The sequence below is a fragment of the Muscardinus avellanarius genome, assembly GCF_963383645.1.
Source record: "Muscardinus avellanarius genome assembly, chromosome: 5".
NCBI lineage: Eukaryota > Metazoa > Chordata > Mammalia > Rodentia > Gliridae > Muscardinus > Muscardinus avellanarius.
The window spans coordinates 6,142,390-6,429,718 of NC_137790.1; the positions used below are offsets into that span (position 1 = coordinate 6,142,390).

The 287,329-nt window shown below is 47.1% G+C and overlaps 3 protein-coding genes across 5 annotated transcripts; all 3 read left to right on the forward strand.

Moving 5' to 3' along the window:
• Positions 1 to 30,600: 30,600 nt before the first annotated feature.
• LOC308263423 (large ribosomal subunit protein eL31-like) lies at positions 30,601 to 31,613 on the forward strand (the record flags this gene model as incomplete). Its single annotated transcript, XM_080696449.1, has 2 exons — positions 30,601 to 31,003; positions 31,414 to 31,613. The coding sequence occupies exons 1-2, from the start codon at positions 30,607 to 30,609 to the stop codon at positions 31,611 to 31,613; spliced, it is 597 nt and encodes a 198-aa protein (XP_080552575.1). The 5' UTR covers positions 30,601 to 30,606.
• Positions 31,614 to 39,082: 7,469 nt separating this feature from the next.
• Positions 39,083 to 150,332, forward strand: BRWD1 (bromodomain and WD repeat domain containing 1; the record flags this gene model as incomplete). Its single annotated transcript, XM_080696450.1, has 43 exons — positions 39,083 to 39,256; positions 39,323 to 39,352; positions 39,424 to 39,483; positions 46,545 to 46,695; positions 48,613 to 48,711; positions 49,022 to 49,182; positions 54,007 to 54,228; positions 56,795 to 56,895; positions 61,451 to 61,521; positions 63,398 to 63,498; positions 65,493 to 65,533; positions 67,764 to 67,862; positions 73,681 to 73,831; positions 74,068 to 74,202; positions 78,594 to 78,722; positions 78,897 to 79,122; positions 83,160 to 83,345; positions 85,643 to 85,826; positions 89,183 to 89,276; positions 90,818 to 90,949; positions 92,506 to 92,600; positions 95,011 to 95,200; positions 98,521 to 98,646; positions 98,742 to 98,849; positions 100,586 to 100,710; positions 102,229 to 102,311; positions 103,459 to 103,570; positions 105,986 to 106,047; positions 110,564 to 110,719; positions 111,122 to 111,242; positions 113,180 to 113,305; positions 114,886 to 114,955; positions 116,561 to 116,602; positions 121,711 to 121,857; positions 123,054 to 123,206; positions 127,984 to 128,138; positions 131,928 to 132,154; positions 133,734 to 133,901; positions 134,545 to 135,432; positions 136,270 to 137,196; positions 146,642 to 147,024; positions 147,132 to 147,267; positions 150,088 to 150,332. 43 exons carry the CDS (start codon positions 39,083 to 39,085, stop codon positions 150,330 to 150,332), a joined length of 7,392 nt encoding a protein of 2,463 aa, XP_080552576.1.
• Positions 150,333 to 150,538: 206 nt separating this feature from the next.
• Positions 150,539 to 160,523, forward strand: PSMG1 (proteasome assembly chaperone 1; the record flags this gene model as incomplete). 3 transcript variants are annotated; one of them, XM_080695994.1, is made up of 7 exons in its annotated part: positions 150,539 to 150,669; positions 152,602 to 152,708; positions 153,546 to 153,700; positions 154,374 to 154,436; positions 155,685 to 155,883; positions 158,179 to 158,315; positions 160,449 to 160,523. In XM_080695994.1, 7 exons carry the CDS (start codon positions 150,539 to 150,541, stop codon positions 160,521 to 160,523), a joined length of 867 nt encoding a protein of 288 aa, XP_080552120.1. The 3 variants fall into 3 exon arrangements, with proteins under 3 accessions (XP_080552120.1, XP_080552121.1, XP_080552122.1); XM_080695995.1 differs by having other exon boundaries at positions 154,389 to 154,436; XM_080695996.1 differs by lacking the exon at positions 154,374 to 154,436.
• Between the last annotated feature and the right edge of the window lie 126,806 nt (positions 160,524 to 287,329).

A 287,329-nucleotide genomic window follows, 5' to 3' on the forward strand; every position in this document is an offset into this window, starting at 1 on the left:
CCAGTACCACCAAAAATAATAATGATAATAAATAAATAAATTGGGGATTTTTAAAGTATGTGTGTGTGTATGGAAGCCCAGGGGCATTCTACCTCTGAACTACATCCCCAGACCTATTTTTATTTTGAAACAAGGTCCCACTGGTTGATGAGAGTCTTAACTACTGCTGAAGCTGTCTTTAAGCCTGCAATCCTCCCATTTCAGCCCCCAAGTACTGGGATTACAGGCATGTGCCACTAGGCCATATACGTTTGTTTTTTTTTTTTTAATCTATAGCTGAGCGTGGAGGCGCACGCTTGTAATCCCCGCGCTTGGGAGGCTGAGACAGGAGGATCGCGCAGGTCCGAAGCCAGCCTTGCTGGCATAAGAGACCCTGTTTCCAAATAAAGTATAAATAGGTCTGAGAGTGTAGCTCAGAGGTAGAAGGCCCCTAGGTTCCATCCCCAGTACCACCAAAAAAAAAAAAAAAAATCTATGATAAACGGCATTGTGGCGCACACCTGTAATCCCAGGACTTGGGAGTCTGAGGCAGGGGTCACAGGTTCTTGGCAAGCCTCAGCAGCTTAGGCTCAGCATCTTTGCAAGATTCTGTTTGCAAATGAGATGGGGCTAGGAGTATAGGACAGAGGTAGGCGGCCTCTGGGTTGAATTCCCAGTATCACACACACACACACACAAAAAAAAAAAAAAAAAAAAAAAAAAAAAAAACTATAAACAGTTGAGTGAAATGCACAAGAAATTTGCATTAGGAACAGAAAAAAAATGTCTATTTTGAAATTTTACACATTTTTTTTAGCCTCAAATAGAAGTTCACCAGGAAGCTGCAGGATTTTATAATATAATGTGGCCAGTTCACCTTTTAGGTCGCATATTGTCTTCAGATGCTAATGCCACAAAAATATCCAGTAAAAATAAGGTAAAGCCAGGTGTGGTGGCGCACACTTGTAATCCTAACATTTGGGAGGCTGAGACAGGATCATGGGTTTAAAGGCAGCCTCAGCAATTGGGTGAAACTCTCAGCAACCTAGTGAGACCTTGTTCCAGCATTTGGGAGGCTGAGACAGGATTGTGGGTCAAGGACAGCCTCAGCTACTTAGGCCCTTTACAATTTAGTGAGACCCTGTTTTAAAATAAAGAATAAAAAATAGGGCTGAGGGTGTAGCTCAGAGGTAGAATGTCCCGGAGTTCCATCCCCAATACCACACACACGCTTAAAACAGTCTCCCTGGATTTTGCTGAGTCTCACAAAATTGTGTAAACTGGACTTGAGCTGTGACCATCCTGTCCCAGCCCCCCAAAGTACTGGGATCATAGACCTGCACCACCTGCTCAGCAAGTAAAACCCTGTTTCAAAATAAAAATTAAAATAGGCCTGGGGGATCGCGCCCAGTGATTATTAAAATATCCCAGTGCTTGAGAGATTGAGACAGAAGGATCACATTCAGAGCCAACCCCAGCAACTCTGAGAGACTCAGCAACTTGGTGAGATTCTGTATCCAAATGTAAATAAAATGGGCTAGGGTGTAGCTCAGAGATACAACGCCCCTGGGTTTAATCCCTAGTACTAGTACCTCCTCAGCTTTTCCTAGTCCAAATGGATATTTACTGTTGATTTTCTCCTAAATTATAGTCACTAATAAGAAGATAAAAGTTTCCCTTTAGCCGGGCGTGGTGACGCACACTTGTAATCCCAGCATTCTGGAGGCTGAGACCCGGTGGATCGTGGTTTGCGGACAACCTCAGCTACTTAGTGAGGCCCTTTGCAACTCAGTGAGACCCGGTTTCAAAATAAAAAATAAAAAATAGGGCAGGGGGTGTAGCTCAGAGGTAGAATGCCCCTGGGTTCCATCCCCAGACCCGCAAAAAAAAAAAAAAAAAAAAAAGTTTCCCTTTATAGCTGGGTGTGGTGGCGCAGGCTTGTAATCCCAGTACTTGGGAGGCTGAGACAGGAGGATCGCAGGTTTGCGCCAGCCTCGGCTACTTAGACCCTCTGCAACTTAGTGAGATCCTGTTTCAAAATAAAGAATAAAAAATCAGACTGGGGATGTAGTTCGGAGATAAAATGCCCCTGGATTCAATCCCGGGTACCACAAAAAAAAAATCTTTCCTTTAATTGCGCACCTGCGAAGTCCTGTCGCACACAGTGTTTTCAGTGCATTGCCTAATGAGAATGTCAGGGCCAGCTGGGTGTGGCGACACATGCGAGTAATCTCCGCATTTGGGAGGCCGAGACAGGAGGATCATGGCTCAGCTCACAGCCAGCCTCAGCTACTTAGTGAGGGGCCCATTGTAACTCAATGAGTCCCTGTTTGAAAATAAAGAATAAAAAAATAGGGCTGGAGATGTAACTCATACCCCAGTACCACACAAAAAAAAAAAAAGAAAAAAAATGGCACCACCACAAGAGAAGAATCACTTTCACATTTTAGATAAGAAACCATAGTAGATGCACATTGACCAGTTGAGAGCTGCCTTGCTAGATTTTGAACTCTTATTTTTAATTTTGTGTGTGTGTATGATACTAGGGATGGAACCCAGGGGCATTCTACCTCCAAGCTACACCCCCAGCCCTATATTTATTCCTTATTTTGAAACAGGGTCTCACTAAGTTGCAGAGAGCTTCACTAAGTAGCTAAGGCTGGTTGTGAACCTGCGATCCTCCTGTCTCAGCCTCCAAAGTACTGGGATTACAAGGATGTGCCACCATGCCAGGCTATATATATATATATATATATATAATTTTTTTGTCGGGTCTGGTGATGGAACCCAGGAGCATTCAACCTCTGGGCTACACCCCCTGCCCTATTTTTTATTCTTTATTTTGAAACAGGATCTCACTATCATACGGAGAGCCTAAGTAGCTGAAGCTGGCCGTGAACCACTATCCTCCTGTCTCAGCCTCCCAAATGCAGGGATTACAAGCGTGCGCCACCATGACCGGCTCCCAGCCCTATTTTTTATTCTTTATTTTGAAACAGGATCTCACTAAGATGCGGAGGGCCTCATTAGCTGAGGCTGGCCGGGAACCTGCGATCTTCCCATCTCAGCTTTACAAGTACTGTGATTACAAGTGTGTGCCACAACACCCAGCTCTTAGTCTTTTTAGAGAGCTCTCACAGTGCTTAGCAGCTAGATTCTATAGTGTTTGAAGTTCCTGGACTTGCTTTTATCTATGTAACTATCCATCTAGTCATCTCCCATCACCGATTCTATTTTCTTTTGTATGTGTTTTAAAGTAAGCTGCAAGTCACCAGTGCAGTTCCCCTAAAACCTCAGCACATATATTATTAAAGTTCAATATTTGTTTATGGTTCTATTTTTTTCCTTTCGAGTTCAAATGTGCATCTGGTGAGATATACAAATCTCAAGTTTCCTGTTTGATGAGATGCACCTGCATGCCCTCAACCCCCATCAGGACAGAATATCAGCACCCTGGAGGGTGCCCGGGCCTCCTGGCCATGCAGTCCTCGCCCCTCCCCATCCAAGGCTTCCGTGTTTCCCCTGTACGTTAGTGCTGCCTGTTCTAGAACTTTTTGTCAATGGAGTCTTACTGTATGCGCCCTCCACGCACAGTGATGCTTTTGAAATTCACTGAAGCTATTGCACACCAGTTATTCATTTTTATTGTTGAGTTGGGAGCCAATACATGAATATACTATGATGTTTGCTCATTCTTCTATTTTTATCTTTATTTTTGGTGGTACTGGGAGTGGAACCCAGGGGCTTTCTACCTCCGGGCTATACACCCAGACCTATTTTATACTTTATTTGGAAACAGGGTCTCGCTAAGTTGCTGAGAGCCTCACTCGGTAGCTGAGGCTGGCTTCGAACCTGTGCGATCCTCCTGTTTCAGCCTCCCAAGCGCGGGGATTACAAGCGTGCGCCACCACGCCCAGCTCTCATTCTTCTGTAGATGGACATCTAGGTTGTTTCCTATCTCCCACCCCTTGCTATTAAAAATAAAGCTGCAGTCAGGCATAGTGGCTTCCAGTGCTTGGAAGACTGAAACAGGAGGATCACAGGTTCAAGAACAGCCTCAGCAAGTAGTGACACTCATCAACATAGCAAGACTCTGCTTCAAAATAAAGAGGCCAGGCGTGGTGATGCACGCTTGTAATACCAGCTCTTGGGAGGCTGAGACAGGAGGATCGCGCAGGTTCGAAGCCAGCCTCAGCTACTTAGTGAGGCTCTCAGCAACTTAGACCCTGTTTCCAAATAAAGTATAAAATAGGTCTGGGAGGATAGCCCGGAGGTAGAAAGCCCCTGGGTTCCACCCCCAGTACTACACAAAAAAATAAAAGCAAGCAAGCCAGACATGGTGGCACACGTTTGTAATCCTAGTAATTGGGAGGCTGAGACAGGAGGATCCGGGTTTGCAGCCAGCCTCAGCTACTTAGTGAGGCAGGCCCTCAGCAACCTGAGACCCTGTTTCAAAATAAAAAATAGCCGGGTGTGGTGGTGCACACTTGAAATTCAAGTACTTGGGAGGCTGAGACAGGTTCCAGGTTCACGGCCAGCTTCAGCTACTTAGTGAGGCCCTCTGCAACTTAGTGAGACCCTGTTTCAAAATAAAGAATAAAAAATAGGGCTGGGGTGTAGCTTGGAGGTAGAATGCCCTGGGTTTAATCTCCAGCACCACAAAATAATAAGTAAATAAATAAATAAATAAATAAATAAATAAGGCAGGGCTGGTGGTGTATCTTAGAGGTTTACACACATGAATAAATAAATAATATATTTTTCATGTCTTACTAATGCCCTTTCTCATACTGTCTTCTTTCAAAATAAAAATAAAACAGGGCCAGGAGTTTAGCTCAGAGGCAGAATGTCCTTAGTTCAACCTCTGGTACTCCCACACACACATAAATAAGTAAATAAATATATTTTCCACATCTTAGCCATACCATTCTTCATACTGTCCTGTACTAAAGAGGCACATACTGTCTTATACATTTTTTTTTTTTTTTTGCGGGTCTAGGGATGAACCCAGGGGCATTTGACCTCCGAGCTACACCTCCTGCCCAATTTTTTAATTCTTTATTTTGAAACAGGATCTCACTGAGTTGCAGAGGGCCTCACTAAGTAGCTGAGGCTGTCGGCGAACCGCGATCCTCTGGTCTCAGCCTCCAAATGCTGGGATTACAAGTGTGCGCCACCACGCCTGGCTTTGTCTTGTACTTCTTTAGTGACAAAGATGCTAATGGCATATTCTTTCATAATGGTGGACAACGATAAAAGCTCGACCAGCTCTCAGTAGGTGATTGGTCAAATTAAAATTGGCAAATTCTGCTTTCTAAACATAAAACCTCCTTCACATTCACTACACCTTTTTTTTTTTTTTTTTTTTTTTTGTGGTACTGGGGATGGAACCCAGGGGCCTTCTACTTTCAGGCTACACTCCCAGAACTATTTTATATTTTTAATTTGGAAACAATCTCTTAACCCAGTGCGGCTGGCTTCGAACCCGCAATCCTCCTGTCTCTGCCTCCCAAGCGTGGGGATTACAAGCGTGCGCCACCACGCCCGGCACTCACTACAGTTTTTTTATTAGCGCATTTTTGTCATATATCTTTGTGTGTGTGTGTGGTACTGAGGTTTGAACCCAGGGGCATTCTACCTCCGAGTGACATCCCCAGCCCTATTTATTTATTTATTTATTGGTGGTACTGGAGTTCCTGGAAACCCTTCTACCTCTGGGCTACACTCCAGACACTTATTTTTTATATTTTTATTTGGAAACAGGGCCTCTTAAGCCAGCAAGGCTGGCTTAGAACCTGCGCGATCCTCCTTTCTCTGCCTCCCAAGCACAGGTATTACAAGCGTGCACCACCACGCCCAGCCTTTTTTTCTTTAATCATTATTATTTTGAAACAGGGTCTCATTAAGTTTTGGAGGGCCTTACTAAGTAGCTGAGTCTGGCTGTGAACCTGCCTACAAGCGTGCACCACCATGCCTGGCTTGTCGTACATCTTAGTGGGGTGCAAGATGGTAGAGTCATACATGTATACAGCACTCGTTTAGCCCTTCCCCATCTCTACACCTTTATTGTTTTGGGGAACCATAGGAAAAAAGTAAAAGATGAGCCTAAGATCTTGTACCCTCCTTCTCAAGTAAATTCCCTAAGAACTGTGAAAACCTTCCTCGTTAATCGCTGAAGAAATTGTGACAAATGGAACGTATTATATACATAAAAATTGTAGAAGAGCTGGGCGTGGTGGTGCATGCATGTAATCTTAGCATTTAGGAGGCAGAGACTGGAGGATCACAGGTTCATGGCCAGCCTCAGCTACTTAGTGAGGTCCTTTGCAACTCAGTGAGACCCTGTTTCAAAATAAGTGGCACACACTTGTAATCCCAACATTTGGGAGGCTTAAACAGGATCATGGTTCATGGCCAGCCTCAGCTACTTAGTAAGTTCCTTTGAAAATCAGTGAGACCTCAAAATAAAGAATAAAAATAGGGCTGGGGATATAGCTCGAAGGTAGAATGCCCCTAGGTTCCACCCCCAGTACTGAAAAAAGAAATTATGTCAAACCAGTTAGCCGGGCATGGTGGTACAAGTTTGTAATCCCAGCATTTGGGAGGTTGAGACAGAGGATCAGGTTTATGAGCAATAGCCTCAGCTACTTAGTGAGGCTCTTTGCAACTCAGTGAGACCCTGTTTCAAAACAAAGAATAAAAAAAAATTAGGGCTAGAGGTATAGCTTGGAGGTAGACTTCCCCTGAATTTGATCCCCGGTACCCCCCCAAAAAATAATAAAAACTAGGGTTGGGAGTGTAACTTGGAGGTAAAATGCCTCTGGGTTCCACCCCAAGTACCTCACACACACAGAAAATTATGTCAAACCAGGCATGTTGGTGCACACTTGTAATCCCAGTATTTGGGAGGCTAGGACAGGAAGATCGCAGTTCGTGGACAGCCTCAGCTACTTAGGCCCTGTGCAACTCAGTGACACCCTGTTTCAAAAATAAAGAATAAGCTAGGCGTGGTGGCGCACGCTTGTAATCCCAGAGCTTGGGAGGCCAAGACAGGAGGATCGCACAGGTTTGAAGCCAACCTTATCTACTCAGTGAGGCTCTCAGCAACTTAGTGAGACCCTGTTTCCAAATAAAATATAAAATAGGTCTGGGAGTATAGCCCGGAGGTAGAAAGACCCTGGGTTCCACCCACCGTACCACCAAAAAATAAAAAAATAAATAAAAAGTAGGGCTGGGAGTGTAGCTCAGAGATAGAATGGCCCTGGGTTCCATCCCCATACCAAAAAAAAAGAAAAAAGAAAACTAAGAAAAAACAAAAAAAGAAATGTACATACATATGCATGTGTGTGCATAAGTGTATATGTTATCCACACACACATATATATACACACATATCTATCACATATATATATTTACACACGTGTATATATAATTTATATTATTATATATAATTACATATAATATAATAATATATAATATATATTACATATATATTATTGATAGAAACAGCCAGTGACCCATGCCTGTGATCCCAATCACTCAGGAGAATGAGGTAGGAGGATCACAAGTTCAAGGCCAGCCTAGGCAACTTAGTGAGCCCCTGTTTCAAATAAAAATAAAAGGGCTGGGAATGTAGCTGAGAGGTACATTTCCAGGTTCAGAAAGGGAGGGAGGAGGGGTGGACCATAAGCGTTCTGACTTCTAAGACATGGAACACCCACGATGTGTGTCTTCCCACAATAGCAGCTTTACTGATTGTAAAACAAAAATGGGTGATCACTGCACAATGTCCAGGGTCATGATGTGTACAACCTAATTTCAAGTGATTCAATATATGAATACATTTATGTATTATTATGTGTATTATAATATGTATTATGTATTATGCATTTTATGTATATACATATGTATATAATATATATGTATGTAATATTCTCAAACCTACAGAAAAATTGGAAGAGTGGAACAAAGAAATCCTATTATTCCATTCAGTTAATCGTTATATAGGTTTGAGAATATTCAAAATAAAAAGCTGAAGGGAAAAAAAAAGCAAAACGACAGCAGAAAGAGACAACCCCATTTGTTCCTAAGATATGGCTGCGCTCCCGCTTTGCGGTCGCTATGCTTGGCAATACATTTACCGTGAAATAAATACTTTCAAAACATTGCCGAGGTATCTAAATTTAGGTTGCAGGGTTGCCATGGAGAAATATTTGCCCCTTGAATCAGACATTGAAAGGCAGGGTTGATTTTGGCAGGGTCTACCTTACCTACAGCTAGAAAATGTTCCCCTTATGCTAATCATATTTGAGCTTTCCAGAGCAGCGGTTGAGCGCCTGCATTTGCGTTCACCTAATAGGATTAGAGTGAGGGCAGAAGACGTCACTGTTCTGCAGTGGAGGGGGGAGAGGACGGAGAGTACGCTGATGGGAGCCAGTGACCAGCGAGGCGAGTCTGGTCCAGCCACGGCCTGAACCTCCTGGGCTGCTCGCCTCTCCCGGATTCGCCCAGCCGTCTCTGACTGCGGGGCTGAGGGGGACTTGGACAAAGAGTGTTCTCTTCTCCCCAGGACTCACGTCCTCACAGGTGGAGGCGGGGAAGGCCTTCCCTGCTCTGTGTCCTTCTGCTGGACCCAGTTGCTGGCCCCCTAGTCCAGGCTCCAGCATCTGACAGCAAGACCACACGTGGTCCCAGAAGTGGTTAACCAGCTGCCTGTCCCATGCCCTTGCCACCTTTGCCTTCTGATGCGGACATTCCTGCCTCCTTCTCATAAGGAGCCCTGTAATTATATGGGGGCCAGCCGGACAATCCAGGACAGTTTCGCCACCGTGAGATCCTTAACTGCACCCACAAACTCAAAGTCATTTTTTGTGTGTGGTCGTGGGGGTGGAACCCAGGGGCTTTTCTACCCCTGGGCTATATCCCAGACCTATTTTATACTTTATTTGGAAACAGGATTTAAGTTGCTGAGAGCCTTTCTAAGTAGCTGAGGCTGGCTTCGAACCTGTGCGATCCTCCTGTCACAGCCTCCCAAGCTCTGGTCAACCTCATTTTTGCCATGTAATATAATACATTCACATTCCATCCGAGGAAATAGGATGTAGATATCTTTGGAAGGACATTCTAACTCCCACAAGCACGACAGAATTTCCCTTTTTATCTCTCTTTTTTTTTCTAATTTTTCTTTTGCAGTAGTGGGGATTGAACCCAGGATCGAATTCCTCCAAGCTACACTACATCCCTAGCCATATATATATATATATATATATATATATATATATATATATATATATACATATATATACACATACATATATACACACATATATACATATATATACACATACATATATATACATATATATGTAAAAAAATATATATATATATATTTTTTTTTTTTTTCCAGTACTAGGGATAGAACCCAGGGGCATTCTACCTCCGAACTATACCTCCAGCCCCCTTTTTTATTTTTATTTTTTTTTTTGGTGGTACTGGGGGTGGAACCCAGAGGCTTTCTACCTCCAAGCTATATTCCCAGACCTATTTTATATTTTATTTGGAAACAGGGTCTCACTAAGTTGCCGAGAGCCTCACTAAGTAGCTGAGGCTGGCTTTGAACCTGCACGATCCTCCTGTCTCAGCCTCCTAAACGCAGGAATTATAAGTGTTCACCACCACACCCGGCCCCTATTTTTCATTCTTTATTTTGAAACAGGGTCTCACTGAGTTGCAAAGGACCTCACTAAGTAGCTGAGGCTGTCCATGAACTGTGATCCTCCTGTCTCAGCCTCCCAAGTACTGGGATTACAAGAGTGAGTCACCATGTCCCACCTGTTGTTTTTTTTTTCCTTCAGTACTGGGGATGGAATCCAGGGATAATCTACCTCAGAGCTATACCCCCAGCCCTATTTTTCATTCTTTATTTTGAAACAGGGTCTAAGTTGCAAAGGGCCTCACTAAGTAGCTGAGGCTGTCTGCGAATCGCAATCCTCCAGGTTCATCCTCCCCAAAGCTGGGATTCCAAGTGTGCGCCACCACAGCCATCCTTCTTTTCTTTTAATATAAACTTCTATCAAAATATACATGTATAGCCAGGCGTGGTGGCACACGCATATAATCCCCGTGCTTGGGAGGCTGAGACAGGAGGATCACACGGGTTCAAAGCCAGTCTCAGCTACTTAGTGAGGCTCTCAGCAACTTAGTGAGACCCTGTTTCCAAATAAAATATAAAATAGGTTTGGGAGTGTAGCCCAGAGGTAGAAAACCCCTGGGTTCCATCCCCAGTACCACACACACACACACACACACACACACACACACACATACACACACACACACAAAATACATGTATATAGAAAAAGTGTATAAAGCTGTGTGTGGTAGTGCACACCTGCAATCCTGGTATTTGGGAGGTTGAGACAGGATGATTGTAGGTTTGAGGTCGGCCTCAGCAATTTAGTGAGACCTTCAGTAACTTAGTGAGACTCTACTTAAAAAAAAAAAAATAGAAGTCCAGCATGGTGGCACACACTTGTAATCCTAGCATTTGGGAGGCTGAGACAGAAGGTTGGTGGTTTGAGGACAGCCTCAGCTACTTAGTGAGGTCCTGTTTCAAAATAAAGAATAAAAAATAGGGCTGGGGGTGTAGCTTAGAGGTAGAATGCCCCTGAGTTCCATTCCCAGTACTGCAAAAAAAAATAAAATAAAATAAAATTTAAAAGTTAAAAAAAAATAGGGTTTTCAAGCCGGGCCTTGTGGCTCATGCTTGTAATTCCAGCATTTGGGAGACTGAGACAGGGGGATTGTGGTTCATGGACAGCCTTAAAGCTACTTAGCGATGCCTTTTGCAAATTAGCTATACCCTTTGCAACTTAGTGAGACCCTTTTTCAACTCAGTGATACCCTGTTTCCAAATAAAGAATAAACTTGTAATCTCCGCGCTTGAGAGGCTGAGACAGGAGGATCGCATGGGTTTGAAGCCAGCCTCAGCTACTTAGTGAGGCTCTCAGCAACTTAGTGAGATCCTGTTTCCAAATTAAAAAAAAAAAAAAAGGTCTGGGAGTATAGCCCGGAGGTAGAAAGCCTCCGGGTTCCACCCCCAGTATCACCAAATAAAGAATAAAAAATAGGGCTGGGGGTGTAGCTCGGAGGTAGAATGCCCCTGGGTTCAATCCCAAGTATGCATATATAAAATGTTCAAAAGCAGTATATTGATAATAAATCAGTTCTGGAATGAGGCTTATGGATCCAACAAGTATATCCACCTTCTACATGTTTGGTTAATGTTTATTTTGTGGTACTGGATTTCATTCTCAGTACCACAACAAAAAAATTAATAAAAAATAAAATAGGGCTAGGGTACAGTTTTGAGGTAGATTTCCCCTGGGTTCAAACCCTAGCACCACAAAATAAGTAAATAATAAATACATAAATAAAAAAATAAAATAGTGCTGGAAGTTTAGCTCAGAGGTAGAATGCCCTTGGATTCCATCCCCAGTATGCACACACAGAAAGTTTTAAATTACAGCACACTTTTGTGTGTGTGTGTGTGTGTGTGTGTGTGTGTGTGTGTGTGTGATGCTGGGGATGGAATCAGGGCATTCTACCTCCAAGCTACACCCCAGCCCTATTTTCCAAGCTACACCCCAGCCCTATTTTTTATTCTTTATTTTGAAACAGGGTCTCACTGAATTGCAAAGGGCCTCACTAAATAGCTGAGGCTGTCTGCAAACTGTGATCCTCCTGTCTCAGCCTCTCAAATACTGGGATTGCAAGCCTATGTCAGCACACCTGGCTTTGGTGTACATTTTTAATCTCAGTACTTGGGAGGCTGAGACAGGAGGATCACAGGTTCAAAGCCAGCCTCAGCTTCTTAGTGAGGCTCTCAGCAACTTAGTGAGAACCTCTTTCCAAATAAAATATAAAATAGGTCAGGGATATAGCCCAGAGGTAGATGGCCCCTGGGTTCCATCCCCAGTACCACACACACAAATAAATAAATAAATAAATAAATAAATAAATAAATCTGGGCGTGGTGGCGCACGCTTGTAATCCCGGCGCTTGGGATGCGGAGACAGGAGGATCGCACAGGTTCAAAGCCAGCCTCAGCTACTTAGGCTCTCAGCAACTTAGTGAGACCCCGTTTGCAAATAAAGTATAAAAATGGGTCTGGTAGTATAGCCCAAAGGTAGAAAAGCCCCTGGGTTCCATTCCTAGTACCCCCCCACACACACAAAAGAAAAAAAAAGAAAGGAAGGAAGGAAAAGAAAGAAAAGAAAGTCACAAACTTTGTATCTGCTGTCAGAACAAGAGGCTTTTAGAAATTTCAGGTGGGAAAGAGGGTCTGGAAGGGTAAAAACCTGACGGAGCCGGGCGTGGTGGCTCACACTTGTAAACCCAGCATTCAGGAGGCTGATACAGGAGGACTGAGGTTTGCAGACAGCCTCAGATACTCAGTGAGTCCCTCTTCAACTTAGTGAGACCCTGTTTCACAATAAAAATACAAAATAGGGCAGGAAGTGTAGCCCGAAGGTTGAATGCCCCTGGGTTCCAAACCCAGCCCCCCCCCCAAAACCTGATGGCCCCTTGTTGAGTGTGAGCAGTGTCTTCTGTGCCTCGGGCTCTGGGGGAGCTTAGGAGGCTCTGGAACGGGTTTGAGTGAACACTGCGGGGCAGGTTCTGTGTCTCCTGCTTTACGTACCTGCCAGTTCACAGCTGCAGTCTTTGCAACTGGAGAAAATGATAATTGCTTGTCAATCCATTCCCTCCTTGTTGAGATAGCCGTGCAACTAGAATTCTTGAAAAGCTGTGAGACTGAAGATAATGGCAGAGGACTGGGCTGCTCCTTATTCTGTGCTATAAACTTAAAACAGAAGCCGGGTGTGGTGGCGCACGCTTGTAATCCCAGCATTTGGGAGGCTGACAAGGGAGAATCACCTTCGCAGACAGCCTCAGCTACTTAGGCCCTTTGCAACTCAGTGAGACTCTGTTTCAAAATAAAGAATAAATATAGGTCGGGGTGTAGCTCAGAGGTAGGATGCCCCTGGATTCCATCTCCAGTACCAACCAACCAACAAACAAAAAAGCCACAGCAGCATTAGCCTAGCTGGGCATGGTTGTACAAGCCTGTAATCCCTGTACTTGGGAGTCCGGGATGGAGGACCGCAGGTTTGAGAACAGCCTTACCAATGTAATGAATCTCTCACCAACTCAGTGAAGCGCTTTTTCTGAGGAGGTAGAAGGAAATAGGCAGATAGGGAAAAGGCCTCGGTAGAAAAAAGCTATTTCCTGAGTTTCCTGAGGGGCGACAAATGCCTGAAACACCAAAGGCTCAGAGATAAGAAGGATCAGAGCTTCACAAAGCCATCCTGAGTTTCCTAATCAACAAACCCACCAAGCAAGTCTGGCATTCCTGAAAGGAGACCCTTCAAAGGACTTGCAAATGCCCTATGCAAATTCTCCTTGGAATCCCAACAGTCACCCTAACCACAAACGGACTTGCAAGTGGTCAGGCATTGACCAGTCGGATGGCAAAGGGGGGACTTTCCCGCTCGGGACCCCCTCCCCTTTTGGGGAGCTGTTCTCTCTCTCGCAGGTCAGGTCGTGTTGGCCCTGAGAGAAGGCAGAGTGCATCTGAGGGCACATGGCTCGGGCATGAAAGATAAATGGCGTGTCCCCCATTCGCACAGAGACACGCGGAGATCCATAGTAGATATTATGGATGCCTTTATTCGTGGGAAAGTGGCCGCCAGCCCCCGCGCAGGGGCTGGTGGGGGAGAGCCCGTCTCTGTCTGTCTCTCAGAGCTCCTCTCCGAACTCTGAACTTGCTTCTTCCTGACCGGGAGGCGTGGTGCCCTCTCGGAATCACCTCTCAGAATCAGCGAGAGTTGGAGGTTACCCTGGAGAGCTCGGTGACTGGTTTGCTTTGAGAAGACTAACAGGCAAGGTGCTATTAAAGAAAAAGAAAATTGTGAGAGCAGAACCCAGGCTGGGCAGGAGCTCTTTTAGATACAAGGCAGTCACTAGATCTTAACTTAAATAGTCACTAACTTAACTTAAATAGTCACTAACTTAAATAGCAGCATTTTCCTGAGGAGAACGTCTACCGCCCCGTTAGCAGTTTTTCATTAGACCAGAGTTATTAATAGCAGCAACTCCCGAAGCAGACCCACACCACTCTTTTCAGCCTTGAGTGAGTATGGATTTGTCTGGTCAAACACCTGTTACTGCATTAGGAGCATCAGTTACCCATTTTAGAAGTTTAATACTTAGGCAATTTGGCATCCGAGGAGGGAGAGCACCATAGTATGTAAACAAGTGGACCTGCTAAAATATAAACATCAAAGAGTGTTATGTCAAAAGAAACAAAGTTTAGTGGATCCCAACACCGTGCAAGAGAATTTGTCCTTGCCGTCATCACCCTGGACCGAGATTTGAGAAGGAGACTAAGGCCTGAAAGATCGAGCAGGCCACCAAAGAGGAAACTGGCTTACCCTGTACCTGTAGTTACCCTGGGCCAGCAAGGAAGATAGAGGAAGGAGGACGAGGGATTCCAGGAGCTGTCAGTCCTTGGTCAGACCAAATAGGGCCAGCGGCGGGTCCTTGTCCAGAAGGGTAGACCCCCTGTAGTGAGGTACCTGAGGTCCACCGCTTTTTAAAGGACACTCGCCTTTCCAATGGCCATTTACTCCACACCTGAAACAGGCTCCTGGAGGTGGTTGTCTTTACTGTCATCCTCTCCTGGGTGGCGCTTGCCACCCAGAGCGCTGCCCTTCCTCCTCCGGCCTCAGGGCTGCCCCGCTAACAACAAATCTCCATTACCACAAAATCAGAGCCTTTCATAGCCAGAAAACACCATCACCAGTGAAACAAAAAATCACCAGGCTCCAGAGAGAAAGCGGACTGAGAACAGAGCCACAGAGGAGATACACCGGCCTCGCGCCCGAGGACGCAGCAGACGCGGCAGCAGCGCCATACTGCCCGTGGCACCAGCGAATTCACGGGACGGCTACAGCAAGCCGAGGGGAGCCACTGCGGAACAGCCAGGCGGGATTTCTCCACGCAGAGAGCGTCTAAAGCTCCCAGTGGCTGAGCTCAGCACACGATGCAGGGATTCAGAGTCGAAATCAAAACCAAGAAGAAAACGCCAGCCCCATAGCTGAGGGTGTAGCAGCGGCGCCATATTGCCACCGGCGGCAGCAGCAGCGAATTCAGCGAGGCCAGTACAGCTACATCTGCGCACTCAAGAACAGTGAGTCAAATTGTGGGCCACAGAGGAGAAATCCCAGTACTGTACTCCCTGGGACTTGACCCAGTGGGGGAGGGGCGGTGGCAGAGATATCACACCATAGGAGAACGTGCAACCTGGCACCTCCCACAGTCTAAAGCAGCCTCTATCGACTCTGGGTCGGAGACTCTGTGATAAAACCCAGTAAAGGAGTAGTGGGGTCTGAGATACTACTGACTCGAGATCCAGAACACCTTAAGTGAAGTCGTAGTGACCCAAGGGAAGAACCCAGAGAAGGCACAAACATCCAAAATCATGGGAAAGAGGAATAATACTGGAGCAATGAATGCACACAACCCCACAACATCAGAACCTGATAAAACTGAAAATCAGAGATTTCTAGAAGATCAAATCAGGAAAATAACTGTAGAAATAATAGAGGTGCTTCGAAAAGAACTCAGAGAGAGCCAAAAAAGATAAAGGATGCAATTAATAAAGTAAAGGTCTCAATTCAAAGCACAAACAACCGATTAGAACACATGGAGAACAGAATCTCACTCTTAGAAGATGATCACTCCAAAAATGAACGCATAGTTTCTAATCTAGAAAAAATATCCGACAGCAGGAATCTGATATTGAAGAAATATGGGCCCATTTTAAGAGAGCTAACCTAAGAATAATTGGAATAGAGGAGGGAAAAGAAAGTGAAACCAAAGGGATCAACAATCTCTTCAAGGAAGTAATAGCAGAAAATTTTCCAAACATAGAGCAAGAGGTTGATACACAGGTCCAGGAAACTTATAGAACTCCCTTTAGACAGGATCGGAGAAGAGGATCCCCACGCCACATAATTGTCAAAATGACCAATGTGGAAGCCAAGCAGAGAATCTTAAAGGCAACAAAAGCAAAGGGCCAAGTGACATTCAGAGGCAAACCAATTAGAATCACTCCAGACTTCCCAAACCAAGTCATGAGAGCCAGAAGGGCTTGGAGTAACATATTCCTAATTCTGAAAGAAAACAACTTCCAGCCAAAAATTTCCTACCCAGCAAAACTTTCTATCAAATTAGATGGAGAAATAAGAAGCTTCCATGACAAACAGAAACTGAAGGAATTTATGTCTTCAAAACCAGCGCTAGAGAAAATACTCAAAGAGATTAACTACAAAGAAGAAATAGGTAACACACACCAGAACTAGAGAAACAAGATTTTCCATCCAACAGACAACTAAGATTGGTTATCTGTGGAGATTCATTATTTATGTTAGTCTTTTACCTATCTCTAAAGGGTATTGTTTGCCTTTATTGTTGTTAATTTTTAGGATTTCTAGTTGGAATCTTAATATACCTTCAGATATAGCAATTGGAAATATTTTATCCCATTCTATTAGTAACTGTTAACTCTGTTTACATTGTCTTTGGATATACAATATTTTTTTTTTATTTTTTAGGGAGTTTGTATACGCTTCTGTTGCCTGTGCCATTGAAATCATAACCAAGAAATCACTGCCAATTTCAATGTTGTGAGGTTTAATGACCCAGATTTTCTCCTAAAAGTTTATAGTCTTAAGATTTATATTTCACCCCTAGTACCACCAAAAAAAAAAATTTGTAAAAAAAAAACAAATTAATTACATATTTAATCATTTCTTGTGTTTTTGAATCAGTGACAGGATCTGAAGTTAGGAAAGGTCTTCCATAAAGTATTTCATAGGGGCAAAAAAAAAAAAAAGATTTATATTTAGGTCTTTTATCTATTTTGAGTTAATATTTGTATATGGGATTAGGTAAGGGTCCAACTTTATTCTTTTCCATGTAATTATTATTTTTTAACAATATTTAGTTAAAAGATTAATATTTCCACCGCCAAATGTTCGTGGAAACCTTGTCAAAAATAACTTGACAATATAGGGAAGAATTTAGCTCTAGGCTTTTATTTAACTCCAATGGTTTATATATCTGCCTTTAGAATAGTACTACACTGTTTCAATTATTGTAGCTTTATATGGTTTGAAATCAGAAAATATATATCTTCTAGCTTTGTTCTTTTTCAAGATCGTTTTGGGTACCTAGAGTCCATATTCCATATTAGGATAGATTTTTTTCTGAAAAATAAATATATAAATATATGATAGTTTCACCTAAAAAATAGAAAAAAAATATTCTCTGGTAAGAAAGAAAGCAAAAAGAAATATTGAAATGTCATCTTTAAGTCATCAAAAGCTTGGTATCAGACAAATGAAACTGTTATGTGAGATTACCATTTTTAATTTTAGGTAAATTGCCATAATACTAGATGTCAACTACTAAGCCAAGCATGGGAGGGAGGGATGGGGAGGGAACGGGGTGGAGATTGGGTGGGGGCTGACTGGGAAAAGTGTGCAAGTATGTCTACAAAAGTATGTATCCTACTATGATGTATGAATACAGTGCACCAATAAAAAATAAAAAAATAAATAAATAAATAAATGCCATGTTCATCAAATCTCGAACAGGGGTCTGCGGGCCATCCTCAGCTTTCTTTAGCTTTTTTCTTATGTCAGGAGCCGCTTGCCCAATGAAATGGGTGGCCAATATGATCGAGCCTGCCTCAGAGGATGGATCTAGACGGGTATAGCGTGTAAGGGCCTCTCGCAACCGGTTAAGAAAAACTGCTGGGTTTTCGTTTGGACCCTGGGTGATTTCCCTGAGCTTATCATAATTAACCACCTTATGGGAGGCATCTCGCATAGCATCAAGAGGACATTGTATCAGGGTAACTCTCGAGTAGTGACCTGAAGGCCTCTGCTGGACATCAAGGCTGGCCAGGCCCCTAGGGGTGACCTGTACCTCTTTTCTGGCAGATCGCGTGAACTCTGGGAGAAAGTAGTTTGTAATTGACAGCACTTGGCTGGGCAACACTCGGGTAGTGACCTGAAGGCAGCTACTGGACCCTGGAGTTCCAACCGCCCCATGGGGTGTTCGGCCACTTTTCTCTATTCCCTTCTGGCAGATCCTGTGGACTCTGGAAGAAAGCAGCCTGCACCTGAAGGCAATTCGGCTCGGGCTACTCTCAATACTGTCCTGAAGGCAGCTGCTGGACCCAGAGCTCCAGCCCCTTTGGGGGTGTTCAGCCACCCTTACCCCAGTCCCTGCTGTTTCCAATAAACCTTCTACTCCCCTTCCTGAGGTCTGCGGGTGTCATTCTTCGCTCTCCGTAGACAAGAACTTGGTAAGAAATGTCGAGTCCCTTCTTAGGGAACTCCGTTTCACCTTGAGGAAACGCGGGTTTTCTCTCAAGAAACCCCCGTTTCATTTCCAAATAAAAAGCAAAACTGAGCCAGGCGCGGTGGTACATGCTTGTAATCTCAGTACTTGGGAAGCTGAGACAGGAGGATTGTGGGTTTGTAGTCAAACTCAGCTACTTAGCGAGGCCCTCTGCAATTTAATGAGACCCTGTTTCAAAATAAAGATTAAAAACTAGGCCAGAAGTGGTGGAGCACGCTTGTCATCCCAGCATTTGGGAGGCTTGAGAGGATCGCGGTTCCTGGACAGCCTCAGCTACTTAGGCCCTTAGTAACTCAGTGAGACCCTGTTTCAAAATAAAGAATAAAAATTAGGGCTGGGAACCAGGTGTGGTTGTGCACGCTTGTAATCCCAGCACTTGGGAGGCTGATGAAACGGGGGTTTCTTGAGAAGAAACCAGACGAGTTCTTGTCTACGGTAAGCGAAGAATGACACCCGCGGACCTCAGGAAGGGGAGTAAAAGGTTTAATGGAAGCAGCAGGGAATGGGGAGAAGGGTGGCTGAACACCCTCAAAGGGGCTGGAACTCTGGGTCCAGCAGCTGCCTTCAGGACAGTATTGAGAGTAGCCCAAGCCAATTGCTTTCAGGTGCAGGCTGCTTTCTTCCAGAGTCCACGCGATCTGCCAGAAGGGAAATAGAGAAAAGTGGCCATGTGATCTGCCAGAAAAGAGGTACAGGTCACCCCTAGGAGCCTGGCCAGCCTTGATGTCCAGCAGAGGCCTCAGGTCACATGCTCTCAGATGCACTCTGCCTTCTCTCAGGGCCAACACGACCTGTGAGAGAGAACAGCTCCCCAAAAGGGGAGGGGGTACCGAGAGGGAAAGTCCCCAATTTGTCATCGGACTAGCCTAGTCCATGCTTGCAAGTCCGTTTTTGGTGAGGGTAACTTTGGGATTCCAAGGAGAATTTGCATAGGGCATCTGCAAGTCCTTTGAAGGGTCTCCTTTCAGGAATGCCAGACTTGCTCAGTGGGTTTGTTGATTAGGAAACTCAGGATGGCTTTGTGAAGCTCTGGCCTTCTTATCTCTGAGCCTTTGGAGTTTCAGGCATTTGTCACCCCTCAGGAAACTCAGGAAACTCAGGAAATGAGCTTTTTCTACCGAGGCCTTTTCCCTATCTGCCTATTTCCTTCTACCTCCTCACTGAGAAAGGAGGATCACACAGGTTCAAAGCCAGCCTCAGCTACTTAGGCTCTCAGCAACTTAGTGAGACCCTGTTTCCAAATAAAGTATAAAATAGGTCTGGGAGTATAGCTCGGAGGTAGAAAAGCCCCTGGGTTCCACCCCCAGTACCACCAAATAAATAAATAAATAAATAGGGCTGGGGTGTAGCTCTGAGGTAGAATGCCCCTGGGTTCCATCCCCAGTACTATATACACACACAAAAATAGGGCTGGGGATGTAGCTCAGAGGTAGAATGCCCTTGAGTTCAATCCTCAGTACCTTAGTAAATAAATAAACATAATAAAACACGGGCTGAGCATGGTGGTACACGCCTGCAATCCCTGTACTTGGGAGGCTGAGACAGTAGGATCACAGGTTTGAGGACAGCCTCAGCAAGTAGTAAGAGTTTTTTCAATCAACCTAGCAAGAACCTGTTTCCAAATAAGAAATAAAATTGGGCTGGCAGTGTAACTCAAAAGTAGAATATCATGCCAGGCTTGGTGCACACGCTTGTAATCCCAGCAATTGGGAGCCTGAGACAGGAGGATCGTAGTTCGCGGACAGCCTCAGCTACTTAGTGAGGCCCTCTGCAACTCAGTGAGACCTGGTTTCAAAATAAAGAATAAAAAATAGGGCTGGGGGTGCAGCTCAAAGGTAGAATGCCCCTGGGTTCCATCCCCAGACCCGCATAAAAGAAAAAGAAAAAAGAAAAAAAAGTAGAATGTCTTTGGGTTCAATCCCCAGTTCCACAAAAAAGTAAACTAAAATAACAAAATAAAACAAAATAAAACAGGGCTGGGGATGTAGCTTGGAGGAGCCCCCCCCCCCTGGGTTCAATCCTAGATATAAAAAAAAAAAAAAAAAAAGCATTAGCCTTTTGGGACCCAAATCCCATTTAAGGTAAATCTATACATATTCCATTTCTTTTTCAGCATAAAATAGAGTTTGAGTTTTTATTTGCTGCAAAGAACAAGATGTTCTCCTTGTATGGTTGCAAGAGTTCCACAGACACGCGAGATCGGCCATGCAGGCGGCATAAGTCTTTATTAGATCAGCCCATTAGTCCCAGGCAGCTCCCTCCCCCACCCCCGTGTCGCGGGTGCGGGGTGGGGGTGAGGGGGGATGCGTGGAAGAGAGCCTTCCACGAGTGCAGAAATCTCTCTGTCCCACACGCTTCTGTGTCTCGAGATCGCCGCGTTCCCCTTTTTATCAAAGGGGAGTGGCTTTCCGTGGGAACTTGCAGGGTAAGGAGGCGGGTCAGCCCCGCCCCTGTCCCATATGGGGGTCCAGAACCTAACACTCCTGTAACTTGTTCTTTGCAAAGGCTTTTTAATTAAATTCCATGGGAAGTGTAACATTCATGAAGCTAGATATGGGCAAAGCTTGTTGTGTAAGTTGTAAGAAATTGAACCTTTCCATAAGTGTTCATGTTATAAAAATTTAGTATATTCAAAAATTATAACAGACACACCAACTCCTGGTAATTCTCCACCCGCTGTGATGGCAGGAACTGTGTTGTGATGTGTGTTTAACAAGAACACACGGGGTGGTCTGTGTGTTGTGCCCTGCTGTGCTGTCTTAAAGGCCTGCTGGAAACCAACCAACCTGTGCAGAGCCCAGTGCTTCTAAAGCACAGGTGGGGAGCCAGCCGGGCGTGGTGGCACATGCTTGTAATCCCAGCACTTGGGAGGCTGAGACAGGAGGATTGTGTGGGTTCGAAGCCAGCACTCAAATTAGTGAGGACCTCAGCAACTTAGTGAGACCCTGTTTCCAAATAAAATAGAAAACAGGTCTGGGAGTGTAGCCCAAAGGTAGAAGGCCTCTGGGTTCCATCCCCAGACACACACACACACACACACACACACACACACACACACACACAGATAAGATACATTTGGGGGCTGAAAAGGGGCTCACCAAGCCTGTGTGTGTGTGTGTGTGTGTGTGTGTGTGTGTGTGTGTGTTGGGAATTGAACCCAGGGGCATGCTACCTCTGAGTTACACCTCTAGCCCTATTTTATTATTTTATTTAGAAACAGGCCCTCACTACGTTGCTGAGGCTGGCCATGAACCTGTGATCCTCTTGTCTTAGTCTCCCAATACCCAGATTCCGGGCACGTTGCGATCCCAGGCACACTGAGTCTTTTGTTGTCTTGTAGCTAGAAAGATCTGCCAGGCACAGTAACCATGGCTCTGGAAGTCCCTGCCACGGGCCTCTCCAGCTAAGGGTGCGCCTCTCCAGGCCCTGGGTGCACACACTGTTACGGTTTGGGAGAACTGTCCCTGGGGACCTTTGTTAGGCTCCCCAAGACTATTCCCATAAAACCGCAGGTTCTTGTCCTGAGCTAAGGATAGATATGTAATAGCCTGGACTTTTGCTGAAGATTTAAATGAGTTTATTAAAAAGATAGAAATAGCCGGGCGTGGTGGCGCACGCTTGTAATCCCCGTGCTTGGGAGGCGGAGACAGGAGGATCGGGAAGGTTCAAAGCCAGCAGTGCTGGCTTAAGAGACCCTGTTTCCAAATAAAAAAATATAAAATAGGTCTGGGAGTGTAGCCCAGAGGTAGAATGGCTTCCAGAAACCCCAGTACCACCATAAATTAATTAATTAATTAATTTTAAAAAAGATAGAAATGCAGAAGACAGTTACAGCCCCATGATATTCAGGAATGTCATGGGGAGGGGGGTTTCGAACGAATTCACTGAAGATTTCTGGACCCAGAGTAATCTTATAGCCAGTCTCCTAACCCACAAAGATCTGCCTCCTCTGGGGCCAGTCTTTTGATGTGGGGATTCCTTCCTGCAGGTCTGTCCTGTTGCCCTAAGCCCCCAAATGTATGAATCGATCATCACGGCATCCTCTCATGATTATCGAAGTGTGGGTTCTCCTGAAGGTTCATGGCATACTTCCACTTCCTTGGGAAATCTTATCTTTATAATGGAAAAGGCCCTGTGCTGGAGCCAGCCAGCAAGAGTATGGGTTCTGAAGAGAGGTGTGAGGACGAAGAATTTTTAATTCTAAAAACCTGATTCTCAGAATATTTAATTTATTTTAATGTGGGGGAGCCACCAGCCTACTATCTCTACTGGCTGACCCCTGTTCTTGGGTCAATATTTCCTACGGGTTGACAACTACACCTGGGTCAGTATTCTCCATTGCGCTGACGCCTACTTCTGGGTCAATCTCATCTTTATTGCGCCGACGCTGGGTTTGTTTTTCCAGAGTACTTATACACAGTTACAGGTCAATCAACATTCTCGTGCTATCACCACCGGAATACAATACAGACCAATCCAAAGCACATACAGGTAGATTAATCAATATCCTCGTGCCATCGCCACCTGATCTTCTCCCCAAACCTTGTTGACTCTGGGAGAAGGACAGTCAGCTGAGTCAGAGACATTAATCTAGGGGAAAGTCTTAATGGCTCCTCACAGCCCTAAACCTATCTCTGTTGTCTTGCTAATCTCTCTTGGTCCCTGGAATCCTGCACCTTCTTTGTCTGAAGCTCCTGGCTTCTTTACTACCAAAGATACATTTGAAAAATTGAGCCGGGTGTGGTGGCGCACGCTTGTAATCCCCACGCTTGGGAGGTGGAGACAGGAGGATCGCGCAGGTTCGAAGCCAGCCGCGCTGGCTTAAGAGACCCTGTTTCCAAATAAAAATATATAAAAAAAATAGGTCTGGGAGTGTAGCCCAGAGGTAGAAGGGCTTCCAGGAACCCCAGTACCACCAAAAAGAAAAAAAAGAAAAATTGAAAATCTTTCCCAATACTGGTTCATTAATACATTTTGAAGCCTCTTCCCAATATTGGTACACACACCAGGTGTGGGGACGCTGTGCCCCCCACACCAACTTTGCCACTTCTCGGTTGCTTTGGTCTGTCTTCAAAGAATTCCTGGTTTGAACAAATAATTTTTCCTGGGTAGAGCCTAGATCACTCACTGGAAACGGCTCTGATGTGGCCAAGGGCTGCTCGCAGCTGGTGTCTTCTATGTACAGCTCTCAGTGGGCACCTTCAGGGAAGAAGTGGGTAGTTAACACAAGATTTGAGGCGTGAGGTTCTCCAGCCCCAAATTCGTTTTTTGGTGGTACTGAGGATTGAACCCAGGGGCATTCTACTCCCAAACTACACCCCAGCCCTGGTTTTTATTCTTTATTTTGAAACAGGGTTTCCACTAAGTTGCAGAAACTTCACTAAGTAGCCGAGGCTGGCCACAAACCTGATCCTCCTGTCTCAGAATCCCAAGTACTGGGATTACAAGCATGCGTCACCACGCCTGGCTTACCCAAATCATTTTAACCTAATTTTTACCAATATTTATATCTGTGCTGGTATTAGAAAATTGCTTTGGTATTAATTTTCAAAATGTAAAAAGTAGTCAGAGCCTTGGTAGGCACTCAGGCAGGAGGAGCAGCAGCTGTTACAATGCAGAGTACCTCTCTCTCTGTCCTTCATGTTATTTTTAAAAATTTTTTTAATTTTTTGGTGGTACTGGAGGTGGAACCCAGGGGCTTTTCTACTTCCAGGCTATACTCCCAGACCTATTTTATACTTTATTTGGAAACAGAGTCTCACTAAGTTGCTGAGACCCTCACAAAGTAGCTGAAGCTGGCTTCGAAACTGTGCGATCCTCCTGTCTCAGCCTCCCAAGCGCGGGGATGACAAGCATGCGCCACCACGCCCGGCTTGCATTTTGTTTTAATGATCAAAAGCCTCAGAAGCCGGGCGTGGTGGCGCATGCTTGTCATCCCAGCATTTGGGAGGCTGAGACAGGAGGATCACAGTTCATGGACAGCTTCAGCTACTTAGTGAGGCCATTTACACTCAGTGAGACCCTTTCAAAATATAGAATAAAAAGTAGGGGCTCTGAGAGTGTAGCTTGGAGGTAGAATGCCCCTGGGCTCAATCCCCAGTACCAAAAAAAAAAAAAAAAAAAAAAGATGGTTTTGTGCTGGACTATTGTTATGAGTCATATTGACACAGTGGCGAGATTGATGGGTCACACTTAATTCCTTTCATGAATACTCAGTTATTTTACAATACTCATTACACTCCCATCCTCTAAGCCATTGGCCAGATAGCATTTGGTTACCTGAGGCAAACGGGTCTCCGCGGTAACCTAGGTTCAGGATTGCTGTCACAGCTATTGTCGATGGTCAAGGTGCAGAGCTCGATGTCTGGAGAATCAGACGGGGATGAGCCCAACTGTCATCTAGAGGAATCGTCTGGCAGCCCCTCCCCTGGCCGGGCTAGCTTTCAGCCTCATAGACAGTGGGTCAGAGCCACTGGTCTGGCCATTTGCCAGGTCATAAATACCCTGAATTGATGTCACTGATTACATAGGTCCATTGCTTCAACTGTCATCTTGCTTTCCCAGCTGTTTCATACTATGAATGTGTGCCCAGGGTGTGTGTCTGTTAATTTGTCTTGGGCATGTCAGTTACATCCTTCTTCTGCCCTTCTTTGCATATCTGGCCAGTCCATCTGTCCGTATACTATACCTATATCCTGACATGTATTTCATATACTCACAACATTTTTGACACATATTTTGTATGCTCGTAACAACTATGGGTTTCTTTACCTACTCTAAGCCTGAACTGCCCATTGAAAGGTTAGAGCTGCCCCTGCCCCACAAAGGGGCAGGGCGGGAAGCTAGGAGGCGGAGCCCGGTGATTCCGAGAGGGGACCACGCCTCCCGCCTCCCAGTCTGGAAGAAGCGAGTTCAGAGTTCGGAGGGGAGCCCGACAGAGATGGAGAGACCACTCTCCTTCACCAGCCCCCACGTGCACGCGGGGGCTGGAGGCCGACCTCCCACGAATAAAGCCATCCATATCATATTATGGATCTCCGCGTGTCTCTGTGCGACAGGGGGATGCGCCAAATATCTTTCACCCATGAGTAAAAAGAAGGACCAGGAAGCTTTCTCTAGGTTGACCAGAGTAGGTTATTACTGTGATTAAACATTATCTGAAGGACCTGAGCCACCCAATGTCAGCTTGGAGGTAGAATGTTCCTGGGTTTCACCCCCAGTACCGTAAATAAATAAATAAATAAATAAATAAATAAATAAATAAATATAAAAATAGAGCCAGGCGTGGTGGTACCAGCTTGTAACCCCAGCATTTGGGAGGCTAAGACAGAAGGAGGATCATGGTTCACAGACAGCCTCAGCTACTTACTGAGGCCCTCTGCAACTTAGTGAGGCCCTATTTCAAAATAAAGGATAAAAAAAATAGGGCTGGGGCTATAGCCCGGAGGTAGAATGCTCCTGAGATCCATCCCCAGTACCGCAAAAAAAAAAAAAAAAAAAATGATGGGTGTGGTGGCATTCCCAGTACTGCAATAAATAAATAAATTAATTAATACAGAACGGCTGAGTTGTAGGCACCCAGCTTCCTTTCCACATTGCACAATTCATACCCTGCGGGGAGAAGCTCCCCTGGGGCAGTGACATTGGAATCCTCTTCCTCCGCAGCCTCCCCCAGCACCTCCTTCCTTTCTTTTCCTTCTTTAGACTTGCTTTGGATGCTGGGATTGTCTCCTCCCTCTCTTCGGCCCCAAAGGCTGTGTGCAGACTAGACCAGAAGTCTGTTTCCTCAACTTTACGATCAGGGAGACCCTGGGGCCACCCGAGGGCCGGGGGATGGTGGTGGGGAGGCTTGTAAAGAGGCCACTGGCAGTGGGGGACGGGTCATAAATTAGAAGGTGGAAAACAGCAGGCAGACTAGGGCCAAGCCAGGGCCATTTTCTGTATGGCAACAGATGTTAACTTCCCAAACTCCTGGGAAAACCGGATCTCCCGAATGTCAAGTGATAATGGGATTAGAAGCCTCCTGAGCTGACGGGGCTTCAGGAGACTCCAGTTGTTTCTGCTGATAAACAATCCCAGATTTCCTGGAGTTCAGGAAAGTGTCTCAAGGACTGTGCAAATACACCATGCAGCCTGGGGTGGGGCGCACACTTGTCATCCCAGCATTTGGGAGGCTGAGACCGGAGGATCGCGGTTCGCGGCCAGCCTCAGCTACTTAGGCCCTCTGCAACTCAGTGAGACCCTGTTTCAAAATGAAGAATAGAAAAATAGGGCAGGGGGTGTAGCTCAGAGGTTGAATGGCCCTGGGTTCCATCCCCAGACCCGCAAAAAAAAAAAAAAAAAAAAAAAAACCACCACCACTAACAAAACAAAAACAAAGACAAATACACCATGCAAAGCCCAGAAATCTGCCTCTGGGACTTGGAGAAGTATGTAAAGCCCCAGAAGCCGGGCATGGTGGTGCATGCTTGTAATTCCAGCATTGAGAGGCTGAGACAGGAGGATCATGGTTCACAAACAGTCTCAGGTACTTAATGATAACCTTTGCAATTCAGTGAGACCCTGTTTCAAAATAAAGGTCAGGGGCAGCTTGGGATCTAAAACCAACCACACTGGCCCAGAGACTTTTTTTTTTTTTTTTCAGTACTAGGGATGGAACCCAGGGGCCTTCTACCTCCAAACTACACCCCCAGCCCTATTTTTTATTCTTTATTTTGAAACAAGTTCTCACTGAGTTGCAGAGGGCCTCACTGCTGGGATTACAAACGTGAGCCACCACACCTGGCAGACCGGAGACTCACGAGCGAATGGTGAAACCGTGACCACCTTCTATTTGAGGGGCTGCCCGGTGGAGCAGTGTCTCCAGGGAGACGCTGGGGAAAAACCTGAGGGCCTGCGTGCCTGCTGTACGGCGGGCCCTGTGATGTCTCTGGGAAGCAAGACAGGCACGGATATCTGCCTGCTTTCGTAGAATTGGAAGAGATAGACAAGTGAGACAAGGGGGCAAAATTTGCAGTAGGTGAGGAGGTCAGCGTGCTCTGGAGGGAAGCGGTACAGCAAGGCTGAGTTTTAGTTTAATTTAGGGTAAGACAGGGGGAGCTCACTGAACCGTGGTGGAAACTTGAAGGGAGGGTGGAGACTGAGGCCGGTTGTTTTTCTAGGGAAGAGCATTCCTGTAGAAGAGGCAGCAGGCCTGGGGGCAGAGTGAAAAGGAAGGATGGACGGGTCGGGTCCTGTTGCGCCTTCCACAGCCTGCGCTTCCGGCTGGGTTAGAAAGGAGCCAGGGCAGGAGGTTTGGTTTGGGTTTGTGGTGCTGGGGATGGAACCCAATGACATTCTACCTCTGAGCTACACCCCGAGCTTTATTTATTTATTTATTTATTTTCGGTACCGAGGATGGAACCCAGGGGCATTCTAGCTCTTTTTTATTCTTTATTTTGAAACAGGTTTCTCACTAAGTTATGGAGGACCTCACTAAGTAGCTGAGGCTGGCCACGAACCGCGATCCTCCGGTCTCAGCCTCCCAAATGCTGGGATTATAAGCGTGCGCCACCACGCCCTGCTTTTATTCTTTATTTGAAAACAGGGTCTCACTGATTGTAAAGGGCCTAAGTAGCTGTCTGTGAACCGTGATCCTCCTGTCTCAGCTTCCCAAATGCTGGGATTACAAGCGTGGGCCACCACACCCCACACTATTTTGTATTTTGAAACAGTGTCTTGCTAAATTGCAGAGAACTTCACTCCATTTCTGAGGCTGGCAGGGACAGTATTTCTGCAGCTACTTGCGGAGACTAGATAGTAACAGGACGCAGGAAGAAGCAGGAGGGTTTTTTTTTGTGGTACTGAGGATTGAACCTAGGGACATTCTAACTCTGAGCCACGCCACCAGCCCTATTTTTTATTCTTTATTTTGGAATAGGATCTCACTGAGTTGCAGAGGGCCTCACTAAGTAGCTGAGGCTGGCCACAAACTGCGATCCTCCTGTCTCAGCCCCCCAAGTACTGGGATGACAAACATGCACCTCCACGCCTGGCCACCGCATGCTCTTGGAAACAGGGCCAGCAGGTCCACCGTGTGGCACTCACAGCCATCCTGGACGAGGAGCAGGAGCAGGGTAGAAAGCAGAATGATCCATGCAGCTTTCTGTTTTTAGTACTGAGGACTGGACCCAGGGATAACCTCCCTCTACACTACACCTCCTGCCCTATTTCATTGTATTTTATTTTCAAATGGGGTCCCTAAGGTGCAGAGGGCCTCACTAAGTTGATGAGGCTGCTCACGAACCTGGGATCCTTGTGTATCAGTATTTTTTTATTTTTTATTTTTATTTTTTTGCGGGTCTGGGGATGGAATCCAGGGACATTCAACCTCCGAGCTATACTCCCTGCCCTATTTTTTATTCTTTATTTTGAAACCGGGTCTCACTGAGTTGCAGAGGGCCTAAGTAGCTGAGGCTGTCCATGAACTGCGATCCTCCGGTGTCAGCCTCCCAAACTCTGGGATTACAAGCGTGCACCACCATGCCCGGCATTTTTTTTAAACTTTGAAATAGTGTCTCACTAAATTGCCGAGGCCGGCCTTGAACCTGTCTCAGTCTGCCAAATACTGGGATTACAGGCACTTGGCATCACGCCTGCTCCCAAGTGTAATGTTGGCATTGAGTTGGGGGTCGTGAAGGAGGCAAACATCAGCCAAGTTATTAAAGGACTCTTTAATCAGCTGGCACCTTCGGGTGAGATCTGCCAACCGTGGGGGAAGGAAGGGACCGATGACCCATCAGCGAGGCGGTCGGCAGAGTCATGCAGCAGAGAGGAAGCGAGGGTATTTATATAGCCGGGGTCTTGGGGTGGAGCTAGCGGCGTGGGAATGCTGGTCCTCTCGTGACACCTGTAGTCTTGCGATGTCTAGAGTCTGCCCCGTGACGTCTGGAGTCTCGCAGCATCCCCGCTCTGGCTTCCGGGGTTCCGCCTCCTGTCCCTGCTGCGGGGTCTTGTGGGGGAAGGGAGGGACCCGACCTATCACCAAGCAGATTTAAAACGAAAACCAGGAGTTTGGGTTTAAGGTGATATGGAATGAGAAAAGCCTGAAGAAACAAATAATATACTAAATTGTACTTAAGGAGCCAGGCGTGGTGGCGCATGCTTATAATCCTAGCATTTGGGAGGCTGAGACAGGAGATCACAGTTCGAGGACAGCCTCAGCTACTAGTTAGTGAGGCCCTTTGCGATTCAGTGAGACCCTGTTTCAAAATAAAGAATAAAAAGTATGGCCCAGTGTGTAGATCAGAAGTTGAATGCCCCTGGGTTCCATCCCCAGTACCGCAAAAATAAATAAATAAATAAATAAATAAGCAAGCCAGCCAGCCAGGTGTGGTGATGCATACCTGTAATCACCGAGTTTGGGAGGCTGAGATGGAGGATTGCACATATTCAAAGCCAGCCTCAGGCCGGGCGTGGTGGCACACGCTTGTAATCCCTGCACTTGAGAGGCTGAGACAGGAGGATTGCACAGGTTCGAAGCCAGCCTCAGCTACTTAGTGAGGCTCTCAGCAACTTAGTGAGACCCTGTTTCAAAAAAAAAAAAAAAAAAAAATATATATATATATATATAAAGGTCTTGGGAGTATAGCCCAGAGGTAGAAAGCCTCTGGGTTCCATCCCCAGTAACCCCCCCCCAAAAAAAAATAAAGACAAGACCAGCCTTTTTTTTTTTTTTTTTTAAGTAAATGGAACTGTTCCCTAAACAATCTGGAGAGCCTGGAGTCACCACCCAGGAGCTCTCCCTAAGGTGAATAAGTGAGAGCCTCTTTCTGGGCCATTTACAGAATGAGGTGTGGCTTGTGATTTAATGGCTTTTTTTTTTTTTTTTGCTTTCTCTATCTTGCTTATGCTAGGTGTAATAAATCTTGTGCTTACCCTCACCTTCCTAAATTGGAAGACCTATGGTGTAAAAATCATGTGAGCCAGCCAGGAATAGGTTGTCATCCCAGCATTCGGGAGACTGAGACAGGAGAATCGAGGTTCACTGCCAGCCTCAGCTACTTAGCGAGGCCCTTGCAACTCAGTGAGACCGTTTCAAAATAAAAAATAAAGACAATCCATTGCCCTCTTCCTTTCCAACTTGGGCCTGGCAAAATGGCTCCAGCAAAAAAGGGTGGCGAGAAGAAGAAGGGGCATTCTGCCATCAACGAGGTGGTGACGCGGGGGTGCACCATCAGTATTCACAAGCGCATCCACGGACTGGGTTTCAAGAAGCGTGCCCCTTGGGCACTCAAGGAGATCCAGAAATTTGCCATGAGGGAGATGGGGACTCCAGATGTGCGGATCGATACCAGGCTCAACAAAGCCGTCTGGGCCAAAGGAATCAGGAACGCGCCATATCGGATTCGTGCGCGATTGTCCAGAAAGCGGGATGAGGATGATGATTCACCCAACAAACTTTACACCTTGGTCACCTACGTTCCCGTTACCACCTTCAAAAATCTGCAGACAGTCAAATGCATGAGAACTAACCACGGAAAGCCAAATAAAAGTTATAAAGCTGAAAAAAAAAATAGGGCTGGGGGTGTAGCTCGGAGGTAGAATGCCCCTGGGTTCCATCCTCAGCACCGCAAAAGAAAAAAAAAAAAGAAGAAATTAGGGCTGGGGGTGTCTCTCAACCGTCCCCAGTTCCCAAAATAAATAAATAAAGATAAAATAGGGCTGGGGTTGTAGCTTGGAGGTAGAATGCTCCTGGGTTCCGTCCCAGTAACACACACACACACACACACACACACACACACACACACAGAGTTATAAAAGGGCTAGGTGCACATCTAGGAGGTGGAATGCCAGAGTCCAATCCCCAGTACAAAAAAAAAAGTTTATTAAACAATGAACAAAACGACTGAGTCAGAGGTTGCTTCACGCTGCCATCCACACGCAGACACATCCTGGATCCAGTTCCCACATTCCCGAGGGCTGGTCCAGCCGCACTGCGCTTGCTCCAGCGCTGTAAGAAACACTTCAAAGTCGGAAGTGGGACGACTTGGCGACAGACGAGGGCCAATGCCTGCGAGCTGGGAACCAAGAGGGCAGGAGCCAGGGGCAAGGAGAGGCACCCGCTGGGGGGGGAGGATAAACATGTGCAAACAATCTGCTGAGCCAGGCAGGGCCCGGCAGCGTCAAGGGCACAGCTGGCAGGGTTAGACTTAGAGAGAAGGGGAGTCGTGAGGGAAAGAAGACACGGGCGGCGGGTGGGAAGGGGCCTGCCACTGGCCGCCAGGTCCAGCTGCCCACGGCCCACCAGGAGGGCAGGTCCCTGCGCTCTTCATTCCAAGGTCCTCTGAAAACCCGCGGACACGGTCACCCTTCCTTTCCTAGGGGATTTATCTAGCGAAGCCCAGGAGTCTTTACGCAGGGTGTGGGCCTTAGAGAAGGCCTTCCATACTGTTCTAGAGTGAATGAGCCAGTGTGAGCTGGACTGAGCCTTCCAGGGGCTGAGTCTAGTCGTGGTACCACTGTTACGTAGGTCCACTGACATGGTTACTTTCCGGCCCCCAGAACTAGGCTGATATTGTACACCTGTTGCCAAGGCCTCCTGAGCAAGCTGAAATTCAGTCAACATAAATTTGCATCAGGGTATAATTAGACTTTGAATTATGTATCTAATTTTCTTTGCATGATCTCCACTGCCCACAGATTTCCTTCTCTTTCTCTCTCTCTCTCCCTCTTTTTTTTTTTTTTTTGGTACTGGGGATAGAATCCAGGGGCTTTTTACCTCTGGGCTACACTCCCAGACCTATTTTATATTTTATTTGGAAACAGGATCTCAATAAGTTGCCGAGAGCCTCACTAGCTGAGGCTGGCTTTGAACTTGCGTGATCCTCCTGTCTCAGCCTCCCAAGTACAGGGATTACAAGCGTGCACCACCATGCCCGGCTCTCTCTCTCTTTTTTTTTACTGAGGATAAAACCCAGGGTCTTGCACCTGCTAGCATGATCAAATTTATGAATCTCCTGCCTCAGCCTCCAGAGTAGCTGGATTATAGGCATGCACCACTGTACCCAGTCTCTTGTAATTTTGCCTTTCAAATTGACGTAGTCTACCTTGTTTTTTGTACTGGGACAGAATCAAAGGAAACTCTGCTTCTGAGCTGTAACCAGCTCTTCTTATTTTTACTTTTGGCACTGGGCATTGAACCCAAGGACATTATACGAAGCCACACACCCAGATCCCCTTTTTAATTAATATGTATGTATTGTGGTGCTGGGGATGGAACCCACGGGCACTCTACCTCTGAGCTACACCCCCATCCCTATTTTTTATTCTTTATTTTGAAACAGGATCTCATTTGAGTTGCAAAGGGCCCAAGTAGCTGAGACTGCCTGTGAACCTGGATTCTCTTGTTTCAGCCTCCCAAATCCTGGGATTTCAAGCGTGCGCCCACTCTTAAGTAAATCGTTGGAAGCAGCCAGGCTTGCTAACTTTTCCAGACCAGCTTTTCACCCTTCATGTTTGGGGCTTCCTACGAGGTGACATGGAAGGCCCCACTGCGTTCTGTTTAGGTTTTTTTTATCTTCACTCAGGCAACTTTCTAGTCTCCTCATCCGTAAAGTGGGAATAACTGAGCTGGGCGTGGTGGTGCACGCTTGCAACCCCAGCACTTGGGAGGCTGAGACAGGAGGATCGCAGGTTCGTGGCCAGCCTCAGCGACTTAGTGAGGCTCCCTACAACTTAGTGAGACCCTGTATCAAAATAAGACAGCTGGGCATGGTGATGCTCGCTTGTAATCCTAGTACTTGGGAGGCTGGGATAGGAGACTGGCAGGTTCAAGGACAGCCTCAGCAAAGGTGAGGCTTGCATCAAGCTACTGAGACTGTTTCAAAATAAGTATAAAATAGGACTGGGGGGTATTGCTCAGAGGTAGAATGCCACTGGGGTGAATCCTCAGAACCACAAACAAAAACAAAAGAAGAAAATTGGGTTGGGGGTGTAGCTCAGAGGTAGAATGCTCCTAGGTTCCATCCACCACACACACAAAAAAACCAAAAACCAAAAAACAACAACAACAACAAAAAAAAACCAAAAAGAAAAAACAAAAAAGAAAGAAAGCTGGGTGTGGTGGTGCATCCTTGTCATCCCAGCATTCGGGAGGCCGAGACTGGAGGATCCTGGTTCACAGTCAGCCTCAGCTACTTAGTGAGGCCCTTTGCAACTCAGTGAGACCCTGATTCCAAATAAAATATAAAATAGGTCTGGGAGGATAGCCCAGAGGTAGAAAGGAAAAAAGAAAGTGGGACTAATTGAATGAAACAGTTGTTTGTGATAAATGAGATCATGTACTTACTCATGGAATGGGTTTTCAAATTTCAGCTCTCTAGGCAGGCATCGTGGCACATGCTTATAATCTCAGTACTTGGAAGACGTAGAAGGATCGCCATTTGAGGACAGCTTCAGCAAGTGCTGAGACTCTCATTAACCTAGTGAGGCTCTGTTTCAAAATAAAAACTAAAAAGGGTTGGGGGTGTAGCTCAGAGATAGAATGCACCAGGGTTCAATCCCCAGAACTTGAAAAAATTCAGCTCTCCTGTGCTGGTTGTGCAACCTTGTGTAAATCTCCTGCTGCTCCAGCGCTTTCTCTGCTCTGTGAGCCGTGGCGGGGGAGATGAATCACTCAGCGCTGTGCTTGCCTCGGGCCTGCAGCCTGGCGCTGCTTACTTACCGTCTTCCCTCGGGCCGGCCTTCTCTCTCTGGGCTTTAGCTTTCTCATGGTGAAGTGGGCATGTTAACCGTACTTGCCTAGGACCCGTTTCTGGGATCCGCATGCGCACTGCGTGCCAAGACTGAAGCATCGCTGCTGTCTCCAAGACGCACCTCGCCCACCCCCACTGGAGGGGTGACCGCACTCCAGCCTATCATCACTGGCTGGGAGTTTGGGGCCCTTGTCTCCCAACCGTCTTATCTTTTGCGGTACTAGGGATGGAACCCAGGGGCACTCTACCTCCCAGCTCCACCTCCAGCCCTATTTTTTATTCTTTATTTTGAAGCAGGGTTTCACAGAGTTGCAGAGAGCCTCACTAAGTAGCTGAGGCTGTCTGCGAACCGTTATCCAAATGCTGGGATGACAAGCGTGCGCCACCACTATTGGCTACCAACCAACTTTCTGCTAACTTAGCTGTCCATATACTTCCCCCTTTTCTTCCTGTGTGGTACTGGGGATTAAACCGGGGGCGTTCTACCTTGGAGGCGCATTCTCAGTTCTTTCATTTTGAAACAGGGTCTCATTAAGTTGCCGAGGCTGGCCACGACCCGCTGGCCACGATCCGTCTCAGCCTCTCAAATGCTGGGATTACTGGCTTGCATTGCCACACCCAGCTCTCTACAGAATCTCTTTGTTTTGTTGTATTAGGAATTGAGCCCAGGGGCATTTTATCTCTGAGCTACACCCCCAGCCCTATTTTTTAGTTTTTTTTTTTAATTTTTATTCATTTCTTTTTTGTGGTACTGAGGATGGAACCCAGGGGCTTTCTACCTCTAAGCTACACTCCCAGACCTATTTCATATTTTATTTAGAAACAGGATCTCACCGAGTTCCGGAGAGACTCACTAAGTAGCTGAGGCTGGCTTCGAACCCATGCGATCCTCCTGTCTCAGCCTCCCAAGTGCTGGCATTACTTACAAGCGTGCACCACCGTGCCTGGCTTCGTCTTTTTATTTTTGAAACAGGGTCTCACTGAGTTGCGAAGAGCCTCACTAAGTAGCTGAGGCTGTCCACGAACCACGATCCTCTGGTTTCATCCTCCCTAATGCTGGGATTCCAAGCGTGCGCCACTACGCCGCTACAGCATGTGTGTTTGGAATGACTTGCACTTATTTGTGTGAGACACAGGATTTCAGCCTTGTTTGAATACTACCTCCGGCAGGTATCCATTATTGAGTTGATGATGCAGGGTATATTTCCTATTCCCCCTCCTGATAGGGATTTGTGAGTCCTACCTGAGTCTCTGTCACTTGGGAGCCGAATGGAGAAAATACTCTGCCTGTTACAAAACTGAGTCTGAACCAGGTGTGGTGGTGCACGCTTGGAACCCTCAGCATTTGGGAGGCTGAGACAGGAGGATCGCGGGCCATGGACAGCCTCAGCTACATAGTGAGGCCCTTTTCAGTGAGACTCTGTTTAAAAATAAAAAATAGGGCTGGGGGTGTAGCTCGGACGTAGAATGCCCCTGGGTTCCATCCTCCATACTGAAAGAAAAAAAAAAAAAGAAATCTTTGAGTCCGTTTAAAATCTTGGATGGAGCTGGGTGTAGTTACACACACCTGTAATCCTAGTATTTGGGAGGCTGAGATAGGAGACTTGCAGGTTCAATAGAAAATAAAAAAGGGCTGGGGGTGTAGCTCAGTGGTAGAATAGCCCTGGGTTCAATTCCCAGTACTGTACAAAGAAATGAAACAAAATCAAATTAATTTTTTTTTGAGGTACTGGGGTTCAAACCCAGGGGCATTCTACCTCTGAGCTACACCGCCAGCCTTATTTTTTAGTCTTTATTTTGAAACAGGGCCTCACTAAGCAGCTGAGCCTGTATCCTCCTGTCTCAGCCTCCCAAGTACTGGGATTACAAGCGTCTGCCACCATATCTGCCAAGTTAAATCTTGGCTGGGCTTCGTGATGGACGTCAGGCTAAGCTGTAAAAGGACTCCAGCAAAGGAAGACTTGTGCCAACAGCTCTGATTTCATGGCTGCACTGCACTGGAACTGAAATTCCAGACCATGACCAGTGTTTGGGACAGAAGTTCTTGTATCTTTTGGGGGCCTTTTCTTTATGACGTTGTTAACCAGATGAAATACACAACTCCTGGTCAATCTTGGAAAGCTTAAATTCTCTCATGTCTTTGTCATTTGCAAACTTTAGCAATCTTGTAGCATCAGAACACACCACAGGAATATATGAGCTGTAACTTCAAGTAATCAAGTTGTTCCAAGCAGCTAACTTTTTTTTTTTTTGGTGGTACTGAGGATTGAACCCATTCTACCTCTGGGCTATATCCTCAGCCTCTCTTTTTTTTTCATATTTGAAGCAGGGATCTCACTAAGTTGCTGTTTCAGTACTTTGCTGAGGCTGGCCTCAAACCTGTCAATCCTCCTGTCTTAGCCTCGCAAGTACTGGGAATACGGGGTAAATCACTATGACTGGCTGCAGTTAGCCATCTGGACGCCTTAGCTACAGTGTGCGCCCTATCTTAGTTGGTGGCATGGCTTTTACCCACTACGTCCCAAACTTGAGAATTCTGTGATTCTTATTCCGCCTCAACCTGGCCCTCTTCTTTCCATCCTCGGACCACCTGAATGCATCTCCATTGCTTTTCTGTCTTAGGGGTTTACTGAGTGATTGCCCGGCCTCCTCTGATTCATCTCTCCTGGCTTACTGCCCTCCAGTTGTTCAACTTCCTACTCCAAGGTCACCTGAGCAGTCCTACCAAACCTGAGTTCTTTACACTTGAAATGACATTTCACAGCTGGGCCTGGTGGCGCACACTTGTCATCCCAGCATTCGGGAGGCTGAGACAGGAGGAGGATCCAGGTTTGCGGCCAGCCTCAGCTACGTAGCGAGGCCCTTTGCAACTCAGTGAGACCCTGTTTCAAAATATAGAATAAAAATAGGGCTGGGGGGGGTGTGTGTAGCTTGGAGGTAGAATGCCCCTGGGTTCCATGCTGTGCCGCAAAAAAAAAAAAAAATTCATGTCTTTCATGTTCATTTGAATAGTTGAGATGCCTGCAACCCAAACGTCCCTACCATTTCTCCCTTCTGCCTGCCCTACACCTCGTCCCCATTGGCTCACGTCTGTTTGAGACACCACAGGTTTTTGCGAGTGCCGCCGCTGTGGCCCATTCCTTCATCTTCTAACCCCACCACTCCGCAGCTCTGCGGGATTAACGGGGCACCGGCCCACACGTGCTTAGATTGTCCTTAAGCACTCTCTACTCGGTGTCCATAATGAGCGCCAGCTGCGGGGCGCTCAGGCCACGCTAGGAACGCTGTGACTTCATTAAGCCCTCACTGCCACAGGAGGTAGGCACAGACATTAGCTAGTTTACAGGCGAGGAAAATTGCGACTTGCTCCGGGTTCACATCTATTAGCTCGCAGGGCCAGGAATAGGTCCAGGTGGCGAGTGCCGCCCCAGAGAAAGACCCGAAGCCTTGCATTTAATGTGCTGTGAGGCCCCATGCTAGGCGTGAGAAGGTCGATGTCACTGCACCGAAACAGGGATTTGTTTTGCTCACTGCTGTACTCAGGGCTCAGAACAGGCCACACCCCACATGCTCAAGGAAAGATTCCCGTTCATTCAGAAGCCCAGCATAGAAAAACAAAAGCTTTTTTTGTTGGTGGTTCCGGGCATTGAACCCAGGGGCAATCTACCTCTGAGCTACATTCACGGCCCTTTTATTTTTTTATTTTTATTTCTTTGCGGTACTGGGGATGAAGCTCAGAAGCATTCTACTTCCAAGATATACCCCCAACCCTCTTTTTCATTCTTTCTTTTTTTGCGATACCAGGATTGGAACCCAGGGACATTCTTCCTTTGAGCTACACCCCCAGCCCCATTTTGTATTCTTTATTTTGAAACAGGGTCTCACTGAGTAGCAAAGGGCCTCACTGAGTAGCTGAGGCTGTCTGCGAACCTTGATCCTCCTGTCTCAGCCTCCCAAATGCTGGGATTACACGCGTGCGCCACCACGCCCGGCTTATTTTTTTTGTTTTTAAAACATGGTCACGCTGCGTCGCTGAGTCTTGCTGGGTCGGGTGGGCTGTCCTTGAACCTGTGATCCTGTCTCGGCCGCCACACCCGGCCTAACCTGGCAATCAAGGGGACTCTCTGGCCTGGGTCCACCCCCACGACCTCACATCTTATTACTGGCCTCCAAGGACCCGTCGTTCCCCGGTTTCTAGCTTGTGTTCCTGGGGAGGCTGCTCTTGCGGGTCCCCTTGCTCTGCGTCCTCGGCCCAGTCGGGCTGAGCCGTCGCGGCCGGGGGCCGCTCTCCCCGGGTGGACACGCGCGGCCCTCTATCTCGGGGCCGGGGCTGCAGCTCGGTGTCCTGGGCTCGTCCTTGGGCGGCGGCGCTCTGCCCTGGGCCTGCCGCTCCAGCCAGCAGTGCGGCTGCAGGTCCCCGGGGCGCGCCGTGTCCGGCCGCCGCAGGCCCGGCTGACCCGGGCCGAAGGTCCCCGGCGGCGCCCTGGCTCGCGGCGGGGGCGACAGCGCGTCCCGGCCCCGCGCCGCCGCCGCCGCACAAAGGCCGGGCCGCATCACCCGCGCAGGGATCCGGCCGCGCGCGCCCCCGCGCCCCGCGCGCGCCCGCCACAGCCGCCCGGGGCTGGGCGCAGGCGGCCGTCGGCGGGGCGGGGCGGGGCGGGGCGGGGCGAGCGCGCGCAGCGAGCGCGGCCGCGGCGCCGTGTCCCTGCGCCCCCCGCGGCACGGACTACTTTCGGCCGGCCTACTTCCGGGCCGCGGAGGCGTCGGCGGCGGCGGCGCGCACGGCATGGCGGCGGCGCGCGCCTGAGCCAGGGGACGCCGGCGCGGCCAGGCCTCGGCGGCCACACGCTCCGCGCCCGCCCCGCGCCCGCCCGGCCATGGCGGAGTCCTCGCCCGCGCGGCGCCCGGTGCCCCTCATCGAGTCGGGTAAGCGCGGCGCCCGCCCCGCCCCGCCCGGCGCCGCCGCCCGGCCTGACGCCCCTGTCTCCGCAGAGCTGTACTTCCTGATCGCGCGGTACCTGTCGGCCGGCCCGTGCCGCGGAGCCGCCCAGGTGAGCGCGGGCGCGGGCGGGGGGGGGCGGGGTCGCGGCCGCGCTGACCCGCTCTCTGCCGCGCAGGTGCTGGTGCAGGAGCTGGAGCAGTACCAGGTGGGTGCCGCCCGCCCCCGCCCGCCGCCGCCCGCCGCCGCCGCGGCTCACGCGCCTCTCTGTCTCCGCAGCTGTTGCCGAAGCGGCTGGACTGGGAGGGCAACGAGCACAGCAGGAGCTACGAGGAGCTGGTGAGGCCCGGCCGCCCGCGCCCGCCGGGTGGGCTCGGGCGGGACGCGGGCCGGGGGCGGCGGTGGGGCGCCCGGGCCCGGGGGGCGGGGGTGTCCCGGTGGGGCCGCCCGCCAGCCACTCAGCGGGCCGCTTGCATCGCGGCGCCGCGCGGCCCGGCTCGTCAGGCCGGCTCCGATTGGCTGCCCGTCCGTCTGCCCCGCCCCGCGCTTGCAACCACTTGTTCCCCAGGAATAAGAGTCATCGGTTTCTGAAGGTGGAGCGGGAGTCCTGCCGAGTCTTAAGGCTTTGCTTGTTTCTTTTTTTCTTTTCTTTTTTCTTTTTTTTCCCCCCCTCAGCAGCGTGATGAAAAGATTGCGTGGCTGCAGCGTGGCTCTGCCACCCCAATACCTTGGCTGCCCTGAGCCGTACGATATTTGTGGAACGCTTAAAGAGGTCGATCCGCTTGGATGAGTGCTACGCTCCCATCTTGTTGGCTTTTGGCTGGCCATAGCCAGTTTTTTTAAATTTCTCTTTTGGAGCGGTGCTACTGTTGGTTACATTTCTCGCTTTTTTTTTTTTTTTTAAATAGTTTGTGAACCTGTGAAGTTGCTCTTACTCTCCTAATTCGGTTTTAGCAATTGCGAGAATTTGTCCTTAGTGGAATAATGTTTTAAGGAAAAAAAAATTTTTTTTTTCTTTAGGGGCACTGGGAATTTAACCCAGGGCATACTACTATCATTGAGCGACATCCCTAGCACTTTTTAGTTTTTTATTTTCGGTACTGGGGACATTCTGGCTCTGAGCTACAGTCCCAGCTTTACTTTTGTTTCTTTTTAATTTTGAAACAGGCTTTTGCTAGGCTGATGAGAATCTCACTACTTGCTGAGGCTGTCCTCAAACCAGCGATCCTCCTGTCACAGTCTCCCAAGTACTGAGATTATAACGGTTCACCACCACACCTGGCTAACTTTCTTATTTTTGAAACAAGGGCTTGCTAAGTTGCTAAAAGCCTGGAATCTGTGATTCTCCCAAGTGCTTGGGATTATAGACATGCACCACTTTGCCTGGCTTCCTATTTTTGACAATTTGTATATTAGAACCAAGGATTTCTTAAGTTGCAGGTCATGTTCAGGATTTTGTATAAGAAAATATATGAAAAAAAGATGAGTCTCAATGAACTTTTGCTAGGGTTCTAAGACCTGTAAGCAGAAGGTAGTAGAATATATTCATTCTTGTATTAAATATAAAAAGGAGTTAGCCAGGGTGTTTGCCATCTATTTTTGGTCGGGTTTCAGAGTGGTATAGCTCCCTAGCACAGCCACACCCCAGCCAGGGTTGGCACTTAAAGCTTGTTGGAAGTAACAGTTTTAATATTTGCTTTCTTGGACTTATTTTTAAGTGAACAGTCTAAAGAGAGTGAATTCAGTTCTGAAAATTCTGCGTGAAGGCCAAGTTTGTCTTCTACAGTTGAGTATTTCGAGTGTTTTTTGGTGCTCTGCCCCTGAGCCACACCCAGGGGAGTGCTCTAGCACTGAGTTTATTGTTTTGGTGCTGGGGCTTGAACCCAGGGCATTCTGAGCTGCACCCCAGCCTTGTTTGTTTCTTTCATTCATTTCCTTTATTTTTTGTGTTACTGGGGATGGAACCCAGGGGTCTTCTATATCTAGCCTATACCCCCAGCTCTATCATATTTTTTTATTTGGAAGCAGGGTCTCACTAACTTGCTGATGCAGGCTGCAAACCTGTGATTCTCCTGTCTTATCCTTCCAAGTACTGAGACTACAAGTCCGTGCCACCACGCTCGGCTTTATTCTTAATTTTGAAACTGGATCTTGCTAAGTTTCTGAGCCTGATACCAACTTTCGGTCCTCCTGTCTTAGCCTCTTGTGAGGCCTGTCACTCCAAGGTTTTTATTTTTATTTTTTAGGTTAAGGGAAACCTGTGCCCCAAACTTGGGAGGCTGAGAGAGGAGGATCCAGGTTTTAGGATAACCTCAGCAATGTAGTGAGACTCAACAAGCTAACAATCCTGTTTAAAAATAATAATAATAAAGAGGGCTGGGGATGAAGCCTGGAGGCAGGACGCTCCTGGTTCAGTTCCCAGTACCCCATCCCTAAAACAAGGGATTATTTGTTATTGGCTCTGTTGTATTGTTTTGGTCCTGTTCATGATGTAAAGTAGCCTTAGCAGTGAATCAAAAGCATCATTGATAGAATATGGATATTGAGCATTCTGCCCTCAAGCTTTCTACCCTCAGCCCTATTTATTTATTTATTTATTTGCAGGTCTGGGGGCGGAACCCAGGGGCATTCTACCTCCGAGCTGTATCTCCTGCTCTATTTATTATTCTTTATTTTGAAACAGAGTCTCGCTGAAAAGAACCTCACTGTGAAGCTGAGGCAGTCTACGAACCGCGATCCTCCCGTCTCAGCCTCCCAAATGCTGGGATTACAAGCGTGTGCCACCACGCCCGGCTCAGACTCAAAGATTTCTAACAGGCAGAATATCTTCTCCACTACGCCCGTCAGCCCTTTTAATTTTTTGCTACAAAATAAGGTCTCGTTGCTGAGAGGCTCGCCAAGTTGCGAAGGCTGGCCTTGAGCCTGCAAGTCTCCTTTTTCAGCCTCCAAACTACTGGGTTTATAGGTGTGTGCCACCACTCCTACCTTAACTGAACTTTTGGAACAATTACAGTAGTTGCTTTTAAAATAAGTTTAGCCGGGCGTGGTGGCGCGCGCTTGTCATCCCCGCACTTTGGAGGCTGAGACAGGAGGATCGCACAGGTCCGAAGCCAGCCTCAGCTACTGAGTGAGGCTCTCAGCAATTTAGTGAGACCCTGTTTCCAAATAAAGCATAAAATAGGTGTGGGAGGATAGCCTGGGGGTAGAAAAGATCCTGGGTTCCACCCCTAGTACCACTAAAAAATAAGTTTAAAACCAGTGTGGTGGCGCATGCTTATAACCCCAGCATTCGGGAGGCTGAGACAGGAGGATCATGGTTCGCAGACAGCCTCAGCTACTTAGGCCCTCGGCAACTCAGTGAGACCTTGTTTCAAACAAAATAAAGAACAAAAATTACAGCTGGAGTATAGCTCGGAGGTAGCATGCCCCTGGGTTCCATTCCTTTTATTTTATTTTTTTGTGGGTTTGGGGATGGAACCCAGAGCCATTTGACCTCCGAGCTATACCCCCTGCCCTATACCCCCTGCCCTATTTCTTAGTTTTTATTTTGAAACAGGGCCTCACTAAGTAGCTGAGGCTGTCCGTGAACTGTGATCCTCTGGTCTCTGCCTCCCGAATGCTGGGATTACAAGTGTGTGCCACCATGCCCGGCTCATTCCCAGTATTTTTTTTTTAAAGTTTAAAAGTTTTTTGCTGGGCGTGGTGGCACGCGCTTGTAATCCCCGTGGTTGGGAGGTAGAGACAGGAGGATCACGCTGGTTTGGAGCCAGCCTCGCTGGCTTAAGAGACCCTGTTTCCACATACACCTGGTAAATATTTTAGTTTTGAGAAAGATTTCGCTGAATTGACCAGACTGGCCTCAAACTTTATGACCCTTCTCCTTCAGCCTCCTGAGTTATCTGTGATAACAGGTGTGTCCTGTTGTGTACCATTTGAGATAGCCATTGATTTCACTGGTTAATATTCTGGAATTTTTTTCCCCTGCTACTAGTGATGGAACCCAGGGGCATTTTACTTCAGAGCTACACTCCCAGCCCTATATTTTATTTTATTTTATTTTATTTATTTTTGGTGGTACTGGGGGTGGAACCCAGAGGCTTTCTACCTCCGGGCTATACTCCCAGACCTATTTTATATTTTATTTGGAAACAGAGTCTCACTAAGTTGCTGAGAGCCTCACTAAGTAGCTGAGGCTGGCTTGGAACCTGTGGGATCCTCCTGTCTCAGCCTCCCAAGCGCGGGGATTACAAGCGTGCGCCACCACGCCCGGCTTATTTTTTATTTTAAAACAGAGTCTTGCTGAGTTGCAGAGGGCCTCACTAAATTGTTGAGGTTGGCCTTGAAGGATCATCCGGTCTGTCTCCCAAGTACAAGTGTGTGCCACTGCCCCTGGCTTATATATTGGAATATTTTATTTATTTATTTATTTATTTATTTATTTATTTATTTATTTATTTGCAGTACTGGGGATGGAACCCAGGGGCATTCTACTTCCAAGCTACACCCTCAGCCCTATTTTTTAGTCTATTTATATATTTTATTTATTATTTTTTTTTTGTGGGTCTGAGGATGAAACCCAGAGGCATTGGACCTCTGAGCTACACCTCCTACGCTATTTTTTATTCTTTATTTTGAAACAGGGTTTCACTAAGTTGTGGAGGGCCTCACTAAGTAGGGGAGGCTGTCCACAAACCAAACCGTGATCCTCCAGTCTCTGCCTCCCGGATGCTAGGATTACAAGTGTGCGCCACCATGCCCAGTGTTTCTATTTTTTGAAATAGGGTCTCACTGAGTTGCGAAGGGCCTAAGTAGCTGAGGCTACCAGTGAACTGTGATCCTCTGGTCTCTGACTCCTGAATGCTGGGATTGTAAGCATGGCCCACTATGCCTGACTTGTTGGAATATATATGTATATTTTTTTTATGGTACTGGGGATGGAACCCAGGGGCTTTTCTACCCCCAGGCTATCCTCCCAGGCCTATTTTATACTTTATTTGGAAATGGTCTCACTGAATTATTGAGAGCCTCACTCAGTAGCTGAGGCTGGCTTCGAACTTGTGCGATTCTCTGGTCTCATCCTCCCAAGCATGTGGGGATTACAAGCGTGCGCCACCATGGCCAGCTGAAGCTTGAGTTTTGATGGTGGCTGAATGAAATCTTGGTTCTTTTTTTTTTTTTTTTTTTTTTGATGGTACTGGGGGTGGCTTTGAACCCGATCCTCCTGTCTCAGCCTTCTAAGGGCAGAGATTACAAGGTGCCACCATGCCTGGCTCCCAGACCTATTTTATATTTTTATTTGGAAACGGTCTCACTAAGTTGCTGAGAGCCTCACTCAGTAGCTGAGGCTGGCTTCAAACCCGTGCGATCCTCCTGTCTCAGCCTCCCAAGGGCAGGAATTACAAGTGTGCACCACCATGCCCGACTGTGACTGTAATTCTGTCTTGAGTATTATACTAGATTTTGTGTGTGTGTGTGTGTGTGGGGGGTTGGGGATGGAACCCAGGGGGCATTCAGCCACGAGCTACACCACCTGCCCTATTTTTTATTCTTTATTTTGAAACAGTGTCTCACCAAGTTGCAGAGAGCCTGGATGGTCTGGTCTCAGCCTCCCAAATGCTGGGACTACAAACATGAGCCACCACGCCTGGTTTACACTAGGTTTCTTAATCTCTGCTTGATCTATATGAAGGGAATAATAACAGTTCTCAGTGGTGTGCTGTGAACATGGCAGAATGGCTTTACAGTTTACATAACAGTAATAGCAAGCCCGTGGTTCTCATGTCTTAGTCTTGCAGTCCTGTAGTGGGATTACAGGTCTTTGCCACCACACCCAATTTGTATGTATCGTTTTTTTATTTTTGCAGTACTGGGGATTGAATTGAACCCAGGGGGCCTTCTACCTCCGGGCTACACACCCAGCCCTATTTTTTAAATCTTTATTTTGAAATGGAGTCTCACCAAGTTGCGAAGGGCCTCACTAAGTAGCTGAGGCTGGCCCATAACCTGCGATCTTCCTGCCGCAGCCTCCCGAGTACTGATATTCCATACAAGCTTGCGCCACCACGCCCAGCCTTGTATGTATCACGTGTATAGACACTGCTAAAATGTTTTCAAAAGTTGTCATTTTTTTCCTTTTGGTGGTTGTGGGGCTTAAACCCAGGACCTGGAGCCTACTAGGCAGGCGGCCTATCTTTCACAGGGCTATACGCCAGCCCTGTCACCGTGTTTTATATTTTCTTTAGCAGCTCCACATTTTTGTCAAACTTGGTCTGGTCAGTCTCTGATGGTGTTGATGATTGTATTACTTTATCCGATGATGTGTCGGTTCAGTTCTTGTGTTCAGGTTTAGAATTTGGCTGCTGAGTTTTGAATATTGTTGAGATACGGGTATTGAGAACTCCGAGGTGTGAGTTGTTGATGTATTGCGGATGCGGGTTCTTCATTTTCTGCCATTCGCTAGCAGTCTTCATTCTCTGAACAGTGCTGTTGGAAAGAAGTCAGTGTTAATGGAGCCTTCTTTCAGTGGTTTGTTCTTTTATGGCGTGTTTCTTTGGTGTTAGAAATCTCCCCCTAGCCCCAGGTTATGAAGAGTCTCAGATGCTTTGTCACTGGGAGTTTTCTGGTTGTTTCTTACGCATGATCCTTGAGGTGAGCTTTGTTAATACTATGAAGTGTGGGTCAAACCCAGTGTTTTGTACTTTTGGCAAATGGAAATCAGTTGTACAAGCGCCATTTGTTGATAAGAGTATCTTTTATCCATTGAATTGCTTTTGCATCTTTGTCAAAAATGAGTAGTCTAGCCCGGTGTGGTGGCACACGCTTGTAATCCCAGTATTTAGGAGGCCGAGATAGGAGGATCGCAGGTTCTCAGCCAGCTTCAGCTACTTGGTGAGGCTCTCGGCAACTTAATGAGATCTGGTTTCAGAAAATAATAATAAAATAGGGCTAGGGATGTAGCTTGGAGGTAGAATGCTCTTGGGTTCAGTCCTTAGTACTGCAGGGGGGGGGGCGATGGTCCAAGTACCATTTTTAGGTCTCCTGGATAATTCATTTCATCAATCTCTTTATATATCAGTACCATGGTCTTTTGATTTCTGTAGCTTTATGACAGGTCTTGAAATCAGATACTGTTAGCCCTGGAACTTTGTGCTCTTTCTAAGATGTTTTGGCTTTTCTATGTCATTTGCATACTAATTTTAGAGCAAAATGGTCAATTTTTCCAAACTCTGTTGTGCTTGAATTTTTATTGAAATGGGTTTGGATCTACAGGCAGTTTAGTGTTACTTTGTTTCAGCATGTTTTGTAATTTTCACATTTCACATTTGTCGGGCATATTCCTAGATATTTAAAGTTTTTTCGATATTTAAAATAGTGTTATTAAAACTTAACTTTCCGACCAGGTCTTGTCCAATAAGCATGTGGCTCCTGATCACCTGTTGCAAATCTGCCAGCGCATCGGCCCTATGCTGGATAAAGAAGTTCCACCCAGTATTTCAAGAGTCACTTCTTTACTTGGTGCAGGAAGGCAGTCTTTGCTTCGTACAGCAAAAGGTACCTTAATTTGAAGAAGTGTTCTGCTTTGTATCAATAGCTTAATTATTATAATTGTGAAGTCATGTAAGCATTGTGAAAGAAAGGTGACATGTAACTCTAAATCATGTTGTGGACTATAAAGTTTTCTGCACTTAGCATAGAACATTGAATCTTATAACATGAGTGTCTAATGGGTCCTTCTGCATTTAAAAAATTGATAAAGATATAGATGTTAAGCTGAAAGCTGGAATTTATTCTGAGTTGTGTTTGAGGTTTTATCTATGTGAGTTTTAATTTTTCATTTTGTAGGTCATTCCTAACTTCCTTGAATGTAATTGTATGTGTCTAATAAACTCTTTGATATCTAGATTTCAAAAGCCCTTTGTTATCAGGAGAAGTGATTTTCTAAATTTGGTAGCAGTTTGGAAACAAGCACCAAAAATGTAAACTTGCATGGTTCTTTTTCATTCATTTACTTTTTTTTTCAAGTTATATGCTAGCAAAATGTTTAAAATTGCTCTTCTTTTTCTGTTAGCTTGGTATAAACGACTTAGACTAAGTATGTGTATGTGATATGATCTGTGTGCACCTGTGGCTGAACTGCTAATGGGCGGCTTGTTTCTCCTGATCCTGAGGGTCACCTCGGACTGTGTTGTTAAGAGCTGTTGCTTTGTGACGCTACCTCTTAGACGCACCCGGTGTGACACCTGCAGAACCACCTTCCTCCGGTGCCAGCCCTAGTCGTTCAGTGCTCTCTAGCAGGACACATGGCTCTGATCAGGAAATGTTCATACTCTTCATCTCCGTGTCGCTGTTCACTTTGTAATTATTGTAGGCTGTTGTATAAGGGTAACATGGGAGCCTGTTTCTTTTTCCCCTCGTGTCAAGCCCACTGTCCTTGTGTTGTGATGAGCACTGCTTTAGACCTGGCAGACCCTAGAATACACCTGAGCAGGCTGCCTAGGGTAGGGCCTTGTTTCTCTGAGAGGATATCTTGTAACTGCTTTTTGGTCATGATGAGGTAATGACTCCATCCATGTAAAACATATATGCCTGTTGGTTTGGGGCACCCGAGGCTCAGTGGGGTTTATAGGATGCCTCCCTCCCTTGTCCTTCAGTTGCGAAGACGCCGATGGCTAGCGCGGCATGACTGCTCATGGTCTCCTGTAGAGGAGGGCAGACTTTCTCCTTACTGCATTTGCTTGTAGGTCAAAGAGGGATGGGACGTAAGAATTAGTGTTCAGACTCAGATCCTACATACATGGTCTTCCGTCAAGGGCGGTCTGTGATCCTAAAACAAAAGGAAAGCTGTTTAATTTGCCAATACGGCCCAAGGAGACTAAAGTCATGGCAGTATCGGCCAAATTAATTTTAAAACCGAACAAGTTAAATTAAGGAGTTTTGTATCAATCAAATAAATTAAAGTTTTTTTTATAAAAGTTTCCATTGCTGAAAAGTTGGCTGCGTTGTAAGATCTTTCACCTTTGAATACTCTATAATTTTGCACTGAAAAATCAACCCTCATTTGCCATTCAGTGGGACTTGGAGGAGGTGTGCTGCTGTGGCCCTCTTTCCTCGTCACTTGCTGCGGGCCTAAGGCCCGGGAACCTCTGAGCCTCAGTTACCTCACGCGCAGGCCGTGGCCGTACCTACCTCACAGGGTTGTTGTGAGGACTCGATGAGATGATGTACGTGGAAGCACTTTGTGAACTGTAAGTGCTGCACAATGTTGGCTGTCGCCGCCGCTGTATCTGAGATGTCTTCAGTTCTCTGCCTCCGGAAATAGTCAATAAACCTGCAGGGCTTTTCTGTTAAAGTACATTAGTTGGTAAAACTTTGAATAAACAGTTTGTTACAATATACGTAAGTATTCTATAAAATCTTTCTTGGGGTTAACTTTCAAGATTTTATGTGTATCTAAAATTCATTTTAAAGACTGCAGGCACACAGTTTGGAAGGGCTCTGCCTTTGCTGCTCTTCACAGAGGAAGGCCTCCTGAAATGCCGGTGAATTATGGCTCCCCACCCAGCCTTGGTAAGTGAGGCCGGCCTCGCGCGCCTGCGCTCCTCTTGGTGCTTGACACTTGACAGAGGCTACGTAAAGCTTGAGGGGAGTGCTGACTGCGTGCTGTTGCTTTTAAGTAGTAATAGCGATCGGGTTTCAGATGTATTGTTTCTTAAAGTAAGCACAAATGGAATTAATAAAAATCATATGTAGTAGAGTAACATTGAGAGAAACGTGTGTCCTTAGGATAGATCCGTGACCCTCTGGAAATTGTTTGGAAGTTTTTCTTTGTTACAGAAATACTGGCTTCCTCTTAATTATTTTTGTTTTTATTTCCTAGTGGAGATACATCGAGGAAAACAACTCACAGGGTGTTCTACTTTTAGCACAGCATTCCCAGGAACTATGTATCAGCATATAAAAATGCACAGAAGGATTCTCGGACACCTGTCTGCTGTTTACTGTGTAGCGTTTGATAGGACAGGACATAGAATCTTTACAGTGAGTTGCCATTTTAAACTCAATTTGGTACCATCCGGAGCACTTCAGTGTGCCTCAGAGTCATCTCAGAATCAGATTTAAGATGTGTAGATTCTGTTTCCCATCATCAGAGAATTTGACCAAGTAGGTGGTGTGGGGCCCATGGGTTTGTTTTTAATAAGTACCTCAAGTGATTCAGCAGCAGATAGTCACGACTGTGTGCTGTTTGGAGAGACACTTGAGTTAGAGCAGTGGTTCCTTTTTTTTACGGTACTGGGATTGGAACCCAGGCACATTCTACCTCCAAGCTACACCCCCAGCTCTATTTTTTATTCTTTACATTTATTTATTTATTTGTTTATTTTTGTGGTACTGGATGTGGAACCCAGGGGCTTTTCTACCTCTGGGCTATACTCTTAGACCTATTTTATACTTTATTTGGAAACAGGGTCTCATTAAGTTGCTGAGAGCCTCGCTAAGTAGCTGAGGCTGGCTTTGAACCTGTGGGATCTTCCTTTCTCAGCCTCCCAAGTGCTGGGATTACAAGCGTGCGTCACCACGCCCGGATCCCAGCCCTATTTTCTTATTATTTATTTTGAAACAGGGTCTCACTGAGTTGCAGAGGACCTCACTAAGTAGCTGAGGCTGTCTGCAAATTGAGATCCTCCTGTCTCAGCCTCCTGAATGCTGGGATTATAAGCGTGCACCATCATGCCCAGGCTAGAGTAGTGGTTCTTTTTTTATTTTTTTGTGGTACTGGTGATTGAGCCCAGGGACTTTTTACCTCTGGCTACACTCCCAGACATATTTTATATTTTATTTTGAAACAGTGTCTAAGTTGCTGAGAGCCTCACTAAGCTACTGAGGCTGGCTTTGAACCTGCGTGATCCTCCTGTCTCAGCCTCCTAAGGACTGGGATTACAAGCGTGCGGCACCACACCTGGCCATAGAGTAGTAGTTCTTAATCATGATTACTAATAATGCTTAAAGAAAAAGTGTGTGTGTGTTATTGATGTATGTGTGTGTGTATATATATATATATATATATATATATACATATATATATATTTACAGGCACACACCTGTAATCCTAGGTTCTGGCATCTTGTGGCAGGAAGATTGCAAGTTCTAGGTCAGCCTTAGGAATTTAGCATGACACTCTCAAAATAAATAGGATAGCTAGGTGTGGTGGCACACTTTATAATTCCAGCATTTGGGAAGCTGAAACCAGAGGATTGGTCAGCCTCAGCTACTTAGGCCCTTTGCAACTTAGACCCTATTTCAAAATAATAAAAATTAGGGCTGGGGGTGTTGCTTGGAGGTAGAACCCTGGGTTCCATCCCCAGTACTGCAAAACAAAACAAAAAGTAAATAGAGCGAGGAAGCTGGGTTGGTGGAGCATGTCTGTAATTCTGGTACTTAGGAGACCGAGACAGAAGGCTATCAGTTTCCAGGCTATCCTCAGCAATTTAGGCCCTCAAGATAAAAAATAAATAGGGTGTGGGAGATGTTGCTCAGAGGTGGAACACCCCTAGGCAGTCTTCCAGTAAAACACACACACACGCACACACACGCACACACACACATACCACCCATCCCCGGGAACGTAGCTCTGCACATCCTTGTGAGATCATGGGTTCAACCTCAGTACTGCCAGAAACAAACACATCTAATACTTCTTCTCTAGCTTGTTCTAGACTTAGAGAATTAACTTACTTTTTTATTTTTTTTAATTTTTTTATTTTTGGTGGTACTGGGGTTCCTGGAAGCCCTTCTACTTCCGGGCTACACTCCCAGACCTATTTTTATATTTTTATTTGGAAACAGGGTCTTCTAAGCCAGCGCGTGCGGCTGGCTTTGAACCTGCGCGATCCACCTGTCTCTGCCTCCCAAGCGCGGGGTTTACATGCGTGTGCCACCACGCCCGGCTATTTTTTATTTTTTTATTTTTTTGCGGGTCTGGGGATGGAACCCAGGGGCATTCGACCTCCTAGCTACACCCCCTGCCCTATTTTTTATTCTTTATTTTGAAACCAGGTCTCACTGAGTTGCAGACGGCCTACTAAGTAGCTGAGGCTGTCCACGAACCGTGATCCTCCAGGTCTCAGCCTCCAGAATGCTGGGATTATAAGCGTGCGCTACCACGCCCGGCTGACCTTGTTTAAAAATAAAATATTAAAACAATAGGTCTGGGAGTATAGCCCAGAGCTAGAAAGCTTCTGAGTTCCACCCCCAGTACCACCAAGGGGGAAAAAAATAAGTAAATAAATAAAAAGGGCTTGCTGTTTGTAATCCCTGTGCTTGGGAGGCTGAGACCGGAGGATCGCACAGGCTCGAAGCCAGCCTCAGCTACTTAGGCTCTCAGCAACTTGGTGAGACCCTGTTTCCAAATAAAATATGAAATAGATCTGAGAGTATAGCTTGGAGGTAGAAAGCCCCTGGGTAATATCCCTAGTACCAACCCCCCCCCAAAAAAAAAAAAAGCAGGGGTGGGGGGATGGGGTGGGCGTGGTGGCACGCGCTTGTAATCCCAGTGCTTGGGAGGCAGAGACAGGAGGATCGCGCAGGTTTGAAGCCAGCCTCGCTGGCCTGGAGTTCGGGTTTCCAGGAACCCCAGTACCACCAAAAAAAAAAAAAAAAAAAAGAAGTTGCTCGGTGTGGTGGCACACGCTTGTAATCCCAGCATTCAGGAGGCTGAGACTGGAGGATGGTGGTTCACGGACAGTCTCAACTACTACTTAGTGGGACCCTCTGCAACTTAGACCCTATTTCAAAATAAAGAATTAAAAAAAAAAAATAGGGCAGGGGTGTAGCTTGTAGGTCGAATGTCCCTGGGTTCCATCCCTAGACCTGCCAAAAAAAAACCCAAAAAACAAACCAAAAAAACACAGTAAAAAGGGATGGAATGTAGCTTGGAAGTAGAATGCCCCTGGGTTCAATTCTTTTGGTACATCCAGTACCAAAGAAAGACAAAAAAACCACCTTTTTGCTTCCATGTAGTTATTAGCAAACTATAAATAATTGGTGTCTAATAAACCTTTTGATTTTTTTTTTTTTTTTTTTTTTTTGCAGGTCTGGGGATAGAACCCAGGGGCATTCGACCTTTGAGCTACACCCCCTGTCCTATTTTTTATTCTTTCTATTTTGAAACAGGGTCTCACTAAGTTGCGGAGGGCCTCACTAAGTAGCTGAGACTGTCCGCAAACTGTGATTCTCTGGTTCTCAGCCTCCCGAAATCTGGGATTATAAGCGTGCGCCACTACGCCTGGCTCTTTTTGATGTTTTTAAAGGAAAATTAGGATGGGTTGGTAGTTTAATTTTTGTTTTGCAAGTGTGAGATTGATGGAGTGCTGAGTGCTGGCTGAAACTGTAAATTTTTATTTATTATTTTTTGCGGTACTGGGATGGAACTCAGGGGCATTCTACCTCCGAGCTACATCCTTAGCCCTGTTTTTTATTCTTTGTTTTAAAACAGGGTCTCACTGAGTTGCAAAGGGCCTCACTAAGTATCTGAGGCTGTCTATGAACCACGGTCCTTGTGTCTCAGCTTCCCAAATGCTAGGATTACAAGCATGTGCCACCACACCAGGCTTGGAACTGTAAATTTGAGACTGTTATTTGGTTATTTGAAGTAAGGGCTCTTTTCCCACTAGTTTTTCATTTTTGAGATTACTACTTCATCATGTTTCTTGGGCTAGGAATCTAGATCTGTCCTAACACAAATTATTTAGCTTGGCAAGTTAGACTAAGGTCTTGCCATTGTTAATTGATAGTTGGGCAAGGACTTTTCTTTTGGTCCTGGGGGTGGAACCCAGGGGCTTTCTACCTCTGAGCTACAACCCGGCCCTATTTCATTTTCATTTTGAAGCAGAGTCTCACCATGTAGCTGAGGCTTAAGTAGCTGAGGCCGGCCTCGAACCTGAGTACTGGGATTACAGGCATGTGCCACCACACCTGACTGAGCAGGGACTTGTAATTGGGCTTTTTACTTGGTAGAAAATTGTGGGGGAAATTATAATGTGATTTAAGTTATACAACTAGCCAGGCGTGGTGGCACACACTTGTAATCTCAGCATTCGGGAGGCTGAGACCGGATGGTTGTGGTTCGTGGACAGTCTCAGCTACTTAGGCCCTCCGCAACTTAGACCCTGTTTCCAAATAAAGAATAAAAGCCCGGTGTGGTGTGCACACTTGTAATCCCAGCATTTGGGAGGCTGAGACCGGAGGATCGGGGTTTGCTGACAGCCTCAGCTGTTAGTGAGGCCCTCTGCAACTTAGACCCTGTTTCCAAATAAAGAATAAATATAGGGTAGGGGTGTAGCTCGGAGGTCGAATACCCCTGGGTCCCATCTCCATAAAAATAGGACTGGGGGCTGGGCGTGGTGGCGCACGCGCTTGGGAGGCGGAGACAGGATCGCGCAGGTTCGAAGCCAGCCGCGCTGGCATTAAGAGACCCTGTTTCAAAAATATAAAATATGTCTGAGAGTGTAGCCCGGAGGTAGAAGGGCTTCCAGGAACCCCAGTACCACAAAAAAAAAAAAAAAAAAATAGGGCTGGGGGTGTAGCTCGGAGGTCGAATACCCCTGGGTTATATCTCCAAACCTGTAAAGAAAAAAGACTAAAAACAAATAATAACTTCACAATATCTTTATGTACACTTTCTTTGCTTTGGAAAAAAAAAACGATTGCATATGTTCTGACCACAAGAACCATAACTTAGAGTATTCTACAGTTGAAATAGGGGAGGAGTTCCAGATACTTATTTTGGGTGCTCTATAAGGGATATTTTCACAAAATTATCTAAAGACTTACACTGGCATTCATGTGTGGGTCTATTTTTCTTAGGGTTCGGATGACTGTTTGGTGAAGATTTGGTCTACACACAACGGCCGCCTCTTATCTACACTAAGGGGTCATTCTGCGGAAATTTCAGACATGGCGGTAAACTATGAGAATACAATGATTGCTGCAGGGAGCTGTGATAAAATCATTAGAGTGTGGTGCTTGAGAACCTGCGCCCCGGTCGCCGTGCTCCAGGGACACACGGGCTCAATTACATCGTTGCAGGTAAAGCTCTCCTTAGTGCATTACTGCCTTGGCCTTTAAAACTCTTGGGATTGGAATTGAGAATAGTAAGATGCTTAGTAATCATCATATGATCTATATATATGTATATTTTTTTTTGCAGTACTGGGGTTGGAATCCAGGGGCATTCTACCTCCAAGCTATACCCCGTAGCCCTATTTTTTTTGTTTTTTTTTTTATTTTGAAACAGGGTCTCACTGAGTTACAAAGGGCCTCACTAAGTAGCCGAGGCTGTCCGTGAACCGTGATCCTCCTGTCTCAGCCTCCTAGAGGCTGGGATTACAAGTGTGTGCCACCACGCCCGGTTATTTTTATTTTTTACGGTGGGCCTTCTACCTCTGGCTATATCTCCAGACCCATTTTAATTTTTTATTTGGAAACGGGGTCTCTGTGTTGCTGAGGCTGGCTTCGAACCTTTGACCCTCCTGTCTTAGCCTCCCAATAATGGGATTAAAAGTGTGTGCCACTTCGTCTGGTTTATATGATCTATTTTTTCTTTTTGTGGTACTGGGATGGTACCCACATTCTTTCTACCTCCAGGCTACACTCCCAGACCTATTTTATATTTTATTAGGAAACTGGGTCTCACTAAGTTGCTGAGAGCCTCACTAAGTAGCTGAGCCTCGCTTCGAACCTGGATCTTCCTGTCTCAGCCTCCCAAGTATACTGGAATTACAAGCTTGTGCCACTACGCCCATCTTATAAGGTCTATTTTAAATTTAGATAATCAAGAGAAAAATATCATTATTGATACTTCCATCGTGGAAGGATACTATTATAAATAAATATCTGATATACTGGAACTTTGACCTGATGGCTTCACAGATGGCTTCTTTTTTGAGAGTCTGTTGCTTCTATGAGAAGCCGGCAGTTAGTTCCTTTATTTTTCCTGAATGCAAAGATTATATTTGTCTTCGTTTGTTTGTTTGTTTTTTTGTGATGGTACTGAGGATTGAATCCTGGGGCATTCTCCCTCTGAGCTATACCCCACTTTTTTTTTTTTTTTGTGGCAAAGGATTGAACCCAGGGACATTCTACCTCTGAGCTACACCCTGGCCTGACTTAATTTTTATTTTGAAACAGGCTCTCATTAGGTTGCTTGAGAGCCTCAGTAAATTGCCGAGACTGTCCTTGATTCTGTGATCCTCCAGTTTCAGCCTCCCAAGGTACTAGGATTACAAGCATAAACCACCACGCCTGGCTGTGGTACTGGGAATTGGACCCAGGAACAGCCCTATTTTTTCTGTTCTGAAAAGGGTCTTGCTACATTGCTTGAGGCTGTCCTCAAACCTGTGAATGGTCTGTCTTCCAAGTACTGGGATAATGGGTGTGTGCTGTCATGCCCGGCTTGGTTTCACTGTAGAAATATTGAAGTAGTTGATGTATTTGGAATGTGTCCTGGTGGTGCAGTATAAGCCGTGAGGCTCCTCCTACGAGATTATTCCACAGTTGTTGAAATAGCATTTGTGTACACTGCCAATTTTGGGAGTCCTGTTTTTGGCGGCTTTGAGTATTGAACCCAGGCCACTGTACCCCATTAAGCTACATTCCCAGCCCTTTTCACTTTTCAGTTTGAGGCTGGGTCTGGCTACATATCTAAGGCTGGCTTCAAACTCACCATCCTTAGGGATTACAGGTGTGTTCTGTGGCACATGGTTCCTGTCATATTTGAGATGGCAGCTTTATCTTGTAGTGTCTATATTTGGACTTTATTTCTTACACTGGTCATTACATTAGTCATTCTTTCAAGGTACCTGTTTTAGTACTGGGAATGGAACCCAGGGGATTCTACCTCCAAGCCATACCCCAACCCTATTTTTTATTCTTTATTTTGAAACAGGGTCTCACTAAGTTGTGGAGGGCCTCACTAGGGAGCTGAGCCTGGCCACGAACCCGCATCCTCCTTTCTCAGCCTCCCAAGTACTGGGATTACAAATGTGCGCCACCACACCCTGCAACTAATAGTTCTAATTGTTGACGTTTTGGGATATGGCATAGACTGGATCTTACTATGTCAGAGTTTTTCTGGCTGTTGTTTTCTGTATTGGGGAAGTGTTGGAGATCTACACCCCCCCCCCCAAGCCCAGTTTGTTTTTTATTTTGAAATAAGATCTGGGGAAGTTCGATGGTCTTGCTAGATTGTGGAGTTTGACTTCAAGCCTGTGATCCTCCTGCTGCAACCTTTGGGATTGCAGGTTTACGCCGCCACTCCTGTTTTCTGCTTGCTAATGGCTTTGAAAATTGTCTTTTATTTATTTATTTTTGTGGTATTGGGGATTGAACCTAGGGGCATTCTACCTCTGAGCTACACCCGCAGTTATATTTTTTATTTGGAAGCTAGGTCTTGCTAAGTTGCCGAGGCTGTCTTTGAACCTGTGGTTCTTCTGTCCCAGCCTCCCGAGTACTGGCATCATAGGCATCATCTATAGCTTGGCTTCCTTGTAATTTACTTCAGTAGAGTGTCAACTGAGTAACCTTTATTAAACTGTTACACTGTAATTTAAGTAGAAGTTCTAGAAACTGAGTTATGTGCTTTATTGTCTTTTAGTTTAGCCCAATGGCCAAAGGCTCTCAGAGGTATATGGTGTCCACTGGTGCTGATGGAACAGTTTGCTTTTGGCAGTGGGATTTAGAATCCCTGAAATTTAGGTAAGTGACTTTATGTAACAAGTTTTCTTCTTTAATGCAGTTATTTCATGCAATGAAATGAAGTTTGACTATAAAAAATTACATGTAGTGCTTGCCTTTTTACTTTTGAACTTAATTTTTATTATATATAACATGTGTATTGACTGTTTACTTTTTAAAATTCATTAGGTAGTTGAATATGTAAAAAGAGCATAGCTTTTGTGTTTTCATGAATACATTTTTGTGTAAATGAAGGGAAATAAGATATATGTGAGAGAGCCGGGCATGGTGGTGCACGCTTGTAATCCCCGTGCTTGGGAGGCTGAGACAGGAGGATCGCACAGGTTCAAAGCCAGCCTCAGCTACTTAGTGAGGCTCTCAGCAACTTAGTGAGACCCTGTTTCCAAATAAAATAAAAAATAGGGCTGGGAGTATAACCTGGAGGTAGAAGGCCCCTGGTTTTCACCTCCAGTACTACCAAAAAAAAAAAAAATGTATGTGAAACATGTTTTATGATATCAGAAATGAGCCAAACTATGTATAATCCCAGGAATTGGGAGGCTAAGGCAGGAGGAGACCAGTGTGTGATAACTTAGCAAGACCCTGTTTCAATAACCACAAAAATAGGGCTGAGGCGAGGAGAGCACCCCTGGGTCCATTCCCAGCACTACCAATACAAACAAAACAAAAGCAGTAATGTACAGTTAGGTACGCAGTCAGAAATTCAGGCAAGAGCATTTGAGAATCATGTGAACTGGAATATAGACCCATTGGTATCCTCTGTGTGGTGTGGTAGCAACTGTGTGTGACCACTGCACTTCAGGTGTGGCTCATAGAGTTGAGTAACTGAATCTTTCATTTAAATTTAAAAGTAGCCAGTGTGGTGGCGCACACTTGTCATCCCAGCGCTTGGGAGGCTGAGACGGGAGGATCGCGCAGGTTCAAAGCCAGCCTCAGCTACTTAGTGAGGCTCTCAGCAACTTAGTGAGACCCTGTCTCCAAAAAAGTATAAAATAGGTCTGGGAGAAGAGCCCAGAGGTAGAAAGCCCAGTACCACCAAAAAGTAAATAAAAAATAAATAAGTTTTAAAGTAGTACATGATTTGCCAGGCGTGGTGGCATACGCTTGTAATTCCTGTACTTGGGAGGCTGAGACAGGAGGATCCGGGTTTGTGACCAGCCTCTGCAGCTTAGTGAGACCCTGTTTTAAAATAAAGAATAAGATTGGGCTGGGGATGTAGCTCAGAGTTAATATGCCTCTGGGTTCAGTCTTCAGTACTGAAAAAAAAAAATACATGATTCAATTACTAGGAAAGTTGTATATTTCAAAAAAAATTTGTGATTTTCTTTTTCTATTTTGGTATTGGGTATTGAACCCAGGGATGTTCTTTCTCTGACCTATACCTGCAGCCTTTTTTTTTTTTTTTTTTAATGCACTGGCCAGGCATATTTTAGTACATAACCCAGGGGCATTCTACTCCTGAGATACAACTCCAAGCCTCATTTTTTATTTTTTTTCCAGAAACTGGGGACTGGGGTTCGAAGCTAGCCTAAGCTGCTTAATGAGGCCCTCAGCAACTTAGTGAGACCCTGTTTCAAAATAAAGAATAAAAAGTTGGGCTGGGTGGTGTAACTTAGAGGTAGAATGCCCCTGGGTTCACAGTCCCCATTAACACACACACACATACACACACACACACACACACACACACACACACACACACACACACAACTGGGGATTTAACTCAGGAACATTCTACCTCCGAGCTACATCTTCCAAGCCTGATTTTTTATTTCTGATTCTTTTGGAACCCAGGGGCATTATACCTCTGAGCTATGCTCCCAGTCCTATTTTATCTCCTTTATTTTGAATCAGGGTCACACTGAGTTGCAAAGGGTCTGATTGGGTAGCTGAGGCTGGCCGTGAACCTCAGTCCTCCTGTCTCAGCCTCCCAAGACTGGGATGACAAGCGTGCGCCACCACGTCGTGCTTAATTTTAAATTTTGAAACATATTTCACTAAGTTGCTGGGTTCTGAGCTCTTTGATTTTTAATTTGTTTTTGTTTTTTTTGCGGTTCTGGGGATGGAACCCACAGACATTTGACCTCCGAGCTATACCTCCTGACTTATTTATTTATTTATTTTGGTGGTACTGGGGTTCCTGGAAGCCCTTCTACCTCGGGGCTACACTCCCAGACCTATTTTTACATTTTCATTTTGGAAACAGGGTCTCCTAAGCCAGCGCACGGCTGGCTTCGAACCTGTGCGATCCTCCTGTCTCCGCCTCCCAAGTGCGGGGATTACAAGCGTGCGCCACCACGCCCGGCATGACTTACTTTTTATTCTTCATTGTGAAACAGGGTCTCTCTAAGTTGCGGAGGGGGAGGGCCTCATTAAGTAGCTGAGGCTGTCCGCAAACCGCGATCCTCAGGTCTCAGCCTCCCAAATGCTGGGGATTACAAGCGTGTGCCACCACGCCCGGCTTGATTTTTTTTTTTTTTTCTTTTGCGGGTCTGGGATTGGGACCAAGGGGCATTCAACCACCGAGCTACACTCCCTGCCTTATTTTTTATTCTTTATTTTGAAACCGGGTCTCACTGAGTTGCAGAGGGCCTCACTAAGTAGCTGAGGCTGTCTGCGAACCGCAATCCTCTGGTCTCAGTATCCCAAATGCTGGGATTACAAGCATGCGCCACCACGCCCGGCTCCGGCTTGATTTTTAATTTTGAAACATGGTCTCACTAAGTTGCTGAGCTTTGCTAAGTTGGTGAGGCTGGCCTTGAATCTGCAATCCTCCCTTTTTCTTTTTTCTTTCTTTTTTTTTTTTTTTTTTTTTTTGGTGGTACTAGGGATTGAACCCAGGGGCATTCTACCCCTAGCTATATCCCTGGCTCTATTTTATTTGAAACAGGGTCTCACTGAGTTGTAGAGGGCCTCACTAAATTGCTGAGGTTGGTTGCGAACCTGTGATCCTCCTGTCTCATTCTCCAAGTATTAGTATTATACATATGCACTACCATACCTGACTACATGTTAATACAGTACTTAGTATTTATTGAGTTGCAGAGGTTCCCAAACTTATTTTGCCTGACTATTCTCTTTTCAGGGAAAAATTACTCAATGCCTCCTGAGAAATTACTTTCTTTAAATAAATAAGATGTAGTGACAAATTTGTGTGTTTATATATATTTTTTGTTACAGTGGCCTCCTCTAAGGAGGCAGTATTCTTCACTTTGGGAACGTAAGGGCTCAAAGAAATAAAATTAGTTTTTCTCTCCGCCGGGCGTGGTGGCGCGCACTTGTAATCCCAGCGGTTGGGAGGCTGAGAGGAGGATCACACAGGTTCGAAGCCAGCCTCAGCTACTTAGTGAGGCTCTCAGCAACTTAGTGAGACCCTGTTTACAAATAAAATAGAAAATAGGTCTGGGAGTGTACCCTGAAGGTAGAAAGCCTCTGGGTTCCATCCCCAGCACCACAAAAAAAAAAAAAAAAAAAAAAATTCTCTCTTTTTTTTTTTTTGAGGCAGGGTCTTGCCCTGTTGTCCAGCCTGGCCTTGAACCTGGGTTCAGCCATGTTCCTGCCTCCGTTTTGAGTACCTTGGACTGCTGGCATGTGCCACTGCACCCACATCATTTGGCTTTTGAACAGTGACTGTGTAGGGTGGCTCCTGCTCATTCTGTTGCAGGCGCGGTGCCCTGCCGTTTGCCTTGGTACTGGGTTCACCTAGATTCTCTGACCTTCATTCACCTCAGTTAAGAAAGCGGTCAGTAGGGTCACTAGGGTTTGCATAAAGATGGGACTTTGTCTTTTAAAACCTGCCTGGAAGCTGGCGTGGTAGTGCACAATAACCCAGTACTTGGGAGGCTGAGACAGGGTCACAGGCTTGCGGCCAGCCTTAGGTACTAGGTGAGGCCCTCCCTCTGCGACTCAGTGAGACCTTGTTTCAACATAAAAGAATAAACAATAGGATGTAGCCCAGAGGTAGAATGCCCCTGGATTTCACCCCCAGCTCTGTAAAGAACAACAACCACAAAAACTTACCTGGATATAGTAGCATCTATAGAAATATTTGGTATGTAGCTGGCATGGTGGTGCATGCCTGTCATCCCAGTACTTGGGAGGCTTAGGCGGGAAGATCACAGGTTCGAGGCTTTCCTCAGCAATTTGGCAAGGCCCTTAGCAACTCTGGTGATGGCGCACGCTTGTAATTCCAGCATTTGGGAGGCTGAGACCAAAGGATTGCGGTTTGCAGACAGTGCCAGCTACTTAGTGAGGCCCTCTGCATCTCAGTGAGACCCGGTTTCAAAATAAAGAATAAAACCTAGGGCAGGGGGTGTAGCTCGGAGGTCGAATGACCCTGGGTTCCATCCCCAGACCCACACACACAAAAAAAGTAAAAAGGGGCTGAGGAGAAAAAATGTGCCTGGGTTCAATTCCCAGTACCACACAAAAAGGGGACATATTCGGATACTTAGTATATGAGAAGGTACTATGATATATACATAAGCCTGATTAAAGTGAACATTCCAGATGTGTTGATGTATATTAAAACAACCAATGTCATCTTCTTTTAAAGTCCACGCCCACTGAAGTTTACCGAAAAGCCTCGGCCAGGTGTTCAAATGCTTTGTTCTTCTTTTAGTGTTGGTAAGATAACTTGCTTGGTAATTTTTTTTTTTCATTTATTGAATGACTGCATTACTGCTATGAATCTTTATCAGAGAGGTGGTAAATGACTTTTCCTTAGCACTAGGATCAAATCCAGAAGCGTTTTACCTCTGAGCTACGCTTCCAGCCTTTTCCTCTTTTTCTTCTTTGTGGTACTGGGGATGGAGCCAGAGGCATTCTAACTCCGGCTCTACCCCTGGCCCTATTCTATTCTCTTATTTTGACACAGGCTTTCACTCGGTCAGTGAGTCTTACTACTTGCTGAAGCGGTCTTCCAACCTGCGCTCCTCCTGTGTCAGCCTCCCAAGTGCTGGGATGACAGGCATGTGCCACCACATCTGGCCCTTTGTCTTTGAAGCAGAGTCTCACTAGGTTGCTGAGCTGGTCTCCAGGAGCCATCCTTTACGTCAGCCTCCCAAGTACTGTGATTGATTACATGCGTGCTCCACCAGGCCCGGCTCAGTGAATGACTTCTGATGTTGGTTTTCTTAGGTGTTTTCTTGTCTTCTCCCTCATCCAGCCTTTCTCTGCCCTGGGTGAGCGATGCCTGGCAAAAGGGAGGCCGCGGTGTGCACGCGGCTTGCTCCTGTGCCGTGCAGTCCCGTGTGCTACACCAAGCTGGAGCTTTGGAAAGTCTTAAGTGTGTGTGTGTTAGTTTGCATTCGCTGTCCATACCTGTCTTGGTGGAATTATCCCCTTTTTCTTTTCTCATACAGTGAACTTGTGTGGTAACTTGTTTGGAGGGTGAGGGAGTAGGTCAGAGACTTCTTCCTCCAGTCTGGAAACGTCAACAGATGAGCTGTGTAGTCCACAGCGAGGCTCAGGCGTGTGGGCTGTGTGTGGGGTAGAGCCCCTTTGTTCCACGTGTTCAAAGCACTGGCGTGAAGTGGGTGGTATGTAGCTTGCCACACCCAGCAAAGTCGGCGAGTGTGAGCACCTCCAGATTCAACCAACCTTGTGTATACACTTATGAATTCTTTACATAGTGAGTTAGAAAATGGATTTAGTCAGTTCTATATAGTTAAAGCTCTTATATAGTTTAAGTTCTTATATGCATTAATTACGGCTCTGTGTAAAAGCTTGGAAAAGTGGTATACATGTCTTATCTATTTGCACAGATATTCAATTTCAGTGTATTGTAAGAGTAATCTCAGTATTTGGGAGGCTGAGACAGGAGGACAGCCTCAGCAAGTAGTGAGACTCTCTTCACCTCAGCAAGACACTGTTTCAAAATAAAATAAAAGCAGGGGCCCAGCATAGTGGCGCACGCTTGTAATCCCAGTTCTTGGGAGGCTGAGAGAGAAGTATCGCACGTTTGAGGCCAGCCTCAGCTACTTATTGAGGCCCTCTGTAACTTAGTGAGACTCTGTTTCAGAAATAAAAAAATAAAAATAGGGCTGGGGGTGTAGCCCGGAGGTTAGTGCTCCTGGATTAAATCCCCAGTACTGGGGGAAAAAAATTGCTGGGCGTGGTGGTGCACGCTTGTAATCCCAGTGCTCCGGCTGCGGCAGGAGGATCGTATGTTTGCAGCCTCAGCTACTTAGGTTCTCCATAACTTATGTTAAACCCTGTTTCAAAATAAACAAAAAAAGGGCTGTAGGTGTAGCTCAGTGGAAGAATGCCCCTGGTGGGTTCAATTCCTAGTACAACAAATAAAATAGGGCTGGCGGTGTAGCTTGAAAGTAGAATGCCTCTGGATTCAATCAATCCCCAGTACCCCCACATACAGCAAAAGAGAAGACAAGACAGATCTAGTGAGATAAATACTTTGAATAAGACGTTTTAAATACAGAAATTTTATTTTTTAAGTACTTATTGTAAGCTGGATGTTTAAACCTTTACATCTTCTTTTCAGGTGGTATGTTTTTAGCTACAGGTAGTACTGATCATGTAATCAGAATGTACTTTTTGGGTTTTGAAGCACCTGAAAAAATCGCAGAACTTGAAAACCACACTGTAAGCATTCTTGTTTTAAAATTCTGTAGATTGTTAATAATATTATTGCTAAGGGGGAGTGTTACTGTTCTCATTTTATTGTATTTTAGTTTTTTTTCTGTTTAAGGAATTAATTTTAGCCTGGTGTTGTGGCGCATGCTTGTAATCCCCAGTGTTCAGGAGGCTGAGACAGGATCGTGGTTTGCGGACAGCCGCAGCTACTCAGTGGGGTCCTTTGCAACTCAGCCTTCTACCTCCAGGCTACATTCCCAGGACTGTTTTATATTTTATTTGGAAACGGTGTCACTAAGTTGCTGAGAGCTTCACTAAGCTGCTGAGGCTGGCTCCAAACCTGCGATCCTCCTGTTGCAGCCTTTCAAGCGCTGGGGTTACAAGCGCATAGTTATTTTAAAGGTTTTTGGATTCTCTTTTATTACATTTTAAAACGTGAAATTAAAGTTGGATATGGAAGCACATGCCAGTAATCCTAGTACTTGGGAGGCTCTGAAAGGAGGATTGCAAAGCCAGGCGTGGTGGCGCATGCTTGTCATCACAGCATTCGGAGGCTGAGAATGGAGGATCGCGGTTCGCGGACAGCCTCAGCTACTTAGTGAGGCCCTCTGCAACTCAGTGAGACCCTGTTTCATAATAAAGAATAACAAATGGGGATGGGGTGTAGCTTGGAGGTAGAATGCCCCTGGGGTCCATCCCCAGATCCACAAAAAAAGAAAAGAAAAAGATTCAGGTACAAAATGGTTTTTGTTATTTCAGTTCTAAACGTACACATGGGAGGAATTGCACTTAAGCAGGAGGGATGCTATGGCAGCCCAGCAGCTCCTTGAGGGCGTAGTATTTTACAGTAGGCATTTTGGTTTCAAGTCCAGAATCTTTCTGATGACAGTTGTCTAGATGGTCTGATTTCAAATGGGCCTGCTTTCCTAAGCAGGCTATTTTGGGATGAAGTTAGAGTACTCTTTTGTATAGAAAGAGAACTGTGTTTTCTGGATGAGGGTCAGGGCCTTTTTTATAGGAAGTTTCAGGAAAGGCAGTCCACATCAAGAGGTTACTTGATAAACACAGATTCAAATCACTTTAAAAGAAATAGTTCTCTTTATTTTTTTGTGGTACTAGGGATGGATCCCAGGGACATTCTATCTCCGGGCTACACTCCTAGCCCTGTTTTTAATTCTTTTTTTCTTTCTTTATTTTTTTGGTGGTGGTACTGGGGTTCCTGGAAACCTTCCTACCTCCGGGCAATACTCCCAGACCCATTTTTATATTTTTATTTGTCAACAGGGTCTCTTAAGCCAGCGCCGCTGGCTTCGAACCTGCGCGATCCTCCTGTCTCCGCCTCCCAAGCGCGGGGATTACAAGCTGCGCCACCACGCCCGGCTTTTATTCTTTATTTTGAATCAGGGCCTCACTAAGTAGCTGAGGCTGTCCACGAACCATGCTCTTCCTTTCTCAGCCACCTGAATGCTGGGATTACAAGCGTGCGCCACCACGCCCGGCTAATAGTTCCCTTTATATAATCACAGTGAAAATCTCCTTGTTCTCAGTTGATCACTTTCCACACGTTCCTTTCCATTTCTACGTAATCACTTTAAACACGTAATTTTAAGTAGAACTCTAATGTAAATGCAGGCCTTTTCCTGCTGCGTGGACCGGTCTTGGAAATGAGAACTGTGTCTTCATGGGTTCCTTTGATTCTTGTTTAATCTTTGCATTTGAACGTATGATGCCGGGCTGGGCGTGGTGGCGCATGCTTGTAATCCCGTGCTTAAGAGACCCTGTTTCCAAATAAAAAAAAGTATAAAATAGGTCTGGGAGTGTAGCCTGGAGGTAGAAGGGTTTCCAGGAACCCCAGTACCACCAAAAAAAAAAAAAAGTGTGATACATTTTGAATTACTGGGTTATGCACAGAAGGGCAGATCTATTGTTAAACTGAAAGTTTTTTTTTTTAAATTACAAATTGTGTACATAATCATTTGTGTATTTGTTTTTTTCCCCTTTAGGATAAAGTAGATAGTATTCAGTTTTGTAACAATGGTGATCGGTAAGTGTATTTGTATTTTTGTGTGTATTTTAAGCAAATGTAATATGCTACATATTAGTATAGTAAATATATCACTTTGTATCTCCCCCTTCCTATTATTATATTTATGGGATGCAATATTAATGTTTTAATATATACTTAACCTTGTGGAATGATTGAGCCAACTAATTAATATGTCACCTCACACATTTTTTTCTAATGATAATATTTAAAATCTACTCTTAAAAATTTTGAAGTGTAAAACACATAGCTGTTAGCTGTGGAACTATCACTTTGTATATCATGGGTATTATCAATAAAAATATTAACTGAATAAAAAGTATCTAGGGTACGGTCAAACAAAATTAAAGTGTTTGCTAATTTTGGGGACTAAAAGTTGGGTGGATGTCTGACTGACTAAAAAATTAGATGTAAAGATGATTAAATTCCTCCTGCTTTAGTTTTATTTATTTATTTATTTATTTATTTATTTATTTACTTACTTATTTATTTTTTTGGTGGTACTGGGGTTCCTGGAAGTTCTTCTACCTCCGGGCTACACTCCCAGACCTATTTTTACATTTTTATTTGGAAACAGGGTCTCCTAAGCCAGCGCGCGTGGCTGGCTTCGAACCTGCGCGATCCTCCTGTCTCTGCCTCCCAAGCGCGGGGATTACAAGCGTGCGCCACCACGCCCGGCTAGTTTTTTTTTTTTAAATTAAAAATCTTTTATAATCAACCACTGTGCATCTGCAGTGAAATTATTTCTCAAGATTATACCCTCTTTTGCCCCCAGGGTGTACCTTCGCTTTTTTGTTTTCTTTTTTGAGTGGTAATGGGAATTGAATCTGTGGGCATTCTACCTCTGAGCTATACCCTTCCCCTCAGCCCTGTTTTATTCTTTATTTTGAAATAGGGTCTCACTAAGTTGTGGAGGGCCTCACTAAATTGCTGAAGCTGGCTGTGATCCCGTGGTCCTCCTGTCTCAGCCTCCCAATACTGGGATTATAAGCATATGCCACCACGCCCAGCTTCCCTTTGTTTCTAATAGATTAATTTTACACAGTGTCCAGCATGAATTAATTAGAACTTAAATAAGATGCTTAAAATGAGCCGGGCGTGGTGGCAGAGACAGGAGGATCGCGCAGGTTTGAAGCCAGCTGCGTGCGCTGGCTTAGGAGACCCTGTTTCCAAATTAAAAAAAAAAAAAAAAGTAATAATAGGTCTGGGACTGTATCCTGGCGGTAAAAGGGCTTCCAGGAACCCCAGTACCCCCCCCCCAAAAAAAAAAAAAAAAAAAGCTTAAAATGGAGTTTTTGCTTTTATGGGGATCTTTCTGGTCTTTAATTTTTACTATATTCTTTTTCTTCTCCAGGTACTTCTTTTACATTGTCCTCTCAAAACTCAGTCTTGAAAGGCTATTGATTGAGTTTACAGGGTGTTGTTTAGCTGTGCCAGGCAGACAGTGCCAAGCCAGACCCCCATTCACATACATCCTAAATAACCTGGCTTTTGATGCTGGAGAGTGAGCTCACCTGCCATTCTACCTCCGAGTACACCCTGCCCTACTTTTATTTTTATTTATTTATTTTTGCGGTACTGGGGATGGAACCCAGCGGCGTTGTACCTCTGAGCTACATCCCCCGCCCTATTTTTAGTTCCTTTATTTTTTGAAACAGTCTCACTGAGTTGCGAAGGACCTCACTGAACAGCTGAGGCTGTCTGCGAACCATGATCCTCTAGTCTCCGCCTCCCGAATGCTGGGTTACAGCGTGCACCACCACGCCTGGCTCTGTTTTTGTTCTGAGACAGGGTCTCAGCAAGGTGATGAGTCAGTACTGATAAGGCCTCCTGTCTCAGCCTCCCAGGTACTGGGATTACAAGCTTGCTCCACTACATCTGACTATAACCTGTCTTTTGAATTAACTCCTGGAGATTTGTCAGAAGAGTTACATTAAGAATTTGTTTTGCTGGGCGTGGTGGCACACGCTTGTAATCCCAGCATTTGGGAGGCCTGAGACTGGAGGATCGTGATTTGCAGACAGCTTCAGCTACTTAGTGAGCCCTTTGCAACTCAGTGACTTTGTTTTAAAATAAAAGAATAAAACATAGGGCTGGGGGTGGTATAGCTCAGAGGTAGAATGCCCCTGGGTTCCATCCACAGTGCTGCAAAAAAATATAAAAGAATTTGTTTTGCTTGGTGATTTTAATTATAGCAAGTATGAAAGTACATCTTTTTCTAATGTTTAAGGTTCCTAAGTGGCAGCAGAGATGGAACAGCACGGATTTGGAGATTTGAGCAGTTAGAATGGAGAAGCATTTTATTGGATATGGCTACCAGAATCTCAGGGTAAGTTGAGATTGTTATAAATAGAAGAATCATAACCCCCCTCTCTTTACCACCTCTCCCAGTCATACATTGGTCATTTTGTCAAGGGGGAATGTGAGCACCCAAGAAGAGCTATGATTTTTTTTTTTTGTTTTGGTGGTACTAGGGTGGAACCCATAGGCTTTCTACCTCCGGGCTATATTCCCAGACCTATTTTCTATTTTATTTGGAAACAGGGTCTCACTAAATTGCTGAGAGACTCACTAAGTAGCTGAGGCTGGCTTCGAACCTGTGCGATCCTCCTGTCTCAGCCTCCCAAGTGTGCGCCACGATGTCCGGCTAGAGCTGTGATCTTAATAGCTGCCTACTGCATATCTGATCAAATGTTTCTGTCTTCTGTATTCAGATTAATATAGGAAAGTAAAATATGTACATACATTGTATTGGCCACCTTTTTAGGTTTTGCATATAAAACCTCATAAATAAAAAAAACTGTAAGCCAGGCACAGCAGCGCACACCTCTAATCTCAGTATTTGGGAGGCCAAAAGAGAAGGATTGTTGATTATAGGACAGTCTTAGTAAGTGTGAGGCTCTCATCAACCTAGCAACCCTCTGTTTCAAAATAAAAATAAAATTAGACTGGGGAGCTGGGTGTGGTGGTGCACTCTTGTAATCCCAGCATTTGGGAGGCTGAGACAAGAGGATCGCGATTCACTACTACTTAGGCCCTTTGCAACTCAGTGAGACCCTGTATCAAAATAAAGAATAAAAAAGTCGAACATGGTGGCGCACGCTTGTATTCCCTTTGCTTGGGAGGCTGAGACAAGAGGATCGCACAGGTTCGAATCCAGCCTCAGCTACTTAGTGAGGCTCTTAGTAACTTAGTAAGACCTTTTTTCCAAATAAAAATATAAAGTAGGTCTGGGAGTATAGCCCGGACTTAGAAAGCCTCTGGGTTCCATCCTCAGTACCAACCACCAAAAAAAAAAAAAAAAAAAAAAAGAATAAAAAATAGGGCAGGGGGTGTAGCTTGAAGGTCGAATGCCTCTGGGTTCCATCCCCAGACCCTCGGGGGGGGAAAAAAAAAAGATACAGTTTACTCAAAGTATGTCAAGTGTAGAAATTTTACTTTTCTATAGATAGAATATTTGGAATTACAAAAAAAAAAAAAAGCTAGCTTAGAGCTAGGATGGAGAATAAACACATACTTTATTGTTAACATATTAAAGATTGGCTTGAATGAGAATTTTAGCTTGCTAAATATTGGCTTATAGACAGGTGTGGTGGCATAGGCCTGTAACCCAGGACTTGGCATGCTTAGATAGGACGATCTCAGGTTCAAGGCCAACCCGAGAAATTTAACACTACCCTGTTTCAAAATAAAAAAAGGACAGGGAGGCCGGGCGTGTTGGTGCACGCTTATAATCCTTGCGCTTGGGAGGCTGAGACAGGAGGATCACGCAGGTTCGAAACCAGCCTCAGCTACTTAGGCTTTCAGCAACTTAGTGAGACCCTGTTTCCAAATAAAGTATAAAATTGGTCTGGGAGTATAGCCTGGAGATAGAAAGGCTCTGGGTTCCACCCCAGTACCACCAAATAAAAATAAATAAATAAAAAATAAAAATAAAAGGACAGGCAGTGTAGCTTGGAGGCAGAAGCCCTCTGTTGAGTCTTTAGTAAGCAAACTGCGCTGGCCTGTACACAGCTTTGAAGGCGTGTTTGTTAGTCCTTGCCTCAGTAGCACTGCAGACATGTTTTAACCATCTTTGAGATGAGTAGGCACTTTCTACGAGAAGTATTTTAAGTTTTAAAGCTTTTTTGGTTCATATGTATTGACCAGAGGCAGTATGTGTGGTAGAAAAATGCAGCTTTTGGAGTGACCTTGGTTTTAATGGCACTCGTAACTGCGCTCAGTGTGCGGGCGCCCTTGCTTGTTCTCGCTCTCTGGGATACCAGCACACCAGGGGTAGAATGCCCCTGGGTTCGATGCTCAATTTCTAGTACCAAAAAGAAAGAAAGAAACCCAGGGGTATTTTGCCTCTAAACTACATCCCTCTCCCTTTTTATTTTGGAACAGGATCTCACTAAGTTGATGAGGCTGGCCTCAAACTTAAATCTTTGTCTTCCCAAGTACTGGGATTACAGGCTTGTGCCACTGGGCCCAGCTTCATTTAAAAAAAAACAAAACATATATATATATAAATAAAATTTTTTGGTGGTACTGGGGTTCCTGGAAACCCTTCTACCTCCAGGCTACACTCCCAGGCACCCATTTTTTATATTTTTATTTGGAAACGGGGTCTCTTAAGCCAGTGAGGCTTCAAACCTGCGTGATCCTCCTGTCTCCGCCTCCCAAGCACAGGGATTACAAGGGTGCGCCACCACTCCCGGCTTCATTTAATATTTTCAATTCTGTTTCATTATCTCTTAAATGAGACTACATGTCTTTAGGCACTCCTGTGAGATTAATTTATTTATTGGTTCTGGGGGTTGAACCCAGGAGCATTCTTCCTATGGGCTATACTCCCAGCCCTTATTTTTTTGGTGGTACTGGGGTTCCTGGAAGCCCTTCTACCTCCGGGCTACACTCCCAGACCTATTTTTACATTTTCATTTGGAAGCAGGGTCTCTTAAGCCAGAGAGACTGGCTTTGAACCTGCACAGTCCTCCTGTCTCCGCCTCCCAAGCGCGGGGATTACAAGCGTGCACCACCACGCCCGGCCCCTCTTTATTTTTTATTTAGAAAAAGTCACACTGATTTGTTGAGGCAGGCCTACACCGTTTGCTCTCCCTGTCTCCTCCCAGGTCCTGGGGTGACAGGTGTCCATATCATGGCTGGCTGGCCTGCCTGGGAATTTTTAAGTAGTGCCGTGTAAGCTTTTTTGCACCGTGTGGCCTACAGTGGGCATTCTAATGTTTTTTGTCCATTGTAAATACCACATTACTGTGGAAACAAAGCCATAGCTTTTACTCAAGAGTTTATTTCTTATATTTAACTTGACACATTTGCCGGCTGGGGTTTCTGAGACATGTTGATATTTTGTAATAGGTGCCACATTTTGAAAATGATCGTGTAGCTGGGCATGGTGATGCAAGCCTGTAATCCCAGTATGTAGCTGGGCATGGTGATGCAAGCCTGTAATCCCAGTATGTGGAGGATCGAGACAGGAAGATTGCAGGTGCATGGCCAGCCCCAGCAGCTGAGTGAGGCCCTGTTGGAAAATGGAAAGGAAAATAAGACGGGTGGGGTGCTGGTGTAGCTTACAGCTAGCAGTCTCTGGGAGTTGCCAGATGCACACACATGCACATACATGCACACACAAGCAAATCGTGTCTGTCATGAATATTCATATTTAATCTTAATGTTTTTGTGGAAATACCTGTGGTGAGTGGGAAGAATATATATTGGAAATTGATTATTGATAGCCCTTTTTTTTTTAATACAGTACTGGCTATTGAACTCAGCAGCATTCTTGCTCTTAGCTACACCCCCAGCCCTATTGTATTTTATTTTTTGGAACTGTCTCACTAAGTTGCAGAAGGCCTCACTTAGTTATTGAGAGTGGCCTCAAACTTGTGATCCTCCCGTCTCAGCCTCTCAAGTCCTGGGATTACAAGCGTGCGCCACCACACTTGGCTGGTAATTCTTGCTTATAAATGAAAAAAATCCCTTCATCAAATAAAAATGGTATGTCTGAATATTAAAAAACATCTGTCCTTAGTTTAATAATGAGGAGAAATGGGAGTGAGTATAATTTGAAATTCCATTCACCCCTGAACAGTTATTAGCCAAATAAGAGTAATAATATCAAAACTTGCTGCCGGGCGTGGTGCTGCACGCTTGTAATCCCAGAATTTGGCAGGCCCAGACAGGAGGATCGTGGTGCACAGTAGCCTCGGCTACTAAGGTCCACACAACTTGCATAAACTTTGTGAGACTGAAAGCTGTTCAGTTTTTTCCTGCCATACTTTTTATTTATTTATTTATTTATTTTTGGTGGTGCTGGGGGTGGAACCTAGAAGCTTTCTACCTCTGGGCTATACTCCGAGACCTATTTTCTATTTTATTGGAAACAGGGTCTCACTAAGTTGCTGAGAGCCTCAGTAAGTAGCTGAGGCTGGCTTCGAACCTGTGCGATCCTCCTGTCTCAGCCTCCCAACTACGGGGATTACAAGCGTGCGCCACCACGCCCGGCCTGTCATACTTTTTTAATGGAGCAAGTTTTTCTTATAGTTCCCTTCATGATAATAGTGCACTTAGAGTTTTACTGCTTTCAAATCTTAAAAATTGTCTTCTGTAAAAATAGATGGACGTGCTTGTTTTGTGCCTTTCTTGGCTTACTGGCCTGATGAAACGCAGTGTTTGTTAGTGAGTTCATAGTAATTACTTGGGAAAGCCTTTCAGTTTGAAGAGTTTGTTTTGTTTTACCTCTGATTACTTTCCCCTGGCCATTCTAGTTAGGCGTGCTCTCTTCTGTGTTTTTATGCTTACATAGGTAGTTGTTCTGTAGCACTCATTTCTTGTTCTTGTACCTCTTTCCTTTGTTAATTAAAGTGCAGTAGAGCCAAGTGTGGTGGCGCACGCTTGTAGTCTCAGACTTGGGAGGCTGACACACGAGGATCGCAGGTTGGTGGCCAGCCTCAGCTACTTAGTGAGGCCCTGTTTCAAAATAAGAATAAAAAATAAGGGTGGGATGTAGGAGTGTAGCTTGAGGTAGAGTACCCCTGGATTCAATCCTCAGTACTGCAAAAAAGAAAAAAGTGCCTTAAAAAGGTGCTTATTTCTTAGAAACAGTTGGAATTGCAGACCAGTTAGGCCTTTCCCATCCCTCCCACTGTTGACTGCTGAGTACTCTACTTACAGAGCGACTCTGGCTTACTTTTCTAAAGGCTGAAAGGCATTGCAGATGTTTATTCAAGGCTCCTCACGGGCCGCGAGATTGGGGAGTATAAAGAGAGGAGCGCACTCTCACTTCCTGTTTAACCAGTCAGGGTGTCGGGTAGCTGTCTAGACATTGGGGATATGAAGATTACTTTTTTTTTTTTAACAGTACTGGAGATTGAACCCAGGGGCATTCCATATCTGAGCTACTCTCCCAGCCCTATTTTGTATTCCATATTTTGAAACAGGGTCTCACTAAGTTGTGGAGGGCCTCACTAAGTAGCGGAGGCTGGCCTTGAACCCGCCATCCTCCCCGGATCTGGGATTACAAGCCTGCGCCACCATGCCTGCCTTTGAATGTTAATTTCTTTTACTCTTCCTAGAATTTCTTTCATTTTCTTCTTTGCAAAAAGAGTTGAAAGTAAGTGTTAGCAATATAGGCTTGAGGTCAAGAGAAGTAAATAAAGAGGAAAAGCTTTGCTTGCATATGTAGCAGTGTTACCCACAGACCTGCCTTCAGTCACTGCACTGCTTCCTCTCCCCCTGTTTTTGCTCTCAAGTGTTTCTAGACAATTGGCCATGGACCAGTTGGAATGCACCTTCCATAGGGCACGTGAATTGGATTTCTTCAGTTACTGTTATACTTTTTCCGCCTGGTACTGGGGATTAAACCCAGGTTGTTGTACCATTGAGCTACACCCTCAGCCTTTTTTATTGTTAATTTTGAAACAGGGTTTGCCAGGTTGCTGAGGCTGGATTCAAACTTGAGGCCTTTCTGCCTTCCCCGCAGCTTGGTCTGCAGGTGTACCGTCCCGCACCCTGTGTAGTGCGGTCGCATCGATGGGGGTGTACATGTACCGTCCCGCACCCTGTGTAGTGCGGTCGCATCGATGGGGGTGTACATGTACCGGTCTTGCCATGCAAATGAGTTTGCACGTTGTGTGTATTTTTGTTAGAGACTTATCTTCAGAGGAGGAAAGGTTTATGAAACCCAAAGTAACAATGATCGCTTGGAATCGTAACGATAGCATTGTCGTCACGGCCGTCAATGATCATGTCCTCAAAGTATGGGATTCTTACACGGGACAGCTGCTTCATAACTTACTGGTAGGTGGTTTTTATACGTTTGTCAAGTCAGACCTTTTGAATGCTTGTTTGTAGAAATGTGGAATTAAAATACTAAAATTGTTTTATTTAAATTATCAAATGAAATTATCATATGTAATGTAAGTCATTGTCAGTGGCTAAAGGCCATATGCTGTGTGACAGGATGTGTGCTTTTTATTTTTAATTTTTGTCTAACTTGTAAACCCTCCTTAATGTTATGACTTTGTTGAATAAAGGGACATGCTGATGAAGTATTTGTTTTGGAGACACATCCCTTTGATTCCAGAATTATGTTGTCTGCAGGACACGATGGCAGCATATTTATATGGGACATTACAAAAGGCGCCAAGCTGAAGCACTATTTTAACACGGTGAGCCCAGTGACGCGCGTCCTCGCGCGCCCGCGTGTCCGGTGTTTGTGCTGTGAGGCTGCTCAGAAGCGCACCATGTGTTTCGGTGGTTGGTTTTTCTAGAAATCAGGGTGAAGTCTGTATTTGACAGCTATATATATGAATGCATACACCAGATTCTTTGTATAATGGTTTTATATGAGGAAAAGAACTTCACGAGTCTCTTTAGGTTTTTGTGTGTGAATACATACCTGTTAGTATGTTTAGTTTTTAAAGTTTTATTATTTTTTTCTGTGGTACTAAGTGATAAAGCCTAGGGGCATTCTACCTCCAAACTGCACCCCCAGCCCTACTTTTTATTTTTATTTTGAACCAGGATCTCACTCAGTTGCGGAGGGCCTCAGTAAGTAGCTGAGGCTGCCCATGAACCGCAATCTTCCTCTCTCAGCCTCCCAAGTGCTGGGATTACAAGTGTGCGCCACCACGCCTGGCCTGTCAGTATGTTTGAATTGGCAAATTGTAATTATAAAACTACTTTACTAGTTGAAAAACTTGTGTGTGTGGTACTGGAGACTGAATGCCAGGGGTATAATACGTCCAAATTACATCCCAGCCCGGTTTTAATTTTCATTTTGAAGCACGGTCTCACTAAGTTACTGAGGCTGGTCTGGAGCTTCCACTCCTCCTGCCTCAGTCTCTCAAGGACTTGGCTTTATGAGTTGAATTTACTGAAATATTTCATAATAAATAAGAGCATAAAAAATAATTAACAGTAACAATATTTAGTAAACAGGTAATATTCAGTACACATTCCTACTGACATCTGGGGTCAAACAACATTAGATCCTTATCTTTTGCAATTAAATATATTCTAGAACCAAATTAAGATCCTGTTGTGTAGTTTTAGAATTTTTCTTACATAACCATAATATAGTTATTAATTAGCAAATTTGACATGGATAAAATAGCATTATTTAATCCAAGTTTATATTTAAATTTTGTCAGTTGGCCCAGGACCAGAATCTTAACTCAAGAGATCATGTTGTGCGATAAATGGCTATATCTCTCTGGTTTTTAATCTTTAATAGTTCTTCAGTCTTTTTCTTTTCTCCTTACCTTTTGTTTTTTAATTTTATTTTGGTGTTGAGAATGAACCCAGGAGCGTTCTACATCGAGCTATACCCTTAACCCTTTTAAAACTTCTTACTTTTGAAATAGTCTAAGTTATCCAGGCTGGCTTGAACCTTGAATTTTCCTATCTCACTGTCCCAGGTACTGGGATTCTAGGTGTGCACCATCATACCTAGCTCTTTCCCGTGTGTGTGTGTGTGTGTGTGTGTGTGTGTGTGTGTGTGTGTGTGTTACTGGGGATGGAACCCAACACCATCACATGTGGCCTCCTGTTTAAGTTTTGATGAGTGTATACAAGTTATAGAAGTCCTTCAGTTTTGGTCTTGTGTGTCTTCATGATTAGATTATTAATACTGTGTGTGTGTTTACTGGGGACTGAACCCACTGGCATTCTAGCTTGGAGCTATACTCCTAGTCCTCCAGACCTAGGGTCTCACTAGGTTGCTGAGGTTGGTCTTGAATCTGCAGTCCTCCTTTGTTAGCTTCTCAAGTATTGATATTATAGGCTGTTACTGCTGTGTGTGTGTGTGTGTGTGTGTGTGTGTGTGTGTGTGTGTGTGTGTGTGGTGTTGGGAATGGAGCCCAGGGGTATTCTACCTCTGATCTATAGCCCAGCTCTATTTTTTATTCTTTATTTTGAAAGAAGGTCTCATTAAGTTGCAGAAGGTCTCACTAAATAGCTGAAGCTGTCTGCAAAACGAGATCCTCTTGTCTCAGCCTCCCAAGTACTAGGATTAAAAGCATGTGCCACCATGCCCAGCTTCTTTCTTTTTTTTTTTTTTTTTTTTTTTTTGGCACTGGGGATGGAACCCAGGGACATTCTACCTCTGAGCTATACCTCCAGCCCTATTTTTTATTCTTTATTTTGAACCAGGATCTCACTGAGTTGCAAAGGGCCTCACTAAGTAGCTGAGGCTGTCCTCAAACTGTGATCCTCCTATCTCAGTCTCCTGAATGCTGGGATTACAAATGTGCGCCACCATGCTCGTCTGCATTTTTTATTTTTATTTTGATTCAGTTGTTTTTTTTCCAGATCTTGTAAAATTTTCTAGGCTAGCCTTGAAAGTTTATTTTGGTCCTGGGGATTGAACCCAGGAGCATTCTACCTCTGAGCCACACTCCTAACCCAGTTTTATTTTGAAACAGTGTCTCAATGCTTAGTGTGGTGGTTCATATTTGTAATCCCAGTACTTGGGGGCTGAGACAGGAAGATGACAGGTTCAGAACCAGTCCCAGCAACTTAAAGAGGCTCTGCTCTCAGCAATGTAGTGAAACCCTGTTACCAAATAAGGAAAAAAAAAATTGGTCTGAGGGTATAGCTTGGAGGTAGGATGCCTCTGGGTTCAATCCTCAATACAAAAAAAAAAAAAAAAAAGGATCTCTCTAGGCTGTTGAAAGTCTTAACTCTTTGTTGAGTCTTGCCTTGAACCTGTAATCCTCCTATCTCAGCCTCCCAAGTACTCAGATTACAGGAGTGAACCACCACGTCTGGCCTTGAGACTCTATGTATAAGATAAATTTCATGAAATTACTCTTCAGAATTTATATTGAGCTATAAATCAAAGTGTAATGAACATTGGTGAGAGTAGATCTTTGATTAAAATTCATCCTAGTAGTCTGTGTTGTTCTCATTAAGTTTTTAAAAAAATTACCTTAAGTTTTTGTTCAGTATGCTAAAACTGGATAATTCTTAAAACCTTAAGAAACAGTAGATTATTTGTTAATATTAAAGGCACTCTAAAAAAGTCTCATAGCTGGGTGTGGTGGTGCATCCTGTAATCCCAGTACTTGGGAGGCTGAGACAGGGTTGCAGGTTCGTGGCCATCCTTGACTACTTAGTGAGGCCCTCCACAAATTAGTCCCTGTTTTAGCATAAAGAATAAAAAGTAGAGCTGAGCGTGGTGGAGAACGCTTGTAATCTCTTTGACAGGCTGGATAGGAGGGTCGCAGGTTCTAAGCCAGCGTCTCAGCAGGTCGCAGGTTCTCAGCAGCTTAGTGAGGCTCTCAGCAACTTAGTGAGACCCTGTTTCCAAATAAATTATAAAATAGGGCTGGGGTGTAGCCTGAAGGTTGAATGCCCCTGGGTTCCATCCCAGCACCACACACAAAAACCAGCTCATTAAGAAGCTGGCATGTAGCCAGGCGTGGTGGCGCACACTTGTAATCCCAGCATTCGGGAGGCTGAGACCGGAGGATTGCGGTTCGCGGACAGCCTCAGCTACTTAGTGAGGCCCTCCGCAACTCAGTGAGACCCGGCTTCAAAATAAAGAATAAAAAATAAAGCAGGGGCTGTACCTCGGAGGTCGAATGCCCCTGGGTTCCATCCCCAGACCCACACAAAAAATAAAAATAAAAATAAAACACAACAAAGAAGCTGGTCTGTGGCGCGTGCCTGTAACCTCAGTACTTGGGGAACCTTAGATCCGGGAGAAGTATAGGTCCAGCAACTAAAAACACAGTTCTACACTGTAGCACTAACCAAAGAGCTAACCTAACCATAGCTTGGTGAAGCTAAAACTCAGTACAGCTTACAGCTGAAAGGAGGAGAACCAGCACAAGAGACTCTGTGTACACGGATGCTCTTTGCGCCACCCTTCCTGAGGTCGTGGGCTTGAAGTGTGGGAGCTGCAGCCACTTGACTGACAGGCATCCTTGAGACTTGGCAACCATTTTTGCAGGGTTGTCAGTCATTTTAGTTTGTGCAGAGCCCTCATTAAGTTCCAGAAAAGAGGAAGTTACTAGTCTTTTATTATCTATTAAAACAAAAGTTTGTGAAATTGCTTTTCATATGCTGGTAAGAAATTAAGCGTGGTGGTGCACACTTGTAATCCCAGCATTTGGGAGGCCGAGACAGGAGGATCAAGGTTCTCAACCAGCCTCAGCTCCTTAGTGAGGCCCTTTGCAACTCAGTGAAACCCTGTTTCAAAATAAAGAATAAAAAATAGGGCTGGGAGTGTAGCTCGGAGGTAGAATGCCCTTGGGTTCCATCCCCAGTACTGCCCAAACCAAAATAAAACAAATAAACAAGATCTCTCAGGATCTTTTTAGGTTATTATTGGTTAATATGCTTAAAGTAAAATTGTTTAAATTTCTTTTAGGGGGATAGCGGTTTAGCTCAGTGGTAGAGTGCTTGCCCCGCATGCGCACAGCCCTGAGTTCACTCCCCAGCTGTGTGTGGGTGTTTGGGGGGCATCCAGAGGGCATCTTTTGTGGCGAGTTATCCGTGCAGCAAAAGTACTTGCATTGACTTGGTCTTGATTTCTTTCCCTCTGGTTTTGTAGATCGAGGGACAAGGACACGGAGCTGTGTTTGACTGTAAGTTTTCACAGGATGGACAGCATTTTGCCTGTACAGACTCTCATGGGCACCTTCTGATATTTGGTTTTGGATGCAGCAAACCATATGAAAAGGTCATTTTTAATGCTTTCTTGTAGCATGTAGAATAAGTAATGAGACATGGTGTGGAAATAGTCTAGCTTTGCTGGTCTGATGCTTGTGCTTTAATTTTAATTGACTATTGAGTATTTGTTTTCTTTAACATGCTGAAAGCTCAGAGTGTCTTTCTGTGAACTTGGCTTTCCTAGATTCCCGATCAGATGTTCTTCCATACCGACTACCGACCACTGATTCGGGATTCTAACAACTATGTCTTAGACGAGCAGACTCAGCAGGCTCCTCACCTCATGCCGCCACCGTTCCTGGTAGACGTGGACGGAAACCCTCATCCAACTAAGTACCAGAGATTAGTGCCAGGTCGAGAAAACTGTGCAGATGAACACTTGGTCCCACAGCTAGGCTATGTTGCCACAAGTAAGTGAAAAGTCGTCGTCTTCTTAAAATTTAAAGAAAATAATTAGGGAACTTCTATACTTTTAGGTTTACCAGTTATTTGGGTCTCGTTAAGTCATGGAGGGCCTCACTAAGTTGTATCTGATTTTGCTTTTCCGTGTTTCCAGTTATCCACAGAAAACTTTAATTAAAAAATGGTTAATGGAATCTGGGCGTGGTGGCTCATGCTTGTAATACTAGTACTTGGGAGGCTGAAATAGGATCGCAGGTTCGAAAACAGCCTCAGCCAGTATTGGGACTCATCAACCTAGTGAGACCTTGTTTCAAAATAAAAATAAAATAGGGCTGGGGGTGTAGCTCAGAGGCAGAATGCCCCTGGGCTCAATCCCCAGTACCAAAAAAAAAAAGTAAATGGAAAAAAAGTATGGTCAGGCATGTTGGTGCTCCTCTGTAATCTCAGTACGTGGGAGACTATTGAGCTAGGAGAATTGCAGGTCTGAGGCCAGGAAGACCCTCAGCAATAGTGAGACCCTATTTCAGAATAAATACAAAGGGCTGTGTGGAGCTTAGCGTGGAATGCTCTTGGGGGCAGTCCTCCTGTCTCAGCTTCCGAGGCACTGAGCACAGCTGTGCACCTGGCTTACATGGCTCTTCTTGCTCTTTCAGTTCACTTTGGAGTCATAGAAATTCATTGAGCCAGGTGTGGTGGGCACGCTTGTAATCCCAGCACTTGGGAGGCTGAGATGGAGGAGGATCACGGTTCATGGACAGCCTCAGCAATTTAGTGAGACACTGTTTGAACCTAAAAAATAGGGCTGGGAGTGTAGCGCAAAGGTAGGATGTCTCTGAATTCACCTTCACACACATACACACACTCACAAAATTGTGTGTGTGACAACACATTCTCACAACGCTTGGGTAGTGGTGTGTAGGTGGCCACCCTGTCCAATGTGAGGATATTTTCTTGTTCCTGCATTTGTTAGTATTGTGTCAAGTTATATCTTTATTTTTTTTTTTAAACTGGATGTGAGAAATGGGGTGTGGGTGGTATGTATTAAGTTATTGTTCAGAGGAGATGCATCTTATGGTAGGATGATGTGGGATTTTTTTCATGAAAGTTATATTTATACATATTTAAGCATTAAGGATAGAACCTAGGGGCATTCTACCTCTAAGCTGTACCCCCAGACCTATTTTTATTCTTTATTTGGAAACAGGGTCTCACTGAGTTGTGGAGGGTCTCACTAAGTAGCTGAGGTCGGTTGCGAAACCTTATCCTCCTGTCTCAGCCTCCCAAGTACTGGTATTACAAGCGTGCCCCACCACACCTGGCTAACTCTATCTTAACATTTTTTCCATGAACACTAATCATGAACTTATTAAAATTTCTTTGAAAAGGTTTTATTTGAAGGCTGGGCGTGGTGGCTCACGCTTGTAATTCCCGCGCTAGGGAGGTGGAGACAGGAGGATCGTGCATATTTGAAGCCAGCCTTGCTGGCTTAAGAGAGCCTGTTTCCAAATAAAATATAAAAAATAGGTCTGGGAGTGTAGCCTGGAGGTAGAAGGGCTCCATCCCCAGTACCACCAAAAAAAAAAAAAAAAAAAAAGCAATGACTTTAAAAAATCCGTGCTTGCAGTAAAAATTAAGGGTACTGACTCTGCTAAAGAACCTATCCAAAGCACCGGGCGTGGTGGCGCACGTTTGTAATCCCCGCGCTTGGGAGGCGGAGACAGGAGGATCGGGCAGGTTCAAGTCCCTGGCTGGTTTAAGAGACCCTGTTCCAAATAAAAATATAAAAAATAGGTCTGGGAGTGTAGCCCGCGGAAGGGTTTCCAGGAACCCCAGTACCACCAAAAATAAAAAAAACCTATCCAAGAGAGAGCTCTGCAAGCTTGGGAGAAAGGCAGGCATGTAAACAGTGTTCTCTGTACCTGCTCGCTCTCCTCTTCCTCCATAATAGAGCAGAAACTTAAATGTTGCTCCTTTTCTCTGTATTGGCCTTCCCTCCTCCTCGCTGTCTGCCATACCAAATGTCTTGAGTAACCTGGCAGGCCGTGCGCAGGTGCAGGGAAGCACACTGTGGCTCCAGGTATTTGGGAGGCTGAAGCAGAAGGATTGTGTTTGAGCCCAGTCTGGAGAACAGAGCAAGACGCCATCCATCCCTCCCTCCATCCATCCATCCATCCATCCATCCATCCCTCCCTCCCTCCCTCCCTCCCTCCCTCCCTCCCTCTCTCTCTCTCTCTCTCTCTCACACACACACACACACACACACACACATGTTCCAGTGAACTGTGTCAAGTCTGAAGGAAGGTGCTCGCATGTAGCAGCATGTGAATGCTTTGCAGAAGTGGGCTTCTGTGCCCTGCCGCCTCCATCCTCCCAGATCGCATAGGCTGTGGTGTTACGGGTTTTGTGGCACTTAGTACTTTAACAGATGGGGACTTTCTTTTTTTTTTTTCGGTTCTGGAGATGGAACCCAGAGGCATTTGACCTCCAAGCTATACCCCCTGCCCTATTTTTTATCCTTTATTTTGAAACAGGGTCTCACTAAGTTGCGGAGGGCCTCACTAAGTAGCTGAGGCTGTCCGCGAACCGCGATCCTCTGGTCTCAGCCTCCCGGATGCTAGGATGACAAGCGTGCGCCACCATGTCGGGCTAGAAGGGTATAGTTTTGAATATTTCAGTGAGTTGTTTAATTATGTATATGGTATCTTTCCTAACTGGTTTTTGTTTGAGAACAGAAATTTTGACTGTTATTAATTATTTTTTCCTCTCTGGGGGGTGGAACCCAGGACCTCAAGAATGCTACATCCCCAGCCCTGTAATGTACTTCTCTCTTTTTTTTGTACTGAGGATCGGACCCATTATAACTCTGAGCTATATGCCCTAAGCCCTATTTTATTTTGAAATAGTATCTTTTTTCTCATTAGATTTGGAGGGGAGGGGTTTAGCCAATATTTCTTTATTTCTTTTTGCTCAGGATTTTATTACACATATGTTGGTATAATTAATGGTAACCACAGGTCTCTGAGGTTCTTTTTTTTTGAGGTACTAGGGATTGAACTCGGGGTATTTTACCTCTGAGCCATACCCCTTCTTTATTGTAGTTTATTTTTACTTTGAAATGGTCTCATTAAGTTACTGAGGGTCTCACTAAGTTGCTGAGGCTGGCTTCAAACCTGTGATCGTCCTGTCTCAGCCTCCCAAGTACTAAGATTATAAGCGTGTGCTTCTGGGATTACAAGTTTATGCCACCAAGACAGCTTTCCTGTTTATGCATTTTTGTGTGTGTGTGTGGTAGTTGGGATGGAACCAGGGGCATTCTACTTCCAAGCTATACCCTCAGCCTTATTTTTTAATATATTTTGAAATGGTGTCTCACTAAGTTGCAGAGGGCTTCACAAGTTGCTGAGGCTGGCATTGAACCTCTGATCCTCCTATGTCAGCCTCTCAAGTACTGAGATTACAATTGTGTTCCACCATGCTAGCTATTAGCGCAGTGTGTGTGTGTGTGTGTGTGTGTGTGTGTGTGTGTGTGTGTGTCTGGGGATGGAACCCAGGGGCATTCTACCTCCAAGCCCCCTCCCCCCGCCCTATATTTTATTCTTTATTTTGAAACAGGGTCTCACTTAGTTGTGGTGGGCTTCACTAAGTAGCTGAGGCTGTCTTCAAACTGCGATCCTCTGGCTTCTGGGATTACAAGGGTGCGCCACCACACCTGGCTTGTTAGTGTTTTTTGTTGTTGTTGTTGGTGGTGGTACTGGGGATGGAACCCAGGGACTTTTCTAAACCTCTGGGCTATACTCCCAGAACCTATTTTATACTTTATTTGGAAACAGGGTCTCCCTAAGATGCTGAGAGCCTCACTTAGCTGAGGCTAGCTTCGAACTTGTGCAATCCTCCTGTCTCAGCCTCCCAAGCACAGGGATTACAAGCATGTGCCACCACGCCTGGCTTGTTAGTGCATTTTTAATTGTTGACTACGGAGGTTTTATTTATTTTTTTCCTGCTCATGTATATTATAATCACATACCCCCATGAATTGAATTTGCAGGTGATGGAGAGGTAATCGAGCAAATTATAAGCCTACAAACGAGTGACAATGGTGACCGGAGCCCGGAGCACAGCGCTCTTGATGGGATGATCCGGCAACTGCAGCAGCAGCAGGAGGAGCAGATGGGAACTGGCCAGGACGCGGGTCCAGGCGGGCCTCCCGCCGGCGAGGAGACGCCGCGCAGAGGTACCAGACACATGCCACCCTCGGGGGCCACGCCGACGTCAGAGTAAATGAGCTGCGTGCCCTCAGGAAGACTTCATGCAATAATTGGTTTTTGCTACTGGAGTTTTATAAATAGCTTTTTTGTTTGTACCGTGAGGCTAATACAGCCTGTTTTTCTCTGAAATTAGGGTATTGAAATGGAATCTAATGACAAAGTTTTTTTTTTTTTTTTTTTAAGGAAAATTATGCTTCTAGCTTCCTCTTGTTTTAACATTTTGTTTTTGAAAATCTGTTTTGCTTACTTAATCAGCATTTGATAGTGAGTTGAAGACCTGAGATATCTTTTTCTTAACGCTTCATCCTGAATCTAAAAAACCCAGGAACTACTCTTCTACAGCCGTATGCAGTGGCTCTGCTCAGGAGCTTCTGTGCAGTAGCGCTCTCTGGAGTCCCCATGACGTCGCACCAGTGTTCTTGGTATTGCTCTTGACGCTTTTAAGATGTAGGATTAGCGAGGCTTGCTCAGTGCATACTACTACTGAACCCAGGTTTTTACATGTGCCTGGCCAGTGCTGGGCCATTGAGCTGTATCCACAGCCTGCTATTTTTATTTTTTTATTTTTCATTTTTTGCGGTACTGGGGATTGAACCCAGAGGCGTTCTACCTCCAAGCACCGCCCCAGCCCTATTTTTTATTTTGAATTAGGGTCACACTAAGTTGTGGAGAACCTCACTAAGTAGCTGAGGCTAGTTACGAACCTGTGATCTCCTGTCTCAGGAGTAATCCTAAGTACTGGGATTATAAACATGCACCACCATGCCTGGATTACATCTTTTTTTTTTTTTTTTTTTTTTTTTTTTTTTTAGTGTTACCGGGTGGGACCCATGGGTATTGTACTTCTGAGCTCCACTCCCAGCCTGATTTTTTTTTTTTTTTATTCTTTATTTCAAAACAGTGTCTCACGAAGTTCGGGAGTGCCTCACAAGTTGCTGAGGCTGACTGCGAACCTGTAATCCTCCTGTCTCAGCCTCCTAAGTACTAGGATTAAAAACTTGTGCCACCACGCCCGGTTGGCTTATGTCTTTTTTAATCTAGAAAAGCTTCCTGAATTGGGTGTGGTGGCGCATGCCTGTAATCCTAGTGCTTGGGAGGTTGGACAGGAGGATTGAGGGTTCGAGGACAGTCTCACCAAGTAGTGAGACTCTTGTCAACCTAGTGAAACCCTTTTCAAAATAAAAATAAAATATGGTTGGAGGTGTAGCTCAGAGGTAGACTGCCAATGGGTTTGATCCCCCATACCATACACAGACACAAAATAAAAAACCCAGAAAAAGTTTTCTAGCAGTACTGGCACATCTGAGGAGTTTGGTCCTGTTATTTCACTGGTTGCCTCTCAGTTTTGGCTTGTCTGATCGTTTCTCGTGGTGGAGGGAGTTGAACCTGAGGGCAAGAACACTCAACATTTGCTGCTCTGTCCTTAGCACATCGTGGGAAGGGAGGAGGAACCACGTGCATATGTGTTCTTGTACGTCTTGCTTTTCTCTTCCTACATTCTGCCTGCCTTTGGGTTCAGATTGTCTCCTGAGAGTCGCCGTTAATGTTGTTACAGAGCTTGTTTCATAAAGTCACCTTGATTTGAGGAGTCTGTGTCTTCAGTGCTAGGTTTTTTTCTTTTTTGAGGGGGGCATGGATTGAAGCTGGGGGCATTCTTATCTCTGAGCTACACCCCAAGCCATCTTTTATTTTTTATTTTGAAACAGGCTCTCACCAAGGTGAGAGGGTTTCCCTAAGTTGCTGAGGCTGGCTTCAGACAGGAAACCCTCCTGTCTCAGTCTCCCAAGTACTAGGATTACAGGCATCTGCCACCATGGCCAGCTTTAATACTAATTTTTCCAAAGACGTTTTTAGTTTGCAGTTTCAAAGAAAGCACGTTATTTTTGATAAATGCAAACATAATGGAAAACATGTGCATGTCTGACAATTTCAAAGCCTAGTAAAAATTGAAATGGAAGTTTAACATAATGTTTTTTCCGTATTCTACAGTTTGTTCTTAGACATATTAAGATTTGTCTTAAGAGTTTTTTCAGTAGGTTGGATCTACTGAGTCCTTAACAAGCAGGACTTGTAGGAGGAATGTGTGTGCTTTATATGTTAAAATATTAATTTATCTCTAACATATTTTAGTGGGAGGTATGTATGTATATGTTAGATGAATATTAATTTGCCTCTAACATATTTTAGTAGGAGGAATGTGTGCTTGTTAGTTGTATACTAATTTGAAATTATTTCAGAATCATTTCTTGAAAAATTTTCTTAGGTTTTAGAAGACTAAGCTTAGACATACAATCTCCTCCAAATATTGGTCTGCGTCGTAGCGGGCAAGTTGAAGGTGTCCGCCAGATGCATCAAAACGCACCACGGAGTCAGATCGCCACAGAACGTGACCTGCAGGCCTGGAGACGGAGAGTGGTTGTACCAGAGGTACCACTGGGCATACTTAGGTTTGTTTCAGGATATCTACTTACATTGCTTTTATTGGTGAAAATATATTCATGTGCTTATTTACACTCCTGTTACTTTATTGTGTAAGTAATCATAAATATATTTTAGTAATGGGTGGAAATCTGTTTTAATTATGGTTCAAAAATCAGTTTATTCATATTTTTTTTTGCTGTGGTTAATTTTTCATAGCCAGTTTTGTTTCATCTATACGAATACCAGTTTTTCTCTTTTCAGTATTATTTTGAAGGATATTCCAGACATATAATTTTCTCCAAGTTATTTAATGGGGACTTGTATTAAAATAATCACAATGCCTTTATCATACCTTGAAAAAATAGTTTCTAGCTGGGCCTGGTGGCATATGCTTGAAATCCCAGTACTTGAGAGGCTGAGAAAGGAGGATCGCAGGTTCGGGCCATTCAGCTACTTAGGCTTTCCCTAACTTAGTGAGAAATTGTTGCAAAATAAAGAATAAAATATAGGGCTAGGGTGTACCTTGGAGGTAAAATGTCCCTGGGTTCAATCCCCAGTACTGCAAAAAAAAAAAAAAAAAAAAAAAAAAACCAAAAAGTTCTCAGTATGATCCAATATCCTACCAGCAAGCCAGTATTTATTTACTCAGTGTCTCAAGTATCATAAATGTTTTCAGCTTTTTGAAAAATTATTTCTTAATTTTTGTTTCTTTCAGTGTACACATTATTATTTTGTGGTTTTAGGTTTAAGTGCCCATTAATGCCTAGATTCGTTAACTTAGGTGACAATTAGGTGACATTTCTGCTCTATCAAGGGCTCTTGATTTATTTTGGATATTTTAAAAAGTTTACTCCAATATACTTGAGGCTTGCTGTGAACTTGCTTTCCTTCTGTCTCAACCTCCTAAACACTGCAATTACAAGTGTGTGCCACCGCGCCCTGCTTATGATTGTTACGTTTGTGTCTCAGATTCGTGATGAACACACCAAAAGTGTCATTTTGGGATACTTTTTTTTTTTGTACTGGGGTTCCTGGAAGCCCTTCTACCTCCGGGCTACACTCCCAGACTTTTTTATTTTATTATTTTTAACTTTATTATTATTATTATTATTATTATTATTATTAATTATTATTATTTTTTGGTGGTACTGGGGTACCTGGAAGCCCTTCTTCCTCCGGGCTATATTCCCAGACCTATTTTTACATTTTTATTTGGAAACAGGGTCTCCTAAGCCAGCGCACGCAGCTGGCTTCGAACCTGCGCGATCCTCCTGTTTCCGCCTCCCAAGCATGGGGATTACAAGCGTGCGCCACCACGCCCGGCTGGGATACTTTTAATTGTCAAAATTGAGGGAAGCAAATAGGCCTCAGGAGTGAAAGACCTGAAGGAGGGTTCCGTAAACATAGAGCACTTCTTTTACCTGAAGGAAGACTGGAAACCATTTAAGGCTGGAACTGTGGTTCTCCAGTTAATCCAGGGACTTGGCCCGCCTGTGGTCTTCATGTTCCTTGTAGAGCTTGGCTTCCGCTTTTAAGTTCTTATCAATCCCAGGTAGCTGCTGAAGCTCTAGCCATCACTTGACAGTGTCTGTGTTGTGCCTTGAGGTTCAGGACTGAAGGCGGAAGGGGAGCAGAAGTCAAAGGGGGCATGTCTAGACAAGGAACCATCTTTCAGCAGTTACATGGCATTGCTACTCATAATTCAGTGAGCTGAATATTTTTGTTCATCCAAATTAAGCTAGTAAAACTAGACTGGGTGATGCATTTTTTATATAAGGCATCAAGAAACCTAGGTCAATTTGGGGTTTTCTTTTTATTTTTTTTGGTGGTTCTGGGGATGGAACCCAGGGGCATTCTACTAGCCTCCAAGCTACACCCTCCAGCCCTAGTTTTTATTCTTTATTTTGAAACAGGGTCTTACTGAGCTGCAAAAGGCCTTACTAAGTAGTTGAGGCTGTCTGAACCGTGATCCTCCGGTCTCAGCCTCCCAAATGCTGGGAGTACAAGTGTGCTTGGTGGTGGGATTCTGTTTCTAAGGAAGAAATGTAGAATGGATTTTGCAAGTCAGTCTTTTGTCTGCCACAGTATCATTTGTACGAACAAAAGCATTGTTTACAAGGGAGAAACTGAGCGGTGATCTGTGTGATTAGCAACAACCCTACAGTGGAAAAAAGCGTGAATTCATGCATTTTCCCATAATGCTTAGTGTTTTATTTTTATAAAAACGAAGAGAAAATTTTGTTTTTTGACCATTAAAGTATTTTATGTGCAGTGTGAACAATGTAAGGTGAAGATAAAGGACCCTGCTCTGAACTGTGAGCATATACAGTACAACTTCTAATCGAGGACATCACGGGCTGGAGTTTAGGCATGCTGTTTACTTCATCCAGTAACAGTGGGAATTGTGTTCATTTTCAAAGCGTGAAGAGACTGCCTATGTACTCTTTGCTCTTCTACATTTCCTCTTTTCAAAGTTGACCACCTCATTTAAAAGTGAAATTGCACACAGTCGAAGATGACCCTCATGAGGACCTGCAGTATTCTTTTGCTTGTTGCTTGCGATGTCTGTCTGTATGTGTGCATTGAACCCAGGGGCATTCTACCTTTGCCCTACATCTCCAGGCTCCCCCTTTATTGGTGCACTGTAGTCATGCATCTTAATGGCGTACAAGATGGTGGAGGCACGCATGCACACATCACTCATTTGGCCCTTCCCCAATTCCCCCCCCCCCCGCTCCCTCCCCCTCCCTTCTCATGTTTCGCTCAGTGATTGACTTTGACTCCCCGCCCTTTAATATTTGTGTTTAAATAGGATCTCGCTAGGTTGATCAGAGTCTTGCTATGTTGTTGAGGCTGGCTGTGAACCTGCGATCCTCCTATCTCATTACAAGTGCACACCACCATGTCCAGCTTGCTTTTTATTTTTCTTGTTGTTAAGGCTATTGTCCTCAAACCTGTGACCCTCCTGTTTCCTTTAATCTTCTAAGAACTGAGATTAAAAGAATGTGCCACTGTGCCTGGCTTGTAGTATCCCTTTTGAAGTAGCCCTAATAGGGTCAGTTAGAATACAAATGAATATTTTTGTATGAAATATGAAAAATAGAACCTCTTGGCTGCTTTGACCTTGTATTTATGTTCCTATTAAATTTTTAGGGGCTGGGTATAGCTCAGTGACAAAGCGCTTGGTTTGTAAGAGTGATGCTTTGAAATCGCTCTCCAGTTCCAAAGACAAAGGAAAAAGACCCCTGAAAAAACAAGCTAAATTTCTAACTTGAGGAATTTTGTGTATTAAATAAAAATATATAAAATTAGAATTCCTAGTATCATGATTAAAATTTATAGAGGTTTGATAACTAATATAATTGGGTATTTAATTTTGCAGAAAGTTGGAAGACTTCCGCATAGAGAAAGGTGAGGAAGAAAGAAATCTTTATGTAATAGGAAGAAAAAGGAAGACTCTTCAGCTTTCACAGACGGTAGTATAAAATCTTTTTTTTTTTAATAAGCACATTAGAAATTAAACTAGACTTTATTATTAATTATTATTATTGTTGTTGTTTTTGCAGTACTAAGGATGGAGCCCCAGGGGCATTCATTCTACCTTCGAGCCACATTCCCAGCCCTATTTCTGATTATTTATTTTGAAACAGGTCTCACTGAGTTGCCAAGGGCCTCACTAAGTAGCTGTGGCTGTACTTGAATAGCGATCCTCCTCTTTCAGCCTCCTCGGTGCTGGGATTACAAATGTGCACCACCACGCCAGTGTGATAGTTCTTTTTGATTTATAGAAGTGTCAGTAACTTTTCTTCTGAAGTGCAGTGTTTTTGTCGCAAGGTCTTGGGGATTTGAATAGTGGGCCTAAGCCTGCACCGTTGTTGGGAAGGAGAAGTTTGAAGACCTGAGGAATGTTGCCTGTGCCCATCAGTGTGAAGGTGCTTGTTTTGGTGGCACTGGGGTTCCTGGAAACCCTTCTACCTCTGGGCTACACTCCCAGACCTGTTTTTTATACTTTTTTATTTGGAAATGGTCTCTTTAGCTAGCGCGGCTGGCTTCGAACCTGTGTGATCCTTCTGTCTCTGCCTCCCAAGTCCCTGGATTACAAGCCTGGCTTCTTATGTCTTATACGGTCCTTAAAGGTGAAAATACCAAACTTGAATAGTATGGGACAAAAGTATCACTTGCTCAAGGGTATTTACTTTTTTTTTCTTTACTTTCAGTATTGGAGGTTGAACCCAATGGCATTCTACCTCTGAGCTACACCCCAGCCTTATTTTATTTTCATACACACACACACACACACACACACACACACACACACACACACACACACACAGTACTGGGTAGAACCCAGGGACTTCAGCCTCTGAGCCATAAACTCAGTCTATTTCTTATTTGAAAATACGGTCTCAGGCAGGTGTGGTAGTGCATGCTTGTAATCCTAGTGCTTGAGAGGCTGAGACATCATGGGCTCGAGGCCAGCCTTAGCTACATAGGCCCTCAGCAACTTAGTGTGAGTCCTTGTTTCAAAATTAAGAATAAAAAATGGGTCTGGGGTATAGCTCGGAGGTAAAGTGCCCCTGGGTTTCATCCCTGGTATTGCAAAAAAAAAAAAAAAAGAAAAACAAAAGAAAAACAAAAGAAAATAGGGTCTCCCAAGTTGATTAGAGTCTCACTATTTGCTGAGGCTGTCCTTGAACTTGTGATCCTCCTGTCTCTGCCTCTGTGTACTGGATTATAGGCGTGCACCACCACCATGCCTAGCTTCTATGTTTTATTTTGAAACAGGGTCTTGCTTTGTTGGTAAGTCTTGATACTTTCTGAGGCTGTCCTTGACCCTGCAATCCTGTTTCATCCTCCTAAATACTGGGATTATAGGCATGCGCCACCACGCCTGGCTTAGTTCATACATTTTATGCTTTTAATTTTTGCCTTAATTTTTTCATGACCCTGATAGAAGGCCGTTTTGTCGATTCTTTCCTTATCTAGTTATTTCCACCTGTATGTTCCTTTTTTTCAGTCGGAATCAGTGGTTTTGGTGTCTCAGTCTAGACAGAGGACATGTAGGCGTAAGTACCCAAGTTACCGTAGAAGAAACGTTGGCCGATGTGAGTTGTCATCTGGAAACGAGTCTTCAGGCTCCGTAAGACATGTGAGTATAGAATAATGCTAAAATATATACTATAATCTTAATGAATTTGTTTCTTTAAATCCATCCCAAATTTATGTAAAAATACAGGATTTTCCTGAAAGTAAATGAGATTTCACTGTTTGATATTGGGGGCGTATGTCGCAGAACCTTGCTGATAGCCAGGGCTGGCCTTGGGTCCTTGGGCTCAATGGTTTTTCGGCCTCTGTCTCCTAAGTTGTTGGTACTATGGGTTCATGCCATTTTACCCGGCTTGAATTTTTTTTTTTAAATAAAAGCTTTTCAACATCTTTGTTGAAACAGTAACCTGCCATATTTACAGCTCTGCCATCTTTACCATTGTTTAATTTTAAGCATTTTCTTAACTTCTAAAAGAAACTGTCTACTCATGTATGAATTTGCAGTCACTCCTCATTTCCTGCTTCACTTCCACCTCTTGAGAAGCTACTAATATATTTTATGTTTTTTCCCTATGTTAGACATTTCGTATAAATGGAATTATACAATATGATCTTATTACTGGGTTTTTGCATGTAGCATAATGTTTTTTTTTTTTTTTACCTGATACATATATTTTTACATTATACCACTTTTTATTTATCCATTTATCAGCTGTAAACATTGTGTTTCTACTTTTTGACTCTCATGAATCATGCTGCCAGTGAACTTTCATGTATAGGTTTCTTTTTGGACATGTTTTTAGCTCCTTTGGGTATATACTTAAGAGTTGATTTGTTGGCTTGTTTGGTGGCTCTGTGTTTAAAATTTAAGAGCTTGCACCATTTACTATTTCCTCAGATATGACTTGGAAATATTTTCTCCCATTCTATGGATAGTCTTTTTTTTTTTTTTTTTTTGTGGTACGAGGAATACAACCCAAGGGCATTCTATGTCTGAGCTATACCACAGCCCTATTTTTTTTGTTTTTTTTTTCTTTATTTTGAGACAGGGTCTCACTGAGTTGCAAAGGGCCTTACTAAGTAGCTCTGCCTCCCAAATTCTGGATTTACAAGTATGTGCCACCACGCCTGGCTAGTCTTTTTACTACTTTGGTAGCGTCCTCTGAACAGAAATGCTTTAAATTTTAGTGACATTACTTTGCTATTTATTTTCTGTCATCACTTTTGCTTTAACTTGTGCATCTAAAAACTCTGTCTAAGCCCTTTGCTTGACTCTTTTTGGCACTGTGGTTTGAACCTAAGGGCATTCTCCCTCAGAGCTACACCCTCAGTCCTGTTTTATTTCTTTATTTTGAAACAAGGTCTCACCATGTTGCAAGGGGCCTCACTAAGTTGCTGAGGCTGGCCCTGTCTCAGCCTCCCAAGTACTGGGATTACACACATGCACCACCATGCCTGGCTTCAAATTTTCTTGTTTCATGTATGCCTTAGGAAGAATAGGGTTATAGTAAAGAGAGGATTTTTTTTTTTTACATGCTTATATTAATCATATATTGCTGTTAATAGGTGACTTAGTGTTTGGGGGAAGATTGTGTTGAGTTTTTTTGACGTGTTACATGATTTAAAGGAATAAGATCTTTTTCCTTCCTCTCAAATTAGGAGACGTCCTGTGATCAGAGCGAAGGTTCTTGTTCTTCAGAGGAAGAAGAGTGGAAGAGTGATCGAAAAAGTGAAAGTTACAGCGAAAGTTCAAGGTATAGGCTTTTAATTATTTTCACCTTGTAAGTTTTAGTCATAGACTTGGAGCTGTGAAGAGTTTGCAGATACAGAACAGATTGACACTGAGTTTTATATATTTGAAAGGAGAGGGAGTCTAATAACTGTTCTTATGGAAATATTCTGAGAATTTTTACTTGACTGTAGCATTTAACTCAATTGAGTTAATTAATGTATACTAAAATATTTAGTCTTGAGTTGCATTTAAAAAGGAGTATGTCCCCTTTTAAAAACAGCTTTCAAAGCTTGGTGGTAAGACCATCAGTATTTGTTTGTATGTGTATAATTTTTATTGTGTGTGTGGTATTAGGAACTGAACCCAGAGACCTTCTGCCTCTGAGCTATACCCTGAGTCCTATAATTAACTAATTAATTAATCAGTTAATTTACTTACGGTACTGGGGATTGAATCCAGGGGTATTCTGCCTCCAAGCTAAACCACAGTCCTATTTTATTTTACCTTACTAATTTCTTTTTGCATTACTGGGGATTGAATTTGGACATTTTATCTCGGAGCTACACCTTTAGCCCTATTTTTTCTTTACTTTTGAAACAGGGCTTCACTAAGTTGCGGAGGGCTTTGTTACGTAGCTGAGACTGGCTGCAAACCTCCTGTCTCAGCTTCCTAAGTACTGGGATTATAAGTGTGTGCCACCACGCCTGGCCCTGGCTTATTTTTTATTTTGAAACAGGGTCTCACTGAGTTGCTGAAGGCCTTGCTAAAATGCTGAGGCTGGGTGTGAACGTGTGATCCTCTTGTCTCAACCTCTCAAGTACTGGGGTTACAAGTGTGTGCCACCACACTGGCTAGTATTTTTTTTTTTTTTTTTTTAATTTAAACATAGTTTTCTTTAGTTTGGCATCTACATTTCATGGTACCAGAATGTCAGTCTGTCCTCATCCTGGAAGATGTCACTTTCATCTTGTTAGATGCTAGAGCCCCAAACCTGGGCATTACTATCTCTTATCTACACAATCATCTATATCCATGTTTAGAAAATTTAACACCAGTTAAATCTCCTTCCTTTTGCAATTTGTTTTTATTGAGAATTTCTTGCTCTAAGCCACAGTTACACATTTCTCTTCATCTTTTACTCTGTTATAATTAGAAGCCTCTACAGTGTTTTAGAACATAGGCATACTCATTGTTCTTTATGAAGTTTTCTTTTAATTTTGATGAAATAATAACAAAATATCATCTTCTGAGTGTGCAGGCAGTTGGTAATGGTAAGTGCATTCACTGTTCATCAAACTCCAGAACCCCGTTAGTCTTGCAGAACTGAAACTGTATACCCACTAAATAGTTCCCCACGCCACTCCTCTCCCCATCTCATGGCAGCCACTCTTCTGCTATGTGTGTCTTTATTCATTGTACTTTATTTAAACTTTTATTGAGTTTTATCTGTATACGGCAGTTCTTAGACTATTTGTTTATGGAACTGGGAATTGAGGTCAGGGCCTCATGCGTGTTGGTAGGGAGCCTACCATCAAGCTGTAACCTAGCCCTCTTATAATTTTTATAAACAGCTATTTTAATAATAAATACCCTTTAGACAGGTGTTTTCAAATTATTTATTTATCTTATGGTACTAGGGATTGAGCCCTGGGGCATTTACCTCTAAGCCACACACTAAGCCCTATTTTATGTTTAGTTTGAAACAGTCTTATTAGGTTGATGAGAGTCTTATTTGCTGAGGCTGGGTTTGAACCTGTGATTCTCCTGTCTCAGCCTCCCAATTTCTAGGATGACAGGCGTGTGTCACCATGCCCTGTTTGAAAAGACCCCTGGAAATCGAGAAGTGTGTGTTTGAATCTGGGCCAAGGATGGCCCAGTTAGAGACTTTGATCATCCTTTTCTGTTTTGGGAAGCTGATTTTCATCCAGTTGCTGGTTTCCTCATTTACTTTCCAGGGTGTGGCTGAGATTATTGGCTCCTTGGCCCCCACTTGGACAGGTGCTTTCTTTTGGTTTCTCAGTGTATCCATTGTGGCTTGTTGTTCCAGTTAAAATGACTAGTCTGTACCTTATAGCTTGGCCTCTTGCAGCAGCACAGTAGGGGCTCCTCTTCGAGTTTTGTATGGTCTTTACTATTTGCTTAACTTTATCTTCATTTTTCTGGAAGTGGTCTTATTTTAAGCTCTCAGTGATAGTATAATTAAGCAAACAGAAAAGATTCTGCAGGCCCACATCAGGGAGGATGTGTCTCTGCCATGACCTTTGGTGACTCTAGTCTTGGCTGGTACAGTGGGCGGCATGCTCAGGTTAAGTCTGGCCGAGCTCTCCCTTCTGTCTTTCTCCACTCTCCCTTCCCCTCAGCATCTCATGATTAGTTTGCTGTTAGTGCTTAGATTCTGGTCTCATGCAACTTGAAACATTTTCCTCTTCCAGTGACTCTTCATCTAGATACTCTGACTGGATAGCAGATGCAGGAATCAATTTGCAGCCTCCATTGCGAGCATCATGTCGTCGACGAATCACCAGATTTTGTAGTAGTTCAGAAGATGAAATGTCTGCTGACAACTTATCCCCTCCAAAAAGAAGACGGAAGAGAAGGAAAGAAAGTAAGCCTAGAAGAGAGGTAAGAAAGCATATTTTTAATAGTAACATGTATTTACGTTTTTATAGACACGTTGTTTTCCATATTTAGTAACCAGAAATCTCTGGGAAATTGGAACTTCCATTTTTCTTTCTTTTTGGTAGTGCTGGGGATGAAACCCAGGAACGTCATGCATACAGGGCACGTACTTTACCCCTAAGCTACATTACCTGCCCATATCTCATTATTAACAGTGTTAAGTGAGTAGAATTCAAATGTAAAAAGTAAACCTATTCTGAAAAAAGCTACTTTAATTTTTGTGTGTACTGGGGATTCAGCCCAGGGACATTTTACCTCTGAGCTATATCCCCAGCTCTATTTTATTTTTTTTTATTTTTTATGGTTTAATTAATTAATTGTGATACTGGGGTGGAATCCAGGGGCTTTTCTTCCAGACCATTTTCTTCCAGACCATTTTTTATACTTTTTTTGGAAACAGGGTCTCACTAAGTTGCTGAGAGCCTCACTAAGTAGCTGAGGCTGGCTTCGAACCTGTGTGTTCCTCCTGTCTCAGCCTCCCAAGCGCGGGGATTACAAGCGTGCATCACCACGCCTGGCTGCTTATTATTTTTTTTTATTTTGAAACAGGATCGTGCTAGGTTGATAAGTCTCACTTGTTGCTGAGATTGTCCTTGAATCTTCGATTCTCCTGTCTGAGTTGTCCTTCTCTCTCATTAACTCTCTGAGAAATGGGCTTGACTCTTAAACTTTTCCAGATCTAAAACTTGTAGGGAAAGCTTAATGTTGTTCAAAATGCTACCATAATAACTCCTGTCAATTTCAGCAACAAAAATAGACCTCAGGGCATTTTAAGGCACTATGTTTTGATATGTCTGTTACTGCCACTTTGCTGGTTTTTATTTTTTTATTTTATTTTACTTTTTTTTTTGTTGTTGTTTTTTGGTGGTACTGGGGTTCCTGGAAACCCTTCTACCTCCGGGCTACACTCCCAAACCTATTTTTGTACTTTTTATTTTGGAAACAGGGTCTCTTAAGCCAGCACGGATGGCTTCGAACCTGTGCGATCCTCCTGTCTCTGCCTTCCAAGCGTGGGGATTACAAGTCTGGCCACTTTGCTATATTTAATCTAAAAGTTCTTTCCTCATTTGTTAGTAATATTTACAATTGTTACATAGCCACTATTTTATTATAGTTACAGTGTACATAGGCATTTCATGTAGGTGTAAGTGTGTGTTTATGTATTGTATTGGGCCTTGAACCTGGGGCTTTCTACCTCTGAGCTATATTCGCAGTCCTTTTTAGGTTTTTATTTGAAACAGGGACTTGCTAGGTTGTTCAGTGTAACTAAGTTGCTAAGGCTGTTGTCCAACCTGCCAGTCCTCCTTTCTCAGCCTGATAGGCATATGGGAGCTTTTTTTCAAGCAGTACTAGGGATTGAACCCAGGTCCTCACAAGCAGCATGTGGTAGGCAGGTGCTCGGCCACTGTGTGACTTCCCTACCCTGATTGTCATTATTTAAAGATGCTAAGTCTGAGCTGTATGTGGTGGCCATGCTTGTAATCCTAGTACTTAGGAGACAGGAGGATCCAGATTTGCAGGCAGGCTCAGCTCCTTAGTGAGGCCCTCTGCAACTTAGCGAGACCTTGTTTCAAAATAAAGAATAAAAAATAGGGCTGGGGGTATAGCTCGGAGGTAGAATGCCCTGGCTCCCATCCCTAGTACCGCAAAAAAAAAAAAAAAAAAAAAAAAAATTAAAAAAGTGTTAAGTCTGTTTTACTCTAGGGTAGAGTAGGGTAATTTTAGGGTCACAGAGTGCCCTAAATTAAGGTGTGTATAAGAACCAGCATCCCCTCATGGTCTGGTGGTTAGGGTATGTGGGAGCTGTGGTTAGGGTTAGGGTTACCTGGGGGGCTGTGGCTCACAAGCTTGCAGGCACGTTTTGCTGGGCTTGGAGGCTAGATTGTGCTCTCCCCATTGTGCTTGTGGCTCTCGGTGTGGCTTCGGTTCCTTGCCCCATGCTCTCCCAGCGCTGGCTGCTAAGTGTCCCCGAGAGGTGATGGTTATTCTCCAGCAGTAAGAGTGGAGAATCAGCCCTAAGGCCCTTTACTGTCTAGCCCGATGATACACGTCGCGCTTTACTACTTTCTACTACTATCTTTACTACTATCTACTCTAAGTGCTTGAAATAAATTATTTTCTTAATTGGTTTAGCAGCCTGATGTCTGGAAAAGTAACCCCCACTTTGTTTCAAATATAGAATGCTGACTCAGACACCTGGCTGTTTCCTATCCCTAATCAGTCACAAAGGTAGACCTTCATGAACTCTATAATGTAATAAAGCAAAAGTGACTTCATCTGTCAACATGCAGTACCAAGCCAACAAAGCCAAAAAGTGCACTAATAAGGTGGGAGCTGGATTACGTAAAACAAGGGTCCATATCCTCCTATATAAGGCAGTAATGAAAACAGCCTGCAATCACGTGGGTCGAGACGATTCTGGTGCGCAGGTAAATCCGTGAACTGACTAGGAACGAACGACTGGAAAATGTCTTCTCCTAACATAATGCCCGTCCTTTCAGGTTGAGCTGCTTCCAGTTTCTTATAGACCTCTTGGGTTTATCTACTACATCCTTACTGTACTGCCATTAACTTAGAAGCTGGGCCTGTCCAGCCCGCCTTTTAACCCTCTCTAGCAGTATACTCGATGCATTAAACAGAGGCATCTTTTACCAGCATTCTGCACTCGAAGGCAGCATATGAAGAAGCAGCAGTTGGTCTCCAGTGAGATACCTCTCATGTCACATTCTCTCAGAAAGGGAGCAGTTAACTAACTACTCCTTCCTCATAGGAAACTCAGTGGTTGTAAAAATTTCTGTCCAGTTTCATAACATTTCAATACTTACTAACCCCAAAGACCCACACGCCATGCAGTTGTGGCATTTTCAGAATAAGCACACTCAGGAGAGACGCCGTGTTTAGGATGAAGTGAGTCGGATCATACTTTGTAAAACACTTGCCAGAAAATATAGAATAATTGGAGAGATTGTGAAAACCTTGCGTGAAGATGTAAACTGTACTCCATAGGCCAATTGTTCCAATGAGTTAGGAGCCTCGCTTCACCCCGGAGTTTCAAAAGGCGTTCCTTTCACCGCATGCAAAAATACATACACGCCCTCGGCTGTTCATTACGCGGGCATTTGGGTGGACTTCGCCGTGGGCAACTCCAACATTCCTGTGTGCTCCGCCGCCGGCTCCCGGCCGCCCACACCGTGTGGCGAAGGCTCCGGCACCTGCCCGCCCTTTTCTTTGTGATTGAACTTTGTTCTCTTTTCCCTTGGTAGAGTTTGCGGAGGATGACTCCCACAGAGCTGGCAAATATGGAACATCTATATGAATTTCACCCTCCAGTTTGGATTACTGACACTGCTCTTCGAAAGTCTCCCTTTGTTCCTCAAATGGGTGATGAAGTGAGAATTCTAAAATTTAAAAACAGGAATATAAGCAAAATTTCTGTTGCCTGTTAGCTTTCTATTAAGTGTAAATGTCTCCTTCCTTTGTGTAGGTTATCTATTTTCGACAGGGACATGAAGCTTACATTGAAGCCGTCAGGAGAAACAACATTTATGAACTGAAGCCCAGCAAGGAGCCATGGAGGAGAATGGATCTCAGGGTAGGCCAGGGCCTCACTAAGTCAGTAGAACTATCAAGTGTCCGCGCAAAGGAGAGTTACGTTTAAGATCCGCCACATTTCATTTCTCTCATTTAAAAAGATCCGTTTTTATCTGTGAACTCTTTAGACCCTGTTAGGTGGTTTTCCAGTAGATAGTGTTTCTATACTGTTAGCTGGCAGTGTACAAGTACAATGTGAGACCCAGCAACACAGTCTCAAGAAGGCAGTGTGTAGCATTGTGTATTATTGGCCTTAAATATTTATACACATGGCATTTTTCAAAGAATTAATTTAAAACAATAAAATTGGAAGGAACTTTAACCTTATACATAATAAAACCAATCAGTAATTACCTTTCCACAATTTTTCTTGTTTTGGTTAAAGAATTGATACATTTGAGCAAGTAGCAAAGACTGATTTGTTAAGTTGTTCAGATTGTTGCCAGAATATGTGGTGCGGTCCACACTTTCTGGAGGGCACTTTGGGGATAGAAATTGAAGCTGAAAAATTTCTAGGCCTTTTACATTAATGACTTTACTTCTGGTAGTCTAGGAAGAAAGCAGAAGTGCTTGTATATTTATGAAGAATACAATGCTTTCTCATCATTTGATGGTACATTTTCATAATGTATTAATAAGAGGAAAATTGGGATGTCAGATTCTGTTTTTGATTAAAGCAAGATTTTATTGACTACATTTGTAACCAAAAGAAAAATATTAACATGTCAATGATGATTATCCATGGAGTAGCATTGTATTTTTATGTCTTGATACTTTTCATAACTTAGAAAATGCAGAAAACTATTTTAGCAAAGATAACTATTCTTCATACTTGGAGTCAACCTTGTGGCTTTGTTCTATGCATTTGGCCTTATATAATCTGGAAGTTCATGTTTCTATTACAGGGCACCTAAGTGTAGTTATTCTTCATTATTCATGGAGTCGGTGTTTGCAGATCACAGCCTTTCCCATGTTGAGAGTCCTAGAGTCCCAGAGTCAGTTCTTGTGGAGCTCTGTCATTCTGCACACCTGCAGTAGTGGCAGGATAATTTGAATTGCCTGATGAGCCTGCTCCTAGTTGAATGTGAACAAGCCGTAGACTTCAACTCCCCCTCCGCCAGTACTGGAGATTGAAACTAGGGGCATTCTACCTCCCAAGCTACAGCCCTAATTTTTATTATTTTATTTGAAACAGAGTCTCACTGAGTTGCAGAGGGCCTCACCAGCAGCTGAGGCTATCCGCGAACCATGATCCTTCTGTCTCAGCCTTACAAGTACTGGGATTACAAGTGTGCGCCACCACGCCTGGCTAATACCTAGTTTTTGAAGGATAATTATGAATAAGCCAAATGCTTACACATTTTGATTGCATAATTCAAACTTATATAAGTAAAAATGTGTATACAAATTAGACAGCTTGAAGAAACTGTTAGACTGTTAATAATGGTTGTCTTTAAAGAGTGAGTTATTTGTGTTTTAATTATTAAATTTTTATAGTGTATTTCTTGGAGTCAGTATACTGACTTTCTAAAGCTGACTATATTTCTTATATTAGAAGCTGTATAAAATGTCTTTGTGCAATATGGAAATTAGCTAAAATGATTGCATTTAAAGGTAAATTGAACTTGTTTGCTGGTTTGGTAGCTGAAGTGATAAGTTTGCTGAATTCAGCATTATATGGACAATTACATTATTGACTGCTTTATTTTAACCATTTTTTTAAAATGTCTGTTAAAGGATCAAGAATTAGTTAAAATAGTTGGAATACGATATGAGGTTGGGCCCCCTACGCTCTGTTGCCTCAAACTAGGATTTATAGATCCAGCAACTGGAAGATTGATGGATAAATCTTTCTCTATTAGGTATGTATAGATTTTTTTTTTTTTTTTGTGAACCCAGGGGCCCTCTACCTCTGGGCTACACTCCCAGACCTATTTTATATTTTATTTGGAGACAGGGTCTCTTAAGCCAGCTAAGGCTGGCTTCAAACCTGCGTGATCCTCCTGTCTCAGCCTCCTAAGCCCAGGGATTATAAGCGTGCGCCACCACGCCCGGCTTGTATTGTATGGTTAATTCTTAATGGAATTATTTGGATTTAGGTTTTCCCATCTTGGTGATTATTGTGCCCTTACCCTCCGTGTGTGTGTGTGTGTGTGTGTGTGTGTGTGTGTGTGTGTGTGTGTGTGTGTGTTCCTGGGATGGAGCCCAGGGCACTCTACTTCTAAGCACACCCCAGCCCTATTTTAATTTATTTATTATTATTTATTTATTTAGTTTACCTTTTTTCGGGTCTGGGGATGAAACCCAGGGACATTCAACCTCCGAGCTACACCCCCTGCCCTATTTTTTATTCTTTATTTTGAAACAGGGTCTCACTAAGTTGCGGAGGGCCTCACTAAGTAGCTGAGGTGGTCTGCAAACCACGATCCTCCAGTCTTGCCTCCCAAATGCTGGGATTACAAGCGTGTGCCACCATGCCCAGCCCCTATTTTTTTTTTATTACTGAAACTGGGTCTCACTAAGTTGTAGAGGGCCTAAGTTTCTGGAGCTGGCCTTGAATTTGCGATTCTCTTTTCCCAGCCTCCTAAGTACTGGGATTACAGGTGTGTACCAACATGCCTGGTTCTGTCTGTAGGGTATCTAGTGGAGTCTTGTGGACATCCTAAGATGAGGGTTGAATTTTGATGGATGGAACCCACAATCAGTATTATAAGTCTATTGGGTAGGCATGGCAGTCTGTTTTATATGGTTTTCTGTTACATTCTTGAGAAGTCGGACCTGTCTTGCAAATTGTTTCTGCTTTTATTTTTGAGAGATTTTTAGAGTGGATAATTTGCTCTACCGTGTTGTTCATTGTGATAACCGCTAATCATGTGTGGCTCTTGAGCCCTGGGAATGTGGCGAATTCCAATTGTGTGTGTCAAGTGTACCTGCTGGGGTTGGTTGGTTTGTTAGTCTGTTTTTGTGGTACTGGGGATGGGCCTTCTACCTCTGGGTTACACTCCCAGATCTACTTTATACTTTCATTTAGAAACAGGGTCTCACTGAGGCTGGCTTCGAGCCCGCGTGATCCTCCTGTCTGAGCCTCCCAAGTACCGGGATTACAAGCATGTGCCACCACGCCTAGCTTACCTTATGTATTTTGAAGACTAGAAATGAAGAAAAGGAATGTAAAATGCAGTTTTATATACTGCATTATTAATATTTAAGAAATGAGGGGTTAAATAAAATCCACTATTAGAGGGTTATTGTTACTGTTTTGAAATACAGCTAGTGAGAAGTTTAGAATTCACACATAGCTCCTATGTGTTTCTTTTGTATATATAATGTTGCTGTCAGCCATATCCTATTATAGGTAATTATTTTTTAATTTTCTTTAGATATCATGATATGCCAGATGTTATTGACTTTCTTGTGTTGCGTCAATTTTATGATGAAGCAAGACAGAGAAATTGGCAGCCTTGTAAGTCTGTCCTTATTGAGTTTATATGGCTTTAAAAATTTTGTATTTTGTTGATTTACCTTTTTTGTCTGTGGCACACTTAATTATGGTATGAATAAACACACTCAAAAGAAACATTAAGTGATCTTTTAATTATATTTTGCTTTGGTCATATTATTAATTGGTACTGACTCTTTTAGTGTAACAGTGATATACAATAATTATTGTCTCAGAATCTAAAATGATCAAAAGATTGGAAATAACTTCAAAATTCACACCAAAAATATTTTGGCAAGAAAATTTCGATCAATGATATAACAACTTAGTCTTAAATGGGGATGACTTGATGAAACCAGTTCTTTAAGAAGTAAAGAATTTAGCCAGGTGTGGTGGTGTGTGCTTGTAATCCCAGCATTTGAGAGACTGAGATAGGAGAATCAAGGTTCGAGCACAGCCTCAGCTACTTAGGCCCTTTGCAACTCAGGGAGACCCTCACTGAGAGAGCCTCACTAAGTTGCTGAGGCTGGCCACGAACCTGTGATCCTCCCGAGAGGTCTTAGTCTCCCAAGTATTGGGATTACAAGTGTGCGCCAGCACACCAAATAAGGAGTATTCTCTTCTTTAGACTGTGTAGGTCATTCATCTCAAAATATAATTGGTGAATGTGATTTCACAGATGCACATATTTTACTGCTAAGTATCCAGTGCCATCTCTAGAACTCAAGTGTTGAGTTTGGCTTTTTTATTTTGGTACCATGAATCAAACTCAAGGATACTTTATCTCCAAGCTATACCTCAACCCTTTCTCCTCCCCTTTTTGTAATTTTTTATTTTGAAACGGGGTCTCACTAAGTTGCAGAGGGCCTCAATAAGTAGCTGAGGCTGGCTGAGAACCTGCAGTCCTCCTTTCTCAGCCTCCCAAGTACCAGAAGAGTGTGCGCCACCGCTCCTGGCTGTTGTGTTATATTGTATGGCCATTTATCTTGAGCACACTGAGGAGTGTAGTATCTCTTCTTAACATATTTTATCACTGAAGATTGAGCAGCTTGGAAGGATAGCTCATCAAAATAAAATTATACTTTGCTGTTTTGTCTATAGTATGCTATAGAGAAAAAATGTCATTAATGTTACCAATGAAAGGCCTCAGACTTGGCCATTTCTCTTGTAGGTGACCGATTCCGATCTATCATCGATGATGCGTGGTGGTTTGGAACAGTGTTAAGTCAAGAGCCCTATCAGCCACAGTATCCTGATAGTCATTTTCAGTGTTATATTGTTAGGTTTGTATAAGATGAAAACTATTTGTCTACAATTATGGCATGTTGTATGAATTACACATTTCATGTTATGTATAGTTTTGTCATTTAATCATGTCAGTCTGACCTCTGAAATGTCTCACAGACATATCTTTTCAGTTGACTAATACCAGTGTTGCTTCATGTTCTGCTTGCTTCTTGGGGGTTATTTTTGTAGCCTCCTAATCTATTTTTTTCCCCCAGAACTTGGAATTGAACCCAGGGGCACTCTACCACTGAGCTACACCCCTAGCTTGCTTTATTTATTTATTTATTTATTTATTTATTTATTTATTTATAAATCGATTCTCACTAAGTTGTGGAGAACCTCACTAAGTAGCTGAGTCTGGCCATGAACCTGTGATCCTTCTGTCTCAGCCTCCCAAGTACTGGGATTATGAGCGTGTGCCACCACACCCAGCTCTCTTCCTGCTTGGTTTACCTAATATTGTTAGGGTCACCATTCACAAGTAGATATTTATATAATCTTCCAAGACTCTCAGCCTTTCTCTTGGCTATCGAATAAAAACCACTGGCTGTGGTGTGAAGCCCACATTGTAAAGCTTTTTATTCTTTGCTTACTCTGAGCACAGGTTGTGCAGAATTTCTGGTTTTCTTTTTAGACAAGATATATTCTTTTGCTGTTATTGGAGATTGAACCTAGAGGTATTCTACCTCCTGAGCTATGTCCCTCAGCTCTGTTTTACTTTTTAGTTTGAAATATAGGGTCTCACTATGTTGCTGAGGGTGACCTTGAATCTGTGATCTTCCTGTCTCAGCCTCCCAAGTATTGGGATTACAGGCATGCACCATCATCATGGGCCCTGACCTACATTTTTCTTTTTCTTTTTCTTTTTTGGTACTGAGGATTGAAAGGAACACGCTGCCTTTGAGCTATACCCCTAGCCCTATTTATTATTTATTTAGATATTTATTTACTTATTGCAGTACTGAGGATGGAACCCACGGGCATTCTCCCTCTGACCTACACCCCCAGCCTTAGTTTATATTCTTTATTTTGAAACATGGTCTCATTAAGTTGCGGGGGTGGCCTCACCGAACCTGCAATTCCCTTGTCTCAGCCTCCCAAGTACTGGGATTACGCATGTTTGCCATCACATCCGGCATTAATAATATATTATTCTAAAAATCTTTTTTTTTTTTTTTTGTGGTACTGGCGATGGAACCTAGAGGCATTCTGAGCTATACTTCAGCTCTATTTTTTAATTCTTTATTTTGAAATAGGGTCTCACTGAGTTTCAAAGGACCTCACTTAAGTAGCTGAGGCTGTCCATGAACCGTGATCCTCGGGTCTCAGCTTCTTGAATGCTGGGATTACAAGCATGCGCAAACATGGCCAGCTTCTTCTAAAAATCTTAATGTTTATATTTAAATTTTTCATGTTAAAATGAGTTTTTCATATTTTGTATTCTTTACTTTCATAACAGAAGCCTTGCTTTTTTTATTTGTGTGTGATACAGGGGATGGAACCCAGGGGCCTTCTACCTCCAAGCTACACCTCTAGACCTGTTTTATTTATTTATTTATTTTATTTTATTTATTTATTTTTTTTTGCGGGTTTGGGGATGGAACCCAGGGGCATTCAACCTCTGAGATACACCCCCTGCCCTATTTTTTATTCTTTATTTTGAAACCAGGTCTCACTGAATTGCAGAGGACCTCACTAAGTAGCTGAGGCTGTCCGCGAACCTCTATCCTCCAGTCTCAGCCTCCCGAATGCTGGGATTACAAGCGTGCGCCACCACGCCTGGCTTGTTTTATTTATTTTTATTTTTTATTTTTTGCAGTACTGGGGATGAAACCCAGGGGCATTATACCTCTGAGCTACACCCTCAGCCCTATTGTGGGTTGTTTTTTTTTTGTTTTTTTTTTTGTTTGTTTGTTTTTTTTTTGCAGTAATGGATGGAACCCAGAGACCTCTACCTCAGATACGTACCCCCGGCACTATTTTTTTTTTGGGGGGGGGGCAGTACTGGGGACGGAACTCAGAGACATTCTACATCTGAGCTGCACCCTCCAGCCGTATTTTTATATATATTTAAAACAGGGTCTCGCTGAATTGTGAAGGGCCGTGTCACTAAGTAGCTGAGGCTATCTGCGAACCGTGATCCTCCAGTCTCTGCCTTCTTGAATGCTAGTATTACAAGCGTGTGCCCACCTCAAACCTGCTTTATATTTTATTTGGAAACAGGGTCTTGCTAAGTTGCTGACAACCTCACTAAGCTGCTGAGGCTGGCTTCGAACCTGGATCCTCCTGTCTTAGCCTCCCAAGTACTGGGATTACAAGCGTGCGCCACCACACTGACAAAGTCCTTGCTGTTGTGTACAGCTTGTTTTTTATGAACGGCTAACCAAAGTTTTATTGTTTTTTGTAAACAGGTGGGACAATACTGAAATTGAAAAACTTAGCCCTTGGGACATGGAACCAATTCCTGATAATGGTATATATTTTCTAAATAACCGAAATGTTTATCTTTATATTGTTTTATAATTGTATTCAAGTGATTGTAGTGACTCAGAACTTTGTTAGAGGCTGACGAGACTCCCGTGTCTTTCTCGTTTCCTCCTAACTTTAGAATTCAGCTTGGAGCTTGCTGTCATTATCATGTAACCCAATTTAAACCCTTCCTGACCTTCGTGTTGCCCCTCCTTCCTGTGCCTGTCCTTCTTCTATTGCTCTTCCTTTCCTGCGAGGAGAAGATGGCGCGACTTCCCCCTCCGCTTCCTGTCCCCCGCCCTGCTGTTGGATTGTCTGCTCCTTCTTGGAAGCAGCCCGTCCTCTGGTGCGCGCCGTCCCGCTTCCGCCGCCACCGGCACATGGTTTCCTCCTCCTTTCTCTAGTCAAGTGTGGATACTTCTCTTGTACTGTTGGGTTGTCTTTCTGATTGTTTGTTTGTTACTGAGGATAGAGCCCAGGGCCTTGTCTCTGAGCTACACACAGCCCTAGTGTTTTAAACAGGGCATTACGTTGTAGAGGGCCTTGCTATGTTGCCGTGGCTGGCCGCAGACCTGCAATGCTGTCTCAGCCGCTCAAGTACTAGGGTTACGGCGTGCACCACCATTCCTGGAAGTTGTCTTTATTGCATATTTTAGATTCTGAATTATTTCCCTCTTAACCACTTTTTTCTTTTTTCTTTTGTGGTACTGGGGATGGAACCCAGGGGCATTCTACCTTCAAGCTACATGCCAGCCCTATTTTAAGTCTTTATTTTGAAACGGTCTCACTGAGTTGCAAAGGGCCTCACTAAGTAGCTGAGGCTGTCTTCCAGCTGCGATCCTTCTTTCTCAGCCTCCCGGATGCTGGGGTGACTAGCGTGCGGCACCACGCCGGGCTTGCTCATCCCTTTTGAAAGACTACCATATATCTCTTTCCTCTGGATTTGGATTACCAAGCTTTTTAAATTATTCTTCTTTTTGTGGGTCTGGGGATGGAACCCAGGGGCATCTGACCTCTAAGCTACACCACCTGCCCTATTTTGTTTCTTTATTTTGAAACAGGGTCTCACTGAGTTGCAAAGGGCCTCACTAAGTAGCTGAGGCTGGCCGTGAACCTATGGTCTCAGCCTCCCGAATGCTGGGATTACAAGCGTGCGCTACCACTTCCAGCTCCAATCTTTCTTTTATCGTTAGTATTTACTGAACTTAATAAGGGTCATGTCCTTCCAGAACTTATGTTTTATTCCTTGTCATATCACAACAGTGGTACCAGTTTGCATTCCCAAACATAGTATGTGTATTCTGGTTTTCCTCATATCTGAGCAACATTTTTTTTTTTTAGTTATATCTTCTTTTCATTTGCTTATTGGTCATTTCTGGATCTTCTTTGGAGAAATATTCATCCAGACTCAGTGTGCTCGTTTTTAAATTGGGTTATCCATGATTTCTACTGTTCCTTACTGTCTGATTCTGTGAAAATTCTTTTGTTCTACTATATTGTCTTTTCATTGTTTGATTTTGTATAGTTTCCATTGTCATGTCTTTAAGTTTATTAATTTTTATATATATATATATTACTGACTTGGGGATAGAACCCATGGGCATTCTATTTCTGAGCTATACCCCAGCCCTCTTTTTATTTTTAATTTGAAACGGGGTCTCACTGAGTTGCAGAGGGCCTCACTAAGTAGCTGAGGCTGGCCGTGAACTGTGATCCTCCTGTGTGTCTACCTCCCAAATGCTGGGATGACAGGCGTGCCCACCCCCACTGGCTTGTTGGGTGCTATATATTTTTATATTCCTGTCCTTTTTTTCCGTGACACAGTTAAATTAGTTTTGTTCATTGAGATGGGAGCAATGCCGAGCCTGGAGCTAAGTATTTCGCATTAAGGCACGGCCCTTTCTATGGGTCAGTCCAGTGCTCTGTGAATCAGGAAGTGTTCCAGTCTGGCTGGTGAGAAACGGGTGTGGTTTCTGGCTCTCGAGTGGCATGCCTCACTCTTCCCAATCTTTCATTTGCCTCTTTCCTTGGCCTCCTGACATTTTTCTCACCTATAGGGTGATCTGTATTAAACACAGTACTTGTACGTGAGCTTGTGGCCGTGCTCTCCTCTCGGTCCTCTGTGCTGGGAACTGCTTCTGCCTGCTGCCTCAGGTGGGCCCTCGCCCCACCTGGCTCCTCTCTGCACAGGGGGTCCTGTTCTTTCGCGGCAAGCTGGTACAGTCATGGGACTCAACTAATTGGATTTTTCTCTCTGTGTAATTCTTGTCCTTTGTCTAATGCACATTGTGTTGAAAATCTTTGTTTTTATACTTGGTCTGCATTTTTTTGTAGTCTGCGTGCTATATGTAGTATTTGTTCTATCTTGTCCAGAAACAGATCCTAGTTAACTACTGAGTACCTGGCTATGCTAGGAAGTATTTTAACCACCCTAAGAGGTAGAAACTTTATTAACCCTCTTTAGCAAGTAGATACATTGAGACACAAGTTAAAATCTTGCCTGGTGTCCTGGTTTCCAGGTGGTGTAGATGTGACTTGGATTCAGATTCCCAGTTAGGTAATGATTTTTGTGTGGTCTTTGTTTTCTGCTCATCCAACCTCTTTAGTTTTCCTTTGGATAAAACATTGAAAGTATGACTCTGGAATAGATTGTAAATACAATAATTTTGGCTTTTTGGAGCGGTAAGATATCTTTTTTCCCCAACTTCTTGATTATGCAGAAAAGAAAATTGAAATAATTTTTTTTGTAAGATCATTAAATGGAATAATTTGTCCTTTATACATTTACAGTTTTTCTTCTTGTAGCTAATAGTAAGACTATTTGAAACTTGGTTCTCATAGATCAGAGCCTCAAAGTTAAGAGTATTCACAAAAAAATTAAGCAACTGAAACTATATAAGACATATATGTAGGAATTTTAACTGATAGATATTTTTTGTTGTTAGTACTGGGGATTAAATCCAGGGACATTCTACCCTCCAAGCTATACTCCGGCCCTGTTTTATTCTTGATTTTGAAACGGTCTCCTAAGTTGCAGAGGGCCTCACAAAGTTGTTGAGGCTGTCCTTGAACCAGCGATCCTCGTGTTTTAGCCTCCTCAGTACTTAAAATCATGTGCCAGCACACCCAACTTAACATATGAGTTAAAAGTTTTAACACTTACATATATAGATATATTTTGTGTGTGTGTGGGGGGGGTACTGGGGTGGGACCCAGGGGCTTTTCTACCTCTGGTCTACACTCCCAGACCTATTTTATACTTTATTTGGAGACAGGGTCTCACTAAGTTGCTGAGAGCCTCACTAAGTTGCTGAGGCTGGCTTCGAACCTTTGGAATTCTCCTGTTTCAGCCTCCCAAGCACGGGGATTACAAGCATGCACCACCACACCTAGCACAGATTTTTTTTTTTTTTTTTTTTGCGGGTCTGGGGATGGAACCCAGGGGCATTCGACCTCCGAGCTACACCCCCTGGCCTATTTTTTATTCTTTATTTTGAAACTGGGTCTCACTGAGTTGCAAAGGGCCTCACTAAGTAGCTGAGGCTGTCCGCAAACCACGATCTTCCAGGTCTCAGCCTCCCGAATGCTGGGATTACAAGCGTGCGCCACCACGCCCGGCTGCACAGATATATTTTCAAAAAGAAAAATTTCCATAAGCATTCCATTTACTGTTTATTTAACTTAAAAGCTGTGTTATGGTGATGCTCTTCCTGAGTTTTTTTGCCCCCTTTTGGAAGAGTGCTAGGAATAAATAGCACACTGACATTGCTTCTCTGTGGATTAGAATGTAGGTTTAATAAGCGAAAACATTTTGGGCTTTATTTTTATTTTAGAAGTTAAAACATTTTTCTCTGCTTTCTTTGTACTCCTTTATATCCCATTTGTCATGTTGGGGTTTATTTTACCCTGTTTTTTGGTTTTTTAAAAGTTACTTTTGAGCTTAAAACTTTTTTAAAACTTTTACTCAGGAGCTTCCATTGTCTTTTCAGAAATTTCTGGGTCTGAGCCAGGCGTGTCGCGCACGCTTGTAATCCCTGCGCTTGGGAGGCTGAGACTGGAAGATCGTACAGGTTCGAAGCCAGGCTCAGCTGGCTTAAGAGACCCTGTTTCCAAATATAAAAATAGGTTTGGGAGTGTAGACCAGAGGTTCCATCCCCAGTACCAACAAAAAAGAAAAAGAAAAAAAATTTCTGGGTCTGTTTACCCCTTTGAAGAAACACTGGGATTGTTTCTTGTTTTAAATGATTGAGCTTGTTTTAAATTTGAATAGGTAGATTGTGCTTATAGCTTAATGCAGCTTTATTATAGCTTAAATGTAGAATAGGTAGTTGTGCTTATACCTGAGTCTAAACACCTGGGTAGTCGCAATGAGTTTTTAAAGGTTGCAGATTTGAACGTGATTTTTAACTGTGGAGGTATAACCTAGTTAATGGGCTTTGAAAGTTGAATTTCATTACATAATACATTTGTCTTTTGGTGTTGATTATTTTCCCTCTTTTCTTTTTAAATGGGATTCATAGTTGATCCACCTGAAGAATTAGGAGCGAGTATTTCTGTCACAGCAGATGAGCTCGAGAAATTGCTCTATAAACCACAAGAAGGGGAATGGGGTCAGAAGTCACGAGATGAAGAATGTGACCGGATTATCAGTGGAATAGATCAACTTTTGAATCTGGGTAAGTTGTTTTATTTATTCTTAGGTTTTCCATAAAAGTATTTAAAAATAGCATAATTTTGAAGTTGTGGTCTTTCTCTCTCTCTCTATCCCTTTTTTTTGGTGGTACTGGGGTTCCTAGAAACCTTTCTACCCCCGGGCTACACTCCCAGACCTATTTTTTATACTTTTTTATTTGGAAACAGGGTCTCTTAAGCCAGCGCGGCTGGTTTCGAACCTGTGCGCTCCTCCTGTCTCCGCCTCCCAAGCACAGGGATTACAAGCGTACGCCACCACGCCCGGCGTGTTCTTTACGGTTTCTTTTTGTTGCTTTTGCTTTGTAATGTTGAAGAGCTCTGTGATCGGTGGAAATATCACTTAGCAGTAAGAGATATGGTGATAAAATTCCTCTCTTCCCTAACAGATATAGCAGCAGCTTTTGCAGGCCCGGTTGATCTGTGTACATATCCGAAGTACTGTACTGTAGTAGCTTATCCAACTGATCTTTACACCATTCGAATGAGACTTGTTAATCGATTTTACAGGTTAGTAGTGAACTTTCAAACTAAAATAAAAGCGTGTTGGCTGTACTAAGGCAAACTAATTGGCATTAAGTGGTTGATAGTACCTGCAATGAGATTTGGGAGCCAATTAACATTTTTTGTTTTATTTTTCTCTTTGATTAAATGTTGTGTTAGATGCCTTTGGGTAGAGCCAGGCATAAGATAGAATACCACATTTCAATCTCAGTCTTTAGTGATGGGTTTTTCATAGAATTAAATGTAAGAAGGTTCATATTTGTTTTTGATTTCATGTTAAGGCTGTTCTTTAATTGCTTTATTTAAAAGTAAAATTCAAGCTGAGCTTGGTGGTGTATGCCTGTAATTTCAGTACTTGAAAGGCTGAGATAGAATTGTAGCTTCAAAGCCAGCCTAAGCAATTTAGTGAGACTCTGTTTTCAGATAAGATATAAAATAGGTTAATACAGGTTACCTTTGTAGTTCAGAAGTAGAATGCCTCCGGGTTCAATCCCCAGCACCACACACAATAAAAGAAAAAAAGTTAAAAAAAAAAGTAAAATTTAGAATTTGATCTTTAATGAGAAATTATTTCCCAGAGATATTTACTTTTTATTTATTTATTTATTTTTTTATGTGGCTCTGGAGATGGAACCCAGGGGCATTCTACCTCCAAACTACACTCCCTGCCCTGTTTTTTATTCTTTATTTTGAAACAGAGTCTCACTAAGTTATCGAGGGCCTCACTAAGTAGCTGAGGTCATCTGCAAACCATGATCCTCCAGTCTCGCCTCCCAACTGTGATTACAAGCATGCGCCACCACACCCGGTTTATATTTGGCTTTTATAGTGCAGCTCTTAAAATGTTTCTATTCCTGACGATTTTTAATATAGCTGATGGCATTTTATTCTTTGTAAGTCTATCATTTGGAGAAATGATCACCAAAGGCCTTGAGTCCATAGCTGGTGTGCCTTATGTCTAGCTACACTTTGGAATGTGCATCTGAATCTGAGACCACTTTGCCAGTTGAAAGGAAAACTGGCATTTTTTTTCATTTGAGTGTGTTTGTGTGGGGGGGTGCAATGCTGGGAATTGAACCCAGGGACATTCTACCTCTGAGCTATACCCCTAGCCTGATTTTTTATTTTATCCATCCATCCATTCATGCTGGGGATGGAACCTAGGGACATCTACTTCTGAGCTATATCCCCAGCCTAATTTTTTATTCTTTTTTTAAAATAAGGTCTCACTAAGTAGCTGAGGCTACCTGGGAACCTGTGATCCTTCTGTCTCAGCCTCCTAGGTACTGGGATTACAAGTGTTTGCCACCACACCCGGCTTATTTTTTATTTTTGGAACAAGGCCTCACTAAGTTGCAGAGGGCCTCACTAAGTAGCTGTGATCCTCCTGGCCTTTCTTAATCCTATGCCACCATGCCCAACCTTCATTGAGTTTCGGATGGTACCTCTAGGCCTGGTGAAAAGGGAGCTTGCTTTGTTGGTTTTCCTGTATGTGATTCAGTAGTCTTTTTAGATTTTTTTTTTTCTTTTTTGCGGTACTGGGGATGAAACCCAGGGGGCATTTTCCCTCTGAGCTACACCCCCAGCCCTATTTTTTTTTTATTCTTTATTTTGAAACAGGGTCTCGCTGGGTTGCAAAGGGCCTCACTAAGTAGCTGAGGCTGGCTGCGTACCACAGTCCTCCTGTCTCAGCCTCCCAAATGCTGGGATTACAAGCATGCGCCACCACGCCCAGCTTTGTTAAGATTTTGATCCTTAAGTTATTTTCTGCATTTCGGTGTCCAGTCACATTGCTGATGGCTGATCAAGCTGTAGCATTAGAAGTTATTATTTCAACTTTGTACTTAAGGTTTCATTACTATGTCATATTGTTAACATGCTGAATTTTTTACTTGGTTTCTGTTTTTGTTTTTTAAGCCTAACTTGCCTGCTTTATTTTGAAGGAGGCTGTCTGCGTTAATTTGGGAAGTCCGATACATAGAGCACAATGCCAGAACATTTAACGAACCTGAGAGTGTAATCGCAAGATCTGCTAAGAAGATAACTGACCAGCTTTTAAAGTTTATTAAGTATGTGATCTTATGTTGTGTAAAAGTTACTTTGCACATTACAGATTACTTACAGCCACCTAGCTTTCATTTTTTACTCTCATTTATACTTCCATAATGTTTTACTTTAGATTTCTTTACATATTATAATTTTAGTAAAGTAGTAAGAAATGAAACAATTATTTTTTCTACTTTTTTAAAATTTGAAATAAGTTTATGCCATACACAGTAGTTGCCACTACCCTTCATCTTGTTTCTCCTTTGTTAAACTTTTACATAACTTGGTTATGCCTATAAAATGTTGAAAAGCCTCTGTCCAACAGGATTTTTGAAGTGCACAATTTATTTGGATTTCCCATCAGTGTCAACGTAGGATCTTCATACATTGAGGGTTCACCAGTCTGTGCCACAGGCTTCCTTTTTCTTTCAGGACCTCAGCATTTTTATGAATGATGGTCACTTCTAGAGTATTTAATTTGGTTTGTTAGGTGTTTTCTCATGTTAGATTGCATTATATCTCATGTAAGTGTACATATGTGTGTATATTTCACACATTATCTTGCACTGGGAAATAATTTGGAATAGAATAAAAACTGAGGTGGAAATTGGGATCCAAATTTTAATAAGCTTATTTGAACATTCTTTGGGACTGGACAAAAGACTCGGCTTCAGGATTGTTATGTCCCTAAGTTTTGTGTTTTGTTTTTTTTGGTGGCACTAGGGATGGAACCTAGGGGCATTCTACCTCTGAACTATGTCCCCAGCCCTATTTTTAATTCTTTATTTTTAAACAGGGTCTCACTAAGTTGCAGAGTGTCCTTGCTAAGCTGAGGCTGGCTGTGAATTCCCAATCCTCCTGTCTTAGCCTCCCACCAAGTACTGGGATTATAAGCACACACACCATGCGCAGTTTCTGACCCTAAGTTTTTTTTTTTTTTTAAATATAGCAATAAAAATTCTTTGGAAGACTCAACATAGGAGAAAATAGTTCACAGACATTGCCATCATTTTCAGTACCCAGCCCAGAGTGGACGAAATTGATTACTGTCGGCATTCTTGGGTTCCTTGTGTCCTCAGTCTAGGGGGCTCTTAGTTACCTCTTCCCAAGAATCACCTTTTCTACTTCAAGAAAACACATACCCATTTTTGTCATCTTTGTGCCTAGATATTCATACTTGAGCATTTTTCTCCTATCTGTTCAGCAAGGTAAAGATATTATTTGCTGTAATTTGTACGTCCTTTTTTCCCTTCTCTTTTATCTTCAGATCATTTCTTTCCTGGTACGTAACTGTGTGAGTACTGCTAGTTCTGATACTTAGGAAAGTTTATCTATGTTCAACTCAGTGAGGCCATACATACGTTATTTCTAGATTGCCAGCTTAATTTCTGCATGTAGTGAGCTGGAAAAAGAAAAGCCTTCAGGACTCTATAGTATCTCAGGATGGCCAGTTTTTTTCCACAGAGGGCTGGGTCAAAACCTCTTATTCTTACTCACATTAGATATAGTTTGGGGAACTATTTCTATTTTTATGTGTAGTTAGAATCCTTGGCAACAGTAACTATGTTTTGCATTACTATTAACATGAAAATTTATTTTCTAGGAATCAAGACTGTACAAATATCTCAGAATTATGTAACACATCTGAAAATGATGAAAACGCTGAGGATTTGGTATGGAGTTTGACAATTTTATGACTTTCTTTAGTTTTAAACCATAGTTTAAAAAGTGAGAGTAGTAAAAAATGTTGGTTATCTCATATCACTTTTTGTTATAGTACAGTGAACTATGCAAATAGAGTACTTGATAAATGATACATTTTTTAATTATCTAGATGATTGATGAAGTAATTTGGTTTAGCCAATGATTGCTATAAATTCATACATCTTTAACTGATTCATTTTAGGTGTGCAATGTTTCTCATTCCAAATTTTAACTAGTGAAAGTTATTTTTTATTTTATTTATTTATATTTTTGGTGGTACTGGGGATGGAACCCTTCTACCTACCTCCAGGCTACACTTCCATACCTATTTTATATTTTATTTCCATGGGGCTGGCTTCGAACCTGCGCAATCCTCCTCTCTCCGCCTCCCAAGCGCAGGGATTATAAGTGTGCACCACCACGCCTGGTGAAAGTTATATTTTAAAAAGTACCTTGGAAACTGGGAATGATGTCGCACGCTAATATAATCCCAGTACTTGGGAGCCTGAGACAGGAGGATCGTAGGTTTGAGGACAGCTTTAGCAAGTAGTCTCGTCAATCTAAGGAGATCCTGCTTTAAAATAAAAATAAAACAGGGCTGAGGTTTTAGCTTAGAGGCAGAATGCCCCTGGGTTCAATCCCTAGTACACACCACAAACACAAACACACATACTTCAATACATACCACATACCAGATATAACACACGAACACGCGCGCACACACACACACTCTACATCTGAGTGTTGAGTTTAATCTTAATTAAAAGTTAATGAACTTGACTCTGCTCAAAGTGCCTGAATCTCTTACTCAAGATAGTACATACTGATATGTAATTAGTACAGGGACAAATAGCAAAATCGTTGTGTGATTTCACTTCATACAGAATCAGGCTCTAGAATGGACTTTCAAGAAGGATTAAGACAATATATAATGTTAATTTCTACACACATTCTTACTGTGTTTTTTGTTAATATAAAAATAAAAATAGATACAGTACTGTTTTAGAGAATAAGAAAATGTATAAAATACAGAATCTAGGAATTGCAGGAGAGCATGCTTCTGGGAAGTTATGGATGGAAATAAAAACTGGAAGCAGCTTTGTGTATTTTGTGTTGAGGTAACACACAGAGCAGCTTTCTGCAGCAGTGCTCCTGAAGCTTGGGATTGGTCCCTTTCCTGAGGACATGTGAAAAAGCTAGTTAAGGTGGCTGATATTTGAAGCCTGGGTGCCACAGATAAGGCCTACTAGTTTGTCTTTTGAGATTTTGTTGATAACATGTAATTTGAGCTAGACGTGGTGGGGCTGAAACAGGAGGATCAAGGTTCACGGCCAGCCTCAACTACTTATTGAGGCCCTTTGCAACTCAGTGAGACCATGTTTCAAAATAAAGACTAAAATAGAGGGCTGGGGGTGTAGCTCAGAAGTAGAATGCCCCTGGGTTCCACCCCCATTACAGCAAAAAAAAAAAAAAAAAAAAAAACCTGATGAGATCAAGTGTTTTGATAATTTTATTGATTATTTTACTTGTAATGAGAATCTGAGCACTTAGTGTACTCTTTTTTTTATTCCTAGGATGATAGTGATCTTCCTAAAACATCTTCTGGAAGAAGGAGAGTAAGTTACTCTGCACGATTCGCTATTGTAGTTTATTCTTCGTTTTAAAATCTGGTCTTTGTCCTTAGATTTTAGATTTGTTTTTGAAAAGATAATTAATTATAGATACTGAATATTTAATGAGAAATAGGAGAAATCACTAAACGCTGGTTAGTAAATGTTTAGTTCAAGAGAGGTGATTTGTGCTGTATTTGCAGAGGAAATGGGGACAATCAAGGAAACAGGTGGGGCAGAGGGGTATCAGAGCAAAGACAGAGAAAAGACACGAAAATCCGCATGTCCCCGGGCATGCACTGGCCTCGCTGTGGAGCCAGGATGCAAGGTGTTCTGTCTGGCTTTTATGTTGGGAGCAGATTGAAATCCAGGGGTTTCATTTACATTTGAATTGCGGTCAGTTTTGCAGCAAGAACAGATGAGTGGAGTGGGAGTAACGCAGCTGTCACAGGAGATGGGGATGTGCCCTTGTGGAGTGGACACGAACAGAGGAGACCTTTCCAGGGGAAAATGACGATGATTTGGTGACTGAAATGTTTAATAAATGGAGATCTGTGCCAGGTGTGGGAGTACACGTTTGTAATCCCAGCTCCTCATTTGGCTGAGGCATGAGGATTGCAAGTTCAAGGATTTCCTTGGCAATTTTGTGAGACTCTCAAAATAAGGTTTAAAAAGTGATGCGGATGCAGCCCAGTCAAGTGTGAGGTCAGGTCAGAACCCAGTACTGCAGAAGTCTAAGTAAGTAAATAGAGGAGCCCGCGTGCTCATGCACACCGGAATCACAGTACTTGGAAGGCTGAGACAGGAGGACTGCAGGTTCAAAGTCAACCTCAGCAATTTAGTGAGACTCTGTTTCGACATAAAACATAAACTAGAGCTAGGGATGTAGACTGCCTCTGGATTCAATCCTGAGCACCACCGGGAAAAATGAAAAGAAAAAAGAAAAAGAAATGGGCTTGTTGGGAAGATGATGAAAGACAAGAATTGGGTGCAACAAAGGGGTGTCACCAGCAGCTTTTTTAAGTTCTAATATAATAGGTTAATTAAAAATCATTCTTAAACCGGGCGTGGTGGCGCCTGCTTGTAATCCCCACGCTTGGGAGGCAGAGACAGGAGGATCGGGCAGGTCTAAACCAGCCGAGCTGGCTTAAGAGACCCTGTTTCCAAATATAAAAAAGTATAAAATAGGTCTGGGAGTGTAGCCTGGAGGTAGAAGGGCCCAGTACCACAAAAAAAAAAAAAAATCATTCTTAAAAATGGTTAAAACAAGCTGGGCGTGGTGGCACATGCATGTAATCCCCACGCTTGGGAGGCTGAGACAGGAGGATTACACAGGCTTAAAGCCAGCCACAGCTGCTTAGTGAGGCTCTCAGCAACTTAGTGAGACCCTGTTTCCAAATAAAATATAAAAATGGGTCAGGGAGTATAGCCCGGAGGTAGAAAGCCTCTGGGTTCCACCCCCAGTACCACCAAAAAAAAAAAAAAAAAGGTTAAAACATTAAATGTCGGTCATTTAAAATTTCATCCTAAATTTTTTTTTTTAAATTCATCCTGTTGCTCCTTCAGTTTGGGTTTTTTGTTTTGTACTGGGATGGAGCCCAGGGGCATTCTACCTCTGAGCTACACCCTCAGCTCTATTTTATCTTTTGTTTTTGAAACAGGGTCTCAATAGGTTGTTGAAGGCCTTGCCAAGTTGCTGGAGCAGTCTTCGAACCTGTGACCCTCCTGTCTCAGCCTCCCTAGGACTAGAATTGCAGGTGTGTGGCACCACGCTGGGCTTGCGTTTTCTTTAATCAAATACTTTTTCATCATATGCTTGTTCCAGATAACACCATTTTAACATAATTTCCTTTCCTTTTTTTTTTTTTTTTTGATGGTACTGGGGTTCCTGGAAACCTTCCTACCTCCGGGATAATATTTTTTTTTTTAATTTGGTGTGTGTGTGTGTGGGGGGTACTGGGGTTCCTGGAAGCCCTTCTACCTCCGGGCTACACTCCCAGACCTATTTTATATATTGAAACAGGGTCTCGTAAGCCAGCGTGGCTGGCTTCGAACCTGCGCGATCCTCCTGTCTCCGCCTCCCAAGCGCGGGGATTACGAGCATGAGCCACCACGCCTGGCTTATTTTTTTTATTTGGAAACAGGGTCTCGTAAGCCAGCGAGACTGGATTCAAACCTGCGCGATCCTCCTGTCTCTGCCTCCAAAGCACGAGGATGACAAGTGTGCGCCTCCACGCCCGGCACATGATTTTCGTTTCAAATGGACTCCTCCAGGGCTTAGTTTCTGCATTTGTCTGCTGGAGCAAATGACAGATCTAGTTGCCTAAATTATCAAGTCTGTTATTCCACAGTTTATTGGATCAGAAGTTCGACCTGAGTCTCACTGGGCTGTCATAGTGTTGGCAGGGAGGCAACCTCCTGGAGGGGAGTGGTCTGCCTTCTCCAGCTTCCAGAGGCTGCCCCCGGTCCTTGACCACCGGCCCTCTTGTTCTGTCTTCATGCCAGCAGCATTGGCGCTCTCAGTCTTTCTTTGACTCTTACCAATCTGCCTTCCATATGACGACCCTTAGGGGATTTCACTGGGCCATGCAATTAATTTATTATCTTCTCCCATCTCAAAGTTGCCGGTATTTTTAATCCTTTCTACATAGTTCCAATTCCCATGTAAGAAAATCCATAGTTCTTCTTTTTTCCCCTTAATGTTACTGGGTATTGAGCCCAGGGGCCTTCTATCTCTGAGCTACACCCCAGCCTTTTTTATTTTTTGTTTTTTGAAACTGTCTCAGCCAAGCACAATGACCCATGCTTGTAATCCCAGTTCTTGAGAGGCTGAAACAGGAAGATAAGAGGTTCAAAGCCAGCCGTAGCAACTTAGGCTCTCAGCAACCTAGTAAGCTGCTATTTCCAAATAAATAAAAACCCATCGTGGTGGTGCACGCTTGTAATACCCACGCTTGGGAGGCTGAGACAGGAGGATCGCACAGGTTCAAAGCCAGCCTCAGCTACTTAGTGAGGCTCTTAGCAACTTAGTGAGACCCTGTTCCCAAATAAAAGATAAAAAGATAGGTGTGGGAATATAGCCTGGAGGTAGAAAAGCTCCTGGGTTCCACCCCCAGTACCATCAAAAAAAAAAAAAAGAAAAGAAAAGAAATAAAATCTGGCTGGTGTAGCTTGAAGGTTAGAATTCTTCTGGGTTCAACTCTCAGTACCAGAAACCAAATAAACATCTCCCCCACCTTAAAAAAAAAAAAAAAAAAAGAAAAAGAAAAGAAATTCCCAGCAGGTTCCTGAGAGCTAAGTTGCAGAAGCTGACCTTGAACGTGCAGTGATCCTCTTTTAGCCTCCCAAGTACTGGGATTAGAGACATACACCATTATGCCTGGCTTTAGTTATGGGTGTTTAAATTGGTATTGGTGTGTGCGTGCACACGTGCACACATTATTGGGGATGGAACCCAGGGCATTCTACCTCCAAGCTTGTACTCCCAGCCCTGTTTTTATTCTTTATTTTGAAACAAGGTCTCACTGAGTTGCAGAGGGCTCACTAAATCGTGGAGGCTGGCAGTGAACCTGTGATTTTCCTGTTTTAGCCTAAGTACTGGGATTATAAGAGTGTGCCAGCATGCCTGGCCTAGAGTTTTTTTTGTATTGGGGATGGAACCTCGGGACATTCTATCAGTGAGCTATACCCCCAGCCAAATTTTTTTCTTTTCCTTCCTTTCTTCTTTCTTTCGTTCGTTTGTTCTTTCTTTCTTTCTTTCTTTCTTTCTTCCTATTATTTTTTTTATTGGTGGTACTGGGGTTCCTGGAAGCCCTTCTACCTCCGGGCTACACTCCCAGACCTATTTTATATTTTTGAAACAGGGTCTCTTACGCCAGCGTGGCTGGCTTCGAACCTGCGAGATCCTCCTGTCTCCACCTCCCAAGCGCGGGGATTACAAGCGTGCGCCACCATGCCCGACCGTTTTATTCTTTATTTTGAGACAGGATCTCACTAAGTTGCAGAGGGCCTCACTAAGTAGCTGAGGCTGTCCTCGAACCAAGATCCTCCTGTCTCAGCCTCCTGAATGCTGGGATGACAAGTGTGCGCCACCACACCCAGCTTAGTTATAGGTTTTGAGAACTAGAGTGTGAACATCTTTGGTAGGACTGTAATTCTGTCACTTTATCAAAACACATTTTACTAACTTGGGAAAGGTGTGGAATAACCGTTTTACTGGACAATGTGCCCTTGTTGCAATTTGCTTTTCAAAGCTTGTCATGTAATTTTCCCCTAAAAACTTGTTATGTGAAAATGTTTTAAATGGCTAGTTTTATTTTTTTTTTTATATTGTAAAATGTTACTTTACACTTCTCTTGGTGCAGTGTCGCCTCCCATCATAATGTAGGCCTTTCTGATAGTGGGCGTACCTCCCCACGCCCGCCTTCCTCCTGCGGGCACTGGGGCTGGCGTTGGTGTTCTCACATACGCACTGAATGGCGAGGGCAGTGAGTCCTGCCCTGCCCCGACCGCCTCCCGGCTCCACTGGAGTTTCCCCTCCATTCCCTGGAGCCCCTCTGGTGTCCCAGTTACTCCCGGCTTCTGCTTATGAGAGGACACCTAGGACCCTTCACTGTCTGCGATTGGTGATCTCACTTGGCGTGGTGCTCTCCAGGTCCAGCCGCTTTCCTGCAAATGACATTTTTTCATTCTTCTTGATTGCTGAGCAGAATTCCGTTGTGTGTATTTCTCATAATCTTGTAATTCATTTCTTGGTTGATGGACACCTAGGTTGGTTCTATAATTTGGCTGTTGTGAATTGTGCTGCTATAAGCATGGGTATGCATATATTACTGTAATTTTCTGATTTCGATCCCTTTGGAACAGTACTCAGGAGTAGTATAGCTAGAAAAATGGCTAGTTTTAAAATACTGTTTCTGGGCATATATGTTTAGAACAACATGTGACAGGATTTAGGGTTTTATAGAAATGAGTATTTTTCCCACTAGACAGTCTAACCACAGTTCAATTGATACCGAGAAAAATACAGCTCAGTTGTATTTTTACCAGTCATGTTCCTTAGCATGATCGTTTTTTTCTTAGGCTGAAAACTCAGTATACAACTGTATTTTTAGGTCCATGACTGGAGAAGAAGGAGTGGCAAAGCTACCAACTATGTTGAAAACAACTGGAAGAAACAGTGTAAGGAACTAGTGAACTTAATTTTTCAGTGTGAAGATTCTGAGCCATTTAGACAACCTGTTGATTTGGTGGAATATCCAGTAAGTTCCCATTGTTTGGGCGTTTGGGCTTTCTTGTTTGGGATGAGGAGATGGGGTAGTTATTTAAATGAAACTTTAGAGAGGAGGCTGTTAGCATGCTTTCTCTTAGCGCTACGTTGGCTGAGACGCTAAGCCAGTGAAGAGTTTAGGCTTCGTTCACCGTAGCTACATTTGTTATCTGTTTTCTGTGCACCATCAGCGGTACTAGAAAACTAAACGGATGAACTTCACTTCTCACATACAGGAGTGGAAGATGACCTAGACATTTTTTAATGTCATAGATTTACTGTAGGAAGATCAGAATCACAGAAGAAGATAGAGCAGGAAGTAAAACCACCCGTGTCCTGAGAAACACTTTTTAAAATTGATTTTTTTTTTCTTTGTACTGGGAATATAACCCAGGGGCATGCTATCTCTGAACTACACCCCCAGCTCTTTTGATTTTCATTTTGAAAAATAGGTTCTTACTAAGTTTTCTTTTTTATTAAACAGCTTATTTTTATTTATTTTTTATTAAGCAACTTAGCAAGACCCTCCGCAGCTTAGTGAACATTAAGGTTTTGCTGAGTCGCTCGTTGAGTCTGGACTAGAACTTGGGGTCCTCCTTTCTGGGCCTCCCGAATCCTGGGGTTACAGGCACATGCCACCATGCCGAGCCAGAATGAACATTTGGGTATTGAAGATCGAACTCAGAAGCACTCTCCCTCAAAGCTATATACCTCGAGGCCTTTTTACTTTTTCTTTTGAAACAAGGTCTCACAAAGTTGCTGAGGCTGGCCTCAGACCTGAGCTTCTCCTCGCCTCTCAACACCTGGGGTTAGGTGGGCACCATCGTGCCCAGCTTTTTTTTTTTTAATGGGAATTGAACCCAGGGACATTCTACCTCCCAGCTGTACCCCCAGCCCACTTTCTAAGTTTCTGTTTTGAGACTGCTTCCTGAGGTTGATGATGCTCTCACTACTTGCTGAGGCTCCCCTCGAACCTGCAGTCTTGTCTCGGCCTTCCAAAAATTAGGATTACAAGCATTCGTTACCACTCCTGGCTCCATCGTGCCCAACTTGTGTAAACATTATTAGTGAATTAACAGCCTTTTAACTTTTTTCTTCCCTGTCAGTTTAAATATTTTAGAGGTCTTCTGTGGTTTCATTTTTAAAAGCAAAATGTGCATGTATGAACTAATTATTTTTAAAACCCAGGATTACCGAGATATTATAGATACGCCAATGGATTTTGGAACAGTGAGAGAAACTCTAGAAGCAGGAAATTATGACAGCCCTCTGGAATTCTGCAAAGACATCCGATTGATATTTAGCAATGCAAAAGCATATACGCCAAACAAAAGATCCAAGGTAATTTTTAAAGTAGTTTATTAAAAATATCATGAATGAAGAGTGTGCTTTTTTTACTTGTTGGTAGAGGTTGGACCAAAGAGAACTCATTACTAAGTAAGACCGGTATAAGGACGGAGCCGTCCCTGTTGCCCTGTCGTGCCACGGCGGATGCTTATCATTAGCTCCTAAAGTTTTCTGAAAAAATGAAGATCGGTGAGAATGCAGGCACCAGGACAACGCGAGCACACTTGATGACAGTGCGAGTGTATGCGTGTGCACGCGTGCGCCTGTGCCTATCGGGCACTTAGAAGGGGATTGGAGATGTTGGAAGTAATAACAGCAAAATGTGAAGCAGGCATGGGACTGCTGACAGTGCTGACGTTGGAGCTGAACAATGACACACGCGCCATCTGACTTATCTGTGAATGTGACTGGAGAGCACACCCTTCGGTTTTTGTTTTATGTTGGATTTTTCAGTACTTGGTGAGGTATAAACAGCAATACTTACCCATCCTCAGCGACGACCTTTTTTTTTTTTGAGGCACTGTCAATGGAACCCAGGGCCATTCTACCTCCGAGCTACACCCCCAGCCCTTTTTTTTTTTCCCCTTTATTTTGAAACAGGGTCTCTGAGTAGCAGAGGGCCTCACTAAGCAGCTGAGGCTGGCCGCGAGCCCCGATCCTCCCCTCTCTGCCTCCTGAGTGCTGGGATTACAAGTGTGCACCACCATGCCCAGTCCCATCCTCTGTGACTTCTCATAAACATCACCTTTTAGTCAGTGTGCCCGGTACTTCAGATCTGCTGTAAAGCAGGGTGTGAAGTAGAATGCTTGTTTAATGCTCTCTATTTTCTGTCTGCAATCTGTGACTGGCATTGCTAATGAACTCTTGGCCTCAGCTCCACTTTGCCCTCATCGATTAATATAAGCCTTCTCCTGAGTTGCGTTAGTGTCAGCTTGGGAAGTCTTTATGCCTTTGATATCCAGATTGCTTACTGGATCATTTTAACATTCAAGCCTAACATTTTTTCAAGTTTTGGACTTTGTCGTAGTCATGATTTCTAAGACTTATTTTCAGAGAGAAAATAAACTTATTTTTGTTTTTTCCCCTTAAAGGAAATACATATTTGAGGACACATATATAATTTATTCATTTAAAGCATATAATACCATGGTGTTTGGTGTAGCCAATCAAATTTTCAAGATTGGGTGAAGCTGGGTGTGGTTGTGCACTTGTAATAGCTGTACTTGGTAGGCGAGAGGGGGCCTCAGGGTGGCAGGTGTGTGGCCAGCCGCAGCAGCTTTTAGGCCACTGCAACTTAATGAGACTGTTTCAAAGTAAAGTAGAGCTGGGGGGAGCTCAGAGGTAAGAGTGCCCCTGGGTTCCATCCTAGTACCCCCCACACAAAGAAGTCATGGTTAAATATGTGTAGTAAAATTTGTCATTTTGACCATTTTCAGCATCCAGTTCAGTGATGTATCACGTTCACAATATTTCAAAACCTTACCACCCCAAACAGAAACGTTCTCACCACTAAATAATGGTTCTTCGTCTCTCTTCTTCCCTCAGCCCTTGGTATGCTCGTTCTGTGTTTTGTTTCTGTGAATGTCTAAATGTTCATATAAACCTTGTACCATATAGCATGCTTGTCCTTTGTGTCAAGTTTTGAATCACAATTTCATACGTCTTAAAGACTTGTCTATGTTGTGGTATGTGGCAGAACCTTATTTCCTTTTTGATGGCCAAATAACATTCCATTGTACAGGTGTAACACACTTCACCCACTCATCTATTGATGGAAGGTCGGGCTCTTTCTGCTTTTTTTGTGTGTGTGTGGTACTGAGGATGAAACCTTCAGCCTTTTATTTACTTTTATTGTGGAACAGGATCTTCCTATGTTAAGAGTCTTGCTAAATTCCTCAGATTCTTCTCTAGCCTATGATCCTCCTGTTCCAGCCTCCCAAGTACTGGAATTAGAGTTGTGCACAACCATACCCTGCTATTTCTTCATTTTGGACTTTTTTTTTTTTTGTGGCACTGGGGTTCCTGGAAACCCTTCTTCCTCCAGGCTACACTCCCAGACCTATTTTATATGTTTTATTTGGAAACAAGGTCTCTTAAGCCAGCGAGGCTGGCTTCAAACCTGCGTGATCCTCCTGTCTCCGCCTCCCAAACACGGGGATTACAAGCGTGCGCCACCACGCCCGGCCATTTTGGACATTTAAAATTGCTGTTATTTAGCAAGACCCTGCTCAAAATAAAAAATAAGTAGGGTTGGGGGTGTTACTCAGAGGTAGAATGCCCCTAATTTCAGCCCTTCGTATCCGTAGATGCTGTAGTGAATTTTGTTTGGAATATGGATACATGCCTCAGTCTTTGCTGTTAATTCTTTTTAATATTTGCACATAAAAGTCAATGCTCAGCCAGTGTGGTGGGCATCCTTGTCATCTCAGCACTTGGGAGGCGGGGACAGGAGGATCGCATAGGTTCGAAGCCAACTTCAGCTACTGAGTGAGATTCTGTTTTCAAATAAATTATAAAAAGTAGGACTGGGGATGTAGCCCGGAGATAGAAAGCCCCAGGGTTCCACCCCCAGTACTACAAAACAAAAAAAGTCGTAGATGCTAACCTATCAGGCACCACTAAACTGCTTTCCATGATGGCTGCAGCATTTTAATTCCCACCAACAAAGGAAGAATTCTGATTTTTCCACACCTTTGCCAGCACTCGTTGTTCTAGGAGGTTTGTCTGATTGGTTGTCAGTTTGTGTTTTTTTGTTTTTTTGCAGTACTGGGGATGGAATCCAGGGGCATTCTACCTCCAAGCTACACCCCTGATCTTATTTTTGTAGTCTTTTTATTTTTTGAAACAGGGTCTCACTGAATTGCGAAGGTTCTCGCTAAGTAGCTGAGGCTTTCCATGAACTGCGATCCTCCAGTCTCTGCCTCCCGAATCCTGGGATGACAAGTATGTGCCACCACGCCCAGCCCTATTCTGTTTGGAAATGAGGTCTTGCTAAGTTGATGAAAATCTCTCACTACTTGCTGAGGCTGTCCTTGAACCTATGATCCTAGTGTCTCAGCCTCCCAAGTACTGGGATTACAAGTATGTGCCACCATGCCTGGCTGGTAAGGGCAGTATTGATAGAGGTGATGTTTAGAGTCCTGGGCTCAGGTTGATTGGTTTATGTGTCAAGAGCGCACCTATAGAAGAATCAGATTGCCACCTCTAGGAGACAGACAGACTCATGGCCTCCAGTGCGGGAGTACTAAGAATGTAGAAGAGGCTGTATTCAAGCAGGGTCTCGCTAGGCAGCTCTGCGTCTCGCTAGTTGCTTGGGGCTGGCCTTGCGCCTGCGATCCTCCTGAGACCTCAGTCTTCAAGTACTGGTTATAGGCATGTACCACATCTGGCTCCTAGCCCTTTTAAAAAATTTTTATTTTGAAACAGTTGTGGAGGGCCTTGCTAAGTTTCTGGAGCTGGCCATGAACCTGCGATTCTCCTGTTTCGGCCTCCCAAATACTGGAGTTACAGGCTTGTGCCACCTCGCCCAGCTATACAAGTATTTGACATATTTTTGACAAAGATACACATATGTGAGAATCATATAAAATTTATACATCTCACAAACTGTTTTTTAAGCTCTTTAGTGTTGAGATGTCTTTCCCATCCACTGTAGTGCAGAAGATTAGTACTTGTGAACATTAGACTTTCACAGTGATTTTCACACGTGAATTCAGATGATCATAGTTCTGTAAATACAGTTAGATCAGAAGTTGTTTCCAGTATTGCTGCATATTATTTTAAATATTTGATCTCATTTAATTATAAAAATTAAATAATTCTTACATGTTTTAAAAGTCCTAAGATTTTTTTTTCCCCCTTTGGAATCAAGGCGTCTTTTTGTAATTGATAAGAGATAGCTGGCATCAGAATCAAACTACAAATAGAGACTGGTTTGGTGTAAAAGTTCTTTTGTTCCATTGCCCCAAAATCACACTCTTCTTTTGCTACCTAAATAAGTAGCCTTAAAAGAACCAGCTTTCAGACTAAGAGAAGGAACGTGTTTTTACATGTTGATGTAAAAGTGGGGAAAAAAGAAACAATTGAGATCCATTTATGTAGACAGTCCTATATTGTGGTGTTTGACTTAAAACTACTTTCTTAGCCAGGCGTGGTGTGGCGCACACTTGTAATACCAGCATTCGGGAGGCTGAGACAGGAGGATCGCGGTTCGCAGACAGCCTCAGCTACTTAGTGAGGCCCTTAGCAACTCAGGGAGACCCTGTTTCAAAATAAAGAATAAAAAAATAAGGCAGGGGATGTAGCTTGGAGGTCAGATGTCCCCTGGGTTCTATCCCCAGGCCCGCAAAAAAAAAAAAAAAAAAAAAAGATAAAACTACTCTCTTATGTCGCAGAGGTCTTTTTTTTTTTTATATTTCCTGTTTTTGCAGATCATGGCTGGGGGAGGGGACACATTGGAAATGGTCGATTAACCATTATCTACAATTATCAAAATATAAATCAACTCCGTGATTTTAATTAAAACTACTTTAAGCTGGGTGTGGTGGCACACATTTGTAATTACATACTTGGGAGGCTGAGGTAGGATCACAGGTTCACAGTAAGCTGCAGCTACTTAGTTCCTCTGCAACATTGACTATGTTTCTAAATAAAGAATAAAAAAAAAATAGGGCTGGGAGTGTAGCTCGGAGATAGAATGCTCCTGGGTTCAGTCCCAGTGCCCCCTCTCCACAAAGTTTATGGTTATAGTTCTGCTTTTATATCCTTGCAGATTTATAGTATGACATTGAGGTTGTCTGCCTTATTTGAAGAAAAAATGAAGAAAATCTCTTATGATTTTAAAATTGGTCAAAAGTTCAATGACAAACTTAGACGAAGCCAGAGGTTCAAGCAAAGGCAAAACTGTGGCGGTGCCAGGGGCGTCAGGTAAGCCGCTGCGGCAAGCTCTGTGTGCCATGTGTTTTATTTAAGCTTTTGACGCTGCTTTGACTTAATTATGCTAAAAATGTTTAACTTTTGTTTAGCGTGCTCTGTATCCATAAAAGACTAATCAAAAGTTTTTATAGCTCAGATGCATTATTTTTATTTTTTTAATTTTTTACTGTTTTTTTGCGTGTCTGGGAATGGAATCCAGGGACATTCGACCTCTGAGCTACACCCCCTTCCCTATTTTTTATTCTTTATTTTGAAACCAGATCTCACTAAGTTGCTGAGAGCCTCACTAAGTAGCTGAGGCTGTCCATGAACTGCGATCCTCTGGTCTCAGCCTCCCGAATGCTGGGATGACGAGCGTGCGCCACCACGCCCGGCTTCGGATATATTTTTAAATATAGAGCTGTTGTACAGATTTTAAATTTTTTAGTAAAGATTAAAGTTATTTTTCTTTTGCCTAAGAAGTAGCCTTTTGGTAAATGCTGTTTATGGCCTTCGATCATTTGATTAAGAGAAATGTTTATTAGATATAATGCACTTTATTAGTATCAGTTGTAAAAACAAAATAAAATGCACAATGCATTTTATTTAATTTTTTGGTGGTGGTGATACTGGGGATTGCACCCAGGGGCATTCCTCTGAGCTATACCCCCCCAGCCATATTTTATTTTTATTTTGAAACAGGGTCTTATTAGGTTGATGAAAGTCTACTTTCTGAGGCTGTCCTCGAACCTATGATCCTCCTGCCTCACCTTCCCAAGTACTGCGATTGCAGGCATAAGCTGGGCATCACCATGCCCAGCTTCCCGTTTAGTTTTGTTTCTCCTCCAGTGCTGGGGGTGGGAGCGAAGCCCTGCATGCAAAGGTGTGCCAGGCTAGCGAGTGAGCCACGTCCCCGGCCTCCCTCCATCTTCTTTTAAAGTGGACTTTTGCTTGCTCCTGCAGTGCACGGCCCGGAGCAGTGGCGCTCTGGGCCCTGTTTCAGAGTCAGCAGCAGTAGTGTTTTCTCCTGCCTGCCTGAGAACAGCCCCAATTGAATGCCACGAACCTCAGTTCTCTCACCCAGTTTTAGTGTTTCCTTATTAAGTACTTTTCAGCCAGGCGTGGTGGCGCACGCTTGTAATCCCCGCGCTTGGGAGGCTGAGACAGGAGGATCGCACGGGTTCGAAGCCAGCCTCAGCTACTTAGTGAGGCTCTCAGCAACTTAGTGAGACCCTGTTGACAAATAAAATACAAAAAAGGTCTGGGAGTATAGCCCGGAGGTAGAAGGCCCCTGGGTTCCACCCCAGTACCACACACACACAAAAAAAGTACTTTTCAGTTCATGTTCTGCCTTTGGTTAATTTCCAGAGTTCTGAAATGGTTGTTTTGGCACCTTTTCATATTTTAACTTCTTTGGTGAGAGAATGTGGTGACACACGTCCCTGCTTTCATGCGTGTAGTAACAGCATTAATATGACAGTCATGTTGATCAGGCAAAGGACTTAGTTCTTGCTCATCTGTCTTGTGACTTAGAATTTACACAAACACACTTCATACTGAGTACTTAAGTCTTCTCTTGCCTCTCTGTCATGCTGCACTTGGTTATCGCTGGTCGAATGTGCCACCCATTGCCCGACTGTGGGGAAGGCAGCACGCTGGAGGTGCACGCCAGGCCCCGGCACCATCTCACTCGCACTCCTCCTTGGGCGGAGGGCGGTGCTATCACTAGGCGGCAGGGCGTCATGCCTGGGTCTTCTCTGCCATATATGTGCTTCTTTTCTTTTGAATCATTGAAAAGGACTCCTTAATATAATGCTCTTCACCCGTGAATACTTAGTGTGGGTTTTCCAAGAACGTCCTTCAAGTTATAACCAAATACCTTATATACTGCCTACTGTTGACTCAGTAATGTCTTCGGGGTAGTCCTCCCTTCCCCAGCCAGTCCAATTCTTGACTGACATTAAGAGCCATTTATTTATAAAGTGACTCTCAGGATTTGGCTGTTTTTGTGCAGATTTTTAATTTTTTTTAATCGAAAAAGCCTTATTTATTTATAGTATTGCAAATTGAACCCAGGAGCATTCTACCTCTGAGGTACACCCTTAGCTCTATTTTTTATTCTTTATTTTTGAAAGGGTCTCACTAGGAGGGCCTCACTAAGTAGCTTAGGCTGGCTGCAATCCTGCGATCCTCCTGTCTCATTTTCCCAAGTACTGGGATTACAAGCATGTGCCACCATGCCTGGCACCTCTTCTCTTTAAATTAGGAAAATTTGAAAAGGATATAAGATAAAAAGTGAAAGAAAGCTTTCGCGCGCGCGCGCGTGTGTGTGTGTGTGTGTGTGTGTGTTACTGGGGATGGAACCCAAGGACATTCTACCTCTGAGCGACAGCCCAGCCCTATATTTTATTTTTTATTTACTTTTTGTGTGTGTGGTACTAGGGATAGAACCCAGGGACACTGTACCTTTGAACTACACTCCCAGCCCTATTTTTTTACTTTTTTTTTTTTTTTTTTGAAACAGGGTCTCACTGAGTTGTAAAGGGCCTCACTAAGTAGCTGAGGCTTGTCTACGAACCATGATCCTTCTCTCTTAGCCACCCAGATGCTGGGATTACAAGCGTGCTCCACTACGCCTGGCTTTTTTACTTTTAAGGTATTAAAACTTGCCTACTGTTAAAAGTTAAGTTTATAAGTGTAAATTTTAAAATTTATCTGCCCTGTGTTGGTATTAATGGCAGTTAAAAACCTGATATAATAAACTTGAATTTTCTTTATCATTATATAAATAGTGCTTTAAAGAATTGTGGATATCTTTAAGCTTAAGTGTTTAAACACCCTGTTTTTTTGTTTGTTTGTTTTATAGTACTTGGGGGCTATACCCCCAGCCCTGTTTTATAATTTATTTGGAAACAGGGTCTCACTAAGTTACTGAGAGCCTCACAAAGTAGCTGAGGCTGGCTTCGAACCTGTGCGATCTTCCTGTCTCAGCCTCCCAAGCACTGGGATTATAAACATGCACCACCATACCCGGCTTAAACACTCCTTTTAAATGTCTGTTTGGCTAGGCGTGGTGGCGCACGTTTGTAATCCCTGCACTTGGGAGGTGGAGACAGGAGGATCGCGCAGGTTTGAAGTCAGCCTCGCTGGCTTAAGAGGCCCTATTTCCAAATAAAATATAAAATAGGTCTGGGAATGTAGCCCGGAGGTAGAAGGATTCCATCCGCAGTACCACCAAAAAAAAAAAAAAAAAGTCTGTTTCCTTTTAAAGGAAAATAAGACTATCCAAACATAAACACTCCCACACACCCGTATTTTGCCTGGAGCTTGCAGTCTGCTTCCTGGTGATTCCAGCGCAGGGGCAGGCCGTAGTGAACAGATGCTTAGGCACAAACAGGCTGGGCTTGGGAAGGAACTATTGTGGTCTGTTGTTTTCTGTTTTAATCTTTGCTGGGTGTTCAGGTTTTGTTGGTTTCTTCTCTGTCTTAGGAACATAAGAGATTACAAAGAAAATTGTGTTTTAAGCAGGCTCAAATTTATAGGTATAAATGAATGCCTCTTATTACAGAGACACTGGTTACTCTTATTTTACCCAAAGAACTGAAGGACTCGTTATTGGAAATTTGAATAAAAAAATGTCAAATTTGAGTAATCCATGTCAGCATAAGATGTTAATAGTACATTTAATATTTTGATCATAAAGTTACTCTTAGATAAAGAGATAATACATTTTTATCTCTGAAGTACTTGTTTCTTTGTGTTTTGTTAAATATTGTTTCTTTTGTTCATCTCTTTGGCCAGAAATATCAAGCAGAAGCGGTTAAAATCTCAGACTAAAGTAATTCCTGAGTTGGTAGGCTCTCCTTCTCAGCCAGCGTCGAGCAGGGTGGCGTACGCTGCAGCCCACAAGACAAGTGCTGGTGTCTCCTCGGGACTCACTTCCGGTGACTCTTCGGATTCAGCAGGGTCATCAGGCGGCAAGAGGAGGAGTAGATCTATAACTCTAAGAAAAGATTCTGTGCTCTCTGGTGAGAAAACACTGTGATTCCATTGTTGAAAACCCAAACGTGTAATGTTTTCAGTTACTGTAGGATCAGAGGGAAATGTAATAAAGACAGGCCTTCACACCAAAAGGAAAAAAATTTAATAAATGCAGAGCAGTTAGAATATGTTTGATCAGAACTATGCTTTGCAAATATTGGAATAATATTTTATGCAAATTTGAATCTATTTTTTTTTTGTGTGTGTGTGTGTGTGTGGTACTGGGGGTGGAACCCAGGGGCTTTCTACCTCTGGGCTATACTCTCAGACCTGTTTTATACTTTATTTGGAAACAAGGTCTTACTAAGTTGCTGAGAGCCTCACTCAGTAGCTGAGGGTGGCTTCGAACCTGTGTGATTCTCTTGTCTCAGCCTCCCCAGTGCGGGGATTACAAGCATGTGCCACCACGCTCGGCTCCAATTTTGTTTTAATTTGCTTTTATTGATGCATTAGAGTTCCATAATGTAAATCACATTTACACTGACATCCATGCACACAGCACTTGGTGACCCCCGCCCAGTACAGAGTGCTGAGACTCACATAGTCACATAGAGGCGGTGTCTCCACTAACAGACCCTCCTGCCCTTCCCTTAGACCGCCTCCGTGGCTCCGCTGAGATTTCTCCTACATTATCTGAAGGTCCTCTGCTATCCCACTTATTCCCTAGCTTGGGCGTATTTGAGAAAATACATGACCTTCACTTTGAGATTGGCTAATCTTACTTAATGTAATGTTCTCCTGGTCCTTATATTTGCTTGCAAATAACAAAATTTTGTTTTTTATTGCTGAGTAGAATTCCATTGTATTTCCCATAATTTTGTAATTCACCTAGTTTTTACCTTTTGTTCTAGGGATTGAACCCAGGGGCATTCTACCTCCAGGCAGTACCCCCAGCCCATTTAGTTTTTTGCTGTGTTGTTCAGGCTGGCCTTGAACTTGCTGTTCCTTTGTCTTCGGCTCCTAAGTACTGGGATAACTGGCGTATACTACTGTACCCGGCTTTTGTATCTCTTTAGATAAGAAGTATCGAGGGTCATGTAAGCTCTCAGCTGATGGCGTTTGTGTATTGCTTTGGTAGTGTAGCTGTAACTGCTGTCAGCCCTTTATTATTAACATTGTGTAGATGAGGCTGTGGTGCTTCTGTTTTTCTGTGTGGCCCCGAGTGATTTTGGTGCCTTGTGGTGTTAGAGTACTATTTACTGTCATAATTGAATCTTTTTTACCTGTCTCATCCTATTTTCTATTATGTGGAGCTGGGTGTGGTGGCGCACGCTTGTAATCCCAGCATTCGGGAGGTTGCGATCCAGAGGATCGCGGTTCGCGCACAGTCTCAGCTACTTAGCAAGGCCCTCTGCAACTTAGTGAGACCCGCTTTCAAAATAAAGAATAGAAAGTAGGGTGGGGGCTGTAGCTCGGAGGTGGGATGCCTCTGGGTTCCATCCCCGGACCCGCCCAAAAAAAAAACAACCTTGTACGTATTTCAAATGTCTGTTGTTAGTATGGTGTTAATGACGTTAGGAGATAACTGCTTGTACAGAGTCTAACTTCACACTTTGCTTTTCTTAGAAAGCGAAATGGAGGATTCCTTAGCTACCTCTGCATGCTCTTCAGCTTCAAATAGTTCAGAGGAAAGTAAAGAGGGCTCAAGAGCTCAGGAGTCGTCCTTGCGGAGTGGGCTGTCCAGAGGCAGCAGTGTCAGGGTGACCAGGACTAGAGCTGCTCGAAGGAAAGCTGGTAAGGGCCTCCAGCTGGTGGCCGGGTTACGGATTAATGCACCGACTGTGACTAAAGTTTGTTAGGTCTTTCAGATTTAGAAAGGAAACCAATTTTGGCATTAAGAATAAGGAAAATTACTGTTTTCATTATTATTATTACTTTTTTATTTATTTATTTTTTTGGTGGTACTGGGAATGGAACCCAGGGTCTTCTACCTCGGGGCTACGCTCCCAGGCCTATTTTATATTTTAGTTTTATTTGGAAACAAGGTCTCGCTAAATTGCTGAGAGCCTCAGTAAGTAGCCGAGGCTGGCTTTGAACCTGAGTGATCCTCCTGTCGTCTCAGCCTCCCAAGCACGAGGATTTCCTTATTCTTAAAAATAAGAATAATAGCTTAAAATAATAGCTTAAAAATGTTGATAATAATAGCTTAAAAATATTGACGAAATTCCTAGTGTAAATAATAATAGCTTAAAATGTTAAGAAATTTCTTTATAATAATATTGTAATAATAGCTTAAAATGTTGATGACATTAATAATAGCTTTAAAATGTTGAAATTTTTTTCTAATAATAGCTTAAAATGTATATAGCTAAATAATAATAATAGCTTGAAAATGTTGAAGAAATTTCTTTCTAATCTTGTTAATTTTTAAATCTAGGTCTTCTTTCTTTAGAAAATGGATGTGGCAGAAAAGCTACTCGAAAGAGAGTCTATTTGAGTGATTCTGATAACAATTCATTGGAAACAGGTGGAATTCTAAAAGCCAGAGCTGGAAATAACCGAAAAGTCCTACGAAAGTGCGCTGCTGTGGCTGCCAATAAAATAAAGCTAATGAGTGATGTAGAAGAGAATTCCAGCTCTGAAAGCGTATGCTCTGGGAGGAAGCTGCCACACCGCAATGCTTCTGCTGTGGCTAGAAGAAAGTTACTGCATAATTCTGAAGATGATCAGAGCCTCAGGTCAGAAGTGGAGGCAGAGGAGCTACGAGTCCAAAGACGGCCGTGGCCAGCGTCCAGCGCTCACGCTGTCCGGAATTCTGCTCATGAATCTGAAAGCGGAGATTCCGAGTCAGAGAGTGGTTTGCGAGTGGCCCGGAAAAACTGGCATGCTAATGGTTATAAGTCCCATACGTCAGCAACATCCAAAGCAAAACTTCTTAAAATAGAGTCTTCTGAAGAAGATTCTAAAAGTCATGATGAAGATAGCGGGCAGAACAGAACCGCCGGCCCTTCGGCCTCCCCGCAGAATCTCCCACCAGAGAGCATTTCCGAGGAAGTGGACTCTGACCCGGGAAACAGCACGTGCCGAAAGAATGTGAATTTCTCTAAGAAAGCGAAGATCCTCAGTGACTCAGAAGACTCGGGCTCTGAAGAGAAAGGTGGAGACGGCGGTGGACCTCACGCAGTGGAGCCGCGGCGCCCGGCCTCAGGGCACCCGGAACGCGAGCCTCCTGCCGTGTCTCAGTGTTTCCCAGATCACGTATCCGAGACTGATTTAGATTCGGATGGTGACAAAGCAAAAGAAAAACGAAACAGGCTTACCAAAGGTAATTGAAAACATGTACTTGTGTTCACTGACTTAATCCCACTCTTCTTCTGTTGCGTACTCCGACTGTTTCCCGTGAGACGCCTCTTAGCTCGCTGTTTCTCCCAGCCCCAGGCATGGTGGGCTCTTTCTCTTCATCCCTTACATTCTCGTGTGTGTGTAACTAGTGATAACATACACTCAGTTTTATCTACCTCACAGCACTCTTAGCCTCAACTACTGTTTTCATAAATTGGATTTTACTTCTCTTGGTAATGGGTGTAACGTATTGAGGAAAGCAAGGTGAGCACGTGCGTGAGTCATGGTGGTGACCACTTGAGATAAGGAAAGGGTAGGACCGATGAAGTGGTCAACAGCCATGACAGCCGCTCATGGAGCAGCGGAGTTGGGTGTTTCTACCAGGAGTTACTGTCCTCGTCCGCCTTGTACATAATAGCTTGAAGTGCAGAGCAGTGAAATAACTGCTGAAGTTTAACTCCTGGTAAATGTGGCTTGACTACGTTTAAAACCAGAAGGTGGCTAGAGCTCAGATTAAAAGTGGTGTGATTGAAGCTTGCAGAGTTCGGATAGTTTTCATGGAGACTGAAAACTGGTGGTTATTTTGCATGCCGAAGAGCAGCATTGTCTGTTATGTTAAGGGCATGCAAATGTGCTGTACTCTTAACAGTGCTGGGCCTGGAAGGTCACTTCACAGTGTTGAGAGGTGTCTGCCATCTCATCCACTGCCATCCCCCTCCAAACTAATAAGAATTCTGGATTTAAATTGTTTTCAATGCTGAACATTTAATTCCTTTAGAATTATGTATTTTATTAAAGATTAAAATACTTTAATTTTTAGGTTGTACATCACAAGACAGTGAACAGAGCAGCAAAGTCTCCAGGAAAAGGGTCTGTTCCAGTGACTCAGAGAGCAATTCAAAGGTGACTAAGAAGTCGTCAGGAGCCAAAACGGGCGCCCTCAGGGTTACCCGAAGCCGAAGCCGTGCTCAGATGGCTGCCAGCAGGAGCAGGCTCAGGAGCAACACGGAATTTGTCAGTTTAGAAAATGTACGCACTAGAGGCAGAAGTGGAAGAAGGAAGCCCCTTCGTCTTGTCTGTGCCACGGCTAAGAAGACCTCGAGTGATTGTGAGGAAGGTATAAACTGTGACGTGCCAAATGAACAGCCTCCCTGTGAAGGCCAGCCTCCTGGACGAGACTCTGGAGCGAGTGCAAAACACACGGGCCAGTCCTTAAACGGAGACTCGGACTCGGAAGGTGTTTGGACTTCAGAACACAGGAGCAGGCACGCCAGTGGTGATAACGCAGTCGCACCTTCCAAAGCAAACGCGCCTTCCTCCTCTGGGTCCTCAGAAGAAGATGCAGAAAGCCACGTTGCCGGGAGCGAGGCGAGTAGAAAACTGTCTTCTGAGCCAACTTGGGCACAGAAAGCTACCACAGAGAATAACTTTGAAGAAGAACTGAATTACGGGCTACGCAGGTGGAATGGCAGAAGACTCCGAACCTATGGGAAGGCGCCTTTCAGTAAGACAAAAGTGGTCGATGATCCGCAAGCAGCCGCAGAGGCAGAAGGGAGCAGGAAGAGACCGCATCCGGAGTTAGGAAACGCGGGAACAGCAGAAACAGCCGGGAGTGCGAAGCACGGGCCCGGCGCCAGCTCCAGGTCATCCGACCGCGGATCTGCAACGGAGTCGGAGGTGGACGGTACTGATAGCACAAAAACCAAAAGGAGGAAAACGAAAGGGAAAGCAAAAGTACTTAGAAAAGGTAAAGCTTTTACAGCTAACGTAGCTAAGACCGTGCGAGGCCAAAGACAGAGCAAGCGTCCTAGGTTAAACGTGGAGGATAATGACTGGGAGGACGTGGACTATGCAGAATCGAAAAGAGTTCTTCGACGCTCCAAAATCAAAACGAGAAACCAGGGTAGAAGGACCGTGAGATACCATGACGGGGATGACGACAGAAGCTTAGAGAATGTGCTAGAGTTCAGTGGTTGCGCCTTATGACCTGGAGGGAAGGCCAGTTCTCTAACGAGGAAAGGACTGGAATTGATGATGAAAGCTGGCTGTTGAGATTATTTTTTGTCTTACAATTCAGGGAATATATTTATATTTTTCTATGAAAAGTTATGAATGTGACTGAATCATGACTGTTTTTATTTGCACTTGCTGGTCTTTGTAGCAGCATTCAGCACAGGTGCCAAAATATGCTTCATTTTGGGGGCAGATCTACTTTGACAGTATTCGACTCTGTAGAGCAAGAATTTGAAAGATGTTAAACACTAGACGTCCTGATAGCAAAAGCAGTGAGCATTACTTTACGTAGCAGGTGTCATGCAGTTCTTTTCTGAGTGTCTAGAGGTGGTAGTTTCTAACCCCTGTCCTGTAGGAGTAGGAGAGGAATTTCACATGACCTATGTTTACAGATTCTTCATTTCTATTGTGTGCATACTGACATTGTGTAATCATGGGATGTGTGACCATGATTAGTAGGCAAGATACCTCCCACCGCCACCCCTCCCCTGGCCACTTGAGTAGAACGCTCTATTCCACGTTCCGTCATTTTCATTGAAGTGGTTCCCAGTTTTCTTTTTAAATGCTGTTGGGTTAGTTGTTTTCCCTTTCCCTCCCTCTCTCCTCCTCTCCCCTTCCTCCCTCCCTCCTTCCCTTCCTCTCTTTTTTAAGGAGAACACGATCACTTTTTTTTTATATAAACTTGAATTATAAATTGCTGGTAAATTATTTTTCATGTTTTTTTTAGTGCATATTTTAAACCTCTAAAGCCAGAGCGCAGCCAGAGCATCTTGTAAGTTGTGCACTAACAAATGTCACGTCTTCTGTGCAGGGTCAGTTGCTTTCCATTGTAAAGGGTTCAGCCAGAATCTTGCTCCTCCATAGCTTACTCTGAAACAGAGGAGCTTGTGTGCCTTAGACTTAGGGAACGTGTGTTCTTTACTAGAATGTACAGGGATAAAAGAGTATTTAAGTTTTATGTAGAGTTCTCCCCATCTGTATTAGATTATAGAGTTGAGTTTGTTAAAGAGTGCAATTGCGGATAGCATCTATGTAGGAAAGTCGTTCAGTGTCCTTCTTCCCCTCTTTGTTCTCACTTCTGCTGCCAGGTGCAGTCCCATGTGTTCTTTGCTGGGGCAACTAAGAGCATCTGTACTAGTGACCTCTACATATAAGAAACTGTCATGTTTTGTGAGAAGATAATTTTGGAATCCACTTAAAGTGAAGCTTTATCACAAGGTCCCAGATATCACAGTACTCGAGTACCACAATGAGAACCCTTATTTTGAAGCCACACGCTTTAGTCCGAACCGTGTAGTGGCCGTTCCTAGGGCGCTTGTGCCTGCCTGGTTTACATGCAAGTAGTGAGATTCTGTTACACCATCTGCGTCTGTAACTTAGTTTTCAGCCTCAATTGGGTTTGGTTTTAGGCAAAATAAGCTCTTTTCTACTATGTTTTCTGTGGTGGCAGTAAGGAAAGCCCCTGGCTCTGGCCAGTGCTACTAGAGACTGTTCTAAGTGTTCCTCCTGACTTTCGTTTTCTGTTCTGTTTGACGGGGCAGGAGGTCCCCTTTCTGTACTCCCACACCAGGGGAAGGACGATTTTGGACATTACAGTTGAGTTAGGGGGGGTACCTGCCTCATTGCTATCACCACACAGTCAAAACCATGAACCTTCTTCTCAGAGAGAGCTCCTGTTAAGTGTAATGTAGACAGTTCGATTGAGGATAATTTGTCTTTGTTGACCTGAAAAAATTCATGGGATGCCTTTTACATCCCTCCTTTAGAGATCTGGCAGTAGTTGTTAGAGCCATGACTTTATTTAAACTCTTCCTACGCTTCTCTTACATTTTTTCTCAGGGTTATAACTATGTTTACCATCATTGTAAAATGGTACCAAAAAATCTACAAGGAAATATAAAATACATTCATAAGTACACAAGTTCTTTTGGTAAAACAATACTTTGACAGTTTCAGCTTCTCTAATAATACTGTTCTTATTTGTACGAATTGAAATAACCGGTCATTGATTGACTGGTGAACTAAAATACTAATTTTTTTTCTTTCTTTTCTTTTTTTTTTTTTTTTTTTTTTTTGGGTCCAAAATGGTTAGGCCCTTATGCATAGAAGGAGTATTTTGGTTTAATCAGATTTGGTTTCATCAGAAAAAAGTGAGAATGGGCTATGATGAGTCCCCGCTTCTGAAGTGAGACTGAGGGCTGTGGGGAAAGCGCTCTCATGCGGGTGTTTTGGTTATGGTGCTATTTCTAAGGTAAACTTTGAATACGCGACACACACTCCTAAGTACCTGTAAGGAAAATAAATAAATGATAGTTAAAATGTTTACACTGAGCACTAGAACATGCTTGACTTTTTTCTATTTAATGCAAGATACCCAGGGATTTAATGCACAGATGTACTTTAATGTTTAGGATCAGTCTGTATTTCTCTTTAGAAAAAGAAAGAGTTACACGGTGAATGTGAACTGGTCCAGAAATAAGTAATATAGCTTTCCATGATTGCACTTGGAGTAACTTAATGGTGTATATGAAAACTGAGTTTTTAAACAAAGCTGTGGTTGTATATGTCCAAAGTCCAATGATTTAACTCATTTGTGGTTTTGGGGGAAAAAAAAGGCTTTAACGTATTCATGTTTGATTTTTATTTCCTTTGAAATATTAAATTTACCCAGCATGTTAAGAAAAAGACTTCAAATACTTAAAAGATGAGGCTTAAAAGATACTTGTCTTATATTCTACTTATTTAAAAAGGGTGTGCTAGCTGGGCGTGGTGGCACACGCTTATAATCCCAGTACTTGGGAGGCTGAGACAGGAGGATTGCAGGTTTAGGGCCCAGCCTCAGCTACCTAAGCTTTCCGCTGCTTAGACCCCATTTCAAAATAAGGAATTAAAAAAATAAAAAATAGGCCTGGAGGTGTAGCTCAGAGGTAGAATACCCCTGGGTTCCATCCCCAGAACCACACACACACACACACACACACACACACACACACTCTCTCTCTCTCTCAAATAGTAAAAAGGATGTGCTGATACTGAGAATGTGTAGTAACTTATGGATAATAATAATAAAACTCCCATTTTCAGATAAATCCTAGGATGGTCATTCTATTTTATTTTTTTTTGGAGTGGGGAAAAACCTCTTATTAAATCATTGTTCAGGTTACTCCTTGGAGAGAATCCTGTAGCAGTTACTTTCAGCTTATAAGTTATAACAAATATTTCTTGTAGTACTAGAGAATAATACCTAAAAAAGAAGTTGATTTTTAACAGGGATGTGGAGGGAAAGACTTAGTTTATAACAAAAAAGAACTTCAAAACCTATATACAAATGGAAAAAGGGGTAATAAAACAGGTCAATAAAAATACCTATCCAGGGCACCAGACCTGTCTGAAATTCAGAAAGGTCACTGAACCTCCACATTTGTTTGTGACTGAAGTAAGTACAAACCTTATTCAGGCTGACCCTGGGCTCTGCGTTCCTTATCCCTCCTCTCCCCGCGCCCACCGCCTCTTAGAATAATCAGAAGGCAGATGTATTAACTTAATGGTATTCAAAACTAAGTTAAAGAATATGATTCTCTTATGTCAGTGTCAGTTGAATTTTTGTCTGCTGAAAAAAATTAGAGGTATGTATATTAGATTGCAAGAACATTGTTAAAGGTGCATGCAATGTTTTTTGTTTTCTAATCCTCCATTGTATTGATTTTTTAAGTAACATTTTTTATAGCTAGAAAATGGTCTTTTTGCTCCATTCTTCTCATCAGTAGAAAATATGTTTGCTTTATCAGGTGTCTTGCAGTTGTCACCAAATACTTGAATTTTCTTATATTGTATAGAAATTACAGTTGAGTTACTCTAGTGTGGTGGAGTGCAACAAAGCATTGTAGAATTTTCTTACTTATTACTAAGTTATATCGTGAACTTCTGCTATGGATACCAGGAAACAATAAAGCAGAAACCCTAAGAAATCTGCAACTTAACATTTAAGTCTGTCTCTTAGCCTAGTATTTGGGAACATACGGACCAAACCAAATAATTTGGATTTCCTCGAAGTTGGGGAAAAAGGGAGCCATGTTGAAAAATTTTTAGAATCCATCTAGACTGTTAAATGTAAATCATAGCTCAAGTTGTGAATTCATGGAAAAAGGAAGAATAAAGGAGTGCTAGCTGGCGTGGCTGTGCACACTGTGGTCCCAGTACTTGGGAGGCTGGGTGATGGTGTAGCTTAGAGGTAGAATGCCCCTAGGTTCAATCCCCAGCACATAAACATGCATGCACGCACACAAACACTATAGCTTACAGGTAAGGTAGAAGGCCCCTAGGCTCAGTCCCTGTACACACACACACACACACACACACACACCTACCTTAGAGGTAGAATGCCCCTAGCTTCAATCCCCAGCACACATACACACAGGCACACAAACACTGTAACTTACAGGTAAGGTAGAAGGCCCCTAGATTCAATCCCCAGTAACACACACACACACACATACACACACACACACACACACACACACACACGTCGTTGGGAATTCTCAGAATTCGAAATTTTTACCATTTTTTTGGATTCTCAGATGTTGTCAAATTGGTGGGAAAGTTACAAGTCCTGATTGGTCTCGAGGATTCTCGTCTAGATTTGGTGGTGGGAAGGGCAGTGTATTTGGCTTTTAGACATTTGGAGCTCCTCTCTGAACATGTAGGTAGTTACAGACTGCACATCTCAAGTATGAGAATGATAGTTTCCTTGGATTCCATTACTAGCATACTTGTGGTCACGCGTTAAGTCAATTTTAAGGTAAGTTTCAGTTATTAAGACCTTAATGGGAATTTGGGCTGCCAAAGAAGGGTTCATCTAACTGACCTAAGTGGTTCAGAAGTCATACTTGTGATGATGGTTAGTATGGTGGACAGCAAAAAGCATTAGAAAACTTGTCTCCTGTTAGTAAAGTTTTGCTCCTGTACTTTGCTGTGCATACCAGCACATCATAAAGCAGAAACTCTGTAAACCGAGCCTTCAAGGAGCAGCCAGTGAGAACAAGGGAGGCTCGTAGGTGATGCCACAGGTCACTGCCCTGCCGTGCTGTAGCTAGCACCTTCCGAGCTTGGGAAGTAGAACCCTGGGCATCACAGGAGGATGGCAGGCACTGGGCTCGCAGGGGTCAGGGCTGGAGCTGGCCCTCGGGAGAGCACTACCCCTCCCCCAAAGTGGGAATGTGTTTGAAACCCAGTTACAGGAAGCACCACGTTGTATAGTCTTTCCTGACGTGACTTCCGTTTATGAGACCCTTTGGAAAGCTATTGGAAGGGCAAAGGTCACTGGTAAATGTTTGCTTTCTGAGTTGGGGCCTTTCGTAACTGCTCAACAGAGGGTGAGGAACAGAGAACCCAGCCCAGTTCTAAAAGGGTCACGTGAGGGAGGCCTTAGTTTGCAACTAAAATGTTTATCCAGCAACTACAGCAATTGGTAATACTAGTACTCGAAAAAAGCACTTAAAGGGTGGGCTCAGTGGCGCAGTAGTCCCAGTACTTAGGAAGCTGAGACAGGGGGATTGCAGCTTTGAGGCCAGCCGTAGGAAGGCCCTCAGCAATGTAGACCTTATTTTACGGTAATAAACAGGGCTGGGGGGTATAGGCTCAGTGGTAGAATGCCCCTGGGTTCAGTTCCCAGCACCACCACAAAAAGTGAGGGGACCCAATATAAAGTAGAATATATTTTCATTTTGAAGCCTTTTTTCTCATCCTCAACTTGTTTTAAATGTTCCAAATTTAAAAGTGACCAAATTAAGAATTTTAATGCTTCTATATAGTGTGTTATTTGCTTTGGATTTACAAAAAAATATTTAGTGTGATGAAATAAAATTGGAATGTAAAGACTCCTTAAAATGTGGAAACGAGAGGAACATTTTTAACCAGAACTGTCAGGTTTGTGTCCAGCTTTCTGCTCACCACAGCCCATCCTAGAACACAGCTGTGTGGGGTAGCACCAAGCGGCCATCCAGGTAAAGCCTAGATACCACGTGGTTGTACACTCTCCTCCAGTCTCTGATCAGCACAGGGCGGGGTCACACAGCCCTCACCCAGTTCCCAGCCCCCGCCATTCTGTGCAGATGGTGAGAGACATTTTCTCAAAAAAATTCCTATAGTTACCAGCTTCTCAGCAATAAAATCTGACAAAAGTTCACCTCATGCCACCTTTCTGTTTCAGGTTATGTGACCTATGAAATTCCCACTGTGTCTCGGAATTTAGAAATACGTACCAAGCTGGAGTTGCTGTGTACAGTTAAATTCTCAAATTCTACCCTCTTTGGGCGTAGCTCTTTATTTCAAAGTGCAAACTTCCTTAAAGAAGCATTTTTAAAAAACGATCTCCTTTTCTGGATTAGAAATAAACATTAGCCGGGCGTGGTGGCGCACCCTTGTCATCCCCGTGCTTGAGAGGCCGAGACAGGAGGACCGCACAGGTTCGAAGCCAGCCTCAGCTACTTAGTGAGGCTCTCGGCAACTTAGTGAGACCCTGTTCCCAAATAAAATATAAAATAGGTCTGGGAGTGTAGCCCGGAGGTAGAAAAGCCCCTGGGTTCCACTCCCAGTGCCACACACACAAAAATTGCCTTAGAGCTGGTACTCACCAGTTTCTTAGAGCTGGTGTTCACCAGTCTCTTAAATTGTCAGGTCACTCCATCACACAGAGTTGTTGCAACTTTGTTATAAAGACATTTTTAGTTGCCAGGATTTTTTTTTTAATTTATTTTTTTGTGGTGCTGCGGGTGAAACCCAGGGGCTTTTCTACCTCCGGGCTACACTCCCAGACCTATTTTATTTGGAAACGGTCTCACTAAGTTGCTGAGAGCCTCACTCAGTAGCTGAGGCTGGCTTCGAACCTGTGCGATCCTCCTGTCTCAGCCTCCCAAGCGCGGGGATGACAAGCGTGCGCCACCACGCTAGTCAGGATTTTTTTCTCTACTCAACTGGATATATTGGGAAGAGCCGATGAACCAGTTGTCCATATACAAGTGGACAGTTGATTGGTGCTAGTATATTCTTGCTCTGTCATAAAGTACGTAGTTTTGTGTTCAGATTTTAAAACACTTTGCACCTTTACGGTGCGTAGCATATTGACTTACCCCTGAGCTACACCTCAGTCCTTTGTATTTAGATGAGAGGGCCTAGATTGTTGAGGCTGGCCTCACATCTGCACTCACCGTGTCTCAGCCTCCCGTGTGCGGGGATTCTAGGTGTGTGCCACCGTGTGCAGCCGCCTATCTATATTCTAGCATTTCCACTGCACTTGAGGCCGCTGCTCTTCGCAGAGCTCAGCAGAGGCAGGAAGGGCGTGCCCCGGGAGATCTTGGCGTGATGCCCGCCACTTAGCTGCCTGGTGGCTCACTGCACAGACCTGATGGCTTTACAAGTGACATTTCACAAGAAAGCATGGGGATGGCACGAGTCAGCCAGGGGAGGGGCTGGGGTATGTGCGACAAGGTGGTTTCGTGTGAAATATCTCAGAACTTGGACTGGGAGAACTGTTCAGAATCTTAGGAAAAGTACAACTTTGAAATCAATTTCAGAAGCTGGGCAGGGTGGCTCATGCTTAGAATCCCAGCATTCAGGAGGCTCAGGCAGGAGGATCACGGTTCAAGGCCAGTCTCAGATACTCAGGCCCTTTGCAACTCAGACCCTGTTTCAAAGTAAAGAATAAAAAAATCAGGCTGGGGGTGGAGCTCGGAGGTAGAATGCCCCTGGGTTCTATCTCCAGTTTCAGACTTGAGGTGAAATCTGAAGGGTGCTTTCACAGTGAGGAAAGGCCTTGACCCTCGGGTTCTGGCGGCATAACCATGTCCATCTAGGGACGCAGAGTTTCCCTTTACCCACTCCCCTAGAATCAGTACGGGTAGGGGGCCTCTCCAGCAGAGGAACAACTGAGAAGGTTGCGAGTTAGCGCAGACCTGACCTGACAGTTCTCAGCTTCTAGGACTTGGAAGTAGAGAACATTGCCGCGTCCGGCCGTCTAGCGTGAATGCAAGATAACTATATTATTTTAGTGACGCAAAGCCTGCCTTTCCTTACCAACTACTGAATGTCTGGCAGCTTGACTAGCACGCCAACAAGTCAAGCCTAAGATTCAGGGCTAACGAATATGAGGTGCATAAAAGACATGCCAAAGCGATACTTTGAAAAGTACTACACTTGTTTTTGAAATCTGAAAAACATGGCGTTTAGATGTTGGCAAAAATAAGGCTTGAGCCCGCCTCGGGCTGTGATGTGGAGTGGTGAATTCTTAGTCTGGGTGTGATGGGTGCCCTCCACGGGCCTGCGGGTCTGTGAGGACTGCCTCTCCACAGAGCTGCCTCGCTCGTCTGACAAATCCCTGGTTGTTTTTAGCTCACCTACAATAACACCTCCTCAAAGGAAGCCTTTCTATACCCCTTGGGCCAGGTGAGGTTTCATGGGACCCCGCACGCACGGGGAAGTTCCTTAAGACAATTATGTGCACAGGATACAGTTATATTCAGGACCCTTATCATAATCCTTCGCATCTGGTTTATATTAGCTTGGGAGATACTTGGATGACAAACTAAGGTTTAATAATTGCAGTTATATGTTAGAATATCTGAAAACAACATATAGAGTTAAAGCCACACCTCGGTTCCATCAGTGTATAGTTTCTTTTATCTACCAGTTACCAATTTAATAATTTACAGAAATGCCGACTTGGAAGTAAAACCTTACAGATCTTCTTGGAGCCAGGGCTGATGCTGGTGCCATCAGACAGTCACGGTGGTTTTTTGTTTAGGGTCTAAGAAAGTTATTTCAGATATTCTGTTAGATGTTTTAAAGTTGTTTAATAGGGGATTAGAAATGCTACTCCAGAGTTAAAAAGTACATGTGTCTATTTCTAAAAGTCTGGACTTTATTTTCTGTGGCTGGCTTTATGGTACTGAAGGTGCGTATCACCTCGCTCTTGCAAGTCTGCGAGCGTGTTGACAGTTACCTTAGGCTGTAGGTAAGGAAAGTCAAAAAGCAGTGGTAGCCCTTATGCTTTGTAATTGCTTAAGCAACGTGAGCTTTAAAACCCACGGTTTAGGAATGTCAACACTCTTGAGTAATGTGAGGAGTAGTAAAATCTTGTGTTCCAAGATTTCGGCATTTACCTGACCTTTCACTCGTTTTTTCAGAGTCTGTTCCTAGAGACAGAGAGCCCAATACAAAAATGGGAGCATGTTTGCATCATGAGAAGGATGCAGTGCAGATGCCTAGTGAAACCCCGAAGGCAGGAACGGTGCCTGGGAAGGTTCCCCGCAGATGTGCTGCTGTTGCTGCAAATAAGATAAAGATAATGAGTACCCTAAAACACACCATGTCAGGACCAGGAAATGTCTGGATTAGGAAGGACAGCAGAAAACTGCCCCATCGAAATGCTTCTGCTGCAGCTAAGAAAAAATTACTGAATGTTTATAAGGAGGATGGTGCAACCATACATTCTGAAAGTGAAAACGAGCCAGAGGATAGTCGTAGCAAAATCGGGTTCTTTAGGCGGTTCAGATCCTGGAAAGAGAGCGTACAGCTGTAAGACCATGAGAATGTTAGGGCTGGTGTCTGAAGACAGGGCGTCGGTGGCATTCTCGCCCTCAATCCCTTTCTGGTGTCTTTTGAGGAATTTTCTAGAAGCCATACTCCAGCAGGCCAAAGTGGGAGGAAAGCCGCTTCCCAGTCCGCCCTTTACAGACGCGGGACACAGGGGAGGAGGAGGAGGAGGTGGAGCGTGGGCCGCTGCTGCAAGATTACTCGTCCTTGCCAGAAAGCGAGGGCCTTGAAAATCTTCTTTAGAGGAGAGATAGGTATGCAGGGAAAACAACATAAGGGCAGAAAAAGTTTATCAACTTCAACCTGATGCTAATTTGAAGGGTTCTCTATTAAGAATATATTAAAAAAAAAAAAAAAACCCATCAGGCCACTGTGACTATGGTGGTGTTGAAATTGGGGTGGGGGGATCAGGTATATTTCCAAAGGAAGTGCTGATAAGCTTATCTGGCTTTTGAGTGAAGCAAAGCTTAAGAGACTTGGTCCCTCTGATTTACATCCCCAGAAGTCAGAAGCCAAAAGCACCAGGGAACTCAGTGCTGGGGTGTCCTGGAGCAGAGTGCTGGAAATAGGCCGAACCCACTGATGTGTTACTTTGTTTATAACATTGAATTCATATTGAATGATGACTACTTGGTATGACTAATTCAGGGAATATATATTTTTCTATGAAAGCTATGAATGTGACTACCATACTTTTCCTTATTTCTTTCATGTAGCAGCAAAAATTAAGAGCCTTAGTTTTAATCAGAAAAGAAAAAGTATAGCTTAAGAGCAATGCAGTCGTATTTTTCAACGATATGAAAGTATTATCATCACCTTTATCTTGAGCACCTTAAAAGTTATAACTTGAAACACTGGGCAGATTCATTACAACCTCATCACAGTAACTTAGCAGCAGCATGTCTGGCCTTTTTCATTGTGGTCTTTGCTAGGAATAGAAAATCTGATCATGGTTCGACAAAGAATTTATCTGCAATGGATTCTAATTTGTTATTAAGTACTCGTTGAGATTAAGGTCACTAGATTAAATGAATGTACTGTCAGGTCTTCCTAACATAGATGTTATTGGAAAAATGTTGAGAAAGTTGTTTTCCCATTTAAAATATCTGTGAATACTAATATATGATTTGCATGTGTGGCTCTAAAGAAGTAAAATATGGAAACCTTTAGGGGTTTCTATTTCTTTTTCATTAAGACTGATGAATATTTTTGGTTCTATAGATGGACCAAGTGTCTAGATTATTTGAGAAATTTGCGCTAGCATGTCTGTTTATGAAGGTTGTTTCTGTTTTATTTTAATTTATTATGAGCCAAAATATTTGACAGTGTATCCTTTGCTTTTTGTGGTATACATTAATTTGAAGTACTAATCTCCAGTATCTTGTTATTTAGTATACAGGCAAGAAAGAGAGGAATTCCTAATAAGTTGCTGTTTATTTTTAGGCGCATGGGGTTTGGTTATTGAGCTTTAATGAAATACTAAAACTTATTTCCAGTCCCAAATTTACACTTAATTGTATAGAAATTTTCTTATTGGGTATATTATATCCCCCCAAAATACCATCAAGTGAAAGTATTTAAGTCTCAGTGAAGACTTTTATGCAATTTTTTGACAATTTCAATGTGATGAATTTAAGCTTTGAATTTTTAATTTACTGCGACAGGGTTAATTTGTCAGTATCTGAAACTGTATCATCATCTTTTCATAATGGTATACTATTTCATTTGAACATATATTTGCCTTTTTAAAGTGCTTGGTCTAAATTTACTGTAACTGCATGAAATAGCATTTGTTTAAAACAACGTTCTTATAAAACTGTTCTCTCTGAACTGTATGCAGAATTTAAATCATAGCTAAATGTATTACTGTTACTGTATTTACAATTATTCTAGGTTGCCAGAAAACTTACTGATAATGTAATTGAGAAACTGAATATCTTAGTGGTATAAAATGACAGTTATTTAACATAAGTGATAAGACAAAGCGATACCCAGCTAACCTTTTTATTCTGCAATTCACTCATTCTATTAGAGCAATTAACCCAGGAGTACTCATGTTTTAAAAATAGTGGTAATCTTATATACTCTTTCTCAGTAATGATACCCAAAGTTTCCTAAACTCTTACTGGTTAGTAATTTAGAATTTTCGTTTTTGGTATTGAGGATCGAACCCAGGGGCATTCTATCTCCGAGTTAAACGTCCGGCCCTTTTGTTTTACTTTAAAATAGGATCTCCCTAAATAGTTGAGGCTAGTCTCTTGCAATCTTCCTATCTCAGCCTCCCAAGTACTGGGGTTACAGCATGTGCTTTCGGCCCCCTTTGCAATTTGGTCTTTTTTATTTATTTTTTGGTGGTGCTGGGGATTGAACCTAGGGGCATTCTACCTCTGAGCTACACCGTCAGCCCTTTGTAAATTTTTTTGTTTGAAACAGGGTCTTGCTAGGTTGCAGAGAGTCTCGCTAAATTGCTGAGACTAGCTTCAAAGCTGTGATCCTCCTCTCTTCAAGCTTGTGAGCCTCCCAAGTACTGGGAGTACATGTGTGCACAACTACACCCTGCTGGTCTTAATTTATTCTCAAGTGTTACACTTTTTTTGGCAATAGATGTGTAAAACTGCCCTAGTGATTTTATGTAAGTGATTTTGTTGACTATTATTTTTCCCAATTTTAAAACAAGATGTTTCCTGCCAACAGTCTGAGATGTTTTTGGTTATTTCAAAAGGTTTCGTTTTATCCTAGTCTTTCCTTTGTGAGAATTTATTGAAAAGTTCCTAAAACACAATCAATGCCTCCCATTCCGGCCTAACTAAATCCAGGATGGTTCTGACTTCACTGCAGTACTGGGTAGTTTTCAGTTACAGCACGGTGGTCCTCTTCGCTCGCTCTGTGAACTGTCTTCCAGCATGATGCTAAGAAAGAGAACCAGTTAAACAACCACAGACTGCTTAGGGAAAGGCGATTTCAAACGAAAACCTTTGCGCTGTAAACGGCCACGTTCTGAAAGCACTATTTTTGCATTCTCATCGCTGTTCTGTAGATCGGCTTCTGCAGTGTAAATTCCCAAGCCAGAGTAAAGGTCTCCTGTCTACCTCCCCGCGCAGCGCTGTGTTCCTCCCGCCGGGCCCCCTCCGGCCGCCGGGCCGGCGTGGCGCGGGCGCTGGGCCCCGCGGCTCCCGGGAGGCGGGCTGCGGAGGGGAGGGGGCGCCCCACCCGGACCCCGTCCTCCAGAGCGCCGCCTGCAGCCGCCGGGGCGACCAGGCGGCGGGGGCGTGGCCGGGCTAGGGGCGTGGCCGCGGAGCAGGGGCGTGCCCATTCAGAGGCAACACGCAGAGGGCGTGCCGTGCCTAGGGAGGGGCCAAGGGGCGTGGTCATATAAGAGGGCGGAGGGGCGTGGCTAGGCTTGGGCCCGCGGAGGGGCGTGGTCTGGCCCGGGCGCGCATGCGCCGTCCCGGGGCGCCGCAGTCGTGCGGGGCTGTCCGGAGGCGGCCATGGCAGCCACCTTCTTCGGCGAGGTGGTGGATGCGCCGTGCCGAGCCGGGTCGGAGGACGAGGACGAGGAGGACGGAAAGAGGGAGACGCCGGAGGACAGGGAGGTCCGGCGGCAGCTGGCGCGGAAGAGGTAAGGGGGCGGCGCGGAGGAGGGGCGGCGCGGAGGCCCGGCGGGTCGGCACCTGCGACCGTGCCGTCAGCGGGCGTACGCTTTTGTCCTTTTAAAAATTATTTCCCACCGGGCGAGGTGGCGCACGCTTGTCATCCCCGCGCTCGGGAGGCGGAGACAGGTGGATCGCGCAGGTTCGAAGCCAGCCCCGCACGCTGGCTTAGGAGACCCTGTTTCCAAATAAAAATGTAAAAACAGGTCAGGGAGTGTAGCCCGGAGGTAGAAGGGCTCCCAGGAACCCCAGTACCACCAAAAACAAACAAACAAAACACACACACACACGGAGGAAAAAGAGTGAGGTGACCCTGATCACACACAGTCACGTCACTTCAAGAGTTAGGAAGATTGGGCCACGTTTTATTTGCCGTCCCGCCACCGCTAAGCAAATCGCAGTCTTCGTGGCTTTTCATGTAGTACACTTTTCAGGCTGCATCTTGAAAAAGTAAGGCCTTTTCTTATGCTACCAATAGTAACTTTTCGGTATCATTTACTAGTCCACGGTCAGATGTACCTAATTTTCTTCAACATGACATTTTCCAGTGGAGTGTCTAAATCAGAACCCTAACAAGACCCACGCCTCCTGCTTGGAAGGCTCCTTCATGTCCAGCAGCCCCTGCTGCTTTTACTCTGGTGAGCACTCTGGGTTTGTGGGAGTATCTCCACCTGGAGTCAGCTCTGTGCTCCCTGTAAATGAACACATTCATGCAGATGAATGTTCATTCCGGAGCCGTGCTCAGAGTCACGTTCAATGTTTTGGTGACAGTGCTTTCAAGTGATGCTTCCTGTTTTTTTTCTGTTTGATCTTACTTGTGCTATTGGGGAGTTGAACCCAGGGGCACTCTACTGCTGACCTACACCCTTTTTATTCTGTTTTGAGACGGGGCCTAAATTGTCCAGGCTGGCCTTGAATTTTCAATCCTCCTGCTTGAGCCTCCCAGGTATCTGGGATTACAGGCATGCACTGTTTGTTTTTTGTTTCTTTTTTTAAAAAATTTTAAATTGGTGCATTGTAGTCATATATCTTAATGGGGTACAAGATGGTGGGGGCATGCATGTACACATCACCCAATTAGCCCGTCCCCGATTCCCACCCCGTTCCCTGTTTGGCCTAGTGATTGACATTGATACGTTTGTTTGTTTTCTGTTTCTTATTGCACCCAAGCTCAGTTATCTCACTTTTAGGGATGCCAAGACTGACCAGAAAGAAGGGTGGCGTGAAGTTCGCATGCAGTGGTTTTATCTATTGATGATCACTGCCTACATCCTGTTGTTTCTTTAAGAGTGTAATTATGTTCTTCGTAAAATTAAAGTGTGCATTTTACCCACTAGTAACATCATTATAAGTAATATCATAGCCAGGTGTGGTGGGGCACGCTTGTAATCCCAGCATTTGGGAGCTTGAGACCGGAGGATCGTAGTTCACGGACAGCCAGCCTCAGCTCCTTAGTGAGACCCGTTGCAACTCAGTGAGACCCTGTTTCAAAATAAGAATAAAAAATAGGGCTGGAGGTGTAGCTTGGAGGTAGAGTGCCTCTGGGTTCCATCCACAGTACTGCAAAAAAAAAAAAAAGTAATATCATAATAAGTAATATGCATCTAGTTCCCTTATAGTAGGATGCTAATTGCTTTTTTTAAATTTTTTTGTGGGTTTGGGGATGGAACCCAGGGGCATTTGACCTCCGAGCTACACCCCCTACCCTATTTTTTATCCTTTATTTTGAAACAGGGTCTCACTGAGTTGCAGAGGGCCTCACTAAGTAGCTGGGGCTGTCCACGAACCGAGATCCTCCAGTCTCAGCCTCTCAAATGCTGGGATTACAAACATACACCACCACGCCCCGGCTTGCTAATTGCTTTTAAATCGCTCTAGTTTCATCTTGTTTCTTGTGTTAGGGAAGTGCGACTTCTTCGAAGACAGACAAAAACACCTCTGGAAGTTTCTCTGCTAGAAAAATATCCTTGCTCCAAGTTTATAATTGCTGTAGGAAATAATGCAGTAGGTAAGTGAAAATACAGAAGACTAGGCATTTTGTTGAATAAAATAATGAAGTTACTTATTTCTTTCTATCCTAAAATATCTCAGCATTAGTTACTTAAACAACAAAAAGTCATGGTACAGTATCTTCACTTTTGGGTAAACTATATCACCTGCTCATGTGTACGATCTTTCTAATAAACTTAAAAATACAAGACTTAAGGGAAATTTTTGTGGCTTCAGGAACTTACAACTCAAGGAACTCTTTCTAGTGTGTTGAGCTATCCAGGCTTACTTATGTTTTTGAGTTACCAGGCATTTGAGAACATACTGAGAACTCTCAAAATAATAATGGCTGACATTTTTGAGCACTTAAGTTCCAAGGTCTTTGCCTAATTCATTTGGTGAGTTAGAGAAAAGTGCACGATGTCCGTGTACAGGTTCACACATAGACCTTTATAGTTCTCAGGGGTTCACGGGCTCTGAGGAGCTCATTCGGGGACCCTAGTTAAGATCCCCAGCCCTGTCAGGTACCCTGAGTGCTTGTAAAACACAGGAGGTACATAGTAGATAGCTGTGGACTCACTAGCTTCGGGCTTGGCTGGCCTCACATTTTTCGGAAGAGCATTAGGCTGGAAGGGGTGCGCAAGCCTGTCTGTAGTCTGGTTTGTAATTCCTGGCTGTAATCTGCTGTCATCTTGTCTCACGGTGGCCTTTTACTTCTCGAGGACCCCAGGCTTCTTTCCTGCAAGATGGTTGCGTGGCTGCTCTCCAGTGGCTGCCTCAGCTCTGAACTTCTGCCTTTGCTGAGTAGACCTGCGGCTCACAGCCCGAGCTCTGACGGGCCCTGCTTTCTTTGCAGCCTTTCTGTCCTCATTCATCATGAACTCAGGAGTCTGGGAGGAAGTTGGTTGCGCTAAACTGTGGAACGAATGGTGTAGGACAACGGACACGACGCATCATCTGTCCCCCGCAGAGGCTTTTTGTGTGTTTTATCATCTAAAATCAAATCCCTCGGTATGTGGGACTTGCATGTTTGAAAGGTAGTCACTTAAGCATCACCCACAGAGTATTTACTGTTAATACGCCCCAGTATCTCACTGGCCAGCTTTTATTTATTTTTATTTATTTATTTTTTTTTGCGGGTCTGGGATGGAACCCAGGGGCATTTGACCTCTGAGCTACACCCCCTGCCCTATTTTATTCTTTATTTTGAAACAGGGTCTCACTGAGTTGCAAAGGGCCTCACCAAGTCGTTGAGGCTGTTCGCGAATCGTGTGGTCGTAGCCCACAGTTCTGGAGGCTCCTGTGATGGGGCTGGGCCGCTGCTGCCAGGCCCTGGGGGTGGCACACCGGGCAGAAGCGCATGGCGGGGCGGGGCCTCTCCTCATGGCCGGGAAGTGAACAGGAAGACACCAGGTCTCGGGGCCCTTTCCTTTCAGGGTCAGCTGCGGTGACCCGAAGCCCTCTCCAGGCCTCACTGCTCAAAGTCCCCACCACCGCTCTAGTGCCAAGCTGGTGGCAGCCGGTGGATCGGGGGACCTCTAAGAAACACACGGGCCTCCAGAGGACATGCCAGACCCAGAGTCACCGTGTTGCGCTCCTCCTCACACGATCCCCATACGGTGGCAGTTTGGGTGTATACAGAATTCATTTGACTTGACAACAGTCTTGGGATTTGATTTTGCAGGTTCTCCTTTGTCAGTGCAGTTGCTACGTTGCTGAAGACCAGCAGTATCAGTGGCTGGAGAAGGTAAGACGGAAACAGACCTGAGAAGGTTAGGTTGTAGTTGCTGGGTTTTTGTGTGTTTTTTCAGTACTGGGAATGGAACCCAGGGGCATTCTACCTCTGAGCCACACCTCAGCCCCTATTTTATTTATTATTTTGAAACAAGATCTCACCAAGTTGTAGAGGGCCTCACTAAGTAGCTGAGGCTGGCTGTGAATCTGCAATCCTGTCTCTGCCTCCTAAGTACTGGATTCCAAATGTGCACTCACACCCAGCGATTTTTAGTTCTTTTTTGGTACTGCGGATTGAGCTGGAGTGGGGTGTTCTACCTACAAATTACACTCCCAGCATCTTCTTTTTTTTTTTTTTTTTGGTGGTACTGGGGATGGAACCCTTCTACCTCCGGGCTACACTCGCAGACCCATTCTATATTTCATTTGGAAACAGGGTCTCGTAAGCCAGCGCAGCTGTCTTCCACCCTGCGCGCTCCTCCTGTCTCCGCCTCCCGAGCATGGGGATGACAAGCGCGCGCCACCACGCCTGGCAGAAATAGTCACTGTTTTATTTTCATGAGTTACTTTCAGAGAAGCCCAGCGACCTTAGATCTCCTTTTCTTTAAAAAGTCGCTGCTCTGATTACATCACCTTAGATTTTCTAAGAGAGGCGTATTCTTGGAGCTCCCACAGACCGCACTCTTCAAGTTATAGAAGGTGACCTGGGGTACAGAGCCATTGAAACTTGCTTACGATTGGAGTAGGTCACAAGTGCCTGAGCATTCAGTAGGAGCCACTTTCTGGTGTGGGGACTGCCCTCTGCTGTCCGCCCTGGCTGTTGGTGCCAGGTTACTTCAGCTGCACTGCTTAGGTCTCTTAGGCCCAGAGACGGGAAGGTGACTTGGTGCCTCCTCGCCGCCTCCCTCCCCTCCCTTCCATCCCTCTCTCTTCCCTTCCTCCACGTCCACTTCCCTTTCCTCCCGGCTCCTTATTCCCTCGCTTTCTCCTCTCCTTCCCTTCAGTAACTAGGTTAGAAGAGAGGAAAGAGGAAGTAGGAAGCCGACTCAGTGCCCTTAATTCAGAGACAGGACAGGCCCAGCGGCTGCCCAGCTGGGGAGCAGGCCAGAGCCCCGGGGCGGCCTGGCCCGGCCCGGCCTGCTGCGTTCTGTGGCCGGAGCGGAGCGTGGCTGCACGCGCTGTCGTGGTGTCGGGTGAATAGCTGGACATCGCTGTTATTCTCTGACAAGACATCTTTAATTTGAATTCAATTTTACTTTAGGTTTTTGGCTCTTGTCCAAGGAAGAACATGCAGGTAACTATTCTCACGTGTCGACACGTTACCGACTACAAGACCTCAGAATCTACGGGCAGTCTGCACTCTCCTTTCCTGAAAGCCCTGAAGACGCAGAACTTCAAGGACCCGGCCTGTTGCTCGCTGCTAGAACAGCCGAACATCGTACACGATCTTCCCGCAGCAGGTGGCCTTAGAGTTTGTAACGATCACATTGTAGCTTACTGGCTTATTAAGTGCTAGTTATTTTCACTGTTAGAGATTTTTTTTGAGATAGCTTGTTAATGAAAATAGATGCCCGTATATTGCGATTAATCCTCAGTGTCTGTAATTATAAGTACAGTATGTTTGGCTTGAGTTCTAAAATTGTCCAGAATCGGGCGTGGTGGCGCACACTTGTAATCCCAGAATTTGGGAGGCTGAGACCAGAGGATCGTGGTTTGAGGACAGCCTCAGCTACTTAGTGAGGCCCTTTGCAACTTAGTGAGACCCTGTTTCAAAATAAAGGATAAAAAATAAGGTAGGGGGGTAGCTCTGAGGTCAAATGCCCCTGGGTTCCATCCCCAGACCCACAAAAAATAAATAAAATAAAATTGTCTAGACACAGGTTACCTCAGGAGAGCTGCTCAGATCCCTAACTGCTGCTACAGGGCTGCTAGTTCTTTTTGGTCAGTGTTTGGGGTAAATTGTTGATGTATGAAAAGTTGGTTATGAATATATTTTCATTTTCATTATAGAAATTTTTGGCTATGAAAGTTTGATAGTTGATTTAATATTTGTTGATTTAGTTTATTGTATTACTGTTAGTAATTAGATTGCTATTTCCTTTCCATAGAAATAGATCGCTATTTCGTTTGTTTTATAATATACAACTGTTATTTGTTAACTGCATTGTATTAAAGTAAAAGGATTTTATTTTTGCTTTTTATGTTGTTTCCTAGAATGAAAAGTGACTAAATAGTTTACGGCGTGCATTGTATCTTGTTATTTACATGTAATTTGCTTGTTATTATAGGGACTAAATTTTTATTCTTTTAGCTACATCAGATTGTCTCTGCAGATCCGAGCATGGTGGCGCAGGCCCGTAATCCTAGTACTTGGGAGGCTGTGACGGGAGGATCGCAGGTTCCCACTGTAGTTTCATAGCAGCGGGCTGAGCAACATAGCGCGGCCCTCTACAACTTAGCCGACCCTGTTTCAAAATAAAAAGTAAAATAAGGCTCAGGGTGTAACTCAGAGGTAGAATTTCCCTGGGTTCAATCCCCAGTAACACACACACACAAACACAATCTTAGCACTGTGTTCAGAACTAGCAAGTAAAGATAATATTTGCAAAAGCAAATGATTTTTAGAAAAATAAGTTGACTTTTAAAGAAAATATGCATTATGATTGGCTTAACATGATAGTAAAAGCCTTTATTAAAAGAGATTTCAGAGATGACTTTTTAAAAACAGCCTTTAATAGCCGGCATGGTGGCGCACGCTTGTAATCACAGCATTCGGGAGGCTGAGACAGGAGGATTGTGGTTCACGGACAGCCTCAGCTACTTAGTGAGGCCCTCCTCTTAGTGAGCTACTTAGTGAGACCCGGTTTCAAAATAAAGAATAAAAAATAGGGCAGGGGGTGTAGCTCAGAGGTCGAATGCCCCTGGGTTCCATCCCCAGACCTGCAAATAAAATAAAATAAAATAAAAATAAATAAAAACAGCCTTTATTATTTAAAGATGATTATTTTATTATTTTATTTTTTAATTTTTTTGTTGTACTGGGGGTTGTACCCAGGGGCTTTCTACCTCCGGTCTATACTCCCAGACCTATTTTATACTTTATTTTTGTTTATTTATTTTTAATTTTTTGCGGGTCTGGGGATGTAACCCAGAGGCATTTGACTTCCGAGCTACACCCCCTGCCCTATTTTTTTTATTCTTTATTTTGAAACAGGGTCTCACTAAGCTGCAAAGGGCATCACTAAGTAGCTGAGGCTGTTCGCAAACTGTGATCTCCCGAAATGCTGGGATTACAAGCGTGCACCACCACGGCCCGGCTCTATTTTATACTTTATTTGGAAACATGGTCTCAACTAAGTTTCTGAGAGCCTCACTAAGTAGCTGAGGCTGGCTTCGAACCTGTGCAATCCTCCTGTCTCAGCCTCCCAAGTGTGTGGATTACAAGCGTGCGCCACCACGCCTGGCTTAAAGATGATTAATTTTTGTTTTGTGGAACTGGGGATTGAACCCAGGGCCATTGTACCTCTTAGCTACACCCCTAACCCTATTTTATTTTTTTATTTTGAAACAGAGTTTCACTAAGTTGTGAAGGGCCTCACTAAGTAACTGAGGCTGGCTATGAACCTGTAATCCTCCTGTTTCAGCCTCCCAAGTACTAGGATTACAAGTGTGTGCCACCACGCCTGGCTTAAAGGTGGTTAAATTAAAAATTGCATAATAGAAAACTTAAGTGTATTTTTTCTTGCATTTTATAGTTCTGAGTTACTGTCAAGTGTGGAAAATCCCTGCGATTCTGTACCTGTGTTATACTGATGTGATGAAACTGGACCTCATTACTGTTGAAGCTTTTAAGCCTATACTTTCTTCAAGAAGCTTGAAAAGCTTGGCTAAGGTAAGGTTCCAGCTCATTTCAGTTGTTAGGTAGAACCCAACCAACAGTAAGTGCGGGCTGCGTAGCCCTGCGCAGCGCCGGAGGCCCGTCCTCTCGAGCCTCGGTGAGCCCTGCGGCTGGGTGAGTGTTCCCTCTTGCAGAGAGACCAGTCCAGTACAGCTGCACTCCCGCGTCTGTGGACTGTGCTTTCCTGCTTGACAAGTTTGTAGCATTTTTGAGTTTAGTGCCTATTAACTTACTATGACCTGTCCTCTAACTTTGAGGGGGCTGAACTTGGGAGGATCAGGGAGTTATTTAATGAACCGCGCCTCACCCTGCGTGTATGTCGGTGGACTCATGTCCTACAAGGGTGTCTGTCAGACACATACACCACGGCGTCTGCCCGTGACCTCAGGCACCGGTGTAAGGAGTGCTTCTCAGGAGCCACTCGGGGACAGGCAGCCCTGGCGTGGGGCCTGGAGCTGCGCCGGCGTTTCAGCTCGTTTCGCAGGTCTCATCGACTCGCCTTTTGCTCGAGTGTCAGCTCCCGTGGTGAAGAGGTCACGTTTTATCATCTCATGTCCTGGCTTCACCACATCCCTCGTCGTGAGAAGAGAGTGCTCGGGAACCTTTAGGGACTGATGAGAGTGAGCCTCCAGGGCTCTAATTGAGTCCCTCGAAGCCGAGCTGTCCAGTTGGCGGGTGGCAGGGACGGCTCTCTGGGCCGTTTTGTAGGTCTCTCTGGCTGCTCAGTGGCCCCGAGGGCACCTCCCGCTGAGCTCAGGGAGCGGCCCGGCACGCAGCACCCAGGTCTTCTTTGTTGTGGACGGTGCTCCCACACGGTGCTCCCTAAGCTGTTGGCACTAGTTCTGAGCACTGTCAGGCATCTGACACCTCGGATGTGACCTGGGCCTTCAGCTTTTAAGAATATTATTTGAAGGGGAAATTTAAATAACATTTGCATTTCGTGCTTTAAAGACAAAGATTGAAAGCAGGGCGTGGTGATACATTCTCGTAATCCCAGTACCTGGGAGGCTGAGACAGGAGGATCACAGTTCAAAGCCAGCCTCGGCAACTTGGCCTCTTAGTGACGCTCTCAGCAACCTAATGAGACCCCGTTTCAACTAAGAAATAAAACTGGGCTAGGGGCGTAGTTTGGAGGTAGAATACTTCAGGTTTCAATCCCCATTACCCCCCCGCCCCCCAAATGTATTGAACCCAGGGACATTCTCCCTCCAAGCTATATCCCTAACCCTATTTTTTTTTTTCTTCTTTGTGGTGCTGGGGATTGAACCCAGGGGCATTCTGTCTCTGAGCTGTACCCTCAGCCCTCTTTTATAATTTATTTTGAAACAGGATTTCACCGAGTTGCCGAGGCTCACCATAAATCTACAATCCTCCTGTCTTACCTCCCAAGTACATGAACCACCATGCCTGCCCCCAGCCCTTTTATAAAACTTTAAAATTTGAAACAAGGTCTCACTAATTGTTGTGTTGTTCTACCATGCCTGGCTCAAAGAGTGTTATTTTCTTAATGACCAAATATAGTCAGCCTGAGTTAGCTTGTGGCTTTGGCTATTTAAAGTGGTGTTTGCCGGGCGTGGGGGCGCACGCTTGTCATCCCCGCGCTTGGGAGGCGGAGATAGGAGGATCACGCAGGTTCGAAGCCAGCCGCACTGGCTTAAGAGACCCTGTTTCCACATAAAAATGTATAAAAATAGGGAGTGTAGCCTGTGGGAGTGTAGCCCAGAGATAGAAGGGCTTCCAGGAACCCCAGTACCACCAAAAATAAAATAAAATAAAATAAAATAAAGTGGTGTTTGTTGCTGGGCATGGTGGTGCATGACCGTAATCCCACTTACTTGGGAGGCTAAAATAAGAAGGCCATAGGTTCAAGGCCAGCCTCAGCAGGTAGTGAGACTCTTAGCCAGCTAGTGAGACCCTGTTCCCAAACAAGAAATTAAACACATTAAAAAAAAAGGCTGCTTGTAGCTCAGAAGGCGAATGCCCCTGGTTCAATCCCCAGTACCACACACACGACCAAAAACCCGAGCAGCCAGGGTGCTCTGCTGAGGTGCTGCTCCCGCCTGCGTCTTCAGGGTGTTCTGCTTGTGGCCTCCACTGATGTCTTGACACCTTTTTCTCTTCTTTCAGAAAAGTCCCCAGAGCTCGGAGGTCCTGAAGAAACTGATGGCAACAAATGAGATTCAGAGTAACATTTATACATGACACCCATGGTGCCTCAGTCACGTGGACAGCCCGTCCCCTCCCTCATGGAGAGCCGTGAGCACTGTTTTGTAGTTGACTTTGGAGGACTTTCTTTTGAGGGCGGTAAAACAGAATAAACTTAAAATATTCCTCGTAGTTTTGATTCCCTTTTTTAAAAATGCTTCTCTTGGTGTGTTATAATTATCCATCATTCTGCGGTGCAGCGTGATAGTTTTCGGTGCGTCTCCCTCCAGCCCACCCCTCCCCCCCACCCTGTACGTGTCATTGAGAGTGAGTGGCATTAGCCGGTGCAGCGACCGCGCCTGTGAGCCCGGCACCTGGGAGGCTGAGACAGAGGATCGCGTACTGGGGACAGCCTCAGCAAGTAGGGAGACTCGTCAGCCCAGCAAGACCCTATTTCAAATTTAAAAAGTAGGGTGGAGGTGTAGCTCAGAGGTAGAATGCCCCTGGGTTCGACCCCCAGGAACCTCCCCCCAAGAGAAATTGGTTCTGATAATTTATACAGGTACATAGCATTATTTATGTATTTTACTGTTGACTCAGAGGTGTGAGAAGCCCAAAGTGACCAGGAGGCGGTCTTGATTTCCATTTCAGGGGCATCTTGTTCTCTGGGGCTCGCACTCCTCCCCCTGGAGCTGAGGCCTTCGGGCGAGCAGAGTGCAGAGCCCTGGACAGGGCCAAGGTTCGCCAGTGGGCACTGGTCCCGCTCCCATTTCTGCTCCTTGGTTGCCACACCCGTGAATCCTGACTTGGGAGGACGCGGGGCTGGTGCGCCCCCTGGAGAAGCTGGCCCGGCCCTGCAAGGGGCAGCGCTTTGCTGGAAGCTGGCCTCTGTCCATCGAGGTGCCGTCCAGGGAGTTGGGCCCCTGGCGGCGAGTCCCACGAGCCAGGCCGGCTGCTAACTCCCTTGCCTGAGTTGTGAAGACCTTGGTGAGAAGCCCTGCCGTGGGATGCGCAGCTGGGGGGAAGGACTCGGAGTCCACGGGGGGTTGGCAGAGGCTCAGGTGCGGGGAAGCAGATCCACCCGGCCTCGGCGTCTGTCCTCCACTGTCACCCTGCTGTCGGCTTGACGGCCGGCAGATGGGGCTGTGTTGGTCTCCACCTCTGGCCGAGGGCATCGGTGGAGGCTGAGGCCAGGTCAGCCTTGGCTAGAGGAAGCCACGTTGTCTCACCCAGCGCGACCCCCGTCCCCGCGGCCCCCGTGTTCATGCGCCCCGGGGATGGCGGGTGGCTGGGGAGAGGCATCAGCCTCCTGAGTATTAAAGTTACCCTATGCTGCGGTCCCCCTTTGGGAGGCCTTGGACGGCACAGCTCTCTTCCTGTCCTTGGCCCACTCAGAGATGTCTGCGCATTTATCTCCTCCCCAGATTTGTTACCAACCTTCCAGTCATACTCGTTCCAGTGCCCTTACCCAGCAGCTGAGGTGCGGGCTGCCTTGGTACACGGATGTATGTCTGGCCATTTCTTCTACCATGAAAATACTCTTCCAGGTGCTTTGCCCAAGGACCTCTCACCGGGACAGTATCCCCCATTGCTGTCTTTCGGGAATGTCCCAGAGGGGGCCGCCGGGTTACAGCTGTCACTGTGAGGTAGCGCCTCTAAACTGGGCCGCACCGCCTCCTCCCTGTCAGCTGGTGCTAGGAGGCCCTATGAGTTTGGATCTGGTATGTCCCTAAAGGCTTATGTGTTGGAGGCGTGGTCCCCAGGCGGCAGTGTCCAGAGTGGGCTCTTGGCAAGTGAGTGGGTCAAGAGGCTCTGACCTCATCAGCAGTCAATCTATCCAGCCAGGCATGGTGGTGTACCCTTGTGATCCCAGCGTTTGGGAGGCTGAGACAGGAGGATTGCGCAGGTTCGAAGCCAGCCTCAGCTACTTAGCGAGGCTCTCAGCAACTTGGTGAGATCCTGTTTCCAAATAAAATATAAAATAGGGCTTGGGGTGTAGCCCGGAGGTAGAAAGCCCCTGGGTTCCACCCCCAGTACCACACACTAAAAAGTAATCTATCAGTAGCAGATTAACCCACTGATAACTGAATGGACTCCTGGGAGGTGGTGGCAACTGTAGGCAGGTGAGCTTAGTGGAGGAACCTCGTAGGCAACGGGCCTGCGCCCTGGTAGGGGATTTCTTTTTCCTTTTCTTTTTCTTTTTTTGTGTAATGGGGCATTCTACCTCCGAGTGACACCCCCAGACCTGTTATTTTGAAACAGGGTCCCACTGAGTTGCAAAGGGCCTAAGTAGCTGAGGCTGTCTGTGAACCATAATCCTCCTGTCTCAGCCTCCCAGATGCTGGATTACAAGCGTGCGCCACCACGCCCGGCCCGGCAGGGGATTTCTTGTCAGCAGCCCCTTCCTCTCGGCTCTCCTCCACCAGGCACTCCGCCATGATGTTCTGCCTCACTTGGGGCCCAAAGCCATGGAGCCAGCTGACTCGGACTGAACCTCTGAAACTGAGCCGAAACAGGTCTTCTCTAAGTTGTTTTCCTCAGACACTGCAGTGGGCACAGGAGCTGTGTAGAGGCACGCGGGCCACCTCCTCGTTAACTGATCCGTGGGACCTGCCTGGGCTACAACCCCAGCACTATTTTGTTTGGACACAGGGTTTCACTGAGTTGCTGAGGGCCTCAGCCTTGGTCAGCATCCTCCCTGCCCTATTCTAAATGACTGGCCACACGGAAAGGAAGGAAGATTTATTTGCTCACAATTTCCCTGGAGATTTCTGGGTTCAGTCCATGTGGGGCCGGGGACTGTGGATCTCAGGGCATGGCGGTGGGAAGTGGAGAGGGAGAGGGCTTCACTCTCACATCATGGAGGCCGGGAGCAAGAGAGCTGTGGAGGCAGGGAGGAATCATGCATAGCCCCCAGGCACATCCTACCAACCCAGGCCCCATAAATCCATTAGAATAGGTTTGTCCACTGCTGAGATTACAGCCGAGCTGCCTTCCAACATTGTTTCCCTGAGGGCTAGGGACATTCAATTTCCAAACCATTACAGCTTCACTGTGTTGCTGAGGCTGTCCTCAAACCTGCAATCCATCCTCCTGTCTCAGCCTCTCAAGTCCTGAGATTACAGGTGTGTGCCACCATGCCCGGCCTGAAAGACTATTTGTATTAGACATTAGCAACATCTGCCTTTCACTCTGGGGGGCAGTATCTCTCTCCCCCAAGACTGGTAGGTATACAAATAGCCTTGAAAATGCAGTCTCTCTGCTCTGAAGCAGTGCAGAATGGGGGAGGCCCAGGAAGTATGGTCTCCCAGCCAGATGCCGTTCGTTCCTACACCACTCCAGCAGCCACCCTGACACATCTGACCCATGGGATCTGCTGACAGTTCGGATGTAGGTATGAGAGGAGCCCAGGACGCCCGCCAGCCCGGTGGTCTGAGCAGCTGGACTGAGGCTGCACCAGCGTGGCTAGGGCGTCCTGCATGTGGAGAGCGCCCCAGGCTGTCAGCTGGACGGTCCAGCAGGCAGAGGCTGAGCGGGCGGTACCTAGAGCTTGGCGTTTGGGAGGGAGGGCCTGTGTTAGATTTGGGTTCGTGTTGGGAGCACGGGCCCAAGGGCAGCCAGCTTCAGAGGCGGGGCTTTCACACTGCTGGGTTCCCCAGGCTCTGACCTCGGTGGTGGATCGGTCCACTTGATGGGCTCATGTAGGGATAGCTGGATGGGCTACTGGGAGGCGGGGCCTGGTTGGAGAAGGGAGGCCACTGGGGGCGTGACCCTCTCCTCGCAGCCCCTTTCTTTCCTCTCTCTGCTTCCGGGCTGCCACAGCCCGAGTGGCTTTCCTCCTCTATGCCATCTGCCTCGGTGTGTCTGCCTTGGAGCCAGCTGGCCATGGACTGAGTCCTTGAAACTGTGGCCAAAATAAATATGCTTTCCTCCTCTAAGCTGTACTGGTCAGGTGTCATAGTCACAGAGACAAAGGGCTGACTCACACATCCTGAGGGAAGGTAAGGACGGGGCTCGTCTGTTGGGAGGTGGTGTTGGTGCCGCCAGCCTGAGTGGGCTCAGCAGGCAGATAGGAAAGGGAGGAGAGCCGGCGGGGCGGCGTGCGCTCGTGATACCCGATTGGGAGGGAAAGGCAGGAGGGTCGCAGGTTTGAGGACAGCTTCAGCAAATAGACTCATCTACCTAGGAGACTCCTGTTTCAAAATAAAAATAAAAAAGGGCTGGGGGTGTAGTTCAGAGGTAGAATGCCTCTGAGCTCAAAAAGAAAAAGAAAAAGGAAATCAAGGTGGGACCACAGGACGTGCCCTGGGCTGCAGGCCAGGTGGTCAGCACCCAGGAAGCCAGGGGAATGCATGGCTCCATGTGCCTGGCTTCCTGGAGCCGGGAGAAGAAAGTGCTCGGAGTTGGCACGCCAGGCAAAACCAGGACTTGCTACCACTTGCTGCGCCAGTCGAGTGCATGGGATGTCGTTTACTCTGCCCAGATATTAAGATTATCCGATTAATACTCTACTGATATGAAAAGTATCGATTAATAATTGGCGATATAGAAGTGACAGTTAACTTCTACACCACAGGCGTGGTGGCGCACGCTTGTAATCCCAGCATTCAAGAGGCTGAGACCGGAGGATCACAGTTTGTGGACAGCCTCAGCTACTTAGTGAGGCCCTTTGCAACTCAGTGAGACCCTGTTTCAAAAAAATAAATTAATAGCTGGGCATGGTAACACACGCTTGTAATCCCCGTGCTTGGGAGGCGGAGACAGGAAGATCGCGCAGGTTAGAAGCTAGACGCGTTGGCTTAAGAGACCCTGTTTCCAAATAAAAAAAATAAAATAGGTCTGGGAGTGTAGCCTGGAGGTAGAAGGGCTTCCAGAAACCCCAGTACCACCAAAAATAAATAAATAATTAATTAATAAAAAGACTAAAAATAAGACACTAAAAATTAGGGCTAGGGGTGTAGCTCAATGCCCTAGGTTCCATTCCCAGTGCCGCAAAACAAAAAACAAAAAAAGAAGTTACAATGATATTTCTGCCAATAAATTACTGATTTGAGTACTGATGGCTTCTGAAGTGAAGTCTGCGGCAGAATGAACTCACATGGTGCCGTGGTTTGAACGTCTGTGCCCCCAGGTTGCAGGTGGGGATGGAGTTGCCCTAGGATGGCTTTGGCAGGGGGCCCATAGAGGCGGTTCCACCGGAAGGCCGCCCTCTTGGGTGGAGTCGGTGTCCGCCCTCTGGTGGCTCGTCCCCTCTTCTGCCACAGGGGGAGCAGCGTTCCTTTCCCTCAGGCTGAAGCTAAGGCTCCATCTTGGCTGGATTCCTAACTGGGACTCTCCTGATAGGTCAGGCTTTAAGCAAAGGTCAGATGCAAGTGGGTCAGGGGCCTTCCGTGACAGAAGTAGCTAATTTGTATGCTATGCCATCTGTTCTAAGTACCTTCTGGATTTGATAACCCAACTTTATTTATTTATTTATTTATTTATTTATTTATTTATTTATTTATTTAGTTTTGTGGCACCGGGGGTAGAATTCAGGGGCTTTCTACCTCCAAGCTACACCCCCAGCCCTATTTTTATTTTTATTTTGAAACAGGGTCTCCCTAGGTTAATGAGAGTCTCACTACTTGCTGAAGCTGTCCTCAAACCTTCGATCCTCCTGTTTCAGCCTCCTAAGTACTGGGATTACAAACATGTGCCACCATACCCGGCTTTTTAATTAGTTAATTAATTAATGGTGCTGGGGATCAAACCCAGGCACATTTTACCTCTGAGTTATATCCCCAGCCCTATTTTTATTATTTATTTGGAAAAAGGGTCTCACTAAGTTGTGGAGGGCCTCACTAAGTAGCTGAACCTGTGATCCTCCTATCTCAGCCTTTCCAGTACTGGTATTATAAGTGTGCGCCACCACACTTGGCTCAATAACTCAACTTTAAAATACTGTCGGAGCTGGGCGTGGTGGCGCACGTTTGCAATACCAGCATTCAGGAGGCTTAGACAGAAGGATTGCAGTTCGAGGCCAGCCTCAGCTACTTAGTGAGGCCCTTTGTAACTCAGTGAGACCCTGTTTCAAAATAAAGGGACAAAAGGGCCCTGGGTTCCATCCTCAGACCTGCAAAAAAAAAATAATAATACTGTTGGGATGGCTCTCCAATTTGCTGCCCATCCCCTTGCCTCAGATATGGTCACCACAAACGTTTTTTTTTGTGTGTGGTACTGGGTGGGAATCCAGAGGCATCTACCTCCAAGCTACACTTCCAGCCCTATTTTTTATTCTTTATTTTGAAACAGGGTCTCACTGAGTTGCTAAGGGCCTCACTAAGTAGCCAAGGCTGGCTGAGACCAAGATCCTCCCGTCTCAGCCTCCCAAATGCTGGGATTAAAAGCATGCGCCACCTCACCTGACTACCACAAACACTTTTAAATATGAAAAATGTCACCACCTCTCTCTGGCGACCTACTTAACTCAAGAACTCTCTGGAACTGCTGAAATAAACTCCAGTTCAACCACAAATAGGCACCTAGTCTCAGCATTCTCTGAAAATTCTATTTTTAGTGAAACCTCTGGGCAGTGTCGCTCCTCCTTGGCACCTTGGAAAAGAAAGGAAGGGAGAAGCCGGGCATGGTGGCGCACGCTTGTAATCCCAGCATTCGGGAGGCTGAGACCAGAGGATCACGGTTCACGGACAGCCTCAGCTACTTAGTGAGGCCCTCTGCAACTCAGTGAGACCCGGTTTCATTATAAAGAATAAAAAAAATAGGGCAGGGGGTGCAGCTCGGAGTTTGAATGCCCCTGGGTTCCATCCCCAGACCCACAAAAAGAAAAGAAAGGAAGGGAAGTGCAAGTGGAGGAACGTTGGCTGCTGTGGCTGCGTCTCATGAGAGCAATCCAAGTATCCGCAGACTGGCCCGAGCCGTCTCTGGCTTCACGCTAACGGATGAGAGACCGGAAATAGCAATCGGTCCAGTGTAGTGACTTGTAGGAGATAACTTTAGAAGCCAGGGATGTCATTTCTGCTTATCTGGAACAATCAATATGAAGAAAGCCACTTTCTCCCCCTCCCCCTGCCTCCCCCTCCCCCTGCCTCCCCCTCCCCCTCCTTCCCCCTCCCTCTCCCTCTCCCTCGCCCTCCCCCTCCCTCCCCCCCTCCCTCCTGTGTCTTCAAGGATGCTTGTAGCCTATCCTTGAACCCTCCCCTCTGGTCTGTGTCCTTATGACCACTGTGTTTTCCCTTCTACTGGTGTCCATCCCCAAAGGAGGCCACTGCGATGCACCAGAGCGGGGACCGCTGCCGTCAAATGCGCACAGCCTTCTGGGCAGTTTTAGTTTTGTCATTTTATATTGTAAGGGAAGCAGACATGATTCTCACCTCTTAGGGCCACTGGCTATGGCCTGAAAATTGAATGGACACTTGAAGGATCAGAGGGAAGAAAGCACAGATTTTTACATGTATGTGGGCATTTTCCCATGGGGAAGTGAAGACCCAGACGAGTAGGAAAACCCTAGTTTTTTTGTTTTTAATCAAAGATGGGTATTGTGGAAAAAGAACTAAAATCCAAGGAAGCGCTATGGTTTGGATGAGCGGCCCCAAAGAAGCCCAGCCCCTGGCGCGTTGGGGGAGGGGAGGCAGTCAGGTCACTGGGGCGTGCCCTTGAAGGGGATATTGGGACCCCAGCCACCTCGCTCTCTTGGCTTCTCATCCACCATGAGGCGACCGGGCCTCCCGCGCCCGCCTCCCCATGATGGTCTCTGCTGCCACAGGCTCACCCAGCAGGCCAACTCTCCGTGGACTGACACCTCTGAAATGGAGCCCGAACTGAACCTTTTCTCCTTGTGAGTTGATTTTTCTCAGGTGTTTGTCACAGTACAGAAAGCCGACTATTAAGGTTGGGGTGTGAAGTGTCCCCCAAAGGCCCCAGTGTTGAGGGCTTGGTTACTCGCGCGCAGTGTTCAGAGCGGGCTCCTGAGGGTGGGGACTCCAGCTTCTTCATCCCGGGATGGAGCCACGGATAGCTGAATGGCCTCCAGGAGGCGATGGGGGCTGTGGGAGCTGGGACTTGGCTGGAGGAAGCAGGGCACCGGGGTGTGCCCTGGAGGGTACTTTTTGGTCCATCTCTCTCTCTCTGCTTTGTAGCCGCCATGAGCGGAGCAACTCTCCCCCAACACAACCTCCCACCACGATATTCTGCCTCTCCTCAGGCTCGCGACAGTGCAGCCAGCCGGCCACGGGCTGCAGCTTTGAAACTGCGAGCCCAGGAGCCATCTTTCCTCCTCAGAGTACTTTCCCTCAGTTATCTGTCACCATGGCGACGCGTGTCTGACACACTGACTGGCACGGGGAGGTTAAAGGGAGGTCAGAGTTATTTTAATAGAACGTGTTTGAACACAGTTCTCAGCTTTCACTGCATCTCTGGTGTTGAGAATGTACTTTTCCTCCTGCTGCAGGGAGGGCACGCTTCATACAGCTGTTTTGTCTGTTGCTTTTAGGAAGAAAGATGGTGAGTGTCTGGGGCAGATGGGGGAGGGGGTTTTGTGTCTTTTTTGCGCCTATTTTTTTTTAAATTTAATTTAAATTTATTTTATTTTTGTGATACTGAGGGTGGAACCCAGGGGCATTCTACTGCTGAGCTAGCCCTATTTTTTATTCTTTATTTTGAAACAGGGTCTCACTGAGTTGCAAAGGGCCTCACTGAGTAGCTGAGGCTGTCCATGAACCGCGATCCTCCCGTCTCAGCCTCCCGAATGATGGATTACAAGTGTGTACCACCACACCCGGCTTCCTGTTTTTTTCTTTTAAACGCCTTTAGCTCAAATAATCCCAGTGCCAAAGTGGCATCCTGCCATCCTTCAGCATCATTCTTGAAACAGGCCTAGAAGCAAGGCTGGTTTTTCAGTGAGGACGCCAAGCCTCATGGGCATGACATACAACTGTGTCCGACTTGCATGAGGCGTGGGGTTCAGACTCAGTCCCCGTGGCCCCCTCTGCTCTGCCGGGGAGTGCCAGGGTCCAGCCCTAGCAGAGCCGGGGTTCGTGTGTTGATGAGGGGAAACCGAGGTCGAAAATGAAAGAAGAATGACCACACGAAATAGATTCAACCTTCTTCCTTTTATTCAGGATTTGTTACGGTTTTTATACTTTCTTTTCTGGCAGAAAAGCAAGAGCATAGTCATGCAAGCAGGATTGCCAGGGATGGGAAAAAGTTAATATTTTCTAAAAAGTTTAGGGTAAGGGTGCCAGACATTTAAACAATCATAGTGTGCTTTGTCTCCCTTCACAAGGCTGACTCAAACTTACTCTTATACAGTGGCTCTAACTAAGGTCAGTTTGAACTTATTGTTTGGCCCAATATCTTTATCCTTGGGAAAAAATCCTTGCTGCCTGAGTCTCTCACAAGCTGCTGCCCATCAGTTTTAGTTATAATGCTTATACATAAAATTCCAATTATACATATTAATCCAAATAATCCTAAAATAATTTTTTGAAGAAGGGAATGCTAGACATTCTCCATGGGGGATCTATGCCGTTGCGGGTCCCCTGATCGAGCTTTCTCAAGATCTGCAAAAGACTCGGTAGCAGGGGAGCTGGCAGGCTGGCTGGTGGCCCAACCTTGCCTGAGGCTGGTCTGACCTTGAGGAGGCAGCGCAGGGGTTTACAGCCCTGGAATTCCTGTGCTCGCGAAGTATGTTGTGGCTCCCGTGTCCCAGGAATGCCAGGGTTGCAGGGGCTCCCAAAGCCGGAGTCACTCGGGGAGATTGGAGCCCCTGGAGACTGGGTGCAGCCTTGCAGGGTGAGGAATAGCCCAGAACACTCAGATCTGCCGCCTCAGCTGGTCTCGGAATGATGGCTCTTGGCTCAGGCTATTGTTGAGGGGCTTGGCACGGGGCCCCAGCCTTGGACCAGACCAGGATGAGCCAGGCCAAGCGGGCGGGCATCCAGTTACACTCTCCCCACGCCCTGCCGCTGGGTTCTGACCACAGGTTCTGGGAATGTTATGGTGGTCTTAGCTATGTACCTGGCTCCTGGACACACATCCTCTTGTCTGAATTTAAGCCTCTATTTCCTTCTGCGCCAACTTCAAAACCACGGGCAGGACAATGTACAAGTTTCCAACTTCAAGTCATCCTGGGAAGGAAATTCGAGGTCTTGGGCTGTGGTCAGAAGCATGGGCAACTGATAGCCTGGACAGATGTTTCCTTAAGAGTCAGACAGGCGCGTCAGGTGTGGTGCGTGCCTGTAATCACTTACTTGTGATGTTGAGACGGGAGGATCACAGATTCGAGGCCAGCCTCAGCAACTCAGTGAGACTTTCAGGCACTTAGTGAGATGCTGTTTCCAAAGAAAATATAAAATAGGGCTGGGGATTAAAGCCAGGGACAGAGGTAGAATGTCCCTGGCTTTAATACCCAGTAATGATAATGATGATGATGATAATAATAACAACAACAACAACAACAACAATGGCAGTGACATGCCAAAAGTCAAAGCTTCAGCAGCTCGACGGTGCTTTAGACAACAAAATGGTATTTGGAGCTGCCTTTGGGGCGGGTCAGCTGCCCAGCGGAGCCTGCAGAGGCCTGGCTCAAGTTCCTGGAGTCTCAGGGCATGCTCGTCATGGCTGGTTAGAATGGAGTGGCCTCACCTGCTGGGCCTGGCGGGTAAGCCCCAGGGGAGGGGAAGGCAAGGCTGCATCGCAGCCAGCCCAGCCCAGAGGAGCCCCGCAGGCCTGGCACGGGCTGGATGCCCGACACTCAGGAGGGGTTGGATTCCCATCTTTGGTCCTACAATGTCTCCAGTTCTCAGGAGACACTGGACCTGGCCAGAGGTCCCGGAATGAGCAGACGCCCTGGCCCGCCCTGTCTGCCTGGCACAAGCCCTGGGGACCGTGCAGAGCTGGCCTGTGGGCCCCGGGGGCCAGCAGGGCGCGGCGCGCTCCCAGGGCCTCTCAAGGGGCCTGAGGCCACTGCTGGACTCAGAGCGCCTGCTCGGGGTCTGGCTTTGCGAGTGCTGGACGAGGGTGTGTCCGGTCAGATGTGGGGCTGGATGTTAATGACAGCCTGTTTCTTGTGTGGGTTGCTGTGTGGCTGCCAAACGACCATTATGTCTGGAGATTAATGTGTTCTCAAATGGCTAGAAAGCTGGGTTCAAAGCGCACATTAGTAACTCAGCTGTCTGTCCAATCTCTTAATATTAAAATATGAGATGGCTCGTATATTTATGTCAACACATGGCAAATACTAACTATGATGGACACCCAAATAGCTCAAAGTGGATTTATTTAAAAGAAATACAGCTGGGTGTGGTGGTGCATGCTTATAATCCCAGTACTTGGGAGGCTGAGACAGGAGGATCGTGGGTTTGTGGCCAGCCTCAGATACTTAGTGAGGCCCTCCACAACTTAGACTCTGTATCAAAATAAAGAATAAGAAATAGGGCTGGGAGTGTAGCTCAGAGATAGAATGCCCCTGGGTTCCACCCCTAGTTCCATACACACACAAAAAGGAAATAGTGATTTATACCTGAATGCTCATAGTTGCCTTGAACATTAAAAGATATCCCAAGAGAGCCAGGCATGGTGGTGCACGCCTGTAGTCCAGTACTTAGGAGGTTGAGACAGGAAGATCGCAGGTTTGAGGCCAGCCTTAACAAGTAGTGAGATTCTTATCGACCTAGTGAGACCCTGTTTTATTTATTTTATTTTATTTTTGTGGTACCAGGGGTGGAACCCAGGGGCATTCTATTTCTGAGCTACACCCCCAGCCCTACTTTTTATTCTTTATTTTGAAACAGGGTCTCACTGAGTTGCAAAGGACCTCACTAAGTAGCTGAGGCTGTCCTCGAACTGCGATTCTCCTGTCTCAGCCTCCCAAATGTTGGGATTACAAGCATGTGCCACCATGCCCGGCTGAGACTCTGATTTAAAATAAAAATAAAATAGAGTTGGGGTGTAGCTCGGAGGTAGAATGCCACTGGGTCCAATCCCTAGTACCAAAAAAAAAAAAAAAAGTATCCTGAGAAAAGGAGAGAAAATAACAATTGTTACTTCAAGTTTGCAGATTTAAGAGATGAAATTGTTTTTACTTATAAATTTTGTAATGTTTGTAAAATAGTTAAAAACTTTTTGTAAAGTTTTTACAACCTAATAACACTTCTACCTTTTGATTCATGAGGTGTTTTGACTTTGTGATACCAGGATTGAACCCCCCGCATTCTACCTTCAACCTCCACCCCCAGCCTGGTTTTATTCCTTATTTCTTACTTTGAAGCAGACTCACTACTTGCGGAGGCTGTCCTTGAACCTGCAGTCTTTCTGTCTCAGCCTTTCTAGTACTTGAATTACAATTACTCACCACAATGCCTGGCTTCATCAAATTGTCATTTAATCTCTGTAAAGACCCATGTTAAATAATTGGCTGTGGGGAGGGTGCATATCAGCGGTATAGCACTTGCCTAGCATGCAAGGGGCCCCAGGGGCTGGACGTAGTGGTTCACCCCTGTGACCCAGTACTTGGGAGGCTGAGACAGAAGGGTCGCGGGTTGGAAGACAGCCTCAGCAACTTAAGGAGGCCTTGAACAACTTTTAGGAGACTCGCCTTTCAAAATAAAAAAAAAAAAACTAAAAAAAATAGAGCTGGGGGCATATGAGGTAAATGCCCTTGAGTGAAATCCCCAGTACCAAATAAATAAATAAGTAGATGAATAAATAAATAAATAAATAAAATAAGTAAATAAAAAAGAAAAAGAAAAAGAAAAAAGAAAAAAGAAAAAAAAAAGTCATCCCGAGATGACTGAGTCATTTCCCTTTTCCAGGTGCCAGGGCACAGGGACGAGCCAGGCAGCCGCAGCTTCCCCCCGTCCTGACCAGGCTCTAGCTCCCCGCCTCCCCGCCTGTCCCAGCACAGCAGGCCCCCATAGGCCCCCTCCCTCACTAGGCAGGTCTTCGTCCAGGCGACTGCATGTTAGCAGAACAGCACGGCTGGGCCTCATTATTTGAGGGTTCTGGAAAGTATTTGTGAATTTGCCTATTTGCTAAAATGTATTTGTAACCTTCAATCAATACTTGGGAAGGTATTGTGGTCACTTGCGTGGACTTGTGCAGAGTAGCCAACAACTTAAGCCCCCGATGCACGTGTTCCCGGCCGAGGTTGGCCAAGACCACTGTGGCTCCAGTCCCACAGAGATGGCCGGTGGGTGGAGAGACCCATGCGGGGTGTGATGCGCTGGGGCCGGTTGGACTCTGGGGTTCCAAATGCTCCCGAATCTCATGTCTTCTCTTGTAAAATAAAGAAAATAGAATCTACTTGGACAAGCTATTTTTGGGAGTTCAGATTTTCACACTGGTGAGGGATGTATATACTCTCTCTACCTATTTTCCCTTGGCAGAGTGGTTCACTGGTCACTGGTCCACATGGCGGCGTCAGAACACAGCACTGGGAGCCGCGCGCATCCTCGTGGGTGTCCAGGCGGGCCGTGCCTGCTGGTGGACATCTCTTAGGGTACGGTCATGCCCCAAGTGGGCCCTGGGAGCCTGGGAGGGAGACGAGCAGAGAGGCAGAGCCGTCGTCCTGCAGGGACTTCTGGGAGGTCAGGAGACCACCTGTCCTGCATTCTGCACTGGGAGAGGAGAGGGACGGGGACAAGATGCTGCCCGGGCGAGGGGCAGCCACCAAGGGCCCGGCCCTGTGGCTCTGTGGTCCTGTGGAGGAGCCGTCCTTGGGCACCACATCAACACCTTGACAAAGGGCAAGTGCCATCTGTAACTCCCTCTCCCCGGGCTAAGCGTTGGGCAGTGTTTTAGACTCTATTTACTTTCATTTTCAGTGTACCCACCCTTATGGACGCTTTGGAACTCAGCAGTGCGGGTCTGGACGTGGCCCCTTGTTTACGTTGCAGCTGCTGTCCTAATCCTGTGTTCAGGACGAGGCATTAGTTTTTTCAAGTCTTCATGGCCAACTAGATATTTAACAGACTGCGGGGTTTTGTGACTTTATTTGTTTATTTGTTTATTTGTTTATTTATTTGGTACTGGGGATTGAACTCAGGGGTGTTCTACCTCTGAGCTATACCCCCAGCCCTTTTTTTTTTAAATTTTGAAACATGGTCTCATTAGGTTGCTGAGAGTCTGTGTTGCTGAGGCTGTCCTCGAACCTTCAGTCCTGTTTCAATCTCCCACGTGCGCCACCCTGCCCGGCTCATCTCTAATCTTTCTACAGCTCTGCTGGCCAGTGCTGAGGAGAGCAGGTGCTGGCCTAAAGTCTTGGCCTCGTCTGGTGTCACGAGCTGAGTTGTGCCCCATGCAAATTCTGGTGTGGAGCCCTGACCCCAGTGTGACTGGGTTGGGAGACAGGGTCTGTAAAGAGGTGATCAGGATTGGACAAAGCTTGGTGTGGTGGACCATGCCTATAATCCTAGTACTTGGGAGGCCGAGACAGGAGGGTCGCAAGTTCAACACCAGTCTCAGCAATTTAGTGAAAATAAAAAAAAATTATTTGCCTGTTTCAAAATAAAAAATGTAGCTTAGAGGTAGAATGCCCCTGGACTCAACCCCCAGTTAAAAACAAAGTTAAACGAAGTGATCAGGGTGAGCCCCTAACTGAGGAGGACTGGTGTCCTTAGAAGAGGAAGAGCCTGGAGTGGTGGCGCATGCTCGCAATCCCAGTACTTGGGAGGCCCAGACAGGAGGACTGTAGGATTGAAGTCAGCCTCAGCTACTTAGTGAGGCTCCCAGAAACTTAGTGAGATATGGTTTCCAAATAAAAGATAAAATAGGGCTGAGGTATAGCCTGGACGTAGAAAGCCCCTGGGTTCTACCCCCAGTAACACACACACACACACACACACACACACACACACACACACACAGCCTCATGAGGACCATCTGCAAGCTGAGGAGAGAGGCCAGGCCTCACCAGAAACCAACTCTACCAGTACCTGGATCTTGTACTTCCTGCCTTCTGAACTGAGAGAAAATGATTTTCTGTTGTTTTTGTCTCCCCTTCCTGGTATTTTGTTATAGCAGCGCAAGCTCACTGATTCCTCCTCCTCTTCTTCCTCCTCCTCCTCCTCCTCCTCCTCCTCCTCCCCTCCTCCTCCTCCTCCTCTTCCTCCTCCTCCTCCTCTTCCTCCTCCTCTTCCTCCTCCGCCTCCTCCTCCTCCTCCTCCTCCTCCTTCTGTGCTGGAGATTGAACCCAGGGGCATTCTACCTCCAAGCTACACCCCAGCCTTTTTCTTGAGACAGGGTCTAAGTTGCGGAGAGCCTAAGTAGCTGAGGCTGTCCGCAAACCTGAATCCTCCTGTCTCAGCCTCCCAAGTACTGGGATTACAAGCGTGCGCCACCACGCCTGGCCACCAATACTTCTCATAATGAACACCATGGGCCGCACTCCAGCACCTTGGAGCTGGCCTCAGCTCCTGCGCTGCCTCCTCAGCCACCCCTCAGCCCTTCCCCTTCCTAACAGGACCCAGAAGTTCTGAGAGACCGGTCCCGATCAGTCCAAGCCACTGGGCCGTGGTGATTAACTCAGGAGTTAGCGCAGTCTTCAGGTCAGCGGGAAGCCCAGAGCTTTTTGTTCAATGGCCAAGGAAAGAGAGAGGCTCCTCTCCTTGGACTTCAGCGAGGCTGCCTGGAGCCTGGGAGCACCGACGGGCCTCTCAGTACCGCGAGGGATGAAGGACCAAGGCCACACACTGGGGCAGACCCAGGGCCCAGGTCTGGCCCCGCTGCGCTGCACGTGTTAGTCCTTGGACGACAGATCCCTCTGTGGTTCTGGGAGTGACGCTCGGCTTCTGGAGCGCCGCCACTGACCACGTCTTGCCAGGGATGGGGACGCTGAATGATTTCCCACTGCACGGTCACAGCAGAATTTCAGAGTGACGCAGCCTGAGCAGCCCAAGGATTCCTCGGCCGGTGTTGGTGGGAGGAAGAGGCCAGGAGATCCCCCTCTGCAGAAAACAAGTACACGGTGGACCAGGTTATTAAAGACAGTCGTTTCGAGCAATTGGGGAAATGACTAAAGAACTCCAGGGCGAGAACCGGAGAAGAATGTACTCATGAAACTGGCTCACTGGGTGAGAAGGCGTGTCCGTGGCCTTCGTGCCTGGCGGCAGTGTGAGACGCCGGACAGGAGGAGAAACGTAGACTCATCTTATCCTGGTTTCTGACATGGAGACCTGAAATCACAAGTGTCCCTTTTTCTTTCTTTCTTTTTTTTTTCTTTTTCTTTTTTTGTGGCACTGGGATGGAACCCAGGAGCATTCCACCTCCGAGCTACACCCCCTGCCCTATTTTTCATTCTTTATTTTGAAACAGGGTCTCACTGAGTTGCAGAGGGCCTCACTAAGTAGCTGAGGCTGGCCGCGAACCGTGATCCTCCTGTCTCAGCCTCCCGAATGCTGGGATTACAAGCGTGCGCCACCACGCCCGGCTGTCCCTTGTTCTAATGAGGCTGCTGGATAACCTCATGGTGGGAGCCAGTCTCCAGAAACACTAAGGCAGGACTAGGTGCTTGGAACTCGCAGCCTCACCCCCATCCTCTGGGGGGGAGAGAAGAGCCAAGATTGGGGTTCATAGCCCCTCGTGCCTACATGAAACTTCTATAGAAACCCCCAAGCCAGGCGTGGTGGTTCACGCTTGTAGTCCCAGTACTTGGGAGGCTGAGACAAGAGGTTCACAGGTTTGAGGACAGTCTCAGCTACTTAGCAAGGCCCTCTACAACTTAATGAGACCCTGTTTCAAAATAAAAAATAAAGCTGGGTATGGTAGCACATGCTTGTAATCCCAGCATTTGGGAGGCTGAGACAGGAGGATCACAGTTCCCAGGACTTGGGAGGCTGAGACAAGAGGATCTCGGTTCGAGGACAGCTTTAGCTACTTAGTGAGGTCCTTTGCAACTCAGTGAGACCCTGTTTCAAAATAAAAAATAAAAAATAGGGCTGGAGTTGGGCATGGTGGTGCACACTTGTAATCCCAGCATTTGGGAGGCCAAGACAGGAGGATCACGATTCGCAGACAGCCTCAACTACTTGGTGAGGCCCTTTGCAACTCAGTGAGACCCTGTTTCAAACTAAAGAATATAAAAAAAATAGGGCTGGGGGTGTAGCTCTGAGGTAGAATGCCCCTGGGTTCCACCCCCAGTACTGAAAAAAAAAAAAGAAAAAAAAAAAAAGAAAAAGAAAAAACATAGGGCTGGAGGTGTAGCTTGAAGGCAGAATGCCCCTGGGTTCAATCCCCAGTACCACAAATAAATAAATAAATAAATAAATAAGGCTGGAATGTAGCTCAGAGGGAGAATGCCCCTGGGTTCAGTGTCCAGTAACACACACACACACACACACACACACACACACACACACACATACACACGAGAGAGAGAGAGAGAGAGAGAGAGAGAGAGAGAGAGAGAGAGAGAGAGAGAGAACACCAAATCCCCAAAACGTGGGGTTGGAAAACTTTCAGGTGGACACCTGGAGATGTGGGAGGGAGGGCGCTCCTCCTCTTCTGTGATGTGGTGTTGGTCATTCCTGTTCATTTATTGTGTTTTCTTGGTCTGAAAAATACACCTTTCCCATCACGCTTTTGTTCCAGGACAAGGTCAGCCTGGAGGAGTGCACCTGAGCGCCGCCTGGCCCTGCTGACTCCGTGTTCATGTCCTGCCACCTTGAAAGTTAGGGACGATAATTTGCTAATGTTTGGAAACCATGAAGCTCAGAGGGGAAGCCTTCAATGCAGTTTCTGTGAAATGCGCGCGTGTGTTCTATTGGTGTTTCTAGAATAAACTCCTGCTTCTGATCCCCCACCTCAGCCGCCTCAGGGCCCCAGGACATCCCCACCCGGCTGGAGAGAGGCCTCAGTAGGGCTTCCCTGGAGATGCGGGAGCCTGGCTGTCCCCTCCCCACGGACAAAGGTCACACCATCCGTTGTGGTCAACATCTTCCTTTCTCTTCTGCTGTCTCTGAAGTAGTGTACGGAGACTCCCAGAGAGTCCTACCCTGGACCAGGACGTTTTCATCAAATAATCACATGGCTTGTTGAGGCTCGGTGACAAAGGGTTTCTAGTTTCTTTCTTCTCATCTCCTAGAGCCGGATATTAGGGGGAGATTTCAAGTGCTCGGTGCCCACGCTGCACAGCGGACTTCCCCACTAGTTTCTGCAGGTGCGACAGAGCACCGTTTAACACTCTCAGACAGCGCCCTCCTGTGGCTGGCTTTGAGACCCCCTGGGACCTCGCTTGGGCCCAGGGACTCTGGGTGGGGCCCAGCAGTCTTTCAGCTCACCCTCCGGGTGTGGGGGACTTCTCAACTCCTAACCCTCATTGCCTGGGGCCTTCTTAAGGAGAACAGCTTGATCCTGCTTTCTATCTGTGGATTATGATGTATCTATGTCTATTTTCTATGTATGTATCTATGTATGTATGTATCTATTTATGTATTATCTATGAATCTGTGTATCTATCTATGCATGTATCTATGTATTATGTATGTATCTGTGTTTCTATGTATCTATGTATTATCTATGTATGTATTTATATTTCTATGTATCTATGTATCTATTTTTCTATGTATCTATGTATTATCTATGTATATATCTATTACCTATGTGTCTATGTGTCTATCTGTGTAGAATGTAAGTATGTATCTATATCTATCTATCTATTTATTGTGGCACTGGAGAGTGAATCCAGAGGGGGCATTTTACCTCTGAGCCACACCCCAGCCCTTTTTATTTTTTATTTTTATTTTTTTGCGGGTCTGGAGATGGAACCCAGGGGCATTCAACCTCCAAGCTATACCCCATGCCCTATTTTTTATTCTTTATTTTGAAGCAGGGTCTCACTAAGTTGGGAAGGACCTCACTAAGTAGCTGAGGCTGCCTGCGAACCACGATCCTCTGGTCTCAGCCTCCCGAGTGCTGGGATTACAAGCGTGCGCCACCACGCCTGGCTCCTTTTTATTTTTTGTATTGAAACAGTCTCACTGGATTGCTGAGAGTCCCTCCCAAGCACTGGGATTAAAGGCACACACCACCACACCTGGCTTGCTGTGACTTCTCTTAAGGACAGTCTCGGGAGTCACTGGACCTGCTTTCAATGGGGTTCTTCTGTCACTGCAGAAACCTAGTGGGCAGGGTGTGTGGCCTGGGGGACTGCCCTTTAACTGTCTTGGGCTGGCTGGGAAGCTGTCTGCACGTCAGCAGCCCATACGTTCTCAAGCGCTTCCGTGAGCCGCGTGGTGAGCGGTACTTGGTGTCGATGTTCCTACATCACCTTTCCCTTCTCGTGGAAGTGGGGTCGCCTCTGCACGCGCCCTCCAGGAGCACAGAGTGTTAGGTGCAAAATGGAAAAATCCTATAGTACTGCACAGGGGTCAGTCCGGCTCCTGTGCCTAACCTAGGCGAGCAGGTGAGGAAACCGTGGCCACAAGGGGGCAGGCTCGCTCAGCGCGTCTTGGTTCTTCTCAATACAGATGTGCATGGACAGTGCTCCGTTGTTTCTCTGATCACCCGTGAGCAGTTCCCCAGTACCGCAAGAAAAAAAAAATCTGTGTGCACAATACCTGTAAAACTGTCTGTGGATTCCTTTTAATACATTTTTAAAGGACTTTACTGCTTTTATGAGACACTGGCTCGTTTTGACCACAGATAGTAAAGCGATCCTTTCCCCAAAGAAGCTGTTCTGTGTCAGCACTGCGGCCCCGGGGCGCCCTGGGCACGGGGTGCTCTCGGGAGTCAGGAGGTGCAGAGGCTGCTCTGAGGGGAAACTTCCTGAATTAGGGACTCGGGGCTGGGGCTTCGGCTTCTGAGTAGAAATATCACCAGTGACAGGGTGTGCCGAGGACTCTGAGATCACACCAATTTTCCGTGTCCACCCTGGCACACGTTCAACACGTAGGCCTCCATGTGCTGGCCTTCGTGTGCTGGGCCAGCGCCTCTGCGTTGGTCTGAGCACATCCGTTATATTGTTATTTGATTAAAACTGGAACTGCCTGGCCTCATCACTGCACCTGGGTCTGTCTGTCTCTTTCGTAGTACTGTAGATTGAACCCAGGGCGTTCTATGTCCGGGTGACACCCCAGCCCTATTGTTTTTTATTTACTTATTTATTTTTACCCACCTTTAACTTTTATATTATTTTGCTTTAGATATCTGGACAAGGTATCTACATTCTAGAATCTCTTAATAGTCACTAAACGTGTAAGGTATATATATATATATATATATATATATATATATATATATATATACTTAGGTATAAAAAGGGAGGGGAAAAGGGCCTGATTGTCTAGTAGGGAACATGAAGCCCCAAATAAATTATCTTACAAAAATATCAAACTTACTTTTCCACTTTTCTACTGTGGGTAAAAATGAAAAAAAAATTCACATTAAAAAAAATCTGTTGATTGCTATAGCAATTAAGACCATTAGTTTTTACATAGTTAAATCCTTCAAATAAATATTTTACACAAATTTAAGTTAAAAATAGGTCAAGTATTTACCGTGTATTTATTTGGTCCACTAGAAGACCATGTATGAATCCAACATTAAACTGGACTGTAGCTCACACCTCCAGCAGCGGAGTGTGTCACTGAGGGTGAGCTGCACTAGCACACGTGGCGTAGGTGTGAAGTGGCGAACACGGCTGTGCGCCTACTCCACGAGTTTCACCCTTAAACATCCTTTTTCTTTTTCTTTTTTGGTGGTCCTGGGGATGGAACCCTTCTACCTCCGGGTTCCGGGCCACACTCCCAGACCTACTTTATAGTTTTACTTGGAAACAGGGTCTCTTAAACCAATGAGGCTGGGGTCCGAAAATCCCTGGCTCCCTGGCGCTGGACGCTGGACGCTGGACAGTCACTGGTCAGCCCGTGTGGTCTGTGCCAGGTGTGATTTGGCGTGGCCTGGACAGGCGGGAGCTTGGGATGTCTGGGGCTCACTTGGAGAAGTGAGCCCGAGGGGGAGTGTGGGCCTCGGGGCTCCGTTTCTGACGCAGCATTAGACCCTCCACTCTCCGTGTTACAGTGTGGGCACTGGAGCCGGAGTGGTAGGAAAGGGTCATGTACATATTTTAAATTCATAGACTTTAATTATTTTTATTTTTTATTTGCAGTACTGGGGATGGAACCCAGGGGCATTCTACCTCCAAGCTACACCCCTGGTCCCATTTGTTATTCTTTATTTTTAAACAGGGCCTCACTAAGTAGCTGAGGCTGGCCGTGAACCCAGATCCTCCTGTCTCAGCCTCCCAAGTGCTGGGATCACAAGTGTGCGCCACCACATCTTGCTTGTAAAACCATTTTATTTATTGATTGATTTTTATTGGTGGTACTGGGGGTGGAACCCAGGGGCTTTCTACCTCTGGGCTATACTCCCAGACCTGTTTTGTATTTTATTTGGAAACAGGGTCTCACTGAGTTGTAAAGGGCCTCACTAAGCAGCTGAGGCTGGCTTCGAACCTGCGCGATCCTCCTGTCTCAGCCTCCCAAGCGCGGGGATTACAAGCGTGCACCACCACACCGGCTTGTACAACCATTTTAGAACAGCTTCTTTTACTTAGCAATATGCACATAACACCCCTTCATGTCTGTTCATGGCTGGACAGCTCATTTCTGTTTTAGCACTGGGTATTTGTCAGGACATCCACGGTGGGGCTCAGCAAGGCCGCAGGGCCCATCCTGTCCCTCCCTTGGCCCTATCTCCAAGGCAGAAGGCCTTCCCTCTCACAGCTGCAGGGAGAGCCTCAGGGTCCAGGCTGGGGGTAGGGGGAGGGGGAGGAGGAGGGTGCTGCCGAAAGCAGGTCTGCTGGGTGTGGCGGTGCACGCCTGTAATCCCAGTACTTGGGAGGCTGAGACAGGAGGATGGCAGGTTCAAGGATGAGCCCAGCAACATAGAACCTGTTTCAAAATAAAGCAGGCGTAGTGGTGCACGCTTGTAATCCCCGCACTTGGGAAGCGGAGACAGGAGGATCCGCAGGTTTGAAGCCAGCCGCGCTGGCTAGAGACCCTGTTTCCAAATAAAAATATAAAAAATAGGTCTGGGAGTATAGCCCGAAGGTAGAAGGGTTTCCAGGAACCCCAGTACTACCAAAATAATAATAATAATAATAATAATAATAATAATAATAATAATAATAAATAGAATAAAAATACAGCCATCCCTGAGCCACGTGGCCACCTCTGGGTGGCAGAGGGGAAGAGATGGCTACCACTGGACCCATCGGGGCTGACCCAGTACCGGGTAGGGGCTGACCCCCCTGCTCCCGCTGCTTTGGGACACGAGCAGGTCTCTGAGCAGAGAAATGTGTGGCAGGTGTGTCAGTGTGCGTGTGCACTGAATGTGTGTCAGGCAGGTAAGGGAAGGAATCCTGTCCACGGCGTTCAACACGAGAACAATTCTCCTGGCCAGAGATGGAGCCATCTGGTTGGGGGGAGCTCTGTCCGTGCCTGGAGGCCGTCCCAGCAGGGTGGCTCCTGCCACCAGGGTAGAGTGGAGACTGGGGGGGGGGTTCCATGTGGGGGAGGGGCCAGCTAAGGTGACTCACACTGGCGTGGTTGGAGGGGGAGGCATCGCTGTGAGCTTGTTTGTTGTCTTTTGTTGCTGGGGATTGACCCAGGGGCACTCTTCCTCTAGAGCTATAGCCACAGCCCCATTACATTTTTTTTTTTTTTTTAATTTTGACAGTGGCCGGGCGTGGTGGCGCACGCTTGTAATCCCTGCACTTGGGAGGCAGAGACAGGAGGATCGCGCAGGTTCGAAGCCAGCCACGCGCGCTGGCTTAGGAGACCCTGTTTCCAAAAAAAAAAAAAAAGTAAAAATAGGTCTGGGAGTGTAGCCCGGAGGTAGAAGGGCTTCCAGGAACCCCAGTACCACCAAAAAAAAAATTTTTTTTTTGACAGTGTCTCACTAAGTTGCTGAGAATTTCACTGGATTGTTGAGGCTGGCCTTGCATCTGTAATCCCCCGTCTCAGCTTCCAGGTACTGGGATTGTAGGTGTGTGCCACCATGACCAGCTTGTCACTGTGAGTTTGAGAGCTGATGATAGAAGAGACCTTTAGCCCGGGCATCGAAGGGTGGAGAGGTTCTTTTTAAAGTACCTGTTCTAATCCAGAAGAACAAAATCACGTCATTTGCAGGAAAATGGGTGGACCTGGAGAACATTATGTTAAGTGAGATTAGCAAGTCACAGAAAACGGAAGGGTCATATGTTTTATTTCATATGCGGAAGCTGGGGGGTAATCGGGATACCCGAGGGCCTCCAGATAATGGAGGAGAAAAGCCAGTGAGCCAGGGAGGTGGTCTAGGGAAGAGGAGGGGGAAAGAGGATCAGCGAAGGAACTGTTTCCATGTACATTATGTACATGTGTGAGAAAGCAGTGCTGATCTCAGCACCCTGTGTGGGGAGGGGCCGGAGGGAAACCCGCCAAGTGTGTGCGTGTGCGCCTCCACCACTGTGAGCTGCATTATGATGTGAGATGGTAATGCACCAATAATTTAAAAAATCGATAAAACAAGCAAAGTACCAGCTTTATTATATGAGTGTGTCAAGGGTGGCCAAGGGTCCTCTCATATCTATTTGCCCCAGTTTCTACAGTAATGGCTGCCCCAGTTTTGGGTTACATGGGGCCCGCCTTTCCCAGCTTCCCCTGTGGCCGGGATGGCATCGGGCAGTTTCCTGGCGTGGCCCCGTCTCCTTCCTGCACCGCAGAGCAGCCATGGTCAGGGTCACGCCCTCGAGAGCGTTCAGGTGAAGGGCCAGGACACAGACCCTAGGCCATTATGGAGAGAAATTAAGGACTTTCTTGTCTCAACCAGTGTTATTTGGGCTGCAGCTTTGTTAATATTAGCCTTTGCTGTAATTAAGATAACAAGCTTCTAGTGTCTTCTTGTTAATATCAGCCTTTGCTGTAATTAAAATAACAAGCTTCTAGTGTCTCCTGAAAGCTACTCTAATCACACTTATTTAGACCCAGGCTCCCTGGAAGCCTCACAGTGTTGAGGGCCGCTCACAGCTTCCTTTTATTTTTATTTTATTTTACTTTTTGTGGTGCTGGGTATGGCACCTAGGGGTATTCTACTTCCGAGCTACACCCCTCAACCTGATTTTTTATTCTTTATTTTGAAACAGGGCCTCACTAAGTTGCAAAGGGCCTCAATAAGTAGCTGAGGCTGTCTGTGAACCGCGATCCTCCGGTCTCAGCCTCCCAAGTATTGGGATTACAAGCGTGTGCTCTTTGGAGCTTCCTTTTTTATATATGTATTATAATTATTTTTTATTTTATTTTACTTTTTTGGTGCACTATAGTGCAGCTTCCTTTTAAAGAGGCACTTTCTGGGAGGCTGAGACGGGAGGATGGCGGTTTGCGATCAGTGAGACCCTGTTTAAAAAAAATAAAGAATGAAAAATAGGGCTGGGGGTGTAGCTCGGAGGTAGGATGCCCCTGGGTTCCATCTCCAGTACCAAAACAAAACAACAACAACAAAAGAGGCACTTTCTGTGCTATGACTGGTTGATGGTCCAGTTGGCATCTTGAGCCTGAATCTCCCGTTGCCTGCCAGTCTGTGGCAGGTGCGGTAGGACAGATTGGAAATCTTAGTGGACACTTTTGTAATCTCAGGGAAGGGGCGAGATAGAAGAATGAAAGCAAACCAGGGTCCCTTATGCACTTTAGTTTCTTCTTTCTCCTCCCCCTCCCCTTCCCCTCTCTGTCCCCTCTTTCCCTCCCCTCCCCCTTCCACTCCCCTCCTCCTCTTCATGTCGGGGATTGGCCTCTGGGGCATTCTATCTCTGAGCTACACCCATAGCTCTTTCTATTTTGAAACAGGATCTCACTAAGTTTTTGTATACTGGCCTCAAAACTGCAGTCCTCCTGTGTCAGCCTCCCAAGTACTGAGATTACAAGCGTGCACCACCCCGCCTGGTGTGGGCTTCGAATTTCAAAAGCAGCCCTCAGCCAGGTGTGGTGGCTCACGCTTGCTATCCCAGTACTTAGGAGGCTGAGACAGTGAGACCCTGTTTCAAAATAAGAATAAAATGGGGCTTGCGGTGCAGCTCAGAGGTAGAATGCCCCTGGGTTCATCCCCAGCAACACACACACACACACACACACACACACACACACACACACACCACACAGCAGCCCTCGAGGTGTGAGCCGGCCGGGCAGATGTCATGGACTTGCGCCCCTCAACACCAGGAACTGCGGGTCCTCTGGCCCAGCTGCAGCCTGGCACGTGGAGGGGACTTGGATCTGACTGAGCTCTGGTTTCTGCCTTGGACACAATGCGGCCTCATGGTGGAGATTAAGGTGGACCAAGGAGGAACGCAGGAATGAACAGAGCCGTGTTGTTGCTGTTGTTGTTGTTATTATTATTATTATTATTATTATTATTATTATTACTGTTATTTTGGTACTGGGGACTGAACTCAGGGGCATTCTACTTCTGAGCTACCTACCTCCCCCACCCTATTTTATGCTTTATTTTGACACAGGGTCTAAGTTCTTGAGGCTGGCCTTGAATCTGGTATTCTCCTGTCTCAGCTTCCCAACTACTGGGGTTACAGGCATGAGCTACCATGCCTGGCTCAGAGCTTGGTATTTTACATGTTGAATTTCTTGACAGATTTGTCTACTTCGTGGGCACCTCTGGATATCAGTGCTGAGCCTGGCACTGGGCTTTGCGGCTTCAAGGAAAGATCAGGCGGTCATTCCTTCTTCCATCCTCAAGTCCAGACACCAGGCCCCTCACTGGCCACACTGGTAGGTCCTGAGGCTCGGTCATCTGTAGAATATCGGAATATAATAATATCTTTATGATGGGCCGGGCGTGGTGCCGCACACTTGTGATCCCAGCATTCGGGAGGCTGAGACAAGAGGAGTGCGGTTCGCAGACAGCCTCAGCTACTTAGGCCCTTTTCAACTCAGTGAGACCCGGTTTCAAAATAAAGAATAAAAAGTAGGGCTGGTAGTGTAGCTTGGAGATAGAATGCCCCTGGGGTTTGTCCCCAGTACCGTATTAAAAGAAATACCATATGATGGGAAATGTAGACTCTGTAGTACTAAAACACTGGTGACCTTTACTACATGGATTACGATTTCCAAAATGCTCCTGTAGCTTTGCGTAGGGCGCCCTGCCCAGGAGGGGTGCACGAAATATTTGCTGGAGGAGAAGAGGGACACGGGGTTGGCTTGGGATTTCCCGATGGTTTGGCCTTCGTCTGCAAGGAGGTGACCGTTGGTGAATAGATCTGGTTGGTGCAGTCGTGGTTTCCTGTTTGGAAGTGCAGTGCGGTCAGCATCATGGTAGCCCTGAGGGAACACACCTGGGACCAGGAGGAAGGTTGTTCCGCAGAGGAAGGGCTGCGAGGGCTGCGGTGACTCGTGCCCTTAGCTACGCGTGAGTGATGCTGATTTTGCACTAAAAACAGCTTTCTGTGAAATTTTCTGGCTTATCTTAGAGCCGTGCTAAGGGTTGCATATGAAGGGGTGAAAATAGTTTGCTGAGATCTCATTTCTTCCTCTTAAAAAGTCACTTATTAGCAAAACAGGGAACAAAAGCTTTCAAGCAAGTCAGCAGCAAAAGCGTTGATATAAACAAATTACCTTGGTAGCGAAGAAAATGGTCTAAAGACAGGATGGGTTGCCATAATAATCTGAATTATTGTAGATACTGTGGCTGAAAATTTTTATGCTCTTGGAGAGGAGAGAGTCTTTGGTGCAGTGCCGTAAGTCCTAACGAAGTTCAGAAGCTGTAAAGGGAAATATGGATAAATTTGACTTCACACAAATGGGAAGCTTCTGTCTGTCAGTAATACCCTAAGCAAATTTAAAAGGCTGACCACAACATAACCATCAAATTAAAATATGAATCCAATCTCCAACCTAGCAATTTTCTACTGCTATGAAAAATATTTGCAGTGTATTGTGGTGGAGGCTGATAGCTGCTGGCCTCTGAAGCCTACTTTCTTTAACTGCAGTGATTTCTGGGGAGGCTGAGGTAGCGCCCAGGCAGGCGCCATGACCTGTGGCTGCTGCTGCCGACCCAGACTCCGCCCCTTGAGTGTGGGCGGGGCATGCGGCCCACTTCCAGCCAATGGGGTTAGGCCAAGGCAGCAGGATTTACATGCCTGTGCATGTGTGATTAGGCACATAGGTAGACCTCATTTTCTTTGGACTTTGCTGGACTGCACGTCACAGTTGCTGTGTTTCCTTGTTTTGTTTTGCCTGTGTGTGTGTGTGTGTGTGTGTGTGTGTGTGTGTGTGTGTGTGTGTGGTACTGGGGTTCCTGGAAGCCCTTCTACCTCCGGGCTACACTCCCAGACCCATTTTATATATTTTTTAAAATTTGGAAACAGGGTCTCCTAAGCCAGCACGGCTGGCTTTGAACCTGCACGATCCTCCTGTCTCCACTCCCCCAAGCGCAGGGATTACAAGCGTGCGCCACCACGCCCGGCTTGTTTTGCTTTTTACAAGTTGAAAGTTTATGACAATCCTACAATGAGCAGGTCTATTGGTGCTCCCCCCTTTTATTTTGTGGTACTGGGGATTGAACCTAGGAGTATTCACCTCTGAGCTACACCCCCCCAGCCCTATTTTATTTTATTTTGAAACAGGGTCTCACTAAGTTGCTAAGCACCTCACTAAGTTGCTGAGGCTGGCCTCGAGCCTGAGATCCTCCTGGTCAGCCTCTCAATGGCTGGGATTATAGCGTGTGCGGCAACGTTGGCTATTAGTGCCATTTTCCTAATAGCATGTGTTCCCTCCCTGTCTCCGAGTCACATTTTGGTCATCCTCACAGGATTTTTAACCTTTCATTGCAATTCTATCTGCTGTGGTGATCTGAGGTTTGATGTTACTATTATAATTGTTTGGGAGCATCGCAAACCACGTCTAAATAAGACAGTGAACTCAGTGGATAAAGATGGGTCCCCACCGCTCCGCTGACCAGATGCTCCCTAGTTCTCTCTTTTTCTAGGGCCTTCTTATTACCTGAGACACAATGATATTGAAATTAGGTCAATTAATAACCCTGCAATGGTCTCTAAGGATTCAAGTGTAAGGCTTACATGCATCTTATTTTCTTTATTTTTTTTGGGGGGGGTACTGGGAATTGAACCCAGAGATATTCTACCTCCAAGCCACACCTCCATCCCTATTTTATTTTATTTTATTTTATTTTTGCGGTACTGGGAATGCAACCATTCTACCTCTGAGCTACAACCCCAGCCCTATTTTTTTATTCTTTATTTTGAAACAGGGTCTCACTAAATTGCAGAGGGCCTCACTAAGTAGCTGAGGCTGGCCTTGAACCTGTGATCCTCCTGACTCAGCCTCCTAAGTCCTGGGATGACAAGCACGGCCGCCTTGCCTGGCTAAAGTATGGTCTTTTGTTTGCTGAATGTCTAAGGCAGTCCCGGGAGGCTCTGCCAACCGCCGACCAGGGGAGTTCGATCACAGGGACCTGCTCTTTCATTGAGCACCTTCTGCTACTGGCTGGGTTTTCTTCTGTGATGTGTAGCTCTTAATTTTCAAAGGACAAGCAAACTCGCAATGATCTGTCCTCCCTCAAGCCCTCTGGGGCAGCCCCTGGAGACTAATGGGTGCTGTCTGCTGAGATGGCTCCAGCCGTTGAGTTTGGTTTCTTCTGTAAAACTCTAGTTTCTAAGGACAATACTTAATTCTTTCAAAGCAGAACAGCTGGAGTACATCGTAAAATGCAGGGTTGCATTCAAACGACTTGATTTCATCTCTGAAGCCGTCAGTGCGTCTTCGGTGTTTCTACAAGTAGGGCAACGGTCTAGAAAGATCTGGCAAAAAAAAAAAAAAAAAAAAAAAAGAGTAGGGCGACCCGCCTTGGTCGGGACCGCGTCTTCTGCTTATTTGTGGCATCTAGTAATTTCTAAGCGTTTATTAAGCAAATGTTTAATAAATCTGTTCTGGGCAGAGCATAGTTCCAGAAACAATTTTCATAGCTGGGCTGGATTATTGTGCACCATCCGACGGGTGCGTTTCCACCACACGACCTTTTTGGTCATCAACCACATAGTTAAAAATAATTAAGCTACCCAAGTAGATGAAAGGAATGTTAAACACGGCGGTGCTTTTAAGAGAGAAAAGAACAAGCAGAAATGCACTGTCATCTTCTTGAGTGGTTCTGCAGAAAAACACTGGATACTCCCACAGTCCAGAGGGGAGGCGGGTGGGGGGGGGAGAAGGTAGATGAGCAGCTCCGAGCGCGTGTGCGTGCGTGCGTGCGTGCGTGCGCGTGTGACGCTGGGGATTGAACCCAGGGACGCTCTACCAAGGAGCTACAGCCTCGGCCCTATTTTGTGTTTTATTTGGAAATGGTCTCACTGTGTTGCTGACGGTATCTGAATTGCTGAGGCTGGCTTCCAACCCGTGATTCTCCTGTCTCGGCCTCCGGAGTCCTGGGATTGCAGGCGTGCGCCCTCATGCCAGGATCATCGCAATTTCTTGTCACATAGCTGCTTTGTTCTTTTTTTTATGGTAGTGGGATTTAACTGGAGCACTGAACCTCCAGGGTCTCGCTAGGTTACTGAGAGGCTTGCTACATTGCTGAGGCCGGCCTTGAATTTGTGATCCTCTTATCTCAGCCTCCTAAGTACTGGGGTTGCAGGCATGTGCCACCATACCCGGTAGCTTTGTTCTCTTAAATACAGTATGGATATACTTTTATTGTTGTTGTTGTTATTATTATTATTATTAATTTTTTGTGGTACTGGGGATTGAATCCAGAAACATTCTACCTCTGAGCTACACCCTCAGTCTGATTATTTCTTATTTGGAAACGGGGTCTCACTCGGTTGCTAAGAGTGTCACTAGTTGCCGATGCTGTCTTCGAACCTTCGATCCTCCTGTCTCAGCCTCCCAAGTACTGGGATTACAGGCATGTGCCACACACCTGGCATATACTTGTATTATAACAGGGATTTTTTTGTGTGTGGTACTGAGGATGGAACCCAGGGGCATTCCACCTCTGAGCTACAGCCCCAGCCCTATTTTTTATTCTTTATTTTGAAACCGAGTCTCACTGAGTTGCAAGGGGACCTCACTAAGGAGCTGAGGCTGTCTGCGAACCGGGATCCTCCTGTCTCAGCCTCCCAAATGCTGGGATTACAAGTGTGCGCCACCACAGCCGGCCCTAACAGAGATCTTTTTAAGTAAAATGTTTTATTCTAAAGCTTTAGCTAAAATGCTCAATTATTTAAGAACAGTGATAATTTATGCCACCACTCCAGTTTTGAGCATTCCTCCTTTCCTCGCTCCACCGCGGCCCCAGGTTCTCCTTCATCATGGACTGTCCTGTGCACTACAGCGCAGGGGCAGCTCGGCTCGTTAGATGCCAGCAGCACCCCCATGGCTGTGCCAACCAAAGACGCCAAGCTGTGCATGGCTGAGAGCCGCCATGTAAAAGGGCTGGAGAGGGGCGGCAGGAGGGGCCATCACATCTGCAAAGCCCTGGGCTCCTGGACTTCCCCCGTCCTCGCTGAGGGCGGGGTGCTTCTGGACCTTATTTGAATGAGCTGGGGTGGGCGGAGGTCTTGTGTTGGGAAGATACCAGGCATGGCATCCCCTGGGCCAGGGAGATGCAGCCGTGCAACCTAATAGGTGTTGAGTAGTTTGCTGGGGCCACAGAGCGGCTCACACCCTGCCAGTGCCGAGCTGGGGTTTCTGTAGCTGCACCCTCCCCAGGCTTGGCATCTCTCCGCCGGCATTCTGGGGTTCGCACATGGTCTTAAGCTGCATTTTCTGATGACTAGCAACGTTTAGCATCTTTCCATGGCTTTTATGATTAGAAAAAAATCAAGTATATTTGCATATATATGTCTAGGCGCGTGTGTAGGAGGAGTTAGACACATATAAAAGGGTAGCGTAGCATACTTGTGGGGGGATATTGAGTGCACCCAGCTGTCTTGGGGGCCTGGCCAGCACCCTCCTGAGTCCTCACACTTTAACAGCCTCTGGGCCCTCTTCCACATGGCCTCAGCTGTAGTGTCATGGAGGAGCCTGTAGGTGGCGCTGATGCCCGGCATTGAGAGGACACAGGCCGCCCCAGGGATCTAGGCTGATCTGCTGAGCCGGCCTGCACCTGGGCTCAGGAGCGCTGTGCGGGTCTTAGGGGTCAAGGGTGGAGAAAGAACTTCCCTGACAAATTCTCTTCTGTGTGTGTGCGTGCGTGCGTGTGTGTGTGTGTACGTGTGTGTATGTGTGTGTATGCGCTTGTGTAGGTGTCTTGGAGTGGGTGCAGGAAGGTATGGTGTGTCCAGTCTTCGCTGGACACTAGAAAGTTGTACCCAAATCTCTTAGAAGACAGCAGCTTGCCAGACAGACACAGACAAACATGGATGGTTTCAAGAATAAAAAGGCAGCCGGGCATGGTGTTGCACGCTTGTCATCCCAGCATTCGGAGGCTGAGACCGGAGGATCGCGGTTCGTGGACAGCCTCAGCTCCTTAGTGAGGCCCTCTGCAACTTAGTGAGACCCTGTTTCAAAATAAAGAATAAAAAATAGGGCCGGGAGTGTAGCTCGGAGGTCGAATGCCCCTGGGTTCCATCCCCAGAGAACCGGCACCTGCGGCGTGTGCTTTCCCTTGGTGTCAGGGTCTGTGGTCACCCGGGCCCACGGGCGGCCCCTTGTGGCCTGGCTCTTGTGGGGTCTGAGGCCCCACACTAGGACTGGCTTCTCACTGCCACAAGGGGAGGAGGAAGGTTCCGGAAGCCCGCTGTCCCCAACGCCCCGACCTTTCAGCGCTGGCGTGCGCGCACACCGTCATTTCCTTTGGCGTTTGTTTCAGGAATGGCTATTTACAGATCTGGGCAGATTCCTTCTGCTCAAAGAAAGAATTTCCATATGCAGTCAGGGCCTCTATTTATGACTCTGTGTACACATGGGACTTGGATTGAACTGTATTTTCCCAGGAATACAGATCTCTTTGTGTGCATATATATATATATTTTTTTTTTTGGTGGTACTGGGGGTGGAACCCAGAGGCTTTCTACCTCCGGGATATACTCCCAGACCTATTTTATATTTTATTTGGAAACAGGGTCTCACTAAGTTGCTGAGAGCCTCACTAAGTAGCTGAGGCTGGCTTCAAACCTGCGAGATCCTCCTGTCTCAGCCTCCCAAGCGCGGGGATTACAAGCGTGCGCCACCACGCCCGGCTTTGTGTGCATATTGGCATTAAAAAGTCTGATACCATTTTTGGGAGTGATACTGGGAATCCAGTCATTGTGGGTCAGGATGCGGAAGATGCCGATCATCCTACTTCATTTTAAATTTATTTTTGCATCACTGGGCCTGGAGCCCAGGGCCTGTGCACACCAGGCAAGCGCTAACCACTGAGCCACAGACACAGCCTCCGCTTTCTTGTTGACTGTCACCGACGTGAAGCCGGCTGACTCCTTCCTGCGTTTCTCGGAGGTGTATTGCGTCTTTTTGGCTTTAACTTTGGAGAGGTCTTTCTTATGTTTCTCTGATATCTTCAGCTTTGCTGGATTGTTTGACTGCAGCCTGCTAAGAAACATCTACGTGTGCCGGAGACAAGTTGGCTCAGTCTTCTTTAAATGGGATGCGTAAGAGTATTTTTGAAGAGTCTCCCCTTTCCTGTCCACAGTGAGACCCCCTGCTGGCGCCGGGGCTGCACCCCGGCCCTCCTCCGGCCTCTGTTATAATTTCCAGTAAGACTCCTCTGGGACTCTCGGGTGCTGTGTTGCTTGTAGAGGGTCCCGGGGGTCTTCCAAGTCCCATGAACTTGGCGCTGAATCAAAGCCAAGGGAGAGCGGCTTCTGCCTGGACCGTGGTCATCTCTGAGGCCACAGAGCTGGGACGGGGCTTGACCCTGGGCTCTGCTGCGTAAAAGCACCGGGCTCCGGGCAGCTCGCTGAACCTTGAGCTGCCGTGCGTCCTCTACGATTCAGGGAATGGTGACGCTTGCGCCCGTTGGTGCACTCCTTTGTGATGGGTCGTTCCTCCTGCCCTGATAATACTTGAAGGTGGGTGACAGGACCCAGTGACGTGGCAGGTGCCCGGGACCATACCCCGTCAGCGCTGCCCTTCTCCTGGGTCACAGGAGGAACCCCAACAGCCTTCTAAGGAAATGCATGCTGTCCACCCCCCTGGGGAGCTCGGCAGAGCCCGGCACCGCTGAGTCACAGGCGACTTCTCTCCGAGGGGACTGAGTCAGCCCCAAGTCACTTTCAAAGAGGCAGCTGCTGTCGTCACCCAGGACTCATTGGTAGAGTAGTGGCGGCCTTGGGGGACAGTGCGCAGGCCCAGGGCGGGGCGGCACCTGCCGGAGAGTGACAGAGGTGGAGCCCTGACCCTCTCACTGGTGGCCGGGACCCCAAGGGCGTGCTCAGCAGAGGAGAGAGGGGCGCAGAAGCAGCCGGCGATGCAGGGCTCTTTCTGCTGGTAAGAGTGCCACTCCAGAGCCTGAACCTTGGGTATTTTATTTAAGGAGATTGTTCTAAACACGGCCACACTGATGAACAGCTCAAACAACCAGCTGGCAGACCTGAAACGCTATTAGCAACCTCTTAGCTTCAAAACCCTTCCTGGCCTCGTCTACATGTTCTCCTAGAATCCTGATTATTTACTTCTCTTTAAGCACTTTTTTGTTCTCCACATGGGCAGCCCCTTTTCAGGGAAAAGAGACGCAGCGAGCTGACTTGCCCACTTGACTCACGTGGACTTGGCCGGAGCCGTCTGAGCCGCAGGGACAGCAGGAACCCTCCTCCCACCACCTCACCTGAGCTGTGGCTCCTTGTGAGTGCGGAGGGACGTCCCCGCCTTCTCTGGGGGGTCACAAGTAAGATCAGTGCGTGGGATTGACGCAAACGAAACCCTTTTGTGTACTCTGCAAGGTGAGCGCCATTAATCATCTTTCTTCTGTTATTAGGGTTTCTAGCTGATCAAAATGATAAACAGTAGCTTTAAATTTTGGTTTAAAAACTTAGTTACTAGACTAGTTGTTAGAGCAGTAGTTTTAGTTTTGCAGAAAAATGGGCAGAAAGCACAGAGCCCCTTTTGCACCCTTGCTCCCCCAACACAATTCCTCCTGAGCATCTCCAGTCTGAAAATCTCGAAACCCGAAATGTTCCAACATCTGAAACTTTTTGAGTGTCTACACGATATCATAGGAGGGAAATTCCACACCTTAAAATTTTTATTTTGGAACATCTTTTAATTATCAAAGTAATGAATACTTACTTAAAAATTCCGACAAGACATGCATTTATCCTTTGGACACATGTTTTTGAGTGACTGCCAGAATCAAGACTTTTCTTTTGGGCCGCAGGGCATAGAGAGGGAGAGGGACGTGTTTACTGTCTCCTAGAGGCTTACTGTTGGGTGCAAAGCAAATTATAACACAGGGTCACTGGTGACAAGCTGTCCATAGGCCTGGGAAGGGGCAGGCCTGCACTTTGCAACCCCAAAGTGGGTTTGAATCACATGTGAGGTTTCAGAAACATTTTAGGGTCCCATCGGGGATCAAGAGAATCAAAACCCAGGGTCCCGAGTGACTCCCAGAACACCCAGAATTGAGACCATCTGGGCTGGGCGGGTGGCCGAGGGTGGAGACTTGGGTTTTGGGCAGGATGGCAGGGAGGTGCCTGAACAGTCACTTGCACAGGGACTCTACGGCTGCTGGGAGGGAGCCCCTGGGACGTTGGGAAGGACGGCCAGGCAGGCGAGAGCCTCTGCAGAGCTCCAGGACGGTCCTAGCTTGCAGCCCCTCCCTCAGAGCGCTAGCATCCTCTACCCCTGACACTGCCAGGGATGGAGAAGTGGGTGGGGACCAGGCTGAGGGTCTCCTCACCCCCGAGCCATCTGTCCACCCGGACCACCCCTGCTGGGCCGGGGGCTGGCTGAGTTCAAGCCTCAGGCAGAAGTAAGAAACTGCGGGCTCCTGCTGGGTTCGCGCTCCTTTGAAGGCTGCCCTTTTCTTCTGGTCCACATCTGCTTCTGTCCACCTCTCAGGGCCTCCAGGTAGCGGCCCAGGACCCGCCCGGGTCACGGCCAGTCAGTGGACAAGGGGGGACGGGACCTGGGAGGGGTTATTTTGTCTCCACTTTACAGATGAGGAGGCTGAGCTGAGTCTGGGGGCTCCGGGGAGGTCAGAGGAGGCGCGCTTGGCCACTGAGCTGGGCTGGCTCTCTCTGTCCACCACGTGAGCCTCCGTGCTTTCCACGAGCAAGCTCCTCCACTGAACACGGAGGCTGGTTTCACTTAATATTATGACTAATGGATGGTGCAGTTCTGTGCACACGTGCCCCTGAGCCCCTCTCTGCTTCAGAGAAGTTTCTGGAAGTGGAATTGCAGAGTCTAAGAGTGTGAGGACATTTAAGGCTTGGGTGGAGAACGAGCAAGGCTAAGGGGGCGTTCATCTGAGCCTCCTCACGGTGCTCGTGAGCCGGAGACCCGCTCCCCATGGTGGCCTCTGGGGAGGGAGAGCGGGTGGCTGGGAACCTTGACCACCTGGACTGTGGGAAGCATCTCCACCTTTGGGGTCCGGGGCAGGGCATCTCCTGTGTCCCTCCTCTCCTAGGGCACCGTCCTGCTCACCTGGATGAAGGCTGGGACTGTCCACAGCCAGCCAGCTTGAAGGTTACCCATTCTTGCCCCCCATCTTTGCTGGTCACCCAACTCTCTGAACATCCAACTTCTGGGTACTTGTCTCCTTTGTTGTCAAAGCTGTTTACTCAGTCTTTTTTTTTTTTTTTGGTACTGGGGATTGAACCTAGAGGCATTCTACCTCTGAGCTATGCTCGCAGCCTGATTTTATTTCTTTATTTGAAAATTGAGTCTCATTAGGTTGCTGAGAGCCTTACTGCATTGCTGAGGCTGGCCTTGAACCTGTGATCCTCCTGTCTCAGACTCCCAAGTACTGGGATTACAAGTGTGCTCCACCACGCTTGGCACCTGATCTTTTTTTTTCTTTCTTTAAAGCAACACAAGAATCTCTCTCTCTCTCTCTCTCTCTCTCTCTCTCTCTCTCTCTCTCTCTCCCTCCCTCCCTCCCTCCCTCCCTCTCTCCCTCTCCCTCTCCCTCTCCCTCTCTCCCTCTCCCTCCCTCCCTCTCCCTCTCCCTCTCCCTCTCCCTCTCCCTCTCTGGCTTCTCTTCCGGTCCCACTCTTCCCACCCCAAGCACCCACCTGCTCACTGAGATTTTCGGCTGGAGTTGATCCGAGAGTGGATGAGGTGAGTGTCCAACACCCTGTCTATGAATCCCAGCCACAAATCCTTTCCACCAGAATATCCTTCTCAGAGCTGGGCGTGCCAGAGCACACCTGTAATCCCACTACTTGGGAGGCTGAGACAGGAGGATCACAGGTTCCAGGCCAGCCTCAGCAATTTAGTAAGACCCTGTTTCCAAATAAAAAATAAAAAGGGCTGAGAGGGCAGCTCAGAGATAGAATGCCCCTGGGTTTAATCCCTAGTACCTTAAAAAAAAAAAGGAAAAGAAAAGAATAATTGTCTCAGGCTCTGCTTCGGGGAACCTGACCCTAAGACATTAGCAACCTAATATTTTTGCCCCATTGCTAATTTTCCCAACAATTTTTTTGGGTGAATTTTATATGGATCCTTACTTATTGGCTATTTCTCTTGGACTCACTTTATTTTCTCCCGGCCAGGGTAAACGTTCCCAGAATTTTCACAAAGAGATCTTTGTGACACCAACTCCTTAAAACCACGCATGTATGGGAATAGCACTGCTCTTTCCTGTGTTAAGTAGTAATTTAATTAGGTATACTGTCTGAAGTTAAAAATGCTTTTTTTTTTCAAAATATTCACGATATTACTCCATAGTTTTCCTGTGTCCCGTTGCTGTTGAGAGGCTCGGTGGAAATTTTATTTTTCTGGGTGTTTATGGTTGAATTGTGCCCCCACAAGGATATGCTGGAGTCCCAGCCTCAGTACCTGTGAACGTGGCCTCGTCTGGCAGTAAAGGTGGTGCCGGGGTGATTAGTTAAGACGAGACCATCCCCGAGTGGTGGCTCCTAACCCAGTATGACCGGTGTCCTTCAAATGACGGGAGACGGGGGTCAGGCCCACAGGGAAGGTCCTGTGATGGCAGAGAGGGAGACTGGAGGGACGCGCCCACAAGCCAAGGAGGAGGGACGTGTCGGCAAGCTTCCAGCGGGAAGCTGAGAGGAGAACCCGGAACACATTCTCCCAGCATCTTCCCGAGGTAGGGAGGCCCTCCTGGCGCCAGGACTCCGGACTTCCATCTCCAGAGCTGTGAGAGAGCGGATTGTGTTGTTTTAAGTTATCCGGCCTCACTCTCTGTTATAGCAGCTCTAGGGGACTGATAAGTAGGTTATCTACTTCTGGAAGATTTAAAATTTAACCTTTTTTATTTTGTGGTCCCGGGGATGGGCTACACTCCCAGACCTGCTTTATATTTTATTTGAAAACAGGGCCTTACTAAGTAGCTGAGGCTGGCTTCGAACCTGTGCGATCCTCCTGTCTCAGCCTCCCAAGAACTGGGAGTATAAGCGTATGCCACCACGCCCGGCTGGCTGACGTGGGTTTTAATGTATCTGGTTTGGTATTCTATGAATCCTCCTGTCAGTTTGAAGATTTATAAATGTATCCATCTTTTTTTTTTTTTTGGTGGTGGTACTGGGGTTCCTGGAAGCCCTTCTACCTCTGGGCTACACTCCCAGACCTATTTTATTTTTGGAAACAGGGTCTCTTATGCCAGTGCGGCTGGCTTCGAACCTGCGCTATCCTCCTGTCTCTGCCTCCCAAGCGCGGGGATTACAAGCGCCACCACGCCCGGCTTGTATCCATCTTTTAACAAAATGTTGGGGGAGACTTTTGGTCATGTTTCTTGAACAATCTCTCCCTGTCTCCACCTCTGCCTGTTGTCTTCCTATGCCCCGTGTGCCTGACTTTTCTACCCTCTGTCCATTCCTGCTCCCTCCCGGCTCGGGCCCGCGGCTCACCAGCTTCTGTGTTTCTGACACCCCCTTGCATGGCCGCCAGGTCTCCAGCTTCCCAGGCTCCAGGACGTTGAGCCAAAGTAAACTTCTTTTGAGCTTGGTGCAGGGCGCACACTTGTCCTCCCTGTAGTTGGGAGGCTGAGACAGGAGGATCGCAGGTTCGTGGCCAGCCTCAGCTACTTAGTGAGGCCCTCTGCAACTTAGTGAGGCCCTGTTTTAAAATAAAAAAATAAGAAATAGGGCTGGGGGTGTAGCTCGGAAGTAGAATGCCCCGGGGTTCAATCCCCAGTACTCAACCAACCAACCTCTTTTCTTGATCAATCACAGTCTCGAGTATTGTTACAGCAGCAGATAGCAGACTGAGACTCTGGTCAAGCTCACTGGAGGGGAGGCATTGAGCCTGTCCAAGGTATCACCCAGGAAGATGGTGCATCTTAGCACTGAGCCCAGGAAGGTTCCAGAAAGTGCCAGCCTGGTGGGTTTCTGACAGCCTCCTGCCTTCTCGGGTCTGAAGGGCTCCCCTCCTGGTGAGCAGGGTGGGGCTGGGATAATATCCACACGCACTGATGGATCCACAGCTCACTCCTGCTCGTGATCCGGGCACGCGAGGGATCGCCCCTGAGGCTGGAATCCAGAGCCAGGAAAGCTCGTCCAGGGCAAGGCGTGCTGTGGCTTCTTGTTTCCCCGCAGCGGGTTGCGGGTTCACAGTGTGTGCAGGGAAAACACTCTGGTTCTGTCTGGCTGCATTACCTGGGACCCGGGCAGCGCCTCCATTGGGGAGGTTTCAGTTTCCACTCACAAAGGGCTCTTTCCACTCACAAAGGGCTCGGAGTCCCGGCTGCGGGGAGCCGCCTGCGTCTTTGTGAGGATAAAGCCCGCATTGAACACCTCACTCTGCAGGGGAGACTACTGCAGTGATCGCTCCCTGGCTGGGGGCTGTGAGGAGGGAGGCAGCTTGGCTCTCCACTCACGGGCCAGGGAAGTCAACCACCAGGGTGGCCATGCTTTCTCACACGCAGGGGATGGCGGTGGTGGGAGGGCGGGGCCCTGAACTGGAGTGCCTGGCTGAGCTGGGCCAAAGCAGAGGCTCAGACAAGTGCATGATTATCTCCCTGGGGTGCGCCTCTGGAAGCTTCCAGCATGACCTGAAAGGTCTTCTTGTTTTCAGGTATCTGGTTTGCAGTTTGCACCTTTTAATTATGAAGTTGGGTGGTGTTGGCACACACTTGTAATCCCAGTACTCGGAGGCTGAGATAGGAGGATCGCAGGTTTGAGGGCAGCCTGAGCTTCTTAGCGAGGCCTTCTGCAACTTAGCGAGACCCTGTTTCAAAATAAAGAATAAAAATAGGACTGGAGGGTGTAGCTTGGAGGTAGAATGCCCCTGGGTTCCATTCCCAGTAACTCAATAAAAATAATTAAAAAAATAGTTATGAAGCAACAGTTATTTGCAAGAATGCACCCACTGTCGAGGCTTCAGGTCCAGGGTGTCACCGTGTCCTGGGGCGAGGGCAAACCTTGAAGTGCAGGTGGCCGGGTGGGCAAGGTGGACCATGCAGACGGAGGAGCTTGTGCTGGGAGCGTCGTGTGTCTGTGATGGCCTTTAACAGTGTCCTGCAGAAGAAACCGTCCTGCACCTTAGAACTGTAAACACGACGCTCTGATGTTGACAAGCCGTGCTCCGTGCACAGAGTCTTCATCACGATGTCCCCTGCAGTGGGACGAGTGTGCTGCAAGCCCTCCCTGGCGGCTGCCTCTGGTCTTCCTGGTGCCTGCGGCAGTGTGTTCAAGCTGGTCCCAACTCCATGAGCAGCTGTCAAGATTCTCTGCAGCTCTGGGGATGGAAACCGGGCCCTGTGCATGCTGAGCGCACGCCCTACCACCGAGCTGCACCCCAGCCATCTCTTAATATCCCCTCAGAAGTCAGACAGGTAAATGTGACCTCTCTGGGAGAACTCTCCTCGACCCACCGTGCCCTTTTCTAGAAGTCCAAGGTAACCAGAATAGCTTTCAGTGTCCAGCCCACCCCAGCCCTCGGCCCGGTGTCTAGAAGGTGCCTGGCCTGGGCAGCTGGCGGGAGAGACACTTTAGTTCCTTTAACCAGTTCCTCAGTTTTCAAATGTGGCACGTTTATTTTTAAGCAATGATTATTAGGATTAGATTATTAGAATTCTAATACAATAATAATTGTTGTTTCTTTTTTTCTCTGCATATGTACTTTTCACACGCACCTGCTTTCTGATGACCTCAACGTGGCAAATTCTAAGAGAGAGAACAACCTTTAAAGGGGGGGGGCAGGCACAAGTCCTGATTCTACTGTGGGGACCTCAGAAGTCCCGGGACCTTTCTGAGCCTCGGCCTCCTTACTGGAGAAGGGGTCCCTAATTCCTACCGTGAGAACTGGAAGGGAAATAATGTAACCCGACAAGGGGTGCTACAAGGATGGGTAATTATTATTATGGTCTCAACTCACATTTTTTATTATTTGTTTTTGTTTGTTTTGTGGTACTAGAGATTGAATTCAGAATCATTCTTCCTCTGAGGTACACCCCAGTCCTTTTTATTTATTGCATTATTTATTTCAGTATTTCATTATTTATTTATTTTTGCATTACTGGGGATGGAACCCAGGGGCATTCTACCTCTGAGCTACACTTCCGGCCTGACTTCTTATTCTTTATTTTGAAGCAGGGTCTCACTGAGTTGCCGAGGGCCTCGCTAAATAGCTGAGGCTGTCCGCGAACCGCGACCCTCCCGTCACAGCCTCCCGAATGCTGGGATTACAAGCGTGCGCCACCACGCCCGGCTCTAATTTTTTTAAAGAAAGTTTTATTCCCCTTATGTTGAATCAGCTGTCTGTGTCTTATACCCAGAAGGCCTGGGTTCTATCTTTGAGCAAAAGAAAAAGTTACTTCTATTCCTAGTGATGACCTCAGGGATTTGAAGATTCTCCAGTGACTGGCTCCCCTCCACCATCCCAGTGTTACCTTGCTTCAGCACCTGGCACCATCTTTGTTGGCTTTTCTTAAAAAGGCCGTGTCCAGAAGGGCAGAGAATACAAACTGATGTCATCCAAAAAGACCACGCTGAATAGCTCTGTTCTTGGAGGCCCTTGTTGTGTTTCGGGACGTTTTCTATTGTGTCTGTCTTTTCTACTGGAAGCTTATCAGTGCCTGGTAAAGCTATCTCTCTCCGTATTAGATGACTAATCCATGTGGTAGGCACGAGTGATCATTCTTGTAAGAATGCTCAGCTGTGGAGCTGCAGCTGGCTTCTACCAGCTTCTGGGAAATGATTATCGAATGCTGAGAAATTCTGCCATCTGGTTGACAGACGAGGCACAGCTTGGAATCGGCCGTGGTAGGAGGCTTACGTCAGGGAAACTGGCAAATGCTGGACGTCAGGAGTTTGTTTTTCCTCCCAGGGAGCTGGTTTATCAGCCCCCACTGCCTTTCAATGATGAATATCTCCTGCCACTCATTCTTGGAGAAAAATGAGGAAGATATTCTAATTTTTCCCCCTCTTTTGCTCAGAGGGTAAAGGTCAACAATGCCTTTCTGGTTCCTGGAATATTTTCTTATTTTTGTTTCTCAAGAAAGAGTAAAGAGAAGCCAGCCGTAGTGGTGCACGCTTGTAATCCTAGTACTTGGGAGGCTGAGACAGGAGGATCGCAGGTTCGAAGCAGCCTCAGCAACTTAGGAAGGCTCTCAGCAATCTAGCGAGACCTGTTTTCAAATAAGAAATAAAATCGGGCTGGGGGTGAAGCTTGGAGGTAGAATACTTCTGGGTTCAATCCCTAGTACCAAAAAAAAAAAAAAAAAGAAAAGAAAAAAGAAAAAGAAAAAGATGGAAATAATCATAGCGTTTCCAGGCACACACACAGCAGAATAAAGATGGTCTATCCGTTCCCCCCATTCCCTCCCTCCCAAGGCTCAGGCTCATTCTGGAAATCTGGCTGACAAAACAGAAGACTGTGTAGACGCTCCTCGGCACGAAACCAAAGATTTCACTGTCATTATTTAAGAAACCGTGAGGCAGGAACATGAATGCAGTTAACACTCACGTCTGAGTTTCTAAAAAGAACTTGCCATTTCTGGAGATGCTCAGAAGCCTTCATCGCAAGGGCTCAGCTGAATTTCTTAGCAGAGTTGACCTCGGCCAGTCCTGAGGTTAGGCGCAGGGTTTCTCAAGGCGCAATTCACTATCGGAGTGTACCTGTGGTTCTGACATTTCAGCACGCCAAGCCTCCCGGTTCCTCGAGGGGGAGAACAGTTCTCCTTTGAGGGTCTCCGGGGTTGATGTGGCTGAGATTGGCGGAGAGACACAACTTCACAAGCCCTCATTTTTTTTCCTTTGCAAAATATATTTAACTTCAGCAGACCTCAAGCCAAGCCCCTTGCAGATGGCAGACAGCTTAATTGCTGTGGCGAACTGGTCTGACGTTTTTTGGAAAACGCTGGGTGCTATACTAATCCTCCGAACCCAGAGAAAACAGATCTCAACCCACACAGCCACGCAGGAGGCCTGGCAGCTCCACTTGGCCGCCCGTCCCGTCCAAGGGCACTGCCATAACTCTCCTCGGGAGCCTGGTGTGTGTTATTTGGACAGCGAGTCACGAGAGGCCCGAGAGGGAATGAATCAGAGCCACTCCTTCGTACTTGGCCTCGTTTATCTTCCAGGAGACTCAGATATGGCGAATGACAACAGTTGACCGTGTCCATGTTACCTTGATGCGTTTGTTAATTGTTACGGGTCGCAGGTGCCTTGAGCCTCCAGCTTGCCGCACGCCCTCCGTCCTCCAGGGGGCGCTGTTTGTGGCTCGCCACAGGCGTCATTCTTTCTTGGCTGTCATCCCTGTGCCAGGTGCTGTCTGGCTCCTTTAACTTGGGGGGGAGGGCAATACATTTTCATTCTTTGTATCTTTGTATAGTGGAAAGGATGCCGTCTGAGTGGATGGATCAGTGTTTCGCAAAGAAGTGATGATTAGGGAGATATGAGAAGAGAAGTTATGTGGGGAAGGTGCGGGAGTCACCTTGACCACGATGGCTGTCATGGCAGAGGCCAAGTGTGGAGTGAGAACCCCCAGAGAGGCCTTGCTCCCTTCGGGGACCAAGGGGCCTGGAATTTGATGACCTTTTTTTTTTTGTAGTACCAGGGATTGAACCCAGGGGCAATTCTACCTCTGAGATACACCCAGCCCTATTTTTTATCCTTTATTTTGAAACCGGGTCTCAGTAAGTTAGCTGCAGAAGACCTCACTAAGTGGTGGGAGCTGTCCTCGAACCTGCGATCCTCCTGTCTCAGCCTCCCAAGTGCTGGGATTACAAGTGTACGCCACCACGCCCGGCTTTTTGTTCTTCTCTATGGCTGAGTAGAATTCCATTGTGTGTAGAGCCATCTGTTGAGCCTCGGTTGGCTCCGTAGTCTGTGTTTTATTTATTTATTTATTTGATGTATTGGGGATGGAACCCAGAGGCTTTCTACCTCTGGGCTATACTCCCAGCTCTATTTTTTTTTATATTTTATTTGGAAACAGTCTCACTAAGTTGCTGAGAGCCTCACTAAGTAGCTGAGGCTGGCTTTGAACCTGCACGATCCTCCTGTCTCACCCTCCCAAGCGCGGAGATTACAAGCGTGGGCCACCACGCCGGGCTAGGTGCTGGGTTTCTGCCCTCTTCCTCCTGGCACCCTCCTACCGGCTGCTGCTTGTTCTGGTGGATGGGACTTCTCTTGCCCAGGAGGGAAACCCCAGGAGCTAAGGAACGCAGAAAGCCCTCTTCCTCTGTGAGCAGAGACTTTCAAGTGGCTGAGGCCCAGATAAGAATCCTGCTAAATAGTGAGGGTGGAGGGAAGGCGTCCTTCAGTGCAGGCACTTGGAGGAGTGCCGGTGCCGGGGAGCACTCAGCCATCGGAGCTGCTGTCGCACTGAGCTTCATGTCTAATCAGCACTGGCCCCCGGGCCTCTCCACGGGCCAGGGGTTTGTGGGGCCACGCTGAGCTCCGCTCTCTCTACGCTTGCTCCTGGTGTCTGGACTCTGGATCCTGCCTGAACAACCCCAGGCTGCTGATTCCCAGGTTCTGCCCTCTAAGGGAAGACCCAGGCTCGTCTTGGACCTTGAGGGCCCAGGTGTGGCTGCAGGGAGTTCAGGGTCTGTGAGGTCACCTGGGCGGTGGGCGGAGCCGAGAGGGAGGGCGAGGCCAGGCCGGGTGGGGTGGGCTGTGCCCCATGGACGGGGCCTCCTCTTCCCCAGTGACAGACCCCCGCTCTGTCCTTAGGGCCCAGGACTTCCAAATTCCACCTGGGTTTCCAGTTGTGACGGGTATGTTTATCGAGGTGGAGGGTTAGGTCTCAGCAGCTTGCTAACTGGATTTTTCTTACTCTTAAGTGTTTAGGCAAGTGTGGGCCTCCGTCCTTCTGCCTGTCTTGGGTCTCAGCGGTGTCAGGGCCGGCCTGACAGGAACTGAGGCTAGGAGCCGCCATGAGCAGGGCTCTGCCCGTGAGCCCCAGTACCAGATCTGCGGCTCACCGCGGCTCTTGTCCTCGAAAGCAAAAGAATTCAGCGCAGGAGACAAGGAGACAGCTTTTAATGGCAGATTAAAGGAAGACAGCAAAGCTCCCCCTTAGAGGAGGGGCCCTGGACAGGGGTGCTGCTGAGGGCTACAGGAGACTAGTTATAATCCCGTTTTGTGATTTCCTCAGTTGTCTCCCAGGTGGAATTTGATCCTGGGACTCAATATTCGTGGTCTAGTTTCAACACTAATTTCTTTTTTTTTTTTGGTGGTACTGGGAATGGAACCCAGGGGCCTTCTACCTCCGGGCTATAATCCCAGACCTATTTTATATTTTATTTGGAGACAGGGTCTCTTAAACCAGCTAAGGCTGGCTTCGAACCTGCAGGATCCTCCTATCTCAGCCTCCCAAGCGCGGGGATTACAAGCGTGTGCCACCACGCCTGGCTCAACACTAATTTTAATTTCTACAATTGGTCTTTTTTTTGTGTGTTTTGGGGATTGAACCCAGGGGCATTCTGCCTCTGAGCTACACTCCCAATGCCCATTTTTATTTTTTATATTATTATTATTATTTTTTGCAGTACTAGGGATGGAATCCAGAAGCATTCTACCTCCGAGTTACACCTCCAGTCCTATTCTTTTATTCTTTATTTTGAAACAGGGTCTCACTGAGTTGCAAAGGGCCTCACTAAGAAGCTGAGGCTGTCCGCGAACCGCGATCCTCCTGTCTCAGCCTCCTGAATGCTGGGATGACAAGCGTGCCCACCACGCCCGGACCCCTTTTTTATTTTGAACCAGGGTTTTGCTATGTTGCTGAGGTCTGGCTAAGTTGCTGAGGCTGGCCTTGAACCTATGATCCTCCTGTCTCAACCTCCCAAGTACTGGGATTACAGGTATGCATGTCCCACCAGCTTAGATTGGTCCTTTTAGGAGTCCCGTTGCGATTGGCCAACTTTCACTCCCCCTCGTGTATGATTGGTGGCCACTGTTTGGCAGGGTCTTCTCATCTCTGGTGCCGTCTGGTTCCTGCTCTTCTGGCACTGCTTCATGTCCCTCTTGATTATTCCTGGAATCTGCTCACACCGGTAGTTCTTGGAATTTGGCCTGTGGGTTGGGCTGAAGTTTCATTCCAACTTGCCCCCCCCCCAGGCCCTTGTACCCCTAAATTGAACTGTCTCTGCCCGGCCATTGTTATCCCTGCGCGCAACAGTGTCTGTCCGTGCTTACATGATCTCCAATTGCTCTCAATTTTGGAAAGAACCACAGACCGGGGTATTGCTCTCAACCCCATAGTGTTGAAGACGATGGAGGTGGTGTTTCCTGCAGTGCAGCTGCTGTGTGGTCTATCTTTCTTTCCTAGAAGAAAAGTGATAGGGGCATCGTGCACGCGGCCCACAGGTCAGTGCTGGGAGCTTTCCGTGCAGCCGGCCGGCGCCTGCGGGATGTAGCTGGTCCCGGGGAACATGGTGGCTCTGCTTCTCCAGGAGGGATGTGCTGAAGCTGCCCGTTTCCCTGGGCCTCTAACGCCCTTTTAAAAAAAGTCCACCTCCTGACAAGTGTTTATCAGTTGGCAGAAAAAATCACTAGAGATCTGAGCCTCAGTCTGTGCTCAGAATGGTGCCAGGCTCTGCCAAATGCAGAAAATTCTAGGGTGTTGTGGGGCTCCTGCTTGCAGAGTAGTGAGGAGAGTGAGGGAACGGAGCTCGGGGAGGAAGCCGAGGAGAACACCGGCTTTCCTGCTCTGTCGGGTGAGGTCTAGAGCGGTGGTCGGGACGCCTCCGGAAATGGGTTGTTAGTATTTCAGCCTACAAGGGGCACACGGTCTCTGTCACCGTTACTCAGTCCTGCCATTGCAGCGCAAAGGTGGTCATGACAGCCGTAAATGAGCGGGGGGCTCCTGCGGACTGAGTGTGTGTACCCCCAAATCTACCTGTTGAAGCCACAACTCCCAGGGCCATGGTTTTGAAGGCAGGGCCTGTGGGAGGTGTGTTCATTTCAGTGACAGAATGCCAGAGACGAGGAACGTGGAGAGGAAGGTTTATCTTGGCTCGAGGTTCTCAGGGTGTGGACCAGGGCCGGTTGGTTCTGTGCCTGGGGGCCTGTGGCCAGGCAGCACCTCTTGAGGGAGCACATGGGCGGGCAGAGATGCTCGCCTCCTGGTGGAGAAGTGAAAGAGGGAGACAGACGGGGCTGGTTCCCACATCCCCTCCAAGGACACGCCCCCAGTGACCTAACTTCCTCCCTCTAGGCCACGCCCCTTAAAGGTTCCACCCCCTCCCAATAGCGCCAGGGGCTGGCGACAAAGCCTTCAACCCACAGGGGATACTGAAGATCCAAACTGTAACGGGAGGTCACTAGTTTGGATGAGGTTATAAGGAGGAGCTCCTGCGAGGTTAGCACCCTCAGAAGACGAGAAAGAGGCCAGGTTCTTTCTCCCGGTGCGCTCAGCAAGAAGGCGGCCATCTGCAAACCAGACCTCACCAACAGATCTGGCCTTTGGAATGGTGAGAAAGAGATGCTCGCCGTTCAGACTGCCAGGCGGGGTATTCAGTGCCATCTTCTTTTTTTTTTTTTTGGTGGTACTAGGGGTGGAACCCAGAGGCTTTCTACCTCTGGGCTATACTCCCAGACCTTTTTAATATTTTATTTGGAAACGGGGTCTCGATAAGTTGCTGAGAGCCTCACTAAGTAGCTGAGGCTGGCTTCGAACCCGTGCGACCCTCCTGTCTCAGCCTCCCAAGCGCGGGGATTACAAGCGTGTGCCACCACGCCCGGCCTTCAGTACCATCTTCTACTAGACAGCCTCAGCTAGGCAGGTGTGTTCCCGTAATACTTTACCTGAATTTCATGTGATTTTCAGCTGTCAGGAGATAGTGTCTTTCTTTGAAACTTTTCAAACCATTTAAAAATGTAACCAAGCCAGGCGTGGTGGCACACACTTGTAATCCCAGATTCAGGAGGCTGAGACTGGAGGATCGCAGTTCGAGGACAACCTCAGCTCCTTAGTGAGGCCCTCTGTAACTTAGTGAGATCCTGTTTCAAAATAAAAAATAAAAAATAGGGCAGGGGTGTAGCTCGGAGGCCAAATGTCCCTGGGCTCCATCCTCAGACTGGGGGAAAAAATGTAACCAATATTTTTAGCCTGTTGGACACTCAGAAACAAGTGATGGACTGCATGTGGCCGGGGACGGTAGTTGCCAACCTGGTCTGGACGGCGTCTCCCGACTCGTTCAGTGGGACACGATCACTGCCTGGGCCACTGATAGGCATTCCGAGGAAGGGAGTCCGCCTGCCCTGCGTCCTCAGAACCAGTGTCACGTGAGCACGCCAAAGGCTCCGAGAAGTCCTGCGGGAAGGAAGCATGTTCAACACGTTTCTGTTGCTTAGTGCAGCGTTTCCAGTCTTGGTCATGAGAACAACCTGCTCCTCCTCTTCCTCCTCCTCTTCCTTCTCCTTCCTCTTTCTCTTCCTTCTCTTCTTCCTCCTCTTCCTCCTCCTCTTCCTTCTCCTTCCTCTTTCTCCTCCTTCTCTTCTTCCTCCTCTTCCTCCTCCTCTTCCTCCTTTTCTTCCCCCTTCCTCTTCCTCCTCCTTCCTCTTCCTCCCTTTCTTCCCCCTTCCTCTTTCTCCTCCTCCTCCTTCTCTTCTTCCTCCTCTTCCTCCTCCTCCTCTTCTTACTCCTCCTCTTCCTCTTCCTCCTCTTCTCCTTCCCTCTTCTTCTTCCTTTTCCTCTCCTCCTCTTCCTCCTCCCCTCCCCTCCTTTCCTCTTTTTCCCCCTTCTCTTCCTCCTCTCTTCTTCCTTCCTCTTCCTCCTCCCCTCCTCTTGTTCATCCTCTTCCTCCTTCTCCTCCTCCACTTCCTCCCCCTCCTCTTTTCCCTCTTCCTCCTCCATCAGAAGAAGAGGAAGAGGAGGAGGAAGAGAAGGAGGAAGAGGAGGGAGAAGTAGGAGGAGGAAGAGGAAGGAGGAAGAAGAGGAAGAGGAAGGAGGAAGAGGAGGAAGAGGAGGAAGAGGAAGGAGGGGGAAGATAAGGAGGAAGAGGAAGGAGGAAGGAGGAGGAAGAGAAGGAGGAATAAGAGGAGGAGGAAGAACAGGTATCACCTTCGTGTAGGCCGGCTGTTCTGAGGACCCTGGGTTCTTTAGGCCTGAAGTCCTAAAGCTATTGAAAGTACAGGTTGGAGTGGAGGGGGAAGTTCAAGGAAGGGTTTTGGGAAAGCTGGGATTTAAATTTGTACCTGTAAGCCGGGCGTGGTGGCGCACACTTGTAATCCCTGCACTCAGGAGGCTGAGACAGGAGGATCACACAGGTTCGAAGCCAGCCTCAGCTACTGAGTGAGGCTCTCAGCAACTTAGTGAGACCCTGTTTCCAAAAAAAAGTATAAGATAGGTCTGGAAGTATAGCCCAGAGGTAGAAAAGCCCCTGGGTTCCAACCCTAGTACCACCAAAATAAAATAAAATAAATTTGTACCTGTAATCCCGGTACTTGGGAGGCCGAGGCAGGAGGGACACAGGTTTGAAGCCAGTCTCAGAACTTAGGGAGGCCCTTAGCAGCCTGGCGAGATCCTGTTCCAAAATAGAAAATAAAAAGGGCTGGGGGTGTAGCTCAGAAGTAGAAAACCTTTGGGTCCAATCCCTAGCACCAAACACAAACCATATAAACACATTTACGCATGTCTTACGGGTTCAGATGTAGGGCGAGGGAGGCTCCCAGGCTGGCTCCCTTGACACACAGCCGCGCCCTGTTGGCCACGCTGGCCCACCTCCAGCGCTGTGAGGACTGAGCGGGTGCCTCTGCGGAGGCCCAGCCCGGAGCAGGAGGGTCCTTGGGAGGACGCTGCTGCGTGCCCTGGGCTTCAGGGACCGGGATGTGCCAGTGGGCCATCACCTGCCCCAGCTGGGGGTAGGTAAGGGTCCCAGCCACCCTCTCCTCTCAGAGACAGCCACTTTATTCTGCTGGACCTGTCCAGGGATGGGGTGGGGGCACCTCCTCCAGCAGGGGGTAAACCCCCAGGTCACCAGGAAAGCGGCAGAGACTGTCACTCCCTCTTCCTATAAAAGCACACCTGTGATCCTAGTGCTTGGGAGGCTGAGGCAGAAGGATTGCAAATTTGTAGCCAGCCTCAGAAAATAGTAGGACTTTCATTAACCTAGTGAGACCCTGTTTCAAAATAGACAATAAGGCTGGGATGTAACTCAGAGGTAGAACGCCTCTGGGTTCAATCCCCAGTAATGCGTGTACACAATACTAGTCACACACACACACACACACACACACACACACACACACACACACCACAAACCTATAACCATAGGTCCTCACAGCCCCTTTCCAGAGAGCCAGCATTGGCTCTGGCCTGGCATACGTGCTTTGTGGATTTGGACTCCAGCTTAGAAAAATTTATGAGAGCCACTTGACCTACTTTAAAAGACCCGGTCAGTGCAAGGAGGACCTTTTCCCCCTAAGATGATTGAGACGAATCTTAAAGAGATTAAAAAACATTTTATGTATTTATCAGTGAAAGGTGAAACCATCCATCTGTTACCATAGCAACAGTCTTTCAGGGTGAGCAGTAAAGATGCCAGCAAGTAAATATACCCATAAAATGCCCACCGAGATCTGGAGCGCCAGGTTTCTGGGTTTTTCTCTGAGTGACTCCTAGTGTTCCCGGGTGTGGCATGATAAGTTCAGAGGTTAATCTCCAGTCCGGATTCCTGGATCCAGCAGCTGATTAATTAGATGTCAGCTTCCTGGAGTCAGGGATGGAGGCCCTGGGGGTACAGACCAGATTTCCTCTGGGGATGACTTTTGACCCTGCCCTTTTCCTAGGGGCAAGGGACACAGATGTGCTCCTCTGAGGGGTGGGGCAATTGACCCCGAGCACTGCTCTGCCCCCTCCCTGAAACCTCAAGCCCAGTCCCGGGCCTCTCTCTGTGTGTGTGTGTGATGCTGGGGTTTGAAACTGGGGCATTCTACCTCCGAGCAGTACCCCCAGTCCTTTCCAGTCTTTTCTTTAAGTTTTGAAACAGGGTCTTGCGAAGTTGCCGAGGCTGGCCTCAAACCTGCAATCCTGTTTCAGCCTCCCAAGGACTGGGATTACAGGCGTGCGCCACCACACCCGGCGATCGATGGACTCTGGGTCTCCTCTTGCGGGGACATTTGCAGCCGTCTGTGATCTGGAGGTGGGCATCATGATGTGTGGTGAGGACACAGCGCGAGACGTCAGGCTTTGTAGGAAGATGCTCTGATGCTGATTTACAACGGCCCTGCACCAGCCGCCACCTGGCCGCCTTTGATCTTCCTCGCGGCTTCAGATGGAGACAGGTTCTGTCCTGCGGATCATTTACACTTCGCAAATCAGCGTGTAGGAAGGGGGCTGGCGGCAGCTTGGTGGCTCAGACCTCGGGGCCGCCCTGGTTTCAGGGCAGGAAATCTCCTGCCCAGCACAGTCTCTTTGCGGCCCAGTTAAAGTGTCCCTGAGCCGTTAGCACCAGTGTGTGATTAGGCAGAGCCTGCCTGTGTCTGATGGCTCTGAGCAGCCAAGACCCTCCAGCCGCTGTGGGGAGGAGAGGTTGTTGCTTCTGATGAAAGACAGATGCAAGCCAGAGCCTGTGATCTCCAGAAGCTCCATTACCAGCCCCGCCCCATAAAGGGGTTCCAGGGTGAAACGCAGGCTTTATCTTGGTTTTGTCTCTATTTAAAATAAAAAATATTTTATTTAAAATAAAATTAAAAATTCTGGGTGTGGCGGCGCACGCTTGTAATCCCAGCATTCGGGAAGCTGAGATAGGAGGATCACAGTTCGAGGACAGCCGCAGCTACTTAGTGAGGCCCTCTGCAACTCAGTGAGACCCTGTTTCAAAATAAAGAATAAAAAATAGGGCAGGGGGTGTAGCTCGGAGGTAGAATGCTCCTGGGTTCTATCTCCAATACTGAAAAAAAAGTTATATAAAAATAACGTATGTTTTCATTACATATAAGATGCTATTTTGAAGTATAACTGCCTTGTGGGTGGCTAGCTCTAGGTTACTGACAAGCGCATCACCTTACATAGTTATTGTGGTAAGAGCACTTAATATCCACTCTAAAGCCAGGCATGCATGTGTCGGCTGCGACAGTGTGTACAGACATCCCTGCTGTGCCTCTGTTTGCAGATCCCAGGCCAGGGAGGAGATCTACGTCATTCTTTTTTTTTTTTTTTTTTTGGTGGTACTGGGGTTCCTGGAAGCCCTTCTACCTCCGGGCTACACTCCCAGACCTATTTTATACTTTTTTATTTAGAAGCAGGGTCTCTTAAGCCAGTGCGGCTGGCTCCAAACCTGTGCGATCCTCCTGTCTCCGCCTCCCAAGCGTGGGGATTACAAGCGTGCGCCACCACGCCCGGCGATCTACATCATTCTTGGCATCTGATGACACTAGACTTTTTTTTCAGAACTGGAGATTGAACTCAGGCGCATTTTATATCTGAGCTATACCCCAGCCCTATGTTTAACCTTTATTTTGAAACAGGGTCTCACCAAGTTGTGGAGGGCCTTACTAAGTACCTGAGGCTGGCCACAAACCTGGGATCCTCCTGTCTCAGCCTCCTAAGTACTGGGATTACAAGCATGCACCATCACGCCTGGTTACACCACATTTTTTTTCCTGCTAAATATGTTGCTAATCTATTTTGAATGATGTTGAGATATAATAAACAAATATATCAGAAATACCTTTTGAAAATAAAGAGTACTATTGTGATACCTGCATACCCATGTTTATAGCGACACCATTCCCAAGAGCCAAGTTAAGGGACCAAGCCAGGTGTCCATCAACAGATGAGTGGATATAGAAAACGCCGTCTATACACATAATGGAGTTTTACGCAGCCACAAAGAACAGAATTATGTCATTTGCAGGAAAATGGTTGGAGCTGGAGGACGTCAATGAGATGAGGTCAGCCAGACTCGGAAAGTCAAGGGCCGAATGTTTTCTCTCGAATGTGGAAGCCAGAGAGAAAATAGAGAATGAAGTTAGAGAGGAAAGGGACCTCGTGAGCTCAGGGGAGAGCAGAGGGAAGGGATGGGGAGGGCGGGGAGGGGAGCAGGGGTTTGAGGAAGGAAACAGGCCGGGTCATGTCATGAACGCACGGGGACGTTCGGTATCCACCGCGGTCGCATGTGCAGGAGAGGGGAGGGCCCGGTGGGGAGGGACTCACTCCAAGGGATGCCCTGCACACACACGCATGCGTCATCTTGAATCTCACAGTGCGCCAATAAAAATTGGAAAAGCAGTGGCCCTCCTTCTAGGCAGAACTCATTGTTCACACCAGAGGATTCTGGAGGTTTGGGACTCTGGTAGGGAGAAGGGGGTACGGGGCCCTAGTGGGGCTGCGGGGTGCAGCAGGTGGCGCCGGCCTCGGCTCTCATCCTGCTCTCGGTAGCGACTTTGGGTCCCTTGTATCTCCACGTCGCAAGGATGCGCCCTGTGGGTTTTCCCCAGGTGGATTTCTCAGGCCACTGCACGCCTCCTGCCCGCTTTGATATCTCTGTCCTGGATGGCCATCTCTTTGGAGAAACACTTGCATTCTGGGACAGTTGGGAAATGCAGAAGAAAAGCACGCAAGGCCCTGGTGCCCGCAGTGTCTCAGGGACACCAAGCCCGCCTCTTGGGCTTCACTTCTCCTTGGCTGGTACAGAACTGACGCGCTTCTGATACCAGGAAAAAGGGAGCGTGTCCCTTGGTGTCTCCATAGAGGAAGTGAAACAGGCAAGCAAACAATTCCATCCAAGAAAGGGCAGAACTGGAGAGAGCTTGGGCTCGTGCCGCAGTCCACAGTCCACGTGGCCAGCTGGAGGAGAAGACCACCGCGGGGACTCGCGGAGTTTTCTTCTTCTTCTTCTTTTTTTTTTTTTTCGGTACTAGGGATAGAACCCAGGGGCATTCTACCTTTGAGCTGCACCCCAGCCCTATTTTTTATTCTTTATTTTGAAACAGGGTCTTGCTGAGTTGCGAAGGGCCTCACTAAGTAGCTGAGGCTGTCCGTGAACCGTGATCCTCCTGTCTCAGCCTCCCGAGTGCCGGAATTGCCCAGCCCTCTCAGAGTTTTCTAAGAATGAAGTGAAGAGAGAATCAGTCGGGGCTCCCGGGGCAGGGCTGGCCTTGTACTTTGTGTTTCAAAATGACTCCGTGACCTGGTGCTCGGCTGCAGCGCTAGGACCAGACAGCTGGCAGCCAGCTTCCTCATATGGGCTGAGGCACAGGCGCCACCGCGGGGCTAGCAAGGCCTCTTCCTTCTCTGCAGAGAGGCTCCTTCGTCCCTTGGTCACCCAGGCTTTCCCAGGGCAGGCAGGCAGGCAGGCTGGCTTCTTTGGTGGCGCTGTAGCCAGTGCAGGAAGGAGAAGCCCGTCTTCCATACCTGCCGGCAGCTCCGTGTCCCGGAAGCTCTGTCCTGCCTGTTGGGGTTGGTGTGGGGCGCACACAGTGGGATCCTGTGGGGGACACTGTGGGCTGGGGACACTATCCAGGCCCACTGTCTGGCAGTTACTCTTTTATAGGAGATGTGATTTAAAGAGGTGTCCTTGTTGCCAGACACCCCGCATCTGACTGGCACTCAGCCTGGGCATGTGCGCGCGTGTGTGTGTGTGTGTGTGTGTGTGTGTGTGTGTGCACGGGTGTGTGTATACAGCCAGGCCTGTGAGGGACAGGGAAACGGAGGGCTGGAGCGGAAGCTCCTTCCAGCCTCACTCCCCTGGGTGGGCCGGGCTCACCACCAAATGGGAGCCTTGAAGGAGAACAAATTTCATCTTCCCTTTGTCTGACCTTTAACCTTTAACCAAATCCAGCAGCTCCGTTGTGAGACAAGCCCCAAACAAAGAAGGGCGCGACCTCCCGCCACGTGTCATGATAGAAAGCCCGCTGACTGCCTACTGTGCTGGGGATACGCGGAGCTGTGTTTGTGCCCATCCTACTTCACAATGCCTGGTGTACTAGAGTCGCTGCTCTTAATGTGTTAAAGTATCTGTGCTTGGATGAGGAATCTATGAACTGCTTTGGGAATGCTATATGTTTCAGTCTTTAGAAGGTTTCCCAAAACTCAGTGTTGAAATGTAATCTCCGTGTTAACAGCACTTAGCAGTGGGGCTTTGCAAGATCGGGTTTTGAGGGTTCTGCCCTCGTCAGTGGGCTAATGCTGTCATTTTGGGTGTGGGTGAGTTAGATCGAGAGTGGATTGTTATAAGAGTTTGGCTCCCTCAGGCTTTTCATTTTCCCTCTCTTTCTCAGTTGCATGCTCTGTTAGTCAGCTTTCTGTCACTATAACAAAATGCCGGAAACAACTTATAAAGAGGAAAGGTTCATTTTAGCTTACGGTTTCAATGGTTTCAGTATATGGTTACCTGGTCCTGCTGCTCTGGTCCTGTGGCATCACAATACAGCCTGGTGGGAGGCCTGATTGCCTCATGGTGGCCAGAAAAGAAATAGAAGAGTGTGGGCTCCCAATATCTCCTCCAAGGACACACTCTCAGTGACTTAACTTCCACTAGGCCCCACCTCCTAAAGGTTCCACCATGTCCCAACAGGGTCATGTGTTGGGGTCCAAGCCTCTAACACATGGGCCTTTGGGGACGTTAGCCAAAGCATAGTACATGCGCTCTCTTGCCATGCGACATCTGCCATGTTACAAGCAATAAGAAGCTTGTCACCAGATACCAGCAGTCAAATAAACTTAAAAGAAACCTCCATTGCTTATAAGTTACCTACCCGGTTTATGATTTTCTGCAATAGGAGCAGATAAATGATACTAAGCTGGTTTCATTGGTTTCTCTTATACTTAATTCTTTGTATTGAAAACACTCTCCGAGAAGGGGCCACAGGAGATTAGTGGTCTTGGACATAGGAGGCCCTTTTTTTTTCCTTTGGCTCAATGTTCAACACCTCAGTCTTCTCTTGGGGACCTGGAGGTGCCCAGGGCACCTCATCTGGCTGCTTCGAGGGACTCGGTACAAGCCGGGGGGATGGTGATGTCAGCAACATGATGTGTTGTGTCGGGGACTCCATCAGATGGGGGCCAGGTGCCTGGGGACTGGACGGAAGTGGAGCCCGAGGTTGGGCTGCCTTTTGCCATCTTAGTCAAAGCCTGCTCTTTATTTTTATTTTTTATTTTTTGGTGGTACTGGGGTTCCTGGAAACCCTTCTACCTCTGGGCTACACTCCCAGACCTATTTTATATTATTTTTATTTGGAAACAGGGTCTCTTATGCCAGCGTGGCTGGCTTCAAACCTGCGTGATCCTCCTATCTCAGCCTCCTAAGTACTGAGCAATTCAATCCCAGGAGGCCTGTTTCCCCTCGACAGCTGCCGAGTGGCTTGTGGCCAGCTTTCTGGTCTTGTCTGGACCTACTGGACGGGGTGCTCTGTGCACGTCTTTTGGTAAATGAAGTCGGTGGAGGAGCGGTGGCCTCCACTCCCGCCCCAGCGCGAGGTGCTATTTCTGGCCTTGTCTGCACCTGGGCCGCCTGGTTTTGGGCCAGGCCATGTTTGCCACCGCGTTGTAACCCGAGTCTCTGGTGCTCAGGAGAAGTTTGGAACAGAGCCCGTCTTCAGCCCTCTGCGCGTATTAGATTTTCTCTTAAGGGGGTTTTGTTGAGTTTGTCAGCCGGGGCTCTAACCGAGGCTTCTGATTCACAAAGCGCTACAGTCTTAATTAACTGCAGACCCCGGGACCTGGAGCCTCCCCCCATCTGGTTTTCATTCTGCCACAGGCTGCGCCCCTCCAAGGGGATCGCTGCCCCCCACTACTCAGATCCCCCGGCTCGTCACGGGGGCTGGAGCAGAGTGGATTTGCATTACTGATGTCACCTCGGGGATGGCTCCCAAGGCCACAGTGCTGGGCCTGGCTTGAGCCCTCGGTGGAGCTGGCTGGGACTCCACGACTCTGGGGAAGACGGGACCAGACAGCGCGTCTGAGAGTGCCGTCCTGGGCATCAGCGTGGGCCCAGGTACCAGCTTCGTCACTGCGAGCTGTGGGGCCTGGTGCAGTTTCCTTGCCTCTCTGGGCCTGGCTTTTCCTACCTGCAAGGGTGTTAAGACAGCAGTTCTTACCACAGGGAGCGACTGCGTGTGACATAGCCCCAGTGCGTAGAGAACCCTCCTGGTCATCGCTGGGGGCCTTGTGGTATTTATTTATTTACTTATTTATGGTACTAGAGCTTGAACTCAGGGGCCTTCCACCTCTTGGTTACACCTCCTTAGTTCTTAAGTTTTTGTTTTGAAACAGGGTCTCACTGAATTGCCGAGGGTCTCGCTAAATTGCTGAGGTGGGCCTCGAACCTGTGATCCTCCTGTCTTACCCTCTCAAGCGCTGGGATTACAAGCGTGCAACCGTCACCTTGTGGAAGCTGTGAGTGTCTCTGAGACTCATGGTTCTTAGAAGCAGAGTTGGGCCACTGAAGAGCAGTGGAAAGGATGTTCCATTTTCTCCTCTGGCCTCCAGGAGACACTGAAGGTGTTGTGGATGAAATGTGTTTGGTGTGTGTGTGGAGAAGTAATTCCCCCCCCACAACCACACAAACAAAAACAGAAAAACCGTGGGTTCTTGTCCTAAGCTAAGATTAAATATGCATAGCTTGGACAGTTGCTGAAGATTTAAAGAAGTTTATTAAAAAGATAGAAATACAGAGAGAGTTACAGCCCTGTGCCGGAGCGGGGCACAGGGGGGCAATTCGAATGAAAATACCACAGAACTCCAGTTTACTAAGTGTTTTATCCCGACCAAGTCCACGGCAGGTCCTTTGATCTCTAGATATGTTACCCTATCTCTAGCCCAGTCTCCAGCTGGATTTGGGGCGGGAGGGGGGAGCAGTCCTGTCTCCAAACACAGGCCTCTGCCTTTTGTTTCCCTCCCAAGATGTGTTAAATCGTTTGGGGGGGGGCATGTCTGGGATTTTCTTCAGATTCCCCTTAGGCCATTTGTTTTTCCTTAGAAATGTAAAGAAACCTCTGCCCTGGCTCAGCTTTCTTCTTTCTCTTTTAGAAATGTAAATTACAAGTCCCTCCTTCCTGCCCCTACTGGCTTTCTTAAGTATACAGGAGATATATTTTCACAATTGGAAATCTTTCCCAATACTGATACATTAATACATTTTAAAACCTCTTCTCCATACTAGTACAAAGGGGCTCGGCTTCGTAACTCCCAGCAGTGCGCCTTTCCCTTCGCTCTGGCCTTCCGGTTTCCCACACTCCGACGGCTTCCTCCTCTGCAAAGTCCCGGCCAGACACGACAGACAGACTCTGCGTGGACACCGGACACTGAGGTCTGGCTGTGAGGCCTGGCTGGAGGCGGTGGAGAACAAAGAACCCCAGCAATGGCGGGAAAGTGGCCCTAACCTTCCCCTGCCCCAGCCCATAAACCTACCTGTCAGGCCCCCTGTCAAGACCAGCAATGGGGCAAAGCCAGGACTGTGTAGCTGCCCCTCCCTCCGGATGCCCCGTAAAAAGCCCCTAGTCTGTAAGGCAGGCCCTGACTCTCATGGACTCTCCGGGTCAGGGACCTCCTCCCAGATTTATCCCCAAATACATCTGTTCCTGCGGTCGAGCCGCACACTCCTTGTGCCGATATTTACCAACATGTGATATTTACCAACGCTCTCTCCCCCCCTTCTCCTAGATTCCCCATCTCACAGGCTTCCCAAGGACAAAGACAACATCCTGTGTGGGGGGGCGCAGGAAGGGAGGGGCGGGGCGCCCAGCCAGATGCTTCCAGAATGGGCCAGAGGGGGAAGCAGCCACGGCCCCTGTGGCTAAGAGTTGTGTTAATGCTGATAAGGACTGGTCAGGTGGGACCCAAACGCAGGTCTGCGGTCAGGCTTCTTTGTTACAATCCCTTCACTGGCGCGTTGTGACTATACATTTTAGGGAGAGTCAAGTAATCCATAAGTCCGCATACCCTCTTTTTGCTGTGTTTGCCTCCGTATGGCAGCTGGCTCCCCACTCCCCATGCAGGGAAGCGAGCTGGCGCGATGTGGAGCCTTATCCCCTCCTCCAGCCTCATTTCCTTACCCCGTCCACGAGTCTACTGGTTTTTCTCCTTGTTTGACTGAAGTCCCCTTTGTTTTCTATTTTTCTCCCTAGTTTCCAGATGAAAGAAAACATAGCCGGGCATGGTGGTGCATGCTTGTGATCCCAGAACTGGGGAGGCGGAGACAGGGGGATTGCAGGTTCGCGGCCAGCCTCAGTGACTTAGTGAGGCTCTTTGCAACTCAGTGAGACCCGGTTTCAAAATAATAAAAAATAAGCCGGGTGTGGTGGCACACGCTTATAATACCAGCATTTGGGAGGCGGAGACTGGAGGATCGTGGTTTGTGGACAGCCTCAGCTACTTAGTGAGGCCCTTTGCGACTCCGTGAGACCCTGTTTCAAAAATAAAAAGACTAAAAAATAGGACTGGGGGTGTAGCTAGGTTCCATGCCCAGTACCGCAAAAAAAGAAAGAAAGAAAAAAAGAATAAAAAATAGGGCTTGGAAAGCTAAGCGTGGTGGCACACGCTTGTAATCCCAGTACTTGGGAGGCCTAGACAGGAGGATCTCACAGGTTCGAAGCCAGCCTCAGCTACTTAGTGAGGGTCTCAGTAACAGAGTGAGACCCTGTTTCCAAATAAAATAGAAAATAGGTCTGGGAGTGTGGCCTGGAGGTAGAAAGCCCCTGAGTTTCATCCCCAGTATTGCGCGTGTACGCGCGCACACACACACACACACACACACACACACACACACACACACGGCTGGGGGTGTAGCTCAGAGGTAGAATACCCCTGGGTTCAATCCCCAATGGGGCAAAACAAAGACAAAACAAAACAAAGCAAAACAAAAAAATACCACCCTGGCTTTCTGAGACTGGCTGATCTCAGCAAAATATTCTCAAGTTCAAGCCATTTTCCTGCAAATGACATAATTTTGTTCTTTTTAAGCATAAGCATTTCTATTAGGAAACAGGAGTGGGTTTTGGGGCCTGTAAGCGTTTCCCAGGAGGCCGAGAGCTGTGCGGCGTGATTTTCAGGGGGTGCTGCGGCTCCCTGGGTTACAGAGGACCTGGGGGTCACCCCAGGTGGCCGCACCCAAGCCTCGCCGACCCTGAGCCCTTCTTGAGGTGTCTGAAACCCAGAGCCGTCCACGGGCAGCAACAGCAGCGGGGCTTCTTGCTTTCTGTGATAGGCACACCTGCTTCTATAGACACTGGGCACCTCCAGGACAGGTCTCTTTAACCGCACAGCTGGAGGGGATAAGAATAAAGCAATAAATACCTGCCGGCCTCCACCAGACTGGTACTTTGGGTGGGGAGTTAGGACTAGCTCCCAGGGTCCCAGAGCACTAAATAGCTCAAGGCAACAGATCTCCAGGTCTTGGGGGAGGAGCAGCAGGGATGGGAGGGCGCGGCAGAGCTGTGGAAGGTTCCTCCCGCTGACCGGGGGTCATCAGTAAACACACTGGAACAGGGAGGCAATGCAATGGCCACCCCTCCGTCCAGCTCTGGTTGTCCTTCATTCCGCACCGCCAGGCCTGACCACGGCAGCAGCGCAGCGGGGCCTGGTGGTCCAGAGTACCTGAGTCCTCTGCACCCAGAGAGCTGCCCATGCCGCTGGGCATTCTCAAGTGTGGAAACGCCCAGCCCTTGTCGGGGAAAGTCTGACTTTGCTCAAGCGTTAACAGGGCTGGGTCCCAGACCTCAGAATGTCCCTGCTCCCCCGCCTTAGGTGCCAGGGCCCCTTCCTTTCAGGGAGGTGCAGCGGGGCTGTGTGCATCACGGTGGATCCTTACCTCTGAGCTCCCAAGAAAGCGGGGGTGCTCATGTCCACTGTCTGAAGAAACGCAGGCGTTTACTCAAACACGTGGGCCTGATTTCTCTCATCTCACAGGATCCCAATGGGGCTTATGCAACCTGCGGGGCTGAGCCAGCCACCCGCCCAGCCTGCCCCCCTCACCCTCAGCGGACTGATGGATGCTAAACCCCGGAGCTTAGACTCAGAGTGCAGTTTAAACAGGACCTGGCGTCCTAAGCAAAACCACCCCAGCCCCACCCCTTGCAATTCTCTAACAAGTAGTTCCCAGAAATTGGAGGGAGATTTATGAGTTCAGAGGGCATGGGGTGGTTTTTGCTTTGAAGTCCCATTTGGGGACAGTCCTGCCATGGAACACAGAGGAAGGAGGATCCAGACTCTTCCAGGAATCTGGAGCCTGGGTGCACTCCACCCTACTCAGAACCAGGCGGGAGTGAGGGCTCAGGCCCGGACCCACGCGGGACTCAGCGCCCAAGCGCACCGGTCGTGATTCTGTTTCTGAATTTGCAAAACGGGAGAAAAATCCTTTCCTACGACTGTCACAGAGGGGTCTGAAGCCGTCCCCAGAGATTTACCATTCCCAAGGCACCAGCCTGGCTGTCCTCAGTAACCCGGCTGGACACCTGACCCCGCCTCAGCAACATTGGATTTTAATGTGGGACCCAGTTGAAGCCACACTGTCAGGGCAGCGTGGGCTGGAAATGGAGATGTACTGGGGATGGAACCCAGGGGCATTCTACGTCCGAGCTACACCCTCAACCCTATTTTTTTATTCTTTATTTTGAAACAGGGTCTCACTGAATTGCAAGCTGAGGCTGGCCTAGAACTGCGATCCCCTGTCTCAGCCTCCCAAATGCTGGGATTACAAGCGTGAGCCAACATGCCCGGTTTACACCTGTGCCTTTTTACTGGAGTTTGTACAGATATCCCGGTAATCAGGCCCTCCTGGACCTTGGCTAAGGGGCAGAAGATGGGGGAACAGCGTGCAGTCTGAGAAAAGAGAAGGGATCCCCGGGATGATCAGCGTGCGCACACTCCTGTTCAGGATCGTCTCCACTTGCTGCCCCAGTGCCTGGGTTCGCAGGGAGGGTCAGGCAGGGTGGGGAACTGGAAGGCGACCAGGCCAGCGCAGCGCAGGCAGGTGCAGCGGCCGCGGTGGGTGGAGCCACAGCCTCAGGTGCAGGAATTAACAGATCAACATAGAACTCAGCGCGAGGCTTTGGTCCACCTCGGTCAGGTGGACTGAGTGACTCTGGGCGAGGAACTCAGTGAGCAGAGACGTGCCCAGGCTGCGTGAGCCGGGCCGGGGCCGCCGTGTCCCTCCGCTGCGTGAGACACCAGCGGTCCTGTGCGGGCTTCCCGGGCCTTGGAGGCCGCTCACATTTCCTTCTCCTGTGAATTTTGGGGACTTCCTCCGGTGTCCTGGTTGGCCCTTGTCTTATGTCTTCCGGCGAGGAGCACGCTGGTGTGTCTTACTGCTGGCGTCCAGGAGAGCCAGCGTGGACACAGCCAAGCCCTGCCTGCCAGGTAGGGGCGGTTCTGGCCCACCGTGAGCTTTGGTGGTTCTGGGATCTTGAACTATATTATAAGAATAAGCCCAGGCCTGCCCCAGGGAGCTTACAGGTGGAGGTAGGAGGCAATCAGAGTTAGTGGAGTTCACTTTTGTTTTTGCTGGTCTGGGGATGGAACCCAGGGCCATTCGTCCTCCGAGCTACACCCCCTGCCCTATTTTTTATTCTTTGAGACAGGGTCTCACTGAGTTGTGGAGGTCCTGCGATCCTCCAGTCTCAGCCTCCCGAATGCTGGGATTATAAGCGTGAGCCACCACCCCCGGCTAAGCGGAGGTCATTTTTCTGGAAAGCCTCTGTTTACTTCTGCCTGGTCCAGGCTTGCTGGCAGGGCTAGGGGAGGGATACTCTGGCCTCCTCACCGAGGTGGCTACATCTCTGGCTGAGTGTCATCGGTGGGAATCTGGGACTTGGTGCTACCAGGTCTCCTGAGACTTTTACAGGAAGAAGAAAAATCTTGACTTTCATACCAAAATCTCCAGACTTTTGAATGCAAAATTTAAAATTATTTGAAAAAAGTTTTGGGGGTGGGCCAAACAAAGGGGGTTTACGGGTGGTGAGTTCTCCTACTTTTGAATACACCCAACAAAATGAGAATGTCAGTGCCAAGTCTGAGAACCAGCAGCTGCCTAACGTAACAGGTTTTAAAAGGGGGCGGTACTTTGTAAATGTGAGCTATCGCATACTGTTAGGATGGTGGTTAGCTGTGCACTGGTGGACAGTAGCTAAGTGTACTTCAGTCTTGAATAAGTATTTGATGTTTGCTATGAGTGGTTTTTGCACTTGTATTTTGCATACTAGGTCATAAGATCCTTGAGGTGGACCTATTAGTCTGTATTAGTTTCCAGTAGCTGCTATAACAAACAGCACATGTGTAGTGGCGGGAAACAACACAGATGCACCATTGCACAGTTCTGAAGGTTGGAAGTCTGTGGTGGGTCCTGCTGGGTTGAACTGAGGTGTCAGCAGGCCTGGCTCCCTCTCGAGGGTTGTCTTGAGTAACCTATGGACACTGAGGGGTCCCCTGGACATGAGACGTTCAGTGTTAAAACCACAATGGTCCCAGGTGGCTCAGGAGGAATCTATCTCCCTTCTAAGTGCTCAGCAAGCCTTAGTTACCGCTGTCAACTTGGATTTAAGGTTCGGGAATTGCTGCAGTGTGGGAAGAGGAAAAGACAGGTCGGGTTGGTGCTGATGTGTGGGAGCTCAAGCCTGACCTATGAGGGCACCTGGAGCCCTGGGGATTTTTAATTTTCTTAAAAATTATCTTAATTCCAGGCACGGTGGTGCATGCCTGTGATCCCAGTACTTGGGAGACTGAAACAGGAGGATTATAGTTTCCCGCACAGTCTCAGCTACTTAGTGAGGCTCTCAGCAATCTAGTGAGACTCTGTTTCAAAATAAAAAAATAAAAAGGGCTGGGGTCTTGCGCAGAAGTAGAACACCCTCGTGTTCAATCCCCAGTCTCCCTTTCCCCACAAATTAGCAGAAAGGATGTCTTCCTTTCGTGGTCTGGGGAAGATGGAGTGTTAAAAAGGCTAACTTGCTGGGCATGGTGGCACACACTTGTAATCCCAGCATTTGGGAGGCTGAGACAGAAGGATCACGGTTCACGGACAGCCTCAGCTACGTAGTGAGGCCCTTTTCAACTCAGTGAGATGCTGTTTCAAAATAAAGAATAAAAAATAGGGCTGGTGGTGTAGCTTGGAGGTGGAATGCTCCTGCATTCCATCTCCAGTACTGGGGGAAAAAAAAAACCCCAAACCACAGAGCCCCCAGTGTGGTGAGTGGATTGGAATGGGGAGGGGGCCATCGGCGCAGCACCCCGCTTGGACCCCACTCCATATGGGGCTCCTCAGTCACACACCCAAGCTCTGGGGCTTGGGTAACCTGCTGTAACAACAGGCTGTTTGGTGTCTAGAACTTTCCTTTATAACCCAAGTGTCTTGGGCTCTTTGTAAGTGAGGATTTCAGTTTTTGGGCCACATTCCACTGGATTTGTTACAGTTTATCCCTCCCCAGGTGCTGTTAGCTAGTGGAGTGCCAGGAGACTAGGGTTTAAATCTTGGCTTTCTAAGTGTGTGACGCTGGGTCCTGGAAACACGGAACTTTTCTAGATATTTGCTTCTGAGTTCTGCATGGCAGACTGGGGACATCTCTTGGGTACAAGGAGGCACTGGTGGGCGCCTCAGAGAGCCCCTTTCTACATTTTAAAGTTGGCTTAACCAGAATTTATTTTTTACATTTAGGAATAGTTCCATCCCTACGTTTCTTCAGTAAATATTTTTTTCCGATGGAATCTTCCTTCTGTTTCTGCTGCCCTGTCCAGCCCTGTTGGCATGATGGGCCACCAAAAGGACCCTGGGCTCTCCCCATCAGGGACTCCGAGAGCCCTGAGGAGCTGCTGCCGAGGATACCACAGGCGGAGGCTGGCGGTCCTTCCTGCTGTTACAGCAGAAAAACCCAGTGCCCACTTTGTGTACATCTATGCATATGAAACCAAAACACGTTTAGATGAAAGCATATATACACACCTGTATGAGCATATGTGTGTATGAAGTATGTACATATATACTATGTATACATACACCGTATGCTATAGTTGAATGTGTCCCCCAGAGGCCCATATGTTGGAGGCTTGGTCCCAGCCCATGGTGCTATTGGGAGGTGCAGCGACCTTTAAGAGGCGGAGCCTGGTGGGAGAAAGTTAGGTCACTGGGGGTGTGCCCTGGAGGGAGATATCGAGACCCTGTCCCTTCTCTGTGCTCAGCCCTTCCTGGCTACCAAGAGGTAAACAGGCCTCCTTTACCGTATCGTATCACCCCAGCCAGATGATGGCCTGTGCAGACTCAGGCCCAGAGCACAGGGACAAGCGACCATGAACTGAGACCTATGGAACCACGAGCCAGAAGACACTTTTCCCCTTTATAAGTTGATTGTCAAGAGGGGCACGTCGGCACACGCCTATGATCCCAGCGCTTGGGAGGCTGAGACAGGAGGATCACAAGTTCAAGGATTGCCCCAGCAAGCAGTGGGGCTCTCAGTAACTTAGCGAGACCTGTTTCAAAAACAAAAGTAAAATGGGGATGGGGGTGTAGCTCGAAGATAGAATGCATCTGAGTTTAATCCCCACGACCACATAAAAATCTTGATTATCTCAAGCATGTCACGACAGTAACAGAAAGCTATCTGTATTGGAGATGTTTATGGTTTTTAACGTATCACATTTTTTATTCTAGTCTATGTAAGTATTTCTATCTTTATCTCTCTCTCTCTAGACACACACACACACACACACACACACACACACACACATATACACGTGCGTGTGCAGGTTGAGTGTCCCTTATTGCAGATGCTTGGGACCAGAGTGTTTCCAATTTCAGATGTGTTTGGATTTTGAAATATTTGACCCCAGTATGATGTATGAATACAATGCACCAATAAAAAAATTAAGAAATATTTGCATAAACAAAATGAGATATCTTGGAGAAAAGGGACCCAGGTCTAAACATGAAATTCATTTATGTTTCATGTATACCTTGTTTATATACATAGGAAGGAAACTTTATACAATATTTTAAGTAATTTTGTGCATGAAGCAAACTTTCATGTTATGAGATCTTCCATTTGTGATACCATGTTTTAGCTGGGCGCAGTGGCACATACCTCTAGTCCTAGTACTTGGGAGGCTGAGACAGGAGGATCACAGGGTTTGAGGCCAGTATGCCCTAACTTAACAAGACTCTATTTCAAAATTAAAAAAAAAAAATTTTTTTAAAAGAGCTAGGGCCGGGCGTGGTGGCGCACGCTTGTAATCCCCGCGCTTGGGAGGCAGAGACAGGAGGATCGCGCAGGTTCGAAGCCAGCGTGCGCTGGCTTAGGAGACCCTGTTTCCAAATAAAACAAAATGTAAAAATAGGCCTGGGAGTGTGGCCCGGAGGTAGAAGGGCTTCCAGGAATCCCAGTACCACACACACACACACACACACACACACACGCACGCACACACACACACACAACTTTGGGATTTTAGAGCGTTTTGTATCTCAGGTGTTTGGGTGAAGGACGCTCTGCCTGTATGTCCTACGCAGGTGTACACATGTACGTGTAACTAAACCCACTTAGCACAGCACTTGCTCTATGGACGCTCCGCACGCTGCCGTGTTCTCTTCTAGTTTGGCCTTTATCCGTTGTTGCTGTGACCATCCAAACGGGCTCCTGTGGGAGCGTGGGCAGGCGGAGGGAGCCCATGATGTCCTGGAGCTCCTGCCGGCCAGTGTGGGGCAGGGTGGGCTTCTCGTAGCTTCTCCTGGGGTGGGGGATCCGCTGAGCTTCCCCCCCCTTTCTTCTGGCCCTGACCACTGCCTGCCTCCATTTCCCCAGATTCTGGTTTTTCCTTTCAACCCAGTCTCTACCCCTTTGGCTCCTCTGAGCAGGCCAGAGCCCCCATCTTCTCCCTAGCTGCAGGAGGGCTGGCGGCAGGGAGGGGCAGCCGCCGGAGTCCCAGGAGCTGGCACGGAGGCCCACGGTGGGTGGCGGGTCTCCCTGGTCTCACGGTCACCCTGGGAGGCCGGTGCCGTCCACACCTGGCTTACAGTTAAACGAACTCTGCGCCTCTCGGTGGTGTCGCGCCAGGTCCTGCAGCCGCTGGGGCCCAGCCCGGCCCTCCAGCCCAGGCCTGACATGTCCCTCTGGTGGAGACGGTCTTGGGAGCGAGTTCTCGCAGTCTCCTGCAGGGAAGCAGCTCAGGATTGTCAGCTCCGCTCAAATTGGGGGCTTTCAGGATGACACTGCCTGCCTGTGAAGCTGACGTTGCTTTGCTTTTCTAAAACACCAGGAAGGATCGAATTTGGTTCTCTTTCTTTTTTCTTGCTTGCTCTCTCTGTACCTGTGATTCGGGCTGGTTGTTAGGCGGTGTGTGATCATGCTGGTGTTTCTGAGAAAGCAGTGCTCAGCCTGAGCACCCCAATCCCGGACGTATCCCAGCCAGCTCGCCCCAGAAAACCTCCTGGAACATATCTTTTCTTTGTGTGTGTGGGTCTGGGGATGGAACCCAGGGGCATTCTACCTCCGAGCTACACCCCCAGCCAGATTTTTTTTGTGTGTGTGTGTGGTACTGGGGGTGGAACCCAGAGGCTTTCTACTTCCGGGCTATACTCCCAGACCCATTTTGTATTTTATTTGGAAACAGGGTCTCACTAAGTTGCTGAGAGCCTCACTAAGTAGCTGAGGCTGGCTTCGAACCTGTGCGATCCTCCTGTCTCAGCCTCCCAAGCGCGGGGATTACAAGCGTGCACCACCACGCCCGGCCAGATTTTTTATTCTTTATTTTGAAACGGCATCTCACTGGGTTACAGAGGGCCTCACCAAGTAGCTGAGGCTGTCTGAGAACCGCGGTCCTCCTGCCTCAGCCTCCCGATGCTGGGATGACAAGCGTGCGCCCACGCCCGGCTGGAACACTTCATTTTAAGTACAACTTAGCATGGTGTCTGCATACAGTAAGGGCTTACTAACTGCTCTCTGCATGGATGAGTTTTTGAGGTGCCGTGACTCTTTCTTTCCTGATAAACCTCAGACAGGGTGGCTGTGAAGACAGCGAGGGGCGGGTCTGCGTCCTCATCGGCTTCTCGCTCCCCAAGCACCTGCGGGATGGGAGCCCAGCTCCCCTGCAGCCCAGTGTGGGGCACAGCTCAGCGGCTCACAGGGGCACAGCTCAGCGGCCCCCAACAATTATATTCCGGGTCGCCTCTGCTCCAGCCCACGGCCAGCCTGCGGGATGAGCGCGGATGAGCCCGCCCGCCCATTTCCCTGGCTCGTCGGGGTGGGGGCGGTACATAGTCCACGGTGCACTCAGAACAGGCTGTCTCCCCCGGCCTGTCCTAGAACAGGAGTCCTCCGTCGGCAGGCGGAGGCTCACATCTGGCCCGCGTCTCTTTCCATAAACAATCTTTCCATGATGCACAGTAAATGTTTTACGGGCGGTTGCTTCAGGAGCCAAAGTCAGAGTCAAAGGGTTGCGACAGAGACCACGTGTTTGGCCCCAGCTGAAAACATTTGCTGTTCCTGTTTATAGAAGTTTGCTTAACTTTGCATCTGTGGGAAGGGATTCTACGTAAAGGCTGAAAATATGAGCTGTAGTGTTGTAGAGATTCTGTAGAGATCATGAGATGGTTAGCGACTTCACACCTAGCTACACGCTCAGGAGGACTGAGAATGAGCACCCAGTGAGTAGTTGCACATGTGTGTTCAGAGCAGCGGCAGTCGCCATAGCTGAATGGAGGACACAACTCAATCAACAGGTAAATGAATAAACAAAACGAGGTTCATTCATACACTGGAGTATTACTCAGCCACGAAAAGGAACGCAACACGGCCACAGGCCTCAACATAGACGAACCTCTGGAACATACTTAGTCAAAGAATCCAGATACACAACATCATACATTGTGTGATTCCATTTTTATAAAATGCCTATAATAGAGAAATCCAAAGAGATAGCAGATTGGGGCGGTTGCCAGAAGGTCGTGGGCAGCAGGGGAAGAAGAATAGGGAGGCACCATTTAACGGACTAAATGACACTGACTTGATCACTTTAAAATGGTTCATTTTAAGCCGGGCGTGATGGCGCATGCTTGTAATCCCGGTACTTAAGAGGTTGAGGCAGGAGGATCACACGTTAGTGGCTAGCCTCAGCAACTTAGCAAGGCCTTGTTTCAAAATACAAAATAAAATAGGGCTGGGGGCACAGCTCCAGGGTGTAATGCCCCTAGAGTCAATCCCTAGTACCACACACACACACACACACACACACACACACACACACACACACGCACACACACAGGGTTAACTTTATATTATGTGAATTTCATCTCTATTAAAACACAGTGCAGATGCTAACTGGCGTGGCGGCGGGCCAGTGACAGCCTGGGGCTCCTCCATGTGCCAGCCCCTAGCCCTCCCCCTCTGGGTGCCCGTGACGTTTTGGACGTGGTGTGTTCACGCAGGCAGTCTTGTTATCCATCCTCAGAGGGACACCACCATAGCATCTACAGCCTGGGCAAATATATATGGTGATCTTAGGTAAAAACCAGTTCATCAGACCGGTCAGCTTACATTTTCTCTCTCTTAGATGCCAGTATAATATGAAAGATTTCAAAGCTAAATAGTTAACATTGATGGAATATATTTTCCTTATATTTAATCAACTAAAGCCCATGTTCTCATTGGGGTTATTAAAACATTTCTATTAAAGTTTGTGTGTGTGTGTGTGTGTGTGTGTGTGTGTGTGTGAGTGAGAAAGATGCTGGGGTGAACGCTCCCATTCCATCTATTAAAGTTCTTAGACAATCCTGTAGCACATCGGGGTTGATTAAGGGGGCCAGTTTAGCCTCTTGTTTATTTGGCTAAGAGACATTAGTTGAATTCGTTTTTGGTCAATGACCTGGGGCCCTGGGCAAGGCCGCGGCTGTTGGCTGTTGACATTGAGATTCCAGGTTGTTTCAGCCGGTGTTTTGGAGAAGGGTTGATTCCGTGAAGGGCTGGGAGCATTTCCCAGCAGGGGAGGGGGGGCCACTGTAGACCTGCGGGTCCTTGCTTGTCAGAAAAGAGTTTAGCGTGCGAAGCGAGATCCCCAGAGATACACATTCAGGCGAGAGTGTGGGCCGCCTCCAGGAGGGGCGCTTTTGGGGTGCATGGCTCCTCCTTTATGGAGACTCTTGTGAGAGGTGGGCAGGAGGAGGCAGGTGGGGGTGACATCTGTCTGGAAGTCACAGATGATTTAGGCCTTGGTCGTGCCCCGGGTCCCGATGAGGCCTTCGTCGTGGTTCTGACGGGCATCTCTTTTGCTTCCGTTACCCACAGGTGGGATGGCCGGCGGTGCCCACGGGTTTTTCATAAATAGCAAACTTCCTGTTTGGTGGAACAGTCATCTTTCCAGATCCTTTGTGTGACCGCTCTTGTCAACAGATCTCGCTCCTGCCTTACCATTCCTACATCCGATAATGAACAGTCCCAGGTATTTTGCAAGCCAGCGCGTTTCCAGTAGGTGTCGGCCACTTTGCTGAGTCTCCCGTGTGCTCTCTGTTGCCTGGTCAACAGCTGCCCGTTGGAGGAGAGTCGACAGTGCTCAGAGTAATTAGTAAAGGTTCACAAACTCCTCAGAGAGCCGGGACTCACGGGCCAGGATGAGGTGAGGGTGGCAGGCCCGGTTGAGAATGAAGGATATTGGTACATTTTGCCACAGCGGCCACAATAAAGTTATATTTTCTTGGCCTTTTTTTTTTATGGTACTGGGGATGGAACCCAGGGGCATTCTACCGCTAAGCTACACCTCAGTCCTATTTTTTATTCTTTCTTTCTTTCTTTCTTTCTTTCTTTCTTTCTTTCTTTCTTTCTTTCGTCTTTCTTTCTTTCTGTCTTTCTTTCTGTCTGTCTGTCTTTCTTTCTGTCTGTCTGTCTTCTTATTTTTTTGTAGTACTGGGGGTGGAGCCCAGGGACATTCTACCTCTGAGCTGCACCTCCAGCTCTAATTTTTATTTTGAAACAGGGTCTCACTGAGTTGCAAAGGGCCCCACTAAGTAGCTGAGGCTGGCCTCTGTAAGATAAAGTGCAGGTCCTCGGCGGGCACAAACGCACGGGGAGGTCCAATATGAATGCCATTAGCCTTTATTAACCTGTGGATGGAGCAGAACAGGTCCAGGGGCCCGTGCACCTCCCTCCGAGCGGCCCACCCCGCGCCCGTCCGTGAGCGAGAGAGAGTGGAAGAGATGGGGTCCTCCTTTTAAGGAGGGGAGGGGTCTACCCGTGGGAATGCACAATTCTGGCGGGGTACTTCTTGGGAGGTGGGCTCTTCCTGTCTCTAGGCTTCCGGGTTCTCCCCCTGCACTCTCAGGGGACCCAGACTCATCAGCTGTGAACCCGGATACTCCTGTCTCAGCCTCCCGAATGCTGAGATTACAAGCGTGCATCACCACGCCTGGCGTTTTTATTCTTTATTTTGAAACAGGATCTCGGTAAATTGCGGAGGGCCTCACTAAGCAGCCGAGGCTGTCTGAGACCCGCGATCCTCCTGTCTCAGCCTCCCGAATGCTGGCATTACGAGCATGCGCCACCACGCACAGCTGGCCCCCCCCCTTTTTATGGCTCCTTTCTACCTTTTTCTTTTCCTTTTTTCGTATTTGACCTCATGACCAAAGCACCTGACAAGTGCGTCTTAGAGGAAGATTTAGTCAGCTCAGGTTTTAGCGGCGTCAGAGACCACTTCTTCATCAGTCTGTGCTCCGCTGGTTCCCAGGCAGAGACCCTGGTGGCTGGCGGTGGCAGGGCTTGGGGGCTTCTGCTCATCGTGGCAGCAGGAAGGAGGGGGAGAGAGAGGGAGGGAGAGAGAGAGACAGACAGATAGACAGACAGACAGACAGAGATGAGAGGGACGGCTTGACAGCAGGGCTTTAGGGCATTGGTGAGAAAAGCTTCTCTCAGATCATGTTGGCAGAAAGGAGAGAGACAGACAGAGAAAGAGAGATAGAGAGAGAGGAAGGAGGAGGAGGAGGAGGAGGAGGAAGAGGAAGAGGAAGAGGAGGAGGAGGAGGAGGAGGAGGAGGAGGAGGAGGAGACAGACACCCCCTTGCTGCAGTGGGGACATGTTTCAACACATGAGCCTTTTGGGGGACATTTCGGACCCAAACCTCAACATAGGTGTACCCCAGCTTGCCCATGCCTGACCCTTCTTTTATTTTTTTTGAAGATTTAAAAAAGTTTATTAGAAAGATAGAAATACAGAAAATAGAAATACAGCCCCATGCCAGAGTGGCACGGAGGGGTGACTCGAATGACTACACCCTGCCTGACCCTTCTTGATCAAGGGAGACTTCGGACTCTGAGGAGACGAACAGATTTGGCCGGTCCCGGCTGAGGGAGAACGGGCCGGCCACGGTCCCTGTCCCCAGGGACACTGGAGCGGGCAGGGCTACAGAGACTCCCGGGATGGACGGGACCAAACCAGACCCGGGGCCACAGGGGCCCTGCCGGGAGGCAGGAATCAACCCGGGCTTCCCTTGAAGCCAAAGGCGCCATCACAGCGGCGATGGCTTGTTGCCACGGTGGTCCACGGGTCCTCCCCAGGGACCTGCTCACAATTCTGGACCCCCTCTGTGGACACACGTTCAGAACGGTGCGTTAGCTTCCGAGGGCAACCAGAACAAACACACGCTCGTACGTGACCAGCATGTACCCTCTCACACTTGCGGTGCTGAGATCCGAGATCCAGATGTGGGTAGGGCCGGTTCCTGCTGAGACCCAGGGAGAGTCTGCCGTGGGCCTGGCTGCTGGGTTTGCAGGTGGCAGCTTCTAGCTGTCTTCTCTCTATGCTAGCCTCTGGGCTTAGGCTTTCCCTTGTGTGAGGACAGAAGTCATATTGGATTAGGGCCACCCTAATGACTTCATGTTATCTCAGCCACCTCTGTCAGATTCCTGCATCCGAATGTGGTCATGTTCTGAGGTCCTGGGCAATGCTAGGCCTCTAGCATTTGTTTGTTTGTTTGTTTATTTATTTATTTATGGCACTGGGGATTGAACCCAGGGACATTCTATCTCTGAGCTGCACCCCAGCCTTGTTCATTTTTTATTTTGAAACAGGGCCTTACTAAGTTGCAGAGTGCCTCAGCAAGTTGCCGAGGCTGGCCTTGAGTCTGCAATCCTCCTGTCTCAGCCTCCCAGGTACTGGGATGGCAGGTGTGTGCCACCACACCCAGCTGAATGTATTTTTTAGACACCGTTCAATCCATCACAACGGCACTGCAGAGTGTTGGGAGAGCCAGGAGTGGTGGAGAGCGGTTCTTCCTTCCCCTGCCCTGGGCATGGCTTTCCTGGGATGGGTTCTTATTCCTAATCCGTGTGTGCTGGACTTGGCTGTTTGTATTGCTTTGGCTAAGGGCACTTGAGTTGATTTGAGCTGAGTTGAGCTGAGCTATGCCTGTGCGGCATGGTTTGGTCTGGTTTCTGAGCCCCTGCCCTTTACCACAAGATGAACACGCCCGAGTAGCTGCTGGAAGGTTAATCTGCTTCTAGAAAGGGAACTCTATGAAGCCAAACTAAACCCGGTCTGCAGGCCAAAGCAAGGCTGCCCCAGGCAACCTGCAGAAACAGCAGGAAATGCACGCTTGTGGCCTAGGTCACACGATTTGGGGCTGTTTGTTATGCAGCACTATCACGGCAATCGATGGCGGATACAGTAGATCACAAACTCAGGTTTATAAAATGCCTGCTGTGCCGAGGGGAAGCAATGAGTGGGCACCCCTTTGATGTTCACATTGTGGACTCACATGACATATTGTCTAGTCCAATACTTATTATAAAGATGAAGAAACCAAGATCCAGAGGGTTAGGAACTCACTCTACGTCACAGAACAGACAACAAGCCAGAATTCTGTGCTGTTCTTCTCTGGCTGATTGTGTGGTGCGACCATGGAAGAGGCTGGTGCAGAATTAGAATAGAACTAGAAAACTCGTTTCTAAGATCTCTTCCCCTCACAGTGACTCAGTGCCCTGGTAATGACCTTTACAAGGGACATTAACAAGCAGTAAAATGAACGTGAATGCTGTCTTTGGGTTTTCCTTTCTTGGCGGGGACCCGAGCAGGAAGTGCCTTGACTGCAGAACTGGTGGGATAATGGGAGGGCTGCAGACGTGGAGAGGAAAGAGACGCATGAGACATCAGCGGGGGAAATGTGGGCACAGAGGCTTGGGGGAGAGGGAAGACCTGAGCTCCAGAAAGAACAGACAGAGCGGAGATTGGAAAAATAAATGCGGCCGGGGTCCCACACAAACACAGCTTGGGAATCAGCAACTGGTGGGAACTCAAATAGCCCCAGGGCTCCTGGGTCACAGGGGCTTCCAGAAAATCCCCTCCCAGCCTCCGGGCCGCTGCGAGCGTGAGAGCCCACAGCCCCGTCGATCTACGCCAGGCATTCCCAAGGCCGAGTCAGAAGAAGAGCCAGACGACAGCGACAGCGTAGGTAGCTCACATGTAATCAAAGACAGTGTTTGAACCAGCCAGAGACGAGTCACAGCAGCCCTAGAAAGGCTGCGTGTGGCCGAGAAGCCCCGGGGCTGGGGTCACTCCCTGAGAGTTCATTCCAGAGAGCAGACCAAGGCTCTGTCCATTTTTAACAAAAATTTTTTTTTATTGGTGCCTTGTAGTCAGACATCTTGCTGGGGTACAAGATGGCGGAGGCACACACGCACACATCGCTCACGTAGCCCTCCCCCAACCCCACGCCGTCCCCTCCCCTCCTCCTGCTCATGTGATGGGCTTTGATATGTTTGTGAATGTGCACTGTGGACACGAGGGAATTTCTCTTCCCCTCCCATCCCCTCAGCTAGGTCGCCTTATTTGCTCATCTCTGGTTTCTCCTTCTGCCTATGACCCTCCCCCCGGCTTCTGCATATTAGGCAGAGCATCTAATTTTTTACCTTTTGTGGCTGACTAATCTTACCTAGCATAATGTTCTCCAGTTCCATCCATTTCCGCACAAATGACACAATTTTGTTCTTCTTTATGGCTGAGTAAGATTCCGCTGTGGACACATCCCGAGGTTTTGTAATCCGCTCGCCTGTTGATGGGTGTCTTGGCTGGTTCCATCATTGGGCAGGCTCTGCCCATGTTTAAGGACGGAGCATTTGACGCGGCAGCTTACGTGTGCATCCTCAGGAACATCCGTAGCACCTGATGTCTCATAAAAATGCAGGGCTCCTTGCCCGTCAAAATTTATTAAGAAGTTCCAGACGGCAGCGTGAGCGTTTGGGATGGACTGGGGGCCCTCTGAGCCCTGCGTGGCTGCAGGGTGGTGCAGCGGGACACGGCCGGCCAGCTTGGGTAGCTAAGAGGACCGCCCTCCTTCCGGGTAGGTGAAGGCGCATTTCGATAGCTGCTGTGTGTTGAACTACAGCACAGGTTCAGATGCAAGGGCAGGAGTGTTTTATGTACTGAGAAAATGGCAGACTCAACTTTCTACCGGGGCGATGAGTTTCCGCTCCTCACTTGCAGGAGCGTTAGTGACCTGAGGCCAAGCAACGAGCCCCGTCAGTGGTCCGGCCTCCTGGCAATTCTCCCAGCCGGCCTTGCGGCACCAAACACATGTCTTTCCCAGGAGCTGAAAGTGTTCCAAGGATACTCTGTCTAGGATTGCCAGGCAACATTCAGGATGCCAACTAAAGCTGAATTTCAGATACCTAACGCAGTCTCACACACAGAATTATTTTAGTATAGATGTTTAGTCCCGTGCAATATTTAGGGGGCATACTTGTACTGAAACATTATTCACTGGGTATCTGAAATTCAGACTGGACTGGATGCCCTCCAACTTTGTTTCTTAGCACTGGCCACTCACTGAGGAGCACACTGTTTTGTTTTGTTTTTGATACTGGGGATGGAACCCAGTGGCATTGTACCTCTGAGCTACAGCCCCAGCCCTATTTTTTAGTCTTTTTAAAATTTCTGAAACAGGGTCCCACTGAGTTGCGAAGGGCCTCGCTAAGTGGCTGAGGCTGGCTGCAAACCTGCAATCCTCCCGTCTCTGCCTCCCAAATGCGGGGATGACAAGCGTGCGCCACCACTTTTTTTTTTAGTACCTAGGCTGAACCCAGAGACATCCTACCTCTTAGCTACTTAGTATATACTTGTAACTCTTCTTATTTTTTAATTAAATTTTTTTTCTGTACTGGGGATGGAACCCAGGGACATTCTACATCTGAGCTCTACTACCAGCCCTAATTTTTTTTTTTTTTGTGAAGCTGGGGATGGAACCCAGAGGCATTCGACCTCCGAGCTACACCCCCCTGCCCTATTTTTTATTTATTTTGAAATAGGGTCTCACTAAGTCGCGGAGGGCCTCACTCAGTAGCTGAGGCTGTCTGTGAACCACGATGTACCTGTCTCAGCCTCCCAAATGCTGGGATTACAAGTGTGTGCCACCATGCCCAGTTTATTTATTTATTTATTTTTGGTGGTACTGGGGTTCCTGGAAACCTTTCTGCTTCCAAGTTACACTCCCAGCCTATTTTTATACTTTTTAAAAAAAAAAATTTGGAAACAGGGTCTCTTAAGCCAGCGCAGCTGGCTTCAAACCTGCGCCATCCTCCTGTCTCCGCCTCCCAAGCACGGGGATTACAAGTGTGCGCCACCACGCCTGGTGCATGCCCAGTTTATTTTTAAATTATTATTATTTTTTTGCAGTACTGGGGATGGAACCCAGGGGCATTCTACCTCCGAGCTACACCCCCAGCCCTATTTTTTATTCTTTATTTAGAAACAGGGTCTCACTGAGTTGCAAAGGGCCTCACTAAGTAGCTGAGGCTGGCCGCGATCCTTCTGTCTCAGCCTCCCAAATGCTGGGATTACAAGTGTGCGCCATCATGCCTGGCCTTTAGTTTTTAATTTTGCAACAGGGTCTGAATAAGTTTCTGAGGCTGGCCTCAAACCTGGAATCCTCTGTCCTAGCCTCCCAAGTACTGGGATCACAGATGTGTTCCACCGAGCCCAGCAGTGTACACATTCTTCAAAAACTGGATCTAGGAGCAGTCCCCAGAAACTCACTCGCATGGGTCAGGAGACCAAGCTGGGCTGATGTGGGGGAGCGGGGGAAACCAGCCGGCCAGGAATCGGGCCTGCGTGAGTGTCCCGGGCTGCTGTAAACAAGAGAACGTTTCTTCTCTTCCGTCCTGGGGGTAGAGGTCTGGGTGCAGGGTGCTGGCGGAGCTGGGCCGCCTCAGGTGCCGGGAAGGATTTATTCCAGGCCTCTCTCCGCTGTGAACAGCGCTGCGCTCCTGAGCCATAACCGGTGACCTTTGCACAGCCCCATCTCCAAACCGTCTCAGTTTGAGGTGTTAGGGTTTAGGGTGTCGGCGTGCTTTCTTTTTTATTTTTTGCAGTATTGGGGATTGAACCCAGGGGCATTCTACCTCTGAGCTCCAGCCCCAGCCCTATGTTTTTATTCTTTCTGTTGAAATTGGTCCTCAGTGAGTTGCTGAGGTGAAGCTGCGATCCTCCTGTCTCAGTCTCCTAGGTACTGGGATTATAAGCATGCACCACCATACCCGGCTTCAGCGCACTATTTTTTTTTTTTTTCGGTACTGGGGATGGAACCCAGGGGCATTCTACCTCCAAGCAACACCCCCAGCACTATTTTTTTTTTTTTTTGTGGTACTGGGGTTCCTGGAAGTCCTTCTACCTCCGGGCTACACTCCCGTACCTATTTTTACATTTTTATTTGGAAACAGGGTCTCCTAAGCCAGCGCGCGCGGCTGGCTTCGAACCTGCGCCGTCCTCCTGTCTCTGCCTCCCAAGCACGGGGATGACAAGCGTGCCCACCACGCCCGGCCCTATTTTTTGTTCTTTATTTAGAAACAAGGTCTCACTGAGTTGCAAAGGGCCCAAGTAGCTGAGGCTGGCCGTGATCCTGTGATCCTCCTGTCTCAGCCTCTCAAATGCTGGGATTACAAGCGTGCTCCACCACGCCCGGCTTCAGCGAACCTTTTCAAGGTAACACAATTCAACACATAGACAGTTCCACGAGAGTCAGGGGCTTCTGTGGGACGGCCTGCCCTTGGAGAGCCAGAGCGCTCATCTGTACACGGCTTTTGCATGACCAGCCTTAACCAATGACATCTGGAGGGCGACAGCCACTGTTCGCCGAGAGCCACAGTCGGGCAGCCCCTCACGGGTGGGTCGCAGCGGTGGGGAGGCCCAGGGCCGTGCCGGGTGGGGCGGGCTTGGGGGAGCATGCCTGCGCCGGATGAGCCAGCCGTCCAGAGGACATGTGGAAAGTTTCAAGCAGAGTGGTGAACGTGCGCGCCCATTTTTGCAAAGTAAACATTCCTGGAAGCCCCTTGCTTCATGGGCAGCCCACGCTGTTACACAAACGTTACACAAGCAGCCGGGCTTCAGGAGTCACGGGTGGAAAGTCTTTGCAAAACCCATTGGCGCCTTGTTTACTTCAGTCTTTAAGCTCAACGCAAACAAGCCATCTATTTAAAAAACTTCAGCTAATAAGGAAGACAGGAGCCCGGCGTGGTGGGCACGCTCGTCATCCCAGCACTCGGGAGGCTGAGACAGGAGGATCGCGGTTCGCAGACAGCCTCAGCTACTTAGTGAGGCCCTTTGCAGCTCAGTGAGACCCTGTTTCAGAATAAAGAAAAAACAGGGCTGTGGGCGTGGCTCGGAGGTAGAATGCCCCTGGGTTCCATCCCCAGACCCGCAAAACAAAGCAAAACAAAACAAAAACCCACAAAATTTCAGTGGGAAGGGAGCAGAAGAAGGTATCATCAGGAAAAAAATTATTGAGTGGATTGTGCTGATAGAGGAAACTGTCAGCCCGGGACACTCACCACGACTGATACTTTTCACAGAAACTGGGATGAGAGCAATTTCCAAGTTCCATCTCCAAGAAAAAAAAAAAAAATTTTTTTTTTTTTTGTTGCATGAACTTCCAAAAGAGATGCCTGTTGATAAGACCAAAAAGGTCTTGTTGACCCACCTGTGCTGGCTAGAAACAGTGAGAAGAAAGGCTGGTGGGAGCCAGATTTTATTATTATTATTTTTGGATTCACAGGTAATATTTGTACTTATTTATATGAAACTAAATAGTTGTCAGAAACTTTCCCATGGGGTAGCCAAGGCTTCCTTTGACTACTGTCTTGGTGGCTTTTGATTTAATGCAGCCAGTTCCAGGCGCCAGCTGGAATCTTCTTAAGATTGCCACTGGGTCTGGGTGGCGTCAGGAGGGCTGCGTGGTCCAGGACTCTGCTTCCGGAGGCTGTGGCTCTCCTCTCTCCCGGTTAGGTGCCTGGCGTCTTTCCACGACAGGGGAACGTTTAGATTCCTGTATTTGGGACTCTGCACGCTGCAGTTCCGTCTTGCTAAATTGATTTGGAAGTTGGTCCCGGTGGTGGTACTTGACCCACTCCCTCGCTGATCGTGGGGTAGACATGATGCCCGTGGTTGGGAAGGAGAGAAGGAGGGGGCGGAAGGGGAGGACGGAGAGGGTGTCAGTAGGAGGCCTCCTTAGACATCAGAGTGGTGCTCGCGGGCCTGCGTGGGTATGGGTGCCCCTGGCCAGGAGGAGCCGCCCAGGCAGGAGCGGGGTGCAGGCTGGGCGGCCCCGCTCCTCCGCACGTCCTCTTGGGGTCTCCGTTGGCTCGCGGATGAACTGGCGCCTGCAGCCCCGGAGGAGGGCGGTTCGCCGGGCTTGGCAAAGGCACGCGTGAGCCCCCGGGAGTGAAGGGCTGGCCGCAGATGTGCAGATGCTGAGCAGAGACAGCGGGCTGGTCTCTCCAGGCAGGAGATCCAAGCAGGCCCCGGGCTGGGCCCTCACCAGAAAGGTCAAGTCATACTCAGGCTAAAAGAGGAAAAGCAAGCTGTAACAAAGCCACAAAGAAATCCTCAAGATCATGGAGAGAAGTCTCCGGCCAGCTCCTCCCAGGTCTGTGTCTTGTGGGAGTGGAAGAGGCCGGAGGATTGACGTTTTGAGCACGATGGAACTTTCCAGGCCGGCGCGTAGCAGGAGACTTGCTCGTCTCTCCACTTGCGGTCCTTTGTGTGGCTTTAAAGAAATGTTCCTAGCTGGGCACGGGGGCGCACACCTGTAAGCCCGGTGCTTGGGAGGCTGAGACAGGAGGAGCGCAGGTCTGAGGACGGCCTCAGCAACCTGTGAGACCCTGTTACAAAAGTAAATAGGGCTGGGTGGGGTAGCTTGCAGGTAAAAATGCTCCTGGGTTCAATCGCCAGTATCATACACAGGCATACACACACACCAAAAAAAAAAAAAAAAAAGAAAGAAAGAAAGAAAGAAAGGAAGGAAGGAAGGATGAAAAGAAAATGAAATTAAGGAAAATATTCCTAAGAAAGCAATGACATGAAAACTGTGCGCACAAACCCTCTGTTGGAAGCTAAATTCCCTGCTTGGGGGAGGTGATAAAGAGCTCATTTATTAATATTTAGGGTTATTAGTGGAGCCGTGAGAGCTGAAGTCTCAGCAGTGGATAAATCCACTGTCCTGGATTTACCTGGGTGGTACCTGGTGGGCCTGTAGGCTGTGGATGGAGGAGGTGGTCCCTGGGGTGCAGTCTTGAAGGTTACATAGAGGGTGCCTCCTCTCCCCTCCCCTCCCCTCCCCTCCTCTCCCCTCCTCTCCTCTCTCCTCCTCTCTCCTCTCCTCTCCTCCCTTCCCCTCTCCTCTCCCCTCCTCTCCCCTTCTCTCCTCTCTCCTCCCCTCCCCTCCCCTTCTCTCCTCCTCTCTCCTCTCCTCTCCTCCCTTCCCCTCTCCTCTCCTCTCCTCTCCTCTCCTCTCCTCTCCTCTCCTCTCCTCTCCTCTCCTCTCCCCTCCCCTCCCCTCCCCTCCCCTCCCCTTCTCTCCTCTCTCCTCCTCTCTCCTCTCCTCTCCTCCTTTCCCCTCTCCTCTCCCCTCCCCTCCTCTCCTCTCCTCTCTTCCACCCCGCCCCTCTCTCTTCTCACTTCTGGCCTCCGTAACGTGAACACAGCCCACGTACTCTCCCGTCGCCATGCTCTGAGATCCGTGGTCCTTGGCCTCACAAGGACAGAGCCCCAAACCATAGGAAAATAAATCATCTTTCCTCTAAGTTACGTGTTTAGTCCTAAGATTTTGGTTGTAAGAATGCTGGTGAGTCCGCCAAGGGAGCACCTGTCAAGACAGCCACCTCCCGCCTGCCCTGCCTGCGGAGGACGGGGCGGCTTTCCCTTGGAGAAGTGGGTCCCAGGAGCGTTAGAGTCCTCAGACCAGGCCTTTCACCCAAACCGAACAGGAGGCAGCGCTCAAGTCCTCTCAGGCCCGGGAGTTTCTAGAACAGTGAGCATGCTGTACAGCTATTCTCCGTGCTCCCTGGAGGACGGAGGGCAGATATGACTCCCGGGAACCAGAGCTGTGTGAACATTGCACATTTTAATTCCTTTGGTAACACTGAGTCGAACTGGGGAAGAGTAAATAAGTAAATCCTTCATTCTCGGCTCAGAGACTCGTGTTAAAGACGGAGGGAGGGACACACGGCCGTCGCACACCCCCATCGCACGCTGGCTGTGAATTTTAAGAGCACCGTGAGGTGTCACCAGCTCTCCTGAGACAAGTGACCTCACGCGTCACCCAGATCCAGGAGGGCCATTCCAACCCAGGAGGGCCATTCCAAGAGCTGCAGTTCATCTGCTTCCCAAAAGGAAGACAGGCTCTTCTCTCGTCATCCCGGTCACACGTGCCCATGTAGACGGGGGGAGAATCAGAGCGTGTCGAAGGACGGTGACTCAGAGGAGTGTGGGAAGCCACGGTGAGCATACTGATCTGTGAGCCGGGTCTTACTGTACTGATATTTCTCCTGTCTCTTTTTATAACTTGTAAGCATTTTCCATGAAAATTATTTTTAAGCCTGTATCACAAGTGTTTTTCCATGAAAATTATTTTTAAGCATGATTAAAAAAACTCTTATTATGGAGATTAAAAGACACGTACCAGAGTGGAGAGCAGTCTCCCATGGTCCTGCTGCGATTGCACAGCCTCAGTGATCCCCAGTACACGGCCACCCGTGTTCCTTCTGCCCCTCAGCCTGGCCTCCGCCCAAGTATTTGGAAGCAGTTTCCAGGAACCATATAACTTTATCTCTAAATATTTCCGTCTGTAGAATCTGAAAGATTAGGGAATGCCGACGAACCTAAAAAAAGCAACCACAGATCATTTTCTCATGTAAAAATAATATTTTTTAAATATCACCAGATACCTAGTCAGTGTTTATAGTTCCCCAATTGTCTTCTGGATTTTCTTTTTTGACAGTTTATTTGAGTTGGAATCCAAGAAGGTTTGGTTCACTTAGATTAGTTCACATGTCTCTCTCTTATTGTGTTTTAATTTATTTATCAAGGAAACCAACACACTTGCCCTCTAGTTTTATGTATATATACATGTACACACACACACACACACACACACACACACACACACACACACACTTTGGTACTGGGATTGAACCCAGGGGCATTCTACCTCTGAGCTATCCTCTAAGGCCTTAAAAATTTTTTTTTTTAAATTTTAAAATAAGAATTCACTAAGTTGCTGAGGCTGGCATCAACCCTGAAATCCTCCTGTTTCAGCCTCCCAAGTGCTGGGATTATAGGCAGGCGCCTCCATGCCCGGCTTAGATTGCAGATTCTTGAAGCAAGAATTCCATCTTCCACAGCTTGACGTCCTGGCACAATGCTGTGCACTGTGCATTTGTCCACGCACATTTCTCACCTGACTCTGAGTACATAGATGGTCCTCGTGGTTGGAAGGGACAGTGTTGAACCTTAGGAATGTGCCTACTTGTGAAAAATCCCAACATTATCAAACTTGTAGGTGCTTGTCGAGGGCTTTGTGGGTCATTCAGTAATCTCTCTACGACTGCTCAGAAGTCACGGGACGCACCGACTTGGGTCATCAGCTTTGCCCCTGAGCTGAACAGCTCTCGCTGCAGAGAGGCGTCCACGCATGTGTCTGTAGACGTGCCTTCCGGTGCCATGCCCAGCCCCTTCCTGGAGCCTGCGTTTACAGCTGCTCCTCAGTCTCTTATCAGCTGGGTTAATTATGCTTTGTTAATTTGCTAAGGTTTGTGACTGCTGTCACATATAATCATAACAATGTAATAAAAGCCAATCATTTGTAGATGGCAGCAGATGGTGGAGACCCAACTGGCTGCCAGAGATGAATTTATGGGTCACACCACAATATTTCTGCCTTGGAACTTCCTTCCTTTTTCTTCTGCAGATCCTCCTGTGTGTGTGTGTGTGTGTGTGTGTGTGTGTGTGTGTGTGTGTGTGTGTTTCTTGAGAACGTGAGTCTTTGAAGTAATTTCCCCTCAGGAAGTTTCTGTGATGCCAGCTCTCTATGACAACTGCCGAAAACACACTGAAATATTTTCTAAAAAAAAAAAAACCCAATCCCAACAAAACAATAATAAAATTACTGGAAGCAAGGGTAGGGAGAGGCAAAGCAATTAAAAAGTTTCTGAACAGCATATCAGTCATTTCTACAGTTACGATTCCAATCATGTTGGAATTTGCCATTGTCTCCCTGGAAGAGAACTCTCTCCGGGTCCTCTGTGGCTTCCCTGGTATGAGTTTCTGGGAAAAACAAGTGTCATTTCTGCTTTCCCTTGGGGAGGGGGACGGCGGAATAATCGTTCCTACTCTTGAGAGTGTGAGACTTGGTCAGAGTCCCTTGTAGGAAGCTCGGGAGCAGATGGTGCCAAGGTGACGTGGCTCTGCAAGTCATTGGAGATTCTGGGAAAATTCTCCTGGGTTAGTTGAAAGGTGGGAGCTGTGCCCATTCCCAAAGAAATGAATACTTGAAAATGAAAGGGATTTCCACCCCGATACACCATTTTTTCATGCTAGGTGCCTACCTAGCGAGGACAGGCCAACATGGATGTGTTCAGGGCGAATGGTCACCAACCCCTCAGCCCTCGGGGTAGCTGAAGGCTCCTTCTAAGACCTGTCTGTCCTCAGCAAATATGGCTCTGTTGCACAGCCAGGTCTTCAGAAGGTCCACATTCGGCCATTCGGTGCCACTGGGTGGTATCCAAGTATAGGTTCCCCAGGGCTCTTGTTTTGACTTGAAGTTGCTAGAGTTATTTATGCACCTGGAAGGCAGGACCCCTCCAGTGGGGGGAAGACATCCGAATGGCTGAGGCTAACCGGTTTCTGGCTCCTGTTAAATGAGGACTTGTAGGTTTTCTGTGAGAAGACAACCCTGCTCTTGGGGGCTCTGTTTACAAAGACATAGCCAACCCAGGGCCTGGTCTCCCACCTGGAGACTGAGGTAGCTGAAGATGGGAGTGGAAGAAGGGATTTATCCCCTTTTTCTCATCTCTCTGTGGGCTGATCTTTCCCTTGGGCAGTGAATTCCCTTCCTCAAGCGCCATGAGATCGTCTTGGTTCTTGTTCATGTGCCAGATCTCTCGGACTCTCCAAGCCCTTGAAAGAAAAGCCCCAATTGAGTGGAGCCTTTTCCTTAGGTTTCCTTGTGGTCCCCAAGTCAACGAGAATGGACCCAGGAGTCAGCCCATATTGCATAGACTACAGAAACTTTGGGACTCTAGAAACCTCAACCTGAGACTCTGCCTCTGGGGTCTTCTCCAGCCCCAGCCTGGGGCCCCGCATCCAGGAAGTACTTGCTCCTTCTGGGTTGCTTCCCTCTCTCAAAGGCCAGAGGACAAGGTCTGCAGGCAGTCCTTGAACTCCACACCGGTGCTAACTCACCTCCCCAGGGCCCTTTAAGAGTCGAATTACTGTTTCAATTATTGTAGCTTTATAAGGTTTGAAATCAGAAAATATACATCTTCTAGCTTTGTTCTTTTTCGAGATCATTTTGGGTGTTTAGAGTTCATATTTCATGTTAGGATAGATTTTTTTTTCTGGAAAAAAATGAATGTATGATAGTTTCACCTTAAAAAATATCCTCTGGTAAGAAAGAAAGCAAAAAGAAATATTGAAATGTTATCTATAAGTGATCAAAAGTTTGATATCAGACAATTGAATCTGTTATGTGAGATTATCATTGTTGATTTTAGATAAATTGCTATAATATTAGATGTCAGCCACTAAGCCAAGCATGGGAAGGGATGGGGAGGGAATGGTGTGGGGGTTGGGTAGGGGCTAACCGGGCGATATGTGTATGTATTTCTACACAAGTTTTTTTGTCCTATTACGATAGATGAATACAGTGCACCAATAAAAAAATTAAAAAAAAAAGAAAGTAGAATTCCAAGCAGCATGTTGGTGGCCTGCAGTTCCTGAGAGAGAGGAGGAAAAGTACTTTCTCACAGATGGGGCTGCTGTAGGGATCTGTGAATTTTTTCTGCAAACAGCCAGAGAGCAGGTATTGTAGGCTTTGGGGCCACCTGGGCAACCTGGCAAGTCCACCATCTCAGCCTGAAAGCAGTTACAGACAATGTGGTGATTAATAGGCGTGGCTGTGTTCTAATAAAACTTTATTTACAAAAACAGGCCGGGGGGCTGGATTTGACTGGCAGGTTGCAGTTTTCCAATTCTTGGTACTTCCTTTTCCACACACAAAAAACAAGTTATCTGACATGGAGTATTAATTTGCTTCTCAACATCTGAGCGCACTGAGTGTGGAAGTATGATTAGTCACACGGTGATCAGGAGTGGAGGGCTGCTGGGGGTGGGGGGCACACGCAGGAGGGCACCGGCCTACTCCAAAGGGGGCTAAGGCCAGATGAGTCGGCGAGGAGGGTGGAGTGGGTCTGGAGTGTTTCACAGTGGTGCTTAGGGTGGGTCTTGAGGATGTTGTTGGAGTTCCAGAGGGTCAAAGCCAGAGGGTGTTCAGGGAAAATTAAACTGCGCTGTTGAAGGCACTGGACACCACAGAATCACAGTGTATGGGGTCCACCATTCTCTGCTGTGTTATTGCTTACGTGGTGGCACGGGGACCAGAAAGCCAGACAAGCCCAGCCTCCCAGGCAAGGGATGCTAGTCTTTCTCCTCTGGCACTTGGGAGCCATCGATGAGTGTTAAGCCAGCGACCCTCATGATGTGCACTGGGAGGGGGCCGCGGGGGATCCCTGAGAACACTTGCGCGCCGCCTTGGCCCTGGGCTGAGTGCGCTTGAGCGGGTCCTGAGAGCCCTGGACCACACTTATGGGGAAACACTCTCTCTGTACAGCTTTGTTATATATATTATATTTAAGTATAACTTTGTTATATATATTTAAGTATAAGCTTAACTTTTTGTGATACTAGGGATTGAACCCAGGGGTATTCTACCTGTGAGTTATACCTCCAGTCCTATTTTTTTATTCTTTCTTTTTTTTTTGTGGCACTGGGGATTAAACCCAGGGCCATTTCTACCTCTGAGCTACACCCCCAGCCTGATTTTTAATTCTTTATTTTGAAACAGGGTCTTACTAAGTTTCAGAGGGCCTCACTAAGTAGCCGAGGCTGTCTGTGAACCACGATCCTCCAATCTCAGCCTCCCGAATGCTGGAATTATAAGCATGTGCCACCACGCCCAGCTCTGTTTATGTATTTATAAAATTATGATGGTCGTTATATATGAATATCCATATATATTTGATGAGTTTGTAGAACTCATGTATTTGTTATATATTTACTATATATAGTCACATATTGCAGTAATACACGTGTATGTATGCATATATGTATGTATACGCATCACAGACTCTTATTTCTGGTACAAGTCTGATCGGTCCACATGGTAAGGACAGAACTGATATCTAATTGTGATGCTAAATTCCATTGGTAAGTGAAAGTTTAATGGTATGTTTTTCACTTCGAAAAAAATCAATCAGTCGTGGATGGAGAAGGGGCTCTGTTCTTGGTTCTCCTGCCTCCAGACTCAGGGCTCATCCAGAGGTGGACTGCTGTTCACCCACCCCTAGAAAACGTGCCATTGCCCATCCCTGGGATGAATGTCGGGCCAGGCCGAGGTGCCTTTGCGATTCCCAGCCATGAATCAAGAGGCTCGCAGGCAGGGCAGGCGCTTGCCTAATTCCAGCTCCGCAGGTGAGATTGTCATACATCGCCTGTAGGCTTCAAGGGAAAATCCAGCGGTGTATTTTGGCATTATTCACTCTTGCTAATGAGCAAGTCATCTTTTGCAGATGACAGAGCTGGTCTGGGAAGTGGCTTCAGGGGCTCAGAAGAAAGGGATGAGCCATGCCGAGTCTGAAGCTTTTGTAAATTACCCGGCCAGCTCTTGGGCTGCGTGTCAGGCAGGGGCTGCGCTAGGGCGGGTTCTATACACAGAGTGGTGCGTATCCATTGGCAGCCATAACACCGGCTCCTACAAATACCACCCCACACGTGTTTCCCTAGGCCGGACCCACTGTGCAGCTGAGTGGGCGGCCTGCAGACCGGAAGAGGATGTCTGGGGACTGAAGTGGCAGAGGGGAGGGTGAGTGGCCCCTGGCCTGGCTCTCAGAGAGCCTGGGCGAGGAGTTAACGACTGTACCTCCGCTGTCACGCGCACCGCAGGCTGCTCAGGGCTCCCTCCTCTCCAGACCACACTGGCATTTAAGGACAGTCTTGAAGGGTGATGTGAATTCAGCTGAGAGGAGGGAAGGGAAGGAGCGTCATGCTGGACAAGATAAACCCTAAGCCTCTGAGGATGAGAGGCCCCACCGCGTTCCAGGGGCTAACCCTCAGATGAGGATCACCGGATCCACAAATGTGAATACAGGATGCCTGAAAAAAAAAAAAAAAAAACATAACTTGTTGGTAGTGTTCCTGATGGGACCAGGTATCATTTGCATGAACTAGACATCCAACAGGGTCTCATTCAGCCGCAGACTATGCCCCACGGCAGCCATTTCTCCTCAAAGCCAGTCCTTGCTGGTTTTGGGGTTTTGAAACAATAATATCTGGCCACTTGGTGGTATATGTCATTGGAAGGGCAAAGGAGACCCTTTTAGCAATTCAACAATTTCTGCATTTGCTCTTTATTGCCAGATGCTGGCAAGAAGCCTCTTGGGAAGAGCCAGTTCGCACCCTGTCAGTGAGGTGTGCAGATGGCCCTTACTGGTCCACGCTTCCCAGCAAGGCGCGAGGACTGGAAGCTTCCAGATGGAATCCATCTGCTTCCCCTGCCACAGCCTTGTTCCAAGGGAAGATGCTGAGAGCCAGAGTGCTTGCTGGGATGTGTACCTTCGTTCTAGTCTCACGCACAAAGATCCAGCTGAATGCTAAGCACTAATTCTAAGGCGAGTTTTCGCTGAGCTGCCCAGAGTTCTGAGCACGAGACGTGCGGGGGACCTGCGGCTTGTTGGGGATGGGCTGCGTGGAGGCCCTGGCTCCACTCGATCTTACTGATAAGTCCCGAAGCCGCGTCAGCAGGTGTCATCAGAGTGACTCTCAAGCAACGTTCCCTGAAATACCACTTCGAGAACCTCTGCTGAGCCCGGGTTCCTGTGTGCTTGGTAGAGCCACGGCTTCCTAGAAGTCCACATGTGCTACCGTATTTCAATGTCCTCGTCATTAACTCCATGAAGGGTGAACACGTGGAAAGATTCCAGAAATTCCTTTGTGATTTTGGTAGTCTAGATTCCGAAGAAGGCAAAATGTAGAAGTAGAGAGATTCTGCCACTTTATGCTGTAGATTTTTTTTTTTGGTGTGTGTGTGTGGTACTGATGTTTGAACCCAGAGGCATTCTACCTCCAAGTTACACCCCTAACCCAATTTTATTTTATTTTTTTAATTTGGAAACAGGGTCTCACTAGGTCACTGAGAGCCTTGCTCAGTTGCAGAGGCTGGCTTTGAACCTGCGATCCTCCTATCTCAGCCACACTAGTACTGGGATTACAGTTGTGCACCACCATGCTCAGCTCCTATGCTGCAGATAAATTGGTGCTGCAGTATATCGGAGCCCGCTGAGCCGAGTGTCCACCTAATGATGGGCTTCGTTCCCTTCCTTCCTTCCCCAGGACGCCGTGTGCTCTGTCCCCATTCAGTCCTGGGTCTTCTGTTCAGGGCTCAGCTACGCTCCGCAGGAGGCTGGATCCACTGTCGGTATCTCAAACCACTGAGCTTTGAAGGTCCTCAGTTTTTCAGGTCTTGTCCCCGCCCACAGGCTCTCCTAAATCCTGTTCCAGGCTGATACACTTCGTAGGTGATTAAGCCAGGTGGGAGAAGGTGGTCAGTAGGAAATGTCCCTAGGGATTGAAGCCCTTGACCAGCCGCCTGTGTGGACCGTGGCCTTTGGGACCGAGCCTCAGTGTGTTGGTCGTGTAGAGTCTCTTGGGCAGGCGGCCTGGCTTATCACCATGTCTCGACTCCTGGGGTTGTCTCTGATCTTGAGGGGTACCCAGCGTTCTGAGGGCGGTGACAGAGAGCATCACTCAACACCCACCTGGGCAGGCCAGCCCAGGAGAGAATTTCCTGACGCCGCAGACTCTTTCTGGATTTGGACCATCATGTCAAAGGATACAACCTTAGCCAGGCGTGGTGACTCACTCTTGTAATCCCAGCATCTGGGAGGCTGAGACAGGAGGATTGCAGGTTCACATACAGCCTCAGCTACTTAGTGAGGCCCTTTGCAACTCAGTGAGACCCTGTTTCAAAATAAAAAATAATAAAAAAAAATAGGGCCAGGTATGTAGCTCAGAGGTAAAGTGCCCCTGGGTTCAATCCCCAGTTTAAAAAAAAAAATACAACCTTGAATACTGTAATTCTGAAGGTTGAAATCCTGAAAGATTAATCATAATTCTGGAAATAATTAAAAATTCTTTAAAATATATTTATTTACATTTTGAAAGGGGAGTTTAAAGAAGGATCGCGCAGTCTGTCGCCTCAATGGTGCGTGGCATGGGCCAGTTTTGTGGGTTGCGTATCTGTTGAGGTGTGTCTGCCTGTCCAGGTGCACATGTGTGCTGCTATGTATATGTGGTTCATAAGTGTTTGCACAGATACACACTTTTACTCAAGAACACTCTCACGTGTGCTTGTGGCCATGGGGGCGTGCCTCTTCTAGTGGGACCGTGTGGCCAGGATACACACGCAGGTGAGCACGTGTCTTCTTGCCTGTACATGCATTGCTGCGTAAGACAGAAGAAATGTGTTATGGTTTAAATGGTGCTGAGGGCTCTTTTTCTTAGTCAACTAAAGTTGGTTGAATAGAAAAACTAAAAATAATAGGCTGCTTGGTGCAGCTTTAACAAGTCTATTACAGATCCGTAGGAAATAGACGGGAACTGCAGCGTGCTGGCTCGCATGCTGGCGAGCCGAAAATGGAACTCAGCCCCTTCTGGGACCCCAGCCCTGAAGTAGACTTTGTGTTGGTATCTTCTTATCAGCGTTACCAAGGCAGTGGGCTAGTAACTTATTCCTTAGGCAGATGGTGCCTCTTTGTCTCCGGACATTTCACTTACTAAGTGCAAGGGTCAAGAATCTACCTGGCCTTCACCTCTGTTGCATTGGGCAGCATTGGCTGCTCATCAACTGTGGGTGCTTCAAAGCAGCACACGGAGTTGACCTTCCTACACCCAGGCCGGGTCACAGAGGAGAGCAGGTAAACAGAGGCACCGAAGGCCTCTATATAGTTTTAGGGCTAAAGACTTCAACTGACTCAAGGCTTTTACTATAGGTTAATCATTAGAACAAAGGGCAAAAACAGAGGGGAGCTCTGCATCGTAACAGCTGCAGCCCCTCCCTGCCCAAGTGCCTGTGCAGCACCTTGACTACTTACATTTTTGAAATGAATACCAAAGCAGTTTTCCAGTACCGGCACACTAGGCACCTCACTTTCCTGCTGAGTCTGCACAGGGATCAGAGGCAGCGCACACTGCAACCCATGTCCCAGGGCTGGGACCTTGAGGCTGGGAATTCAGGACCCAGAAGGGAGAGTGCCGCCCAGCCTCTAGTTACGACTTTGGCACTGGGAATTCCGGACAGTGGATCTGCCTCGTATCAGCTGTCTTTAAGGAGTCAAGTCTCACCATTTCCCTCAAGCAAAGGCTGGGCTGGGCAGACGTACAAGCTGCTCGTGGTTTCCCGTAGCAGATGCTGAGAGGAGATTGGCCGATGATGCTTGGGAGGTTTCTAGAGGTGTGGTGTGTCACTGTGTTCTGCACCAGGAGCCAGCCTGATGAGTCTGCACCAGCCGCCACTCAGCACTCTCTCCCTGGAGTGTCTCCACTGAGCTTAGATGAGAACTTACGCAACGGGCCAGCTCACGGGGTAGAGTGTTCAAGGGCTCACGGCAGGTCCCGGCAGATAGCAGGTCCCGGCAGATAGCAGGTCCCGGCTATTGAGTAGGAACACATTTTAGACAGTAACTTGATGACGCCCGGGCCTACCGCATTTAAACCACACGTTAGTTTTTCTTGGAAACTGTGGGCCAAATGACCCCTCTCCGCTGATGTGCAGTGGGCTTGACTGTCTTGATGGCTGAGGCACAGGTGTTCTTTCTGGGTGGTTCAGACAGAACAGCCCCATTAAAAGTATTCTTTTTGGGGCCGGGCATGGTGGTGCACGCTTCTAATCCCAGTGCTTGGGAGGCTGAGACAGGAGGAACGCACAGGTTCGAAGCCAGCCTCAGCTACTGAATGAGGCTCTCGGTAACTTAGTGAGACCCTGTTTCCAAATAAAGTATAAAATAGGTCTGAGAGTGTAGCCCGGAGGTAGAAGGCACCTGGGTTCCATCCCCAGAAGGCACCTGGGTTCCATCCCCAGTACCTTGCACGTGTGTGAACACACACACACACACACACACACACACACACACACACATTCTCTTTGGTGCTCATGCATTTAAATATTAAAGATTCTTGCTATATTAGTTATCCAGAAAAATAGAACCAATTATATAAGATATACAATGCATACCATATTGGATGTGTGATATGTTCCTTGGATAAAGATATCTATGGTAAGAAGTGGCTTGCCTGGTTATGAATCTGAGAAGTCCTGAGATCTGCAGGCTGCAGGCTGGAGCCCAGGGGAACAGGTGGAGTTCTAGGCCACATCTGAAGGCAGGGAAGGACAGACGGCCGTTGAGGATGGGCGGCCAGAGAGCAGCTCTCCCTTATCCTGGGGAGGCCAGTCTTTGGGTGAATTCAGACCTTCAACCGACTCCACTTGGAAGGGTAATTTGCTCTGTTCAGTGTACCAATGCAAATGTTAACTTAATCCAAAACACCTTCACAGGTATATTGAGAATAATGTTTAACCAAATATTTGGGTTGCCCAGGGCCCAGGGGAGGCGACATCGTCAGGTCTGCGGAGCTGTTTCCAGGGGCCCTTCCTCAGCACAGGGGCCAATGCCTGGCTTTCCTGCCGCGTGACAGCACTGTTTGCCTTGCTATTTATAAACACTTTATTATCAACCTTAACTTCAACTGGACTAAAGCCTGAAATGAAAAGGCAAAACCATGAGTTCCAGGGCAGAAACTATAGGATATCTTTGGCTTTAGGGATGGGAAAGAATTAAGAACCAAAAATGTAAAAGTATTTATTTATTTATTTTTGGTACAAGGGATTGAACTCAGGGGCATTCTACCTCCAGGCTACACCCCTAGCCCTATTTTTATTTTTATTTTCAAATAGGGTCTTACTAGATTGATGAGAATCTCACTACTTGCTGTGGCCGTCCTTGAACCTGTAATTCTCCTGTCTCAGCCTCTTAAGTACTGGGATTACAAGTGTGTGCCACCATGCCTGGCTTAAGAGCACTTATTTTAAATCCAAAGGTAGATATAATGTGGTTGCTCCATGGATAAAGCTAGAGAAAGATCAAAGATTTGGAGAGAGTGTAAGATTGCATAAAGATATGTCCATTAATCAAAAAGAGAAAGGAGGAATTTTAGCCTGAAACTAGGTGAAGGAGATGAACAGGATCCCCAAAGGTACCCAAGCATATGCGGAGGGTCATGCTAGGAATGAGAAATGCCAAGCAAAAGAATAGAAGGTGATTTACATCTCTTAGGCAGACCCAGACCCTCCCAGGGCTTGGCTTTGGGGGGAGCGAGTGCAGAGCCCTCGGCAGGTCCCAGACCCTCCCAGGGCTTGGCATGAGGGGGAGCAAGTGGAGAGCCCTCGGCAGGTCTTGCTGGAGGGGTGGAGACGGCCCAGCAGCCAAGGGAAAAATGGCGGCACCCAACCTACCTGGCAAGGCACACCCAGCGATGGCGCCACGGCACGAGGGCACACATGCTCCTCATCACAGCCACAGGGGTGCGAGGGTGAGGATGCTTGTGCGGGGTGGGGGCGACCCCAGGAAGCTGGACACATCTGGGCAGCGGGTGAGGGGCGGGAAGGGCGGCTCTTCATGCAACGCCGTGCTGTGGGTAGAGGTGAAGGGCGCAGTCCCTGCAGTCCCGTCTGGGTCTTGAATATTCGGTTTACGGGTACCCCTCCTTCCTTCCCTCCAGACAGGGACGCCCACACCTTCGTCCACTTGCCCATTTTTCTCACAGGTGAGAAATTCGCCCCAAGTCACTCTCACCATCGACTGTTGGAGAGCTTTCCTAGATTTCACTTTGTCTGGCTGCTAGATAACGTATCAATGGAAGGATGCTGTTCCCCGCTCCTCCCCTCCTCTGCGCACACCGGACCCCACCCCGCAGGACAGCGCTGGGCCAACAATGCGTAGCGGACCACGCACTAAGGAAGCAGAGCGCGTGGGCTCAGCATGTTTTTACTTGCTCTAGGGACCAGCAGTTCCTGAACTTTCTGGTTTGCGGATTCTTACATTCTTAAAGGTGATTGGAGACGTCAAAGAGTCTTGCCCCCTCCCCCCCTTGGAATATGTTCAAGTGGTAATTAAAAAAAATATTAGAAGGCAAATTGAGAAGTTAAAATAATTTATTCATATTTATTAATAGTATTTTTTGTTAGTGGTACCGGGGATGGAACCCAGTACCTTTCTACCCCTGAGCCACACTCCCAGTTCTTTTCATTTTTATTTTGAACCAGGGTCTCATTAAGTTCCTGAGTCTGGTCTTGAACTTTGGGTCCTCCTGTCTCAGCCTGCCAAGTGCTGGGATGAGAGGCATGTAGCACGCCTGGCTTTTTTTTGGGTGGTACTAGGGTTGGTACCCAGGGGCTTTTCTACCTCCGGGCTATACCCCCAGACCTATTTTATACTTTATTTGCAAACAGGGTCTCACTAAGTTGCTGAGAGCCTCACTAAGTAACTGGGGCTGGCTTCGAACCTGTGCGATCCTCCTGTCTCCGCCTCCCAAGCGCGGGGATGACAAGCGTGCCCGCCGCGCCCGGCTCACGCCTGGCTCTTATAGGCGATCAGTTCCCAAAAGCTTGGCTCTTTTGGATTCTTTTACATTCTTAAAAGTGATTTGGAAACCCTAAAAAGTCGTTGTGTGTGTGTGTGTGTGTGTGTGTGTGTGTGTGTGTGTGTGTGAATTATGCTAAACTGCATTAAAAATTGTATCAAAAAGTAAAATTGCGAAAGTAGTTTACTCACTTTAAAGTAACAGTAATAAATACCCCTTACACGTTGACAAAAAAGCCGTGTTTTTATTTTTAAAAGCCCCTATTGTTTAAAGGCAAAGGAGCGGCCATCCCTGCCGTTTCTCCAAGCCCCCTTAATGGCTGGTTTAATAGAAAAGCTGCAATCTCAGATCTGCCTCCGCCTTCAATGGATAGTCCACGTCACAGAGCTTCTGGAAAAGCCGAGACAGCAGGAACAGGAAGACAGAGAGTTTCCTAGTATTGTTATAAAAATAGCTCTGACCTCATGGCGCCTCCAGCCCGGCGCACTTAGGGCCAGGGACGTGGGCCTTCTGACGAGGTGCCGGGCCCAGGAGACCCTGGTGCTGGGTGCTAGGAGCATCACGGGAGCGCTGCACGGTCCCGGGCCAGGCCTGGCTCAGCCTCCGGCCAGCATCCTGCAGAATGGGCTGCGGAGGCTGCAGGCGTGCATCTCTCTTCCCCTAGTTTACCTGCATCATCAGAACTTCTGTTAGTGTCCGTCATATCGACCGTGGGAAGCGGGAGAGGGCGGTCCACTGATCTTCAGCTAGGACTTCCTAAGCACTTCTCACAGGATGGGTATTTTGATAGGCACTTCCTTCGGCTAAAATTAGCTTATTCTTTACAAGGGTAGGTCTCTTAATTTAACAAAGGGTGTCAAATGAAAAGACGAGGATGTCAATGGAAATTTCAGAGTGCTGGTGGGCCCTTTAATGGTTGCCAAAAGTGTTAATCTTTTTCTTTTCTTTTTTTTTTTGCAGTACTAGGGATGGAACCCAGGAGCATTCCACCTCTGAGCTACACCCCCAGCCCTATTTTATTTATTTATTTATTTATTTATTTATTTATTATTTTTTGCGGGTCTGGGGATGGAACCCAGAGGCATTCGACCTCCAAGCAACACGCCCTGTCCAATTTTTTATTCTTTATTTTGAAACAGGGTCTCACTGAGTTGCGGAGGGCCTCACTAAGTAGCTGAGGCTGTCCGTGAACCGCGATCCTCCGGTCTCAGCCTCCCAAATGCTGGGATTATAAGCATGCGCCACCACGCCCGGCTTAATTATTTATTTTGAATCAGGGTCTGACTGAATTGCAGAGGACCTCACTAAGTAGTAGCCGAGGCTGTCTGCAAATTGTGATCCTCCTGCCTCAGACTCCCAAATGCTAGGATTAAAAGCGTGCACCACCACGTCCAGCTAACCTTTTTTAAAATCTGGGCTAGCTACCCACCTCTGTCTGTTGGGAGCAAGGGGGTTCTGTGTCCTTAGGTAGAAGCCAAATTCTCAGCAGGATTTCTGGAAGAACTCAGATGGAGGAGGAAAAATTTTCAGCTTCAAATAGCAGGGGGTTGTACGTGTTTCTTCTTTATTTCAAAGACTCTGCAGGCACAGTGCCAGGAGTTGGTGAAAATCAGCATTCAGAAAATAGATTTGGGTAATTTTGTAATTGCAAATTGTTGGCAACAACATAATTCTCCCAAGAGAAGATTGGTTAGGTCTATTATGGGACATTCGTACAGTGGACTTTAAGAAGGCTAGAACCAACAAGGGGCTTGCTTCTACTGTGCTGAGGAAGACAAGTTTCTAAATAGTGTTAAATTAAAAAAGGAGATGGACCTGATGCTGACGCGTGTAATTCTATTACTCGGGGGGCAGAGGCAGGAGGATCACAGGTTGAAGGCCAGTCTCAGAACTTAGTGAGACCCTCAACAACCTAGTGAGACCCTGTTTCAAAACAAAAAATAAAAAGGGCTGGGAGTGTAGCTCAAAGGTAGAATATTCCTGGGTCCAACCCTGATACCATCGAGAGAGAGAGAGAGGGAGGGAGAGAGAGAGAAAGGTGCTGAACAGGGTTTATGACATGCTGCCCTGTGTGTAAGGAATGATTTTTTTTTGGTGGTACTGGGGTTCCTGAAAACCCTTCTATCTCCGTGCTACACTCCCAGACTTATTTTATACTTTTATTTGGAAACCGGGTCTCTTAAGCCAGCGCGGCTGGCATCGAGCCTGCGCGATCCTCCTGTCTCCGCCTCCCAAGCGCGGGGATGACAAGCGTGCCCACCACGCCCGGCTGAGGAGTGATCTTTGAAGAATATAAAACCATTTACAGGCAGTGTGTATCACACAGACATGGGTGAGGGAGGGGAGGACCTTCTTATACATACACTTTCTGAAACCATACGGATGTGCCACCTAGTCAAGTGTTAAGTATGGTTAAAAATAATAACAAGCAAATCCAATCCAGATGGAAAGCAGCTTGAGTCCTTTCCACTCGAGCCCCTTTATTTTTCTAGGCGGAGAACAGCCCCGCTGCTGGGGTTAATGACTCCATAGTTATAACTCACGTCAGACTCCACGACCGCACAACTGCAATCAATGTAGATGAGGCACAGACCAAAGTCCTCGCTGCTGGGCTCGGCCAAGCCAGCCTTTATTGATCCGTTTCCACTCTCTGGCTTGGTTTTTAGGAGGGAGAATACAGAGACCAAGTGTTCAGAATGGCTGGACGGGGGTGGGGTTTTAATGGCTTTCTTTGGAAGGGTTTCATGCGCTGTGAATGTGCCTTGGGAGAGGGCCGAGTGGCAGTCCTTGAGGTTGAGTCCTGAGGCCCCCCAGATAGACGCCTCCCAGGAACACGGTCTGCTTAGCTCGCTCAGGGCAGAGTGCTGGGCTGTGTGTCTCTGGGGAAGCACTCCCTTAAACAAAGCATAAAGGAGGCAGTGGCTGGCTTTATTTATTTATTTTTGGTACTAGAGGTTGAACCCAGAGGCACTCTGCCTCTGAGCTACATCCCCAGCCTTACCTTAGTTTTAAATTTTGAAACAGGATCTTGTTGAAGGACCTTGCCAAGTTGCTGAGGCTGGCCTCGAACAGGCAGTCTTCCCGTCTCAGCCTCCCAAGTATTGGAATTGCAGGTGTGTGCCACCACACTGGGCCGGTAGTGGCTATTTCTTTATTTATTCATTAATTTATTTACTTATTTATTTATTGTACTAGGGATGGAACTCAGGGGCTTTCTACCTCGGAACTATACCCCTAGCCCTATTTTATTATTTTATTTTGAAACAGGGTCTCACTAAATTACTGGGGCTGGTTAAGAACCTGCGGTCCTCCCCGCTCAACTTCCCATGTGCAGGGATTACAGGCGTGTTCCACATAGAAAAGGATTACAGGCGTGTTCCACATAGAAAAGGATTACAGGCGTGTTCCACATAGAAAAGTCCCACGTGGAACCCAGGGGCTTTCCTACCTCCGGGCTATACTCCCAGACCTATTTTTAAAATACATTTTGGAAACAGGGTCTCACCACGTTGCCAAGAGTCTCACTAAGTAGCTGAGGCTGGCTTCGAACCTGTAAGATCCTCCTGTCTCAGCCTCCCAAGCGCTGGGATTACAGGCGTGCACCACCACGTCCGGCTGGCTGTGGCTTTTAAATGCAGGTGAGAGGTGGGAATGGGTTTGGGAGATATCTCAAATGTGGAAGGAAAGGAAAAGGCACTGATTTAAAGCATTATTTTCAAAGGGTCTATGAAAACCCACGATTCTCATTCTATTACACAGGGAAGTCAGGGCAATGTTCTAGTTTCATTAACGAAGACACAAAGGTTTGAAAGATTCCCACACGCCCTGCTGGTTTCTCCAATATGACGGCCCCGGGTCAGTATCTGCCCAGCATCTGGAGACCGCAAGCAGCACACGGGGGTAAGTTCAAGGCTTCCTGTTGTGGGCCGGCTCCCTGGATGGTCCATCTGCTCAGTTCTCCGGGATCCTGAGCTCAGTAGAGCCCAGCCGTTGGCATAAGGCTGTGCTATTATCGCATGGAATTTCTTTATTGTTGAACACAGAACATCACCTTTTTGTTGTGCCATGAACCTCAAATGATGCCGCCATCCTGTACATACCTGGGCAAGCTGGGAACCAGAATTCTACTGGTATTTATTATTTATTTACTCATTTATTTACTGTACTGGGGATTGAAGCCAGGGGAATTCTATCTTTGATCTATACCCTCAGACCTGTGTTTATTCTTCATTTTGAAGCAGGGTCTTAATAAGTTGTGGAGGGCCTCACTAAGTAGCTGAGGCTGGCCATAAACCGCAATCCTCCTGACTCAGCCTCCCAAATGCTAGGATTACAAGTGTGCGCCACCACTCCTGGTTCAATGAAATTCATTTAAAAAGTTAAACCTGTCAAGTTGAATGCATTTTAAAAGAAAAGCCTACTACTGGATTCTATTTTATTTTTAAAATGCTCCGTAGATTGGTTTTCTTTCGTTCTTTCTTTTTTGTGGCACTGGGGATAGAACTCAGGGGCATTCTACCTCTGAGCTACACTCCCCTATTTTATTTTTATTTTGAAACAAAGTAATGCAAGTCTCACTACTTGCCCAGGCTGTCCTTGAACCCGTGATCCTTCTGTCTCAGCCTCCCAAGTGCCGGGATTACAAGTTTACGTCACCATGCCTGCTTGTAGAGTGGGTTTCTATAAAGGTGGTCCATCTGTTTAGGAGTGCTTTTGTGAAATAACCCCTGATTATTGGCTCCTAGCCTTTCTTTAATGAGATGTCTGTTCTTGGCATAGGAAAAGCTGGAGCGCCAGAGAAACAGAGCCCTCATCTAAGCTAAACCAAGTTGGCACCGCGGAGCTGTGTGATCATAGATGGTGACTGTAGGTGGGTCCTGTGCTGAGGTTGGAATTGAAGCAGAGTCTTTAGTCGGCTGTATGGGCTTCCCAGGGAACCCTACGGATCTGTTTTTCTTGGAATGCGTGGAAAGCTTCCATTTCAAAGGATATATTGGGTCAGCATTTATTCCTCTGACTGAAAGTAGTCTGTAGTTCTGAAAACGTGGAGCCGCAGTCTACTGAAGGATTGTCGCTCATCTTAACTGAAGGAATATGCACAGGCCAGGGTGTCTGTTTAGACACAGCGGTGCCAAAGGAATGGCCTAGACTCTGAACCTTGTTCGGGTGGTCGGGGATGGCTGCACGGAGGTGCCGGGTTTGAACTTTGGAAATGTACCCTTTTCTGTTTTGTTGGATGAGATATTTTTTCTGGACCTCTCCGCGCATGTTTGAAGATGAATAACCTCCTTTAATCTATCCCAGCAATCCCAGGCCATACCCCCAGTGTAAGCGTCCAAAGCCTTCCTTCTCAGTAGACAGGGGCACGCAGTGGCAGTCGGCCTGCGTGGATTCAGCACACTCATTGCGGCCCTGAATGGGCCCTGTGTAATTCTGGGGGGCGGGTTATAAGATTCTGCACCCGATATTTTTAAGTTGATAGGCTTGATTATTTTCAGCAGCTTTAGTTTACAGAAATATTGAAGTGGACAGTAGAATTGCCATTTACCTTCCCGACACCCCCGTCCGGTCTTCCTGGCTCTGAGCACCTCGCGTGGGCGCCTTGCTTCCTTACGACTGAAAAGCCAGGGCAGACCTGCTGTGATTGACCCAAGTCCCTGCTTTACCTGGGAGTTCTCCCTTTGAGTTCTCTCTCTTTTTCTTTTTCTTTTTGTGGTACTAGGGGTGGAACCCAGGGGCTTTTCTACCTCTGGCTACACTCCTAGACCTATTTTACATTTTATTTGGAAACAGGGTCTCACTAAGTTGCTGAGAGCCTCACTAAATAGCTGAGGCTGGCTTCAAACCTGTGCGATCCTCCTGTCTCAGCCTCCCAAGCGTGGGGATTACAAGTGTGCGCCACCACGCCCGGCTGGCTTCCTTCTTCTTCCTTCCCTTCCTCCCTCTCTCCTTCCTCCTCTTCCTCCTCCCCTCCTCCTCCTCCTTCTCCTCCTCCTCCTCCTTCTCCTCCTCCTCCTCCTCCCCCTCCCCCTCCTCCTCCTCCTCCTCCTCCCCCTCCCCCTCCTCCTCCTCCTTCTTCCTCTCTCTCTCTCTCTGTCTCTCTCTCCCCCTTTTCTTTCTTTTGTGGTACTAGGGGTTGAACCCAGGGGCATACTACCCCTAAGCTCTAGCCCTAGTCCTATTTTTATTTTTTATTTTGAAACAAAGTCTCACTAAGTTGCAGAGGGCCTCACTAAGTTATCCAGGCTGGCCAGAACCGGATCCTCCTGTCTCAGCCTCCGGAATGCTGGCATGACAAGCGTGCACCATCACACCTGGCTTGCTTTATGGTTCTGATGCATGACTGTTGGTTATAGTATCACACAGGATATCTTCGCTGCCCTAAAATCCCCTGTGTATGGCCTATTTATTCCGCCCTCCTGCTTGACTCCTGGCAGCCACTGGCTTGTTCTTGAGCTTCTCCATGGTTTTGTTTCTTCTGACGCCACGTGGCTGGAATCACACCGTAGGGCGCTTTTCAGACTGGCCCCTCGCGCTTAGCAGGCTCCACGTATATCGTCTCTTGTCTTCTCGTGGCTGAAAAGCGTGTTTCTTTTTAACCACTGAGTAATATTCCATTGCTTGTATACACCATAGCATATTCATTCACCTCTTGAAGGATATCTTGGTTGCTTCCCAGTTTGGGCAGATATGAATAATGCCGCTATAAAAATATTTGTGTAAAAGAGGTTTTCAGTGCATTTGGACACACATGCACATATACAAATTATGACTTGCTGAGAGAATATATGGTGGGATATTGTTTCAGAACATTTCTGGGTTGTTTTAGAATATTTCTGGATTGTAGGTATGTATAGAGATCGTAAGCTGAAAACGAGTTTAATGCTTACAGGATATTCTGGTCTGGGCATCTAGGAGGGGCAGAGGCAGTTACACAGGCCAGCCCAGGCCTGCCTCTGCCGGTCAGGAGAGGGCACCGTTAGGACCTCACACTAGGCTGTGACAGGAGGGCGCTGACCTGCACCCCAAGGACGCCCGTCACCCAAGTGTCTCTTAGGATGGCCAGCGATGCACCCACCAGCCCCGATGCTCCGGCCTCTCGACCGCGCAAGAGGTGCAGTTTCTGAGGATGAAGCCGGCCCCTAATCGCGTGCTCTGCTTCCATTAGAGCCAGGCCCCGGCCGTCACCGCGGGGCCTGGCCTTCAGGCCAGTGTGATTTGTGTCTGGCAGGCGTTGCTCCTGCCTGGCCGGCGGCCCGTCATATTTTCTGAAAGCAGTCTTCACCTCTCTCCTCGACATCCTTGATGCCGTTGTTGGCTAAATACCCAGCACTCCATCACTGCAGCCGCCGGGCTCCGCCCGCACCCCGCACGCCGCGTCTGTCGTCTCCTTCGTGGTGACTGTAGTCATCAATAATTTTCCTCTAGTTTCAGGAATACCCCATGTTTCTTTCTTTCTATCAAAATTTTAATGTGACTTGGCTTGCAGGCTTATATTTTGTGTGGGCACATAGGCATCCGGGGATAATATTTTAGAAATATTTCCTGGTGTTTTTTTTCCTTTTTTTTCAAAGGTGCATGCCGGACATGGTGGCGCACGCTTGTCATTCCAGCGTTCGGGAGGCTGAGACTGGAGGATCACAGTTCACGGACAGCCTCAGCTACTTAGTGAGGCCCTCTGCGACTCAGTGAGACCCTGTTTCAAAATAAAGAATAAAAAATATGGCTGGGGGGTGTATATTGGAGGTAGAATTCCCCGGGTTCCATCCCTAATAGCACACACACACACACACACACACACACACACACACACACACACACAGTGTGAAGGCACCTATTTCTCCCATCAAAGGGCAGATGTAACTGAGAGTATAGAAGTCACCAGTCAGCTCTAATTTTTTTTTTTAAATTTTTTGGGATGCTGGGGATTGAACCCAGGGGCATTCTACCTCTGAGCCACATTGCCAACCCTATTTTTTTTTTTTTTTTTTTTTTTTTTTAGAAACAGGGTCTGGCTAAGTTGTCAAGCCTGGCCTTGAACCTGCAATTCTCTTATTTTAGCCTCCCAAGTATTGGGATTACAGGTGTACGCTACCACATCCATCTTTCTTTAAATATTGAGCTGCTTTTGCAGTGCGTAGCAAAAACAGCGATCTCAGGAGCTAGGCTTTCTTCACGCTGGCAAGAAATTGATAAATAAATAAAATGGGAGAGGAGACTCTGGCAGAAAGATTCTAATTGGCAAAAGTGGTAGAGATCTTGCAGGTGCAAAACTTGTCATATTGCAATCAATCATATATAAATAAATATATTTATTTAAGTCAATATATATTAAAATATTGCCTGCTTTAATATATATTAAATATGTAATATTAATATATATTATGTGAGATATATATTTAAGCCAATGCATGCCTGGTGGGGCGTGGTGGTGCACACCTGTAATCCCAGTACTTGGAAGGCTGAGACGGGAGGATCACAGGTTCAAGGCCAGCCTCAGCAATGTAGATAGTGGGACCCTCAGCAACTTAATGGGACCCTGTTCCAAAATCATAGAAAAAACATAAAAGGCTGTGGGTGTAGCTCGGTATTAAGGAAGCTCTGGGTTCAAGTCCTTTCCCCCATATCAATGTGAGCTAAATTGTGTGCTGCATATGTGTGGTGAGAAGCAAGCTACTTACATGGTGTGAATAGAGACTATTGTTTGAAAGAGGAAACAGAGACGATACTATGAAGAGACCAGGCAGGACTCTCCTGCGTGGATGAATATTAGCCTCCCAGTCGTCACCCGCAGGTGCTTCTGGGTGTGACGTCCCAAGAAGGGCAGCACGCCCCTCAGTGCATCCAGCCGGACCTCCTCCCTCGCTGTCACCTGCTAGCAGGGAATATGGGCTTGCAAACCGAGTGTCATTAAAAATTTAACAGAAAGAAATAAATATGATGTATTCCGGAAACTCGATGGAAATGGTTAATGACTAGAGTCACAATGGAATAGCCGGGACTGCATTGAAAGCAACCAACGGCTGGGAAGGAAGCGCAAGCTCCGTGTTGAAGGTGGAGACCAAGGGCCTGGGCGGGGCCTGGCTGCAGAGCGCTTAGCCGGGGCGCTGAGCTCGGGGTTCAGTCCTTAGGACTGACGTGAGAGAGACACACACACACACACACTAGCGAGATATGAATAAATGTAATACGTGGTCCTGGAGAGACCCTGTACTATCAGGAAAATTCTACAAAGGCCATTATGAGAATAATTGATAAAAGCGGGCCACACACCAGAGCAAAATTTTCCAAATTTGATATGTTTACCGTGGACCTGGAAGGGAATGTTTTTGTCCTAAGGAAATTAGTACTGAGATATTAAGATGTAAAAGGACCCTAATGTATGTAATCTACTCAAATAGTTTTTAAAATATGATAGCTATATATATGTGTGTGTGTGTTTGTGTCTATATCTGTGGATATATTACATGATAAACATTGTGTTAATACCCAGTATTAGCAATTGTTCAAATTTGATGGCTCCAGGTGAAGTTTATCTAGAAAAGCTCTGTACTGTTTTTGCAACTATTTGATAAGTTTTAAATGACTTCAAAATGCCAACTTGAAAAAAATTCACCTCTAAGAGCTGCATGATAGCCAGGCGTAGTGGCGCACGCTTGTAATCCCTGCGCTTGGGAGGCGGAGACAGGAGGATCGCGCAGGTTCGAAGCCAGCCGCACTGGCCTAGGAGACCCTGTTTCCAAAAATAAAATAGGTCTGGGAGTGTAGCCGGAGGTAGGAGGGCTCCCAGGAACCCCAGTACCACAAAAAAAAGAAAAAAAGAACTGCATGATGATAGGCCGGGCTTCATCCAGAGTGCTGCCATGCGAGGGCATCTTTCCTTTAGTATGGGGACCGGCCTCCACACAGGGCAGAAGGTCACAAGGCCCTTTAGCTTGCCCAAGATGGAAGTCCTGTGTGCCCATCCGTACCTTGCATAGGAGTCCCCGCATGTCATTAGAGAGAAGGGCCCGGGTCAGCCTCCTGTGGTGTTCACAGAATTCCACAGACAGCAGAGAAGGGCGAGAATGACGTCAGAGGGGCCGGCCGGACGCCAGGGAGCCAGAGAAGCCACTGGACATCAATCAGGGGCCCAGGGCTGGCGCCTTGCTGGGGTGGGAGGGCCTTGCACCTGCCCGCCTGGAGCTGGAGGGACGCCATGGCGAGGGCCCGATACCAACAGAGGCCTCAGGGGTGTAGACGGCGCCCTGAGGGCTGAAGGGCTGGGTGGCCTGCTTGTGAGTCCTGGGATGCTCGGCTGCCAGTATTCGGTGCTGGATTTACTCCTCTCTTCCCAGTTCTCCTAGTCCATGCTCCCTTTGGAGTGCCCACCTTCTCTAATGAAAGCTGGAGCAGGAGACTGTTGGGGGCTAGCCCAGGAGCAGGAGAAGGTTAGAGGCTAGCCCAGGAGCAGGAGGCTGTTGGAGGCTAGCCCAGGAGCAGGAGGCTGTTGGGGGCTAGCCCAAGAGCAGGAGAAGGTTGGAGGCTAGCCCAGGAACAGAAGGCTGTTGGAGGCTAGCCCAGGAGCAGGAGGCTGTTGGAGGCTAGCCCAGGAGCAGGAGGCTGTTGTGGGCTAGCCCAAGAGCAGGAGAAGGTTGGAGGCTAGCCCGGGAGCAGGAGGCTGCTGGAGGCTAGCCCAGGAGCAGGAGGCTGTTGGGGGCTATCCCAGGAGCAGGAGGCTGTTGGAGGCTAGCCCAGGAGCAGGAGAACGTTGGCGGCTAGCCCAGGAACAGGAGGCTGTTGTGGGCTAGCCCAAGAGCAGGAGAAGGTTGGAGGCTAGCCCAGGAGCAGGAGACTGTTGGGGACTAGCCCAGGAGCAGGAGGCTGTTGGGGGCTAGCCCAGGAGCAGGAGAACGTTGGCGGCTAGCCCAGGAGCAGGAGGCTGTTGGGGGCTAGCCCAGGAGCAGGAGGCTGTTGGGGGCTAGCCCAGGAGCAGGAGAAGGTTGGAGGCTAGCCCAGGAGCAGGAGGCTGTTGTGGGCTAGCCCAAGAGCAGGAGAAGGTTGGAGGCTAGCCCAGGAGCAGGAGACTGTTGGGGACTAGCCCAGGAGCAGGAGGCTGTTGGAGGCTATCCCAGGAGCAGGAGGCTGTTGGGGGCTAGCCCAGGAGCAGGAGAACGTTGGCGGCTAGCCCAGGAGCAGGAGAAAGTTGGAGGCTAGCCCAGGAGCAGGAGGCTGTTGGGGGCTAGCCCAGGAGCAGGAGGCTGTTGGGGGCTAGCCCAGGAGCAGGAGGCTGTTGGGGGCTAGCCCAGGAGCAGGAGAACGTTGGAGGCTATCCCAGGAGCAGGAGAAGGTTGGAGGCTAGCCCAGGAGCAGGAGGCTGTTGGGGGCTATCCCAGGAGCAGGAGGCTGTTGGGGGCTAGCCCAGGAGCAGGAGAAGGTTGGAGGCTAGCCCAGGAGCAGGAGACTGTTGGGAGCTAGCCCAGGAGTAGGAGAAGGTTGGAAGCTAGCTCCGGAGCAGGAGATGTTTGGAACAGGATGTTGGGGGCTAGCCCAGGTGCAGGAGACTGTTGGAGGCTAGCCCAGGAGCAGTAAAGTATTGGGGGCTATCCCAGGAACAGGGGACTGTTGGAGGTTATCTCAGGAGCAGGAGACTGTTGGGGGCTAGCCCAGGAGCAGGAGGCTGTTGGAGGCTATCCCAGAAGCAGGAGGCTGTTGGGGGCTAGCCCAGAAGGAAGCTGAGGCAGTGGGGCGAGTGTGTGGGGTGAAGACTGGGGAGTGGTTGGGCCCTGGATGTTTTGAAGGAAGGGCCTGGGGTCTCCTGATTGACCAGAGGAGGGGAAGGAGGGAGTGGAGGAGAGAGGAGAATGGATGACTTAGGGCTCCTGTCAGAGCGGCCAGGGGATGGGTCCCCATTAGTGAGGATGGGGCAGATGCAATCTGATCCTGGGTTAGAACCTAGACTACTGGGGAAAATTCTAGAAAGAACATTAGGAGAATAATTGATGAATGTGGCATATGGACTGAAAAATAAAAAATATATCAGTGCAAACATTTTTGAGGGTAAGGAGCAGCAAGTTTGGGTGCAAAGAGCAGAAGTTCATTTTGGGGCTAACCTGCTGGGTTTGCTGTGGAATGTGCAAGTCTGGAATCTGGGGAGCGCTCTGGACTCGGGTCCCTTACGGCCATCCCCCTTACCTGTGGACGTGTTCCGAGACCCCCAGAGGGCACCTGAACCAGTGCCTAGAACTGAGCCCTACGAGTACCACCAGGAGGGTAGTGTATACGGTGTGGACACTCTGGACAATGGGATGATTTGCATCCTGGGCCTGATGGAGCAAGCTCTCATCACAGGACGGAATGGTGTGCAGTTTAAATCCTGTGAGCTGCTGGTTTCTGGATTCCGTTTGGTATTTTCAGACTGCACTTAATGGAAGGACAGCAAGCAAAGCCGTGGCTAAGAGGGAAGCCTCGGTGCTTCCTGGATGCCCCTGCTTTGGCTTGTGGATAGAAAGGTGGGGGAGGGGAGAGAAGGGAAAGAAAGAGGGGGGCTGGCGAGGAGGGAGCTGGCTGGAGGGCCCCACACGGTACGGAGGGAGAAGATGGGCTCTGGAATCAGACGGGCCTGAGCAGGGACAACCGTCCACCTGACCACCGAGGACCGCTGCGGGACATTAACAGCTGGATTCCTGGTCACACAGTAACCCCGCTGGCCACACCACGCTCCTAGCGCTCTGAGTCTGTGAACTTACTCAGCCCTCACGATCGCTCTGAGGTAGGCTGGCTGTCCTTTTTTGGGGGAAGCTAAGCAGTACGGGGCACAGAGAGGTCAAACATCTTGCCCTGGGTCACACAGCTTACAGGAGGTGGAGGAGACTGACTGCGCCGTGCTCCTCAGCCTTGGGAGACACCTTCTGTGCTGCAGCCAGGAGGAGCTTGTAGGTAAAAGCGGGGCTTATAACTGGGGAGCACCAGGACTGATAAGTGAAAAGTCATCCTCTGCCCTGGGACCTGCGACAGCCAGGCAGAAGGCGTAGCTCCGGCTTTCCCCGTCTCCTCCTGTCATAGGTGAAGCTGGGGGCCAGGGTGGCTTTCAGACCAGGGAGATTAGGAAGCAGAGTCAGGCGTGGTGGTGCAGGTTTGTAATCCCAGCATTTAGGAGGCTGAGACCGGAGGATCGCGGTTTACAGACAGCCTCAGCTACTTAGTGAGGCCCTCTGCAACTTAGTGAGACCCTGTTTCAAAATAAAGAAGAAAAAATAGGGCTGGGGGTGTATCTTGGAGGTAGAATGCCCCTGGGTTCCATCCCCAGTACTGCAAAAAAAAAATTTTTTTTTTCTTAGTTAAGGATCTTTTTCTTTTTCTTTTCTTTTTTTTTTTTTTTTGTGGTACTGGGGTTCCTGGAAGCCCTTCTATCTCCGGGCTCCACTCCCAGACCTATTTTATATTTTTGAAACAGGGTCTCTTACGCCAGCACGTCTGGCTTCGAACCTGCGCGATCCTCCTGTCTCCGCCTCCCAAGCGCGGGGATTACAAGCGTGCGCCACCACGCCCGACAAGGATCTTTTTCTTTATGAAGGTCCCTCTCCGACAAATGGTCACCGACCCCCATGGGAACCATCTGTTTTGAAAATGCAACTGATCGCAAACTTGTCAAGGACAGATGTGACCCCCAGTCACCTGCGGATGTCGCAGCCAGCCAAGAGGGACAGGCCACCCACAGGGACGCAGCAGATACTGCTGGGCTGTTTCCAAGCTAGTGACTAACATTTCTGTATTCCTGACAGGCAGAGAGGGAACAGGATGACCAAGCCCAGGTGTCTGGCATCTATAAACGGGCCACGCCTGGTCTCCATCTACTCCTTTTTTAGGTTTTATTTTACTTTTCTTCCGGTACTGGGGATGGAACCCAGGGGCATTCTACCTCTGAGCTACACCTCCAGCCCTATTTTTTATTCTTTTTTTCTGGTACTGGGGATGGAACCCAGGGGCACTCTACCTCTGAGTGACATCCCCAGCCCTATTTTTTATTCTTTATTTGAAAATAGGGTCTCACTGAGTTGCAAAGGGCCTCGCTAAGTAGCCAAGGCTGCCCTCAAACTGTGATCCTCCTGTCTCAGCCTCCCGAATGCTGGGATTTCGAGCGTGCACCACCATGTCAGGCATCCATCTACTCTTTTACATACAGAACTAACAGCTGAACCCAGCGGCAGCAGCCTCAGACGGTTCCTTGTTCCGAGCAGAGATCTATCAAATAATCACGAAGCAGATGGAAATCAGACTCCAACTCTTTTACTTGTTAACACCTCTACGAACACGGGAGCTTATGTATGGAGCTTGAAGATAAATAGCTCTGTGTCTTTGGGTTCAGGCAGCGGGACAGGCACTGAGGAAGCTGGCGGGTGGGCGGATGGGCTGGCCGGGGAGACTGTGCTAAACGGCTGAGCGGATCAGTGGGGAACGACAGAACGTCGCGGAAGGCGTCGAGGCCAGAGGGCGCGAGCAGGTGGCACCCGAGGGATGGCACCTGGTGGGGACGGAGCCGTGGGAAGACCTGGGGGAGACGCATCCTGCAAAGCATATGTACTGAGGCCAGGATCGGGAAGCAGACCGGCCAGCAGGGCTGCAGGCCGTGGGGAAGGAGGAGGTGGCCGGCGTGGGACCATCCTCCTCCGCCATGGTAGGGACGGGGAGGGAGATTGGGCCCTGGGCAGAAGGCTTTCAGGCTGAGAACTGTTGCAGTCTGACGCTGATTTTTTATAGGAAAGATACATACCCCCCCCCCAACCTTTTTGTGATACTGGGGGTGGAACCCATGGGCCTTCTACCTCCAGGCTATACTCCCAGACCTATTTTATACTTTATTTGGGAACAGGGTCTCACTAAGTTGCTGAGAGCCTCACTAAGTAGCTGAGGCTGGCTTTGAACCTGTGTGATCCTCCTGTCTCCGCCTCCCAAGTGCTGGGATTACAAGAGTGCGCCACCACCATGCTTGTTTAAAGTTCCCCTTTTAAAATAATTTCAGAGTATATGATCCAGTAGCTTTTTGTATAGTACAATGTATAACTACCACTTATCTAATGCCAGGATATTTTTGTCAACCCCTCCCCCCCAACCCCTGGCAACTCTAAATCCAGTTCTGTCTCTAAGGGTTTACCCTTTCTGGATATTTTATATAAATCAAGTTATATAATATATGGTCTTTTGTTATGCTGTTGGCCTCTTTGACTCAGTGTTGCAAGGATCAACCTCCGAGTAACATGTATCCCAACTCCATTCTTTTTCATGACTGAATAATAGTCCACAGTTATGTGTAGACTACATTTCACATATCCAGTCATTGGGTGATGGGTGTTTGGGTATTGCCTACTGACTCATGTTGTAAGACTCTCTGGGCCCCGGGTGGAGACTAAGGATGGTAGAGTGGGTGACTAAAAGCCCCAGGGACTGCACAGTGAGAGACGGAGGTGGTCATGCAGGGGCCAGTCCTTTCATGACGAGCTCTTCCGTGGTCACCTCTGGGCTAACACTCCGAGCCCCAGCCTCCTGCGCCTGACCCGCACTTCCTTCCACACTCTCTCCCTTTGGAGTGAGGATCGGCGGGCTAGTGGCGCCTGGAGAGGTCTGGGTGTCCTGCACCCACCGGGAGAGGGCTTGATGGCAGCTTTCCTCCATGGGGTGAGGCCCCAGAAAGTCAGGATGGTGGCCCCCACTGGGGAACAGCCCAGGAGAGTCTGTCCAGGCCTGCTGCCCTGGGGGACGGCTTTTGTGCTCCAGAAAAAGCTTGCACTGCATAGTTTCTGAAATACCATCCACTGGGTGATTTGAAACCAGAGCGCTGAGACGAGCTTCCTCCAATACCAGAGAGGAATCGACTGGAGTCCTGAGCGCCCTTCCGGCTCCGGGACAGCTCAGGCCGGTGTCCCGCAGGCAAAGCGCGGCCGTGTCTTATTAGTGAGGGCTTTGTAGCGGAGCGATGCAGACACTGCTACGTGTTTAACAGATGAAGTGGCCTATGTCTGCAAACCTGGGAGTGCAATTTGGCAGTTGCTGACTTCCAAGGCCCACTTTTTTTTTTAATGTGTGTGTGTGGTCCTGGGGATGGAACCCAGGGGTGGGGGGCATTCTACCCCCAAGCTACACCCTCAGCCCTACTTTTCTTCTTTATTTTGAAACAGGGTCTCATGAAGTTGCTGAGGCTAGCTTTGAATCCCAAAGCCCATTCACCTTTCCTCATTTAATTTTAAGGCCAGGCCTGCCTCATTCGAACCCGTGGCCTCAGTTGCCCTGGCCACCGGCCCTCACACTCTGGCGCTCTGCCTCGTAGACATGTCTTTCTCTGTTGTAGGCTGGCAGGCTTTCTCCCAGACCCCCCTCTGCCCATTTTGCCTGTGTTTCCGCCCAGAAGTTTCTTAGAAACCCAGAGAGATGGATCACATTGGCCAGCACAGCCTACGCTTCGTGGCTTTGAACCCAGACTCCCCAGCGTGGCACTGGAGCCAGGAACAGGTGCACTTGAGATAGCAGAGGCGTCCAGGGAGGCAGCGGCCGGGACGGTGGGGGTGAGGGTGGGGCGGGACAGGCGGTGGCCATTCCCTCGGTCTCTTTCCAGTGCCCTCTGCTGGGTGAGCTGTCTGTCCTCTGCCCCACACCCTGCCAGCAGAGCCGCCTCTCAGGGAGGATCCCCGTGGCTTCAGAGAGAGAGGCTGTGTCTCAGAACACGCCAGCTCACTCGGCACTCCTGGAGTAGCAGTGGTGCTCCTTCATTGTGCCCAGCCGTCCTGCAGGTGACACTGTCTGCCTCGGGGATGGAGACCCCCAGGCTGGCGTGAGGAGGTAGCGTGGCCGGTGCACTGCCGGGGCGTCCCCTGCGTGGCTGCGGTCCTGCCCTGGCCTCTCCTGATGGATAACCTCCAGCGAGCCTTCGGCCTCTCTGAAGCCCAGTCTTGTGACTGAGAAGGCAGGGAGAGCAGTGACCTCCCTGCTGGCGGGAGGATGGAGGGAGGGAGGCTTTGAACCTGCTGCGCCCTGGTTCATAGGAGCGCTCAGCAATTGGTGATATTTATTGTATATTTATAGCAATGTATTTATATTAACAGCCCCTGGCACGGCTGTAAATACACATCCCTTTTGTATATTTACAATGATCACATCTTCCAACCATCCGGGTCTCCTACGTACTCACCTCCCCTTCCATGAACCTGCCACAGGCTCCCCCCGCTCTCAGCAATTTCCATCTCCTCTGTTGTAAACTTGGCCTTCTCTGCAGCCTGGGAGCTGGGGGAGTGACCCAGGCTCAGTACCACCTGACTTACCCAGACACCGGCCTCGGCGAGGCGGGGAAAGGCTGGGCAGGAGAGGGAGAGGTCGGTAGCAGAGTGGGCTGTGCGTGCCCGGGAGGCAGCGCCCGAGAGCACAGGGCCTGTGCTGCTCACCAGCACCTCGATTTACAGTTGGGATATACTGCTTCTAAAGGAGGAGCTGGAGCGGGGGCGGGGATCCGGGTTTCTCTCCTGCGGCACATTTGGGACTCAAAGCCACCTGTCCATGAGACTACTAATAGATGCTGCTGTTGGCACGGTTCCCTAGTAACCGGACACAGCTGTCCAGCTGGGTGTCCAGACATGGCTCTGCCCCCGATGTCCACTTGGTCCAGTGTGTAGCCGGAGCCGGGCGCCACCGCCTTTCGAGGGTGAGGGTTCCTGAGCGTGGGACGGGGTCCTTCCGGGGCCATCGCTGCCATGAGCAGGTGTTGGAGGAAATCCAGCCTGTAACGCTTGCCCCTCTGCAGAGCTGACCACAGGGTTGTGGCAGGTCCCGGGCAGGGCACTGGTGGCCAGGTGTCGCCTTGGGGGACAGGGGGGTGGTGCCGAGGTCGATTAGAGTCACCTGGAAGGTGACTCCAAGTGTGGTGTCGGAGGCAGGTGACGAGGCTCCCCAGAGCTGCGTCTGACATCCGCAGGCTGGACGGACGGGGAGCCTGACGCCCCTCTCCACCACCCCTCAATCTTCATTCTCCCTCCAAATGTGAGAGCCCCCAGCGGGGCAGCAAGCCTCTTGGTGCGCTCTCTAGCCCAGAGCCTCGCACAGGAGACAGCTGGTAATGCTCACAGTGGAGTGGGAAGGAGTTAGTCTGTGATGTTTGTGGGCAGCTTAGCGGTAGAGCCCCCTTGGGCCCTCAGACTTGGCTTCCTTCCTGCCGGTCAACCCTCTGCAGGGCCCCAGGCCCATCCCTCCCTACAGCTGCATTCAGGGGGCGTTTGCTGAGGGGTGTCACAATAAGTGGCTCCTTTTGGTAGACAAATGTCCCCCGGTGCTGGCTGCACAGGGTGGCAGCTGGCTCTTGGGCCTGGCTGCTGCTCTGCTCAGGGTGTGGATGTTAACGGTGGGAGGGTGGTCTTTGCAGGATGGTGCAAACCTCTCCTCTGCAGCTGGAGGCTGGAGAACAGCTTGCTCTACGGCAGTAAGCAGAGTCTCGCTGCCAGGCGGGTGTCACCGGGCAGCGGCTGTGCCTTTTATGTTGGGGTTGCCCCCTCCCCTTTCCTGGACCATCAGGTGGCGGGGTGGGCTGAGAGGAGGCGTCTAGCATATGTGTCTGTTTCCAGGGAAGCAGTGGCCACCAGGTCACTCCAGAAGATGAGCAAGAGGCAGGGAGCGTCGGCCCCTCTGGGCGGTGCCAGCTCTGAGACCCGGGATTCGGCTCACGCTGCGTCTCCACCCAGAGGGACATTTCCAGTCTCTCAGGTGATTCTACCCAGGTGGCATCCACAGTGAGACTCTCAGAATCCCTGGTTCTACTTGTTACTTTGCCCCAAACAAAAGCACAGGTGAGTGGAGAATTGTGCTTTGGTAAGGAGAGGAAAAGGAAATGTTCTATATCAAACGTTAACAAGGAAGGACCAAGGGGCCTGGTTTAAACAGGCATTAGGAAAGTCTTAAAGCAAATACTTGTTTTTTTCAAGTTAAAGATATTTCATGTTTTTGCTTTTCCAAGAATATTTATTTACTATATACTTTTACTGGTGGCTTAGAGTCTCATAATGTACATCATAGTAATGACATACAAGTACTGGGTGGCCTTTCCTCCGGCTCTGTCCCCATTTAAAGATTTTTAAAAAATAACATTTATCTTTAATTCTTATTTTAAGAGAATAAATGTTTATTGTAAAAAAAAATCTAGAAATGACAGAGAAGTATCGGGGAACACCTAAATATCTTGAATCCCGCGGGAGCTGATGCGCTTTCTAAACCGATGGTCTCCCGTCTTTCTTTCCTCAGTGCTGGGGATTGACCCCAGGGGCATTCTGTCTCCAAGCTATGCCTTCGACCTTATTTTATTTTTTAATTTTGAGTCAAGGTCTCGCCAAGTTACTGGGCGCTGACCTTGAACCTGTGATCCTCCTGTCTCAGCTTCCTGATTGCTGGGATCGCGGGTGTGCTTCATTGTGCCTGGCTGTCTAGACTTGAAACACCAGGCATCCACTGACACCAACCACGTGCTCACATTTGCACAGAAGATTCTGTAAACATGGTCCTGTACACATGGCCCACATCCCTCTTATTTTAATTAAAACTTCCATAGTAAGCATTTTTTCATGCCTTTGAAAACATGAATTATAACAGCTACCTACCGCTCCTTGGAAGGGCTGAGCAATCAGTCTATTTAATTAACCCCTTACAGATGCCACTTAAATTTAAGCAAGGTGTTCCCAGTACTTGAGAGGCTGAGACAGAATCTGAATCCCAAGTTGGAGGCTAGCCTTAGCAGCTCAGCGAGACCCTGTTCCAAAATAAAAAAAAAGGATTGAGGGCGTACCTCAGAGGAAGAATAACTCTGTGTTTGATCCCCAGTGCCAAAACAAAATTAATTTGGGCAAATTAAGATATATACGTCATATTATACAGAATAAGAAACATACCACCCTGCCTTAGTTTCCTTATCTGTGAAGTGGGAGACCCCGCCTTAGCTCAGGTGGTTGGTGGTGCAGCCTTTAATTAATATTTAGGTGCAGGGGAAGGATTGCTACCTGGCTCAAAGGTTTTGCGTAACTGTCCTTAATTATTATAATTTGCTCATTTGGGGCAATCAGCATGCTGTGGGGCAGCAGAGGAGAGTTCACCTGAGAGCTCTCTGGCCTCTGAGCTGCTGTGCTGGAGTCAGGAGGCCGGCGTCATGCCCTCCCGAGACAAGGATCAGCCAGAGACATGCAGTCCGCAGTGGGCCCGGTAATTGCTGATGCTGGGTGGGTGATACGAAGGGTGGAAAAGCAATGCCACACGGCCGGGAGGGGCGAGGGCCTTCCTTCCCTGCCAGCTGCCAGCTCTACACTTCTCTTTATCATCCCGATTTTAATCTTCTAGAATAAATGAATATTTCTCCAAGATGTTCATCCGATGTTTTTGAGGCCGTGGAATATGGGTCCATTCAGAGTGATCATCGTGGCCCATGAGTTTTGGCACCTGCCTGGGACTCTTGAGAAATTTCGAGATGTGATTCATCAGGGCCCTCCCTAAGATGGGAAAGAGAGGTGGCCCACCGTGGATATGACTGCTGAGCTGGGCATAGACAGCCACGCTTAGAAGAAATGCAGCTTAAAAAGCCGGGCGTGGTGGCGCACACTTTAATCCCAGCATTCGGGAGGCTGAGACAGGAAGATCATGGTTCGTGGACAGCCTCAGCTGCTTAGTGAGGCCCTTTGCAACTCAGTGAGACCCTGTTTCAAAATAAAGAATAAAAAATAGGGCTGGGGGTGTAGCTTGGAGGTAGAATGCCCCTGGGTTCCATCCCAGTACCACAAAAAAAAAAAAAAGAAAAGTAAAAGAAAAAGAAAAAGATAAAGGTAGCTTAAAGCCCTTCTGAGGAGCTATCATGACCCTGCCTCTGTCCCTCCTGTGTGTCAGGATGTGGTCTGTGAGTAAGTTATGGAAAAGGTAAAGGAATGTTTGCCATTGCGCTATCCCAAGATGTCCAGACCACATGGTCACCGCGCATGGGAGAGCATGGCGGTGGCTCGAGTCGGTGGTGAACTCTCGATGCTCTCTTCTGGTTTCCAGAACATTCAGTGTCTTCCAGATGGCCTCATGACAATTTCAGTGGCATCAGAGACCTGCAGGGGTGGTTATGTCGAGAGGACAGGCTTCCTTCCAAACACTCTTAGCATCTTGGGTTTGGCTTCTACTGTGGGGTTTGGGAGTGTGGTGTGTGGTGGGAGGGAGGTTGTTTAACCCCTTCTGGAGTTAAGCCCTGGCTCTGAGCTTGTCTGGGGGCAACTTCAGTCCTATAGCTGGGGTTCAGTTTGTTGACTGGTCCAGATGTAGGCTGCATCTGTGGCTATCATAGGATACGCAAGGGAACATCTCACATAGACAGTTTCCATGGCATCCAGTCATGGCTCGTTCCAAGGCCAGGATGACTCACCGGGCTTATTGTCAGACTTTGAAAAGAAATTGGGATAGTTCTGGCCAGGTGTGGTGGTATATATCTGTACACATCTGTAATACCAGTTCTTGGAAGAGTGACAGGAGGATCGCAGGTTTGAGGCCAGCCTTGACAACTTAACAAGACGGTGTTTCAAAATGAAAGTAAAGCTGGGCGTGGTGGCGCACGCTTGTAATCCCTGCGCTTGGGAGGCTGAGACGGGAGGATCGCACAGGTTCGAAACCAGCCTCAGCTACAGAGTGAGGCTCTCAGCAACTTAGACCCTATTTCCAAATAAAATATAAAATAGGTCTGGGAGTATAGCCCAGAGGTAGAAAACCCCCTGGGTTCCATCCCCAGTACCACCACCAAAAACCAGAAACCAAAAACCAAACCAAACAAAAACAAAAACTGAGGGTGTAGCTCAGAGGTATAATGCCTCTGGGCTCAATGCTCAGTCTCTCTTTCTCTTTCACACACACACACACACACACACACACACACACACACACACACTCTGAGAAATTAGGATAGTTCTTGAAATTGGCTTGACTCTCCTGGGGGGGGAGAGAAAGAAAGAAAGAAGGAAGGAAGGAAGGAAGGAAGGAAGGAAGGAAGGAAGGAAGGAAAAAAAGAAAGAAAGAAAGAAAGAGAGAGAAAGAAAGAAAGAAAAGTGAGCACCCCATAGCCTTCTTCTCCATTAGTTAAAGTGCTTGCCCCGTTCCCGCCACCCCAGTGTAATGTATCCCGAGAAAACCAGAGTGCTCCTGCAGACGTTGAGCTGGTCCAAGCATGGCCTTGGGTAGAGACTAAAGCCCTGACTTCTTCATTTCTCACACGTGGGCTTTCTAAGCAGAAGCCAACGTGTCTTCATTTTACCAAATTATCTGCCCCCAAGTTTTCTTTCTCTCTGAGAACAGAAGACTGATTGAAAATATAAGTATTATAAGTCCCTCTTCCTATTTTCTAGCTCTGATGAGGAATCCTGGGTTCCCAGGACTATAAGACAATCTACTGCGGAAGTCCAGCGAGAACATTCTAGAATTCCAACTTACATGCATTTAAATTTAACTTTAGCATGGATAAACATGGTTTTATTGGAATGCACATAAATTTCCCATTTTGCCTTGTTGCCTTTTCAGTACATTTTAACACAAGAACAATATAAAAGCACTCATGTATTATTAGAAGTGAGTGTACAAAACTTTTGTTATTGGTAGAGGTGCTATTGGTAGAGGTGTTATTGGTAGACGGGGTCCCAGAAACCATAGGTGCAGGCCAAATCCAGCCCACCTCCAGTTCTTGTATAATCTACATGCTAATAATTATTTTTATGTTTTTACATTAAATGGTTGGGAAAAATAAAAAAGGACATATGAAAAACATGAAATTTAACTTTTACCAGCCATAAACACGTTCTGGGATGCACACGTGCAAGTCAGTTACATATTACCTATTCATTTACACATTACCTGCATTCTGTGTGTTATAATGGCAAAGCTGAGTGGCTGCCAGAAAGACCAAGAGCCTACCGAGCTGGAAATATAGGCTACCTGGCTCGTGGAGAGCCTCCGGCCTCTGCCCGGAGCTGGCTTCAGTCCCTGGGGCAACATTCTTGTACCATTCACTTTTGTGGGAAACCAAGATTTTTACTCTTAATACACATCACTTCCTGCAGTCTGTACATACACAGTGGGTGAAACTCTCACCAATAATTTTCCCGGGACCAAGTGGGAGGCGTGGGGAGAAGGGCAGGGAAAAGCCGGGCAGCGTCTTGTAGTCGGCTTTGGGAAGGGAAGACGCTCAGGGCCTGACCTGGCAGGAGCGGGCCCCAGGGGAGTCCGGCTTGACCCCTAAAGCCTGTCATCATCACTGATGTCGAACCTGCCCCAACTGTGGTCGCATTTGGCATCACCCTCAGGTTAAAAATCACGCCGATGTGATATCTTATGAGCCTCCTTCCCCAGGAGCCCACAGCCCTACAGCACACTCGCCTCTCCCTGTAACATTCCCAGGAGAGGAGCTTTTACTGTGTCCTCTCCTCCAGCTTGGCCTGCCTCTCTTTAGGTACATGAAAGAAGAAGAGGAAGGAGAAGGAGAAAGAAGGAGAAGGAGAAGAAGAACAGGAGGAAGAGGGAGAATAAGAAGAGGAGGAGAAGGAGGAGTAGGAGGATGAAGAAGGAGAAGTGGAGGAAGAGGAAGAGGAAGGAGGAGAAGAGGAGGAAGAGAAAGAAGAAGAGGAGGATGGAGAAGAAGAATGGGAGGAGGAAGAGGAAGGAGAAGACGAAGAGGAGGGGAAGGAGGAAGAAGAGGAAGAAGAGGAGAGGAAGAAGAGGAGGAGGAGGAAGAGAAGAAGGAGAAGAAAGAAGAGAAAGAAGAGGAAGAAGAGAAAGGAGAAGAAGAAAAGAAGGAGAAGAGGAAGGAGAAGAGGAAGAAGAGGAAGGAGAGGAAGAGGAGGAAGAAGAGGAGGAGGAGGAGGAAGAAGAAATACCCATCAGAAGTGGGAGAAGCTTTCAGAAAGCCCAGGTGGCCACTCACAGGCATTTGTCGTTTTCTTAAGGCACAGAGGTGAGTGGTTGGGTCCAACCCCGGTGCCGTCAGTGCGTCATCTAAAAACCAAACGTGTTTGCCTGGCTTGTTGGATCGGCTTCTCTGCTACTTTGTGTAGGAAGATTTCGGTCTCACGGGCCCTGGTCATCTCAGTCTGGATGAACACAATGGACTTCTGTCACCCAGAAAAAATATTCCTCTTAACAGGAGAGAGAAAGAGGTGGGGCTAGAGAACCCAGGTTAAAGAGTGACTGTGGGTGGGCAACTGGTTTGTCTCCCTGAATGGGACCCAGTAAACCCCAAGAGACAGGGTCCCCAGAGCAGGAAGCCGCTGGTTGTGGATGTTGGAAGGGAGCGAAGAAGCCTCTAGATCCTGAGTGTGGGTCCACCGATGGATGCTTCAGTTGGATGGTGGGGGAGCCCAGGAGGGCTGAGTGAGCAAAGAGGGGGTTCCGATGAGGCACCCTGATGCGGAGGAGATGGCAAATTTCATCTGAGGAGGGAGAACATACTTAGTAACTTTCTTTGGACTCCACCAGCCCAGAAGCCCTGTGTGGTTCGAGACTTTGCTGCTGAGACTACATAATAGCTTCAGCATAGCGGAGGGCAGAATAAACTTGCCAGAAAAGCAAAAACCACAAGAGTGACAGAGCCCCACTACGTCTTCCTTTGCAGATTGGTAGCGGCTCATGTGATTTCCTTTATGGTGGGTGCTTCCTACCCCGGTATCCAAGAAACGGAAGTGTCTGGGTATTGCTGTGTTGGAAGTTTCATTTTCTTGGAAACCAGATTTCTTGGGGCTGGTGACCCAGGGCGGGGACCAGATGTCTCCACCTCTTGAAGCCAAGAGTCCTGAGCGCTTGTGCCCAGCCTGTTCAGAGAGAAGCATTGAAGGAGGACTCCAGCCCCACCTGCAGATGCAGGGCGCCAACATTGCCACCACTTGAAAGGGTCAGAGACTGTTGGCTGCAGCCACCCACTTCAGATCCCGGGATGTCTCGTGCTCTGTAATCACACAGGCCAAGTCCATATCCTGCGTCTCTCCAGGTGCCTCTACATCCCTGCCACGGCCCTGCTTCCCCTGGAGTCTGCGTGATCACTGCACGCATGACGTGGCACAAACCTCAAGGAGGCAAGCCCTGAGGGACGTGGTCCCTGGTCAGACTGCTCCTTGCCCTTGGATGTTCTTTCATAGCTATTGTTCTTTGGTAATGATTCTATTAACTTTTCACACATATGGCTCCGGTGATGTAAAACGAGGTCCCGGAATCAAGACTGTGGGAAACTGATTCCGTGGAAGATACATTTTCTGGTAATATATGTTTGGACCCTCAGACTCCCCCTGCCTTGCTCCAAGCTATAATAAAATTGGCTAAAAAAAAATTGGCTAGAGAAGACAGAGGGGGGAAATATACCAGTATTAGAAAGATGCATCAAAATATATTGATGTACTGGTATTGGAAAATTGCTTTGATAATTTCCAAAGTGTAAAATCTAGTCAGAGCCTAGGTACTGTGCTAGCATGCAGGCAGGGAGGGGTGGCAGTGATTACAATGCAGAGTTCCTCTCTGTCTTTGCCCTTCATTCTAATCAGTAACCTATAGTAAAAGCCTTAGAGTCAACTGAAGCCTTTAGCCCTAAAATTGCAATAGAGGCAACCAGTGCCTCTGTCTACCTCCTCTCCTCTGGGATCCGGCCTGGGCATAGGAAAGGTAAACTTTGTGTGCGGCTTCAAAGCACCCTAGTTGATGAGCAACCAATACTGCCCAATACAATAGAGCCGAGGGCCAGGTAGATTCTTGACCCTTGCACTTAGTACGTGCACTGTCCGGAGACAAAGAGGCACCACCTGGCTAAGGAACAAGTAACTAGCCCATTGCCTTGGCAACGCTGATGAGAAAGATACCAATACAAACTCTATTTAAGGGTTGAGGTCCCCAAAAGGGGCCAAAGTTCCATTTTCGGGCTCCCCAGCACGTGGGTCAGCACGCTGCTTTTTTCTCTTCTCATTTCCTACTGATCTACTTCCTACTAATTTTATAATAAATGTTGTCAGTTGCACGAGAGGCAATTGTCCGGGTCAGTCATTTCAGGTTTTTCCCTCCCAAGTTCCGGAGAGGAATCTCCACATTTAGCGCCACGAACAGGGACTTGAGGGAGTTTATTTGATATGAGGAGAAATCGCTGCAGAAAAAGCCGCTACAGAACTAAGCTGAATCCTTGCCCACCTTCCAAGAATCCTGTCCCAACGGTCCCAGTGCTCTGGCTGAGCTGGCCCGTTGCACATCCCCTTCTGTTTCTCTGGAGGTTCTGACTAGTATGCTCCTCTTCTTCTCCCAGGAGTCCTTTGTGCCCCTGGGTCAGCCTCCTCGACCTCCCCCAGGATGGGTCTCCATCACTGCTCCGCTGGATGGCTGCAGAGATGCCTGAGGGACTTCCTGGTGCCCCTACTTGGCTCCTTCCCACCCAGAGAGGATGAGCGGCGTTCTGATAAGAACATGCTGCCTCTCCTTCTGTAAGGAAAGCCCTCGCTCTCTCCTGGGGGCTGCACAGCCCAGCCCCTGCCCGACACCTCAGCCCACCCTCGCCTCCCTGTGTGGTGGCGTCCTTTTCCTTTGTAGCACTGAGAGTGGCTGTTGCTAAATAACACATATGTGACTATCAGCTGCTGTCTGGAGGACTAGACCAGGAGCCCCAGAGGACCACAGCACCTCATCTGGCTCCAGGGTGTGGAGTGACTGCATAACCTGGAAGGCAGATGGACCATACCATCTGTGTCTGAATACGATAGAGCAGGGCTGGAGAGAGGATGAGGGAGGAAGCAGATGTGTGCCTGTTTAAGGCCAGGAGGGCTTCGAGCTGTGTTCTCTGGAGCCTCTGAACTTGTTCCAGGAACAACAGGGCACAGCAAGGAGCGGGATCTGGCTGCTGGGGGTGGGGGATCCAGGCCATGGCACCACTGGCTGCTCATGCACCTGACCCTGGAGCTCAGAGTGAGCCCCAGCTGCACAGTCACACAGCTGACCCAGTGTCAGGTGCTGCCGATGGCCTGCAAGAGGGGACTCAGCGAACAGGGGGAGCCAGCCCTGTGGCTGCCCATCTGAGCAGAGTGCCCAGGCCTCCTGCATCCAGCTGTTAGTCTGAATATCAGCAGGGGATATTCTCATCTTGGGACTCGTGGGCATGGCCTCTGGGTAACCATAGCTCATCTTGGAAGTGGGCAATCGAAGGTGCTATTTTATGTGTGCTCAAAACACACCAGGGCCAGGAGCAGGGCTTCCGTCTTCCCCCTGTATTGTCTTCATTTCTACAGATGGAAATCTGTCTGTTGGTATTTTAGGTGATTTGACTTCCTTTCTGAATCTCGCCTTCCACCCTTGAAACATAGTTGGAACTCGGTGGAGCAAAGTTGCTTTCTCAGCGGGGCATTGGTTTGATGGGGAGGAGACAGAATGTGGCCGGCTCTGAGCCTCCCTCCTTGGGTCACCTGGCCACTTGTCCCTTGTCGTGAGGCTTGCCCAGAAAAATTGTCACAGGGACAAACTTCCTATTCTCTGCACTGGACTTGAGCTCAGGACAGTTGCTCCTGCCTGGGACAGCCATGACACATGGCCCACTCCAGCTGCACCTGAACTTGACATTTCAAGCTGACACCGGCTCTGAAGCTCTGCTTGGCAGCTCTGCTTGGCAGCTCTGCAGCACTGGTTTGTTAATTATCTCGTCTACTACAGTGGCTCCTTGCGGCCATCTTCTCTCTGCCTGTGTGCGTGGCAAAGACTCCAGAACTCCTGCAGCCACTTTAACCTTCCTTAGCCTTTCTGTCTCCTAATATATCACTGTGGGAAGTTCGATTTGTGACTTGAGTGTGATAGAGATTAGAAATTAAGACTGGAGCCCGGCGTGGTGGGCACGCTTGTAATCCTAGTACTCGGGAGGCCGAGACAGGAGGATCAGGGTTCACGGCCAGCCTCAGCTACTTAGTGAGGCCTCTGCAACTTAGCGAGACTCTGTTTCAAAATAAAGAAGAAAAGCTAGGGTTGAGGGTGTAGCTTGAAGGTAGAATGCCTTTGGGTTCAATCCCCTGTAGTGTAAAAAGAAAGAAAGAAAGAAAGAAAGAAAGAAAGAAAGAAAGAAAGAAAGAAATTAAGATTGGAATAAAGGAACCTGGGATTGCCTGGTCTGTGACTACAGGTGAATCACAAGTATTCGGCGAAGCGGTTTATGAAAGCAGGTGGCCTTGTCATTTAGTATGTCCCGACACTGAGGAGAGACCCAAGTGTGTCTGGTCTATGTTAATGGTCCGGCTTGCACACAACAGTGAACATCGGGGTTGGTCCCGGCTCCGTTGCCTCCCTCCCCCGGGCCCGAGCATCTTGCCTGTGAGGTAAAGGGACTGTGCTGACGTCTTTGCAGCCTGGGGATGCCTCGCACTCAAGGTCTCCCCGTAGGGTCGCCGTCGGTGGGCACAGGGAGCAGAGCTCCAGCGGTAACTCTGTCCCGCTCAGCTGTGTGACCTTGGACAAGTCCTTTCCCTTCTGTGGGATTTTGTGTTCTTAGCTGTGACACGAGGCTAAAAGTGGGGTTTTTGTTTGTTATTTTTAGATCTCAGGTGGTTGAGGGGATTCATTGAATCTGTATCTGGTGTCCAGCAAGCACGCAGTGAGCGAAGACTCCAGCCTTGCGATAACAGTTATGAAATATCAAACAAGAGGACCGGGAGGTGTGTCGTGGCCTCCTGGGACCCGAGGCATTGCCTGATTGGTCAGAAGAATCTGTGTGAATATGCATGAGGTTGCAGGCAGACCCCATGAATATGCATGAGGTTGCAGGCAGACCCATGTGAACATGTGTGAGCTTGCAGGCAGATCCATGTATGAGGTTGCATCAGACTCATGTGCATATGTATGAGGTTGTAGGCAGACCTGTGTGAACATGCGTGAGGTTGCAGGCCGACCAGCATGCACACGTGTGAGATTGCGGTGTTCTCAACGTGAGCTGCGTCGGCTCCCGGGGGCCGGCTCACCTCTGACCTCAGGTCCTGGCTGGGAAGGTCTGGGCGAGGCCCAACAACCTGGGTTCCTGACAGGTTCCCAAGTCCTGTCCCTGCGGCGGGTCCAGGTGATGCCTGGAGAATCAGGGTCATAGATTAGGTTCCCACACGGGGTTTCTTCCCTCCTAACTGAGTAAGGCTTAGGTCAAACTTGAAGGGGGGGATCATGGGTTCTTTCTCATTTCTCACACACTGAGTTAGTCTTATTCTACAAAACCACCAATTGTATGAAAGCAGAATAATTTTCTAGCTATATTATCTTCTAAATGAAAATATAAAATTAAACATGTTCCCCCCTGGAAACACACAACCCTTGGAATACAACCTAAGAATCATTATTCTTTCTAAGACAGTGATATTTCTTTCATTTTTGTGGCACTGGAGATTGAACCCAGGGGCATTCTACTTCCAAGCTATACCCTATTTTATTTTTATTTTGAAATAAGGTCTCACTAGGTTAACGAGAGTCTCACTATTTGCTGAGGCTATCCTCAAACCAGTGATCCTCCCGTCTCTGCCTCCCAAGCACCGGGATTACAAGCGCACGCCACCATGCCTGGCCTAAGTTAGTCTTTCTGCTTGTCCTGTACGGCAGTGAAGAGGTGACTTTGTGAGGAGGATTGGAGGGGTGGGGTTTGAGTTTCGAGTCGTCTTCTGCTTGGGGTCTCTCTGATGAGTGGCCAATTGGACAAGGCCCCTCTGGCCCTCGTTTCTTAGGTGTGAGGGACTCTAGATCTTTGCCACCCGCTGCTGGTGAGCACAGCAGCCTGCAGGGGCTGGGCCTGGCCGACAGGGATCTTGGCTGAGGGAAAAGGAAGGAAGGGGGCGCAGGATGGGACGGTCAGGTGGGAGGCAGCGGGGCTCCGGGAGAGCTTTCCTGTTATTCCCGCCTGTTGGCTCGCTCCTAAATTTAGTGTAGGTTAAAAAAAGAAACGTTTCCAGTACAAAGCAACGTGAAAGTGCCCTCTGGGGTCAGCGCACGGCTCAATGGACTTTGGATCCTTTTATTTCCTTTGTTTGTTTGTTTGTTTGTTTTTGGTGGTACTGGGGGTGGAACCCAGAGGCTTTCTACCTCCTGGCCATACTCCCAGCCCTATTTTATATTTTATTTTTGAAACAGGGTCTCACTAAGTTTCTGAGAGCCTCACTCAGTAGCTGAGGCTGGCTTCGAACCTGCGCAATCCTCCTGTCTCAGCCTCCCAAGCACGGGGATTACAAGTGTGTGCCACCACGCCCGGCTTCTTTTATTTCCTTTTTTGAAATTGGGGCCTTGTAGCTGGGCGTGGTGGCGCACGCTTGTAATCCCCGTGCTTGGAAGACACGGCATCGGCTCTAGTTTACAGGTGAGGAAAATAAGCAGAGAGAAGAAATACGCCAGGACCAAGGGCTCCTGGTTCTGAAGCACAGTGACCTGTTGCCCTGTTTCCCTACGCCCCTCTGGGCTGGGCCAGCTCCAGGAAGGTGGGATTCTCTTTGGTTACCCCCGGCTGCCCCAGTGACTGCACAGGATGGCCAGAGGGGCTCCGGCCGCCCAGACCACACTTGCTGGGCTTGCTCCAGCGGTTCCTCCTCAGAGCCTCACTTGGGTGAGCTGCTGTCCCACTCCAGAGCCCACCCTGGCCCCTTCTGCTTGCCTCCCTCTGGCCACACTGGGTGTTGGCTGCTCAGCACCTGGGCGGCTCTCCACGCCTCCCTAAGAGCTGGGGCTGGGCTGGGGCTGGCGGTAAGAGCAAGGACTCTGAAGTGACCACGTGGTCACTTCATAGGAGCCAGCGGACGAGGCTGCTCCAGAGGGCTGGGTGCTGGAGAGCTCCCGAGCTGAAGGGTGTTACTGAGTCAGACATTAGTGGGGGGTGTGTATGTGCGAGAGAGAAAGAGACAGAAAGACACAGAGAGACAGAGAGAAATGAGAGAGAGAGAGAGAGAGAGAGAGAGAGAGAGAGAGAGAGAGAGAGAAGAGGAGAGGAGAGGAGAGGAGAGGAGAGGAGAGAGCAGTAAAGGAGAGAGGGGAGAGGAGAGAGGAGATACATAGAGAACACCATGAACTCCTCAGGCTTCGTCCTCCTCTCTCAGTGTGACCTGATCTTACCAGTTGCTAAGATATTGGTGTTTGGGACCCAGAAATCATCTGGGATTTTTTTTTTCTGGAAGGAAAAAGAAACACCAACAACCTATGAACAGTTCATGTGGATGCACGCTGGAGCTCTCTGCACGTGGGCGCCCTTGGGAGCCCTCGGGGATACTTTGCTTGTGTAATTGCAGCCTGGGCCCTTTGCTCTGCTTCTGTGAATACAGCCCGCAGCCCCCCAGGAAGCCAGGTCCACAGGACTTCAGCATAGAGGGGCCAGGGCAGAGCCAGAGGGGGGGACGGAAGGGTGGAGCCTGAGTCCTTTCTTTAGATCACACTGATGGCTGCCTGCATGGGGAAAGGGCTTCTGGCCTGGGGAGGGCTTCTGAGCTGGGGAGGGGTTCTGAGCTAGGGCAGGCGCAGGCGCACATGGGGAACTGAGCTACTTAATGGCCTTGGTGTGATGGCTTGGGCTTCCCAGATGGTGTGTGGCTGAATGTTCATATTTATGTATGAGCGGGGGGGGGGGGGAGAGAGAGAGAGAGAGAGAGAGAGAGAGAGAGAGAGAGAGAGAGAGGGAGAAAGAGAGAGAGAGGGAGAGAGAGAGAGAACCTGTCCTAACCCACAGAGCTGGTGAGATAGAACAAGCAGCCTCCATGAAGACAGCGCAGAGGCCACGGGTGTACCACTTGCTGACCCGGCTGAGGGACTCCTCACTCCTGGGCCTCTGAGCCTGTATCTGCCTGGGCTCGATGTGGGGACAGGAAGAGGCCAAGAACCGAGGGGCAGAGAGTGGCAAGAGCTGGGTGTGCACGGAGGCAGGGCGCCCGGTGCCACCCGTGCCGGGAATGTCACGATTCATTTGTTAGACCCTGCAGAAGAGGGAGGAAGGAGAGGGAGGGGGCATAGCTGTGTTTCAGGACTCGGGGCATTGATGATAAACGATACCACTGCTGGGGTCCACCGCCATGTCCGTTTGAACCCACAGCACCACTGCTAGCCCTGACTTCATACAGTGCTTTGTTTAGCCCTTTAACATTTCGTGAGTGGCTAGGGTTGATGAATTCCTTCATTCAGTCAACCAACGGATATTTTCACCCTTTATATACGTAGTGCTGTACTGACATCGCCATAATATTTACCACGTTTGAGGAATAATTTTATTCTACAAAGATTTATTTTTATCTCTCAAGATCTTAGAACAGCAAATATGCCTTAGCATTTCCCCAATATTTCTGTAGCTACTAAAATCCTCAAGGCCAGTGTTTACTAATGGGAAAACATATTTAAAGTATATCATCGTCAATGGACACACACAAAAATTGCCACCTACAAACACAAGAGTCTGTGATCTAAGTCCCTGCCCCGGTGCCGTCACAGGGCTGGAGACCTGGACGGACCTGGATTGTCACGGTGCAGGAAACGCCACGCAGCAGCCCTTCCAAAGCACTGATTTCTCCATCTGTTGTTCCTGCCCTGTCCAGCCTCTCCGTCCTTTGTTGGGAGGCTGTGGGGTGTCCTGTGCACTTCCCCAGCCTTGCTGTTCTCAGGAGAGGATTGCTCCTCCCACCCTGGCCTATTCTTGAAACCAAGGACATCCTAGCAAGGCGACAGCGTTTTCTCTCCAAGCCGTTCAGATACTGTTCTCTGACTTGAATTTGTAATGGACACAGACAATACCTGCACATATATAAAGGATAAAGTGTGATATTTCAATACAAGTATGTAGTATGCAATTACCAGGTGCAGCACAACTTCTTTGTGCTGAAAACATTCAAATCCTCTCTATCAGTTATTTTGGGAAAAATTTTTTGTGTGTGTGCCGTGGATTGGACTCTGAAGTATTCTAACTCTGAGGCCCTCAGCCCTATTTTTTAATATATTTATATATAAATATCTTAATATTTACATATTTATATTTAATATAACAGAACATATAACTTATAGAATATATTTAGATTTACAAAATAGAACATATTTATATTTTATATATAAATTAATATTTTATATAGAAATATATATACATTTTTTGGTGCTGTGGATTGAACCCATTCTACCTTTGAACCATACCCTCAGCCCTATTATATTTTTAAATTTTATTTATATTATTTATTATTATTATTATTATTATTAATATTATTATTATTATTATTATTAGTG